At 47.8% G+C, this 288,358-nt stretch overlaps 1 protein-coding gene and 1 long non-coding RNA gene across 13 annotated transcripts; one reads left to right on the top strand and one right to left on the bottom strand.

The window, feature by feature from the left end:
* Positions 1 to 127,757: 127,757 nt before the first annotated feature.
* LOC140895144 (uncharacterized) lies at positions 127,758 to 215,166 on the bottom strand. Its single transcript, XR_012154119.1, has 4 exons — positions 214,997 to 215,166; positions 154,645 to 154,683; positions 149,935 to 150,026; positions 127,758 to 128,091 (listed from the first exon to the last, which is right to left on the bottom strand). It is a non-coding gene; the product is annotated as an uncharacterized LOC140895144 (long non-coding RNA).
* Positions 215,167 to 217,174: 2,008 nt separating this feature from the next.
* On the top strand, positions 217,175 to 264,346 carry TLE3 (TLE family member 3, transcriptional corepressor). 12 transcript variants are annotated; one of them, XM_073304512.2, is made up of 20 exons: positions 217,175 to 218,008; positions 218,425 to 218,525; positions 219,165 to 219,228; positions 220,389 to 220,433; positions 235,210 to 235,272; positions 235,836 to 235,910; positions 245,182 to 245,383; positions 248,358 to 248,374; positions 251,295 to 251,414; positions 251,717 to 251,767; positions 252,474 to 252,626; positions 253,077 to 253,209; positions 253,932 to 254,101; positions 255,088 to 255,164; positions 255,697 to 255,946; positions 256,169 to 256,416; positions 257,131 to 257,278; positions 260,154 to 260,304; positions 261,199 to 261,275; positions 261,752 to 264,346. In XM_073304512.2, exons 1-20 carry the CDS (start codon positions 217,985 to 217,987, stop codon positions 261,857 to 261,859), a joined length of 2,277 nt encoding a protein of 758 aa, XP_073160613.1. In that variant the 5' UTR covers positions 217,175 to 217,984; the 3' UTR covers positions 261,860 to 264,346. The 12 variants fall into 12 exon arrangements, with proteins under 12 accessions (XP_073160613.1, XP_073160606.1, XP_073160608.1 ...); XM_073304505.2 differs by having other exon boundaries at positions 253,932 to 254,116; XM_073304507.2 differs by having other exon boundaries at positions 245,179 to 245,383.
* The last annotated feature ends 24,012 nt before the right edge of the window (positions 264,347 to 288,358 follow it).

The raw sequence follows: 288,358 nt of genomic DNA, 5'->3' as shown, positions 1-288,358 counted from the left end.
ATTGCACGCGGTGCCACAGAAGCATGGGATAAGAGACAGCCCCTGCCCCAATCATCTTGCAGCCTAGACAAAGGGGTGGGGGAGAATGGAAGTACTCCTGGATTCCAGGCCAGAAAGGCCCACTGTGGCCCTCTGGTCTGCCCTCCTGTGTAACACAGGCCGGAGAACACCCCTAAAGTCATTCCTTTGGAACTGGAGCAGATCTTTAGAAAAAAGGAAACCCAATCTTGATTGAAAAGTGGTCAGCGATTGCGAATCCACCACAGCTCTTGGTAAATTGTTCCATTGCTTAATTAACCTCACTGTTAAAAGATGCACCTTGTTTCCAGTCTGAATTTGTCCAGCTTCAGCTTCCAGCCATTGGATCTTGTGTTGTTATCCCCAGAGAGCTGAAGCAGATTGTGTACAGTGTGATGGAGGGAATCCCTGGCAGAGCCAGGACTTGACCCTACATATTCTGAGACCCAATCTGGGGCCTTAGCCACATAGCCAGCCTTCCTGCCCAGTTGTGGTGTGTAGGCTGCTGGCTGGCCCTCTGCAGAGCCGTATATTTCACCTGAGTACAGCTGTTCCTCCCCATAGCCAGTACATACCCATGGAACTCCCATTGGTTCCTTATTCCCAGATCTGTGTTTGTGACCCCAGTTCCCTCCTGCAGGCTGAAGCAGGGCTTGGATTCCCATCTCTGGGTGCCAGTTTGGGGTCTCCTGTTGGAGCCCTCCTCCTCCTCTCCAACCCTTTATTATTATTTTTAACTCTACAAGGCTGAAGTGGCTGTTCAACTTGCTGATGCGCAGCTCACCAGTCGTCAGCTCTAAGTGCAGCTGGCTGTGCTGAAGGCTCTTACAGCCGGGCCCTAAGAGGTATTTTTATTTTATGTGTAGATTTTCAGCTTACAGACAACGATTGGCTTTTGGTTTGTCTGTGGAAGCTGAACTTCACTAGCCATCTTCGCTGGCGTGTTATTGCTAGTCCACTGTTCACGCTGTGTGATTTGCCAACATTTCCATTACAAACTCCCTGGGTGAGGGGCTCTGAAACTCAACTGCAGAAAACTTCAAGAGCAAGAGCTTTCTGTTTAATTTGGATCCTTTTGACTTTATTTTCAGTAGGAGGCAAAAGAAAAGAGAGACAGGTGTGTTTCAGGCAGGCTGGGATGGCTGCTTCGCTTCTGCTCTTCATTTAAAAAACTGGAACGAACAAAATAGCTTGTTGTTAAATGTGGCCATTTCGAGGCCATTGTCTGCGAAGTACGTGGTCGGTTTGGTGGTTGTGTTTTTGAAAGGAAATTGGCGTCTAACGATGTTAGGAAAGCAGCAGATGCGTAGGGGATGGCACTCCATTTTCACAAAGATTTTTTCTTTCTTTTTTTCTTTTCTAGCCTGGCTTTGTAACACTGAATTGTTCCAGTGAAAATATCCATTGATTTTCACAGGTCTCTTGATAACCTCCTGAGCTTGAAGAGTTTGGGGCATTTCCCTGCCTGTCTCTTTGTTTTAAAAAATGGAATGGAAACCACTCTGGGCAAAAACGGTGTGGGGAGAGATGAGGCTGTGACAGAAACTGGTGAAAGCAGAAAAGAAGATAACTAAGCCAATTCATCTCCAACTTAGTCTGTTGTGTCTATGTGATGCACCCATACTGTATGGGAAAGTAGCCAGGTCACTGCAATGTCCAACACAGGGTATATGTCAGAAATTTCCATCCCCTGAGAAATTTCAATGTTTTGCCATTTGTTTTTGTCCTGAGTAGGGACAAAAAGTCAAAATATGGAAATTTGTCAATGAATGGAAAGTTCCAGAAAACGTCAATTTGGAAATGGCGATACGCTTCCCTTTGGTTTGTGGAAGCAAATAAAAATGTTTTGTCTCCTCTCGCTTCAGCATGGAGCTGGGTCTGCCTGCATTGCTTCAGTTGCCAGAGGGGAGCTATAATTCAGATCCCTGGACTGCCCTCTCTGGGACTCTGTGAAATCCAGGAAGGGTGGGCGGAGCCTACCAAACAGGGGAGGAGCCACACAGCCAGGAATCAACTAAATGTTGAGGACAAGATGGAGTGGAGGGAACAAATCATTAAATAATTTTTTTTTTAAAGGAACAGGCATGCAGGCCATAGGTTGAAAACAAGGGAACCCCAGCTGGGATCACAGAGCTGAGGACCTCTAGATAGCACTTGCTGCTCTGTGGAGGAGTCCAAGCAGCCAGAGGACACTGTCCAGAGGAACTCAGCCTGGAGTTGTGAGATAAGTAAGGCCAGAAAGTAGGTTCCACCGTTGCAGAGAACCCTCTGCTGAGCTTGTTCCTCCTGGATTGATGGATGGCTATCTTGACCAGCACCAGGAGGAGGTCTATGGAGAGGCCCTTAGACTCTGATGGGCCATGGGCAGGGAATGGGTAATGGAAAGGATGAGGGGGTAAGTGCAGCTGGAACCTCCTCAGGAGGTTCTGGAAATCTGGAAAGGGGGCTGCAACTCGGTGCACTGGCAGTTCGCCTACACCAAGGTCTCCCTCTTGCTGCAGAAGGGACAGGTGTTGGGGGGAATCTGTGGTAGAAGAAAGGCTGGCCCACCCGGGTTCCTCACTTTGGCAAGGTGGTAGGACGTCCTCCACTTGGTGTCAGGACGGGACCCCAAGGCAAGGAAATGCATGGTGTGACGCACGGGCAAGTAGAGATGGTCTCTAGGTGCAGTTCAGAGATGGTCTGGAAGGATATTGCCCAAGTGGTGCACGGGGGGTGGCCAGGCAGGGACCTCAGGGGGCAGGCACCTGATGTCAAACTCCAGAAGGCCAGCAGATAGGAATGGGGAGAACCCTCTTGCAGGTATGTCTGCACTGCAGAGTTAACTCAGGCTTTCTTTGGCGTTGCCCCTATCACACACGTGCAGCATCAGTGAGGACACAGTAACTGCAGTAGAGTTTACCAGTGTGGCTCCTCACACCCAGGCTGGCTCATCCAGGTACTGAGCCCCGGGTGAGAACATACCCTATGAGAGGGGATTCTGGGCTAGACTACATCTCCCATAATGCATCGAGATCCTGGGACTCCTGTGTTCCACTGTGCCGCTTCATGGGAGATCTAGTCCCACAGAGGAAGACGGGGTGATGAGCCACTTTAACAACGATCGAACTTCTGTTCCCATAAGGCTCCGCAGCCACTCAAGTGTGTGCTGATGAGTGTTGACCTGGTCTCAAATGAAAATATAGTCCAGGGAAAAAATCGATTGAGCAGAAACTGCATTTTCTGTCAAAAAAATTAAATTAAATAAAATAAATACAAATAAAACCAAACCAACAACAACAAAATCCCAAACAGCCCCCTTCAGCAAAACATACCTGTCCAGCTCTAGGGTGTAGTGTGGGTACACCACACACACGCCCCTACCTTATTCGTAACATATATTTGTGGGCCTGTATATAATCAGGCCCAAGGTTGGGAGGTAGTGAGAATAAACTTATCTCGTCTGGAAACAATGTGGGAAATTAAATCTCATTACCCTTCAAATCTCTTGGACTCCCTTGCTTCTTCTACCTGTGTGTAGGGAGAGATTGGTTTGACCGTTACCCTTACATTTTCAGCGTTTCACAGGGACACCTGAGTTTGGGACATGGCCTGTTCCCTTCTCCCCAGGCCGTCAGGCAAAGGCAGCACCTTCCACCCCCCTTCAGTGACACTCCCCGCCCCCGTTGGTGCATGGAGTGGTGAGGGCAGGCCCCAGTGGGTGAGATGTCCATCCTCAGCAACTGGAGGATGGGTTCACCGCACAGCAGAGTCTTGCAGCATTGGGGTTGGAGCAGATGATAAAAGGCCCTCTGGCCATTGGCCATGCTGAGCGTTAAATTTGGATGGGGGTGAGGTCATCAGCGAAAGAACCCAATTAGTCTTAGGTGGACACAGGGGATGGAAGAATTTTGGGGAAAACGGTTACTGCAGCTTTTGGGGGGAGATAAGCACAGGGTAGGTGTCTGTGTACCAAAGAGCTGCACTGGCATGCTCAGGCATCAGCCTGTTCCATGGGATGGGTTCTGTTGTTTTTAATTTCCTTCTCTGCTCACTTTATGGGAAGGTCTAGGTAGGCAGCAGACTTACTCTGGGAAACGATAGCCCCTATTGAGCACTGTGCAGCCTTTAATGGGTTTATCTTCACATCATCCCTGTGAGGCAAGGCAGTGGTGTCATTCCCCTTGTGCCGAGGGGGAACTGAAGCAGAGAGGCTAAGTGACTTGCCCAAGGTCACAAAGGAAGTCTGTGGCAGAGGTAGGCATTGAACATGGGTCTCTGGATCCCCTGGTGTGAGTGGGTCACCTCGCTCTCTAAGCCCTCAGTAACAAAGCAGGTTGAAAATTCCTCTTCTCCCTTCCCCCCCCGCCCCCAAAATCAAATTTTCAATTTTCCATCCAAAACCCATTTTGATGGAAACTATTTGACCAGCCCCACTCGGCAATCCAGGACAAACCAGGCAATCTCCTCCAGGCACTAATACAGGCGATAACACACCCTGAGATGCCGTAACAAAAAAAACCAAACTACTGCCTGGCTGGATCCCTGCCTGCAAGAACTTAGCCCGTTGTCATTTTCCTAACAATGGCTAATTACCCTCTGATGTGTGATAAGATCCTTGCATGCATTTCCAAGGACCAAATTTGGCCTTGGTCTTTCTTTGGCTAGCTTGCTTTGACCCTTTTCTGAATTCATCCAGGCTGTCAGCCACGTCATATCCACTTCAATCCCAGATGAAAGGAGCTGGATTGCACCCAAGTGGCTTTACCGTTCCTGCAGATAGGGAGCTGAAATCTGAAAGGCCCAGGACATACATCACTTCATGCTATCATCCAATGCATACAAGGAGGGGCTGGGTTTAGTGCTGGTGGTTTGAAAGGTCCCAGCCTTGACTGGGACTCACTCATGCTCTAGTGATGACCAAAATGGGGAAGCCTTTGCATTGACTTCAGTAGGGTTTGGAACACACCCTACTTGTGCAACTTGGATCCCAAAGTTTGTTTGGATTCTGAACCTCCAAAGCCTGTGAGTGTTGGGCTCAGGTCTTTGTCTCTAACTCTGTGATTGATGGGTTCTTCACTTGCATAACCAGGAGCTGTTTTTCTCATCTGGTCTCAGGCCTTTCTGGCTACTTAGCTATGCTGAATGTTAAAGAGACAGGGAAAGCAGCTGCTTTAAATAATTCCCCTCCCCTGTCAACCTCATTGGGAGAAATCGCCTATGTAGAATTAGCATGGGGGAAAGGAGAGGCTTTCTTGGGCGGCAGATTAACTCAGAACATCTACCGATCCGATATTCTACCAACAGGAATGGGCTCCCTTAAAGGTGAAGGGATCTGAGGGCACTCCACTGTACGTACTGCTCTGCTTCAATATGCAAGCTGTATTTTAAAACTCCGGATAATGGAACAGGGAATGTGACATCCGATGCGCCAGTTCTGTGACAAGGGTGACTGGGTATCAGTTCCTAAAGAAACCACATCTTTGAAGTCTAAGCATCTCAGATTAAGTTAAAGGTGAGGCCACAAAAGAAGGTATCAACATCACAAGGAATGCTGAGGAAGGAATTTATTTTTGACTGAAATACTTGTTTAAAGCAAAAACACCAGAAACATGCAAGTGGAAACTGAGAGAGGGAAAAATCCAGCTCAGGGAGGAGTCAAAGAAGAAAAATGTTCAAAGTTTGTAGGCAAATCAGTGACATCTTGTGGAACGCCTTAGGGATATATGCCTGGTGTAGGCAGGGGTGCTGTCCAGTTGTCTGCTATAGACCCCAAGGATAAATTTTACTACTTGTATTACTTTTTGAGAACATATGAGCCAGTGATGGGCGGACCACAAGGGCTTTGGAATTGAGGTTAGGTTTAGATAAGCATCCATGTGTCATATGCCTCCAAAGCTCATCTGAACTATTTAGTGTTAGCTGCATAACTAGCAGTTAGTAAGAAGCTCAGTCTGCAAAAGCAGGCTGGGATCTGTGATAGTTTTTGAGGCTGCCAGGATTATGAGTCACCTCGTTACCCCCTGTCTCCAGCCTGAGGGAGTTTGTCTTGTGGTATTTGGGCGTTGGCTTCCTAACACCACCAGCCCTTCAGCCACTCAAGCACCCTCCTCTGGGCTAGGCCAACCCTAACTTTGCCATGCAGGTTAACGATGTGTTGTCCCCCCCAGTCTCTGATCCCTTTGAATCACACTCCTGTGATAGCCTACGCTTGACACTGGCCATGCACAGAAATCCCAGATCCTCTGCACCCATTTACCAGCTTTACCTTAAACCCCCACTCTTGTAAACCACACAGCACTTGGGAGCACTAGCATTAAAACAAAATTTGGTTGATTTAAGAGAGAGTAAAGATTTAATTAGAAATGAGACTCTAGTGGAAACAACTGGTTACAACACAAAACCAAATAATAAAACACAACCCTGGGACTACACTTATCAATAGTTCCAGTTCCTACCTAGTTAAGTAGATTTCCCCCTTAAGTCTGTTGCAGAGCTGGCTGGGTTCTCAAGAACCAGGATCCAAACACAATGAAAGGTCCTTTTCTCCTTCTCTCAATGACTGGATACAGAGTGCTTCTCCCTCTGCTGTGTTATACTGAAAATAGCCTTTTGTTGCCATTCACAGACAGGGTCAACTCCTCTTTTGTTGTAAAGTTTCTTTTCTACTTTGAAGTTGTTTTGATGGTTTGTTGTTGCCTCTGACGGTTTCCCTTTCAAAGTCTTCATATTGTGCAAGGCTAAACAACTGAGCCTTGCATTGCATCACAACCAAACAAGGAGAGGTGACAATTCTCCCTTGCCCAGATGGGCCATTACCAATGCACATTATCTTCTGTTGACTGATGTCTACTTCAAGAACATAAAGCATACTTTCAGTATAAATAAATTGTTCCTTAAATATTTCCATACATACATCTTGCAGTGATGATGAATCCTGACAGTTTATGAGCTTTCTGTAGATACCTCCCATGTTGTTCTTTTATAGATGAATATCCTGTAAGACGTGTCTGTTGTAGTGACTTTGTCAGGTCTGAGGTGAGAGATATTTGCAAAGAACAGGGGACCCTTTGTTAAGGGGTCTCTGTGTCACAGGATCAGATGAGAAGTGACTTTGTCATGAGATTTCTGACACTTCATGGTACAGGAACCCAGAATGAAAACAGTTCCAAACATTCAGAACCTTTAGAGACGTGGCTTGATTTTGTGTCTAGATTTAGTCAAAGGTCTGGCCTGGAAGGAAGGGCTTGTCTTTTTTATGGTTAGGTTTGGTTTTGGAGCCAGTTCCCTTGTCCTTTTAGCTATGATGATGATTGCAGTATAAAACCTTAGATAATAAAGCTGTGCCATTCACTCCGTATTCAAGGTTGCAACTGGTTTCAGAGTAACAGTCGTGTTAGTCTGTATTCGCAAAAAGAAAAGGAGTACTTGTGGCACCTTAGAGACTAACCAATTTATTTGAGCATGAGCTTTCGTGAGCTACAGCTCACTTCATCGGATGCATACCGTGAAAACTGCAGCAGACATTATATACACACAGAGATCATGAAACAATACCTCCTCCCACCCCACTGTCCTGCTGTCCTGCAACTGTTACCCAGGCTTTCTGAGTGTTTGCAAAGCCCCTTGAGAGCTCTGATGGATAGTTCTATAGAGTGCATCTGTGGGACCTGTATTTCACCCCCAGTGCAGGCTCCACTGGGGTGGCAACAGCAGAAGCTCTAGTGTAGACAGAGTTGAGGAGCTGTTACTGCTGGGTCACTGAACCTTGCTCTGAGCTGGGTTAGAAGACAAGGTAGCAAATCCACCCATGTCTGTCAGGCTACAGTTTCCACTGTTCCATCGAATGGTGGAGTTGCATGGGAGGTGAATTACTCGTCCCATTTCTTCCAGGGTAGATGAGGCCTAGAAGAGTGAATTAACCACCCCGACGTATTCTTCAGACTTGACTCAAATCTAATTGGGCCTTTTTTGTGTGTTGGTTTGTTTATAAATTTAATTGGGGCTAAAAAAGAAAATCTGGGCAAATGCTAAATTCCCTAAAAGGAACCTGAGATGCTCCACGAATATATTGCTGTCTCCTCGCAAAACGTTCCCGGCAGTTACATCTTTTGATGAATATGCATTAGGATGCCACAGTCTGCCTCTCGTGTACTCTGGAGTTGCTGCCTTAGAAACGTGTGTAATTATCTGTGTGTTGGGTGCCTTGTCTCTTTCTCCTCTTAATTAAGTAACTGCTCTGATGGAAGAGCTTTGTTTGTGTTTATTTGGCAGTTGCAGGCCTGTGACAGTTTGTGTGGAGAAAGTTTTTCTTTTCTTTTCTTTTTTTATCTCAAAAAATTTGGGAGACTTAAAAAACAAAAGTATTTAGAGCAAACATGATCTTCCTGTATGCAAAATTGATGAAAGAAAAAGACTTACAGAGATAAAATTCACAGTGGTTGTTTTTATATAAAAACTAAACATTGGATGCCCAAAACACTAATGTTACTTAAAATATTATGGCCAGATAGTATGTTTGAAACAGCTATTGGATTCACTCCAATCAGCAGACTTTTGCCACAGTAGTGGGAGCATCCCAATTTGCTATGCTGTTCCCAAATTCCAACCCACTTGCATGTGGTGTGATGAACCCCACTAGACCCTACCCTCTTGGTTCCCTTCTGTGACATTTGGGGAGGCAGGAATTAACCTAAAAATAAGTGCCATGTTCAGGTCTAATCTGGGCAGGGACAAAACCACAGTTTGTAAACAGAGCCCCCTTCGGGGAGTTGCACATATCAGCCCAGTAAATAGCAAAATGCCCTGAGCCCCCTGTGCTTAAATAACAGAGTATGATTCTTGCTTAACCGACCAATAGTCCAAGGAGCCCTCCGGCTTTTAGTCCCGTGTCAGGCACCTCTTGCCTTTATGGTGATCTCTGATGCCTGGGGACAGTGCAAGCTCACCGTGGCGAGGCCTGCTTTCAGCTGCTTTGCCGGGTCTGGGCCCTCCCAGCCTAGCTGAGGCTGTGCCCCCAGCCTGCTCTGTGGGCCCGATCCCTGAGTTCAGGCTACGTTTAGGCCTGCTTCCTCCAGCAGCAGCCACATGCACTCCCTGCCCAAGCAACGTGGTCTTCTCCCAGCACAGCTTCTCCCAGAGGTGGCAGTGGCCTGGGTGGGGATAACCAAACACATTTGGCCACCGTACAGCTCTTGGTTAGCAAAGATTTTCAGTTGCTACCAACCCAGGCTAGATTTGAACAGGGACCTAGAGGGGAAGGTTTTCTCCTGTGATGGTCTCCTTGCAGTTCTCCATGTCTGAATGAGTGTCCCAAGCTTACACTGTGACATTCCCCCGGGATAACCAGGGCTGTTAGGCACCTCGCTACCACTTGCCCTTAGCGTGAAGAAGTCTTGTCTGTGCCTGCTGCAGGTCAGCTTCCTGACTCCACCAGCCTCTGGCAACAGAAGCCTGGTGTCCCAGGCCTCCGCAGGCCTCGCTCTGTCTGTGCAGGTTAGCGATAGGCCCACCCCAACCCCCGAGTCCTTGGGGTTCCCTCCAGCATCCTGCCCTGATCCGCTGAACAGTCACAGAACTGTCAAAGGAACGGCACACACCAGCTTACAAGATTCAACTCAGGATCTCCTCTCTGCTTAATCCACCGCACGGCACTAGGGTTACAGTGACAACAGGAATACATGTATCACCAAAGAACAAGAGCCAAGTGATAGTAAATAAGAATATTGGAAACGAATAGTTACATATAAAACAACATCATAACATGCTTTCTAGAGCCTACACTTCACTCCTAAGGCATTGCCCTGTCTTCTGCAGGATAGCTCGCCCCAAGTGCTTTTCCCCAGCATTTTTAATTGTAACCCCTTTAGACAAGGCGCTCTTGAAGTGCCACACTGAGCCTCTAGCCCCGGGATTGCAGCAGCAACAGCTACAGAGGCTCAGGGCTCCATTTCCCAGGCTGCCCAGGATCCTGGGCAGAGAGAGAACAGGCTACCACCGCCACCAGAACCGGCCCTGAGCCAGAACTCTGCAACAAAGGTTTGGGTTTACTCTCGGTTTTGGCTGTGTTTGGAGGAGTGGAGCAGAGAGAGAGGTGTTACAGCTAGGGAGGACTCAAAGGAAGACTGAATCTTTTGGGGATTTCTGGGACATTGGACAGTGTCACTCAGCACAGACCAGAAACCCAGGTGGCTGAGGAGAGCTGCGGTCTGGCTACCAGGAGCCAGCCTAACTGTACATTGGAATCCAGGCCAGAGAGCCACAAGGATGATCTGACATCCCTGTTCGTTTGTTTTGATATTGTGTTCTGAGATGACTACCGACTTCAGCGCTGGATCACTCATGAAAGATCGAGCCTAAACTCAATATTTTCCCAGGCAGGTGCCCAGGATGGTGGGTATGGGCTGAATGTTTGAGAGGGGCAGAGTTTATGTATTGTGTTTTATTTTCCTGATGCTGTTTTCCATTGTCCCCTATCCTGAGTACCCCAGACCTAATAACGCCCCGGTTACTGTTTTATTACTCTGGGAATTAGGATCGCTATTTTATTTTATTGTGCCCTGATGGACACTGCTGTATGAGATTGGGTGTGGAATATTTTCCCAAGGGACAGGCCTCTGTGTTCTCTGCACTAGGAGGGGTTTCTTTGGGTGGAGGCACCAGGCAACCTTATAGATGAACCCAGGACCCGTAGCCCTGAGAATAAAAGGGAGAAGGCTGCAGCCAGGCTTTAGGGCTGGGTTACATACCAAAATGGCTGAGATACCCCTTTCATAAGACCAAGGCCTCTGGTAACTTACCTTCGCAGATTGAAGGATGCCAGGATGTCTCTCTGCACCTTCAGATGTACCATACCAGACCTTTGATATTCACCTGAAAATAGCGTCCCCCTTGCCCTGCTGTTTACCTCTTGCTGTTAATTTCCTTCTGAAGTCTCTGCAAGCTCTTCATTAGCATTTGACTCAACAATAATAGACTTCTGTTGTCAGACACACAACACACAATGGTCCATTAGGGAGAGAAGTGTCTGTCTCCCACCTTCTGTCTGGAGAAGTTGGTCTCAAGGCATGCTGCTTTTGAGTGACCTGCCTTTAATTACAAGGCCAAGAGAACATAACTTCTCACATATTTTCCATATATATATCCCACAATAAGAAAAGGAGTACTTGTGGCACCTTAGAGACTAACCAATTTATTTGAGCATGAGCTTTCGTGAGCTACAACTCTCTTCATCGGATGCATACCGTGGAAACTGCAGCAGACTTTATATACACACAGATAATATGAAACAATACCTCCTCCCACCCCGCTGTCCTGCTGGTAATAGCTTATCTAAAGTGATCATCAAGTTGGGCCATTTCCAGCACAAATCCAGGTTTTCTCACCCTCCACCTCCCCACACAAATTCACTCTCCTGCTGGTGATAGCCCATCCAAAGTGACAACTCTCTACACAATGTGCATGATAATCAAGTTGGGCCATTTCCTGCACAAATCCAGGTTCTCTCACCCCCCTCCCAAAAACCACACTTTGTTGTCACTTTGGATGGGCTATCACCAGCAGGAGAGTGAATTTGTGTGGAGGGTGAGAAAACCTGGATTTGTGCTGGAAATGGCCCAACTTGATGATCACTTTAGATAAGCTATTACCAGCAGGACAGTGGGGTGGGAGGAGGTATTGTTTCATATTCTCTGTGTGTATATAAAGTCTGCTGCAGTTTCCACGGTATGCATCCGATGAAGTGAGCTGTAGCTCACGAAAGCTCATGCTCAAATAAATTGGTTAGTCTCTAAGGTGCCACAAGTACTCCTTTTCTTTTTGCGAATACAGACTAACACGGCTGTTACTCTGAAACATATCCCACAATAATTCTGATGACCGGTGTGACACAGACTTTTATTGGAGACCTTACATAACATTGTTTTGGGGTACCCCTATGTTTCCCTCTGCCAGTTGGCATCAAGAGATCCTTGGGTCATATACATACTGTGACCTTCCACAATGTCTAGTGAGGCAAAATTGTTCCTGGCATGGCATGAAACCATTCCGAGATTCCAGCCCCCTCAGAGCTATGCTTCCCTGTCTCTGTCAATTTTTGAGATACTAACAAGGCTCCTAGACATATTCATTTGACCTGGCTTATAAATATTTGAGTTGCAAGTGTAACCTTTTAGTAATGTGCCTTCAGGTGCATTACATCAAAGACCCTACTGAAGTCTGGGCTTGAGTTTTGGCTGGTTTGTGTCCTGAGTTATAACAGTATCTAGACATATTATCTTTCCAGTGGATAGAAAACTCAGATATCTTTTTATTCCCTCCTTTGCTACAGATCAACTAGTATTCACACCCCAGCGCTTTCTTTTAACATAAATGTGCCTTAATATTGGGCGTGGCATTTGACTGTAGATGCACGCTGGGTATTAATGCAGGAACTATTGTACCAAGGCAACAAACAAACAGGGAATGAAGCAGTTTTGGGGACCGTAAAGTAACGACTGCAGCGTAGCCCAACTAGAAGTACAGTGTTTTGTTACAGACACAGTGGAAAAGAGAGATTCAGTATGATGCGGTGTAGGCTGCACCTCTCAGGACCTGATCTTCCAGTTACTCCAGTGGGCTAGGGATTAATTTTGGGCCCAATTCTGCAAATGCCTGCCTGCCTGGGTAATCCGGCGGGACTGCTCATGAGTAGGGATGGAGATGCAGTACAGTTCCAGAGCGGTTCACAGGTATGTGGCTGCAATATGCATAGAAGGGTATAGCCTACCTTTATGCCTGTGTGTACATAATGCCTATTCATGCAAAACCTCAAGGATTTATGCTGGAAGATTTTCCTTTTTAAAAATAAAATGCAAGCAAGCTTAAACTCTCCTCTTCATGGTCTTCACACCACATGGCTCTTTCTTCTGCCCATCCATCCAAAACATTTCAATAATGAAGCAAAGCCAGGCCAAATTCTGCTTGTCTTGCTCTGGATCCTGCAAACATTACATGGATAAGTAATCTTACTGAACAAGTCAATAGCACTTCTCAGATGCTTAAAATTGCATGTTATGTAAATGTTTTGAAGATCAAGGCCTTAGCCCGAAAGAGTATGGCAAGCAAGATTTGACTAATAGGGATGGACGATTCCTGGAAAAATACGTATTTTGTTGTTGTTGAGAGAATGGTTTAGATGTTCAGAATCATCTTAGTTTAAGCAAATATTTTGATTACAACTGAGTGAGAACATCATAAATGCCGTTTAGACAAAGGCAACACATTCTCTATTAGTTTTAGACAATTTGTTCTAATATCGTCTTGAATCATCCATTCATTCCCCCATAAAGATTTGATTGCTTTACTTGTTTCATTAGTCTTTATTTGTTTAATCATCTGTTTAATCACTGGTTTAAGTGGAAAGATTACATGAAGATATTTAATGTTTAATGGTACTTTCATTCTGACATCTAATCCGGTGTTGTGTTTTATTGCTGTTGATTATCTGATTTCACTGATGTTTGTGAGCCAGTCCTGGAGCAGACGGACTTTTCCTGGGGAATCAGTAATTTTCTAGTTTTCCACTAGGGGCATGTGATCTTCCCGGGGGAAAAATTGCATTATAATAATAACGGGAAGCATCGTGACCCCAACCAAATCTGAGCAAATATAGGATGAGTTGATCTCAGTCACCACCAGCATTTAGACATGATTGGGTGGAGTGGGGAGGAGGAGTGGAATATCTAGCTTTATGCAATGTGAGGGCCATTGAATGTGTATCTTTTGTTTCCGGATGCAACCTTGTCACTGAATTTTCTGATCTGAAGTTAATTTTCTTTATGGACATATATGTATATGGAGGTATATGTGTAACATGGCTAGACAGTGTTTTACAGCAATTTCTACAGTACTTATATTTGGTGGCAAAGATGAGAAGAGTTATGAGGGCCCAGAAAAAAATTGTTAATTTTGAGAATAAAACCAGCTATTTTGGAATAACCATATCTAGCTAGCTAGCCATCACCTCAGGTCTGAGTGCTTTTCAGCCCTCTTATCCTTTTAAACAAAAGGCTCGTAACAAGCCAGTTAATGTCCCTCAACTTGTGGGGGCTGCTGCATGTGACCTGGGAGTCCTTGAAACAATGGGCGCCATTCATCAGCGTGAATAAAATGTTGAGTGCACGCCCACCTACAATGCCTTTGCAGACATTGTCTAATTATTCAGGTTGTATTTAACCACAAAAGGTTATTAAATACCACAACCCAAACGTCCTGAACTCCTGCCGAAGGCATTAAAGGGAACTCTGAAGGACTCATTCATGCTGAGAAAAGCGAGTACTCTGGGGTTCAGAAACGAAATAGCATCTATAAAAAGTGGGGAGGGGAGGGATGGAGACCAGTCAGGATTCTAAAATTAATCACAGCGGGAAGCAGAATCCTGCCTGGATTTCAAGGCCTTGAGAATCCAGGCTTCTTGGAACATGTTTTTTTTAAGTCCCTATCTCTGCTCGAGAACTAAAAGTGAAGAGTATGGTTTCATATTAGCTTGTTTGCTGTAGGGGACTCTCATCTGCTCACCGGTCCCAGTAGAGGACAGTAGTTAACATACACAAAAGGGATAGGAGCAGGTTGCTAAAGGAAATCCCATTCTTCCCACAGAGCAGCACCTTTATACACAGAGCTTCAGTACGACCCAGTGCATGGCTGGGCAGAGTGATTCTGGGACACATACAGCCTCTGGCCTGGAAAAATAGCTGGGGTGAGACACGCATTCGCTCCCTGCCAAGAGTGAGTCGGGGCGCACAAAGTGTTTTATATCCTCAGGGCAAGGATACATCCTGAACGTCTTCTAGTTACTGTCACTCCAGGGCTGTGATTGAGGGAGTGACAAGCGGAGAGGTTTCGGGTGTGCTCAAGACATCAAACCTGGGCTGTGTGATTTCTTTTCCCATTGGCAGATGGGAGCACAAGCAATGAAGAAGAGCCATAAAGGCCCAGAGGGTCGTTCCCTGTTATGTGGCAAGATGGGCAAAGCTGCAAAGTCTGACTGGTTGTGAACTTCTCCAGGGCGGTGTTGGATTGTGGCGTTGGGCCTATCCAGCAATTCAATCAGACTGAAAGAGGAGGGGGAGCTTTCACTGCACAAGCCCAGGAGGAGAGGAAGCTGCTTGCTCAAGCCAGGGAGAGGAGGGGGAGATTCACCTGCCACGCTCCTTTTCTATCCCCTGGTCCCATTTCCACTTCTATGGTTTGCTTTTTTGCTTAGCAACAGTGGTTTTTTGCCTTTGCCCATCAGGCTAAGTTCAAAGATCAGACAGGGTTTGACATTCAGACCCAGAGCCCTGAGTCTGTTCATCCCACCTGAATCAGTTTGGCAGAAAATACCAGCACAGAGGGCAGCAAGCCTGTATATTCTTCCAGGCGCATGAGCTTTCCCAGCTACCATGCTGCAACTTTTTCTCCCCCAGCATCTTGTAAAGCTTTCTTGTGCCGTGTGCATGTCGCCAGATGCTTTACAGATAATCTCCTGTAGGGAGAGGATTCCAGTCTTTTGAAGTTCTCCCACAAGTTAATAGGTTCAGGAATAAAGAGGATGCTCTCTTAATCCCTGGGCATTGTCTCTTTAAAAGACACAGCAAAACAAACCTGCACCTTATGACTAATAAAACAAGAGGGAGCTAGATGACTTTGAAATTGCTTCACCTGGCTGAAGGAAGACAGGCTACAAGATTCATTTGCCTCAGCTGTCTTTGGTTTCAGGCATGGTTGGGCTTCAGCATCAAACGAAGAGCCGCATATGCAGAAGTGAGAAGATAATTTCATCCTTCTTTGTGCTGCTTTGACAAAACTTCCGGAGTTGTCAGGAGTTTTCTTTAAGCCTGGGAGCAGAGGGGAAATCTGTCTTCAGGAGATTTAATAAGGACAGTGTGTCCGGTAGTTTAATAATGATGTTTTAAAGGGTGCCTCTCCCGATTATCAGATGACTTTTACTACACAGCTCTGCTGATGATCACTGCCCCGCCTCCCTTCTCTGCCCAAGGCCAATAGAAGGGATTAATATTTCATGCAACGTCTGTGTTTTAACTCCGAAAGGCTTGATATGAGACATGCAATATTTCACCAGCTCCTGTGTTTGTCTGCTCCTGTAATCATCTGCCTCAATCACTGGTGCAATATTTTATGAATTAATAAAAATCATCATGGACAGTCCAGTGGGATGCTGGGAAAAATGTGCTCAGTAGAATTTTAATGAGCACTGTGGGGAATTTCAACCTCAGCTTGCTTTTTTTTTTTTAAACTGCTTTCCTTTTTCCCCCCTCAGCACTCCCCTTGTGGTGAGCTGCTCTAAATCACTGTCACGCAAATTAGGTATTTCCCATCAGTCCGTTGTTTGGCCCATAGCAGTGCCAACGTGTGCCACAAATGCAGCACCGCACACCTGCTCTCCTGTCTTAATTGAACAGATGATCTGCCAATTGGTCATGTTTATCTTTAGCCTCTTTCTAGCATCCAAATGGAGAGTGCGGGGCAGAAACCCGGAACATTGTGCAGATGTAAGCAGTGTTTTTATGACAGATCTTGTACTCATTATTGAATAATTCATTGTTGCATTAATGTCTTCAGATACCGTCTCTCTCTCTCTCATTCTTCCCACTTGGGAAAACTTTATTATGCCTTGCTCTGAGGACAGAGTATACAGATAAAAGATAATTGCTTGGCTTGACTTCTCCATTGATATGAAAATAAGATCTAAATTATTCACTTCAGTTTAAAGGTTAGTTGAAGGTTATTATAAGGGATAAAAAAATCACTCTTCATAACATTTCTGGTTGAGATGAGAGGGGTTGAAAGGCCTAATTTGCACGGCAGGCGGAAGCAGCTTGTTGTGAATAAACTGAGAGACCCTCAAGAGATTTTAATCTAGGAGAAGTCAATTATTTATAAGCAAATTATAGCTGGCTTTTTATATGTATAAAACACAGTTAGTCATAAATAAGAACAAGATGGTGCCTATATAACTCAATATGCCTCCTGCTTTTACCATGGTGAAATCTTTACACAACATTTTCCTTGCCATAGTCCTGATTGGAATTTAATGAGCACGCCAATTTCAGATAAGGGGCCTGATTCTGACCCCCTTGAAGTCCTGTTTATTTTGTTCTTTCCATCTCTGCACTTTTAGTCTCCATCTCCAGCTACCCTTTGTGTTGTAAATGGAATTAAAAGATTGTAAATTTTCCTACTGAATGATACCTCTTGAAAGCAGGACATTTCTTTGCAGAGCGATCAGCTTTACTCTAGCTTTTGCATAATACATTTTTACATATGAAAATATTTTAGTGCCTGGTGCAGTGAGAGTGGCAAATCTCCTGTACAGGATTAATAATTAATGCCATGCCTGCTTCTGGAAATCAGGCTGTATTTCAGTAAGTATCTAGTGGCCTCAACCTAACCACAGCCTTATGCATTAATCATCTACAGCCAATGTTATCCAAATAAATAGCTGGGGAAAATGAGATCACTTACCCATTGTGGAACTGGAACCCAAACTCCTTGCATGTACAGTATGTCTTTGCATAAATTACTATGTGTTTGTATGTGTAAAGTCAGCCTTCAAAGGGACATCTAAATCTTCCAACTGGATGCTTGCATTGATCCACAGACATGTAAATGCTCGTTCTCTGGGCATGCATGTTGATCTTGGGCATCATTCTGTTAAGGAACCCAGGTTTGAAAGTGATACATTATAATATAATTTGCTTGAACCATGTTAATATCATAATGCACACACTTAGTGCTGCTACTCAGATGTTCTTCATCAGCTTTCCAGGAGTCCCACCCTGAGGTCCTCCCTCCGTAACTACTCAGACAAAACACCAATGGATTCCCATTGCTTGAATAATGATATTGGGCTTTGGTCCAAAAAATTTTTATGATAGCACTAATTGTCATGCCTATAGTTAAGGCTGCCTGATCTTTTCCATTATAAGACCCTGCTTTCAGTTTCTTATAACTTTGTCAACTTCAGCTGCTCAGACTGAAATTTTCCATGCCTCAGGCTCAATTTTTAATTTTTATCTATTTATTTTTTTAAAGCTTCAGCTAAAAGAGTATAGTCACTTCTGAGAACGAGGTGAGGGACAAATACACTGTTTGGCCAGGTTGAAAAAGTTCTTACAACTGTTTCCTTGAACAGCTGTAACACCTTCATGCTTTGGTACAATTTTTGGTACTTTTCTGGAAAGTTGGTAGGGGCATGTTGCTCCTGGTAGGGGCATGTTGCTCTCAGTGATGTCTCTTTTGTTATTTCTGTGGAAAAAATGCTCCATTTGGCCAAGTTATGAGCATTTGACAAATCTGAGTTTGCACATGCTCAGTAGAGACTCGCTAAAGTTTGCAGCCAAGCTCTCTGAAGATTCCAGCTGTACTGGTTACACTCCGTCTCCTCACAGCTCCTATGTACATCATCTCCACAGAGCAACTGAGCATGCTCCATTCCATGGCTGCTGAGGCAGATCAGGTCTTTCCCTGTGAGTGCGCCTCCCATCTGCCAGGGATGTCTTTTAGTACCAGGTGCTGTAACCGAGAGGAGGAGATAAGACTTTTTTATCCTGTGTTCTCAAAGCATCCTTGTTGGTGCACAGACCGCGTAGAGAAAGCGCTCAGTATTAAAGGACTGTTCTGTGGATCTGAAGATTTTAGCTGGTTGGAAGAACTTCAGTAGCACCATATTCCATCCGAATCTAAATGTTTTGTGAAATTGGATCGATTTTGCTGGAACATCCTGTTTCAACGTTTGGGATTAAGTGTTTTGATTTTTCATTTTGAGATGACTTTTTGTTTCAGTTTTTTAGTGCTGGCTAAAAACAATTAGTTGAAATAGTTTTCCATTGGAAAATGCTATTTTGGTAAAACAGATTTCTTTTTGGTGTGAAATTGTATAGATTTTGATAACATTTTGTTTTTTAAAAAAATGGAAAAAACATTTTAAAAAATGTCAGTGTCTCTCTCCATAATTTTGGAATGAAAGCTTTGATATTTTTGGTTTTAATCAACTTTAAAAATATATTATTTTATATTTTAAAAATTAAAAATAGATGACATCTATACAAAAAGTTTAGAATTGATCAAAACGCGTCATTCTGATTGATCTGAATTAATTTATTTTTAATTTTTTAACATTTTGGCTCTTTGGGACAATTTTTTTTCAAAATCTTAATTTTTCCTAGGATGGAAAGTCCATTTTCCAATGAGTTCTAATTATGATATAATATAAAATAAGAAAGTCAAAATCAAAAACAATGTTTGTTTTGTCTAAGCAAAATGTTTCAATCAACCCAAAATGAATTTTTTCCCCCAGAACTTTCCTTCAGGGAGAATTTTGAAATTGTTGGTTTTGCTTTGATTTAGAATGAAGCCAAATTTCAAAATCTTGAAATCCTTTGCAAAACAGAGCATCCACTCTCAACCCAAGTCTAGCGATCCCATCTTTGATGACAAACCATGTGGAAATCAATATGGTTCCATGTGGTGGAAATTTTGCTTTTTTCTTTTTTTTTATTAAAAATGTAGCGTATTACATACAATCTCCCCACCATCACCACATAGTTCAAAAATTGCAAATTTAAACACTCAAAAGTCAGGAAATGTCAATATCTGAGTGGTCATGCAACCTTAATTTGTTCCCCTTGTGCATGTGCATTAGGAGGTGAATTAATCACTTGACTTAAATATTCTTTAACTATAGGATTTTAAATTTAGAAGTAAAATGAATGCTAACCAGCATTTCAGCTGGGCTATGGTTTGTGTAGGTGCTCACACATATTCAGTCTGATTTCTCTGAAAGGATCAATGGTTTGTAGTCAGTAATCTGGGAATTTAAAAGGGACTGGATGAACATCATAGATAATATAACTTGGCAGTTCTCACAGCACTTTAAATATTTGAGATGTTTTTAATTGCACTACGCTCTATCTTTCTGGTACCTTTTTAATCTAGCTTTCTGTAGAAATCTGAAATACACATCCAGGCATCTTCAGTGAGCATTGAGTGAAAAGATAGTGGGCTAGATGGATGGTTTCTTACTCAGACACATTTCTGATTCCCTTACCAGAAGTGGGAGTTCAAGGATCCCTGTGCTTTGCAGACCCGAATGATGTCTCACACCCCTTGGATAATTAAATATTACTATCCCCCTTCACAAGGGAATGAACTGAGCTGAGGCGCAGACTTGCCCAGGTTTCACACAGTGGTTCATGACAGCCGGGAATGGAATGCTGGAGTCTCCCAGGGTCTATCTCCACAGCAATTAAAAACCCACGGCTGGCCCAGGCCAGCTGGATCAGGCTGAGGGGCTGTTTAATTGCATTGTAGATGTTCAGGTTTCAGAGTAGCAGCCCTGTTAGTCTGTATCCGCAAAAAGAACAGGAGGACTTGTGGCACCTTAGAGACTAACCAATTTGTTTGAGCATAAGATTTCGTGAGCTACAGCTCACTTCAGCATCCGATGAAGTGAGCTGTAGCTCACGAAAGCTTATGCTCAAATAAATTGGTTAGTCTCTAAGGTGCCACAAGTCCTCCTTTTCTTTTTGTAGATGTTCAGACTCAGGCTGGAGCCCAGGCTCTAGGACCCTGCGAAGTTTCTCTGAAATGTGGGACTGATGGATTCTGAAGGGAGGTTCATCTACTCCTCTGAGGCTGATGGCCCCCCTGTCTGAATCCACAAGAGATGAGCTGAAACATCAACACAGCCTTAGGGCTCCATGAGAGAGACAGAGGAACATCATTTTCCCATCCCAGGGGCACATACATGTTAGATGTAGATTAACCTTTGATATAGTCTTATCCTAACAAGTGTCCAGTCAATTACAAAGCGGTGCAGTATTTGGATACGGGGGACGTTACTCTTTGTTCAGCAGCCAGCGATGCTGTCACTGTGGAAGTGCTGCTAATCAGTCGTGTACCTCTCCACCCTGATCAGAAAGCCTTCAAGCTGTCAGCTGATGTTATTTATGCTTGTATATTTTGTTTGAAATGAGATGTAAGCAAAGCCCATGTGTGCCTCCAATCTGCTTTGTAGCAGAAGAAAGGAAAGAGCGAAGAATATGTTTGCAGTCATGTCTGGCCCTTGATTTGCAGCTTTGCACGGTGTTGATTTGGGGTCTGGAGTGCACTTTCCTCTGTAGTAAAGCAGAAGCTGAGCTGTTTCTGTATGCACAGAGATGTCATGTTAGAGTTAAACCCTTTTACCTTTTATTTAACATTCATGGAGGCTTGACAGGTAATCTCAGGAGTTAGATCATTATGGCAGCTAGTGCTAACCTGTAGCAAATGATGCTTTGTAAATCCCCTGGCAAAAGTAATAGGCTTTTTTCTGCCTCTCTTTTCTTTTTGCAATTAGTGCTACAGACCCATGGGTGGTAACCTTTGAATCTCGCCTCCCTCAGCCTGCAGCTGCATTGAGATTTGGTTTCCATGACCCGCGGTAGAAGGAATACTGAGATTTACACAAACAATTAGAGACTGCTAGTGTCTTTGACAGGGAGTGAGAGCAGAGAGCTGCTGCTCATGGTGTCTCCTGATTTTAAAGACCAATGATGAAGCCGTAGCACCATCCTTGCCACTAGAGCGATTAGGGATTGAAGCCCAATGCATGACCTATCTCAAAGCGGTACACTATAGTATGGAATATCCTCTAGATTCTTTGCTCCATCCAGTGATTTAGAAGAGAGACTGTTCTCTATATAGGAGCAAAACAAACCCAAAACATTAGCCTCTTTTGCAGTCCATGCAGAGAAATTTTCTTGGTTTCATCCTTGTTTATTCAATAGCATCGCCAGTGTCAAAGCTGTCAAGAAAGACTGTTTAAGGGGCAGACCCTTTTCCCAGAGCTGGAATGACACTGATGAAAATTCTGTGCAATGCTCATTGAGGCTCAATGGTTTTGCTTCACAGGGGTTCAAGCAAATGTTTTCCTTTGTTTTAATCTCTGTGAGGTTAGTATTGAGTTTGGGGTTTGAAATCCAAATTTTGCATTGAATCCGTGCAGAATTGTGAACATGGCTTTGTCGTGAAACCAAAAACTAACCCTTTGCTCTTCTGTAGCATTCTCCCTCTTACTCGTCTACAAGTATTAATTGGGCTGTGTGCTTATCTATGCTGGGAAATGACAGAGGTATAATGCATGCTAACACGTCCCCATTTCAAAGATGGGGAAACTGAGGCACAGCAGGGTTAGCTGGCTTGCCCAACGCCCCACAGAAAGTCAGTGATGCCTTGGGAAGAGAATCCAGGCTGACACCAAGGCTCATGTTCTAACTGCTAGACCATGCTTCCCTTCAAAACAGATTGCAGGTTTGCTCTTAACTGGGCCCAGGTTGACTTGCAAAGTCTGCAAATTTTAACAAAGTTTCTGAGGAAATTGAGGGAAAGTGTTGAATTACTAACTAAATCCCACACAGAGCGGTTCTACCTGACATTGTGTCCCATTGTGACTAAGAGTTTTTCAGAGATGCTGACAAATAAGGAGGTAAACCCAAAAAGTTCCAGTGAGGTTAACATCTCATTTCAGCCATTTTAACCACTGTTTACTGATGGCGCTGAGGGTTTTACATAAACCCCTGCTGTGATGGAGACATAGATCACAAATATCTTCAATGGGGTGGTAAGTAAATAAACGGAAGTCCTTGACCATTGCCTTTTTTTTTTTTCTGTTTGGGATTCGGATCCATACCCGCTATTTTAGAAGTTGCCACATGATTCTGCCAGTTGACCTTCAATCGGAGAGAAAAGCAAGAGCTAAATTCTCATAGGCTTGTGAATTTCATTTGTTTTTCCGAAGTCCGATTTGAGTTTGTTCTGCTGGATCAGAAGGAGAGAAAGATGCAGAAAACATTTAGCGTGGCCAAAGTCTCTCATCAACTCGGAGTCCTGTTGACCTCTGTGGCAGTTTGGCCTATATAAGGCCTTCAGAATTTGATCTAATTTAGCTAATAGCCAGTTATTGGAATGGTGGGAGCATTTTCCGGTCTGTATTTCTTGCTCAGCCGTTGCTGGGTGTGTGGATGTGTGGTGGGGAGGGGTTAGATAACTAATTGAGTGGAATCGATGGAGCTGGAATAATTATCAGTGGAGTTGCTCTGATGACTGCATTTCTAAATATTGCTCAGGGCGCCTACAGCTGTAGAGAGGAGCTCTTTGATCTTGTATAAACTGAACAAAATAAACATGTTACCTTCTCCTCCTGTCCTCATCCCAGATTCCTTGGGATTCTGTTTGAAATTACCCAGGTACTTGACTCTGTGCATCTCGAAAGGTGTAGGAGATTGATGACCTAGTAAGGCTGTTGAGTTAATGGCCTGTTTCTCCAGCCACGCAGCAGCCGTCTCGCTCTGCTCCCACAGCGTAATCTGACCTCAAAGCCATTTTAACCAGCCCAGGGAGGATTAGCAAGTGCAAGAGCGAACCTCAGCCAGTGCAGAGCTGATCTAGGAGCACTGATGCTAATCCCCTCCTTGCTGCAGAGAACGAGGGGAAGGGGACATGGGCATGGCTGGGGTACCCCGGAGCTGTGCTGATCATCAGTTACCCTTTTCCCCTGTGGCAGCCTGACACGAGTTACAACCGCCCTTTGGCTGTTCTAACTTGACCCGGGGGGGATCTGCCAGCACACAGCCGTGCTAGGTTCAGAGCACGCAAAGGGGAGATTTAAGAAGTCATTGCACATGTACACCCTGACTTCTAGTCTGTGCCCTATACGATTGGTCCCAAAGGGTGCTGATTAAAATCTGTAGATAAAAGTGTTCCTACTCGTTCCTGCTGGATGAGTGTAGCTCATGTTCTACAGAGATCTGCTAAAACTGAAATTCCTGTCACCCGTTTCTATGCAGCAGTAACAGGGTGCCCCACTAACCACAGGTAACTGGTTTGCCTAGTACCTGTAAAAATGTTGTTAGTAACCTAACCCGTCTTTATAGGGAGTGACCTAACCTTCTGCATTAGGTATCCACTTTCCTGCTGCTGTGCCCATGAAATGAATTAATCATCAGGGGAAAAATTGCCTAGTTGAGTTAAGTTCTAGTACCACCCACTGTCAGAGGGGTGATCTTCCCTGGGGTCCGCTTTTGTGACTCCCACTCGGGTTCTGCAGATGGAGGTTTCATGTCAGGGACTGAGCCATCAGTCTTGGAAATGTCAAAAGAGGCTGCCTTCAGACATTTTGTTTTTCCCTTAATGAAACCCTACTGGCCTCAGAAAAATGTGGGTAGCTGAGAGGCTAGGTATTAAACCGTCCTATCTACTGGCACGTTAGCCATGCCCCTGTGTTCAGAGGTATCAGAATTTCTCTTAAATCATTCAGTGGTTCTCTAATGTATTCACAATGTGGACTACAGAACAAGATCTGAAACACTCTTTTTCCGGTAAGACTATTAACTGGTGACACTTTGACATCAGCAAGAAGTATACGAGATTAAAAAGTAAGAACTGTATAGAAATCTAAGTGCCTTCACGTACTGTTAGAATAAAAATTGCTGTTAGAAGCATTAAAATAGCATACCTGTCAGGAGCGACAAATTCAGGAGCCATTCCTGCTGATTTCTATGGCATCCATTCATGCGATTTCCCTGTTAGATAAATTAAGGAACATTTTAGAGGATGTACAGGATGAAATCTGAGCCCAAGAGAATTAATCTTTAAGCTAAGGGGTGGCTGTATAGAACTGAGGAGGCTGTGATGGTGACTGTATCTGTGCATAACAAAGCATCTGGTATGAAAAAGGAGAAGAGAACATCCCTTACAATAATGGGGCGCGGTGCCTTTCTGAAGGTGAGCTCTGTACAGACACTGAATTGACAGCCCACTGGACACCACTGCGTCTGGCTCACCTGACAGGCATAGAAGAGGTTTTCCCAAGGCAGATTCCTTATTCACACCTACTCCTCCAGAGGATGTCTTTTTTCCTAGGACTGCAACTAGGTGCACCCATATTGGGCTCACAGAGTCTTTGAGGCGAATAATTTTCATGCCCTGGTTAGAATGGCACCGTTCTGACTTCAGGCAGCCCCTGCCCCAGGGTTTCGGTGGCAAGTTGGGAGAACATGAACAGCAGCTGCTGCTGCGTCGTTCGGTGAGGGAGAAATAGGCACTTTGCTCCAATTACCTCGCCCTGGGGCGAATAGGGCAAAGTTCACCCACAAGGCCAGTGCACCTCGAAGTCTAGGCTTGGATTTCATAGGATCACTTCCTGAATAGCACAACTGTATGAGAGCGAGCGTCCGTGTTGGGTGCCTGCATGTACAGGCCATGACACAAGCACAAGGCTCTCTCACCCTGTCTCTTACAGCTCTTTAGAGAGTGCCCGTCCCTCACTAGAAGCTCAAAGTGCTCATGGCTGATTCTTCAGATACCCAATATTTTGGCTTTGCTTTTCCCTCTGCTCCTCCCTGATTGATACCCCTCCAGAGGTTGGCAAATGTTACTGCAGGGAAAGGGATGGAGACCTGCGGCTATGCAGAAGAGTTGGGGACCAGGGAGCTGAGTTCTGTTCCTGGCTCTGTGACCTTGGGCAAGCCACTAGTTAGAGGATTCTTGGGATCCTACGGAGGCTGTTTCATCTGTGTGTGACATTTGAAATCCCTTGCAGGCAGCTGGTGGATGAAAGCAGGAGACGAAGGAGCTGGCTTTCCTTGGCATGTTTAATCATTTATTAGCTAATCATGAGCGCTGTGGGGAGATGAGCAGTGCAAAGCCCATTTCTAATGGGAACAAGGGAGCGGATGTGCGTTTCATTTCATGTGCTGTTTTAGTTATTAAAACTAGTGTGGTTGTGGCTTGGAAAGGTCTCACAGGCCCTCATGGTGAGGGTACATATACCACTGGCTACATGAAGGACATACGGAAAGCCAGCTTTTTTTCACAATTCTCCAAACAACCCCCGTTCTATTCAAGGGATCCTGATTTGCCAGCTAATTCAAAAGGGCGCTGTTTAAATGACCAACACATTGGCATCACTGCTGGCAGTCAGGTATGTGCCAGCCTGGGTCGGCCCTGGCTTCACTATGGTACCATTTTGCCCACCAGGATTGGAGCTGGCAGTGTAGGAGTTTGCAGGGGGAGAAAGGTCTCTCTGTAAATCCTGCCGAAGAAAAGATATGGCACAAGCCAAGGCAGATCTGCAGCTGGTGATGCCATTGAGCTCTGCCCAAGGTGACGTTGCTGTTCGTAGGCTGGCAGGCCTGTGGAGGTAAATGAAAATGTGCTCTGGAGCGTGACGGGCAACAGGAAAGGTGTGCACAGAGTATATCCTAGTGTGTGTAAGAGAGGTTAATGCAAAGCATGCGCACGCGCTCCGACATTCCTGCCAGGAGGGGATCTTGCCTTCTGGTCTCTGACCTGCATGACAATGAAAGGCCAAGCGATAGAGGTGTGCGGATAATTACCCATTTGCAACAATCTCCAGGAAAACTGGGTCTCTGGTTGATACTGACACGGGAAATGAAGGGACTGGGAAGATCATGTTCTTCACTAATTCTGAAGGCCAAGCCTTGGGGTCGGGAAATGGGGACTTCAGGGTGGGGTTCAGAGTTTTGTTTTGCAATTATTTGCTACTGTGTCAGCATCCTCTTGGGCCCTCTGAAGAAAAGCTGCCCTGGCATAAATGGAAGAGATGAAACAAAGGCGCCATCATCGTTGTTAGGGGACGCTCGCTGCCCCCTGAGATCATCTCATCAAAGGAGACCCAGCCAGTCAGAGACAGAGAAGCAGAAACAAAGAGCTAAAGGATGAAGACCGATCCAATCGGGGAAATGATCAGCTACAGTTGGGCATTACATTGAGCCTTGTGTGCAGGCAGCCAGTCAGATAATCGCCTCCCTCTGGGAGCCTCTCCTATTTCTCTGAACTCACCCCTTTCAGCCAGAAGGGGAAGAAATAACAGAGGTTACCCGAGACTAGGACAAACAATGGGAACAGGCTCCCTTTGGCTCCCTAGACACTGCCGGTGGGCTTTAGATACACAGCAATAATAACAACATCAGTACCTATTGCTTTATATAGTCCTTGTCACCAGTAGATCTCAAAGAGCTTTACAAAGGAAGTCATTTGATAAATGGGTAAACTGAAGCACAGAAAGGTGATGTGCCCAAGGTCACACAGCAAGCCAATGGCTGAGGTGGGAACAGAACCCAGATCTCTTGAGCCCTAGTTCAGGGCCCTATCCACTAGACCCCACTGCTTTGCATAGAAACTTACCAGGTTCACCTCTTGCTAAACGCAAGCTGCGGTCATTGTCACGGCACCTCTTGGCTCCAGTTTGTTTGCGATGTGGGCGGAAGGAAGGGGCACAACGAATCAAGGGCCTAGGATTTGGCCTTGTGGCTTAGGCCTTTTGGCTAAAGGCTAGGGGTCCAACCCGACAAACTTGGCTGCACTTGATTCTTGGGGCCCTTGTGCCAAGTTAGCCACAAAATTATACCCTGCTCACCCGGCCGAGCTGGACAACCATGGCTGCAGGGAGTGGAGATGCCACCTGAGAAGAAGAATGTTGCCTGGCTCCCTAAGAGGACAGTGCAGGTCAACATGCCCTTGCCCAGGCAGGAGTTTAGGTCAGAGGCTGCTGTGACCTGGCTAGGGCAGGTACCAGCCATGCTGCTCACCTCCTCCAAAGGAGGGCTGCTTTAAACGCCACCTGGGGCTCTGTGAACCGTGCCATTGCCCGGGGGCCCAGACTGCTCGCTCTCCTGCGTAGCTCCCAGTTAGAGGGGTTGCGCCCCCCTCCCCCCCGCAGCCAGGTAGACATTGTGTAGCTTGGGGCTGCACGCTGAGCTCCTGTGGCTTCCCCCAGCAGAGCCCACACAGGGAGCCGAGCCCTTCGCACATCCTTCAGACCGGGCAGGTTTAAGACTGAAACAATCTCTGCGCTGTTAAAGCCACACTTCTCTGTGCTGGAGAAACTTCTTGTCATTCTCAGTCCGGCCGCTGCCCTGGCTTATCACTTGGGCGAGTGGAGCAGCCATCGAACCAAAGAACGAGCCTGGATTAAACACAAGTTAGTGGCTTTACAAAGCGTCAAAGTATCCTTATGGGGATACAATTTGGAAACCAGCCTCTATTAGGGCCACCGCTCTGTTGCCAGCTCTCACTGGGAGTCTCATAATATTTAATGCCCCTAGCTCCTGGAGTCCTGTTGTTATGTGAGAATATCCACTTTCATTAAAATACACTGACTTTTGTGGCTGTGGAGAAAAGCTTGGGAAAAGCAGAGTTCCCCAAAGCTGCAGGCACATGCAAAAGAATCCAAATTACATTTGAAAATCTCAGGATCTTTTGGGGCCTCACCATGGGCACAACCAGAATTTTCCTGGGGGAGGGGGCAGAGCTCTCTGTACCCCTGCTGCCTTGGCACCCATACCCTCACTCTTCCCTCCACATTGGGCTGCACCAAGACCTGTGGTCTCCCTGCTCCATACCCAGCACCACCCACACCCCACCGCTTGCTCTTCCATCCCCTGCCCACCTCATTGTCCCATGGTCTCCCTAGCCCCCCCCCTGCCCCGCCAGCCCCAAGCTCTTGTCTAGAGAAGCAGTCATACTGAAGAACTCCATCCCCACCAGGAGTCCAGCAGTTCTTGGAGCCCCAGACCCCATCCTCCTCCTTGGTCTCCACTTTCCCAGGAAGCACCAAAACTCTAGATCCACCCCTCCTGAGCACTGGGGGTTCCTGATGCCTCCTGCTCCACTTCTCCCTCGGGGTTGTGGGTGCCCTTGGGTGCTGGAAGGACTGCACAGGTGGGGGGCCAAACAGGTGCACAGGGTTGTAATGCCACTCAAATTTGACCTGGCTGCCCCCTGTCATGGCAGAGAATCATCCAGGCCAAATTTCAAACTCCGGTCAGGGTCTGAGTTGGGGGCAGGGCTGTTGTGCTCCTGGGCCTGACTGGTGATTTTTGAATGCTTGGAGTCAGGAGCAGTGCAATCAGTTTTGCTGCTCCTTTGGCTGATTGCTTTGAGAGAGGTTTTAATTCTACTATAAATACTTCATGATCTCTGTGTGTATATAAAGTCTGCTGCAGTTTCCACGGTATGCATCCGATGAAGTGAGCTGTAGCTCACGAAAGCTCATGCTCAAATAAATTGGTTAGTCTCTAAGGTGCCACAAGTCCTCCTTTTCTTTTTGCGAATACAGACTAACACAGCTGTTACTCTGAAACCTATAAATACTTCAGTTCCGCAACGGCAATCGCAGTAAACTCTGCAATAATACCAAGGTCTGCATTTCAGGAGAGGCGTCAAAAGTACATCAAATCTCCTCAGTGTAGCTAATCAGAGATCAACTCTGATCTCTGTTTCTTAGCCCAGGTCAGTCTGAGTCAAATCTTCTGGCAGACCCAACTGTTAGCAGTGCTTTGTCCTGCACCCCTGAACCAGACTGCCTTCCCCGGGACAAAGGCCAAGGTGGGGTATATTAGTGGCACTCCTTTTCAGTGACATTTGTCTACAGCTCACTGCAGTGTAGATGCTCGGGCTTGGGCTATGGCCTCCCACATTGCAGGGTCCTAGAGCCCAGGCTCCAGCCTGAGCCTGGACATCTACACTGCAATTAACCAGCTGCTTAGCCCAAGCCTCGCAAGCCCAAGTCAGCCAGCAGGGGCCAGCTGTGGGCATCTGTCTGCAGTGTTTGACAGTTCCTGAGAGACATTGTAGTTGAGGCTTTCTGTTCAGGTACAGTCTGACTGTAAGGGGGCCGCAGTGACTTTGTGCAGAGATTCCTGAACAAAGTGGTGGATTTCCGTTTAGTATAATTGCATTGGGGCAACATCTGTGCTGTTTTTTTAACAATAAATATATTTCAAAGCAGATAGAAACTGGGCATTTCTCTTCCAACCAAATTGTTGCCATAGTAGAATGAAATGAAGTGACATCAAACATCTCCATGCAATAAAGGTTATGATGTTCCAAAAGCAGTCTGGCCCCATGGGAAGAAGGTCAGAGTACAGTTAGGTTGCTGTCTCCTGGCCCATCAGCCCTGAAGCCCAAACAAAAGTGAAATCCGTTCTCCTTACTCTATGCGAGCCATGTGCGTGCATCCACCCAGCCTACCCGTTAAGCTTTACAGTCCCTGATCTTGTACCAATTCAGTCAGTGAGAATTTTGCCATTGACTTAAGCAGGAACAAAAGCTGGGCCACATAGAGCATCAGGTTTAAGGAAATTAGGTGGGACTGTCACTGTCCTTTTTGGGGAGAAACCCAGAGGACAGGGAAGAACCAAGGAAAATCGGCATTGAATTCTTTCCTCTCCATGCTCAGGGCATGGTAATTTTTCATCACCAGATGATTCTTTAAATTGGGCCTTTTTCCTAGTTTGAAACGTTTTCTGTTGCTGCTGTTTCCCTATATTATTTATAGCCGAATAAGCATCAGAGACTCACAGGCATTGAGATCAAGCATACTTATCTACCCAGCAGTATTCTTGTCTGAAACAATATAGTTTCACTGTTGCTATCGATTTCAGAAGATTGTGCTCTGGTATGAATTCCTCTGAGCCAACGGGTATATTAAGCAATCATTTCTATAGCAGATGACATAACTCCCCCGGCATCAGTGTGTCCTAATGGGTCTGGTATTACTCATGTGCTAATTGATTGGGAATGGAGAGGAGAAAAGCTACATTCGTTTGCGAGGTGATTTTTATGGCCAGGCTCCTAACGGAGGTAATTTGCTGAGAATGTTCAGGCCCTCTCCAGTTCTGGAATATAATCTGCGTTCTTGTGCGTTCTCGCTACGCTGCGTTTCCATCAGCAACCCTTGCTCTGTTTGTGGAGTTCAAGGTAAAAATCCCCAAGGAATTGTCATTACAGAATCTTTCTTTCTTCTCTGGGTTGTGCCAAAGAATACATGAACATGGAGCTGTGCGCAGAGGTCTATTGCTCTGTCTCCTTTGGGAGCCTTGACGATTAGGGGCTGTGTGCTCAAATTTCTAGCCTCCGGGTAGCTTTCGGAATATCTCTGGTTCGCCTGTTAAAACACTCTGTGTCTAGGGGCAAAATGTTTATTTCTGTATCAGTCCATCTAATGCCACAGAGCTTTTCGTTTTTTAGTATTCAAAAGGAGCAGTCTCCCAGCAGAAGCAGGACCTTCACTTGCATCTGTGCTGACAGGCAGGCGGGACTTTAAAAGAAAAGAGCCTCACCGTAAAACCAGTCATAAAATCATATTAATATGCACGTGAGATGAGCTGTGCACTTCCCGGCTCAGTGTATAACGTTTTCATTTTATTCCTGTTTGTCTGAGCACTGGGCAGGTTTGACTGTGCTCCATTAGAACATGCTTAAGGATAATGGATTTGATGCAGTGCTAATGACATCTGGGTTTTCCGGTATCTGGTGCTCAGCATACAGAGCCTCACTCTCTTACATCATCAGCCTGATGCGTAGTCCTGGTCCCATACACCAGCTGTCAGCCAAGACGTGTACACAGTTTTCATTGCTCATGAAAAGTGTTGGATTGGATGCTCCGGAGACCGAAGTTTAATTAGTGCTTTTTGTGATGGTCGTTTGCTGGGTCGAGTTTTATTTAAGACCATGTCTAGGGGACTGAGACCCGCAGTTCATTGCATGAAGGCCACCAAGCAATCATCCGTGAGTAACAATTGACAGTCAGTATTAATCTATGAAGTTACCATCAGCTGACATATTCTAATGGATAAGTGTGAATCGCTTGGTCTGTCTAGCAAGATCTTTGAGATGGGGGCCCTATCTTCATTGTGCCTTGCCACTTGCTGTAAATAGCCAGCAAAGCCAGCAGCCTGGAGGTGAAACGCGCTCTCTCTGATGATTATTATTACTACTGAGCCATGCAGTCCCGGCCATGTGGATTTGCTTTACCAAACGTTGCCTAAAATAACATGGTGATCATTTTGAAGAGTTGTAGAACAGCAAAAAGCAAACCAGACTATGGTGGTAAGGATTATATACATATAGCCTGCCTGCTGGCCTCGCTGATAATTCCAATTCCAGTAATGAATACCCAACTGGGAGAAGAGAGATAACAACACTTATTGTATCTATCATGCCTTCATCCTAAGAGACACACGTGTGCACGCTATGTGTAAAGACAATACTTATTTACCAGTACTATGTATCTTAAAATGCTTATCCAGGCATGCAGACTAAACCATCTCGAAGCACTCAGAGGAATATTGACTGACAAACAGGCTACACACAGGGGTTATTTTGGCCAGCACTTAAATTCAGTGTTTTAGGGCGAAACATGTCAACTGTTTGACAGCACACAGCAGTTTGTCACAGCCCTTTAACACCGGGAATGACCCATACCACAGCCAGTTGAAAATAGAGGGGGAATTTTAGGTGGGAAGAAGGTGGCAACCCAAGTTGGAATAAGTCTGGGAAATCAGGACTAACGCTCCTAATCGTCCAGAAAGAGCCCTGGGAATTTTAACCACTACAAGTGTCAAAACCTTGATTTTACATCTCATCTCAAAGACAGCATCTTGAACGCCACAGCTCCCTCCTGGTGCTCCTGACGCACTGGTACAGTACTGACTCAGGACAACAGGTGCTGGAGCACAAAGGGGTTTCTTTGGAAGCTTTTTGTCCACTCACTTGGCCCATCCAGGCCTCATTAAGCTTGTGAGGTCCAGCAGGCCCCCAGGACAGGGTCAAATGCCTTCAGGCTTTTCAAGTAATATCCTAAATGATGAGCACCTGTGCCTTTCAGACATTCAACCTACCTGACGGAGCACAATTAGAAGTGACAGTGGCTCCAGATCTTAGGAAGAAATGATGCCACAGGATGCACCTCACCAGCTCGCCAAAGCTGACAAGAAGAGCCTCCCAAATGAGTTTCCAGTCTGTGTATCAGGACAAAGACTACCATGTCTGGCCTGAGTGCTGGAGAGTTGTCTGGGCTGGGAGAAAGTCAGTCAGTGTTTTACTTGCAAACATTTCAGGCAAAAGAACCTCAAACGCTGATATTTTGGAGGCTGTCAAACCATACCATTGAACCAGCAGTGCAAAATTATGGTCACAGCGCTGATTGTGGCTAGGATTGTTCCTGACACTGTGAGGAGAACACTGTACGGTAGTCATCAATAATGTCATCTGGGCAGTGGTTGGCTAAATGGAAACACCCTTCACTGAGTAATTTGTATGCAGTTACTGTGCAAGATCTTCCATAGACTTCTGGGGCTGGCCCTTGTCCTATTTCAGCACCAGACAGGAAAAGGTTGGCTCTATGGCATGTCGAGAGAGTTGCCTCTGTGCAGCCAGCTTATTTCACTGATCCTAACACTCTGTCCGTGCTGGCCTCCTATTCCCTACTGCTACTGGGCATTCTCCAGTGAAGGGATGAAAATGCATCTGTCATCACATGCCTGGCTGAGGAAAGCCAACCTCAGCTGACACAAACACAGAGTGATTGACGCAGGGGCCACTAAGTACACCTGGTTTATCTTTTGGATGGGAAGTCTGGAGAGGACACTTGACAAAATGCCATGAGCAGAAATGAGAGCTGGGATATTCCAGCAGCAGCCAGAGAGTGCATCGAAAGGAGATGAGACCAGCAGAGGAAAACAGAGTGAGATTTCCTTGCTGTTGGTAGCAACCAGCTGGTGTGTTTTGTAAAACAAGGAAAGGAACCAGAACAAAAAGACAGAGATGACACAAGAACCTGACAGACTGTGGGTCACTGATGATCTCGGTCAGCCATGGGTTTGCCACAAGGATCTTCCAAGGGCAAGTACTGACAAATGTGAACTAAAAGTCCTTTTAGACAGGACTTCTATAACTTCAAAAACTTGACAATTCAGAAAAGATTTGGTAACACGAGCTTGTGTTTGAATCATAGAATATCAGGGTTGGAAGGGACCTCAAGAGGTCATCTAGTCCAACCCCCTGCTCAAAGCAGGACCAGTCTCCAACTAAATCATCCCAGCCAGGGCTTTGTCAAGCCTGGCCTTAAAAACCTCTAAGGAAGGAGATTCCACCACCTCCCTAGGGAACCCACTGAATTGCAATAGGGATCCTAATTTTGTCCTCAGTAGAGGAAAAATCAGTCAAATTTCACACGAACGTGTGCGCGCCTTTCAGTCTCTGTCATTCTTTTGCATATCTACTGCAGAGATGGGTCTGGGGATTTCCCAGTACGACAGTCATGGGGATTTCCTTGTGAAATGGGCATATTTTTGTCCTCGCCAAGTGTCCTTGGAGCCCTTCTGGGGGAGCAGGTGACTTATTTTTTTACTCCCACTGTAGAAATTCGCATCACACTGATCCGCATGGGACTGAGTCAGGCTGGATGCAGCTTCCATTCTAGCCCATCCCCGGTGTTCTCCAGTGAGGAGGAGGCCAGCGCTAGGCAGCCATGAAGACAGCTTGCACAGCAGGGTTGCTGCTCGTTTGCATAAAATGACAGATTGACACGTCAGACCGGCTCGGGCAGCTGATTTTCCTGAGTTAAGCATCCCATCCTGCCATCTCCTGATCTGCTAATAATGGTGATCATCATTTACACTGTGCAAGGTTTTACATGCACAATGCCCCCGATAAGCAGTAACTAATTAAACTAAATGAGCTGAGGTGAAGTGACTTGCCCAAAGTCCATCAGCAAATCAGTGGCAAAGCTTGGACTAGAAATCAGGAGTTTCTGGACTCTGGTCCTGAGCATAGTCTACTAAATCATGGTTCTCTTCTAAGATCTACTGTAGTTTGTTCTCCAGTCCTTGTTAGAAATGTAGCCTCCAGACGAGTAGGTCGGTAGCTTACATGGTACATTTCTAGAGAATGAGCCAAAACACACTATGCTTGTGCCTCAATATTTTTCCATGTTTCATTGGTGCTTGAAAAGGTCAAAGGAGTCCCCTATTCAAGCCCTGTACTAACACAGTGTATTTCAGTGCCGGATGCAGCATCAGAGCATAGCCACATGGTGGTAGAAGATTCCCTTTCCATGTGCTATAATCAGAACAATTGCATGATAATCCTATCTAACCAAAATATTTTGCTGACTGTACAAGTCATGTCTTGACTACCAACCCTTTCCGATAGGATCGGAGGTAAGTAATAAGAATACCAACACGAATGAAGATTTTTGCCATCTACTTAATTACTCTGTAATTCTTCAACAGATTTGTGCTTAATTAGCTTGGAATTAAGAATTCCAGTACAAGCCATACCTCATGAAAGAGCAGTGGTGCATTCTGTGTTTCCTGCTTGTATGTAGAGATAGGGTGCATGTGATCCTGAAATACGTTCTGTGTTTAATTCTTTATATTTGATTGTCAGGATTCTGATTGGCCAGGGTGATGTCCAGCCACCATACGTTTCCCTGTAGCTCATCTTTCTGCCTTGCACAGAGTAAATATGCAAATCAAGATAATGGTTCTAGGAATCCTTCCTCCTCTCTTCCCCCTTCAGCCTCACCACTGACTTGAACTAGGACAGCTGCAGTTGGAGGATCAAAGTTGTTGCAGATTGCATTTCTGATCCCTTGGTTTGGCTGCCTTTTATTGCCGGAGACGGCGGAGAGGGTCTCTCTCAACACAGCAGCCTCTGTATAAATAGGCATTTGTTCAATTGATATATTTACATCCTGTTCTGGCTGCACTATAAGGATCTCTAGTCATTAGGGAACTGTTTGCTTTGGTATGACCTTTAGATCTGTAGAAGAGTCTATGGACAAGGTCAGCTTTAATAATAACACAGTCTTCCTGTGATCAATATAAGTTCTTTTCACAGCAGGATTCCCTTTTGCACTGTCTATATTTTCTGGTCATTTCACAAGACAACTTCATTTGAAAAAAACAATGTTTGAGACATACTATGCCTGAGACCCCAGTGCTACAGATGGACGGGAGGTTTTATAGCTTACAAATTAAGCGATTGGGCTTACTTGTCAATAGGTTCACAACATATCTGTTTTTAAAACTGGCCATGCCGTTCTGCTTGTGACTCATTAATGAAGTATTTAATGGATCAATGCCGCAATGGCCAAGCCCTTCACAGAACCATGAATGAGAATGAACCAATAGTTGTGGTTAACCCAGCTACAATTATGTGGTTGTGATGTTCTCAGGCATTGATTACTAGAGGTTGTTTGGAGCCTTCAGTGATTATACGGCTGACTCTTATTAATGCATCCAAAATATTTTAGAGAAAGCCACCAGAAAGAAAGGAAAAGGGATGTGCTATTGTGTTTTTAGCCAGAATAGTGTAGATACAGTGGTTGGCATTAAAAGACAACATTTATCAATAGTTATCATTAGAGCTACCTGCAGGATGGAAGCTCGATTTCATGAGGCATTTTCAGAGTTTGAAATTTGGCCTTGTTTGGAATCAGAATGAAAACAGAAAATTTCAAAATTCTCTGTGAGGGAAAATTCTGAAAAAAATATGTTTTGGGTCAATCGAAATGGTTTGTTTCGATAAAATCATTACTTTTTTATTTTATTTTTTTAAATGTTGTATTATAATAATAAAAAATAAAAAATTGAAACAAAAACTAATTTCACAATGAAAAATAGGAACCTTTGTTTTGAAAATGTCAAAACGGGATGTTTCAACATTGTCCGTAATTGTTTATTTCCAAAACAAAATTCTGTCAAAATTGACCTGATTTTCTGAAGCATTTTGATTTTGATGGACCCTGCATATTCCAACAGGATATGGTTCCATCAAAATGACCCTGATTAACTCATGTTATTGTAATATTGCAGTTATTTCCTGTTCTTAGTGCAAAGAAACAATGCAGCCTCTGATGTCATGGCAGTCTCATTGGGAAATGATCGTCAATGTTGGTAAATGCCGACTTTAGGATGCTAACCCTTTTACTGGATTTACCGTGAAAGTTATGTTTGCTAAGCTTTGTTTCCATTAAGCCTGTATGAATATGTTTGTAGAGAGAAAAAGGAGTTATATAATTCTAACTCTTTCAGGCCTCACTGCGCATTCATTGACCACCCAAATCTCCAAAAACCACGGAAGTTTAACAAATCAGCAAACTTTGTGACTGTTCTTGTGAACACTCCCATTTGGAATCTTTCTTTGTGCCAGTGATACATAGTATGGCAATTGTAGGGTGAGTCACTCTGAGAAGGAGGGATCATTTTTCATGTAAAACACAAAGCAAAAGAGCAACGTTTTGATTTGTTTGCACGGAAAGTCACCATGTACAAGGTACATCAAAGTGATCCGAGTCTGACTTCAAATGTAAAATTAATGCCCATCTGTTCAAAGTGTGAATGCAGATACCCGGTTCAACTTGCTCTCATTAATGTTTCTCAAATACTGCAGTGTTCCGGGCCACATAAGCGCTTCGACGTTCAGTTGAACTTTTGCTATTGACTTCATTTGGAACATGATCAAGGCTGCCCTATTAAATCAGGATCCACCTTCTGTTACACCATCTTCCTAAACTACTGTATTTCTTAATCTGATAAAAATACTCCTATATCTAAAAAGCACATTTCCAACCCCAAAAGATGACCGGAAACTCAGTTCACTGGCTATGGCATGTCAGTCTATTTTCTGTAAAGTTTTTGTTCCCTATTTGCAGAGTGCTCGTAAAAAAAATATATATAGCATTTACGCCTTGGGTTGTGTTCAGTTTGAACAAAGGCAAAACCTCCAGCGGTGATAAGCAAAGCTCATCAGCATGCAATGATTAACACTTTCATGATATTTCTGGTGCTGAATAGTAATTTTATCATGCTTATAAATGATCTGGTATTTCTGGGAGTGCTGGCAAGTCCATCTGTTAAATTGCTTTCTTCTGCAGTTACTGGTCCCATACTTTCCTGCCTCTTAGACGGATTTTCTTCATTCATATTACATTTCTGCGTGGCATTCCTCTGACACCAGTTACAAAGCAGATCCATAAGGAGACAAGGAACTTGTTGTTTGGTCTTGTAAAGCAGAGTGATATTTTGACAAAGCTCATTTGTGGCAAATGAGGAAAGAAGATGAGGACCCCTTGCACTTCTGGCTCTCAGCCACTGATAGTTGAAATTAGATGGCACCATTTCCCACCTACATGTGAATGTATTTGTGAGAGGAATGGATATGTTTCCACATGAGTATAAAAACGTGGGGGCAGGCATGGTGTCTGTTGTTATGGTTGTGACTTTAAACGGCTGGAGCCCATAAATAATTATTTTATTCAATTACTGCCTAAAAATGATGCACTGTGAAAGGAACCTCTCCAACAAGGTCTGACAAATGCATCGTCAAATTGATTCCTTCCAGGTCTTCTCCCCGCCATCCCACACCTCCTTTGTCACATTTGCAGCCAGAGACGTTTTTGGAAGTGTTTAAGCAGCTGTTTAGCCACTTTTCTTTCCCAAAGTTCAGCTAGGAAGATCTGTCTGCAATGTCCTGCCCAGAACTATTACAAACATGTTAATTTCATCAACGACAGACACAAAAGAGCAGCCAACAGGCAGTGCTTACACAGAAAGTGGAGCTGAGCAAGCAAAGACCCTAGCACTTCCCGGTTCGTACTCTTGTGATAGTTGGGCCGACAGATTCAGCCTAATTGTGAGCTTAGCAGCTGTGTAAAGTGAATGAAAGTTTATAAAGTGGCTCAATAACCTATAACAACACATGGTGATGGGAAAAATGCAACAGGGAGACAGACTGAATTAATAAAAACAAAAAGCCCCCTGACCAGTAAATTTAAAAAAAGGGGGGGGGGGGGACTGGAAAGCAGGGAACTAGAATTGGTGTGTTGGAAAATAAGCCTAATTAGTGAATAAAATAATGAAGGGAAGGGCTATTCCACACATCACTCTCTTTTGGGGTCCTAAGGGAAGACTTGGGGGTGGGGGTCAAGAAGAAGAAGTGAATACAGCTGCTGACTGAAAGATGGGAGAACAGGAAGGACCAAGCCTCACACTCATGGCTGCCACTCCTGGGACCCTGGGATCCACTGAAACACCATTGGGCTTTCATTGTCCTAATCCCTAGACATGTCCTGATCAGACTAGGCCAAAGAGAGGAACCTAGATGACATCACCGGCTCCAGCTAAATCCAGAACACTATTGGGAATGTGAGACTTTTTAGTGTCCTTTTCCTTCCCCACCACTGCTTCTTTTTTGTATCCCTCTCCTTTTGCCTTCTGTCTAATAACAGTCTGCCCAAGGCTGTATGTTTTGCAACGCTGCTGTAAGCTTGTGGTCAAAGAGGCAACTAAAAGCAATGCCCTAAACAGCCTGACACTGGTACAAGTTTGTCAGGTTTCGGCCTGGTGGAGAGGGTTATGTGGTTTGCCTGTCTTTCTCCAGCACTGAGGCTGCAAGTGAGAGTCAGCACCAAAGACAGATGCTGCATTTTCTGCCTTTGCTGTTCTTTTCTCTCCCCTCTTGTGTGTGTTTCTCTTGTTTTAGCAGGATTGGACTTTAACAACACAGTGATCACGGCCTCTCCAGTTACTCTCAATTAACCTTTTCTCTTTCCCCCGCAAAAAAGTCGTTTGGAGGGTAATAACTGTCCTGACAAACAAAGTTTTTTTTCCCCATTTAACGCTCTCCACCACTAAGGGGAAAGGGAACAAGGAATGTTGTGACAATGAAAGCCTTAACACTTTACATTTTAAATGCTTTAACTGTTTCCTTCTTTTCTGTATCTTTAATAAAGGGCTTAAAAGGTTTTTAACGGTGTGTTTCCTGTGGTACTAAGCAGACTGAGATTTCCGTACACCAAACCCTGAACGTTGTTTAATGCTGTTTAATGTTGGACAGTAACAGGGGCATGTTAACGTCTTTGGCTTTTGGGGCCAATGGATTCCATCTAAAAGAATACAGCACTAGCCCCTAACTTTTATGTTCTGATCTGTCACTCAGTAACACATGTTTCAGTCCCAGCAAATAGGCATTCCTAACAGGGAAGCTGCTGTTCCAGAGGTGTAGGGATGAAAGTTGCTTTCAGGACTGGGTGCTTTGAAAAAATAGCCAGCTCTGGAGTGATGAAAGAAGCTAACACCGAAACCTCAAATCAGATCCCTGACAATTTGGGGCTGGGTTCAGATTTGGATGCCTGGATCCAAATTTGCTCCTATAATTTTGGATAAGGCTCAGTTCCAAAGCAAGCTTTTTCTTTTTCTTTTTTTCCATTTTGGATTCATCCTGAGACATCAGAAATCCCATACAGTCATCTGACCTGCTAGTGGCTGAAACCTAATGAGATTGGTTTAAACGGTTTCATTGCTATGTACTCCAAACTTGACCCTGGTTCACTCTTGAACTTGAACCTAGGTTGAGCCTAATCTAGATGTGGGTCAGAACACTCCATTCTTGCTCCATCTATAACTGCCACCGTGAGCAAGAATCTTGTGAGTTATTTGAAAATGTAGTGTATGCTGCGGAATGATTCTTTCCAACTATTTTCAGTTAGAAAGTGTTTTCCCTCCCCTTTAGCACCAGCTGGGCAGTTGGCTTGTTTGTTTGTCCAGAAATGTTTCCCAGAGTATTTGGTGTTCTTAATTACTTTCTGGGGGTTAGTAATAAATTTGCCATCCCTCTGCAGAAAACGTCTTGCTTTAGTTAGGAGCTCCCTGGATCAATGTCCTAGCTGAGATCAGCTTGTTTTTGTGCACATGATGTTCCACAAACACATTCTAGGAGGGCTTACCACGGCCAGGTTGTTGCTTAGCTGCAAAATTCAACAGGAAACACAGAATTTGGACAACTACTAATACAAGAAAAACCTGCAGTAAGAGTCTTCTCTGCTTCTTGGCACCATCGTTATGATGTGTGATCTCTGACTCAAGAGGCCTCTGCAAAATGCCATTTGTGACAATAGCCAAGAATGTTTGTCTCTCCATGTCAAACACTGATCAACTGCTGTTCCTTTTGCAGCGGGGGAGGAGAGGGGGAGGTATCCAGTGTAGAGCCAGATAAGACCTCTCTGTTATCCCCTGTCGACATATATTGCCCAGACATTCTAGAAGTGTGTCCATACTGACCAAAGATAGCATCTACAGAATGCCTCAGTGTTCTTTGATTTGCAAGCTCCAGCATATCTGTGTGGAATCTGACCAAAGCAATACTGTCGAAAGCATTTCCATTTCTTTTCTGACTTGCAGCCCTGAAGATGCTGTAATGATGTGACCAGCCTGCCCTGGTACTTTAGCCTGAACCTAGTGAAGTGGCCTTGCCTTTGCATTGGCTTCGCCTTAGAGCACAGCATGCATAGAGAGCTCTGAGCGAAGTAATGTGGAGACTGGCTAGTTCGGGGAATGGATCATGGGATTTTGGGCTTTCACCTCTAGGCCGCTGGTTCAAATCCAGCCTATGTATACTATGGAGTCATTCAGAGTCACTATCAACTGGTGCTTTTTGGGGTATCTCCGTGAAACGCATTGTTGATCTTATCTGTCCCCATCACTAAAGCCCCTGCCACTCTCTGGTGCCTTCGGGACAGCCTAAGCGGAGAGGGCAGACGTTGGCTGAGTTCGGAATTTCCTTCTCCTCCCTGAAGGATGGCCTCTGGAGGCAGCGCTGAAGTAGCAATGGATGCTGAGGGCCCAAGCTTAGCTTTCACAGAGGGGCCATTGCAGCAGCAGGGAATGTGCCGAGTGCAGCAGAGGACACTGACTCCGGGAAGAGCATGCAGCAGAGTACAGATGCCTGTGGCAGGGCAGGGGGCTTCTGCTCCCTTCCAACTGCTCCTCCCCCACCCCCACCCTGCAGGCTGCCCCAGGAACAGGAAGAGGGGGCTGGCACAGGAGTGGCTCTGTGGAGTCCCCATGCCTCCAGAATGGGGCTGCAGCACTTGAGTGGGAGAGCGGCTGGGAGGGTGCCCGGGCCGCACCTGCCCTGGAACGAAGCAGGAATTTGGTCTCTGGGGTTGTCATCGTTAATCTGTTTCCTTTCACTGACACCAGAATTCCAGGGATGATCTCATTCCCCCACTGAAGTCAACGGGAGCTTTGCCATTGACATCCCGGCGGCCAGGATTTCACCCTGATCTTCCTTCCCCAGCACCACCATGCTGGCAAGGATAGGACTCCTCCCCCTGGCTTCACACATGCAGATTCTAGACCGGGACAGGCGGACGTGGCTAGTAACAGTGAAACAGCTGTCAAGGCAGGTGCTGGGAGCTGCCTGCAGAACAGAGATGCTCGCTCAGAGCTCCCAGAGTCAGAGAGTTTAAGGCCTGAAGGGACCACCAAGATCATCTGGTCTGACTTCCTGTTTTTCATGGGCCACCAGCTCCCGCAGCACCCGCACGCTGAACCCAACAACTGAGATGAGACCAAAGTAAATGAGACCCACAGGAGAATAGACTGTGATATGTCACAGGCAGAGAACAGGAGGGACCAATGTGCATCAGTGTCCGAGGCCCTTGCAGTGTCAGGGAAATTATTCAGATAATCCTGGCAAGTGACCCACATGCTACAGAGGAGGATGAAAATCCCCCAGGATCATTGCTAGTCTGATCCGGGGGGAAATCCCTTCCCAACCCCACATGTGGCAATCAGTAGACCCTGAGCTTGTGAGCAAGAACTGGCCAGCCAAACTCCTGAAAAGAGAATGCTTGCTGCCACCTCAAAGCCCTGGCCCTCTCCACCCCTATCCAACGTCCCATTTCCAGCTGTGGCCATCCCAGATGTCCAGAGGGAGGAGATTAAAAAAACAAAACAAAAAACCCTCCCAAGAGAATCCCTACCTGACCGCTCTTGGTGTCTAGCGGAAACCCTGAAGCATGAGCTTTGAGAACATAAGACATAAACCATAAGTGAGCCCCAGGGCTGTTGAGCCCTGCCCCCACCATCACAAGCAGCCTCATCACAGAATCACTCTCATAAATTTGTCCAGCTCGCTCTTAAAACCAATTAAATGGTTTGCCCTACACAACTCCTTTTGGGAGGCTGTTCCAGCGTCTCGCCAGTCTTTGGGTTAGAAAACTTCTACTATCGAGCCTGAATTGGTTTGTGGCCAGTTTATATCCATTGGCTCTTGTGCTAACATTGTCCTTTAGCTTCTATAGCTCTTCGCCCGCCCTGGTATGTCCCTCGCTAATGTATTTATAGAGATCAATCATCCTCGCTCTGCCTTCTTTTTGTGAACTTAACAAGCCACACTCTCCCAGTCTCTGCTCATAAGACATTTCCCTGATCATCCTGGTAGCTCTTCTCTGCACCTGCTCCAGTTTGAATTCATCTCTCTTGAACATGGTTGACCAGATTTGTACACAGTATTGCAAATGCAGTCTGACCAGTGCCTTCCACAATGGCATTAATACAGCTCTGTCTCTACTGGTAGTGCCTTGCCTAATATACCCTAATCTCACATTTGCCCTTTATTTTACAGCCATCTCACAGTGGTGGTTCACAGCCATCTTATGATCGACCCACATACCCGGCTCTTTCTCCTCCTCTGTCGCTTCAAGCTGATGAGCCCGCAGCTTGTAGGAGAAATTCTTATTAGACCCTAAGTGCAGGATCAGGCGAGATTTTAGCTATTCCCATAATACAGACTACACTGGAAATGTGGATCAGTGCTGGCCTTGACTGAAAGAAGTTGTGGCACTGGAATAATAAATCAGTAATAAAAATAACCTGGGAGATCAATTGAACATGGACCGGAGCTGACAGCATTCTGGGTCCTCCAGCCACCTCTGATGCCAACTCACTACCTCTTGGACTGCGTTCCCTGCACTAATGACTAAGGACCCGTAAGCTGATTTACTGGTCCCATGATACTAGAAGATGGACAAGACTCAGACCTTTAACAAGTAACCCCAGACTGTTTGTTGCAGTTATCTGCATGTGCCAACCAGTGATTTTCCCATCTTTGCTTAGTGCCAGAGCCTCCCTGTTTGTGTATTAAGTTTTCTCCTTTCTTGGGCAATGTCTTTCACTGTGGGCAAGCTGGTGAAAGTATTGGAGTCTGTACTCCACCTCTGAGCAGCAGGCACTTAAGTCAAATCCAGAGGAAACAATTACTGCCAGACGCTGTGTCTCTTTAATTCAGAAATAAAGTTAAGTCTAAACATTTTGTGGGGCTTTTGCTAGCCCCTTATACAGAGCATACAGTGCTCGTTATCTGTGTTTGAACAGAGGGGTGCTAACAAATGGTAGGAGTGGAGCGATGTTAGATTTAATCCAAACAGGGCACTGCATGCGTAATTAAACATGTCACAGGAAAGCTAGAGGTAACTTTTTTTCCCTTCCAGTCCAAGAGTTGAAGACACATTTGTCATTGGGTCTTTTCATAAGCATCTGGTATGTGATGCAAACTTAGTATCCAGCTAGTTAAATTGCTGGTGGGACACCAAGACCTTTATGAAAAAAGAAAAGGAGTACTTGTGGCACCTTAGAGACTAACCAATTTATTTGAGCATAAGCTTTCGTGAGCTACAGCTTTATGTGATTCAGGCTGAATAACCACAAATGGTTTGCACTTGTGACTGGCTCTGATCTCTAGCCAAGCAGGCTTCCAGCAGGCTATATTCACAGCAAAGGTGTTAAGTGCCTCTGGAGGTTATCATTGGGTAGAGTTTTATGTTTAGAAATGCTTCCCAATTCTTCTTAGGAAAGCCCTGCCTGGATCCAGGGAAGACTGGTAAAGGTAGAAGAAGGTAGCTGGATCCAGTCAAAACAGCCAGATAAGCCATCGTTAGAGAAACATTGCAAGTGCTCTTTACTCCAGCATGGCTTTCCTGACCTAGATTTCTTTCACAAATGAGCACTCCCTGTTCAAGAGATTTTCTTGACATGAAAAATTTACTTTTTAATGGCCCCAAATGCTACATTCTCTAAGCTAGGTCCAAAATAGTCTCTTAGTACATCACACTAAAGGGATCTCCAGCTGTTGTCAGGAAAACTGAAACACAGATTGAACAAAAATTCCAGTTAAAAGCCATTCGCTCCTGTCTGCTTGGGTTTGTACAGTTGTTCTGAAGCTCTGTTGCATGCTCCTGAAAATGGAAAATATAATGTTATAACCAAATCTGTTTAAGCCTTTGCTTCATGTTAGATCAGGTTAAAAAAGCAACAATCTATTTAAAGGTCCGTGTCCTCCCCCCCATCCCCGCCAAGATGCAACTGAAAAAGAAATGTCAACAGCCCTGGGGGGGGGGGGGGAACTGGCTGATGTAACAGGATTTTCAAAACTGAGCTGGGCCATGTGCAGAACTAAACAGGACAACAAAAAAGGAAGAGTTCACGCAGGGGATGATGGAAAGCCTCGATGGTGAGCAGAAGGATTTATGCCTCTGGAGAAGTCATAGATGAAGTCCAGAGGATTACCAGGTTTCTACTTTTGCCAGCATGCCCCAAACAGATTTGTGCCCATCTGAGATACAAGACTTCTCTTGTCTTTCCCTGACAGATTTTCAGCTGGTGCAGTTCCTTTTACTTCAATGGAGCTGTGCCAACTTACACCAACTGAGAATGTGGCTTAGACATCTGTGCAGAAGGTCGTGACCGGCTGACAGGAGCAAGAAGGATGCTGGTGGCATCTGATATAACAATCAGGCTTTGCTGTTTTAAAATTATTTGAAGAGATTTACATAGAGATGTGTGCCTCATTTCCTGAGCGGACTGCTTAAATTCAACCCAGTGAAATTAATGGACATGGAAGATCCCGCTTTAAATGGAGCAGATCCTGTGCTATTTTCTGGAACTGAGAATGACAAGGAACCTCTTAAGATTTAGAGTTTGAGCCTTTTTGTTTGTTTGTTTGTTTGTTTGTTTGTTTAATCACAGTCTTTAGGAAAAGCTTGAAATACAGTGCCTGTCCTGACTTCAACTCCAACGTATCTGGGCCTCTAAACAACTCTGTGTCATGCCTTCTCTCCAGCGAGGAGAGACAGGCAGGAGGCTGGAGATGGCTTTCCTAGCTACAAGCTATAGGAATACAATTTGCAGCAAAGTTAGAACAACCAGGACATGGGTAGCGGGTATAATAGGCCAGGGAAGGCAGAGCTGCCGCGGGACACTGGGCTGGGCCTGCTCCAGCCCCGGGCCCGCCGGTGCAGCTGAGGCTGCTGGGGCCAGCCTGGGGCTTCTCTGGCCATGGGGGATGGGAGAGCTCAGGGCTCTGGCCATGGGGGGCAGGACCGCAGGGCTAGCGTCCCTGAAGGGGGGAGGTCCACCTCTTGCCCATGCATCAGGACCTGTCTGGCAATGGGAAAGGAGCAGGTAAGAAAAGGCTAAAGGCCCTGATTCACAAAAATCCTTAAGCAGGTGCCTAACTTTAAGCTTTGGGACTTACCCTAACCAGGTCTCCAGCTGGGCCTGTGACCAGGCCAGCTGCCTCCTGTATGCCCCCTCGCGGCCTAGGGTCACACTACAAGCAGCTTTTCTCAGTTTCCCCTCTTGGGCTCTTCAAATAAAATATCACACAGGCTTTATGTGGTCAGAAATACCCCTCCCTGGGGACTGGGTGTATCCATATAAAATAAACGCCAAATAAAACTCACAGTCCCAACACAAGGTCCGTCCATTGGCAAGTCTACACAAAACAGAGGTTTTCTTTCTCTTCCTCCTCCCAGTCCTTTGTGCCTAGGGCCTGTCCTGCTTTGGCTGGCATCTCACTCCTAACTCTCTGCTGGACCCTGCCCGCTCTAGCGACTCTGATCCCTGAGCACCGGAACCCCCCCGCTGCTCCTTGTAGGGCTATCACCTGCTCTCTCCCAGGTGTGGCTGCTGGGTACTCGGTTGGCTGGCCCCAGGCTAGCCACCCTGATGCAGGGCCTCGCAGCTTTACGTTAGGCTCATGCTTGGCTGTTGTGCTGCATGGGGGCCAGAATGACAGGTGCATTTGCTCAGCATGTGAACGTGAGCCATAAGGTTCAGTCCTGAGAGATACTGCTCATGCCTTGGGGGGCTGAGTACCCCTGGGTCCTGCTGAAGTCCGCAGGAGCTGAGGGCACTGAGCACCTAGCACTATCAAGCATTGCTGGGCTGCCACTAAGAACGTACAGGCGGCAAGCCAGCTTCGGCTGAACAGATTGTTTTCAATCCCCCATGTGGTGCATTACAAACCTTTCTCTAAGCAGTTTATAGCCACCGCGTTGTCTGGCCCGTACAGTAGCTACAGAGCCGTTCCCCATATATAAAATATAGTCAGGAGTGGAAAAACATCACTAACAGAACCGTGCATAAATATGAGCACACATCATCACTTGCTTCCATGTGGCTCTTTTTCTCTTGCCAGCACGTACAGTGACCTCAGGCTAATATCCTAGAGCCTGCTGAGAGAAACCAGTGAGAACACATTAACTCCCCCTCTGGAATTGAAGCGGGCAGTGGAAGAATCCATAAATACAGGGTCCTTTAAACCTAAAAAGCAGATCAAATATGAAGTAGTTCAGAAGGAGATGGCTCAAGGTGAGGACCTGGCACCACTGGATAGGAAACATGGTACAGACGGCGAAGATGCCCTCAACAATACGGAAGTTACTTGGGGCCAAACTGTATTCTGAGTCATACCAGTGTAAACCCTGAGTAACTCCACCAACTCCAGTTGGCCTCATGGGACCTATAGTGAGGTTACAAAGAGCAGCCTTTGGGCAAGTGTCCACAGACTGTATCCATAAAGAGAGGAAACGGCTTTAGGGTTCTGTCAGGAGAGAGCTGGAGTTTTCTGACCTGCTGCCAATCAACTAAGCCAAATCTGGAGGTTGCAGTTGATCTGAAGGGGAGTTTTGTCTGAGTATGCCTGGGGGATTCGACCCTTTATTAGGTTATTCTGTTAACTGTACAAGTCTCATACTTCTTTACTTACTATGTGCAATCCATTGCCCTAAGACACTGTGGGATGCATTTTAAGGTGGCGGCCATGTCTGTAGAGTGTTCTCTGCTGTCTGGGAGAGGCAATGTGATGACTCTTCCAGGCGGTCACTCCTGGAATGAGGAAAAACACAAGCTAGAGGAGTCTGCCAAAAGCTGCTTGCGTTCCCAAATACCTGCCCGAGCTACTGCCCGGCCGCTGAGCACTCCTAGTTTCAGAGCTGCTGGCATTTTATTAAAGTGCCTCAGCTCATCCTTAATCTCCATCTTTTGTTTCATGCTTTTAATTGTGAAATATTCAATGTGCTTTTTGTACTCATCGTTATGGGGCAAAAATATGGTGATAAAATAGTTTAAATTAATAAGATTATTAAGTAACCTCTGCTGCTGGTTATTCACTATAACAGGCGTACAGTTCACTGTAATTAGTTTTCTGCTTCACTGGAGCACACTTAAAGGAGCTGGGTGTTTTCAGGAAAAAAATAAACTGTCGTGCCCAACTCGTTACAATGTATTTTTGATATACGTAAGAAGACTTTCAAACTATTTTATCATTTTTTTTGCCCCGTATTCATGATAAGTCCCAAGGGCAGGACATAGTTTAGCTCAGGGGTCCTCAAACGTTTTTTGCTTTTAAAATATTTCAGGCAGTGACACCCTCCCACTCTTGGTACCGGATATTGCTTTTGCGGCACCAGTGCAGATCCCTACAGCTAAGTAACCACACCAGGCCACCCTCCCTTCTGCGCAGCTGCTGCTGGCGGTGGCTCTGCCTTCAGAGCTGGGCGCCTGGCCAGCAGCTGCTGCTCTCTGGCTGCCCAGCTCTGAAGGCAAGGAAAAATCACGGACATTTATTTGTATTTCAAAAATCTGCCCGGACGGAGATGGGAGGACAAAAACGAGGTCATGTCCGGGAAAACCTGGACATATGGTAACCCTATTTTTTGTGATCTCATGACCCCCCCCCCCCCACTATAGACTTGTGATCCCCTGTTGGGTTAGGACCTCCCAGTTTGGGAAACAGACTAGCTCATAAATCCACTGGATGGGGGAGGAGGGGGCTGGCACATGGGAAACAGAACAAAACATTGATATACAAATTATACAGCAGAGCTACCCGAACACTATATTCTCTTTAACAACCGGACAGTGTACAGGAACTGATATGTACCACAGGCAAGTTGCCTCAACTTTGTGCTAAGTGTCCAGACCTATTTTTTTGAGCCTCCCTTCCAAAGCTTTGGACGAGCATTCACATCTGGGGTTTTGGTTTGTGCTGGCAACTGAGAACTGCTGGTGCTGGTGGATGGCAGCCTCTCTGCCTTGTACTGTCATCTTGCCAGAGCTCATCGGTGAAGTAAAATATTGTGTGTGCAGCAGATTGTGCCTGCAAAAATTGGTAGGCCCCCATTTTGCACAGGCAAACAGCTATATGCATACCTAAACCACGGAGCTGAGTACCCATCTCCCAACCTATGTGTAAATGTGAGGTCAGCGTGTGCAGAAGCAAGGTGTGCCCACTTCTGGGGGCCAATCAGTTGTGTGTACAACAGTAGCCTCATCTATCCACAGGTAGCTGCAAATTGCACCATAGTTTATGGGCCTTATACCAGAAGGTGACTCCTGAAAGGTGCTCTGGGCCCTCAGCTCCCACAGGAGTCAGCAGGGTTGCACCCTTCAGGCTTGGACTAGGTGGTACATGCAACTGTTCCCAGGCAAAGTAGGCAGGAGCCTTCTGTCTATTTTTTCGGACACTCATTCTGCATTTTGAAGGGGGGCGGCTCATGCCCTTCCTGACATTGTAGCAAATCTCCATCCAAGGCTCAGTGCAGTGCCACACGCAGCTCGGCAATGGCTGGAAATAAAACGAGCTGCTAATTTTGCAGTGTCAGTCGTTCAGCAGTTGGTTTTGGTTAGCTGAAGGCAAACATCTGTGACTCTAATGCAGAAAGCCTTCTTATTACCTGTGTCAACAATTTTATTTTTAAAACAGTGCACTGAGCGAGAGGTACCTCCCTTATCTGGCGCGCGGCCGCCGCACATGTAGCACCATCATATAATTAACAGTCAAGATCATTTACATTGTCGCTTAGCTAATTTTCATAATGTTTTCTTTATTATCAGAGGAAGAAATTAACCCAAGAATTTATTTACATACTAGTCTCAAACAGTAACAGCTTGCTAATTGCCTGTTAGGTGATTAATAAGCTTACAGCAGATGCTAATGAATCGAGGGCTCACTGTTTCAAAGGTGCTCTTGCAGCATGCTTGTGTTTTGGCAGCTTAATTAGTGCAATAATTATGTACTTGTTGCTCCTTCTTTCAAGCAAATACTGTCAAATGCTTAAAAGATTAAAGTGAATTATATCGCTAAGAACTAGCTGTGCTTAAGTAGTCTGCTTTTGCTAACTTCCCCGGGATTCCAAATGTAGAATGGGATAAATGCAAATGTGGTTAGCTGCACTTTTTTATTGTGGGGGAATGGAGTGACGTGAGCCTTTCCCTGCTGTTCAGGCAAAACTCGTACCAGCCCTGGTGGGGGCAGTTTCCAAACAATTTTGAGAATTCACAGAAGATACAGGTTAGCATCTAAGCCGGGGTCGGCAGCCTTTCAGAAGTGGTGTGCCGAGTCTTCATTTAGTCACTCTAATTTAAGGTTTCGCCAGTCATACATTCTAACGTTTTTAGAAGGTCTCTTTCTATAAGTCTATAACATATAACTAAAGAATTGTTGTATGTAAAGTAAATAAGGGTTTTAAAATGTTTAAGAAGCTTCATTTAAAATGAAATTAATATGCAGAGCCCCCCGGACCGGTGGCCAGGACCTGGGCAGTGTGAGTGCCACTGGAAATCAGCTCGCGTGCCGCCATTGGTATGCATGCCAGAGGCTGCCTACCCCGATCTAAGCCTTTGGAAAAATCCTTTGAGCCAAACTTCTGAATCTGTTGAGGTGGCTTCTTATAATTGATTATCACCCTCATGTTGCAACAGGGGCATGGAAGTGTTTCCCCCTCACAAGTAATTGGGTTGAATAAGGGTGAAATTTTCTGGCCTGCGTTATACTGCTCAGATGAGATGATCACAATGACTCCTTGTGGCCTTAAACTCTACATGAAACGTGTCCAGTTGCAATAATACAAGAAGAGAAAGATAGTGGGATTTCTACATGTGCATCTTCTCTGTGTGAATGATGTTCACTAAGCCAAATAACGAATGCCACTTGGCTCTACTATCCGGCTGGTCACAAGCCTTTCGTAAAAGGTCTGGACTACTGGCTGATATTTGGGTAGAATAGTTATTTTGCTTTACCTTAGAAATATGTGGGTCATTTATGACTGTGTAATGGGAGGAGGGTCTTTGGTGGCCAGTGGGGAAATGAAATAGTGTGTGGAATTGCCAACCCCACATATTCACAAATAATGAGTCAGGAACTGAGAAACTAAGAGATACTGAAGAAAAAAAATGGTTTTGGATTCTTTTTGTTTGCTTTCTGGCATGTGACTCTGGGAGTTGATGCTTTAAGAAAGGCACCAAATATTGCAAGGCTTGCCATGAAGTCATAAGAGTTGGCAACATTCAGGGTGGTCTGAGGGGCCTCTGATGAAGGGTGAGAAGAGCATAGCTTGGTCATGGGCAACCAGTCTGAAGTTCAGGGAAGGAGCCAAGGAGACTGAATGGTTTTGCTGGGTGACATTTTCACGGGTGAAGAGTTGGAGAGAAACAGGTGCTAGATGAGATCTGTAAACACAATGTTGATTGTTCTAGCTAGTGACACTAACCTTGGTTTGGTATTTGAGATTTCCTCTGTGACACAGAGACCCCTTGGCAAAGGGTCCCCTCTTTGGAAACAGTTCTCCCCTTAGACCTGACAAACTCACTACACCAAGCATGTTTTGTAGGCCGGGTATTGAGCCAGAAGGGATATCATGTGAGGTATCTACAGAAAGCTTGTAACTCGTCAAGGTTCATAAGCATTGTGAGAGATAGGTAAGTGTAATGTTTAAGAAATAATGTATTTATATTGAAAGTGTGCTTTATGGATGTGGAGTAGAAATTAGTCACTGGGGTAATGTGTCTTGGTGCTGACTCATTCAAACAAGAGGGAGTCATCACCCCTCCCTAGTCAGCCAGCAGGTAATGCTAGGTTCTATGGTCTACCCTTGCCAAACCCAGAACAGTCAATGGAAAACCATCACAGACAATGGCAAACGATTGAAACATGTGAAAAGGACCTTTCTAGCAGGCAGGAGATTGCCCTGGTGGTGAATAAAGACCAAAGCCTGTTTCAGTGTAACAGAGTGCAGGGAAAGGCCCTCTGGATCCAGTCACTGAGGAAACCCCTTGCGCAGAAGGGTGCTTTCATGGACATTTGTCTCCTGCTTCTTGGGAAACCAGACAGCTTTACAACAGGCTGAGCTTTGGGGGAACCTACTTTATTAGATAGGAAAGGCACTTATTAATAAGTGTGGACCCAGATTTACGTTTTATTATTTGGTTTTGTGTTGTGACCAGTGATTTCCATCACTTTTTCTCATTTCTAGTTACATATTTATTCTCACCTAAATAAACCTAATTCTGTTTTATTGCTAGTGCTCCCAAGTGCTGTGTGGTTTACAGGAGTGGGGGTTTATGTAGAACTGGTAAGCTGGACTACCCTGCACCTCTGGTTTGCCTGGTGCACATGCCCAAGGGTGTGTTGCCCAAGGTACGTTGGGAGGGAAAGGGGCCATCTGCTAAAAGGCCTCTTTTAAAAGCAAGGGATCTGCGACTTCTCTCCCCAAATCATGCTGCAGAAAAGCTGGCTTCAAGTCACTGTGGGCTCAGGGAGAGATGCTAGGGTTGGTTACACATGGTGATCCAGATGCAAGGATTTAACTTTAAATTTAGTGACCTCCCCCGACAATCATATGTGTGTAAATGTATCGGCGGCAAGTGGGGCTGTTGGTTGTGACTCTGAAGTCTCTTCAGTGAAGGCGGCTTTGGCACTTTGTTACCACCCCCATTAACAAGGGCACAGTATCTGGCTCTCAAAGGCCATGTATCGGAGAGATGTGAAGTGTCACTAGCATGTCCAAGCACGTTCCCAAAAAGGAAAAGCAGGGAGGCTTGTTTGGGGAAGCTCTAGCAATGACTTGGTCCATTGCTAATCCTCAGGAAGTCTCTCTACTCCATGAGAGCTTGGGATTAGCTAATGAAGAATTGGCCCAACGCTTTTGGCAGAGCAGACCATTGGGAAGATCAGCCTCTCTGGAAACACTCAGAATGTTTCCATTTCATATGTTGTTTAAAACTCCCTGGTTATTCTGAACCTGAGAGAGTTCACAATGCCAGCAACCTCTGGTGCTTCTTGGCTTTGTAAATCCAGACTTCCGGCCTAGACAATGCAGCTGGGATGAAGTCACAGCTACGGACAGGATTCTTCTACTTGCTAAATTTCCTCTTTCAGTAGCTGTTGCCGCCTTGCTTAATCCCTGTATTATCTGATTGTCACAGTACATTTTTCCACGTTCGGCAGTAAGCCAAGAAGTTACTTAACCTATAATTGCACTTTAATATAACCTATTTTAAAAACTATATTTTCAGAGTGAATCTTATAAATACACAATAGGATCCAATCGCAAAATATCCCATTCTTTGTTACCATGTTCTTACTACTATTTGGCATCCGTTGAGTTCGTTTTAGTTACTATCGCTTTGTCGTGGGCTGACATGCTGCACACAGTTAAAGGCCATGGCCGTTCGGAGTTTGTAATATTTTAAAAATGGCTCCTTCCCGGGGATGAGGATTTATTATGACTGTGGAAGTTGCTGCTGATTTGTTGACTTGAACTTTTGGAAACCTAAGAAACTTCTAGCTTCAGATAAAATAATGTTATCGTGGGAAATGTGGCGCTTGTTGGTCTATGCAATGAACACAGGAAGTCCTCATCTTGACCAATAGTAATAATAATGTTCACCAGCATTAATCTCTCTGCCAACAACTGCTGGTTCATATACTTTTTAATAACTCCACAAACGTTCTGCTGATCATATGTTTTCATTTTCCTCGCAGTGTCAGGGATTGTGGGTGGGGAGGCATTCGGTCTCCATCTCCACTCATTCGTTTGAAAACGTTGGCCACTCTTTGCAAAGTGTTCAGCATACAAATATTAATGTTGACAAATCTTTGAGGAATAGAATGAAACAAAAGAAATCAATTATGGAAACAGTCTGCAGTTATATTTCATCACCTAAATTGTACTCAGTCTCGCTGTCATAGTTACCAGCAAAATCTAGTGCCAAATAGACATCTCTGGAGAAGAAGCTGAAGGGTTCATAAAAGAATTCCACGTTTATTTTAAATTACATAAAACTGTGACAACCATCAATCTCCTGTCTGTCTCTCTTTTGACAGGCTGATGGACAGTGTGTTGAGCATGATTCACAGCCCACTGAAGTTAATAGGAAGGCTCCCATTAATGTCAATGGGTTTTGCATCAGGTGCTTTCAGGAGCTCTCTTGATATAAACCAGGCTGCTCTGTCACGTGCGAATAGGCTTCAGGATGTCTCTGCAGAGCAGGGGTGCAGCACTGTCTGAGGGAGCGTGAGATTCCCCACATTACACCACCCATGTGATCCTCACGCCTCAGTGTGGCCCTCCTCAAAGGACCAGAGCAGAGGAAATCCAGCACCAGGCTTGAAGGAAGCAGCATGCAATGATACCTGGGGCAGGTCCCCTCTGAGGCCTTGCCCACACCTATCAAGGAGCCTACTAAGGTCCACATCATTGGATTTTTAGTTTTGTTTCAGGTCCACTTGTAGATGAAATAAGAAATTGCCCCCTTCTCCTGCTGTAAATCCCAATTCTAACCATACATCTCTAAGGTGCAAAAACTTTCAACTAACTTTTTCCTCATTATTATTCCAGTGTCATGCATGTCCTCATTCCTGAGTTCTGGCCCAGAACAAACACCGGAGTGCCAAAATTTTCCAAGACAGCTTTGTTTAATAGATGCAAGAGGCTTGGATAATACACATAATCCCCCCCTTGTGACAGAATGCACCTCTGTATTCACGCCCTACACACTAGTGTAATAATCTTTGTGCAAAGGTATGCCTTGTAAAGTATCATTGGAAAACTCATAATTTGCTGGTCATTATTGTCCTGATAAAATGTGTGTGGCAACACTGTATGTGAGGTTAGAAGATTTCTCTCTATGATGTTATCAATGCATGTTCTAAACCACACAGCCCTGCCCAAACTGCAGTTGGCAAACAGGTGTGTCTCAAACAAAGGAGTGTGTGCTCTGCTTCATTTGCATTTAAGCAGTAAACAGAGTCATCAAGCAGGAAGGGAAGAAAAGGAAACGCCAAGAGGTGAGGAAAAAGCAGCAGGGAACATCCTTCCACATAGACTTTTTTGTGTCCTGGTACCCAACTGGAAATGTTTTTTTCAAGGCGGGGACTGGAACTATAAAAAGGATGGACAAACACCCCAACGGGCCCCACTTTTTCTCCCTGCCTGTTGATTCACTGAACTTGAAGGGACAAAGGAAGCAACTGTTGTACTGGGGGAGGGCTTCTGACCTAAGAAGCTTGGTCAGTAAGACTGCTGAAAGCATGTACTAAGAAAACTTCTCTTTGAATTTAACATTGTTTAAGTTAGGTACCGGTAGTGTTTTACTTTTATTTTTCTTGTAACCATTTCTGGTTTTTCTGCCTTATTATTTGTACTCCCTTAAAATCTAGTTCTTTGGAGTTAACAAACTAGTTTTATTGTTTTAGCTAATCCAGTGTGTTTAAACTGAAAAGTCCGAATAACTATTTGAATAATAAGTTGGCATATTATTCCTTTTAAAGAAATAATGGATCTAATATAGCTTGTATTGTCCAGGAGAGGGCTGGGCAGGAAAGGACATAAATTTCTGGGAGGAAATCCAGGACTGGGGGTGTGTTGGGTTCACCCTGCCAAGGCTGAGGAGAGCCTGAATGTAACCCAGGTATGGCTGGCATCCTGCAGTTACGTACAGGCACTCAGGGTGTGGCTTGCATGCTAGAAGGCTGTGTGCGAGCAGCCCGGGTGGGAGCTACTTCAGGAAGTCATGGTAAGGCACCCCAGGTTGCAGGCAGGGGTGACACAGCTGCTCATTAGTCTGGATTGTACCCTGGTACGTCACATGCACATTTTCATGGGCTTTTCTCTGTTGAACTTGACTATTTTGAGACTCATCCTTCACTAGTTTTGACCGTAACACAGCAGTGAAAAAGGGAATTATTGAACAAAACCTCCAGTATGGGCAGGAGTTACCATTCTGAGCCCCATTCAAGTCATGGGGCTTAAAATGCAGAGGCCTGGCTTTGCACCTGGCTGTCACTGACTTGCTCTGTGACTTTGGGCAAGTCGCTGCGGGTATGTCTCTACACTACAATGTAAGCCATGCTTGAGCCCGGGCTCAAGCCTAATCCAACTTGTGTCTATACTGCAATTGTACTAACCCGAGGCTCAGACCCAGGGCTGGAGGGTCCGATCTCGAGTTAAGCCAGGATCCAGAGTCCGAACCCTTTTGCTTTGCAGTGTAGTCGCAGCCCTGCTTGACTCTGGTCCTGGGAGTCAGCTGAAAGTATCCCACAATTCCATGGGACAGCTTCCTTAGCTCTCTCTGTCCCAACAATCTGCAATCCACTCTATTGAATAAATGGAAGCCAGCCCGACCCCCTGGCAAATGGCAGTAGCTCAGGTCAGCGGTAACCCACTCTCTTCTGATCACTGATCTGCAAGCACAATATGAGAGAAGCCTCCTGGGGTTGCAGTGAAGAGCGAATCCATCAAGCCTTTTGCAAAGTGAGCTGCTTCCTGCTAACGTGCAGGGCAGGCAGTAAAGTTTTCCTATAGTGCACCGCGGTCTTAGGGCTAGAGCAGCCACCTTTGGGGCTGTGTGGGGTGGGGGGTGCTAGGGACACTAAGATATGGTTACTTTGACTCAGCTCTGTACACTGCAGTGGGGACACCAGAGCCCGAGGTTTGAATACGGGTTAAAATACAATGTAGACGCTCAACCCCTGGGTTCCCTAACACAAGGCAGCTGATCAGAGCCCCACTAACCCTGGGCTTACATTGCAGTGTAGACAAACCCTTACAGCAAAGTTTCCAAACGTGGGTGCCTAAAATTAGGTACCTAAATCCATCCTTAGTCAGTGTCATAGGCCTGGTCAAGCTCCCCCGGCTGGACACTCACCAGGCAGTTGGGTTTGGACCCACACGCTGGACCCGTGTGCTGTAAGCTGCCCTTGGTTGCTGGCTAGGCTCCTACCACTGTGTTTCTTGGCCTCTGTGGCATGGTTCTTGGGTGCACGCTTTCTGTCTGGTACTCCTGGAAGCGGAACCCAGCTGGCCTAGGTCCCCAGGACCATTGCTGACCCCCATGGCACCCGAGTACTTTCAGCACACCCTTTCCCACAGCTCCACCCTGGTGGGCACTCTTGTTTATAGTTAACCCCTTCAGGGATCCGTGATAGTTGAAGCCTATGGACACAGGCTTTGCAGGATTTCTAAAACACCGTGGAGAGAGGTAAATAGCACGTTTTCCCAAGGATTTGTACTGAGACCTGTACTGTTCCGCATATCCTAATGATCTGGAGAAAGGGGTAAACAGTGAGGTGGCAAAATTTGCAGATGTTACACAATTACTCAGGATAGTTAAGTCCAAAGCAGACTGTGAAGAGTTACAAAGGGATCTCACAAAACGGGGTGATTGGGCAACAAAATGGTAGATGAAATTCAGTGTGGTTAAATGCAAAGTAATGCACATTGGAAAACATCATCCCAATGATACATATGAAATGATGGGGTCTAAATTAGCTGTTACCACTCAAGAAAGAGATCTTGGAGTTCTTGTGGATAGTTCTCTGAAAACATCCACTCAATGTGCCGCGGCAGGCAAAAAAGGGAACAGAATGTGGGGAATCATTAGGAAAGGGACAGATAATAAAACAGAAAATATCATATTGCCTCTCGATAAATCCTCTCACCTTGAATACTGTGTGCAGTTCTGGTCGCCCCATCTCAAAAAAGATATATTGGAATTGGAAAAGGTACAGGGAAGGGCAACAAAAATGATTAAAGGTATGGAACAGCTTCCATATGAGGAGAGATTTAAAAGACTGGGTCTGTTCAGTTTAGAAAAGAGAGTACTGAGTGGAATGTGACAGAGGTCTATAAAATCATGACTGGTGTGGAGAAAGTGAATAAGGAAGTGTTATCTGCCCCTTCACAAAACACCCAATGAAATTAATTGATGGCAGGTTTAAAAGCAACATAAGGAAGTACTTCTTCACACAACACACAGTCAACCTGTGGAACTCATTGCCAGGGGATGTTGTGAAGGCCAAAACTATAACAGCATTCAAAAAAGAATTAGATAAGTTCCTGGAGGACAGGTCCATCAATAGCTATTAGCCAAGATTGTCAGGGATGTAACCCCATGCTTCGGGTGTCCCTAAACCTCTGACTGCTAGAAGCTGGGACTGGTCAACAGGGGATGGATCACTTGAAATAGCCCTGGTCTGTTCTCGCCCTCTGAAGCATCTGACAGCAGCCACTGTCGGAAGACAGGATACTGGATTAAATGGACCATTGGCCTGACCCAGTATGGCCGTTCTTATGAGTAGGTATGTGAATTCTGAGTCAGCCATTTGGTAGGCTGCTGCTGGAGAAGGGGCTACGTTGGATAAATAGCAGGTGCACAGGGAAAGTATTCCCATTGATTTACTAATAGCAAACAGTGCAATAGCTGCAGCCTCTGCAGTACAAAACTATGCCACTCAACACATTTGTTTTCCTTTGTAATTACTGTATTTGGGAAGCAATCACATGAATATTCATGTAGCCAGTGTGTGGCGTGGGAGAGTGCTAATGAAGAGCAGTTAATTTTGATTGGAATAAGAGGTCAGGCTCTCCCTTCACTATGACCCATTGTCACGGCACCTCTGACTAAGTCCTTGTTTAGCTGAGGGATAATATTCCTCTGCTACCAGTGAGTCACTTCTGATTAGGCTTGGAGCATAAATTAATTCAGAAATCTGTGTGATCATATCAGTGTTATCTTAGGCCTTTTAGTTTAAGGCTTCCGTGGCCTTCAGAATAAATAACTGTTTTCTTAGGATGACACATGACCCCAGAAGAGAAGGGTAAGTTGTCTCAGCCATTTCTGGCCTAACAGCTGAACGGGTTTCCCTTTTGGCTTTTTACCACCAGTTGATCTAAAAGGGCTAATACTGTACTACATGCAGTAATGCCGGGAAGGAGAGGTTTAAAACCCATCCCCAAATGAGTGTTTGGCTACAAATAGAATCTGACCTTTCCCAGAAGTGTGATTGTCCAAAGCAGCATTCCTGGAGAGAGACGCTAAGGGAAACGCTTTTGGAGCTTTCTGGGGCACATTTCTGTGTGTCTGTGCAAACACGCAGCATGCAGGAAGGGTAACATATTACCTAACGGTGGCCCCATGTCCCATCTTCCCTCCTCCCCAATGAGAACTGAACGTGTGACACGGACATACGCTGTCCAACCTCCAGTTCAACAACATTTTTTGTGTTGGAATCATGATAGGAAGTGTAACTAGGGAAGGAAGATACTGTGTGTACGTATTTATTTATTTATCTGGGACACATGAAGAAAGAACCACCAAAGAATCTCTCCTGGCATTTATTTGACTATATTATTATTTTGTAGTAATGTATTATTATTTTAATTATCATATTTATTTTGCTTCCTGTTGCATCCTGTCACTTATCTGAGAAACTCCACTCTGGTTTTGAGTAGCTGTTTAGTTTTCATGGTGATGCTAAACTTAATCAGGTGCTCAGATCAGCTTGAAATTCATCATATTGACAGCAGTGACTTGGGTCCAGAGCACGGATCCCCTTCAGGACTGTGTTTAATTTTAGTTGATGTAAAAATTAGTCTGAGTCTGGTGCCCAGCTCGCAGGTACCATGGTGCTAACTGGGCTCCTCGATGGTAGTGATAACAGAAAGGCCAAGGATTAAATGCAGCTAATAAGGGGCAGATCAAAAATTCTCAATATTCACATGTTCCGTTAACTTTGCCATTGAAATTTCCACCCAAAAAAATCTCAATTTTTCCCTAAAATGTCTTCCCATTTTTGGAACAGCTGGAGAGCTGGGAAAGAGAATGTCAACCTTTCCATTACATTTTTCATCTGAATTGGATGAAAGGGCCCTGGTTTCTGTTCTGCCACAGGACTGACCCCCAAGGGCAGGCCCTTTCCAATGGAAGGATGGGATGGGAGAACTTGCATACTGCCAATGCTTGTTCTGTGGCCAGCGGCGTTTGGCCAGACGGGCACTTTCCACCAGCACCAAATGTAGACCAGAGAGGGACCTCGCTTTGCGTTGCAATCGGCATTTTTCCAGTAGGGATGGATGCGCTGTGGCAGCTCATGGCTGATCAGAAGGGTGCAAAGCAAAGCCAAATCCTGGCCTCTGCAAGGCCGGCAGAAGCCATTCCTTCCATCCGCCTGGGAATGATTTCACTGAATTGGAGACATTTGTTGGTCTTTAATAGAAAACTTCAAAACCCTCTGAGAAGGCGTCTCCTGCTCGGCTGCTTGGCCTTGCTCTTCCAGTGACTTCCAGTGAGTTAAATAACGATTTGTAAAAGCAGCTGTATAAAGAGGGTGACCTGGCAGCTTTTTTTATTGCCTTAGCTCATGGGGTCTGAATCTCTGGCCCTCCACTTGGTAGAAATTTGGATGAGGGGGTTGAATGGTAACTTTGAGTTTGCATTTGCTCAGACCCTGGGAGTGCTGGGCACGAGGAAGAACAACCTGGTGGCTTCTCTATCTTTGGCCCATTACTGCTGCTGGGAACCGTGCACTAACCCCCCACCCCCAGCCTTTCCCTGGCCACGCCCCATGAGGATTCCCACAGGCAGATGGAATTCCCGAGGGACCATGTCCTCCAGCTTTAGGTCCGCTTTGTGCTACCACGTGGCAGGGACGATTCAGGGCCACGTGTTTGAACGTGGATTGGGCTTGTGTGTAAAATGCAAAACGTGTTAGCCATTTGCAAAGCCCTGGGCTGGAGCTTGCAACACTTGCTAGCAGGTGTGACGCTTGCTCTTGGGAGGAATCTCACTAATGCACTGGGTAAAAGGCACCACCCCTGCTTAGAGGTGTTTGCAAACCAGGCCTCAGTTGTTGTTTTCCTCTTTTGGCTTGAGTTGCCAGTAAATATAATGTTGAGGTCTCATTTTGGCCTGGCAACATGGCCAGATCCTGACCCCTGCTGGTTACAGTCCATTGCTATTTGCTGGATGTCGGGGGGAGGGGTGTCACTTCATATAGTTATAAGATGAGCTACTAGGATTTTCTATGCCAGTTTCTCTCCCTTATTTGCTTATTGGGCCTTGCTCATCCTGAGAACATTTCCGTCCTTTAACCCATTGTGTACCGTGTCCTTGGCACGCACAGGGCTGCACCCACGAAGGGCTTCCCCATTTTTCCTTCCATGCATCACCTGTACCTAGCGCCATACCTGTGACCTTCAGCTAAGTGTCCCTGCATGTCTGGGAACACACAAGATGTCACACTGCATTAATGAGACTGATGTGATAAAAGCTGCCAGTGGCGCGTGAGCCTATTTGACTTCTCCGGCATGCCCTGAAGTCTGATGTGAGGTTGCATGTAAGTAGCCAGAAGAGTTTGTAACATGAATGCGTTGTTCATGGGCAGGGGAATTCAACCTAGGTATATGCTTAACTAAAGAGTGAAGACTCACAGATTCACAGAGGAGTCCTGCTAAATCTGCCATAGGGTCCCAGAGACCTTGAAGATGCATTATGGTAAAAATCAACATGACCTTCTGACAGAACTACATGGAGTGTATATCTGTATTACTAACCGTGGAGAAATGCTTGGCTTTCCCATTGTTTGCATTCTGGCTCCATGATAGAAAGGGAAGAGGAGTAATCAAATTAGAATTGAAAAACCACGAGACAAGCAATCTCCTTAGACTCTGGTTTACTAATATGATACATACTATCATGCACATGCACTCCCATACCATTGTCATGGTTAAACTTTTTTTTGCTTTTGATTGGCTTTGAGACAGACGAATGTGGGGGCTCTGCTGCAAGCTGTGTCTTCTTTTGGAATGAATAACTCTTGTGGTAAGCTGATGTGAAGCAGAAATTTGTTAACTTACATAAACATTATTGCGACCCATAAAATTCAATGAATCGTCATCGCCTGTTTACTCATGGCTGGCTTTGCTGTTTGCACAGTGTAATTGAACGTGTCAATTTGCTCTCAAATAAAAAACATCTGGCCTTTTGACATGCCAAAAAAACTGAAGAGATGATCTGAAAAAAGAAGTTGAAGGGCTCAGTCTTTACATAGCATTTAGCAAAAAGTGCAACGCGCTCTTAAAGGGAAGCCAATATCATTCAGCTCAATTGCTGGCCTCTTGGCAAACCTCCATTTGTAAGCCAGTAAGATTAGTAAATTTTATCCTAATTAAAATTAAGAAAGCCAAGGAAGATGCACAGTCTATTTAACTGGCATACATAGAAATTAAAATTCCTGCCAATATTGACATCCATTCTATTGGATTGTTTAACAATCTTATTCTTTTGCAATCATGAATAACCAGAAGAAAATTATATTTTTATAGAGGATTTTCTTTTGGGATGAAGTACACAGGGCCAGTAAATTAATTCACTTCCCTAAGCCCCTCAATTCTAGATTCTTCCTGAAAAAATCATAGACTTGTGTATTTGGAAAAACACACATGCACAAAGTAAATCTCGGTCGAATCCCTAATAAACAATCGTACCTATTGCTCCTCCAGACAGAGGCAATAGTTTGGCAGACTGTTTACATGCAGAAGATGCTGACCTAAATAAAATTTAGTAGCCATGTTTAGCTTAAAGCCGGGTTGCCCCATGTGAGGGTGTTCTATGTACGCAGCCTTAATATTTGAGGAGCTGTTACCACTGTTTGATTGAGACCTTTATGATTTGCATAGGAGACAGTTCATGTAATTACAGATTAGTGAAAAAAGCCAATTGGTTGCAAAGATTCAGGAGGTCATCTCCCATGAGATCTGGAAGAGAACCATGCATATTTCTTCCTTGTTTTCATCTTTACAGTCAAAAGACAAATGGTGGTCAGTCAGAATCCTAGAATTCTAATCTCACAAGAGGAAACTCTGCCTCAGGAAGTGGGAAATACAGTAAAAGGACCAGCCCTGCACCAGGCCAGACATCAGCTTGTGGGGTAATTATGAGCCCTCTGGAAAAATCAGAGCAGATTCTCACTATAAAATCAAGAGGTTAAAGCAAGTTCAGGCCTTGTTTTAATTAAGGGAGAGACATATTTTCCTTAAGGGAACATGGCAATCACGTTACAGCTGATCAGAGAGATTTCCCATAGTGTCAGCTATGATTAGCCACATTTGTGTGTAAATAAATGGTGATTTCTTTTCACCCTCTAGGATAACACATACTGTTCTCTTCTGAAGTGTATGGGGCTGGCAGTGATTTTACTCTAATCAAGTTCTTGGCATTGCATAGGGGCTTATAATGGGACTCAAGCAATTGCACATTTTTCTCAATGATGAATGACCTGAATGTAGAAGTTTGAAGAAAGTTGCCTGCCACCCTGCAGAAAACGGAATGTCACTGCGGTTTCGTGGGGTTTGAAGCTGTGACACAAATATTTATGAACTGGTGGTTAAAGGGCTAGATGCTGGTGGAGCAATACTATACTGTATATACCTCAAGTGGGAGTGAAACAGACTTCTAATGGAAAGAATTACTGCAGTCCAGGAATCCCAGCCGTGTGTAATACGCAAAGCTGCTGCAAGGATGATCCGATAGAGATAGTACAGTGATAACACATGGCAAAGGGGACTTCTGCTAAATTACATTTTATGTTTTTGGACGGTAGATTAAAAAAAAAAAGCCAGAGTGTGTTTTCTACAGAGTAGCTATTGTAAGAGGATTTTTCCTCTCTCCCTTTATCCTGTAAGCTCTCTGATGATTCTGTATCTTGCTGCCATCTATGCGTTTTTTAATTAAAGAAGAGTATTCGCTGTGAATGCTTGAAACATATGGTACAAAGCACTTGCTTTGGAAGCTGTTTAAACAAAGGCACCGCGATCGGTTTGTAAAATTCGCCTGCTGACAGGAGGCTGGTAAAACTGACACTGCATGCTCTGACTTAGGATCTAGAGATGTTTTCAGCTTGCATGGCCTTTGCGGCACTTTGTGGAAAGATCGGCCAGGTCTCCGCATACACACGGTCTACAGCCATGCCGGGGTGCTCCTCTGTGGGTGGGACAGCTCACATGGAGCAAGAGGCTCCAAAAGACTCAGGCAAGGGTTTAAATTAATGATTGGGGGAGTGAGGAGTCAGTCCGCTCCTGTCTCCTTCTGGCTGGCCAATAGGAAGCAGAGAGTTTACAGGGCAGGAGGGGCCACCTTCGCATACCTCTGGCATGCACTCCCTCCTCCCTCTTTTTCCTTCTGTGGCAGCCCACTCCGCAGTGGTCCAGTCAGGTTTTCCACCCGTTGAACCAGGTGGGTGGCTTTGATGGGCGAGAAGTGTTCCTCTCACCTTCCGACATGTCCTCAGTATTTAGCCAAGTTCCTTGGTTTGGCAACCGGATAGAGGGCCTGTGCCTAAGGAGATATGGCAAGCTTGCAGTTAGCACAGTTAACCATGTGTCTGTGTATGTGAAACTTCACCCTAAGAGCTGAGAGGTTGGTAGGAGTGAAGTAAGGATTCTGTAAATGAAGGATTCTGGAAGGGTGCTAATACAGGCTGAGCAACGAGTGCATTGCACAGTTCGGCCGGTTGCCTCGTTGGTAATGTCAGCACCTTCTGGGGCAATGCAGTGGTGGAGTGGAAATCCCAGTAGACTCACTAAGAATCCTTCAACTGGTCCCTACTGGTTTCTCTTGCTTTGTCCTGGAGGACCAATAACCCCAGGGGCCATTAGACTAGTAGTCCCACAGCCCTGTTCCAAAATCTGCTTCCCAGCTGGAGCCTGTAGGAAGCAGTTGTGTGTTTTCAGTGAGGTCTGATGCAGGAGCGACTCTCAGGCTGTTGCTGTTACTAAGTGTTTGGTGCTGGCAGCGTGGTTGGAAGATATGGGGTCTGCACTGGGGGGCTTTCCATGTAGATAACTGAAGGGGACTGGACATGCAATGTGCTTGGGAGACCCTGGTGATGGTGCTTTCAGCACCATTCAGTGATAACGGGAGTGGCCTCATTTCACAGACATGGGTTCATGTTTATGGGCCTCGCTGTGGGGGCAGATGGGTACAGGAGAGGCAGGCTGAAGTGAGGCAGGATTCATTGGAGGGGGAAGGGACGGTCAGATGTTAAAAGGGTTGTGGGTCAGGTTGGTTGTATATTGTTAGTGGGCATTTTATTATCAGTACCAACAAAGTGCTGCACAGATCTCCTTCCTCGCAGCCGCCCTGTGGGGCAGGTCAGTATCCTCCTCATTCCCATTCCATATATGGGGAAACTGAGGCAGAGAGGAGATGGGATTTACCCAGACCGCCTAGCGGGTCACTCTCAACAGAGCTGTGATTAGCACGCAGCAGCTGCTGGCTCCCAGTCCTGTGCTCGTTCCAGTAGCCCCCAGAGCACCTTCAGTGTGCAGAATTTGGAGACCTGCTCCTGATAGCATCACTTGTCAGAGCAAAAGCAAGAGCCTCCTCAGAAAGACCAGGAACTCAGGAGCTAGCTCTCACTGGGAGTTACCCAGCGCCCCCCACGCATGGGAGAATAGGCTCTACATTCAAATCCTGTTCCCCAGCTTGAACTCCCTCGTGTGCAGAGCGTGGTGCTTTCCTGTAGTCTGTCGCAACACGGGAGATTGCGGCATTACTGTGCAGCGTGTACGCTGTGGGTGGAGATGAGCCTGCAGTGCAGCAGACTCTGAAGTGGGAGGGTCTCGGCCTCTGCTGGCCCTAGGACATTTGGGGCAGGCAGGCCAGACAACAAGAAAGCGAATTGACAGGGGGATCAAGGGTTTTTTTTTACCATTTCAATCATGCTTCTTAAAAGGGAGGCTTCAGCTGAACTCCTAAATTGACTAGTATCCATGAAGTGTGACTTCCAGACTACTGGATCCTCAAAAGAGCCAAGGAGGTCTCCAGGGAAAGCCCTGCCCTTTAAAGAGAAAGCAGAGAAGAAAGACCAAGCACAGTATGAATGGGGGGAACCAGGCAGGGAGACAGTCTCTTCCCCTCAGAAAGAGCCCGGCAGGTATATTTGGAACTGCTAATTGCACAGGTCTGGTGGCAGGAGAGGACGGAAGCTCACTGGTAAAATTGGCAGAAGCTGGGAACCCACGGTACAGGCCTGGGGATGAGGAGGGAAGCTGGAACACAGCGACAGAGAGCTCAAGAAGGCACTTGGGTCATTGGGAGCTGTTGCCAGAACTACTCAGAAATGACATGGTCCGTTTTGCCTGGCAGTATGTCTCTCCATAGCTGCCACTTCCTGGGCTTGCTGAGGTCAGTGCATGTGGCAAGTAGAAAGGCGTTACGGTGGCTCAAGTGACGTGAACGAGGCTGTCCGCCAGTGGCCAGGAAAGACCAGCATGGGGCTGTGGGCCAGTATCCCATGGCTGAGCCCAGATATCTCATGCTCTTAGAATGTATTGTCCAGCGTTCAATGCAACAAGTCTAGCATCAGCCCTGCAGTGGTCAGCCTCTGAAGTCAAGTAGAAGAAAGTGGCTTTTTGATGCTTTCTGGGGGAGCTAAGTGAGAGTGAGTGCTAGAGAGAGAAAGGGGGCCCTGTTCCCTTTGGAAAGGGAGGAGATGGAGGCAGCCGTTGTGGGGCGCGAGGAGAGGGATGTAAGGTACGAAGGATGACGATTCCTCGCCACTGCATGAGGGGGGCAGAGTCTGGAGAATGAACGAACCAAAGCAGTCGCAGGTCCTTGTTGCTTTTCATGGGGTCGTGGAAGCTGGGGTCTGCTGGGCCTTCGGTACAAAGACATTCTTTATGAAGATGTGAGTAGCTTGGCTGCCTGGGGGTCCCAGTCCTGTCCCCGTTGCAGTCGATGACAAAGCTCTCATTGACTCCTGTGGCAACAGGCTCAAGCCAGAGGCAAGGCCGTGACTATATCCAGGCTGCTTCGGTATCTGCTGAACACACTGGCTGGAATTTTCACAACGTCTCCACACCTGCAGTCAAGCAGAAGTGCTAGGCTGGCTGCAGGAGACCCTAGGGAGGGTCTCTGGCCTGCGCCATGCTGGAGGTCAGATTAGATCAACTCAGCAGTCCCTCGTGGCTTGCAAATCTAGGAACTCGGGCTACATTTGCCAAAGAGCTCAGCCCCCACATATGCCCCAAAGGAAGCGGCCAGATTTTCAGAAGGCACGTGGGGTGCCTGTTGGATGCTGAGCGCTTTGGATAGTCTGGTCTTTGCTTCCCAATAGCCACTGATCTCTCTCAAACATCTGCTGCCACTTGCGGGTGCTGAGCCCTGGGAAATCTGGCCCTGAGCTCTTTAGAAACCCGCTGGCGTCTTGTGCCAACAAAGGTTTTGGGTGCTCTGCTGCAGGAGGAACATGAGTGGGAACCGGAGGAGAGGGCGGGTGTATTTGGGAGCACACCTGGCATCTCCTTGACGAGGTGCTAGGATGGCATGGAGTGCTACTCTTCACCACAACTAACCTTCTGCCCCAACTCTCTCTGCAAACATTCAGGAGGAAGATAATTCCTGGGGTTTCCAAGCTCAGCACAGAGGCTGCCATTTCCCCTCCTTTATAGAGGTTTCATGAAATTAAGGGGTTTTCCCATTAATACAATTACGTAATTTAGATCACTAAAATTCTAGGAAGCTCTTATATTTTAACTGAGAACTTGGGATGTTATTTCTCCCCTTCCCGGTCTATGTGATGTTCAGATAAGATGCTGGGGATTTATGAGGAATGCTGTGAGCCATTGACTCTACTGTGTTCTACAATCTGGAGAAGAGCACGTGGGTGCTGGCCCGAGGGAAGCAGAAGAGACAGGGCCCCAGTCTCCTCCTACTGAAATCATACACGTTTCCATACACCATACAGTGCAGGAACACTGTAACGGGCAGCTATCAAGGGGCGGAGACTGCTGTAATAGGATGTGAAGCTCTGAGACCCTGCACAGGGAAGCAGCGCCGTTCTGCTGACTCATCCCAGTGCCACATTCTGGAACTCTGCATGGAGAGGCAGAGCTGTCCTGCTGACTCTTGTTGGCAGCCAGACCAAGTGGATCCCATTAACTACAACCCTGCGTACAAAAGAGTGTGCTAATGTCTGTCTGAGGCAAACAGGAACTAGGTACAGAGCGATTCTGCAGGGCGTAACCGTAGCAGCAATCAAACTCAGGAACATGTTTTGGAGGGAAGTTTATGTTTGTTGCCTCGTATTTAGGTTAACAGTAAAGATAAACCCCCAGAGGGGGTAGGGAGGAGGGAATTTGGACCCTCTGCTGCATACTTGCTTGCACTGTTACAGGAACAGAGTCAAAACACCACCCAAACTAATGTGACTGACCGATCCACCTCTTCTTCTACCTCTGTTGGGGGGTTTGTACAGTCTTCTTCTACCTCTGTTGGGGGGTTTGTACAGTCTCAAACTCTGCAAGGTTTGCCCTGCCCTAGGATTGTCGTTGCTCTTTGGTCTCCTGGAGCCTTAACGGAGCAAGGTTCGCCTGATTGCCTCTAGTGCGGAAGGACCGACGTTTGGCTGGAGTTGCTAGACGCCACTGTACAAGGAGTTCAGTGTTTCAGTTTTAGTTTGATTTGTTTGACTGAGCTACAGGCTCAGGGAGTAAACAGCAGTTTGCCACCAGCCTGCCACTGCTGCTGCTAGAATTGCCCTTCCCTCCTCCGCAATGCTCAGCCTGTCACTGCCTCGTCACTGTCCTGTCACACCACAGCCACGGGCAGCCTCCTCGCAGCCCAGCAAGCAGCTCGGCCAGGAAAAGATTCAAAAACACTCATCCTAATTTTAACCTGTTTACAGTTCGATCCGTATTAATATTGATGCCACTCTCAAAAAGGGTGTTTCACCCCACCCACCCCCCGTCTGATGGCTTATTTAAAGCCATTTAAAGTACAGCTACTGAAAGTGGCCTGGGATGGATGGGGGTGGGAATTGGAAGAATGTGAATCCCTGAAGGAAAAATATATGGGCCACCTAATCCTATGGCACTAGCCCAATGTGCTGCTATAAGAATCCTGGAGGGCTTCGATGTGATCTCGGAGTCAACTTACACCACACTTGGTGCAGAGAGCTCAGCGGGGGTGGAAGTGCAAACCACGACACTTGGTAATGCAGGCCTCGGAGAGGAACAGACTGTGCTCTTTACAGAAAGCACCCTTTCCCTGAAAGACAAGAGCAGGCCCAGTTACTACACTTGGTTCCATACACAGCGCTGTCGGCTCAACAGGGACTCCTCTTGGGGTTTTCATGGTGTCAGCATAGTGGTTTGAATGGGGAAGCCCGTGGGTTCTGTTCCTGGCTCACTATTTGACCTTGGCCAAGACAACACCCCCTCTGTGCTCCAGTTCAAAATGGGGCTAACTATCTGTAGAAGAACCATCCTGCTTGCGTATACAGTTCTCTGGGAACACACAGCTGGTGATGGCATCCCCAGTACAAAATGCCATAGTGTGTTTCAATTCACCTTGGCTCTTTTTAGCTGCCCGCACTATGGAATTTATAGATTCCAAGGCCAGAAGGTACCATTGTGAACATCTAGTCTGACCTCCTGTATAGCACAGGCCAGAGACCTGCCCCACACTAATTCCTAGAGCAGAGCGTTTAGAAAAGCATTTTGATTTTAACATTGTCAGTGATGGAAAATCTACCGTGGCCCTTGGTAACTTGTTCCAATGGTTAATTACTCTCACTGCTAAAAATTTATGCCTTATTTCCAGTCTGAATTTGTCTAGCTTCAACTTCCAATCATTGGATCTTGTTAGATCTTCTGCTAGGATTGAAGAGCACATTACTAAATATTCGTTCCCCATGTAGATACTTATAGACTGAAATCAAATCACCCCTTAACCTTCTTTTTGTTAAGCTAACTAGATTGAGTTCTTTGAGTCTATCACTATAAGGCAGGTTTTCTAATCCTTTAATCATTCTCGTGGCTCTTCTCTGAACCCTCTCCAATTTATCAACATCCTTCTTGAACTGTGGGCACTAGAAATGCACGCTGTATTCCAGCAGCGGTCATGCCAAAAACCGAGGTAAAATCACCTCTCGGCTCCTACTTGAGATTCCCCTGTTTGTGTATCCCAGGATTGCAGTTGCTCTTTTGGCCACAGCATCACTCTGGGAGCTGACATTTAGCTGATTATCCACCAAGACCCCCAAATGATTTTCAAAAAAAGAAAAGGAGTACTTGTGGCACCTTAGAGACTAACAAATTTATTTGATCATAAGCTTTCGTGAGCTACAGCATGAAGTGAGCTGTAGCTCACAAAAGCTTATGCTCAAATAAATTTGTTTGTCTCTAAGGTGCAACAAGTACTCCTTTTTCTTTTGCGACTACAGACTAACACGACTGCTACTCTGAAACAAATGATTTTCAGAGTCTCTGCTTCTCAGCTAGAGTCCCCATCCTGTAAGTATGGCCAACAGTCTTTGTTCCTAGATATACATGGTTACATTTAGCCATATTAAAATGCATATCGTTTGACTCCGCCAGCATACCAAGTGGTCCAGATTGCTCTATATCAATGACCTGTCCTCTTCGTTATTTATCACGCTCTCTATTTTTGTGTCATCTGCAAAAGTGTTAAATAGCGTAGGGCCAAGAACTGATCCCTGCCACCCGTCACTGCTCTATCTATCACACACTCCATTACAATAACATTGAGCCTGGCTTAAACCCACAAGCACCAGTAAAGAAGTCTTCAAGGCTGACACTCTGTTCCTAACCCAGCCAGTCCTATGTAGCTCAAAGGTATGTGAGATAACCCACCTCTCAGAGGCCTCCTTAAAGAGAATATCATCAGTGGGAGCACGTTGGCTGGGAGGGAGGCAGGGAGAAATCCTGGCTGCTGTAGGTTTAAATGGGATCCAGTGTTGTTTTAATGTGGGTTTGGGTAATTCCTTTAAAACAAATCATTTGATGAAAACGAGAGCACAGGGAACATTTAAAATACATCTACCAGGTCAAACATGTTCCATAAAAACTTTTGTTGATGGAAAATTGGGTTTCTGACAAAATTAACGTGGCTGCTTTCCTCATTTTTAAAATATTTGTTCATACCGTCCCTCCCCCGAACTCCAGCTTTTTTCAGCCAAAAATAAAATGTGGGGGCTTTCCCGTTTTTTGACAAAGTCCAAATTTTCCATTGAAATTTTTGATGAAAACTTAAATTTGTTCTCATCAAAAATGTTCCGGGGTGGGGGTGGAAATCTCCCAGCTTCCAACTGACTGTGATACCACCCCAATCAATTGTGACACTTCTTCCGCTGTTACAGTCCACCACGGAACGACGTACTTGGGGCTTTCTATACCGTTCATCTTCTAACTCCACAGAAGGGGGCAGGGCGAGGAAGGCTGGTCTGGTGGTTTAAAACACTGGGCTGGGACTTAGGGAACTGGGTTTCTCTGTTCTGCTGCAGGCTTCCTGCGTTACCTTGACCAAGTCACTTCAGTTCCTGCTCTGTAACACGGCGATAATAATAATTCTTTCCTCCCACCCTTTGTGTTGTTTATGTTGCCTGTAAACTCTGAGGCAGAACTGGCTCTTGCTATGAATACGTCCAGCGCCTAGTCTCCACTGGGACCTTGACGTGCTGGTGTACTACAGACAATACATTGGATTACACACACACAAAGTCCACGTGCTAAAATCGCTTTCAGCCATGCTTTTCACAAGTGGCCAGTGATTTGGGGACCTCAACGCAAGGTGCTAGTTAGTGGCCGCTCTTGAAAATCTGGGCCTGAGCACAATGTGATGGGAAAGCTTCAGTGGCTAGCTGTAGTAAAGCCTGTGTTTGTTTCTCTTTTCCAAACCACCCTGATTCCATCAAATCTACCTCGGTGTTAGTTCCTCTGGAAGGTGATTCACCTCATCGGCCTCCCATACCCTGGTCCCACTAACAACTTAAAAATGGCCAACCAGTTTTCTTCTTCTTTCTGATGTCTTTGAGGCAAAGCAACATGCCCTTTCACTGAGGCTTTCCATGTCCAATTTTATCCCACACCAAACTTCGGCAACTCTGAAAGTAGAGGCATCACGGAGATGTGCTTGGCAGGTGCTTAACATTAAAGGCACAAACGGTGCTGATATACTGCACATGATGAGCTGGGGGGATTCAAAAAAATCCCAGGCCTCCTGCTTTCCATTCCTCTGATAATCATCCATCTTGTGACTTGTCATACTTTGCATTCCGCATCTTGCGGGCATGTGTGGGGTGATGTAATTAACTGGAACAGGCTGGGTTTGGACCACCCAGACTGGCACCAAGAGGACAAAGAGAGCTGGTTCCAGGGGACAGCAAAACTGGATTAGAACGTTGGAGAAGGGTGGATAGGATACCTTTGCTGACAGGGAAGCCTGAAACAGAACCTCTGTAGATTTTTTTTTTCCTAATCACACCCTGTCCAGATGTACCAGAAAACCTTTACAGCCTGAGCAGAGCTTTGTGGGCAGCCCAGAGGTTGCTCAAGATTACACAGCCCTGCCCATATCATTTTCCCTTTCCAGGAAAAAACCCCAGTTGGCTCACAGGGGAGAGTGAAAGAGTTTAGCAGCATCTCCAACTTGCAGGTCAGGTCGTCTGCTTCTTACACCAGGAGTTGTTTCAGGGCTGACGACGTGACCAGGCCCGTGCTGGAGCAGGGAGAGAGCCGGACAGGAGTGGACAGGAACAGCCGCTGGTATGCCACAGCGTGCTGCATGCAGCCATTTCCTTCCTGAGAGATGGACCTGCTCAGCGCTTGCTCTACGCCACAGTGGCAGACTCCGGCCGTGGGGTCCTCACTGTTCAAAGGGAAGCAGCGGGTCTCTGCACGATGAAGTTTGGGGGTTTTTAACTGTGAACACTGAGTATTATTTCTGCTGCCTTTAGAAACAGAGGGCCTGAGCCCGAAGCCCATTGGTGTCCAGCGGAGTCTTTCCACTGACTTCAGTAGACTTTGGATGAGGCCCATTGTGCCCACACCATCTTATGGCATAAGGCCACACCCTTAACCAAGCACCCAGGCCAAGCAGTGGACAGATGCCTGTGGAACGGGGGCCCAGCTGTCCGACTTCTCCCTGTACTCCAGGCTGTGCAGCAAAGCTCTGAAGGATCTACTCAAGCCACAATGGGGGAAGCAGTCTCCATTCCCCTCCCAGCACGCTTCCCTCCTGCTTTCGGGAGATTTGAGAGTCACCCCAGTGATGCTGGGTGATATTATTGCCACTGGTTTCTTAGCGAAGCTCCAACTCCCTGCGCAGCGGGGAAGGGCTAGATCAGAGGAGGGAAATTACATGTAAGTCCTGCTACATCAGGGTTGGCAAAACCAAATATCTGAAGAACTGGGATTATAATCAGCTCAGCCTTGGTCTCGAATCAGGACTTCGAAGATGAATTCCTTACTCTATTATTATTAATTTATTCATACATTCCCTTCCCTGTTTCCTGAATAACGCCCCTCATACCCAGAAAAAACCCACACATTTCTAATTCCAAAAATCCTATAGCTTTTTTCTGTTCAGTACAAGCTTTACAAAAATGGCTCTAAATTCCTATTAATGGCCCAGATCCTTCAAAGACTTAATCACGTGTGTAATTTTATGCAATGTGTGTAAATATTGACATCAATGGGGTTACTCATGTGCACAAAATTATGCGCATGCTGAAGTCTTAGCAAGATAGGGCCTAAAAGAGGGGTTTCACTTATTTCAATTGCTTTCATCATGCCTACCCTCCCCCACAACCCAGCTCAGGTGTTAACAATTCCACATTAGAAGCTGCTGCATTCTCTGGAGAAACAGATCTGTGAACGAGGCGTTGTAAGGGGAGGTTATCTTAAGTCAGGAGAAGATAAATGTGTGGGGTATTGTGTTGCAAAAGAAACAAAGAATGTAAATGATCAGGAGAGGCTGTTCATTATTAAAGGAAAGATTGATAGTTCAGCTATTCAGTGTGGGAAAAATGAGTCCCTATTAAATGTAATTATCTGCAGTTCAAATAGAAGCCAGCAGACCTCTGAAGTTTTGAGGGTCAAGCTTCCCGCTGCTTTATTTTGGCTTGTGACCATTAATAAGCTGCGATTGGAAGAACTGGCGGATGAGTTCAGTGGGTGCCTATCATAGCCAGCACTCACTAACTGCTGGTCCGGGACAAAGATGGAGTCCGCCATTGTTGTTATTAAACTAAACGTTCAGGGCAGGCTGCTCCACTGCAGTCTCTGCTTCAGAGAAGAATGTTGAAATGCTCTTTGTGTGCACAGATGCAGGAATGTTTTGATGGGGGTCAGTGGAGGGGTCAGGCAGAAGGCCTCCAAATCGGAGCTTGGACTCTGGCTTCACTGATGCTTGATAGGCCCAAAGCACTGAGAGGGGACATAAGCCAACACGCCAACCTAGGAGAAGGAGAAAGCTTCACCCTCCCGCCAGAACTGGCTCTTCACATTTTTCTCTCCGTGGCAAGGAACAGCTGGAGGAACCGGGAAGGTGACCTGCCAAGGAAACAACAATTGTCCCCTTTTATTTTGCCTCTTTGTGCTGAAGAAAGAGGGCCAGAAAGTTTAAAAAATGACCTGGTTGGTTTTTGTCTCAGGTCCTGTCTGCCCTAGGCAACTCTATGATGACTGGAGATCTGATGGAATAATGATCTCATGGAGTCAAGAGGGAACGCTGAGCAGCAGAGACGGGAAGGAATTTTTTTTTTTTCCTCAAATCAAACTCAGTGATTTTTGTTAACACCTGATCTCCTTCAATAACTAGTTAATGTTCTGGATAAAGGATATCTTTGTGAACCATTCAACTCCCCTCCTCTTCAGAGGAGATCTGAGAGGTGTGCTTGTCTATGTGTGTAGCAAAACAAGCAGAAATAAAGACTTTTTGAGGAAAACAACCCATAAACCTTTCCATGCCCTTCAAAAGGAAGCAAAGGAGGTTAAGATCTCCATGTTTAAGAAAATCCTTTGCAGGCCCCTTGTAAGTGATGCTCTCAGACTGCTCTTTCAAGGCTTCTCCACACAGACGAAGGGTATCATCTCCATGGCAGCTGAAACACCCCATTCAGGGAGCAGAAATCTCAAGTCACCCAGTGCAGCTTAAACCAGTGCATTTCAAGTGCAGAGGCACTTGAATCGGGAACAAACCTCACTTTCCTGCTGAATTCTTCTCATTTGGAAGCTGTGGGTAAAATTTTAAAAGCAGGGGACCAAGTTAGGCACTGAACTCCATATTTATGTACCAAAACAAGTGATTCTCAAAGGCATGGGGCATCTGCCATTGCTATTGACTTCACTGTGAGTTGTCATTGCCCAGTAGGCTGCCTTCTGTCTGGTTACAGATGCTCTGATAAAGCTTAGGTGGCTGTATCATGGCCGCTAACCAATGATCCAAGCAGTGATGGGCATGAAATCCTTTGAAGCCAAACTACGAACTCTCAAGCAGCTCTGCTCCTTGAACCTTAGATTCCCTCTGCTGAAATGGCAAGGCTGAATCTGCTGGGAGAACGAATAATTCCGTCTTGGGTCACCTTGTCCAACAGGTCGTCTCCCATATGTTCCAGGCTGTGAAAAATTAAGCCCTGGGCATTTTTGAGACAGTCAGAAAGAGAAAAGATTAATTTCATTGCTGACATGGACTCCGATTCAGACTTTCACAGCAGACCAAACTTGCCCAAGAATGGGTCCACTGGGTCATCATCAGCTCGACTTTGCCATCCCCTGGCAGCATGAGTGGAATGCGGATTCCTTGTGCTTTCAAGATCAAGGTCAAACATTGCCTTATGCAAGATGCTGCAACCAAACAGAGCATCCCATTCTATGTTGGACGTGCTGTTGGTAAGGAACTCTGTGTGCCGTGCCACGACACTGGACAGCTAGAAGATCAGCTTCTTTGGCTCCTGGGCACAATGGAAAATGCAATTCTGGCTGGTGGTGTGAAAGGTGAACCCCTTTGCCATCTCATCATGTGAGTATGCAGAGGAGAATCGGAGGCAAAGCCTCCTCTCAGGCTTCTGGTGTTGGAAATATTGCAAGCAGCATCTGTGTTGTGCAGCCGCGGCAACACTGCAAACTCACACAAATAAACAGCTTGTTTGCTTTCAACTCGAGCCTCATTTTGCCCTGGCCACACTGCTTCACCCGTCAGACTAACTGGCAGCCTGGCGGACGCTAAGCAGCAGCTACCGTCCAGAGTTCAGGAAATGGGGCAGCAACATAATGGAAGGAGAACAGCCAGCACCACTTCTCAGTCACCATGGCAAGACTCAGCATCTGGCAAGCAGGTGGGAGCGGGAAGAGAGCTCAGCCATTCTTGTGAACAGGGTAGAGCTGGCCTGACTGGCCCAGAGCGCCTCAGTTCCGACACCTGGGATGACTGGGAGTTTGCCATCCTATTGCTGTTTGTTTAGCTCAGTATTATGATAAACCAGCTAATGCTGGTAACTTATCTTGCAGAGCCAAAGCGGAGGCAATCGAATGATCCAGTCATCTTTTGGCTAAGCAGAGAGGTCTGCTCTGGCTAAGGTACCCTCTGGATTCCCTTCCACTTCAGTTTAGTCAGCACATTCTCAGCTGGTGCCACTCACTCCCAAGCAGAGACGAGCCAGAGGCACAAAGTTCAGATCTGGATCCAAACGTCATCGACAGTCTGGGTCCGTCTCTGCTAATGAGATTGAACCTGCCACAGGCTGGCCTCGCCTTGACTTTGATCCCAGCGCTAGCAGCCACTCGCTAGAACCAGCCTCTCTGGGAAGCTGGTGAAGCTTACACATCCCCTCGGTCTTTGGAGTGGTGGCGGTAGCCAGCATCCCAAAAAGAGGTCCTCCTTGTGGAGGTCACGGTGCAATGACAACCCCCAGACTTATTTTTGGCCTGATCTGTCTCCCCGTAAAGTCAACAGAAAGGTGTCATTTGACTTCTGTGGACCTGGAATTGGGCTCCTCCTTCCTAAGAGCCCCAGCTGGCATCTGTAGCCACACATGTGCCAGAATCCCCCTGTCTTTCTAAGCATGAATCTTTCTCTGGTGGTGCTGTCATGATGAACACTCTGGTTCTGGGTAGCATGGTGAGCCACCCAGTATATTGCTTGCATTCCTGTTAATGGAGGCAGTGATGATGGTTAGTGATGGCACAAGGAGCAGGGGGTTGTGAATGAGGGCTCCTTGGTTCTATTCCCTGGCCTGCTACTGGCTCGCTGTATGATCTTGGGCAAGATATATAAATTATTTGTTTCAGAGTAACAGCCGTGTTAGTCTGTATTCTCAAAAAGAAAAGGAGTACTTGTGGCACCTTAGAGACTAACCAATTTATTTGAGCATGAGCTTTCGTGAGCTACAGCTCACTTCATCGGATGCATACTGTGGAAACTGCAGAAGACATTATATATACACAGAGACCATGAAACAATACCTCCTCCCACCCCACTCTCCTGCCTGTAATAGCTTATCTAAAGTGATCATCAAGTTGGGCCATTTCCAGCACAAATCCAGATTTTCTCACCCTCCGTCCCCCCCCGCCCCCCAACTCACTCTCCTGCTGGTAATAGCCCATCCAAAGCGACCACTCTCTTTAAAATGTGCATGATAATCAAGGTGGGCCATTTCCAGCACAAATCCAGATTTTCCCACCCTCCGCCCCCCCCCCCCCAACTCACTCTCCTGCTGGTAATAGCTCATCCAAACCGACCACTCTCCCTACAATGTGCATGATAATCAAGGTGGGCCATTTCCAGCCATCATGTGCCAGCAATGCCCCTCTGCCATGTACATTGGTCAAACTGGAAATCTCTACGTAAAAGAATAAATGGACACAAATCAGATGTCAAGAATTATAACATTCATAAACCAGTCGGAGAACACTTCAATCTCTCTGGTCACGCAATCACAGACATGAAGGTCGCTATCTTACAACAAAAAAACTTCAAACCCAGACTCCAGCGAGAAACTGCTGAATTGGAATTCATTTGCAAATTGGATACTATTAATTTAGGCTTAAATAGAGACTGGGAGTGGCTAAGTCATTATGCAAAGTAGCCTATCTCCCCTTGTTTTTTTCTACTCACTCCCCCCCCCTCCCCCCGACGTTCTGGTTAAACTTGGATTTATGCTGGAAATGGCCCACCTTGATTATCATGCCAAGCTCTGCGATACAACCGCATTTGCTCCAACCCCTCAGACAGAGACAAACACCTACAAGATCTCTGTCAAGCTTTCTTACAACTACAATACCCACCTGCAGAAGTAAAGAAACAGATTGATAGAACCAGAAGAGTTCCCAGAAGTTACCTACTACAGGACAGGCCTAACAAAGAAAATAACAGAACGCCACTAGCCGTCACCTTCAGCCCCCAACTAAAACCCCTCCAACGCATTATTAAGGATCTACAACCTATCCTAAAGGATGACCCAACACTCTCACAAATCTTGGGAGACAGGCCAGTCCTTGCCTACAGACAGCCCCGCAACCTGAAGCAAATACTCACCAACAACCACATACCACACAACAGAACCACTAACCCAGGAACTTATCCTTGCAATAAAGCCTGTTGCCAATTGTGCCCACATATCTATTCAGGGGACACCATCACAGGGCCTAATAACATCAGCCACACTATCAGAGGCTCGTTCACCTGCACATCCACCAATGTGATATATGCCATCATGTGCCAGCAATGCCCCTCTGCCATGTACATTGGTCAAACTGGACAGTCTCTACGTAAAAGAATAAATGGACACAAATCAGATGTCAAGAATTATAACATTCATAAACCAGTCGGAGAACACTTCAGTCTCTCTGGTCACGCAATCACAGACATGAAGGTCGCTATCTTAAAACAAAAAAACTTCAAATCCAGACTCCAGCGAGAAACTGCTGAATTGGAATTCATTTGCAAATTGGATACTATTAATTTAGGCTTAAATAGAGACTGGGAGTGGCTAAGTCATTATGCAAGGTAGCCTGTTTCCTCTTGTTTTTTCCTACCCCCCCCCCCAGATGTTCTGGTTTAACTTGGATTTAAACTTGAAGAGTGGTCAGTTTGGATGAGCTATTACCAGCAGGAGAGTGAGTTTGTGTGTGTATGGGGGTGGGGGGGATGTGAGAAAACCTGAATTTGTGCAGGAAATAGCCCAACTTGATTGTCATGCACATTGTGTAAAGAGTTGTCACTTTGGATGGGCTATCACCAGCAGGAGAGTGAATTTGTGTGCGGGGGTGGAGGGTGAGAAAACCTGGATTTGTGCTGGAAATGGCCCACCTGATGATCACTTTAGATAAGCTATTACCAACAGGACAGTGGGGTGGGAGGAAGTATTGTTTCATATTCTCTGTGTATATATAAAGTCTGCTGCAGTTTCCACGATATGCATCTGATGAAGTGAGCTGTAGCTCACGAAAGCTTATGCTCTAATAAATTGGTTAGTCTCTAAGGTGCCACAAGTACTCCTTTTCTTATTGTAAGGAGAGTGGTCAGTTTGGATGAGCTATTGCCAGCAGGAGAGTGAGTTTGTGTGTGTGGTTTTTGGAGGGGGGTGGGGGGGGTGAGAAAACCTGGATTTGTGCTGGAAATGGCCCACCTTGATTATCATACACATTTTAAAGAGAGTGGTCACTTTGGATGGGCTATTACCAGCAGGAGAGTGAGTTTGTGTGGGGGGGGCGGGCAGAGGGTGAGAAAACCTGGATTTGTGCTGGAAATGGCCCACCTTGATTATCATACACATTTTAAAGGGAGTGGTCACTTTGGATGGGCTATTACCAGCAGGAGAGTGAGTTTGTGTGTGTGTGTGGGGGGGCGGAGGGTGAGAAAACCTGGATTTGTGCTGGAAATGGCCCAACTTGATGATCACTTTAGATAAGCTATTACCAGCAGGAGAGTGGGGTGGGAGGAGGTATTGTTTCATGGTCTCTGTGTATATATAATGTCTTCTGCAGTTTCCACAGTATGCATCCGATGAAGTGAGCTGTAGCTCACGAAAGCTCATGCTCAAATAAATTGGTTAGTCTCTAAGGTGCCACAAGAACTCCTTTTCTTTTTATAAATTATTTGCACCCTCTCACCCACTGGCAAAATAACAGGTGTTATAATAACATTTACCTGCCTTGTAGGGATTTGTAAACTGTCGTGGGGCCATTGGAGAAAGGTGTTGTATACAGCTCAGTAAGAGCAGGGTTTGCCATAATTAATCACTGTGTGACTGGCCAGGTTGTGGGTTCTGCAGATTATTCACCTGAGACGTTCAGGTCTGTTGGTGTCATGGGGGAATAGATCACCGGAGTAGGATGCCATTGGCAACCTGCACATGTTTCTGAGGTTGCTTTTATCTGCTGGAATGAAGTTCGCTAAAATGGTCCCGATTTCAACTCTGTTGCAGTTACGAACTGAGCTGAAGCCAAACTCCCTCAGCTGAACTCCAGCGTGGGCCAGCTTGCTCCTGCCCAGGACAGAGTCTTACTTTCCGTACAATCCTTGTCCAGCATGTGCGCTTGTAAGGTGCTCTCCAAACCGAGACGCCTGTGACACGTGCCCAGGTATTGCATGTGGTCAGCTCTGTGATGGCAGGGAGTGGCACACACACCTATGTGCAGAACTGAGGGCCAAATCAGGCTTGTTTATTCATATTGCACAGCTGCAGTTGTAATTGCACGTAGCAATTTCTGGGCATTAATTGAGGAGACTTTTCGCACATTGTTCCTTGCTCATGACAACTTATTTCCCCAAATTGTTGCCCTCCCTCACCAACTGGAGACCATCACTTCTGCCCTTCCTCTCCTGAGTGGAGGAGGATCTAAATGTAATATCCACCTTTTTGTGAGACCTTTTCCCCACGAACAGTGACCACACACCATCAAACAATACAGACATCAATCAATTCACACACCCTGCAAACGGTGGAACAGAGAGAGAGAAACCATCATTATTTTGTCCACCGTGTCATCATTTTATTTGGTGCTTAGATACTAAGGGTATAAAGGCCTTGGATTTGCTATAGATGGAGGAAGAGGAAACTGTTGTTGAGATACTGCTCCCCCATGTTGCAAACTTCCAGCCCAATTTCATAAGCCTTGGCTTGTACAGCTGGCAGGGAGCATATAGATCTGATTAACCAGGCCTTATAATGCTTCTAAAAACTGGTCCTTTTGGCATTTTCACCCCTTGCTGATCAGGACGGCAAGCGGATTTTCTGAGCTTTAATTTACTACAAACTGCTAGACAGATTCCTGCACAGGACCAGTTCCTCTGTCCCCCAGCTAGTGAGAGCACCATGCTGCTCATATTGCCTTTCTGATCACTGTTCTTGCTGCAAGTACTGAGGTTTCTGTGGGGGAATTCACACAGCGAAGCCTTCAACCTCTCTGCTCCTTCATATTGCAAGATTACTCTTTCCCTTATAGAAGATACTCATCAGCTCCACAAAAAGCAATAAAGCCTTTCAACATTGTTGGCTTTGACATTTAAGACATGAACTGACCATGAGTTCAGGGAGACGAATGCACAGACTCAACCTACACCTCCTCAATGTAGGTCAAAAGAAAAGTAGATCTGGCTCTTCCTTGGATTTCAGACTCTCATCATGTTCCTAGTGCAGTGTGCTTGTGAGAAGTGTGCAATGCTGTCCCCTAGGGGCTGGCCCACAGAAATGATCGAGAACCTACTGCTACTACTTTTGTCTATAGGGAATGTCTCCTTTACCTCAAGTGGTAGAGGCCTGTGGTTTTGAAGCTGAAAGTCCAGGATTCTTGTCCCTTCGCCCAGTTGTGAGTGATTTTTTTTTTTACTGGGCCTGTTTTCAGCAGCTCAAGGATTCATTAAATGAAGTCCTCAGTGTCCTGAAACAACTGTGCCCCCAATGGCCGGGGGATGAGACTGTCTACCCCATGTCCTGCCCCTTCTCTGACGCTGCCATCCATCCTGGCTGTTAACATCAGCCAGTCTCTGGCGGCCGTTGTCCAAGTCTGAACGTTCTGGGGTGGAGAACAGGTCTTTGTCACTGAGTGGGCCCCATCTTTGGGCTTCTCTCTTGTTCATATGCTAGTCAGAGCCTGAAACTGGTGACTCACAAGGTGGGAGGTGAGCATTACTAGCATTTAATATAAAGAAAAGGAGGACTTGTGGCACCTTAGAAACTAACCAATTTATTTGAGCATGAGCTTTCGTGAGCTACAGCTCACTTCATCGGATGCATACTGTGGAAACGCATCCGATAAAGTGAACTGTAGCTCACGAAAGCTCATGCTCAAATAAATTGGTTAGTTTCTAAGGTGCCACAAGGCCTCCTTTTCTTTTTGTGAATACAGACTAACACGGCTGTTACTCTGAAACCAGCATTTAATATGACATTGTATTTTACTCCATGTCCATTGCAACAGCAGTCAGAGCCCTTGGTTAGCCTGGGCTCCACCGGCTGCCAAGAGCGGTGCAGAGACAGGAGAAGATTTGGCTCCTGCCCCAAAGAGCTTGCTCTTAGTCTTTGTTTTAGCAACATAGCTCTCACTAAGGCCCATGTTCTGCATGACTCATGCTGAGCAGTGCCTGGTCTCTACAGTTTGTCCCATTGACTCCTCCAGCCTGATGCACTGCAAAGGGACTGCTCAGTATGAGTCAGCGTGGCAGAATCAGGCCCTTAATTAATACATCTGATTTGTGGCGGCATGATTTAAAATCCGACACAGCGGAGTGCGATAGAGACGATACGTGCCAGTACCTGAGAGCATGCTGCTCAGACAGGATGCCCCCCCCAGGTACATGCAGATGCCTCGGAGAGATCAGATTGCTGTCCCCGCACGCAGTACACTCACATTAATTACTTCATGATGCAGACTCCTTTCAGAGGAGCTGGACTTTCCTTTGCACAAATCACCTGCCAGGCTCTTTGCAGGGATTACGGCGGAAAGGTATTAGCTTACTGTATGTCTTACTGAACTCTGCCTAGCCAGCTGGGCAGGGTGGGGAAGTCATTTGTTTCCCAGGTGGCTGCCATGAACTTCAGCTTGTTTTGAGTTTTCCTTCCTCATGCATCTGATGAAGTGAGCTGTAGCTCACGAAAGCTTATGCTCAAATAAATTGGTTAGTCTCTAAAGTGCCACAAGTCCTCCTTTTCTTTTTGCCTTCCTCAATCCATAACTGGGAATGGCTTTTTCACACCTAGGCAAAGTGTTTAACCTATGCAGACTGCAGCTCTCCTGCATCATCTGTAATGGGTTAGTTTTATTAGCCCGTGATTGGAAATGCTAAATGTTGTCTACAAGCCCCCAGAGGATTTCAGCTCAAGTAGGAACAGCGTACCGAGCATCCTGGCTGATGCTTTCCTGGCTATAAAGCGTTATGTTTCTGAATGGGTAATTACTGCATTGAGATTTATGCAGTGCTGCCTTTCTGTGGTTGTGTGGGCCACAATTCCTCGACGAATTTAAAAAAAACCTCCCAAAAGGAGCCGAATCCCATTTTGTTATTGAGGCAGGGCAGAAATGAGATGGGCTCGCTCTGCCCTTACCTGACAATAATGGGAAACTGCTCTGCAATTGAGCTGTTTCATTCTTTTGCCCTGAGCTATGAGAAGTAGATTGGATGAAAATTATCAAGCTCCCTGTCTAGAATAAACATGCTCGAAATGGAGCAAGTCATAAACAAGCAAGCAGCAATATTGTGGGTTATGAAGATATAATTTCTGTCTTTAATAGCTGAGGAGGCCCCAGGGATCGTCTGGAAATGGCCCATCTGGCTCTGATACTGATGTAAAAACAAACATCAAACAAACAATCTTTTTCCTTCTTTAACCCTAGATTTATCAATTCTTCGGGGAAATAATGAGCAGTTGGAGCTGAAAGATGAAGTCACCCTTCCTCCAGAACGCAGATAGAAACAGGGTTCGGAGCACGCTTATTTCACTCACGCAGCATTGGATTTCCGCTGGCGCACCAAGAAGGATCTCACCTTTCCCAATGGATGTGATCAGCTGACTATCTGAGGAGATGACAGCACATTCCAGGCTAGGAGTTCTTTTGCCTGTTTACACTACAGCCTGATCCAATGGAAGGACTCTTTTAGTGGTCTTTGGATCAGGCCCAGTTTACAAGAACATCACCTGTCTGGATGCCTCACACACTGCATGGAAGCATGGGCGCCAGGTTTGTATAATTTCGTTGGTGCCCAGAACGGGTCCAAGCAGAGCTGTCCCATCCATAGGATGGATCGGGGCAACCACCCCGGGCCCCGTACTTTGGGGGGCCCGCACTTGAGGGGGACGCAGGGTCCAGGGCGGTGTAGGGGCTTAGTGGGGGGCCTGGCGCCAGCAGCAGCGAGCGACCTGGCTCCAGCCCGCCCCTGCTCTGGGCAGAGCCTTCTGCTGGCATAAAACCCCAGTGGCAATGGCTTGCAGGATCCGGGCCTGGGATATTAGCATCTGCATAGAAGTGCTGGGAGGTATTCAGTCTGAACTGCCCAAAATAAACAGCAGAGACTCTATGCCAGAAGCAAAGTGACTCCTTTAACAAAATGGGTTTTGAAATGCAAACAGCCCACTGCTTGTAAATCACCCAGGATGCTAATAATTAATAAGAGTCGCCTGGACGGAGCTCCAATTTTGATGGGATTAGTCTTAGTGGTTTTATTTTTAAAAGCCGTTTAATTACTAATCAGCTCTTCCTCGCATGCTACTGTGTGATAGCTCCCTTTAAAGCTGGCTGCTCGGGGGCTGTATTGGCGGGCAGCTAGGACGGGTCTGTCGTGCTTGGGAAAACGCCCACTCTTTCCATGTGACTTGTGTGGTGCTGTCTGTGAGCACGGGGGTGTTTGTGTATGGGGAGTCTGCTTACAGCTACCCACGACGGTCTCAGGTTGCATCGCTATGCGGTGGCAGGGTGGAATTTTGCAAGTGGGGCACTTACCAAAGCAATGTGACACTGTGTAACGAGGTTTTGACAAGCATCGTTCTTTTCCTCTTGCCACCTACTGGTGTATACTAAACGTTTGGAAATGTAGTGAAAACCAAAGGTGTTTGGGGAGGGGAGAGGACAAGGGGCAGAGTTAGGGTGGATCTGGGTCTTTTCTCTGTACTCCAGAGCTGGATTCTTTGTTCCAAGGCAGTTTGTGTATTTGAAATCTGGTGCTACTGGCACTAAACCATCCCCTTAGCCTGCAATGAGTCCATTAATTTAGAACAGAACAGAACAGAACACATTCCGTAATCTTTTAATGATATATAGCAGCCTGGGTGAAATAACTCCATTCATTTCTGGCTCGCAGCTGTGATGAGAACTAAGGGCTACTGCTTTTTGTGCTGTGCATTTCTAGTAATTCCAGGGTTATATCATGTTTGACTGAAAAACCCACATGATAGAATGCCGCGAGTTTATCAGATAGATCCCAGTGAGGGGACACTGTGCCATTTATTAAATTATATGTTTTTTTTTAAATGACATGCTGATCTGTCTCATACCAGCAAATATGTGATTTACATTTAATTCTGAGTAACCTTTCCATGATCACTGAGGTGTGAAGGAATTTAATGACACAAAACTACATTTATGAAGAGACCATTCATATTCATTAGGCTCACCCATTAGCAATCCTGCAAGTGACATCTCTCTAACACATGCTTTAGGACTGCTGTTTATGGCAGGCTAACGTACAGCTAGCTGCAACATACATAACGCTATGGGAAATATTGTTAAGAAAAACGAAAGTCGGGTTTGGCCTGGGAATGTTAATGATGGGGATTGGGGGCTCATGCTGTTGATCTAGGGATATTTTAGATGGCAAAGGGCTGTGTTGATCTAGTTTTTACATCTGTCCTAACAGGGAATATTTTCATTATCTTTGTACTATTCAGCCGCAAATAAATTTAGAGGGAGCAAAAATCATGCAATGGGTCCTCTTTAAAATGAGAAAGATACAGCTCTCCGGCATAAGGGTCATTTGCTTAAGGATCACAACTCTGCCATTATGCAAGATAATCATGTGGCCTGGCAAGAGGAACTTTAAAGATTTAAACCTGGAATCTTGGAATAACTAGTAGTTAGAGCAGAAAACGGAGAATCGAGACTCAGAGAGTGAAATCCTATCCCTGGCTTTGGTCAAGCCGCTTAACTTATCTGTACCTCAATCTACCTTTCTGTACTATTACAATACTTACCCCCTTCTCAGTGATCCTCTGATTAAATGAGCCACGTTACCTGGTATCGTTGTTGTTTTGTGGATCACTGGCACACATACTTCAGCAGGTTGAGTTAAGGATGGAAATTTCATATAGTCCCTGAGTCTCCTGGCTTTTGAGGTTTCAAGGGAGACTTCTGCCATCATTTTTGCCCAGCTTTTCTCTTTCTCAGGCATGATGCTTTTGGACATTTATTTTCTCTCAAACACAATTTTGCACTTGAACTAGCTCCCTCCTGTTTAGAACCAATTGGCTGCAAAGACCTGACCCTGGAGGCTTGCTAAGGGCCCCCTGCTGCCGCTCTGGGGTTTTGTGAAAGGGGGTTTCGCACACAGAGATACTATAGAGTAGCGCCCTAGTGAGCAGATCATCACATAGTAGCTACCTCTTGGGAGACAGATTACGGTGCAGCCTGTGGGGTCCCAACTGGGGAGCTTTAATACACAAGTCATTGGCCTGGAAGAGTGTAATAGACAATCATGTCACAATCTGCATTGGGACACCTTCAGTTATGGGTCATTAATATAATACAGAGCAGGAGATGGGAAGGCTCATTTTGTCAGTACTGCCCACCTGCATGTCCTCAGTCAAAGCCCTCAGGGTAGGTGAGATGAAAAGCAAACAGCCAAAGCAAGTAAGTGCCGATCCTACCCCATTGTAATTAATGGGAGTTTTGCCATAGGACCTGTTGTCTAGCGGTTACATCATTGCAGCTGGGTTCTATTCCCAGATCCCCCAGGGAATTCCTGCAAAGTCACTTACTCTACCTACTCCCTTCCCCACCTGTGACAGGAGGATAACACCGAGCAACTGGAGAGCAGGGTTGTGAGGATAAGATCAATGTTTGCGGGGTGCTCAGAGAGCCATCTATGTCCCTAGAGAGAGAGTGGGAGTAACTGAACTTGAGCAGGCCAGCCAAGAGGAAGTGCTTTGCCATTTCATTCGAAGAACATGAAGCTGTTTAAAGCTACCAGGCCAGCAAGTTCTGCTTTGTTTAGCCATCCGGTTGGCTAAAGATGACAACTGTGAAGTTACAAAATCAAATCAAATCATCATCCTGGAACAAGTTTCAGCTGGAGCAGATTCCTACCAATTATAATAATCGACTGACACTGGGGTTTATCATGGAAACATTGATTTCCTTTCACTTTAGTGGTATGAGTAGGCATTAATGTGAGATTTCAATTTTGCCTGGAGCTCCTATTCCCCATGAAGAGAGAGAGAAATCCTGGCTTTGATGAAGAAACAGAGAAAGCCCCAAGTGAAACTAAAGCTTGAAGGACTTTAAAGAGTCAAACCTGGAGTCTTGGACTAACTGAGTACACAACTGTATGTTTCAGAAACTTTCCATGGCTATAGCACTGAGTGTGTGTGTGTAAAGTTCATCACCTGTATTAGCTCTGCATCACCACAGAAGCTTTAATGTGCCACAACGGTACATTAAAAGCACCATTTTCACTACAGTGTAATAGAGCTCTCAAGAAAACTGAAATAAACCATTTTTCCTTTTGCATACATTGCGAAAGTGAAAAATCCTGGACTAAATGAGACCAGCTGTGCCATTTTACTATATTATTTAGCTCTGCTGGAAATGAAAGATGAAGGTGATAATGGGTTTATTTTAGCAGGCAGGAACTATTAACTGCACTGTGATACACTAAGGAAAGATCTCAGCACCAGATTCCAATTTTCCATTCCAGCCACGTGCTCCAAAAATTGCAAATGGAGATTTGTTACATTTCATTTGCTCCCATCCCTGGGAAGCCATTTGTGATGAGTTCATGTCTCCCAGGAGGCTGTATTCCAATCAAAGTGAAAAGAGAAGGGGGTGGGGGGAGGAAAGTCACGCTACGACGAATGACAATGATATCTTAGTGCTGATCGCAGAGTACTGATTGACACTACACGTTTTAATAACAGCCAGCCCTTGTGCAGCCCCAACGCAAAGACATAACTTCCATTATGCTGTCTATGATGACATTTTGCATGACAGATGTTGATAGACCTGGTTTTAATCTATGCTTATCTTACCATATTAGCTTTAACTATGCAAAGGTTATTAGAGGACTGAGATCAGAGTATCAATTGATTAGGGATCTAAGGACTGCTTTGTCTCTTCCTTCTCTATCAGTAATACCCTTGAGTTAGATGCAAATAAAATGAGATCGTTAGTAACCTCTAGGATGACAGATTGCACATCTGGTTCAAGTTAGGCAATTTTACTTTTATATTGGCCTGTGCTTTACAAACCATTAACCAAGTGCGATCAGTTAAAGAAACTGAAAGCACACATCTCTGGGTTTTTCAAAATTATTATTATTGTTTTCACTTTACAGCAGTTTTGTGGGCTGTGGTCTACTGTTATTGATTAGTGCATGTTATTCACAAGCAGGAAGCTGTCTGACATGCTGCTAAATTGAAATCCCCTAATCTTTTCAATCCTTTTAAGCACTGGCAAATGAAAAAACAGCAGCACATTGCAGACAATCTCTGCTCAAGGGGAAACCAGGGAAGGACTACCAGAGTGAGAGCAGGTCAAAGGGGAGCCCGCTGCTTCCTCAAAGAAACTTGTTCCTGCTACTTCATTGGTAAACCAGTGAGTGGGATGCACGCTTATTGCAATTCACACACTTCAAACAATATAGGCGAATGCTTTCTTGTGTAGTAGCTGGAGGTGTAAAATCAGGAGTATCCAGCAGCCATTTCTGCAGTGTGTTAACGCTCCATTATTCATTAGAGCACTACTGAAAAGACGCTGTCTGGACCAACAGTGGCTGGCTGAGGAGGGCAAGTGGCAAGGAGCTATGTTGCTGCGCCTCTGGCTGGGCTGCTGTTTGACTTCCTAAGCTAGGTAGCATTGGAGTTGCTCAGTACCTGGAAGGGAGAACTTGGGGGGAACTAGGGTGACCAAAGAGCAACTGTCGAAAATCGGGACAGGGGCTGGGGGTGGCAATAGACACCTATATAAGACAAAGCCCCAAATATCGGGACTGTCCCTATAAAATCGGGACATCTGGTCCCGCTGCAGCAGGCTTTGGTGGTGGTGGTGCAGTAGGATCGGAAAACTGACCTCTGATGAGATGTACAATGTAATCCCTGACTCACTCTGCTCTCTAGAGCTCCCAGGATGATTTCTGTGTGAGACGCTGAGTTAACTCTGGATTTGTGGCCATCTGCAAAGTTGGGTAATTAATAATCATGTTCTGCCTACCACACCAACAAACAAATACCAAGCTCTTCTTCGGTTCCCCTCCTAACAACGTGCTTGTGACACTGTTGGTATCAAACTGGCTCCTGTCTTCTGCCCTATGGGGCGTAAGGCCTTTGTGGCCAATCTGTTAAAGGCTTTGGGATCCTTCTCAGTCCACTTTATTTTAACAACGTTTTTGGTTAGGAATGGCCTTATTTTATATTAAACCTAAACAGAATTATGTCACTGTAATTCAAAGGTTTCAGAGTAACAGCCGTGTTAGTCTGTATTCACAAAAAGAAAAGGAGTACTTGTGGCACCTTAGAGACTAACCAATTTATTTGAGCATGAGCTTTCATGAGCTACAGCTCACTTCATCGGATGCATACTGTGTAGAAAGTGTAGAAGATCTTTTTATACACACAAAGCACTAGAAGATCTTTTTATACACGGGGTGGGGGCAGGAGAAAACCTGGATTTTTGCTGGAAATGGCCCACCTTGATTACCGTACACATTGTAAGGAGAGTGATCACTTTAGATAAGCTATTACCAGCAGGAGAGTGGGGTGGGGGGAGGTATTTTTTCATGCTTTGTGTGTATAAAAAGATCTTCTACACTTTCCACAGTATGCATCCGATGAAGTGAGCTGTAGCTCACGAAAGCTCATGCTCAAATAAATTGGTTAGTCTCTAAGGTGCCACAAGTCCTCCTTATAATTCAAAGATGGCTGGCCAAATGTTCTTTGTTGAAGCCTTTACAACTTCTCATCACTTTGGTGCTGGTGTGTTTTGTCTCATTTTAAATGTCAGCGACCTTTCTCCACCTGTGAAACTTTTTAAATTAATTTTCAACACTTCTCTGAATCAAAAATAACTCCCCATCCCCACCTAGAAAAGTATTGTTTAAGCAAAAGCATTTCACTTACACAAAAATGCCTACTTTAAGGAAGAACCTTTTAGTCACCGATATGATGCCTTAGAAAAGGACTAAACAGTCCAATGCTAAATTTAAAAAAGCGGTAAAGGATTAATGAGGCTCTCCTTCAATTCCAGACACCCACTGTGTGGCTTTATGAGGCCAGGACCAGGGCTGCAATAGCCCTAAACCATGTTTTGTGTAATTAGATCCTCTAAACAGCTCCCCCTTCTCTATCACGGCTGTCTTTCTCCATTCACTATCATTGTGTGGCTGGAACATGCTCTTTTTTTAATATGACTTTTTTTTTTGGTCCTAGTAAAATGTTTTTGATCAGGTAAATCAGTGCCCTAAGGTATATAGGAGCACTGTACCTTCCTGATGAATACAAGACACTAGCATAGGCGGCGAGTTATATGGGTCCACGGTGCCCATGCTCCACCAATATTTAGGAAAGTGGCCTGGCTCCACCAATGTTTGGGCTTACCGTGCTTTGGGGGGCCCCATGCTTCAGGGCGATGCGGGGTCCAGAGCGTCCTGGGGAGGTAGTGGGGGGCCTGACACTGGCAGCAATGAGCAACCTGGCCACAGCCCGCCCCTGCTCCCCCCCCCAATCCCATCCCTTCCCCGAAGGCTCCGCCCCCGCCTTTTTCCGGCTTCCGCCCCCTCCCCCTAGTGACACCGGGAGCCTGCAGAGTGGGGTGGGCTGGGGCCAGGTCACTTGTTGCTGCTGGCACCAGGCCCCCCCACTATCCCCCAGGCCGCCCTGAACCCTGCATTCCCCTGAATTGTGGGGGCCCCCAAAGCGTGGGGCCGGGGTGGTTGCCCCAGTCCATCTTCTGGACGGGTCGGCTCTACTTGGACCCCACATCCCCCTGAAGCGCGGGGCCCCCCAAAGCACTGTCCCGGGGTGGTTGCCCCGGTCTGTACTATGGACGGGACGGCTCTGCTTGGACCCATTTTGGGCACCACCAAAAATTATACAAACCTGGTGCCCCTGGACTCTGGGGGGGTGGGGGAGTCGTAGCCAGTGATGTTGACACCACAGCTGTGCAGAATGGTTTGGGTCACAAAGAGCAGACGTGACATGCAAGTTAAGGAAGTATGGGCTGGATGAATGCACTATAAGGTGGGTAGAAAGCTGGCTAGATTGTCGGGCTCAACGGGTAGTGATCAATGGCTCCATGTCTAGTTGGCAGCCGGTATCAAGTGGAGTGCCCCAAGGGTCGGTCCTGGGGCCGGTTTTGTTCAATATCTTCATAAATGATCTGGAGGATGGTGTGGATTGCACTCTCAGCAAATTTGTGGATGATACTAAACTGGGAGGAGTGGTAGATACGCTGGAGGGGAGGGATAGGATACAGAAGGACCTAGACAAATTGGAGGATTGGGCCAAAAGAAATCTGATGAGGTTCAATAAGGATAAGTGCAGGGTCCTGCACTTAGGATGGAAGAACCCAATGCACCGCTACAGACTAGGGACCGAATGGCTAGGCAGCAGTTCTGCGGAAAAGGACCTAGGGGTGACAGTGGACGAGAAGCTGGATATGAGTCAGCAGTGTGCCCTTGTTGCCAAGAAGGCCAATGGCATTTTGGGATGTATAAGTAGGGGCATAGCGAGCAGATCGAGGGACGTAATCGTTCCCCTCTATTCGACATTGGTGAGGCCTCATCTGGAGTACTGTGTCCAGTTTTGGGCCCCACACTACAAGAAGGATGTGGATAAATTGGAGAGAGTCCAGCGAAGGGCAACAAAAATGATTAGGGGTCTGGAACACATGACTTATGAGGAGAGGCTGAGGGAGCTGGGATTGTTTAGCCTGCGGAAGAGAAGAATGAGGGGGGATTTGATAGCTGCTTTCAACTACCTGAAAGGGGGTTCCAAAGAGGATGGCTCTAGACTGTTCTCAATGGTAGCAGATGACAGAACGAGGAGTAATGGTCTCAAGTTGCAGTGGGGGAGGTTTAGATTGGATATTAGGAAAAACTTTTTCACTAAGAGGGTGGTGAAACACTGGAATGCGTTACCTAGGGAGGTGGTAGAATCTCCTTCCTTAGAGGTTTTTAAGGTCAGGCTTGACAAAGCCCTGGCTGGGATGATTTAACTGGGAATTGGTCCTGCTTCAAGCAGGGGGTTGGACTAGATGACCTTCTGGGGTCCCTTCCAACCCTGATATTCTATGATTCTATGACATATCCCGCTGCCTTTTCCTGCTTCTTCTCTACTTCTACATCTGAAGCATCAGAGGTTTTCCCTGCCGATACCAGACCTCGGGAGATCCGCTCTCACTGCACTTTCGTTAAAGCTGTTGGGTGATTTCCTAAGTAATAACACCCGATGTTGCTTAATTACCAGACACATTGTCTTGCAGACGAATGACAGTAAAGTTGGGGAAAATCTCCAGTTCATCACCTTAGAGCTGACCTACTTTCTGCCATGAGTCCTAAATCAAATGTCATCTCGGAGGAGAGACCGTGAGCTTGACAGATGTCCCTCGCTCTCTTCACCCTCCTTGAGACAGTGGTGGTTGTCCACTAAGCCCTGGTCTACACTAGGAGTTGAGGTCGAATTTAGCAGTGTTAAATCGATTTAACCCTGCACCCGTCCACACGACAAAGCCCTTTTTTTCGACTTAACGGGCTCTTAAAATCGATTTCCTTACTGCACCCCGACAAGGGGATTAGCACTGAAATCGGCCTTGCTGGGTCGAATTTGGGGTACTGTGGACACAATTAGACGGTATTGGCCTCCGGGAGCTATCCCAGAGTGCTCCATTGTGACCGCTGTGGACAGCACTCTCAACTCAGATGCACTGGCCAGGTAGACAGGGAAAGAACCGCGAACTTTTTAATCTCATTTCCTGTTTGGCCAGCGTGGCAAGCTGCAGGTGACCATGCAGAGCTCATCAGCAGAGGTGACCATGATGGAGTCCCAGAGTCGCAAAAGAGCTCCAGCATGGACCGAATGGGAGGTACGGGATCTGATCGCTGTATGGGAAGAAGAATCCGTGCTATCAGAACTACGTTCCAGTTTTCGAAATGCCAAAACATTTGTCAAAATCTCCCAGGACATGAAGGACAGAGGCCATAACAGGGACCTGAAGCAGTGCTGTGTGAAACTTAAGTCGCTGAGGCAAGCCTACCAGAAAACCAGAGAGGCAAACAGCCGCTCCGGGTCACAGCCCAAAACATGCCGCTTCTATGGTGAGCTGCATGCATTTTAGGGGGTTCAGCCACCACTACCCGAGCTATATTGTTTGACTCCTTCAATGGAGATGGAGGCAATACAGAAGCAGGTTTTGGGGACGAGGAAGATGATGATGATGAGGTTGTGGATAGCTCACAGCAAGCAAGCGGAGAAACTGGTTTTCCCAACAGCCAGGAACTGTTTCTCACCCTGGACCTGGAGCCAGTACCCCCCGAACCCACCCAAGGCTGCCTCCCGGACCCGCCAGGCGGAGAAGGGACCTCTGATGAGTGTACCTTTTAAAATACTATACATGGTTTAAAAGCAAGCATGTTTAATGATTAATTTGCCCTGGCATTTGTGGCTCTCCTGGATGTACTCCCAAAGCCTTTGCAAAAGGTTTCTGGGGAGGGCAGCCTTATTCTGTCCACCATGGTAGGATACTTTACCACTCCAGGCCAGTAGCTCGTACTCGGAAATCACTGTAGAACAAAGCATTGCAGTGTATATTTGCTGGCATTCAAACAACATCCGTTCTTTATCTCTCTGTGTTATCCTCAGGAGAGTGAGATATAATTCATGGTCACCTGGTTGAAATAGAGTGCTTTTCTTAAGGGGACATTCAGAGGTGTCCGTTCCTGCTGGGCTGTTTGCCTGTGGCTAAACAGAAATGTTCCCGCTGTTAGCCACAGGGAGGGGGGAGGGTGAGGGGCTAGCCACGTAGTGGGGGGAGGCAAAATGTGACCTTGGAACGAAAGCACATGTGCTATGTATGTAATGTTAACAGCAAGGTTTACCGTGAAAGAGTGTACCCATTGTTCTATAAAATGTGTCTTTTTAAATACCACTGTCCCTTTTTTTTCTCCACCAGCTGCATGTGTTTCAAGGATCACAGAATCTTCTCCTTCCCAGAGGCTAGTGAAGATTAGAAGGCGAAAAAAATGCACTCGTGATGAAATGTTCTCTGAGCTCATGCTGTCCTCCCACACTGACAGAGCACAGACGAATGCGTGGAGGCAGACAATGTCAGAGGGCAGAAAAGTACAAAATGACCGGGAGGAGAGGTGGCGGGCTGAAGAGAGTAAGTGGCAAAGAGAGGGCTGAAGCTGAAAGGTGGCGGCAGCGTGATGAGAGGAGGCAGGATTCAATGCTGAGGCTGCTATAGGATCAAACTAATATGCTCCAGCATATGGTTGAGCTGCAGGAAAGGCAGCCGGAGCACAGACTGCCGCTACAGCCCCTGTGTAACCAACCGCCCTCCTCCCCAAGTTCCATAGTCTCCTCACCCAGACGCCCAAGAACGCGGTGGGGGCCTCCGGCCACCCAGCCTCTCCACCCCAGAGGATTGCCCAAGCAACAGAAGGCTGGCATTCAATAAGTTTTAAAGTTTTAAACTTTTAAAGTGCTGTGTGGCCTTGTTCTTCCCTCCTCCACCACCCCTCCTGGGCTACCTTGGTAGTTATCCCCCTATTTGTGTGATGAATTAATAAAGAATGCATGAATATGAAGCAACAATGACTTTACTGACTTTATTTATCCAACCCCTCAGACAGAGACAAACACCTACAAGATCTCTATCAAGCATTCTTACAACTCAATACCCACCTGCGGAAGTGAAGAAACAGATTGATAGAGCCAGAAGAGTTCCCAGAAGTCACCTACTACAGGACAGGCCTAACAAAGAAAATAACAGAACGCCACTAGCCATCACCTTCAGCCCCCAACTAAAACCCCTCCAACGCATTATTAAGGATCTACAACCTATCCTGAAGGATGACCCAACACTCTCACAAATCTTGGGAGACAGGCCAGTCCTTGCCTACAGACAGCCCCCCAACCTGAAGCAAATACTGACCAACAACCACATACCACACAACAGAACCACTAACCCAGGAACCTATCCTTGCAACAAAGCCCGTTGCCAACTGTGCCCACATATCTATTCAGGGGACACCATCACAGGGCCTAATAACATCAGCCACACTATCAGAGGCTCGTTCACCTGCACATCCACCAATGTGATATATGCCATCATGTGCCAGCAATGCCCCTCTGCCATGTACATTGGTCAAACTGGACAGTCTCTACGTAAAAGAATAAATGGACACAAATCAGATGTCAAGAATTATAACATTCATAAACCAGTCGGAGAACACTTCAATCTCTCTGGTCACGCAATTACAGACATGAAGGTCTCTATCTTACAACAAAAAAACTTCAAATCCAGACTCCAGCGAGAAACTGCTGAATTGGAATTCATTTGCAAATTGGATACTATTAATTTAGGCTTGAATAGAGACTGGGAGTGGCTAAGTCATTATGCAAGGTAGCCTATTTCCCCTTGTTTTTTCCTACCCCACCCCCCAGACGTTCTGGTTAAACTTGGATTTATGCTGGAAATGGCCCACCTTGATTATCATACACATTGTAAGGAGAGTGGTCAGTTTGAATGAGCTATTACCAGCAGGAGAGTGAGTTTGTGTGTGTGTGTGGGGGGCGGGGGGTGAGAAGACCTGGATTTGTGCTGGAAATGGCCCACCTTGATTATCATGCACATTGTGGGGAGAGTGGTCGCTTTGGATGGGCTGTTACCAGCAGGAGAGTGAGTTTGTGTGTGTATGGGGGTGGGGGGGTGAGAAAACCTGGATTTGTGCTGGAAATGGCCCACCTTGATTATCATGCACATTGTAGGGAGAGTGGTCACTTTGGATAAGCTATTACCAGCAGGAGAGTGAGTTTGTGTGTGTGTGTTTTTGTGGGGTGGGGGGTGAGAAAACCTGGATTTGTGCTGGAAATGGCCCACCTTGATTTTCATACACATTGTAAGGAGAGTGGTCACTTTGGATAAGCTATTACCAGCAGGAGAGTGAGTTTGTGTGTGTGGTTTTTCGAAAGGGGTGTGTGTGAGAAAACCTGGATTTGCGCTGGAAATCGCCCACCTTGATTATCATACACATTGTAAAGAGAGTGGTCACTTTGGATGGGCTATTACCAGCAGGAGTGTGAGTTTTGTGGGGGGAGGGCGGAGGGTGAGAAAACCTGGATTTGTGCTGGAAATGGCCCATCTTGATTATCATACACATTGTAAGGAGAGTGATCACTTTAGATAAGCTATTACTAGCAGGAGAGTGGGGTGGGAGGAGGTATTGTTTCATGGTCTCTGTGTATATAATGTCTGCTGCAGTATGCATCTGATGAAGTGAACTGTAGCTCACGAAAGCTTATGCTCAAATAAATTGGTTAGTCTCTAAGGTGCCACAAGTACTCCTTTTCTTTTTATTGCCTCTGCAAGCAGTGATCAAAGGGAGGAGGGGAGGTGGTTAGCTTACGGGGAAGTAGAGTGAACCAAGGCGCGGGGGGTTTCATCAAGGAGAAACAAACAGAACTTTCACACCGTAGCCTGGCCAGTCATGAAACTGGTTTTCAAAGCTTCTCTGATGCGTACCGCGCCCTCCTGTGCTCTTCTAACCGCCCTGGTGTCTGGCTGTGCATAACCAGCAGCCAGGCGATTTGCCTCAACTTCCCACCCCGCCATAAACGTCTCCCCCTTACCCTCACAGATATTGTGGAGAGCACAGCAAGCAGTAATAACAGTGGGAATATTGGTTTCGCTGAGGTCTAAGCGAGTCAGTAAACTGCGCCAGTGCACTTTTAAACGTCCAAATGCACATTCTACCACCATTCTGCACTTGCTCAGCCTGTAGTTGAACAGCTCCTGACTACTGTCCAGGCTGCCTATGTACGGCTTCATAAGCCATGGCATTAAGGGGGTCTCCAAGGATAACTATAGGCATTTCAACATCCGCAACGGTTATTTTCTGGTCTGGGAATAAAGTCCCTTCCTGCAGCTTTTGAAACAGACCAGAGTTCCTGAATATGCGACCGTCCCACGTTGATGTTGATGAAATGTCCCTTGTAATCCACCAGTGCTTGCAGCCATATTGAAAAGTACCCCTTGCGGTTTATGTACTCGGCGGCTTGGTGCTCCGGTGCCAAGATAGGGATATGGGTTCCGTCTATGGCCCCACCACAGTTAGGGAATCCCATTGCAGCAAAGCCATCCACTGTGACCTGCACATTTCCCAGGGTCACTACCCTTGATAGCAGCAGATCTTTGATTGCGTTGGCTACTTGCATCACAGCAGCCCCCACAGTAGATTTGCCCACTCCAAATTGATTCCTGACTGACCAGTAGCTGTCTGGCATTGCGAGCTTCCACAGGGCTACTGCCACTCACTTCTCAATTGTGAGGGCTGCTCTCATCTTGGTATTCTTGCGCCTCAGGGCAGGGGAAAGCCAGTCACAAAGTTCCATGAAAGTGCCCTTACGCATGCAAAATTTTCACAGCCACTGGGAATCATCCCAGATCTGCAACACTATGCGGTCCCACCAGTCTATGCTTGTTTTCCGAGCCCAGAATCGGCGTTCCACTGCATGAACCTGGCTCATTAGCACCATGATGCCCGCATTGCCAGGGCCCGTGCTTTGAGAGAAGTCTGTGTCCATGTCCTCATCACTCACGTTACCGCGCTGACGTCGCCTACTCGCCCGGTATCGCTTTGCCAGGTTCCGGTGCTGCATATACTGCTGGATAATGCGCGTGGTGTTTAATGTGCTCCTAATTGCCAAAGTGATCTGAGCAGGCTCCATGCTTGCCGTGGTATGGCGCCTGCACAGAAAAAAGGTGCAGAACAATTGTCTGCCGTTGCCCTGACGGAGGGAGGGGCGACTGACGACATGGCTTACAGGGTTGGCTTACAGGGAATTAAAATCAACAAAGAGGGTGGTTTTGCGAGAAACTGAATAACCTCCTCAAGGATAGAACTCAAAACTGGGTTTAGAAGGCTGTTGATTTCACGGAGGGAGGGAGGAAAAAATGAATACAAAACAAATCTGGTCTATTTCTTGTTTTGATCCACTTCATCTATCTTTATACATCTTGTTGGCAGCAGACTGTGGAGTACGACCGCTAGCCATCGTCATCTCCTGGGTGCTCAGCAGCAGACTGTGGAGTACGACCGCTAGCCATCGTCCTCTCCTGGGTGCTCAGCAGAAGACGGTGCAGTATGACTGCTGGCCATCGTCTTCTGCTGGCTGCAGATTAAAAGACAGCGCACTGCCAGTAGGACTGAATTGCCATGAGACGAAACTTAAAAGGGAAATGACCTGGGTGAGTCACTCCCATGTTTGCCCAGGCGCCCCGACCTCATCGAGGTCGGTTAAAAGAGCACCCTGGACTACGTCGACGATGGCCACCAGTCATACTGCACTGTCTGCTGCCAAAAGGCGATAAACTGCTGCTGTGTAGCAATGCAGTACCGTGTCTGCCAGCACCCAGGAGACATACGGTGACGGTGAGCTGAGCGGGCTCCATGCTTGCCGTGGTATGGAGTCTGCACAGGTAACTCAAGAAAAAAGGTGCAAAACGATTGTCTGCCTTTGCTTTCATGGAGGGGAGGAGGGAGGGAAGGGGGGCCTGATTAAATGTACCCAGAACCACCCGCGACAATGTTTTAGCTCCATCAGGCATTGGGATTTCTACCCAGAATTCAAATGGGCGGCAGAGACTGCGGGAACTGTGGGATAGCTACCCACAGTGCAATGCTCCGGAAGTCGACGGTTGCCTCGGTCCTGTGGACACACTCCGCCGACTACATGCACTTAGAGCATTTGTGTGGGGATACACACAGTCAACTGTATAAAAACACTTTCTACAAAACCGACTTCTATAAATTCGACCTAATTTTGTAGTGTAGACACACCCTAAGTCTGATGTTGGGGAAGGCTCTGATTCATCCCGAACTGGAGGGAGGGGGAGTTACAGAACCAGAATGGAAATGCCAATGCAATAGTTAGGGACTATTTAGAAAAGCTGGACGTGCACAAGTCCATGGGGCCGGACGAGTTGCATCCGAGAGTGCTGAAGGAATTGGCGGCTGTGATTGCAGAGCCACTGGCCATTATCTTTGAAAACTCGTGGCGAACCGGGGAAGTCCCGGATGACTGGAAAAAGGCTAATGTAGTGCCAATCTTTAAAAAAGGGAAGAAGGAAGATCCTGGGAACTACAGGCCAGTCAGCCTCACCTCAGTCCCTGGAAAAATCATGGAGCAGGTCCTCAAAGAATCAATCCTGAAGCACTTGCATGAGAGGAAAGTGATCAGGAACAGCCAGCATGGATTCACCAAGGGAAGGTCATGCCTGACTAATCTAATCGCCTTTTATGATGAGATTACTGGTTCTGTGGATGAAGGGAAAGCAGTGGATGTATTGTTTCTTGACTTTAGCAAAGCTTTTGACACGGTCTCCCATAGTATTCTTGTCAGCAAGTTAAGGAAGTATGGGCTGGATGAATGCACTATAAGGTGGGTAGAAAGCTGGCTAAATTGTCGGGCTCAACGGGTAGTGATCAATGGCTCCATGTCTAGTTGGCAGCCGGTATCAAGTGGAGTGCCCCAAGGGTCGGTCCTGGGGCCGGTTTTATTCAATATCTTCATAAATGATCTGGAGGATGGTGTGGATTGCACTCTCAGCAAATTTGCGGATGATACTAAACTGGGAGGAGTGGTAGATACGCTGGAGGGGAGGGATAGGATACAGAAGGACCTAGACCAATTGGAAGATTGGGCCAAAAGGAATCTGATGAGGTTCAATAAGGATAAGTGCAGGGTCCTGCACTTAGGACGGAAGAACCCAATGCACAGCTACAGACTAGGGACCGAATGGCTAGGCAGCAGTTCTGCAGAAAAGGACCTAGGGGTGACAGTGGACGAGAAGCTGGATATGAGTCAGCAGTGTGCCCTTGTTGCCAAGAAGGCCAATGGCATTTTGGGATGTATAAGTAGGGGCATAGCGAGCAGATCGAGGGACGTGATCGTTCCCCTCTATTCGACATTGGTGAGGCCTCATCTGGAGTACTGTGTCCAGTTTTGGGCCCCACACTTCAAGAAGGATGTGGATAAATTGGAGAGAGTCCAGCGAAGGGCAACAAAAATGATTAGGGGACTGGAACACATGAGTTATGAGGAGAGGCTGAGGGAGCTGGGATTGTTTAGCCTGCAGAAGAGAAGAATGAGGGGGGATTTGATAGCTGCTTTCAACTACCTGAAAGGGGGTTCCAAAGAGGATGGCTCTAGACTGTTCTCAATGGTAGCAGATGACAGAACGAGGAGTAATGGTCTCAAGTTGCAGTGGGGGAGGTTTAGATTGGATATTAGGAAAAACTTTTTCACTAAGAGGGTGGTGAAACACTGGAATGCGTTACCTAGGGAGGTGGTAGAATCTCCTTCCTTAGAGGTTTTTAAGGTCAGGCTTGACAAAGCCCTGGCTGGGATGATTTAACTGGGAATTGGTCCTGCTTTGAGCAGGGGGTTGGACTAGATGACCTTCTGGGGTCCCTTCCAACCCTGATATTCTATGATTCTATGATTCTATGATTCTATGCCTGGGCCTGATTCACAAGGGAGTGTGACTCGTCCGCCTCTTATTTTTAGAGCTATTGTGTTAGAAAAGGGAGCCAGTGCTCATTAACCTGCAGTGCCAGGAATAAGAACTGCCTTCAGGTTGGGCCTCATGAATAAGTCACACTGTCTGATTTAGTTATTTATATCCTCCCTGCTGGTAAATTAATTATGTTTTATTTGCAGCACAGCTAAACCACAGGCGTGCTTTTCAGCGCTCCACACAAAAGTGGAAACATCACCAATGGTGTCATCCTCTTAAGAGATTTGATTAATACCGATAAAGCAGGGCCAGCATATGTACACAAAGGCCATGTACCCATGGGTTACTCAAGGCCAGATTCTGTAACGTGCCTTCGCCTAACCTAGATCTGTAAGCTCTGTGGGGCAGGGACTGGGGGTTTTATATAGTACATAGTGCAGTCCTGCTTTAATGCGGCTATTAAATAATAAAGAGCTAGCTAATGAAGTGCACCTTTGAAATGGCTGGGGGATGGTCTCCAAAGAGTTGTCCCCTAGTGGACTGTTCACCGTAGAGATGGCGGGGTTTGCATTCGCCTTCTGGGAGATGAAAATGCTCCACTGCATGAAGCTAGTGGAAGGTAAATATTTTCATTTTGCCATGTGTCCCAAACGTGGAACTACCAGTGCCCAAGGGCACTCTTGCCACTACACTCTGTCACCATTCCAGGACAGTACTTCACCTGGGACAGAGACACTGGCTGCAGGGACTCTGTATTGTAAGGAGAGAGAGCACAGTAAGGGGCCATGAACATGCCGCATGGCCTGACATCTGTGGAGAGAGTGACAGAGTGGATTGTGGTGGCAAAGTTGACTTCTTAGGTAAGAGGGACAGAAGTCTATAAATGGCTTAAAGGAAATGATATAAATTAAAGGAAACACTTATCTTGCCACAGGATAGCAGCTCAGACTGAACACTGGGGGAGGAAAAGAGTGGGCTGGACAACAGGAAAGATCGTTTTAATAGTTAGAGTGATTGGGCATTGGAAGGCTTTCTGTTGACTTCAGTAGGCTTTGGATCAGAGACTTAAAGGAATTAGATAAACTTTTACTAATGGGAAGAATTTAGGACTAAGTCCTGTGACATTCAGGGCCTATGCAATCTGATACAAATGGCGCTGTGGGCTGGTCTACACGACTGCTTACGTCAATGTAACTTACGTTGCTCAAGGTTTTGAAAAAGAGCCCCCCGAGTGACGTGATTTACAGTGAGCTAAGCGCTGCCCACACCAGTGGGAAACGCTCTCCTGCTGACAGAACTTCCGCCTCTCGCAGAGATGGAGTAATTATGGCGACTGACGAGTGTGCTCCTGTCGGCATAGGGCATGTTCACCAGACACCGCCCAAAGCCCAGGAAGGTTCCCAGGACATCCTGCTTTACAGGAACTAGAACAGGAGAAAGTAGACCTTGGAAATCCCTGTTGATGGTAGGCTGAGAAGCACTGGAATGAAATACCTGGGTGCCTATACCCTGAGGTACGCTCCGCTCCCGAAACCAGGCAATAGTTTGATGTCTTCCTGTATTAGTCATGGTGCTGTTTGGTTGTGATGAATGTGTGTGCTCATTAGTAGTGTCTTTGCCCCCCTTTCAGTGTTACGCCGCTGATACAATTGAATCCCTCTGTTGGCAGTAGGGGAATGGTGTGTGTATGTGCCCCGTAGGGCAGCACTCTGTATTACAAGGAAATATAAATTAACACACCTGACACTGATGTCGCAGGGATCCTGGGAAAGCTGGATATGAAACTGGAGCAGTGATCTCGGATTAGGGTGACCAGGCGTCCTACTTTGCCTGGGACAGGGCCTTTTTTTAAGCCCTGTCCCGGCCGTCCTGACCTTTTTGGCAAAAGTGGGCATTTGTCCCGGTTGCTCTTGCTGATTTGATCAGGTGGCCAGAGCAAACAGGACAGATGCCCACTTTTGACAAAAATGTGGGGTGCAGTGCACTCAGAGGAATGGGGGGGCCAAGCGGAGATGCCAGCCCCACGCAGGGGGAGAGGCAGGTCTGGGGTGGGGCAGGCAGGATTTGAGCAACCAGTGACAGCCTGGCGTGGGGGGCCGGCAGGGTTTGGGCGAGCAGCTGGGGCCAGCTTTATGTGGGGGAGGTTGTGGGCAGTGGGGCCAGCCCCATGGAGGGAGAAGGCTCCGGGCAAGTGGCTGGTGGGGCAGGGGAGCGCTCCTCGGGCCAGCCCTGCATGGTGTCCCATTTTCCCTCTGGGAAATATGGTTACCCTATCTCTGATCCCAAGGTCTCTCTTTGGTAAACAGCTGATGTGCTTTCTGCACCCAAGGCAGTATGAACAAACTGCTGATTTGGATCCAAACGCTATTTGCATTTCAAAGAGGTGGCGGACATGTGGCAGTGCATTGTGGGCAGCCAGGGTAGGGAGCGATGAGTAATTGTGGCTGGTTTGGTATTTTCATTCGCACTAATGAGGATTAAAGGAGTCACAGCAGCCTGCTTCTCTCCGCTGACTTACTGCTTGTTCTTGAAAGGCATTATTTACGTGCCACGCAAGGTACTGGGGGACCAAGCCACCCTATGGGCCCAGCCTCTGCTGACATGGGTTAGAAACAGCTTGGCACCCAGCGACGCCCAGGGAGCTCACTGGGTAGGAGGGGGATTCACCATTGCTCTCAATGCTGAGCACTCTTGCCACTTAGGTAGCTCCCTTAATGGGTGCTGAGTTCTGCCGGAAAATCTGGGCCCAGCTGTGGCTTCAGAGCCCTTCTGAAAGCCCTGCTCTTCATGCTTCACGCTGGTCAGTAGCCTCTGTGAAGTGAACTGGCCCCACTCCCATTCTTCCAAGGCTGGGGTCCACATCACAAAAGCCCCCGTCTTGTGCCCTGGCCGGTGGGAGAGGCCTGGCTGGGCCAGGAGGAGAAGTGGACAGGCCAAGAGTGGGGCATCACACTGCTTCCAGCCCCATGCTGGGGCTGTATTTTTAACACAAAGTTGGTTCTGCTGCTGCTCAATGGTATCTGATCATCACAATCCTCTCTCCAACGATTGTCCCAGCTTTGGCTGGCAAGAGACCACTTGTAGGGCTGGGTGGATAGCTCCTTCTCCAGGTCCAATCTAACCAGTGAACAGAGCTGGGGGAACTCTTTCCCCTGTGTTTGGGTGCTTTGTTTATGACATTCTGATATGCCCAATTATTTTGTAATGCAGACAGCTGTGGTTCATTTGCTTTGCCATCAAGCGATGGGTTGGAAATGACATTCTAAGGCTGTACAAATTGCAGTGAGAATCGTGCATCTTACGTCTGACTAAGAAGAGATGAGCTGGAATTGAAATTCCTGATCCCGTTGGACCATCAGCCCACCTAAAGAGGAAAGAGGGGTCTGGAACTTGGGGAATCTGTGTTCTCTTCTCCAATGTGCTTTTGGATTTCCAGTGTGACCTTGGGTAGGGTACTGGGGGCCAGACATGTCCTGCATTGTGTTTTGCATTAATGACATCCATGCCGACTTCAGTTCCCCTGCAGTCAAAGCACTGAGTGAAGTCTGCAAGACTCGGCCCCATGCTTACTTGTTCAAGCTTCACACTGTTTTACAACCAGTCCACCCATGGGTGGGATGGAACCGTTCCTGGGTGGTATCTGAACCCAGCGTCACCCTAGCCCCCATGGCAGTTCTTGCAGAATGACCTTTTATTTTAATTCTACCCCTTTTTGTGGCTGCCAGGAAAACCTTCTGAATGTGACCTGATGGACTGTGGTAGAAAGGCAGACGCAAACTACAGCTCCATCCAGCTCAGCCTGGTTAACTCTGAAATCTAATGGTGGTTGTTTCTCAAAGGGTCTCAGCTTGGCCTCCTTTAGCTTCAGTAAGCGATGAGGGTGCTTAGAAGCTTGCAGGATCAGTCCCAAAGGGAGACGTGCATGCTCAGCACCTCTCAGGCTTTGGCCTATTGACTCCAGTAAGAGGTTTGCCTTGTTAAGGACTTTAAAACTTGGCCCTTCGTGATTGAATTCTTCAGCACAGGCCTCCCGGCCTGTCGTGTGACTCAGGTGTTAATGGCCTGCAGGGAATTCTGAGTACAGTTCCCCTTGCTAAAAAAAATATACCTCCCCTGTTCTTTAAAACTCAGGGGATTGCCAAAGGCCCACAAATGTTTTCCTTTCCTGTGAACTAAGACACCTTCTGAAATGTATCATTGTCTCTCTGCTCCTGCCTTCAGTTTCCTCCTGGTCTCTCTGCCAGCGGGTACTTTTCTGTCATCGCTATCTATCAATGCCACCATCCTGGCATCGCTCCCCTTTGCCGTCTATTGAAACTGAGATCTGGTTAACCGTCTTTGCCTGTGCCTTCTTGGGGAAGAGTTGCAGGGAGAAGGCAGGGCAAGAGACTGTGTAAAGATGTCTGTGTTCCTCAAGAGGCACAAACTACAGTATGTAACTATTATCTCAAGCTGACAGTTGTGGGCTAAACGGAAAGAATACAGACGCTGCCAGAGCAGCAGAGAGAGATCAGCTGGAAGCCACAAAACCAAAACCACACGGTATTTCTGCATTAACTGAGCCTCTGCTCAGATCTTTCTGAACTCTGACAGTTCATTAGAAGTGATGCTGTAATACTTTACCAGCTCCACTCTCATGAATTTGCTCATTATTCTTGTTTAAATGCATGTGGCAATCAAAACATTTGGCCATCTGGCTAAGAGGGCTCCGCCAAATCTGTGGGTTTTGAGAGTGCTGTTCTAGCTTTTCCTTCCTTTCCTCTTCAAAGCCGACAGGGGATAAAAATACGCCGGCTGCTTTGGAAGTGCAGTGCGTTAAAGGCATGCTTCCCTTGCTCTTTCCAGATGACTGTGCACCCCAGATTAAATCAACCCAGGAAAGCCTAGAGCTGCGAAGTAACCCTGCCCGGCATAAACAAGGAGGAGTCCTTGTGGCACCTGAGAGACGAATACATTGATTTGGGCAGAAGCTTTCGTGGGCTAGACCCACTTCATGGGATGTGTGTGCCGCTTTTAGCGGGACACCAGAACTCTGCTGTGGCTGCTCTAAAAGGGCTCCCTGTAACCCGCCTGGGTTGGAAATATCACAGGGAGGCGTTCAGTACTTCCTGGTGCCCCCCAGGCTGGGAGCAGCCTGCGAACTGAGCAGCCCTTCTGGGGAGCTCTTGTTGCCTTCTCTTCTGGGCCCCGCTGAAACCAGAACGAAAGGCCAGCAAGCAGGTGCAAAGCAGCCTTTCAGATCTCACAACAGCTTCCTTTTAAGCTGGGCGGGGGCAGATTTGGGTCACGTTCCTTTTTTCCACGCACAGAGCTTTGTGCGCCCGGAGTCCTGGCAGCTTCCGCGCACTGACTGTGGAATGAGGGTGCAGTCTGAAGGGACTAGCTGCCCACTGGGGGTCCGTCCAACGCAGATAGTTACAGGGGAATCCTCTCTTTCTCTCCCTCTTCTGTTCCCGTAGAGGTGGCCTGCTGAGGGTTTGTTATTAAAGTCTTATTGTAGGAGGTAGGGGGCCTCAGTCCTGGATCGGGCCCCCGTGTGTTAGGTGCTGTTCAAACACATGACTATGGGATAGATAGATCATATTTTGCTTCTGTATATTGTGGAAAACTGAAAGGCTTTTTAAATGATTATTTATTCTAGAAATATCCAGACTGCTGTGCCTGGCCTTTGTACTGGAAGAACAACGGGGCTGTCTGGGAGTGAGTTTACTGTCTCCTCTTACCCCTGAATTGAAAGGATGAGTGTGCCGATGGCCTTTCGAGCCAAAATGTTAGCTCGCCCTTGATATTATAGGGATGTAAACAAAATTCAGAGTTTAAAAGAGTCTGATAAAAACCTCTTCCCCCTCTCCGCTGCTCAGCTTCCACCCTGCTGGCTTTTTTGTGAACTTGTCACGTCAATAATTCTCCAGCCACCATAGTGTCTTCCACAGAGGAGTAAACTAGCAGGGGGCAGAGGAAGGGGAAAATCCTTTTAAAAAACCAAGGGCCCCGAAGTCTTTCATGTCTTGTCTTCATCATAAGAAGTAAAAAAGGGCACAATTCCAGCTTGTTTGTTTCTCCTTTGTGGGGCACCTTGTTTTTAAGCTAAAAAGCCATCTGTCCTGACAGCATTGTTTCTTCTCTGTGAATAAACACGATCCAAGGGACAAACCAGTTACGGTTATTGATTCCCACGACCGTGTCTGGTGCTGTGCAAGACCCTGGATGCTGAGCTGCACTGAGCCCTCAGCCACTTCCCCATGGGCATCCACGGGGGTGGCAGGCACCGCCTCCGTGCACTAAAGCCTGCACAGGGGCCATAAAGGAACCACCATGGATGATTTCCTGGAAGCAGAAGCACCATAGGACTGAGATAAGCAGCCCTGTGCGGCCCCCAGCCCCTGGCAGGTCCCAGCAGAGGGACATGCTGTAGATAGGAGAGGGTGTGCCTAGAACTCTCAGCAGGGATCCTGGTTGCATGCAGCCCCAGACAGCCTAGGAAAGGCTGCTCGAAATTAGAGGGGACACCCCAGAGCTGCTCCAGTTTATGCTGGGGACTGTTTTGGTCTGAATCTGGGTAGCTCAAAAGTGGCATAAGGTCACCTTTTTCCCCCTTGAGTCCAATTCTGTGCTGCAGCTCCTCCCTCCAGCTGGAGCTCTCCAAGAGGTCGAATCTGCCTCTGAAATAGCGCCCACAAGCATGGCATGTGCAAAGAGCCATGTCAATTGGGAAGACCTTGAACTACTGCATCTGTGCATGCATCCGCAAAGTGCATGCCAACGAAGGCGCAGCCTGTGGGAATGTGCTTGTACACAACCAGGGAGGTGCAAACGTAGAGGGTTGTGTTGTGTTATTTTGTGAGGTTGGCTTAAAATTTGTCTCTATTAGCAAAGCAAAAACAAAAAAAAAACCCATACACTGTGGCTGTAAACATTGTTTTTGCTGCTTAGGATTCACCCTGTATAACTCAAGTTGGTATCTGAAGAAGCTGAGCCACTGAAAATGGTCTCTGTTGCAGAAGGTGTTAAGCCAACTCCCAACCAGGGCCACTGCTCTCTCATGTTGGGCCTGAATGATGTGGCTCAGGACCATCGCTAGTCCCTGTACAGTATGGAGCAAGGGGAGTTTTGAACCCAAGGATGGGACAGAAGGCTATTGTTTCATTCAGGCAGGCTAACATAATCCCTCTGATACTTGCCAGGCAAAATCATGTCAGCCTGTCAAAATGCTGAAGGTAGGACCTCTGACTGTCTCGTTGCTGAAACACGATTCTGAAGAGCGCAGAGTAAATTGTCCACCAGCAGGTGCTGGGAACAACATTTTCGGTAATTGTGTGGAAAAGCTGCTTGCACGTTGTCACAAAGAGAGACAGTCTATGGGAGTTAGCAGGTTTCTAATTTAGGGTGACCAGATGTCTTGATATTATCGGGACTGTTGCAATATTAGGGACTTTGTCTTAGAAATGCAACTATCCCTCCCTCCCCCCCAAAAAATACAAAACCCAAAGTGTCCTGATTTTTCACACTTGCTCTCTGGTCAGCCTATTCTAACCAGAAATGAGTGACCAGTGAAGTTTGCAAGATGGTGCTAAATATTGCAGTGATTAGACTTTATTGTGGAACATCTGAGTCTTGAGCACCTTCCTGGCTGGAAAAGTATGTCCTTTCCTTTTCAACTCTATGGTTATGCGAGATTGGTTGCCGTCACATCCTGGGGCATATTTTATTTCCTATTGATGAATTAAGGTTGATGTATGGCAATGGGGGCGGGGGAGGGTGCTATGGAGGTTTGGAAGAATTCACCACCAGAGGTAATGCAAGAGAACAGGAAAGGGAGATTATTAGCTATTCTAAGCAACATTTTCTTAAGCAAAGTAGATTCAGAAACTGATATCATGTCAGAAAGTTTCTGATTTACTGAGAACAGGGGAAAAACACCAAAGTGTACCTGAAAGATGCAATTGTCTGAGGAAGTAATTTGGAACAATTGAGCACATCTTTTCCTTGTACCACACTGTAGTTTTCAAGTAAGGGAGATGGCATGTCTTGCATTCAGCATCTTTTTCTTTTTCTTTTTTTTAAGTGGAAATATGAGTGCTGCTTTTCCAGCACTGATGGTGTGAGATAAATAAGAGTTGATAAAAGCATGAGCTGGAAAGAGAACAGAAATTGAGATATGGTTGTTTAAGGGCCTGGCCTTCTGTGGGTTGTGGGTTAAAAAAAAATAATTTCATTTTTTCCCCCTGCCCGCCAGAGAAACGTTGTTTAAGTTGCAGTAAACAGGGTTTTTTGTTTGTTTTTGGTTTTTTTTTTTTTGTCTTAGGTCCAATTTTCAGCCCTCAGACCCTTCCTACATCCACCTCCTGCGTGAAACAGGTCATCTGTATTTTTTGTGTGAAAATTAGGTGGCTGGCTGATGGACAACTAGATTTGGACAAACAGTCAGGCCAAATAGGTGTGTCCTTGCTGTGTCTGGTCACACCAGTAAAAGTGGGAGTGCTAAAGTTGAGGCTGTCTGAAAATGTAGCGACCTGGCTCTGCAGTGTGCTACGGTCCCCACAGTCCTTCCTGGGAGTGGACGGTGCTCTACACACAACAGGATCTGGGCATTAGCCCCTGGAGCAAAGTTTTCCATGATGAGAGAGAATTTTAGCTAAGCAACCGATGAATGAAGCTTCTGATAATTAGACACAGATGAATCTCCGCTGGTTCAGATGGTGTTAAGGGAGCTGTTTTTCCAGCACTAATAATCCAGCCTACCACAATGGCTGAGGCTGATATTGTTTGTTGTTGCTGATGACATCTTTATCTGGAGCACTTTCGAGGATGCTGTTAGTTGCTAGCACTGTGTAAATGCATATTATATACATGGGGGGTGTCGCAACTGATCTGCTCCTTCTTGGGTAGGGTATGTGCAACTGTAATTACCGATTACTTTCCTTGCCACCCCATTCGGGGCATTGGTTTTGTGGTAGTCTTGATGGCTGGAAGTGTCACTCGTGCAGCAGCGGGAAGAAATACTTTTTCAGGCCAATGAGTCACCTTGTAGCATTGTTGTCCGTTTGCATCACAGCTTTATAACAAGGTCGGTGTGATGCAGACAGCGCTGGGGGCCAGCCTGTTGGCTTTGCCCTCGTCACCAGTCGGAGTGGCATCTCTGTCATTTCCTGCCTCCTTGTTCTGTTTGCAGCAGCAGGAAAAATGGGGAAATGCTCCAGGAGCAGAAGCAGGCTTTTGAAGGGTGCCTCTTGTCGCTGCATGCAGCAAAGAGGAGCAGACCCACAAGTATGAGGACAGCACCAGATGTGGCAGCAGCTAAAATTAGATGCAGAATAGGTGCTATGCCTGGCTTTATCTTTGTCCTTCCCAACCAACCAACTCTTCTGCCCCGCTGCCCTAGATGCACCTCGCTTTCCAGTCTCTGAAGGTGTCCTTGTCATTTGGATGAGCTTTGCATAAAACTCTGCTTAACCTTCTGAATATCTGCCACTAGTCAGGCCGGGGCTGGAATATTCAGGCAAGGGTCATGAGAAGAACATGAGCAAAATGGAACTGGCTTTTGAATCTGAATGAATGTTCAAGGGCAATTGTCCCTGTTCCCAGTCGCCACTGTAGCTTGGCCGTTCACCAGCATTATCATAGGAGGGTGTACAACAGGAGATGTCAAGAGTAACAAGAAGGGTTTCTTCAGGTATGTTGGCAACAAGAAGAAAGCCAAGGAAAGTGTGGGCCCCTTACTGAATGAAGGAGGCAACCTAGTGACAGAGGATGTGGAAAAAGCTAATGTACTCAATGCTTTTTTTGCCTCTGTTTTCACTAACAAGGTCAGCTCCCAGACTGCTGCGCTGGGCATCACAAAATGGGGAAGAGATGGCCAGCCCTCTGTGGAGATAGAGGTGGTTAGGGACTATTTAGAAAAGCTGGACGTGCACAAGTCCATGGGGCCGGACGAGTTGCATCCGAGAGTGCTGAAGGAATTGGCGGCTGTGATTGCAGAGCCATTGGCCATTATCTTTGAAAACTCGTGGCGAACCGGGGAAGTCCCGAATGACTGGAAAAAGGCTAATGTAGTGCCAATCTTTAAAAAAGGGAAGAAGGAGGATCCTGGGAACTACAGGCCAGTCAGCCTCACCTCAGTCCCTGGAAAAATCATGGAGCAGGTCCTCAAAGAATCAATCCTGATGCACTTGCATGAGAAGAAAGTGATCAGGAACAGCCAGCATGGATTCACCAAGGGAAGGTCATGCCAGACTAATCTAATTGCCTTTTATGATGAGATTACTGGTTCTGTGGATGAAGGGAAAGCAGTGGATGTATTGTTTCTTGACTTTAGCAAAGCTTTTGACACGGTCTCCCACAGTATTCTTGTCAGCAAGTTAAGGAAGTATGGGCTGGATGAATGCACTATAAGGTGGGTAGAAAGCTGGCTAGATTGTCGGGCTCAACGGGTAGTGATCAATGGCTCCATGTCTAGTTGGCAGCCGGTATCAAGTGGAGTGCCCCAAGGGTCGGTCCTGGGGCCGGTTTTGTTCAATATCTTCATAAATGATCTGGAGGATGGTGTGGATTGCACTCTCAGCAAATTTGTGGATGATACTAAACTGGGAGGAGTGGTAGATACGCTGGAGGGGAGGGATAGGATACAGAAGGACCTAGACCAATTGGAGGATTGGGCCAAAAGAAATCTGATGAGGTTCAATAAGGATAAGTGCAGGGTCCTGCACTTAGGATGGAAGAACCCAATGCACCGCTACAGACTAGGGACCGAATGGCTAGGCAGCAGTTCTGCGGAAAAGGACCTAGGGGTGACAGTGGACGAGAAGCTGGATAGGAGTCAGCAGTGTGCCCTTGTTGCCAAGAAGGCCAATGGCATTTTGGGATGTATAAGTAGGGGCATAGCGAGCAGATCGAGGGACGTGATCGTTCCCCTCTATTCGACATTGGTGAGGCCTCATCTGGAGTACTGTGTCCAGTTTTGGGCCCCACACTACAAGAAGGATGTGGATAAATTGGAGAGAGTCCAGCGAAGGGCAACAAAAATGATTAGGGGTCTGGAACACATGACTTATGAGGAGAGGCTGAGGGAGCTGGGATTGTTTAGCCTGCAGAAGAGAAGAATGAGGGGGGATTTGATAGCTGCTTTCAACTACCTGAAAGGGGGTTCCAAAGAGGATGGCTCTAGACTGTTCTCAATGGTAGCAGATGACAGAACGAGGAGTAATGGTCTCAAGTTGCAGTGGGGGAGGTTTAGATTGGATATTAGGAAAAACTTTTTCACTAAGAGGGTGGTGAAACACTGGAATGCGTTACCTAGGGAGGTGGTAGAATCTCCTTCCTTAGAGGTTTTTAAGGTCAGGCTTGACAAAGCCCTGGCTGGGATGATTTAACTGGGAATTGGTCCTGCTTCAAGCAGGGGGTTGGACTAGATGACCTTCTGGGGTCCCTTCCAACCCTGATATTCTATGATTCTATGAAATGCAGCTTCCCTGCGCTGCAGGGCTGACATCCTAAGGACACACGGCGATCAAGGACAAACCATCCCACGGAAATGGAGTAGGTGCAGAGCCATTGTCATTGGTTCCTCTGGCCCTGGGTGAAACCCTGAGAAGCAGTTAGGCCATAGCCTTCCGGTTGCTTTCCTATGCTGTGCTTGGCTTGGCATTACCCTTTGACAAGGACGCATCTGAATTCTGGCCTTTAAAAATGCTTCATATTAAGTTTCTTAAAAACCACCAGGCTCCTTGCATTGGATAAGCAAAAGTTATCCCAACCCTCTTTCATCTCGCCTTTACGGAGGTCAGGCACCGTGTGTGCGGTGCGTGGAGCCTAACCCGGCGGGGCCCAATCCCTGCAGTGAGGGGCTACCATAGTACAAATAATAAATCATGATTTTGCTTTTACTCTTGCCTTGGGCCCTGTTTCTTCAGTCAAATCCATTCTGGTGCGGGTGGGGCCAGCTGCAGAACTGGGTCCTTAACCATGTAAAAGTTGCATGATGCTCCTATCACTTTATTCCCTGTCTGTAGATTTGCTGCAGTGAGTTTGGCTTTTCTGTGCCTGTATCTCAAAGAGCTGGCGGAGAAGCTCTCCAGTCTGCTGATGTTCATTTTCAATAAATCTTGGCATGCTGGGGAAATTCCAGGTGCCTGGAACAGTGCTAATGTTGGCCCAATATTCAAACAGGGCAAGTGGGCTGACCTGGGTAACTATAGGCCGGTTAGCCTGACACCAATCCTGGGCAACATAACGGAGAAGCTGATATGGGATTCACTTAATAAAGAATGTAAAGGAGAGAAATATAATTAATGCCAGTCAGCTCAGTTGTATGGCAAATAGCCTTTGAGGAGATTACAAGCTTGGTTGGTAAAGGAAACTGCGTAGATGTAATAGACTTTTGTAAGGTGTTTGACTTAGTACCGCATGGCTTTCTGATTTAAAAGCACTATACAATACTGACAAAGCACGTGTTAAATGGATTAAGAACTGACTAACAGACAGATCTCAAAAATAGTCAATGGGAAATCACCATCACATATGGGTGTTTCTGGGGTGGGGTGGGGGGTTGCTGCAGGGATCAGTACTAGGTCTGATGCTATTCAACCTTTTTCTCAATGATCTGGAAGTAAATATAAAATCACTGCTGGTCAAATTTACAGATGAGACAAAGATTGGTGGGATGGTAACAAATGATGAGGACAGGGCAATCGTACCGAATAATCTGGATGGCTTGGTAAACTGGGCCCATTCAAACAAAATGTGTCATCTTGCATTTGGCTGTATTAAAACGCATCTAGGAACAAGGAATGAAGGTGATGGGGGATTGTATCCTGGCAAGCAATGGTTTTGGAAAGGATTTAGGGGTCATAGTGGACAAGCAATTCAACATGAGCTCCCAGAGTGACACAAAGAGCTAATGTGATCCTTGGATGTATAAACAGGGGCAGAGGAGTTGGGACGTGACTTGTAACTCTGTATATGGCTATGCTGAGACTGGAACAGGGCATTCAGTTCTGGTGTCCACGTTTTTTAAAAGATGTTGAAAAATTGGAAAGGGAGCAGAAAAGAGCCACAAAAATGATCAGAGGGATTGAAAAAATGCCTGACCGTGAGAGACTTAAAAAGCTCAGTCTCTTAAGCTTACAGAAAAGAAGACTGAGTGGGCACTTGATTAGTGTAAAAAGACCTTCCCGGGGAGAAAATACCAGATATTGAAGGGTCCTTTCATCTAGTGGAGGCAGGCAGAACAAGAAACAATGGCTGACGTTAAAGCCAGACCAATTCAAACAGGAAATAAGGCACAAGTCTGAACAGTGCAGGTGATTTCACCCTTGGAACAAACTCCCAAGGGAAGTGACAGATTCTTTAGCTCTTGGTGTCTTCAGATGAACCCTGGAGGCCTTTCTGGAAGATGCTTTAGGCAAACACAAATTATTGGGCTCACTGACTGGGTGGGTGGTGGCTGAAAGGTCTGTGATATACAGGGCAGGGGGTCAGACATGACGCTTGCTCCCTCCCCTAGAGTTCAAAATGAGACTAACTTTCAGGCTGCTGTCCTTAAGGGACACTGACAGTTCTCTTTCCACAGCCGCATGAAAATTACAGGCCTCTTTTTAATGGAAAAATATCCCTCTTAAGCAGGCAAGTTCAATTTAGAAGCCATATTTTAGAAGGCTCTATACCGTAGTGTGTAATTTATACCAGAAACCAGACACCACCAAAAACCCAGAACGCAAAACCTGAAGACTTTCAAGCCTAAAATAAAGTGGCTAGTTTATAAGTAGGCTTGCACCTTTCTTTGGACAGGGCCCTCCCTGGCATAATTATAAAATCGCCTGCTACATTTTCTGGGTGTGTGAGTGCATTGCTGGTGTTGCATGTTCCCTGAGGAATTCAAACGTACAAAAACCCTCTCTGGTTTGAAAGGTCTGTTGGTGACGTGTCAAGTTGCACATGTGCCTGAGTGCTTAAAAAAACAAAAGAAAATAAAAAACCAACAACCCACAAACAAAACAAGACCTACCACCTGATGTGCATTCAAATGACTGTCTGTCTGATCATTAGCAGTATGGAAAGAGGGCTGCCTTTATTTTTAGCAACTGGCCATTTCAAAGGAGGAGCAAAGTGGCCCCGTTAGCTTAACCCCCTGTCCTGCCTTTCAACACCGTTCTATTGAACTGAGTAGGTTCTGTGTTAGCTAGTTCCTTTTTATCACAATAACTGCACTGACATTCAGGCTAAGGTGCAAGGGAGCTTTTCAAAGTCCTGTTTGAGTTGGTCAGATGCTGCTAACCACACACAGGTCATGTGACCACATAATCTGAGACAACTCAATGGAACTAGGACTTCCTGCTTTCCGGGCCAGGGCCCCATCCTCCACGACCACAGTGGTGCACCTCTGGTAGATGGAGAAAACCACATGCAGCCTTGGTTTTGGTTCACACGCGACTGTGAAGCAGAAGCTGCGCGGAGGGAAAGACGGCTTGGGCTAGGCTGCGAGAAAACATAACAGCTATGCAAATGCAATGGAAAAAATGACTCTGTGCCGGAAGGCCAGTTCAGTTCAGCCATGTTGCAGCAGGCCAGCTTCTAACACGACTCTTTGCAAAGGCTTTGAGTCTGCCATCAATGCCATTTTGTGAGATCTCTGCAGAGCAAAATTTCTTGAACTGGAGGTCGCTCAGTGGCAGTGAAGTGTTGAGAAACATGCCTGTAATTCTGAGGGGTGTTTTTGTTTTGTGTTTTTAGTAAATGACAGGCCAGGTGACTTTTCTCCAACCCTTTTGGGTCCCTATAATTCCAAATGCAACACTGCTTTCTCAAGAGCTTTAACAAGCAAGCAGTTGTAGGGTTATGTGAGAGCTTCAAACAAAATGCTGAAGTAAAAACCAACTTTTTAATACCAAAGGAAAGAAACCATGTTACTCTGAAACTGGCATTCTTGTCTTTGATTACATGCTGGAGTAAGACACTCCTTGCCACTACCCCTACTGATTTCAAAGATGTGATCCATGTGTCTGCTCTCAGACACAATAATGCCCATTTAGAATTTCCTTTCGAATGTTCTCCAAAACAGGAGAACAAAGCTAGGAAAGGTAAAGGTCTATTTGTTTTCATGCCCAGGAAGCAATTTTTAGAGGGGCAGGGGAAGGTGCACAGGCTTTTGGTACCTAGCACTGGAGTGGATATTGAATCGTGGGATTGAAAGGGACCTGGAGAGGTCTTCTAGCCCAGTCCCCTGCACTCATGGCAGGCATCAGGCACCTCATGCTATTCTGGATTCCTATAAACAATTGTTAAGGAGCTGAATAGAGTGGAGTAGATATTTGATATCTCCAGGAATCACATAAACCATGACTCAGGAAAGCAGTTAAACATGGGATTAAATCCATCCCTGTGCAGGAAAGAAAAGTATGTAATTAACATGAAGTATGTGCTTAAGTGCTCTCTGGAGTAGGGGCTCTTTGCAGAATGGGCCATAATTCTTGAGACACTGCCATATTTACTTCCTTAAGTCCTCAGAGGAGTCACTTTCTTATTTGGAGCATTGTGGTCTCAGTCTTGGATGCACTGTGCCACCGTCGGAAGGTGGTGCAACCCAGACTGAGAGCCCCACAAAGCCGGTGTCCTGAGATATTCAGCTCTCCGTGTATCTTGTCTGAAAGCCGCCAGGCTTTCCCACAGATCAGCAGCCGGTAGCACTGAAGTGCCAGCTTCCTCCAGCAAAACTTTCAGGGACTCCAGCAACTGAGGATTGTCTGTAAAACTCTAGGAAGCCAGGGGCCTCTCTGGGATCCAAAGATCCTGAATCCTCTCTCTCAAAACTGTAAACAATAATGAAACCTTTGTGTAAGGTTGGGGTTGGGCCGGTGGCGGGTAAGTGACTGCATTAGGCCCCAGTGGTTTGCCGCCTGCCCCTTCCCAGCAACACCCTGGTCCTGTCCCCTCTGATTTTCAGCCCACTGTGATCCTCTGATGCGTGCAAGATTAATTCAGGGCCCCAGTCCTCCCGTCCCCGCAGGAGGCAGTGCCGTGACCCAGCTGCTCCCTGCCCTCTCAGTGACAAGCTCCCTGCCAGCCGCTGACACCGTCCTTGCCTCCCCTTGAGTGACAACCACTCTGACCACACCCACCTCAGCTACTAAATAGCAAATGCCCCCAGCCCAACCAGCTGCTAAATCAGTGCTACAGAGGAGCTGGAACTGCTCGTGTGATGGTTTGGAAAGGCTCACAAGGCCCAAGAGTTGGTGCTTTCCAGACTCCTAGCCCAGCCCACCTATTTGCTCCGACTCCTGCAGAATCTGTTTCCTGGACAGTGGTGACAAGCCACCTCTCAACGCTGCTGCTGCCTGGCAGCTGTGGGCATCGGTGCATGAACTTTCCCAGGAGAACTCTGCAGAGAAACTCGCACTGCAGCAGAGGGCGGGCAGGAAACACAGTACAAGGCATGGGGCAATGTATTTATAGCAGGGACTCTGGTGTCACAGAACGCAGGAGGGCGAACGAAAGCCAGCAAGGCTGCAAGACAGCAGGAAATGAAACTGAAGAGAAGCTCACAAAAGCAGAATAGGCAGCTGTGAGCATGGCAGCCTTTGCCTTCAGATTGCAGCAGCAGTGTCCGACGGGGGTCAGAACACTCCAGCTCCCGGTCCGGCAGCGCCCGGGGGTTACTCAACTAAGATTTTCCCTCCTCACTTGTCGCTGTCACATGCTGATGGGAGGGGAGGTTTGAGGTTTTGAAAAAACAAATATAGCCTTCGTTTGCAAACCACATTGGCTTCGAGGAGCAATGCGCCCAGCGCAGTGGGGTGACAGGCACAGCTCTCTCTTGCCAGCTGCCTCTATGGTGTGCCTCTGCCATGCCTCATTTCCCTTTTGAAGCACCTCCTCTCTCGTAGAAGATCTGTCTCTTTATTTTCAGGCCTTTTTCTAGTCCTCCACTTCCTCTCCAAACCTAGGCACCCCGTCAAGGGAACACAATATGCTGAGCAGAATGGATGGATGCTTCCCCTGTAACTTGACTATCTCCCTACAAGCATCACCATTGCTTCTCAGACTCTTCTCCATTTGCCAGCCACTGCTCTGCCCCTCAGTGATGGAGAAAGCGGCATGAACTATATATCAGGAATAACTTATGAGGCTAACTTGGCCCTTTTTTTCTGCTTGAGAATTACTGATTTTAATTTTGTTTGTTTTGAAATTGTCTAGACAGTTTACAAAACCCTATTTCAGCTTCTGGGGCGAACTGGTCCCACTGCCACTAATTAATGCACAATATTCTTGATGTGCAATTTGTCACCCAGGTCATATGGTATTGCTTCTGCTCCTTGATTGGATGGCTGAAATGTTTATAAGTAGGAGGAGGGAAATCCGAGTCCCAGGCATTGCCTCATGGATGCTTCCAGGGAAACCTGTATGGACCATGTGCTCCGGAATATTCACATGAGTGTTTGCTGGTAAGAATCTTTATCTGCAAACACACGCACGGGTATGACTGTTCCCAGACAATGAAAGACCAAGAATGCCATCTAAGCGAATTCATGGCTTTTATCTGAACAAATATGGTTAGTACTTTATTGTCCGCTTCCAGGAATGCCCCTCAAGCATCCCTGCACAATCTTGTAAAGGCACAGAATTCCCAACAGCACCTGCCCCTCAAAGCAATAATCCATGGCTGCTTCCACAGCTTGGAAATCCTCTGACATGTTACTCCAGCACCCTTAGTCCTCATGAAACTGGAATTGTGTAGTGCACTCATCTGTCTCCAACCAAAGGTACTAGAATTCTAAGGCAACGTAGTCCACACCTGATAATACAATGTCTTAGACCTGTGTTACGACCTAACTCTGTAAGCGTCTACACTTAAATGTAGCTCCCACGATATAACTCACCCACTGCACTGACTTAATAACTCCACCTCCATGAGAGACGTAGCACTTAAGTCAACGTAGTGTCAGTATAAGCAACACCATGTCTACATGGCCCATTGCTGCCTTTCAGAAAGCGTCCCACAATGCCCCACACTGATAGGTAAAGCGGTGGAAGCTGTGCTGGTGAGGACACACACCACTGACACAAGGAGAGTCGTGTGGATGTGTAAAGCTGATTCAATTGCTGTGGTGTCTGTATGTTGATGTAACTTAGGTTGACTTAAGTTTGTAGTGTAGACTTGCCTTTGTTGTGATATTTTCTTTTTTCTTTTTTAACTGAGGGACCTTTTCATTTCCCCACTATTGTTAGCTTCCTCCCCTGTAGGGCAAGGGATAGAAAAGCTGAGCCTGTCCAAGGGCAGGCCATTGGGAAGGTCAGTGAAGTACCCTGCAGGTAGGAACTGTGGCACTTCAGAGTACAGTGCAAACCTTACAATCCTGACACTTCAGCCTGCATGTAAAGATGGTAAAATGAACACGCTGCAAATCTGTTTTAATTGAAGGGGAAATGAGCCATTGAACTTCACCCAGATTGCCATCCAGACAAAGAAACCAATCTTGAAATTACCATTGGACCACTAAACTAGCAGCCGGAGGGCTGGTGATCCTGGAGGTAAGTTATAGATTGGCTTCTCCGTAATCTTCTCAAGCAGATGAACAGACACCATCCTGCCACTGATTTCCTTTATTACTGGCAAGCATATTACATGTGAAGCATCCCTACTTTAACCAGATGATATCCTGGTTACCCTACAGCTAGCCCAGGACAGGTTCAATGTGGGTCCTCTAACGCTTGTGTTCTGAGGGGGACTCTTCTGGAGCTTATTAACTGGTCTCCTGTCTTACTGAACTGTGCCTAGAGGAGTCCAGAACTCTGCTAACTGAAGATGGAAATGCTACAGAGGCCCAGCTGACTCCTTTACCCTTTGAAGTTAATTTGAGTGTTGGTGGAAGCTGTCAGTTGACATTGCCGGAGTTTGCCAGGCAGCGTAGGCACTGGAAATTGGAACTTCCCCCATGGGGCTCTGCAGCCGAAGATGCAGTTTTGATGATTAATTCCTCAGTGAACTTTAACCATAATAGCACATGAATAACCAGGGCCTGGGGCATAACAAGGGCTTGTTCCTACAAAGTGCCAGGCACTCTGCTCCAATCCGTCTAAACCCACCATTTTGAACGTATGTGTAATTTTAAGCCTGTGTTCATTCCTGCTCACTCAGCATCTTGCTTGTTTGAGCCTCCTGTGTCTAGAAATCTTACGTCAGTTTTAAAATGCCATTGGAGAGAAATTCCATACGTTTCTCTTTTTTTTTTAATGTTCCGCCATTTCATCATTTCTGGTATTTTTCTGATGTAATCTAACACTAAGTTAATGCAGCTTAGTGTTAGAATAAAACAGGAGGAGAATGCAGGAATGCTGTAAAGAGTGATTCTGCTCTATTTTGGAATGGCCAATGGAAATATTGAAAGTTTCCGTAATTAACGAAGGTCTCTGTTTAGCAAAGGCCTGAAGCACGTGCTGAAGCCCCATTGACTTCAGGATCAGTACTCTGCTGAATCAAGAAATTCATGCACCACAGGGCTACAGCTCTATGCCACCAAGGGATGCTGCTGGTAGAAACTCAAGCTGACGCCTTCCTTAGACTGGAGGAGCATTTTGCTTTGACTTTTTGTTTCATCTGCCTACCATCCAACAACATGAACAGCGCCCTCAGCAGAGGAGCCCACTGACCTGGGCAGGAAGACCTGCATGATGCCTAGCTTTGAAAAGTTTGAGAAGAAGGTTTAAAAATTATTCCAAATAGAAAATGCCCCAGCTTCTCTGAGAATCTCTCAAGGATGTACACCTATGGAGGTAGCATACCTCGTGTCTGGTGTGTGGCCTGCAGACAGTCTGGAAAGAAGGCATGAAATCCCCCAAAAATCTCAAGGATGTAGCATGCTAGCCATGCTCAGCTCTGTTTCTCATTGGACCTGGGCTGTGGGGTTTTCCTGCTCTGCCAGCGTTTAACTAATAGAGAGGCTGGAATGAGAGCCAGTTATGTGATGGTTGCTGCACAGACCCTCCAGAGGAGATAGCTGAGGTGACATCTGCTTCCTTGACTGAGCTGTGTCTGATAGGAAAAATTGAATGTATACTAGAAAAACTACCTGATGGTGACAATGGGTGGCAACAACATGTTCCACACTCATTCAGATACTCATGGTTTAGAGGCAGGTGATGCTGTGTTCAGCATAATTTCAGAAAAACATAGTTAAGACTCCAAGCAAGTGCCCCTCCTGGGGCAGTAGAGATCTGTCCCAGACATGATTCTGGGATGTGGATGTAAATGGGACACTCTAGACCAAAGTGTGCATGTACAGACAATAGCACATGGTGTTTGTGGTCCTGTTAAAGGCCCTTGGATGGTACCACCATACAAAGAATTCATACTATAGGCTTAAAACGAGCCTGTCGACCTCCCAGCAAGCAGCACTTGGCAAAGCCTGACTAACACCTGGCTGGCATCAGCAGTGTCTAAGTGAATATGGTTCCAGATGTGTCTGCTCTTGAAGTTTTGTTAAGCAGAGCTCTCTCCAACCAAGAAATTTGCTCACTGTATTCAAAGGCATGTTCTGCATACCGCCAATTGCAACTCTAAGCCTGGAACCAGCACCCCGCCAACAGAGGCCAAAGCCCACGTCTGACATAGGGTAATGATTTCCACCTACCTTTATGGTTGTGAAACAGAAACAAGTTATTGCTAGCACATCAAAGTGCTGGAAAAATGTAGTCAACGGCACCTTTGAGCCATTAAGCATATCAAGTGGCAAGATAAAATCGTGAATAATGAGGTTCTGCAAAGTGGTTGCATAAACAACTCTGGAGCAATGCCTACAAAATCTCAGCTTCACTGGACCCGGCATGGCCTCTGCCTGCCACACACCGTGGGCCCAAAGAGAGTGAGAACTAGGTAACTGCCAGCGAGAAGCAGCCAGGGGAAGAGCTGCGGCAAGGACATCCCCCACTGAGTGTCCCAGCAGCGCACTAAGTTAGCTTGGCAGGTCAACCGGCACAGCCGGGGAAGAACAGACTGAGGCTGGAAGAGTTGGTCACCTAGCTGAACTCAAGCCAAAGCTGATTTCTGGATGCCTTGGAGGCTGGATGCAGAATTTTTGCACACCTCCTAATAACCACTAAGGCCCAGACCCTCTAAAGGAATTCAGGCATCTAACGCCTGTTAAAGTAAGTGGGAGCTAGCCACCTTTTGAGGATGTCAGTCCAGATCTCTTATAAACAGACTAATAAAGATCTGTGACCTTGAGTGAGTATTGACTGCAAACCAGCTTTTTCATGCATCTGATTGGCTTCCTTCACATTTAAGGGGGTTTCCCTTATTGTTGGCATGGGAAAGGTCAAGTAGGCCCTCCTCTCTACGTTTTCTGTGCCATTCATTATTTTATAGACCCATCACTTCCCCTGCTGTCCATCTCCCTTTGAAATTCTCCAAATAGATTTGAAATGTTGGTCTTTCTACGCCTTTTATTGTCCTTCTATTTCTGCTATTTCCTTCCGAAAGTGGGGAAGAGAATTAAACCCTGTGTTTAAGGCAGGGATGTAGCATGCGTTGATGTAATACTATAGTTTCAGTATTCGTTCGCTAGCTGAACCCCGGGCTGGTTTTAAAATCACTGTACTCTACAGAGAAGAGCGAGCCAACGTTCCCCTTTTATAGCGCTCCAGGCTCGGGCGGGCTATGACATCCGTCTGCTAGCTGGAGAAATATAGCTATAAGAATCTCCCATGCTGGGCCTCTGAGTATGTCAGTCTGCAGCAGCGAGCCTCGGAGTCTGGGTCTACAGCCACGGATGTGCACCACAGCTCTACAAATAGCCGTGGGGGCATCCGGGCTCGGGCTGGAGCTCAGGCTCTGAAGCCTCAGGCTGGGCATGGGATTCACAGCCTGAGGCGCAACTCCAAAGCACCATCTGGGCAGCTATTTTTAGCGCCAGCGCGTGAGCCTGCGGGTGCCAACCTGGGCTCGGCGGTTCGCTGCCTCTGGCCGTGTCGCCAGGCACTTGCTCTCGTGTGGTTCTCCAGAAGACTTTTCAAACCGTTGCGGCCCTCAGGGCCTATGCTAGCGATTGGGAGGGCGGGGAGGGACTGAGTCACAGAGAAATGGTGGCATGCCCAAGACCACGCAGCAAGTCAGTAGCAGAAGTGGAAGGAGACCCTAGGAGTCCTGACTCCGAGCCCTCTTCCTGTAAGCATTACACGGCCTGTCATGACCCATGTTCCCCTTTTACTGCATGCACACACTGAAACCCAGGGCCTTGGTTTTGGGGAGTATTTTTGGTGCGTCTCAACACTCCTCATGATGAGCAGCTCAGACATTAGATGCAGACTGTGATATCTTTGGTTTATCAGCCCGGGTGACTGTACATTGTACCCTGGGTGTACAATTTCGCGTGCTCTTTTATCTGCTTACTAAGGCATTTCCAAGAGTCTTGGTAATTACGACATTAAGAAAGAAATAAACTTGACTGGCAAATAGTGTTTGGGCAATGGGCGGGTCCCATCCTAGCCACGCACCAGCTTGCCACGCCAGGTTGGCCTGACCCATTCGCGGCTGTACATTGAGTGCTAATGCCAGAGGGCTACCAGGAACAGGCCAATGCTAAACAAATGGTTTCACTTTAAAACTTATAGCCCAATCATTACTGATTCCTTTTGTATTTCTGGCACTACACTAGTCATGTACACTCCTTTCAAATCACTGTGGCATACTCCAATAGGATTATCACAGAGCTCACCTCGAATGGGCTGGGCCATTATTTTAGGGTTATAAAAATACACTCAAAGCAAATAAAGTTGCTAAAGTTTCTGGAGAGCCCCTTAACTAAAAGTGTTTGAGGAGGGAGGACCTGTGGGGAGTGAGAGAGAAATCCTTCAGGACAGACCTTGAGAACACATCATTTAACTCCAGTACTGCCAAAGAACTGCCTGGAATGTGAGCAGTCAGGGGAATCTCCGATCTCTGCTCGGGAGGGGCAGCGTACTGAGGTGGCCAATGCAGCCTTTGTCCCTTGCAGATGGCTGTCATGGACATTTTTCTCTGGTGCCATCTGGTGTGTCCCTGAGCTTCACTCTGAGTTTTGGAGCGAGAGGGTATTGGGCAGGAGAATGGGATTTGGTAAATGGACTGTTATCCTAGCGTTCAGGGGTGTCTGGAGCTAGGCTTTGGTCTGGTGCTTGATAAAGAGAGGGGACATAGCAAATGCTGATTCCAGGCCACATTCTGATTTCAAACCCACCAGTGTCCCAGAAGCTTTTTGGAGCTGTGCTATTGGGTTACACCAATCTCTAATTAAAGGTTAGAATGGACTCTAAATCCTCAAAGCAAAGCTCAAATAACACTGCTGAATTTCTCCTGAAAAACCCGGAAAATGTTGTTTTATTTAATGGACAAAACTTGGCTCAGGTTTGTTCTGGAAGCTTTGAGCGTCAATTAATTAAACTTCCGTAGAGCATGATCAGACTGAGTCAGCAATAAAACCTCCAGGAGTTTCACGTGGGGGGGGTTTAATGTAATTATTGTAAAAACTTTGGCGGTAGGTGCAGAGGAGGCAATGTGGCCTAAGGAAGAGAGCAGTGGTCTGCAACTCAGGAGCCCTCTGTTCTCTTCCTAGCATTGCTTTTATCATGCCCGGTGATCTTAGGCAACCAACTGCCCCTCCCTGTGCCTCAGTTTCCCCATCCACAAAGCCAGTAAGAATCCGTGTCCCCATTGTGCAAAGAGCTTTGAGATCAAAGATGAAAAGTGCTATATAAGAACGAGGTATTACTGTTATCGATGGGCCCCTTAGCACAGCACTTATCGCTGCTTATTTTCCTGTCCAATGAAGAATAACCTCCCTGTTTTCTTCCTGAGCTTCCACAGTGACAGACGAGGGCTGCTTGGAATTTCATCCCTCTCTTGAGGTTCTCCCTAATTGCTGGCCTGTTTATTCCTCCCTCCGGTCTGGCTAGCCACTCGAGTTTGGTCTGGTGTCTCTGAGTTTGGGTGGAGAGCAGCTCCAGCTTGTGGCCACTGGCACCCCTCCAGCCATTTACCACCTTTCTCTCTTTGGCCCGCCTGAACGCGTCCATTTCTCCCAGAGGGTGGCCAGGGCTGTTCTCGCCAAGAGCAGAAGGCTCAGTGACCCTCACAGCTGGATAGCGTGCGACGCGCTCGCTAATCGCAGGTGACAGGAACCACGAGAGGCGAGAGCACTCCAGGCTATCTGATAGAACCAGTCTCTCCAGCCTGGCCGCTGAGGCTGGGGAAGGCAGAGGCCTGTCGCAGCTTTCGGAGTCAATCCCTGTGTGCTGCCTCTGGGCGAGGCTCTGAGATTTTCTGCTTTGCTCTGTGCCAGCTGGGAGAGCACTCAAAGTTATTTCAAAGGGCCCAGAGACAGACAGTGTGGGCTAGTGCAGGGGTCCTCAACCTTTTTATTTCTGACCCCCCCAAGGCCCCCCGGGCCACAGTAGCTGGTTCTCTGCGTATAGAAGCCAGGGCCGGCGTTCGGGGGTAGCGAGCCGGGCAATGGCCTGGGGCCCCGCGCCACAGGGGCCTCATGAAATTAAGCTGCTCAGGCTCCAGCTTCAGCTCCGGGTGGTGGGTCTCAGGCCCTGGGCTTCAGCCCCATGCAGCGGGGCTTCGCCTTTCTGCCCTGGGCTGCAGCAAGTCTAACCCTGGCCCTGCTTGGAGGACCCCCTGAAACCTGCTCGCAGCCCCCCCAGGGGGCCACAGATCCCTGGTTGAGAACCACTTGTTTAGCGGGTAGGGCACTGTATGAGGCATTGGAAAACCTGGATTCTGTTTCCAGATCTCCTGTTGATTTCCCTTATATGCCTCAGTTTCCCCACCCACCCTCTGTCTGTTTAGGGTATAAGCTCTTTGGGGCAGGGACTCTCTTACTGTGTGTTTGTATAGCAGCTAGCACAATGAGGCCATGATCTTATTTGGGGCCTCTATATATGACAGTCTTGTAGTACAGAGAAATCTCTGCTATAAGGATTCCAACCTCACTAAGTCGCCCTGTATAATTAGAAACAGTAAAAACTCTGGGCAGGGAGTGTCCTTTTGTTATGTGTGCGTACAGCAGCTACCCCGGTGGGATCCAGTCCCTGATTAAGGTCTCTGGATGCTACCAGAATACAAGTGGTAACAAGCCCTAAAAAGACACTTTAAAAAGGGCAGGGCTGGGAGAACTGGGAGAAGTTGCTGTTCAGAAAATGGCCACATGAGTTGGTCTGGCCACGATCTTCATGCCCTGTGTGGCTGCTGTGGAATTGGAAGGTCTAAGGTATGGTTAGAATGCGCCCCTCATTCTATGTCTCCCTCTCCCCCCAAATTGCAGCATTTAAGATCAACTGGAGACTCTTCCCTGGGGGGCCCCGGCCTTTGGAAATGGCTCCCTGACTCTCATGCGCTGCTGGGTGTGAATTGGATGCTTCTCTTACCTGTATTCGGGTTGGTCTTTTCCCTTTTCTTGACAGCCTGGCAGCTCTGGTAGTGATAATTACTGCTGGCCACTGAGCAGAGATGTGCGTGATTGACTCTGCTTGTTGGCTGTCCTGGCCCTAGGCGGCTGCTAGTCACTATATAAATAATCGGAGTCAGAACACCCCGGTCTGTTAACCTTTTCTTTTTTTCTAATTAGGAAGAGAGTGGGGGCCATAGGGCAAGCTGCCTGTGATTAGCGGTTTAATTTGCTGTAGGATATACAATAACTTAGAAAGAAACCCACCCCACACTGCCCTCTGTAATCAGTTCCTGCCACATTTTATGGCAATTGCACTGGGCTGCACCTACAAGGCAACGTTAAGGGGTTAGAAAGACTGAGCAGACCACCCAGCAAGCCTGGCCTTACACCCCCCTCTCCCCCCACAGCCTTAAGTGCTCTACACATAATCACATTTGGTACCATTTTTATCTACACTTCCCAATAACCACATAAGAGGCTGGTTTACGTCTGTGAGACATGCAATCTTTGTCTTGAGCTCAGGAGTTTACTTAACTGGAGCATCTGCTTTGACGTTGTCTGTTACTGTACAGTCGTAAAAGTATGTTATTCTCCTTGGTGGTGTGAGGGGAGGGCTGGCGGTTGCATCTGCTTAGTTTCACCTTCCCATCTCTTTACTGGGTCACACTTTCAACATGAAGAGCAAGCAAGGGGAGGCAGGAGGCGTGTACCTGAAATAAATCAGCGAACGGTAAAAAGCATGCTGGCTGATAGGACTTCCGGGGGCTCTTTGTCTCTGTGGTTGGGGTAGCTGTTGTGAAGAATGCAAAGTCAAGTCACAGGACACAATCAGAGGGAGACAGCTAGGTGAGAAGCTTATTGTTGTGGTAAGGTGTCTTGGATTGCAAAGTGTCCCCCAGTCATGGTGTCTTTCCTGCTGGATCCACTGGAATTCCATTGCTGAGAAAGGTCAGGTAGCAGATGTCTGTATTTGTCTAGAATTTCTACCAAATTATGGTTGGAAAAATAAACAGGATTCAAATCAAACAGTCCTTTAAAGTTTTCTTTAGAGGTGGAGACCTTTCCACCAAAATGAGTGTGTTTAATGATTTGTTGTCTTTTCTTTCATTTCTCAATGTTATGATAAGTGAATCTGCAATTATTTCCACTTGGAACTACCTCCTGAACCCAGTCAGAGTTTGGTGTCTCAACATCCGGTGGGCATGCAGAAGGTTTAATCCTCCCTCTCTCACCCATCCATTTATTTTCATTGCCTAATGTATTTGTTGTGCCTTCTGTCTCCCTCCTCACCCACCCATGCACACCTAGCAAACAAAAACTCTTCCTACTCATTGCTCTCTGCAGTCAAGGCACTAAGCAGAATATGGGTCTGAATTGCTAACCAGGCCAACAGCGGAGGACTTTTTGCAGGTAACATCCTTATTTATTTAATTATAGAGCAGCCTTCATGGCACAGCAACAAAATAAATATAAGACATAAAAATGCAGATTAAACAATACATTAAAAGTAAATTAAATCAAGATTAAAATGCAATTAAAAGCAATCAGTACAATTAAGTCTTACTTTTTTTTTTTACTGTGAACCTATGAGCAGAAAGCCAGATTGTTCTCTTAATTAAAGCAGGATAAATGCAGAGTAACTTAGTTGGAAGTCTGTGGAGTTATTCCAGATTTACAACGGTCATTGAGAGCCCAGTCTGAATCAATTGCTCCTCCTGGGTTCGGCCTGGAAGAAGGGTCTCGGTGGGTCTCAGCTCACAAATGGCAAAGGTGAAAGGATTCAGTCGGTCATGAATGGAGTGGAGAGTGCTCACCATGGGGTGCTCGTCTGGATGAGCTACCTGCACATACAGGGAACTGGAACAATTTAGGGGAAAGTCAAAGCCCCCAATCCTGAACCAGCCGCCTTTTTCCTAACCCCGCCCCCCCATACCCCTCTGGCCCTGCCCTATCTCACAAGCCAGTGAGAGACTGCTCTCTAGTTGGAATGTCTTTCCCACAAGTGAGAAAGCAGCAGGATGATGGGGACTACACATAATGAGAACAAAACATTCAATGGCCCCATAACTGTGCGTCCATTCAGAAGGACATTATGCAGCACACTTACCAAGCCGCTACAGTAAGTTAACACACTGATGGGAAGAATCTATGTATCCTTTGAAACCTTGTATCTAGGCAGCCTTGGAACACAAATACACAAATGTGGGACATCTCTTAGGCAATACCAATAACTTGGGGCTGTTTACATGTATCCAGGCCACTTCGGAATAAACCACCTCATAGGAGCGCCGGCACCATTGGTTCACTGTCAGTTTAAATGCCTCCGTGTTTGCCATATACACCACCGAGAGCGCCATTTTAATGGGATGGAGTCGTTTCTTTTGGCAAATTGCTGCCATCTCACATCACAACCCATGGTAGTGTATCGAGTGCCAGTGTGTTAGGCCTCCAGGTCTCAGGTTCTGTGACTTTGGTTATACCGTGGGGGTTTGGTAGAAGGTAGTGGGGACCCTGAGGCGTGCAGACCAGAAAGTCAACTCTTCCATGTGCGTTCTGGGATCTCTCTTTGAATGAAAGAATCATCATTGTTGTCGTCATCCTCAGGTAGAAAACTTTGGAAGCTGTTCTGTTGCGAGTGAATACTGCTGGTGGTATATATTTCTTTGCTTTTCTTATTTTTAGGGACCTTTGCATGGTAACAATTTCTGTGTTCTTTAGAAGGTTGTCTGTTCCTCCCACTTATTTCCTATCTGAGCTCCTAATTTAGAAACAACCCGAAACCAGAACTCTGATTCAGAATTCCTTCTAATCCCACGTGGGTGAAAGGGGCTGGACTCGAATCCACTGATCCAAGCCAGCTTGTACATCTTCAGTTCTGCCTTGGATACGCAGTCCCCAGGGGCCTATTTTCTAGTTGTGTTCTGGACACAGCCAAAGCTCTAGATCCTCAGCTGTGACGAAGAAGGAGGTGTAAAGGGGCTGGCTGCACTGCCATTAAACTTGTACTGGCCTGAAGGTTGCACTAACTTATGGCAGCTGCCAGCAGCCAGAGGGGCCAACAGAGCAGCAGGAGGTCAGCTAGGTATAAACGGACCCTGGCCATGTACACAACTAAGGAGGTGGCACCGGATCTGTTACACTGCCTTTACATCCACAGAGGATCCCCCTATCTGGGGGGAATTTTACCAGGGCTGTAAGGCCATGCTGGGGGTCAGTGCAAAGTGGGCGCTCAGCAGTGCAAAACTGAGGCCCGAATCTCAGGAAGGGATTCAGTATCATGGTAGCCATGGTTTGGCTTTGCTCCCCAATCACGGTGGCCTAGATTTATTCTGGCTCTAAATGCCGATTTCCATTGTTACCACTGTATTTGATGTCACGGTTGTCCCTTGTGACATCCCAGCTGGCAGTTGTGATGTCATATATGGGAGGGATTGTAACTGGAATGACTAAGCAGCAGACTAAGGAGCAGACGAATTTGTCAGGGTATGAGTCCAGTGTTACCATGCGGCCTGTTTGGAGCACAGAGCTTGTCCTTCTGCAAACATTACAAAGTGCCTCCTCCACTGTATGGTGCTATGTGTAAGTGGGGGAATAATCCCGCTCTTGTGGGGAACTTTCCTGGCTTCTGCATGTCCCCGGTGAAGTGGGCTAGCGAAAGGATCTGAGTCCTCGCTCCCACTTCCTTTAGCCTATGGCCTCCCTGCCCTTGAGGACTCCCCTTCTACTCTCCTGTCTGGCAGAGTCCTCGTAACCCCAACAAGGCTGGCCCAGGACTCCTGGGGGGCTCGACCCCGAACCCTGCTGTGGTCACCTAGGACAGGGGCTAGGGTGTCCCCACTCCGGGGTACTCTCTCTGCCCTGGGCACTTCTCTGACCCACTGACCATTACATACAAGTTAAAGCAAATGCAAGTTATTTAATCAACAATTAATTTTAAATAGGATAAGGAAAAATGGGAAAGGTTAAAGGAAACACATCACCCCGCTCTGTGGCAGGGAACATCACAAACAGTCTCTCTGGAACATCAGGGCGGTTCACAGTCTGTTCCTTGTAAGTCCCAGGCCTTCTTCTCAGGGCCCGGCTGTGCTGCGGGGATGCTGTGGGTTGAACACTCGCTCTGGTGGTGGCCACACGCTCTCAGGCTCTAGGTGTTAGGACCCTTCTTTCCAGTGTCGCCCCCGCCCTGTCAGGGTTACGATCCAAGCCTGGCCTGCAGAGCCTCTTGGCGGAGACGTCTCCCTGTGCTGGGCCCACTGCCCAGGGTCCCCCTCGCTCTCCCCAGCTGCTCTCCAGCCCCAGCTGCACCACTCTTCTCAGCACGGCTGCTGCTGCTGCTCTGCCTCCAGTTCCCAGGGCTGCTTCTCTGGCCCCTCTGGCTCTGGTTGCTGCAGCTCTGCTCCCAGGACAGGTCTGCTCTGCCGGCTGCTTCTGTGACTCGGCTCCCAGCACTGACCTGCTCCCTGGGCTGCTTCTTTGGCCCCTCTGGCTCTGGTTGCTGCAGCTCCGCTCCCAGGGCAAGTCTGCTCTCTCTGGCCTGTGCCTCTGGCTCTGGGGCTGCAGCTCTGCTCCCAGGACAGGGTCTGCTCTCTCTGGGCTGCTTTTCCGGTCCCTCTGGATCTGGCCCAGCTCTGCTCCCCAGCTCAGCTCGGGCCCCTGCTTTCTCCTTAGCTCAGCCCCACTCTGTCTGCCCCAGGCAATTCCAGCTCACACGGAGGACAGGACCTCCCTGGCCTCCTGACTCCCTGGTTAGCCTGCCTGCCCTGTCATTCAGGCTGACCTGGAGCATTGGCCTCTCCCCATTGTTCCTGGGGACTGTCCATCTCAGGGTCCTGATTCCCCATCGACCCTTCCCCCTTTTTAGTACTGGGAGCTAGCAACTAAACCTCCCCCCCCCCCGAATGTTAGTAAGGGGGCAACAGTCCCCTTACACAAGGAACACAGCTCCCGTCATATAAAAGAGGGAGAAGAATAAAGACGCTGACAGCTAGAGTTCAGTGAGTTGCGCCCACTCACACCTGGGCTGAATTTAACTCCATCTTTAAGTTTGCCAGGAAGCAGTAGCAGCAGGTCTGTGTGATGGTTATTCAGTTCCGTCAGCTGGCCCGAGCATCGCTCTTTTTCTCCTTCTGCAGCGACCTGCTATGGTGATTATCTTGTCTCGTGACGCCCACGTGCTCAGCAGCAACTGCATGCCAGCTCCACTGGAAATGTGGGTCACACACCTGCCACTACAGGGTGTCACCACGATGCATTTCCTCACCCTGTTCGCTCTGGCTACCAGTGCCACCAAGTGTCTGGCCAGGATCTCTTCCGCCAGCCTGTGGATAGCGGCTGCTTGTCTTCTGCCCAGTGGCATGTCCAGGTGATTCAAACACACAACGCTTCACTCGCTCCTTGCATCTGTAAGGAAACCCTGGGTAATTCTATCTACAACGAGAACCTGCTCACTCACTGCTTCAGGGAGCATGGAACTAGGCCTCAGGTGTTCTTTAGAGACGAGGAGTTAACGTTCCTTTTAATGGTGTCCCTTTCTTTCTCTTAACAGGAGAAAAAGATAAATACGCTCGCAGCTGAGGCTGCATTCGGCCTTTCTCTCTCCCCTGGACTCAGTCGGATTACACGCCACCTGATGGGTGGGAGTAAATAAAATGGATTAGAAGGGAAATGAACTCTTAATAGAGATCTTGTGTTCTGCAGCATTTTGGAGGGATTGCGCTGTGAATGCAGCCTGTCCAGACAGTGATTTGCGGTGCCTTCTGATATTTCTCTGCTCTCCTTGCTGCAGCGAGGGTAGTGCTTGGACGGAAGAGCCCGGCTTTCCGTTAATTTAGAGGTGCCAGTGACTAACGGCTCTGATCTCAAAGGGCCTACAAAGAAGCATTTGGTTTCAGAGACAAAGTGCCATGTTTAAAGTTTGGAGTCTGATTCTAATCTCATGTATGCCAGCGTAGCTCTGTTGATTTCACGGGCGTCACTCCTGATTTACACTGATGGACACTGGTGCTGGAAGTAGGGGTGCCGCACGCCCTGGCTTGAAGTAGTTTCCATCGTATACAGAGTTTACAGTTTGGTTCAATGGCTCTCAGCACCCTCACTATACAAATGGCTCCAGCCCCCCTGCTGATGGAGATCAGAATCGGCCCAAGGTAGATGAAGAAAGAGAGAGAAAGGTTAGCTGCAGCCCCCTACGAAACGGAGGAGAAAATAAGACACTATGCTCCTCTAGTGTCCTCCCACATAGAAAGGGGCTGGCAAGGTGTAGCTAGCAGTGTTCTCGCTTCCCCTGCTCAGAGCCTGGAAAGCAGAGTCACCCAAAGAGGAGGGGTGGTGTGTGAATGCACCTCCCGCCCTGTGGAGGAGTGAGCCGTACTGAGCGTGGTTGCCGACAGAAAGAGGTACAAGAGAAGCGTGAAGAGAACAAAAGCACATCTTTCCAAACCCCTCATGACTTGCCATTACTTGTGCGGGAAAACGAAAGAACACACCGCCAGCAAAGTCGGGTCATAGGAACAGTCAGAGTGGGTCAGACCCAGGGACCTCTCTAGCACAGCCAGACCTTGTCTCTCTCAGTGGCCAGAGGAAACAAAACAAAAAACCATCAACCCAGAATGGACAGTTTTGGAATAAGCTGCTTGTAGATGAAGTTTCTGCCTAACCCCAGACAGCCAGAGGTTGGCTTATACCCTGACACATGAGAGTTTATAGATCTTCTTGAGGCTATGTGGGTGTTGTGGTTCAAAAAAACCAGGGCACTTTCTTTCTCAGTTTTAACTGCAGAGTTTTGTGTTGCATTTCCCCTTGCTCTTGTAATGAGAGTGAAAGGGTGAGTAAACATGCCCTGTTGACCTTGTCTGTACCATCCATTATTTCCTATACCTCTTCCTTGTCCCAACTTATTGCCCGCTGTCTAAAACAGTCCCAGCTTTAGCAGACCTGTCTCCAAGTGATAATTTTTCTATTCATCTGATCGCTTTCATCTCCTGTCTCCTGGTTCTGTTCTATACAGGGCCCTACCAAATTCACGGCCATGAAGAATGTGTCACGGACCATGAAATCTGGTCTTCTCTGTGCTTTTACCCTACACCGGGGTGGCCAAACTGTGGCTCGTGAGACATGTGTGGCTCTTTTACAGTTAAAGTGCTGCTCATGGAACGCCTTCCCCCCGCATTCTCCATCTACCAGACTGGGCCGGGGGGAGCTCAGGACCTCTGCCTTGCAGCGGGGTGGTGGGGTAGGGGCTTCTGCCCAGTGAGGGGCGGGTCTCGGGGGCTTCAGCAGGAGTGGAGCCGAAGCCATGAGCCCCGGCAGGCACGCGCAGGCTCTCGGACTTCTGAAGCTTGTCGTATGCGGCTCGGAGGGTCAGTATAGTAACTTCTTCACCCAGCCCGCTGCCGAGGCACCCTCATGCCTTCTCTGCGTTCTGACTGCGGCGGCGGTCCCACTGCAATGCCTTCCTCGCAGTGCCTGAGAGACTCCCTGTTGGATCGAGCTTACAATGTACCTTTCAGTCCGCAACCCTGCCTGGAGCAGGAAACTAGAACAAGCCTTTGAGCTTTCCCGGCAGTGTGTATTTTGATTTTCACTCTCTGATAAAGGTGTCTGGCTGCCTGGGTTTCTGCCCCAAGGACTTTATCAAGGTGAACAAACCAAATAAAGGGAGGGGTGGGAAGTGGAGGGGCAGGGAGGATCCCATCCATTACTAATCGTCTCTCAGTGGAAATGAGCAGAGTAGTGATGAGTGCAGGGCAGGAGGGAGGGAGACCAGAGAGATTAACGCAGGCAAACCAGCCTCGGTTGGCGGGGATGGCCAGGCCTAGCCTTCCTGAGTTGTGCTGCAACCTGTCGCTTGGCCCCCCCGCTACACACACACTTCTACCACCGTCCACCCCAAAGCTGGCCTGGCCCCTCAAAGCTCGTGACGTGGGGGCCCAGAAGCATTTGTCTGCCTGGGGCCCAGCAAAGGAGGCTTGCTAACAAAGGATTCAGGCCTTGAGCAGCTGGGTAGCACTGGACACCCCACCCACCAAAATGAAGTGAAAAGCCCTGCAGCTCCCACCTCCAGCTCTAGGGGAAATCAATGAGCTGATACAACTAGGAGAGAAAAGCCCCCAAGCTGCTTTGGGGCAGTCCTTTCTGTTTGTACAGCGCCTAGCGCTGGGAGGTCCTAGTGCATGACTAGGGCTCCTGTAATGGTACTGCTGTTAATAACAGTCCTGGTCTCAGCTCTGTGAGCGTCGCGAGGCTCAGCGGTACCTAGCATCTACCTACTCTGTCTGGTCCATCTCTATTGCAAAATGGCTGCACCCTGGGATGCCACCACTCACCAGCCAGCCCACCAGCCTGATCCAACAGTCAGCGGAAAGACTGCAAATGGCTCCACTGCGGTTTGGCTCAGGCACCTTCCGCCAGTTTCATGCCACAGCGAAGTTATGCCCAGGCTGAGCAAGAGCAAGGTCCGCACCTGGTAGATGCCTCCATGTCCCAGGAACAGAGCGGCCAGGGAGGCCAAAATAATTTGTCAGCGCTAGAGGCTGTGCTGGAAACACTTCGAGATAAGGAGCAGATATAAAAATAAACCTGATCTTGGGAAGTTTAATGAAGCATAATCTGAACGGACTCATTTGTTTACACACTATTCCGTCCCTTCGCTGCCTGCACGGTACAGCCCCCTGGGATCTGTAGTTTGTGTTGATCAGACGCCAGAGCAGAGTGAGACAGGTCATCTCTGTGTGTCTATATTTCAGGCAGCACTGCACATGCTCTGTTAATAACTGCCCACAAACAATATTCTGGAAGAAAGGCAAGTTTTAAAAAAAAAAATTGGGGCAAGGAGGAACATTTCATTTGAAGAATTGTCGATCAGTTGCCCAGGTCCCCTTCCTGGTGGAACAGCCACTCATTTGGGGAAAGGAAGGTCTTGCCAAATCCAGCCACTAAACTTGTGATTCCCCTCGGCGGAGGATGTTGGACGGGGCAGAGGGGTATGTCTTGAAGGCCCTTAGAGTGGGGGAATCAGGAGAGTGAGAGGATTGTAAAAATGAACATGCGCTTTGGGGCTAATTGGAGAGCTGTGGGGAGTGAGGTAGCCAGGGGGCTATTGGTGGATTGAAGGATTGGGGATAGATTAATACCCTAGAGAAAAGGTTTAGGAGAGGGGGAAGCAATGGAAACCGGTGGGAGAGTTGTGGGGTGGGAGGGAGCCAGTATTAGCCATAATTCATGATGGGGGGGCCTCCGGGGATGAGGGCGAGAAAAGAGGCATGTGGGTGGGGGGCTGTTTCTGGGAGCTGTGTGAAAGGTCAGGCTGGCGGTGGTTTTCTCTCCGTCAGGTTGTCTGTCCTTAGTCCCTAACTGTCTATGTGGAAGCAGGTGTGGCTCCCAGCCAAACTATATAAATTAAGCCCCGATTAGAACTTGTGTGTGTCTTAAACAACATGGAAAGGAGGGGAGATCCCAGTCATTAACAGAATGAGTCTTACTGGGTAACGTGGCCTTGGGAACAAGTGGTAACTTAACAACATGGGCGACACGCACTGGCAAAGCATGCAGGAGGAATGGCATGCAATATTTGATTGCATGCTCTAGGCATGTTGGCTCTGCATGTGTAAAAACAATAATTAAATGTACTATGTGGGCGGATTATTAAAGGTTTGATGGCAAATGATCCTCTTCAAAACCTTTCTGTAGGCTGAAATCTAGGTGTAGACCAATAAAAATGCAAACTGCGCCCAGACAAATGCAGTGTGCCATATTTTCCCTACCCTGTGTAGCACAGGAGGTGGTTGTGTTTCAGCAACCTCCAAGTCGCTAGCCAGCTAGATGTCGGTGTTACGCAGGCTCAAAATGGGCTCAAGCTGTGGACTGGTGTCTGGTGTCTGGCTGAGGATGTATCTTCCAGAGATTAGCCATTAGCAGTTGGATCCTGACCGCTCAAACCAATGAGAGATGCAACCACTGATGTCAATGGGAGCAGGATAAAGCCCAAAGTGTACAGCTGGGTCCCAAAATGTTGAGGGGGTTCAAAGCTGTCACAGTTCCGGTCCCTTTTTAGCATATTCACTACGGCCCAGTTTCCGCTCGCAGCCCCACCAGTGAACATCCAAGCTGAGTGCAGTGGAATTAGGCCAGAGTTGCATGGATGTAAATGAGAGCGTGGCCCTGCATGTCTTTACACCAGAGGTGTTAATTTCCTTTTCCATTTCATTTTAAAGATCTGCATTTGCAATACGGCAGTGCTCTGCCTGGAGTGGGACTGAGTCATAACCAGGGTGCTCCCTGCTCCTGGTAATGGGAGTTTGTCGAGAGACAGAACAGCTTCGAAGCAACGAGACTTTTCAAAATGGCTTATCTCCATTAAATTAGTCACTGGTGTTTCTCTCCGAAGCCTGGTAAGCGCCGGCAGTTGGTCACACCCACGTGATTCTCTCTTCTCTCTGAGAGGCCCCACAGTCAAAGCAGCCAGGCTAGTAAAAATGCTGAAATCAGACTTTCCTTTCTCTTTGCTTCCTGTTTTGTTTTTCAGTCACATAACACAGGGCCAGCATGGGCAGGGAAAGGCAGAACAAGCCCTTAGCCCAGAGTGCGTTTCTGACATTCTTCTGTGCGCATCATGGTCCTAATCTCAGCTGCAATCGTAAATGTGGTGAGTCGGTAAGGCAGGTTTGTTTAACAAGGAACTTGCAGAGAGATTAAAAGAGAGGCGGCTTTACAGTGTGATGAAGTGGATGATCCAAGAGGGCTGGGAAGTTTGTCCCAAAGTAGGGAGAGCACCACAAGCCTGGGAAAAGCATTTAATATTTATGAAGCACTTTCCCATCTTCAAAGCCCAATCCAAACATTAAAGGCCTTCCCCGAACACCCGAGGCATCAGTGGTGTTGTCCCCATGGGAGAGACTGAGCCAGAGAAGGTAGAGGTATAAATTTTCAAAGAGACCTATTAAGTTTGGGTGGCTCTGTTTTCCAGGGGCACAACTTCAGAGGCCTCTGCCTGGCTTCTGAGAGGGGCAGAGCACCCGCAGCTCCAGCTGAAGCCGGTGGGGGCCAAGCACATTTGAAAATCAAGCTGGGCACCCAATCTGAGTGGGCTCTTTGACATACAGAGGTCAAAATGAAATGCCCGAGGCCCAGAGCAAGTCGGGGGTAGGGCCAGAAATGAAGCCCCAGAGAGCCTGTCTAGGTCCCTCTGTGCCCTGGGACGGTGGCCTAGCGTTCTTCTCCAAGTACACACCCAGGTCCCTCTCAGAAGTGGGTCCCAACAACAGGTTTGTGTCCCGGTCGTGCTGTGTAAGACACCAGCCTTCCTCACCTGGACGCCCAGTTGGCCTGCTGCCCCTCCTCGCAGCCCCCCGTGGAGCGCTGCCCGGTCAGAGCCGTCCTGCTGTTTGGGAGATTGGCCTTTGCCGTGAGCCCGGCAGCCTGCTGGCATAGCGTGCTCTCCAGTGAATAGGAGCATGGTGGGCACCAGCAGCTCTGGGGTATGTCCAGCAAACCTGCTCCAGCTCCCGCCAATCAACCCCTAATTAGTCAGAGATCAGCAGAAGAGGCAACAAAATTCAGGGGAGAGAGAGACGCCCTAACTTCCCAAAGGTCTCTCACCCCCCATGTGTACATGTTGGGGGGCTTCCCACTTCCACACCAACCCCAAACTGTAGCACTAGAATCATAGAATCATAGAATATCAGGGTTGGAAGGGACCCCAGAAGGTCATCTAGTCCAACCACCTGCTCGAAGCAGGACCAATTCCCAGTTAAATCATCCCAGCCAGGGCTTTGTCAAGCCTGACCTTAAAAACCTCTAAGGAAGGAGATTCTACCACCTCCCTAGGTAACGCATTCCAGTGTTTCACCACCCTCTTAGTGAAAAAGTTTTTCCTAATATCCAATCTAAACCTCCCCCACTGCAACTTGAGACCATTACTCCTCGTTCTGTCATCTGCTACCATTGAGAACAGTCTAGAGCCATCCTCTTTGGAACCCCCTTTCAGGTAGTTGAAAGCAGCTATCAAATCCCCCCTCATTCTTCTCTTCTGCAGGCTAAACAATCCCAGCTCCCTCAGCCTCTCCTCATAACTCATGTGTTCCAGTCCCCTAATCATTTTTGTTGCCCTTCGCTGGACTCTCTCCAATTTATCCACATCCTTCTTGTAGTGTGGGGCCCAAAACTGGACACAGTACTCCAGATGAGGCCTCACCAATGTCGAATAGAGGGGAACGATCACGTCCCTCGATCTGCTCGCTATGCCCCTACTTATACATCCCAAAATGCCATTGGCCTTCTTGGCAACAAGGGTACACTGCTGACTCATATCCAGCTTCTCGTCCACTGTCACCCCTAGGTCCTTTTCCGCAGAACTGCTGCCTAGCCATTTGGTCCCTAGTCTGTAGCTGTGCATTGGGTTCTTCCATCCTAAGTGCAGGACCCTGCACTTATCCTTATTGAACCTCATCAGATTTCTTTTGGCCCAATCCTCCAATTTGTCTAGGTCCTTCTGTATCCTATCCCTCCCCTCCAGCGTTGGCATGGCCCCGCTTGGGCACCATTATGGCACCTTACGTGGTGCAGAAAGCGCCCCTGAAAAACACCTGCACTGCGAGGGATCTCTCCTCTGTCCAGCTTTCCCTAGCAGCCTCTGAACTGCTCTAACTCCCACTGTGGGGATGGGCAGCCTCGGAATATCAGTTGGCATAATGGAACTGAGACTTAAGGCTGCTTTGTCCCCCCGGGTGGGCGTGCATGGTGCTTTGCTAGAGGCCGTTTCAGGCGTTCATCCTCACCTGCACAGAACATCACTGCCGGTGGGGATGAGCACTACACACAGATGCCTACATGCACTGGGAACCAGGACCGCGCACCTCTGAATCGCCTTGGAGGTTTTGTAGCTGCCGCTGTCATCCACGCCCATGGTGATCGGATTATTATCAGCATGGGAGATCCTCTGGACAGCGAGATGCATCAGTGATTCCTGGGCTTCAACGCTTGCTTTGCATCTCCATTCTTCCTGGCCATCTTTGCTGCGGTCTTCAGAATTAGAGGTGGCAAAATTTAAAATCCGCTGTTGCTTCCTTTTTAAACGCCCTAATACATGCACTGGGGAGAGAGAAGCAGAACAACAAAGGAAGGTGGCCAGGTAAAAGCAGCAGCGCCGAGAATAAACCTGCTCCCCTGCCCAGAACCCACCGTTTTGCCTGTTACAATCAGATTACAGGCCGGCGTGGCTTTGCTGGAGCATCTCGCTGCACGGGTGGAAGTGTGAGCCTGAGGGTCATTGAGCAGTGCGAATGTTCCCAATGTATCACCATTGTAGCAACACCTGTGCTAAATAAACTTGTGCTGAGCCACGGGAAAAACGTGCCGTGTTCAATAGCCCTCGACGTTTCTCATTTCTCATCTGCTGTGCGATGGTCCAGTAGCTGAACCCTGAGCTGCAGGAGCCATCAGCGAAGGAGCAGGGACACTGGTTCCAAAACCTCGTTCAGGGCATAGTTTTGGACACTGCCTGCAGGCCGGAGGTTCAGCTCCTCCATCCCTCCCCGAGCCGGGGTCCTTGCACTGTGCAGCGTTGCTGACTGAACCATGTGGTCTCCGGGAAGCGAGGTCATAGAGAAGCTGTGTTTATGGTAACAACATGAGTCCCTTCCCATGCTGCTGTTGGCTGATGGTTCCCATGTGTTGGGGGAGAATTGTTCTGTGCTCTGGTGGTGTCTGGGTGGGGTTTGCAATGAGTGCGGTGTGGCTTTAGCATGTAACGCGGTACAGCTCTTCGTATGTATATGCGAGGCAGAGGGACGTGACTACCTAGCACTCCCTCAGCTCCTTCTGGCCAAGGGTCACACCGAGGCTTTGCAGCAGCCCTTTACAAACATTAACACAGGCTATGCTGCACCCCGCTCAGGATTTTGATCCCTGTTTTATACATGGGGATACGGACGGTGCAGTGGGTAGGGTGCCTGCCGCGGATGCAGGAGATCCAGGGTAAACTCCCTGCTCTGCCATTGACTTCCTGTGTGATCTGGAGCACGTCACTTGGTCTCTCTCTGCCCTGGTTCCCCCTCTGTTTAATGGAGCTAATGGCACTGCCCTGCTCTGGGGCGGGTGTGAGGATATAAACACAGCAGAGGCGGTGCGGGTCCCAGAGGCTGTGGTGACAGGGCCTATAAATGCCTAAGACAGACAAGTGAATAGTACCACGGCTGGTAGCAACCCAGCTCTCCTCACCCCCCGTCCGGCACTTTAACCACATGCTTCCTCCCTTGCTGGCCTTCATAATGAGGCCATCTAGGTATTAAAGGAAAATGCTGCCGTTGTATCTTGCTGCAGGAAGAATGGGAGGAAAAAGTCCCCCGGGGAGCAAAGATAATGGCCCATGCTGGGAAGTTCCTAATAACCTACCCACTATGAGCTATGAGATCAGGGATACATGTCCCACCCACAAGAGAAGCTGACCGTAGGTGTGGAAAGTCTGGGGTGGCCTCTCCGGCCATAACTCATTCCTTCCCAGATGTGCCCAGCTGCTCAGCAGAGGGGTGCTGGTGCTGTTCTTTTTGAGGTTACCTGACTGGGTGAGCCCCTGCACCTGGAAAGGCCCACATGCTAAATTCACCCCTGGTACAATAAGACAGACTCAACGGGGGTGACCCCACACCAAGGGGAGCTACAGCATGATGCAATCTAACACAGCTGGGAGCTGATTGCTGCTCTTCCGTGGCGGGGGATGGAAGAAGGTGAGCACGTACGTGTGCCCTGAACATACGGCAGGAAATGCATCCTAGGACTATTTGTTCTAATTTGAAAGCAAATTTGTATTGACTCCCCTGTCCGAGTTGCCAGGGAGCGTCCTCAAACTCGAGCCCTGTTAGCGAGAATACTCAAGAAAACAGAGTCCTGCGTTCAGATGCTCGCATCACGCACCTTTTGAGATTGTATACGCAGTTTGAACGGCATGGCACCAGATCCCACACTCAGCTCACCTGGGTTAGTTCCGTATGGCATGTGTCTGGTTTCTGTTCCCTGATTGGATGATTCATATCACTAAGCAATTCAGGATGAAGTGCATGTGACTGGAGAGTTGGACACTTGTGCTACCCTGTGATGGTAGATTAAGTTAATACATTTAAACTACAAAAGCTAGTTACATAGATTATGGTATATTGTGAATTGCATAGTGTATTTTAATCCTAGTCCAAACTATCTGTAGATCAAGAATTATCGACTGCAGAAACTGACAGATAATTCAGAATAAATTTGAGATGTTCACAATCAGGTTGCGGGCAATTTCTGAATAAGAGGAGGAAAAGGAGAAAATCCTCACAAACAATTAGTTGCAAGTATTCACTTCAATTAGCTGAATTATTCACTCAGCTTCTTTATACAGTGTCTGTGTGGGTCTCTTCTCTCTGGCCCTTCTCATCTGAGAGGAAGGTTTGGTGAAAGACACAAAATGGCAAACTCCCACCATGAAACACTGAGATTAATTAGTGATGATGGAGCAATGATTCATCACTGGGATGAGCCCTGAAAAGTGCGTGCGCTTCTCCGAATCACTGGCTGGCCAGCCTGGTTTGGATAAAGTAAGACCCGAACTAGAGTCATCCACCCCTTAGATCTGAAACGCTATTGAAGGTCTGCAAAAGCCCAGGACTCCTCCAAACAGGATTGTTAGTCTCCAGTAGTGGGTCCCTTCTGCAGGCGGTAGCAGGCGTTGTCCTCCCGTCTGTTTGTTTGTAATGCTCATAAGGAGGCTCCTAACCCAGAGGGAGCTGGCATGTCACTCAGCTGCTCCCTGCAGAGTCGATCCACCATTTGGGGTAGTGGGGGAGGCAAGTACCAAACCCACTCAAGATGAGATCCACCAGATGAAGCCCCACAGAAGGGTGTGGCTTAATGGCAGGGACTGGATGGCAGGAAGATTGTGGTGTGGGATCTGGGGCTAGGCGGGGATGCTTTAGCATGCACACGCTTCACATGAGCCAGCCTCAGAGAATGCAGAATGGTCGTAGTGGGTGAGACCATCTAGCCCAGTATCCTGTCTTCCGACAGGGGCCACTACTCCATTTAGTGCGGCATGCACACTGATTACTCAAATATCCAGATCTCTTCTCTGTTTTCTCTCCGCTGTCTAGCGGGGTCAGGTGCAATATGGCAGAGAGTATTTACTGACAGACACTGAGGTCTGACTTTTGATCATTTTTTTTCCTCCCAGGCAAAGCAAACGCACAAAAATTGCTATGGATTGATTCTGGACATCAAGCTTAGCTAGGTCGTATTTGCCGAGTTTTTAATGCCTGGCGTCTATAGCTTGCACTTCCATCATTCCATTATATGGATGACAGGCAGGCCAGCACCACAGCAAAGGAACAAATTACCTAATAAATCAAGCACCTAGGATATAAAGTGAACAGTGGTATTAGGCTGCTACAGAGAACTGATAGTAACAGATAAGTATAGATCCATGCTAAAATGGGGAGGAGATGGAATCATTAGTTCATTTCTTTATAAACAATTACAGAAAACTGATACACATCTGAAATGGAACGTGCTATGTTATTAACTAAACTGTGTGTTTGTGCGGGGGCACATGGACATGCATCATTTAGATAACATTTGTTTCATAAAAAGTACAGTCTGAAGTGAATTCCTCTAGCGCAGATATTTGGAGGGAGTTAACAGAGCTGAGATATTTTTATTGGGCTCTTTAAATCCTTGGTTCAGGTTCTCATTACTTTAACAGGAAATTCTATGGCGTTAGGAATAAGCCAGCTACAAACCATCCGGACTTTGTGGCCTTCATTGCAAAGCATTGATTTCATTGTGGGATTATAATTATCAGCTACAATCCCATAATTACGCACCACTTAACTTCTTGGCTTTAATATCCGTGCAAGCCAACATTAAAACAAGAGAGCAGGATTTCAGTTCATGACTACAAGGGAAATATACTAGAAAAAGCCATTTTGAAAAGGGGGTGGTTATTTCTGCAGTGTTAAGCCTTCCATCCTCCAAACAAATTGCTATTGTTTTCCATGAGAACCAAACAGCAGTGCCCTTAGCCTTTGGTACAGTCAGAGCAATAAAGACAGAAGAACAAAAGAAGGGAATCGGAAGGAAGTGCTTCATAACCTTCTAAAGAATCAGTCTCAGAATAAGAGCTTCTGATTTTATCACTTTTGTTCTTTCAAGTAACCTACCCTTAACCTTTGTGTTTCCTTTTCTGGGACAGCAAGATAGCACTGTTAGTGCTTATAATTCTTGACTCCATGGGTCTCCTTCAGTGAGTTAATGGGGAAGCATTGGATTTCATTTTCTGAGTTATTTGCTTTGCATATCAACTGATAGTTCACCCATAACAGAATTGCTTTCATCTAGGCTTTAGCAGCTCCAGAGGCCTTGCTCAGCTATGGATTCTTGCCCTGCTTTCCGCTGTCCCACTCCAAGGGACGTTGTTACGTACTAGGCCTGACAGATTGCTACTCTGCGCCGGGCCTCTTGGAGATGCGGTCCGAGGAGAGTGCGTGCCGGGGGGCAGGGTGGGTATACCATCTCTGCCTCTCTGGGCTGCTTCTGGAGCAGCACAGCCCCTGGCAAAAGTAAGAACAGCCGCAGGGGTTGCTCTGATGTCCACCGTGGTGTGTGCCCCCAGCAGGGATAGAGATAAATGAGGTCACAATGCAGCCCGCAAGGCAGTAGCCGCGGAGACCAGGCTGCCATGTGGCTCATGCAGTGTGCTGGTCTCATTTACCTCTGTCCTTGCTGTGCCAGAGCTCCCAGCTTTTCAGGCTGAAATAGGCTCTGAGCTTGCCCGGAATTTCAAATGTCCCGTCTCACCTTTGTGCCACTTAACTAGTCGCAAACTGCCCTACCGTTCGTTATTCCTGCTGAACTGACTGGCTTGTAATTGATAAATGATGCAAAAGTGTCTGCCAATTCTGAAATGTTGCGCTGATATCAGCCCACGTAGGGGGGCCTCGGTCTCGTTTTATCTGCCCCTCGCATTGTGCCTGGTCTCCTTTCTGGAAGTTGTATTGATTTAACCAGGCTCCTGGGAATTGGTTGATTTTTCTAATTTTATCCTCCAGATGACAGGAATCTGATAGTCGTCTAATGACTCTATCGTCTGCCCCTGCTAGCATTGCAAGGGGGAAAGACGGGTCCTTTGTTTTTTCTGATGTCAATCTAAAGCATTTTGAGGGCAAACCCAGCCCTCCTTGTGCGTGTCGGGCTCCTCTCACAGGGCTGGGGAGTCTGATTCAGACTAGCTGAGGGGCTGGCCCACCTTGCGGTTCTGCTGCGTGGATTGTGATGAAAGGGTGGGGTTCGGGAGGGCCGTCGCCTTGCGAAGGGGCAGCCGATTGCCTGGTTGGCGCTCAGCCCTGTGTGCAGCTCACTGTTTCCTCTCCTGCAGAGGGTTTGGTGGAGCAGCAGTGGCCACGCGCTGGGGCGGGCAGAGGGTCAGTCACTACGTGGATGTCACGGAGCCTGTTCCCGTGGAAGTTCCTGGGGCTCTGCTGAGCCCCTTGGGATGGGTGCAGCTGGGCGGAGGGTTTGGCGCCGGAAGCCTGGATCTGCACTATCGTGGAACCACGTAGTCAACTGGGCAAAGCAGGAGGGCAGCTCTGCTAGTCCCCATGGGCTCAGTGGGACAACGTGTGGAGTAAGGTAACTACTTCATGGGAGTAAAGGGGGCAGAATTGGGCCCTGGGCATTTATTTGCCCAAAGGGTTCCTATTGCTGGACTAAAGGCTGCCCCAGTGATCCTTGCCCTTTTACCAGTCTAACAGCAGAGATGATAGGTGACATCACGGTCAGTGATCATTTGCTGGGGCTACCGACTGAAGACGTGTTGCTGGTTTGGGGTCTGTTTTCTGGACACTGCGCACAAGGCTGCTGAGCGCACGACCCGCTCAACCCACATGTGAATGCTGCTAATAAGCTTTGCTTGTCTTTTCTGGACTCCGTATCATGGCCCATTCCATAATTATGCTGTGTTGTGCTGGCCCATCACACTGGGTTAGTAAAACCTCCCAGCAAGGCACTTATCCTGCACTCTTCACGTGGGTAAAACTCTCTTTGACTTGAATGGAAGCTTTTGCCAGAATACAGAATGCAAGATTGGGCCTCCAAATAGTTATTTCTCATCTACTAGAGAGAGAGAGAGAGAGAGAGAGAGAAAGATGCTTAAGTTGATCTGATGAGCCAAAGATGAAATTGGCATTAACATAAATGTTAGCACAAAAAAAGAAGCTTATAAAAAGATTACGGCTGTACTTTTTTTTACGCTTGTTCAGTTCTGCATGAGGATATTCTATCGACAGTATAATGGAAGAACTTGATTTGTGCAGCAGGTAGATTTTAATAATCTTAGAACTAGACATCTTTCATTGCAGCAAATCAAACGGTGTTACTCCCCCTCCCACCAACGCACACCTCAGGCCTTCAAATACATGAATTGTGGGAGAATTTGAAAGGTTATTACATTCGAGTAGAAGGGGAATCTGAAAAGCGACACACTAATGCTCACCAATTAACGTCTGTGGTCCCACCTAACTGATCGTAGGGGAGGGGTGTGTCTACATTGTCAAAAAATAGTCACTGGATCACCGCTTGCCTGGGAGAGAATAACTGTGTTTAGCCCTGTGGCTTCTGATGTGTGGAATTCTAAGGGCTGGGTTGAGCCCACCTTGACTGGCATACAAATGGAGCGGTTAGAGAGGAAGGCTACCCCCATTGGCACTAGTCTAGGGCTGGGTTCCATTCCCTGCTCTGCCACATACTTCCTCTGTGGCCATGGGCAAGTCACTTAGGCACAAATTTTTAAAGGCATTTAGGCACCTAGTGGGATTTTCAAAGCACCTGAGCATTGGAATCAGTAGGAGTTAAGTGCCTAGGTGCCATACGAGTACCTACAATAGAGCTGCATAGATGCCTTGCTCCTAGAGCAGCCTTTGTTTGCCAGAGAGGATGTGACTAGCTGACTGGCCCATTTTGATGCCGGGGCATGGTAAATCCATAGTGGGAATCCTTACCCACTCCCTGCCCTTCTGCAGCCCCCTGGAGCCTGTCACCTTCCCGTGCATCCAGGGTTTGTCTCCTGACCAAGCCTGCATGCATCCCCAACACCAATGGACGACCTTGCCCCGGGGGAATACCGCAGCTTACTCCCAAAGGTTTGTCTGCCTCTGAAAACCGAACTGAGAGGTAAGGATAGTAATAGAGGGTGTTTCTAATTTAGCACTGATACCTGCTAATTCCTTTCGGAGCCCAGCCAGATCCCATGTTTCAACAAAACAATGAAAGCTAGTTTCAGCTAAGGCCGAACCCAGTGGCTGGCGATGGGACACAGCATCTCTCCGCTGCAGGGTCAGATATTACTCACCCGCCTGACAAAAGCTCAGTGCCCATAACCAGTTCCTGAGTGCCCGTATTGAACAAAAGCACCATTCCCATTGGCACTAATGGGTGCCTGCTTGCTAGCCCTTTTAGCAGCAAGGCCATGGACTGAAGAAGATGGGCACGGTGCTATGGCACCATCTTGACCTCCGTATGGAAGTCAATGGGAGTATTTCCACTGATCTCAGAGAGACCTGGGTCAGGCATGGAATCGCCAGCAGAGAAGATTGGTGCCCAATGGGGACCGTGTAATGCCACCATTTTCTGTTCATTGTATCATAGGGGTCGCTCCCTGAGGGGTGCTGGGAGGCTGCAGTATTCTCTGGAAGGTTCTCGGCGATTGTTAGATGAACGCCTTCTGTTCCCGTGCAAACGTTGTTCATTATTAACTCCAGCAGCGCCATGGTGCAATGCTTTGCCTTTTTCATTTCATGGGCCTTGCGTGTTGCAGCAGAGGTAGAGTTGCAGAAGACATTGTCCGTGAGCCCTGGGTCAAGAATTAGGCACAAAGAAGGTAGAGAAGGATCCTTTATTTCATCTCCGCATTTCACTGTTTCTGGGCCCGAGGTTTTAAGCTTAGACCAGCCAGCAGGACAGATGGGCTATGGCAGGTGTCCCTCAGAACACTGTCTGGATGGTGCTCCCAGAAGAGGAAACACTTTATCAGCCATGAGACAGGACTCTCAGCCTCCAGCCAGGCTTTGGACCCATCCTGGGAGGGAAACGTAGCAGCAAGCAATGTCCTCTTCCTGTGATTTCCTCATCAAATGGATTGGGCTGAGCTAATGCATGAGGCCAGCCTAGGACAGCCATGCTGGCAGGAGGGAAGGGGCCAGTCTAACAGAACTCTCGGTGCTATGAGAAACCCGGATGAACCGGCAAGCACATTTTCATGTGAGAATTCTGCATAACTTGTCAGCGCATTAGGTAGAGCTACCCTGAGGCTAGCTCAGCTATTGTTTTTTCTCCTGTTTTAAATGAATGTGCATATTTTACTACTTAGAACTGGAATCCCCAGAACCCTGAGGGGTTGTAACTCGACAGGTGTCCATGTGTTAGTCCTGTTACATTGAAATATGCTAACTTTAACCATGCAGGTTTCTGGAGCGTGGGGCAGTGGTACTCCAGACGGATGGAGTGAATTGGGAGTTTTCCTGCTTGGGCATCGAAATCCAGCAAAGGGCTCTTTATGGAGGGCTGAGTCAGGAATGGGGAAAGGCCTCATTCTCCTTTTCCCTGGAGGTGTAGCCAGTCTGACTTTCTGCAGGGTGAAGCTGACTCCTGAGCAGAGGGCCAGCAATGGGCGCATGCCCCACGGTAAGTCTCACATACGCCCTGTTTTGAATTGCAATCCATGTATGCTGCACACAGGGCGGATCAGTTTTCTGAACTGGATGGTCTCTCTGGCAGGGGCTGTGTCCGATACAAGTCTCTTTCCTTTTGGTCAGGACTCCACTAAAGAGCACATTGATCATTCCTTCCCACTCAGATCCTGTTATGATCTGAAAATTGCTACACTCCCAAGAGCAGGCTGAGAATGAGAATTTGTGGGGTTCAATAAATATGTTTAGAAAACCGAGTGCTAATTATTGTCTGCATTCCAGGGCCTGCAATTTGGGCCTGGCGATGAAAGTTCTCGTGTTGCTAATTGTCAGGGCGATGTTATTATGAGCACAGGGTTCCCTATCCAAAGTAAAAGACCAGGTGTCTATTTAAGAAAGCACCTGTTTTTTTGATGACATATTAGGACCGTTTGTCTGGTGTGCTCGGCTGGGCTGGCTTGCAAGGGAAGATGTAAAAGGGCATAAATAAATAAAATAAAACCAACACCTTCTGTGGCAATTCACCCCCGCCCCCTCCACAAGACCCTTTCTCTTCCAGACAGATCACAGAGACCAATGTCATGCTCGGTGGTGCCTCAAAGGCAGGTCCTGCGCTGGAGGAGGTTTGGAGGCAGGTGGTCTCAGCAGCGGAGCTGGGAGTCATTAGCGGGCTTGTGTCTAGAGGTTCCCAGCTGAACCGATGGCCCTGGGGCCTAGACCCTGTCCCCACACACACCATGGTAAGAGCAAAGCTCTGCTCCAATGAGCTTGTGAACTAAATGGACAAAGGAGGGGAAGAGAAATCGAGGTGTACAGTGACTCGCCCAGGTCAACAGTCGTGCCAGGAATAGACCCTCCATCTACCAGTACATCGCACTGCCTCTCCGAGCACCTCTTCCTGCTCCCACTGACTTAATTGCCTCCCTGAGTTTCCAGGGGACCAGTTGTTGCCTCATCTTTGAAGAGGGCACAGGATGCGTTCATCTCTGATGTCCGCTGCAGAGGAGTGGCCCTGTTTCTACCCAGCCACCCTCAGTGTGGCTAATGCCATGGGAGCCAGAGCTAGCCACAGTCCTTATTCTCAAGAGACCACAATGACATGGCTTGTGGCTGAGCCCTGCACAGGGATGCAAGGAGTGGGAGAAGCTTCCCATATGCTCCCCTTTCCTTGCACAGCTGCAAGAAGCTGAACACGGTCTGTCAATCAAGGGCACCAAAAACTCTCTTGTTTTTCTTGGTAAATAACTTCCTTGTGACTCCAGCTTGGAATGTGTCTGGGAGAAACTGCAGGGCTATATAGGGGAAAAACCAATCCATGATTTATTTCCTGCTCGGTATAAAAGATACTGCGCTGGGTCTACTGAGCTTTTGAGTGTTTGTGTAAATCTGTCTCCTCAAACCATCTCAAAGAATTGACTGATGGCCCATACAATTTAGAAGAAGGCTAAAAATTTGAATCTTACAACCTCCTGAGAGAGAGAAAATGCAATACCATTTGTGCCGTGATCAGCACTACCCTGCAGGAAGCAGATGTCAGAACTATACTTTGGAAGGTGAACAAAATACAGTAGATTTTTGCTCATTCTTTCATAATTCTGCAAATTAAGTGACCCTCACCCTAATACTAACGTTCAGGTTTTTCCACAGGACTCCTGCCTCACTCAGTGCATAGGATGGACGGTGCTCAGTTAATGAGCAGCTTTTCAATATTTTTTTCCTCCTCATTATTCAATGTGTGGCCCCAGGCCTTAATTACTGCATGCTATTCAAACCTTGCTCTGAAGGCAAAATTGTAAATTTCCTCCTGGGCTTTTCAGTGGCACTCATCAGTAGAGCAGCTGAGTGCTTCACAACCATTAATAAATGTGAGATATATTATTAACACCCCTGTTTTACAGCTGGGGAACTGGGGCACAGAGAGATTAAGGTCAAGTGTCCACTAATTTGGGGTGCCCAATTTGAGACACCTAGGACAAGAGGTTTTCAGAGTACTTACAATTATACAGCACTCAACTGCCATTGACTTCATTTGCCGCTGTCAGTTCTCGGCACTTATGTAGATCAGACCCAGGGTCTGAGGTTGGGTACCTGGAAAATGAGGAATGCACAGTTAGTGACCGCCTGTGAAAAGTCTGGTTTAAGTGGCTTTCCCAGCATCAGACAAGGCCTCTGTGGCATAGGCAGAGATAGAAACAAGTTCCTTGACAGCAGTCAACTGTCTTAACCAGGAACCCATCCTTTCTCTTCCTGCAATCCCCTGTCTCATTCACTATGAATCTTCCAACTTCTGTCTGTAGGAACCCTACCTCTTTTGTTACAAACTGTCTCCTTCACTACACAGCTCCGAGTCATCCCTGGGGCAGGGTGCTGACTGAGGCAGAGGTCCTGAGAAAAAGCACTGTGTGATCATGCAATCAAAGAGTGTATCACAATGCATACACACAAGGGGGCCGAATTAAGGTTTTGTGAGTAACTTAAATTCTGGCATCGCCTAACTTTGAAGTGCTTGACTGTGCAATCTTAATAATGTCCTTTTAATGTAGCTTTTTGTGTGTCATTTCCTAGGTTTTTTTATAGTGCAAATAGAAAAATAAATTCCATTTTGTGGCCTCATATAGGCACTTACAAGAGTCACCAGCAGGGTTGGAACCTTTAGATCCACCATACAGACTTCTGCCACTTCAGCTAAGGGGGTAATTGGTAGCAGTAGTAGGTTATCATCCTCTATGTTGTCTAGCACTAGAGGGGGCTGGGACTATTTTTTTTGTCCAGTGGGTTTCATAGATATTTGCTGGCAGCAAAGGAATGGTGAGACTCGGGAATCTTGGGTTCTGTTGCAGGGTTTGGCAGGGAATGTACTCTAGCGGGTATCAACTCTTCCGCTCATCTCCTCCCAAGCCTGACCCTGCTGCCCCATCTCTTCGAACATGTCTCTTCCTCACCCCGGCTCCTCATCCTAGTCCCATTCTCCTCACCTAGCCAGTCCCCACTCCTCCAGCTTCTCATCCCCATCTCCATCCCAGTCTCCTTGCCCAGCTTCCAGTTCCACACACTCTCCCCCTTTCCAAAGCCCCTGTCTCAATCTATTCCTCCTGTCCCCCCGCACATCTATCTCTTGTTTCAAGTGCCCGAGTCTGGACACTGTATGGCTCACAGGCAGCTATGGGCTGGAGCATGCTCAGTACAGAAGAATCTTCAGAGTTTTTTGTTGCAACACTGTAGAAAGTCTCTACTGAGCATGTGCAAACTGCTTTTTTCAGAGGCTCATACCTTTGCCATGCCTGAGTGGATTTTCATGGGGATAGCAAAAGGCACATCCCAGCCTCGTAGGCCATCCCCCTGCCAAATTGCAAGTCCCTGCTTCAAAGCACGGAGAATGGTAGAGCTTTCCAAAGAAAAAAATACCAGAATTTTTAACATAGGCAACATAATGCACTTTCCCTGGCCTTATTACTGGAAATGGCTGAATACTTTTGTGTTCAAATTTTCCAAAAACAGTTCAGCCTGAGGCAGACGCATGGCATGGAAAATTTCAGCCCAAATAGTTAAAATTTAGCAAAGTTATAAGTAACTGAAAATGGGGTCTTATAATGGGAAGTGTCGGGTGACCTAAATTCCTACGGGCATGTAGGAATGTTATCAGGAGGGCCAAATCGCACCTGGAGCTGCAGCTAGCCAGAGATGTCAAGAGTAACAAGAAGGGTTTCTTCAGGTATGTTGGCAACAAGAAGAAAGCCAAGGAATGTGTGGGCCCCTTACTGAATGAGGGAGGCAACCTAGTGACAGAGGATGTGGAAAAAGCTAATGTACTCAATGCTTTTTTTGCCTCTGTTTTCACGAACAAGGTCAGCTCCCAGACTGCTGCGCTGGGCATCACAAAATGCGGAAGAGATGGCCAGCCCTCTGTGGAGATAGAGGCGGTTAGGGACTATTTAGAAAAGCTGGACGTGCACAAGTCCATGGGGCCGGACGAGTTGCATCCGAGAGTGCTGAAGGAATTGGCGGCTGTGATTGCAGAGCCACTGGCCGTTATCTTTGAAAACTCGTGGCGAACCGGGGAAGTCCCGGATGACTGGAAAAAGGCTAATGTAGTGCCAATCTTTAAAAAAGGGAAGAAGGAAGATCCTGGGAACTACAGGCCAGTCAGCCTCACCTCAGTCCCTGGAAAAATCATGGAGCAGGTCCTCAAAGAATCAATCCTGAAGCACTTGCATGAGAGGAAAGTGATCAGGAACAGCCAGCATGGATTCACCAAAAGAAGGTCATGCCTGACTAATCTAATCGCCTTTTATGATGAGATTACTGGTTCTGTGGATGAAGGGAAAGCAGTGGATGTATTGTTTCTTGACTTTAGCAAAGCTTTTGACACGGTCTCCCATAGTATTCTTGTCAGCAAGTTAAGGAAGTATGGGCTGGATGAATGCACTATAAGGTGGGTAGAAAGCTGGCTAAATTGTCGGGCTCAACGGGTAGTGATCAATGGCTCCATGTCTAGTTGGCAGCCGGTATCAAGTGGAGTGCCCCAAGGGTCGGTCCTGGGGCCGGTTTTATTCAATATCTTCATAAATGATCTGGAGGATGGTGTGGATTGCACTCTCAGCAAATTTGCGGATGATACTAAACTGGGAGGAGTGGTAGATACGCTGGAGGGGAGGGATAGGATACAGAAGGACCTAGACCAATTGGAAGATTGGGCCAAAAGGAATCTGATGAGGTTCAATAAGGATAAGTGCAGGGTCCTGCACTTAGGACGGAAGAACCCAATGCACAGCTACAGACTAGGGACCGAATGGCTAGGCAGCAGTTCTGCAGAAAAGGACCTAGGGGTGACAGTGGACGAGAAGCTGGATATGAGTCAGCAGTGTGCCCTTGTTGCCAAGAAGGCCAATGGCATTTTGGGATGTATAAGTAGGGGCATAGCGAGCAGATCGAGGGACGTGATCGTTCCCCTCTATTCGACATTGGTGAGGCCTCATCTGGAGTACTGTGTCCAGTTTTGGGCCCCACACTACAAGAAGGATGTGGATAAATTGGAGAGAGTCCAGCGAAGGGCAACAAAAATGATTAGGGGACTGGAACACATGAGTTATGAGGAGAGGCTGAGGGAGCTGGGATTGTTTAGCCTGCAGAAGAGAAGAATGAGGGGGGATTTGATAGCTGCTTTCAACTACCTGAAAGGGGGTTCCAAAGAGGATGGCTCTAGACTGTTCTCAATGGTAGCAGATGACAGAACGAGGAGTAATGGTCTCAAGTTGCAGTGGGGGAGGTTTAGATTGGATATTAGGAAAAACTTTTTCACTAAGAGGGTGGTGAAACACTGGAATGCGTTACCTAGGGAGGTGGTAGAATCTCCTTCCTTAAAGGTTTTTAAGGTCAGGCTTGACAAAGCCCTGGCTGGGATGATTTAACTGGGAATTGGTCCTGCTTTGAGCAGGGGGTTGGACTAGATGACCTTCTGGGGTCCCTTCCAACCCTGATATTCTATGATTCTATGATTCTATGGGTGACCTTAATAACAGTTAATAATAATAATAAACGACCTGTTACGCTATAAGCTTGCACAGACCTGAATTGCTTTTAAAAAAACTTTCATTTTAATTTGTCTGCTTTTGCTAGCCCATATGTTTGCCTTGAGATGGCAAGATTCCCCCCCCTATAAATAGACATTTCAGAACAACTTTTTGCTGCCAGTTATCCATCCACACAACATTAGCATAATTATCACTGTGAATCTCTAATCTCTGCCATAACATATTCAGGTTTAAAATGTGGATTGGGTTTCATAAATTGTATAATTTGGATCTGTCCTGAACTAACAAATCTACAGGCAAATCACACTGGAAAGTTATGAACTTTATATAGTTTTAAGCTATAATTGCTTGAGATTTGTATAATGACAAGTGAGAAGGGAACTATGAATAATGTCTGCCACATATCCCGGAGGCAGAAACATATCACAGCCTAACTGATGGCTGTCAGGATAACTGTGCATTAATCTTTCATCTTCCTTATTTTGTTTGCAAATGTCTCTGAAGGACTGTGCTGTAATTGAGCTGGTGACAGTGGCAGAATTGTCAGAGGAATTTCTCTGACAACTTCTCTGAGTTGTTCCTCTGACAACTTTCTCTGAGACTTCGGCCCTCCTGTTTCGAGCCCAGCACAAATTGTTTCTGATGTTCTCCAGGGACCCATCTAAGGTAGGGGCCTATTGTTTTGCATTTATAGGCTGCTTCTGCACGTTGTTATCCGTGTTCATGGTCTCTGCTGCCACTGATAGCACCAGGAGATGTCTCTTGGCCCTTCAAGAGCCAGTGATGGTCTTTGCTGTGGGGTATAATTGTCTTTCCACAGCAAGGCTTGGCTATCTAGCCACTTCCTTGCATTAAAATTCCACTAAGAGATTGCTGATTTGAGCCCCCTTCACGCCCCGTCTCTCCACCCTTGGTCATCCCCTGTCAGGGAGCTCAGTCTTCCTGTGTTCAAGCTCATTATCTTGGAACTTTAGAGGCTTCCTTCAGGGCCTCATAAAGACAGTGACACTGCCCGTGCTTATCTGAGGGTTGTGTCCCAGCTGAACCTCCTGCTCTCTTAACAGGATAGAGTCTTTCTTTCCCAGGTTTCGCTGTGGGTTTACACCGAACGCTGTATGTTTTACTCCAGAGGCAATGAGGGTTATTTATCTCACAGTGCAGGTGAATGGGCTCACCTGGATTCCATGTGGACTGCTGCTGGTGGCGAGAAGTTTCTGGGAACAGATAAAGAGAATAACGAATGTTAAAGCTTTCCAAAGCTCTGTTATCTACCTACCTGGGGGAAAGGCCTACGTAAACTAAGCCTCCTGAGTTAATTTTCTCCATGTGAAAACAACCCAGCTGTTATCCAGAATTGGGTTTTGAGCCATCATGTTTGAGAGTGAGAGGAATTGCCTGTCAGAGCGGTCGGTTTCTGGCAGACACAGTTTTGCTGAAGGATTGAAAGGCTGCACGTGTGCAGGCTTTAAATGGGCAGTGAAGAAAAATACATGAAGCCATAAATGCATGTGTGTTCCCTGCCCAGCCTCTGAGTGATACAGGGCTTGGAACGATGGTTTTGGTGGTTAGGTGACTCACAACCTCCTCATCTTGTGGCAACATTTCTGTAGCACTCAGACTACAAATGAAGGGCTGGATCCTGCAGTCACTGCTCTGGCAAAGCTCCCATTAACTTCAGATAGAGCAGCCAGTTTGTTTTTTCTGAAGATTTTGACTTCAGTGGGAGTTTTGTCTGAGTAAGGACTACACAGGAATGGGCCGAAGAGATGAAATCATGTTCCTTTCCCGGCCAAAGGTCTGGAAATGCACGGGTGTAAAGCAGGAGTACTTCAGTTGAATTCAGTGGCCTTATGCTGATCTAAAACTGTGATATGGCAGAATCAGGCTCCCTTGAGAGCACTGGAATGAGAGGGAGGTCTCTTTAGCTCTTTCTATTTAATTAGGGGGTTATTCTGTCCCCGCTGTGCATTTGCACAGCTCTCGTTAGCATTAATGGGACTGGGGGGGTGTGCGTGCACATGCAATGGGAGAAGAATGCATATTCCTACCTGGAGATCCCCCCAGCTCTGCTGCCCCAAATCACGGTTCTTGTAACTTGAACAGTGTTTGCGGCGCATTGCCCAGGACTGAAGTGTATTGGCGGAAAGAAACCTTCTCATATCATCAGTATTTTAACCCCCATCGAAAGATAAGGACCAACTGGGCTAAATGCTTCTCTTCTGATCTTCCCCTCCCACAAGAAAAATCAGTACCCATCTGCATTTTTGCAGCGTTGATGCAGTGAAAATATGGAAGTGGGAGGGCCAGGTACAAAACCCCTCCACATCCCAAACTCTCGGTGTGCGTTGGAATGTTTTCTGCCGTGCGAGGAGGGAAGAACGTAATAAATTGGTTCTAGCAATGTTCATGTTCAGCTGGAACATGAGCAAATGTTTATATTCAGGGTTCCAAGAGCCCGAGACTAGCCGGGTAGTACACAGCAGAAGATATGACTGTTCTCTGGAGCACAGATAAGAGACCAGGGGCTTTCCTGTATTCCAGGCCTTGTCTGATTGTGTGAGCTGAAGGAAGCGCTGACATGGCCAGCCAAACCCGTGGGATAGCCCAGAATGCGTAACTTGATTGCAATGTACCGGCACAGCGCCCCCAGTGTTATGTCTGCCCTTCAAGGGCTTTGATCAGGAAACCTCCGGCTAATTTTAGAAAGGCTGCAAATAACCCTAGAGAGGAGCCAGCTGCAGCTTGCACAGACGTGATGGCGTGAGAATGTGGCACCCCATGGTGTGCCGTCCGATGGGGGATCGCTGGGCCGTCGGTATAGGCTGACATTGGTGCAAGCAGGAGTTTATCCCCTCCCCCTCTAGGATTCATCTCCCCCCCGACCTTTCTTCATCTCCAACCCTTCCACCTGACCTGCTGACCGCATGCCCTCGTGGTGGCTGGATACCCTTCCCAGACTCTCCCATTCTTCTCCCTCTCCTTCCCCTCACAATACAAGCATGGTCTAGCCTCTCTCTGCCCTGGGAGTATGGCTACAATGCATGGCCCTGGCCAGCTGACATGGGCGCTCGGGCTGTGGGGCTAAAAACAGCAGTGAAGCCTGGCTCTGAGATCCCACAAGGGAGGAGTGGGTCTCGGAGCTGGCTCTAGCCTGAGCCCAAATGTCTACACTGCTGCTCTTAACCCCGCAAGCCCGAGTCAGCTGATCCGGGCTCTGAGACTTGGTGCCACGGGATTTTTTATCACAGTGTAGACAGAAAGCCAGTCCTTGACCCCATCTCCCTCTCCAGTTTCCTTCCCACCTCTGCTCTTCCTCCGAGCTCATCCAGCAAGCTCTGGTCTTGCATTTCTCTCCTGCAGTGCCATCCTGGAGCCCCTCTGATCCAGCTTCTGGCCTCCCCACACCAACGGAGCTCCTCTGGCCACGGGCGTGACCGCTTGCTGGCCACATCTCCGGGCTTATGGTCCATACTCAATCCCCCTTAAACCCCAAGTTGTTTCTGCTGGGGTGATTTGTTCGCCCCTCTCTTGGCTTTGTCCTCTTCTGCTTCCACCCTTCTGGCTGCTCCTTCCAAATCTACCTTGGTGGGTCCTTGTCCTCTGCTCCCTTTAGGCCCTTTCCCTGGGTGATCTCCTTTTCGCAGGAAGTTTCAGCTGCCATTTCCTCACTGGTGACCCCCAGACCTAGCTCTCCACACCTCAGCCTGCATCTCTGATGCCTCCTCCATAACTGAAATTCTGGCATTTCCTCCGCCCCCAAGCCCATAGCATGACGGTCGTCTTTGACTCCCTCTCTCCTTTGCACCCCACGGTCAGGCTCAGTCTGAATCCTACCCAGCGTTTCTAAGATCTGACCATTTACTTCTATCCTCGCATCTTAAGCTCTTGTCCAGGCCCTCGTCACCTCTGGTTGTTGCTACTGCGACCTCCACCGACCCCAGCCATTCTGTGGCCAGAACCCACAGTCAGGGCTGGTATGCGTGAGAAGGGAGTTTTGGAAGCTGCTGCTACAGAAGTGATCTTTAAGTGGCCAAGGGAGATCCCGAGCAGAATCAGCAGGACAGCAATGTGCTGTTCGATCATGTCTTTCCAGTCATCCTGCTTCTTAATGATTACATCCACAATGCAATAATTAGTGAGACAAACATTTTTCCAAGTGGCTGGTTAAACACAGGGTGTGTGAGGATGATGACTAAGGACATTAAAGAAATAAAGATCCTGGAACTTGAATTGGGAAACTCTAAGTTGGTGGGTGAAATGGAAGCCAGCCTTAGCATTAGCTGATTTTCTTTCTGCCTGCCTGCCTGCCTGTAAATGACAATGACCCCCGACTCCCCAACCACCCCCTCTCCCCTTGCAGAAGATGTCTTCCATTTTGGAGTACCTGGGCTCTGCACCAAGCAAACTCGTTCTCACTTGATTAGGAAACGTGACATACCCTACTGCAGCCAGTTCCATTCTGCGAGTCTTACAAACTGAACTGGAAGTAAAAGGAAAACGAACAACTTCATTCAAATCTCCCTGTGTATCCCAAAAGAGCATCTCCATAGATTAAAAAACCATTTGAAAGGTGTGTCTCCACCTCCCTGCTGCCAAGATACTGTGTTGAATCATGACAAATTAGTCCTGTAAATCCCAAGGGAATTGATACCTTGCAATCCACTGAGACTCAAGCAGGTATGGCGCAAGAGAACCCAGGTCTTTCACAGGCATTACCTGCCTTTCCTAAACATGACGCTTACACCGCTTTGCTGATCTTAAATTTCCCCGGAGACTGCCCCAACCTCACGGAAGCAGTTAATTACGAAGTGGCTCACACGAACAGGCAGGGCAGCGATGCCAGGAGCTGGCGTGGCGTTCCTGACAGCTGTCAATATCTAGCAATGACGACAATGTGGCAAAAAGGGGTGTGATGGGTTTTTATTTTTCTCCTTAGGGCTTGTGTGGCCTCTCTGGCACCTCTGACAACACCCTCTTCTGTCTGGTGCTATCATTCTCGCGGTAAGCGGTAAATCTTCCCTTGATGTTATGTAGCTCCCAAATCTCTCGCCTCACCGGAGCAGCCAGCGTTAAGAAATGGAGGGCTGAACATATTGTGAGCACTAATTTTGGGAAGCTACTGTCTTAGCTAGGGAAGTCACAGTCCGTAATTCTGTTGGTGGAGCCCCTAAAGCCCGTGCAATGTCTTCTTTTCCCTTCAAACCCGGCTCAAGTAGCTTGATGTGCTTGTGATACTGGCGTCGTCTTTCTTTCTTTCTTTCTTTCTCCTCTGGCGAAGTCATCCAGCGGGAGCGGGAGAGAACACCGCAAACGAAGGAACGCTGCAAAACATTTGAAAAGTTGCTGGTTTGATATTTTTGTTGTAATTTTGCTGACCCATATCCACCCTTGTTCACGGGGGCTCCCAGTCCGGTCACTTTCACACCTGCTGCCATTTAATTCTCTACATCCCAACTGGCTCTGCCGGTTTCGGTTTGTCAGTTTCATCTGCTCTGAATGTTCCACTCACCCCACCCCGGCTCTGTAAGGCCTTTAATCTTTGGGAATTTTTTCCCCCCTGACATCTCTGAGTCTCTTGTGAAATGCAAATTAATTAGATTCTAATTACTCGCTGTGTGCTGTTTCTGTTTCACTCTCTTGTTAGGTTAGTCTAACATCTTTGTTGTCAGCTGTATGTTGTATGTATTCAGTCCGTTAAAAGTGAGCCTCGTTCAGCGGGAGACAGGCAGAGCAAAGAGACAGTTTCTTCCCCTCCTGCTGGGATTTTGTCAGGAGCAGCTTTGTCAGCAGTTCCACGCAGCAGCTTAAAGGCAAACCTGGGCTCTTTTTTTTTATTGTTCATTTTTCTCCCCATTTTTTTATAACCTTGTGAGTTAAACAGTTTCCACATAACGTTTAGTGAGCATCAGTTGACACTACAAAGTCACCAGGCACAATTCAACGCAGTATTTTTCCCAAGCTGGCCTTTGTTTATTTATGCAGAGGGGACTTTTTTTCCTTCAGCTGGAAACCATGATACTTCTGTGCTGGGAGCCCTGCTAGGGCAGCCTGGTGGAGAGCCTTCAGCTTTAAGCATCCCAAAGCACTTTTAATTCTGTGTGTGTGCACGGCCGCTGGAGTGCAGCCACACTCGCAGTTGGGGAAGGCAGCCGACGGGTACCCAGCCTGCAAGCAGCTGTGGCATCACCCGCTCTCGCTGCAGAACGGTCATTGGATCCTGAATGCTCATGCAGACGTTGGTTCAGAAGGTTCCAGCCAGAAGAGCCTGACCTAGTAGTAAACTAGACGCTCCTTGGTTTCTCTAGTGTTGCCAAGTCTGTATTGCAGTTACTCAGCCTGGTCCGTCTACCTAGCCCGGTACAGCCGTTGTTCTGTATATTTGTCATTTGTGGTAGTCTCTGACACCCGGGCATGGACCAGGACCCCGCTGTGCTAGGCGTTGTACAGACAAAAGAACAAAAAGCTTGTCCCTGCCCCAAAGAACAGTTGATGCTCTCATAAGATGCAGGCGAGGTTCTAGGTAGTCTAGTTACTACTCACCAGGGACCAGACTCGGACCCTGCTGAGCTGCGAGGTCAGAGCCAGGCCCCAGCCCAGGGGGGCTCCATGCTGGTGAGAGATCTCTGGCTGAAGCTGATCTATATCCAGCTGGGCCCAGGTCCTCCAAGGTATTTAGGTGCCCAGTTTCCACTGAATTCCATGAAAGTGAGGTGCCTAAAGCACTTCTGAGAATCTGGGCCCTAGCTCTATCCCACCCACAGTGACAAACACAACCAAAGGACTGGAAGCCCGTTAGCGGAAGTCCCTTCCCCTCACCATGGCTCCGTGCCCATTCTCTGGACTCTTGGGATGTCAGTGTTGCACTCATCCTCCTGTCCTCAGTCTGCCAGCTGAGAGGGACCTGAATTTCTAGAGCATAAAAGTCCAACAATCCCTCTCCCCTAGGCTCCCACGCCCACACCCTCTTTATACATTCAAGAGTGCGAGGTGCTTTGATACTAGGCGATGGGCACCAGAGATGTCCCAGAGATGGCCAGATCAATACGTCATAAAGAAACAATGAAGGGCACAAGCCCAATTTATTTTCCTTTGCAAGTGGCCCTCAGTCCCCCACTTCAAGCCCAACTATCAGGCTCTCTTACTAAGCTAACTGGACTCTTGGCAGGTGGGGGCCTGTGGGATTTTCAGCGCACGGCCTGCTACATCGTTCTCATGATGCCATGTGTCCAGTCATGGTCCTCCCAGCCATCAGTACAAACCGAACAAGAAATCACAGAGACCCAGAGTCTGGAATTAAAGCAGAAAATGATCAGAACTAATCCAGACTGCTCTATATATGCTAGGCAGAGAAGCAGGAGAATGCAAGACCTTGTTAAGGCTGGCTAAGATACATAACGATGGAGACTGCCAGTTGGTCTTTATCCAGAGCTCAGGAAATTGGGGCAGAGGAATATTTAAGAAATGTGCTAGGAATGGAGGATAGTCAAACGGATTTGTTACATCCAGACATAGCAGGTACATCTAGTTGCACTGAACAAGTGGAGAGAGTACAGCCATCAGCTGTGAAGTGAATAGCAAAGCTGGCATGTCCGTGATCATAATTCGCCTGGAACATTCACACCCGCTTCAGATCAATGGGTGTGAACGTTCGCACCTCTTGAAGAGCTTATTATTTCAATCTGCCTGGCTGCAAATGATTGGTTTAAAAATTGTGGGCTGAATACCTGCTACCTGACTATTTAGTCTCATTATGTCCTTTAGCTTTGGCATGTTTCTCATTATGACACTTAAAGTTACTAAACGGGAAGGACTAGCCTAAATTGTAGTTTGGTTCCCTACATTTTTGACCCTCATAAAAGATGTGGACAATTAAATGAGTGTTTATCTCTGATAGCGTTTTCTTTTTAAAATGGAGTACTGAGACATTTCTGTTTCTCTGTATTTATAAATTGTACATGTTTCCTACAGGCAAAACTGTTGACACCAGATTAAACGAAAACCCAGGAATACTAATAAATGGCTTTCCTAGTTGCATCTGTGATCTGTATGGCCCACGGTTATGGGGAGATATTTGCCATCATTTGTATCATGGTAGAGCTGAGATCAGAGCCTCACTGAGCTAGACACTGTGTAAACTCCTAGTAAGAGACAGCCCATGCACTGACGATACATAGATTATAAAACCAGAACAGATCACTGTGATTATCTAGTCTACCTGTTGTATAACACTGGCCATAGGACTTCCCTGAATGAATTCCTGTTTGAACTAGAGCCGATCTCTTAGAAATACACGTTTAATCAACTTTAAATGTTGATTTAAAAAATTGCTGGTGATGGAGAATCCACCACGACCCTTGGTAAGTTGTTCCAAGAGCAGACAGACCCAGGCTGGGAGAAAAGGCATGCTAATATGCCCATTTTACAGATGAGAAATAGAGGCACAGAGAAAATCAAGGGTGAAATCCTGGCCCCAGTGAAGTCAATAGAAGTTTTGCCCTTGACTTCAGTGGGGCCAGGATTTCACGCTAAGCAACTAACCCACTGTCAAAGAGGCAGCCCTAGGAGGTGACCCCAGATCGGTCTAGTGCAGTGGTTCTCAGCCTGCAGCCAATCAGCACACAGCTGCAGCCCGCGTGACATCCTCCTTATGGGTAGTGTATGTATTGTGTGGATGCAGTCCGCACAGAACAAGACTGGCAATGTTTAGTCAACTGGAATATTGGTACAACAGCCTGTCCTATTGTCCCATTGTTCCCCTGTGCTCTCTGTCTGCAGCCACCTGTTTTGTCTTGTCTTTTAAGTTTGACTGTACGCTTTTTGGGGGGAGGGACCGTCTTTTGGTGCAGTGTCTGTGCACTGGGGCCCTGTCTGTGGGTGGGGCCCCCGGTGCTACAGTAACCCCAATAAATAATAGCAATCCCGACAGAGCAATGGCTTGAACACGCCCTGTTAGTGATGTGAGGTTTCCGGCAGGGCAAGAGGGAGAGAGGCTGGGGCATTGGTATTTTTAACTTTGGGGGGGGGGGGGGTTAGGGTAGGAAGGGATTAGCTAAGTGGAAAGACTGGCCAGGAGAGAGAGCACTAATGGGACACGGATGGGGGGGGAAGGAGGGGTGCGTGGAGCGCACGTGGACTGAGGCTAGGGGAAGGGAGGGAGAGGAGGGGAATGCAGCACATTTAAAAAACCAGAAGGATGGTTCTTCGGTTCAACGTGTGATGTTTGTTTGGTTCTGAGAAGCATTCCAAGCCCGCTGGCAGTGAGTAACAGGCAACAGCTGCCGGCCTGGGGACGCACAATCCCTTCCTTGTTGTGGCATCAACGGAAAAGCAGATAGTGCAGTTCTGTCCACGCGACCACATGTGCAAACTGCCCCTTGGCAGACACCTGCACTGCAGACACAACCAGCCAGCTCACGTCGAAGTCAAAAGGCCACAAAAATGAGAGCAGATTGTTCTGGGAACTGGAGCTGGCATGTTTCTCACCACCGCAAGGTAAAGTGTTTGCTCAGGTCGGAGCCGCTGTATCGAGCTGTGCTGCCCGGTGATCTCCCAGACGCATCCTACTGTGGAGTCCCTGGCGCAGCTTGGTCCAGCTGGTTTCAATGGGGGATCCTGATTCACCACCAGCTAAGAACGGTGGGGCAGGGACTGTCTGTCTCCTGTGTTTGTGCTTAGCACAGTGGGGCCCTGGTGCAGGGGTGGGGTTTCTATGTTCTACCGCAATACAGATAATAAAGAGCAACAACTACTTACACTGCACTTGGACAGATTTTGTCCAAACACTAATTTGGGAGAAGTGGCTTGCAGAAAATAAGCACTCTGGTCCACTAATTACAGGCCAGTGGTTGAGTCAAATTCTCCTCTCTGATCTCTTATCCACTCTGTGGATTTCTGTCGCATACTGTGTGCCTCAGACTTCCCACTGGCACAAAGTGTAGGCTTTTCAGCATGTACGCTCGGGAGTTGGTGGAGGAGAGATTAGTGAGGCAAGACGGGCTGACTGTGAGCTAAATGGTGGTGGTTAGTTAGTAAATAAAATGAAAAGTGAATGGGAGGTATTTTTTCCCCAAGGCCTGAAGGCAAGGTCTCCCATCTCCAGCAGTGATGCGGTGGGGCAGACCGGAAGTCGTTTGATATCGGTATCTGATGGAACTGATCTGATATTGACCTCTCACGGGGCAGCCAACGTCTAGGATCCAACGCACTTGCAGTGATGTGTACTGGGAGCTGAAACCAGCCAACCCTGAGGTGGTACGTCCTTTATTCTAACTATTTATTAGAATAGCTGGGCTTCGATTGCAGAGCACAAGAAGAAGTGCAGTGAGAAAGATACCCTGAGTCAAAACTTAGGCTTTAGTTTTGCTACTAGGCAAGAGCAACTTGGACCCAGATCCTCAAAGAGCTTCAATGGGAGTTAGGTGCTGAAATATCTTTGCAGATCTGGGCCTTGATGCCTGTCCCGGAGAGCCCTAAGTACCGCAATATAGGCTCTTCTCTGCTCCCTGCCCAGCCACGTTCACCTTTTGCTTAGGCATACGACACTGCACACCTGTGCAGAAACCTCCAGTCCCTGGTTTTCAGGAAGGTGCAATGTCTGTGATCTCGATTCCTGACCGGCCTGCTGAGTGGGTACCGGCAGTGGAGCACGCCCAAGGAGCTTACACTTCCTTCCGAGCCCAAAGCGACGGCATGCCGACAAGACGTTGGATGCTGGCGTGGGGCTGTGTTCTGCCGGGATTGCGGGGGGGGTGGGGGTGGGGGTGGGGGTGGGGGTGGTTGCGATTATTCATGTGCTCAGAAAAAGGAGACTAAATCATTATTCAGGCTTGTTGTTTGTCCTGCACTGAAGGACATCCATTGCCAAAGTCTCTCCCCCAGTTTCTGCTGAGGTTTCCCTCCCCCCATCCCCAGGGAGGGCTCTTGTTATGATCACTCCTGCCAGCAACTCCAGCGTGGGGTCAGATGATCAGAAGGAGACAGCAGCTCAAGCCAGTGGATGCTGTTCCGTTACCATCCCAGAGAGAGAGGTGTGGGCTGGGGATCTGAACCCAGGCCCAGGTACCAGCGACTCCTGAGCTCTAGTCCTGCCCCGGCAGCAACCCCTCGTTGGCCTCCAGCCTCCCCGTCTCAGCGCCTGGTCCGCAGTGATCGCACAGGGGGCTGTAAGGAGTTTGGAAGATGAAAAAGTCCTGACAAGTCCTGCCCGTTGCGCTGCCAACTTGCAGGATAACTGACGGGTTTTCTTGTGAAAGCCGAACAACGCGGTGACAGAGACATCTCTGATGTTGCTAGCGCTGCCAGGATGGCCAGCCGGTGCCACTCAGGCCGACACAGCCACAAGGTACTCCTGGGCCAGAAAGACTACAAGGGAAATGATGCTTAGTCCCTGGGCGTGAACTACAATGTCTGTGCAGCAAAACAGATCAAAGTTTTGCAAAGGTTTTTCCTCTGAATATTTTACAGCCCGTAAATAATGTTAAAACCCAACCTGCATCTTCTCTCGCCCTGATATTTTTCTCCTGGAGAAAGCATGGATACATCCTTCTATCCTGAGTTTGTTGCCCTAGGAGACACACTGACAAGCATCACAAGCTTTGAAAGTCAATTGCTCGCTGGAGTTGAAAATGTGTTTTCAGGTATCTGGCTGATAGATCCTCCATGAGGAGTATGTGGCTTGAATGTTAAGTGAAGTAACGTTGAGGGCAGCCCCTGGGGCGGCGAGAAGGGGAGATTGCTGGGCTGTGATTTTCAGTGATAAAATACTCCCGTTCCAAATGACCATAATCTCTGAATTTGAAGTCCTTGCTCAGTCACTTGATAAAGAAGGCACAATTTATATTTAAAAGCACTATAAACTTTCTGCCATTGCAGAAATTATTTCAACTGAAAATGAATGAAGATTAAAAGTTTCCATCCCCCCAGGGAAATGGTTGTGACTTTGGGTTTTACATTTACTGCTGCACACAGGTTGCAAAGCTTCCCAACGTCCGCTCCATAAACTGCAAAATTGCCAGCTAATGATCCAGGGGTTAATTCACCAAGAATTTCACTTTCGGGCCCTGTGGCTTCTGTAAGGTGCCAGGCTGAGAGCTCTGATGTCCTCTAGCCAGTGGTGAGCTGGAGCCGGTTCGCTAGAACCGGCTGTTAAATTTAGAAGCCCTTTTAGAACCGGTTGTCCCGCGAGGGACAACCGGTTCTAAAAGGGCTTCTAAATTTAACCGGCCAAAAGTGGCGCCTTAGGGGCCGACCCCATGGGTGCTCCAGCCCTGGAGCATCCCAAGGAGTCGGCGCCTAAGGCGCCACTTTTGATGTGATCAGTGCGGGGAGCAGCCACTCCCCCTGTTCCCCCCCAGCTACGCTCCCCTGCCCCTAGGAGCCAGAGGGACTTGCCGGATGCTTCCTGGGAGCTGCCCCAGGTAAGCACCTCCGGGACTCCCCACCTCGCCCCCCGGCAGGTGCCTCTGGCTCTTAGGGGTGGGGTGGGCACCCACTACGGTGGCCCACGAGATCCTCCTGCCAGGTTCTGGGGGCAGTCAGAGGACAGGGAAGGGGGGTGGATGGGGCTAGGGGGAGGCGTCAAGGAATGCGGGGGGGTTGGATGGGGCAGGAGTCCCGGGGGGTGGGGGTGGGCAATGACCCCCTCGTGGGGTGAGGAGGGAACCCGTTGTTAAGATTTTGGCAGCTCATCACTGCCTCTAGCTACCAGACAGGTGCTGCATATCCACCCCCGAGAATGGAGGTTTCCCCAGTAATGTGACTCAAGCCTTTTTGGCAGGATTAAGGAGATAATGTCTCCAGGGCCATCACTCCTTGGTGCCTCTGCTGAGGCTGCCAGTTTGGTTGAGAGTGTTGTGATTTCAGGCACCTGTCCACTAAAACCTGAACTGTAATTATCAAACTTATTTCACATGAGTCATGAAACACCTGTCAGACCCAAACAACTTAGGAGGGCTTCTGACCTGAGCTGGATTTGAACTGGTGGTCACCAAGGCTATGTCTACACTGCACGCCCCCCACTCCCAGCCACACATATAAATAGCAGTGTAGACAGTGACGCACTGCTTAGGTGAGCAGGACACAGACCCAGCAGAGCCTTCGGGTATGTACCCACATGGGCTTTCTACACACCCACGCTGTGCCTAGTGGAACAGTCCACTCTTCACTGCAGCATATAGCTACAGGTACCCTGCACGCCAGTGTAGACAAGGTGCAAGAAGCGATGGTCGCTGCCTTGCCTCAACTCCCATCTCTTTCCCATTTCAGCCATCTTGGTAGTTGAGGATTTGCTGTAGAGCCCCTGGTTAGAGTATTTGAACACGGAGGGAGAGATTTTCAAGTGCTTAAAGATGAAGATAGGTTCCTGCTGGAGTTTACAGAAGTGGCTGTCCCTGGGTGTTGGGCAGCTCATCTTCTTGGGTTTTTTTGCCAGTCCCACTAGCTGCCCATCTGCATTTGTAGGCCCTGGGATCCGCAATTCCTCCAGTCCTTCCATATTTCTGTACAGTCACGGAATGTACCCCAAGACCTCCGCTTACCATTATTCCCAACAGTATTTTAGTTTGTGGGGAGAATAGAATAAAGGCTGGATTTATTCACATGCAGGGATGCACCATTTAATTAGGTCTATGGCTAATGCATCAAATCTAAAGCTGTGTACCAGAGTACTCGTGTCGGTGGGAATGAAAATGCAAACAAACCAGCAATGCATGTTTGATGTGGTTTAAATTAATCTCGATTGCTGTCTAATATTTTAAAAAGACACTTTTTATAACATGCAAGAATAATGTAGGAGAACTAATGTTCCCGTGTGAAACACCTTTCAGAATAATGATAAAGGTGCTCTTTAATCTACTGTGAGAAGTCTTTGTTATGAGAGCCTGTCACAGGAACAGGTGGCATCATGGAATAAATACAACAATTAATGAGGGGTAAATTTGCATCTCCTGACTTTTGCACGCCTGTTCTTAGTACAAACGGTTTGGTTTGGTTTTCTGAGTGAGTCAAGAGAATTACAGGGGACTCGGGCTTTGTCCGTTGTTTATTTATACTTCCAAAGACGATGAAGTGTCAGAGACGTGCTGCACGTGAACGAAATGCTCCATTAAATTTTCCCTCTGAAATTAACCATGTTCGTCTAAAATAAGAGCTACAGCCTAATGATGGACTGATGCAAATTTCAATTTGCATAAATGAGCTAAAGCACTCATTCTTACTGCGCACTACAGGCCCAACGGGCAGGGAAATATTAACAGGGAATGCCTGGACTTTCATTAACGTACGCATCAGAGAGGGGAGACTGGAGGGAGTCGACTGAATTCTTAATTGTTCCTTGAACAAATATGGGCTCCGAACATGACAGAGAGAGAAAGCGTTCCTTTCGGAGCCAGGGAGAACATTTACAATGATGTTCTGATACCGTGGAGGAGGCCTGTATTCCGAAAACGTGCTGCATTTCAGATGAAGGTCTCCAGGGCCTGGCATGCTGATTCAAACGGCATGATGGCTAGTAGATGTGACAATGAGACCTTAGGCTCTGCTTGCACTTTCCTTCAGTTCCCCCCCTCCCCCAACCAAGAAATTCATGGGGCGGTGAGAGACACCTGAGTTTCTTGAGTTTCTTTAAAGGCATGCCAGGAGTGAGCACCCTTTCTGGAGCTGGCATAATTAATCAAGGGCCCAATCATGGCCCAACCCCTCCGTGCAAAGCCCCAGGAACTTTGATGGTATTAGAAGGATTGAAATGGACCCCTGAGACTATTTTCGCTGGCTGATGAGGAGCTGGCATAAGGGTTCTATACCAGCCCTTCTCCCATCGCCTGATGTATGGGGCAGGCCAGGAGTGGGAACAGTGGAGCAAGTTGTGGCTGAAGCACAGTGGGGTCTAGCCACTCCCTGCTTCCTAGGGCCCATGCAGAGCCAGGGGAAGCAAAATGTTAGAGCAGCTCTGAACACTGGGAGGGCAATGGTGGCTGAAAGCCACTTCTGCCTTCCACCTTTTGAGCACAGTAATGGCATAACACACGAAAATCTGTGTGCTGGGAATACTGCAGCAATAACAACAATACCTAGCTCTTGTATGGTGCTTTTGAATGGCAGAGGAGGTCAGTATGATTATCTCCATTTTATATATGGAGAAACTGAGGCACAGAGCAGAGACTTGACTTGCCCAAAGCTGTCCAACAAGTCAGGGGCAAAGCCAGATCTCCTGAGTCCCAGTCAAGTGCTTGTCCAGTTGGCAACACTGTTTCTGCAGTTAATAGGTGGGAATCCATGCACTGGGTAAATATCTTGGCTTTTTTCTTTTAGGATTGTGACAAGGTCGGGCCAGATGGCTACAGGAGAGTAATAGAAGGCAGCTATATTAGCCCCAGGTTAAGTAGGTCCCTTTTCCCCGGGTAAGGTAACAGGGAAGGTTCCAGAACAATCAGGAACCTTCTGGGAGACAATTAAGACAGACAGGCTGATTCGAACACCTGCAGCCAATCAAGAAGCTGTTAGAATCAATTAAGGAAGGCTAATCAGGGCACCTGGGTTTTAAAAAAGAGCTCATTTCCGTTTGTGGTGTGCGTATGAGGAGCTGGGAGCAAGAGGCATTAGGAGCTGAGAGTGAGAAGGTGGACTGCTGGAGAACTGAGGAGTACAAGGATTATCAGACACCAGGAGGAAGGTCCTATGGTGAGGATAAAGAAGGTGTTGGGAGGAGGCCATGGGGAAGTAGCCCAGGGATTGTAGCTGTCACACAGCTGTTCCAGGAGGCAGTCTAGACAGCTGCATTCCACAGGGCCCTGGGCTGGAACCCGGAGCAGAGGGCGGGCCTGGGTTCCCCCCAACCTCCCAACTCCTGGTCAGACACAGGAGGAGTCGACCTGGACTGTGGGTTCAGAAAAACGGCCAAACTGAGGGCTGCTATGAAGCTCCAAGGCGAGCAAATCTGCCAATAAGTGCAAGATCCACCAAGGTAGAGGAGGAACTTTGTCACAGGATGTATAGCACTTTTGTGTTTGTGATGTGGGTTGGCACCCAGAATTTGCTTGGTTTATGATAAGAAAAAAGATTGAAAATTTGTAATTAGTGAATTTCAGCAGTGGGCTCAGACAGCTCCACTTGGCCACTAAGAACACTATTGCTTGGCTCAGCAAATATGCAAACGCTAAATAAATGACTAATAATAATATGAAAGTAATGGCATAACAGAGAATCAGAGATGTATGGCAAGATAGGCTGCTACTGAAAGACAAAGGCTGGATCTAGCCTTCAATAGGAAAGGGAGCAGTGCTCAAGTGTGCATTTTCTCTCCCTCTCTGGAAACAGCCACTGGTGTAAAGAATCTGCCTCACGCCCTGGGTGCTGTCAGGACTAAAGGAGGCACTGACTTGCTGGTGGTCCGATGCTACAGCTCCCTCGAAAGAGCCGGGGAGTTCTGTGTCTCTGCGTGCATGAGCTGTAGGCTGGTGTACAGATAGGGGCGTTGTGATTACCGCTGTGTGTGCTTTTCTCCACCATTTTTGCCTACACAAACGCAGCTGCTGGCGGCTGTTGGGAACTCCAAGCAGGGGATTAAGCAGAAAGTGCAGGCGGCATGTTATCTTGGTACCTGCCATGTCTCTCTTATACTTTCATCACCCTCACCACAAAGTCTAAACCCTCCCAACTAGCACATAAACCTAAGGCAACACAGCAAGGGCTGTGGTTTTGGGTTGGGACTCTCAGAGCTGCTCCCTGGGCCTCGATATTATTGCTACAACTGGACAGCAAATTTTCAGTGAAATATATTTTTATCGGAAAATGCCAGCTCATCCAAGCCAAAACCTGTTGTTGAAAAAGGTCTGTTTCAACTGGAAAGAACAGTCAGATCGTCCGAATGTTTCCTTTCAACCCTTTGGAAATGGAAAGTTCTGGCTGGCCAAGACTTTTTGTTTAGAGATGTGAGCTCACGGTCACACAAAATGACCAAAATTGAAACCTTTCAAAATGATCAAAATTAAGCATTTTGAATAACACAAACTGATTTTTTTCCCCCCCAGATTTTCAGTCGGTGAAAATTTTGGGGATTTTGACTTTTTGTCCCAATTTGGAACAGGAAAAATGTTCAAATTCTCCAAAATTTCCACAGGACAGAAAAACAGTTTCCCAGCCAGCTCTGATTATTTCCTGATTTGAAGGGTACCTTTGCAAAGTACATGGGACCTAGGAGTTGGCAAACTGGCTGAGCCCCATCGCCCATCCAGCCCTGTCTCCTGCAATAGCCAGCAGCAGATGCTTCTGAGGAATATAATGACATATCCACACTACCTCCTGACTTGGAACTGTGGGAGCCTAAATGTTTGGGAAAGCTCTTCCCCTCCCTTCAACGCCAGAAGTGTGTGTTTTGGAAACTGCTCTGCCAGGCTGTGGAACTCCTTGTTTTCTCTCTTGTGTTTTGCTAACACCAGCATTAACTTGGTGCAAAGAACCATGTCGTGCATTAGCACAGAAATGCTTCTTTCACCATTATAATGCATCCGATGAAGTGAGCTGTAGCTCACGAAAGCTTCTGCTCAAATAAATGCGTTAGTCTCTAAGGTGCCACAAGTCCTCCTTTTCTTTTTGTGAATACAGACTAACACGGCTGCTACTCTGAAACTCATCATAAGCTTGCAACATATAAGTTAGCAAAGCACAAAAGGCTACCAGTGGTTCTTGCTAGCTGATATTTGACCAGCATATGGGGGCAGAACTAGGCAGTGGACTATTCTAGTAATTGATCGGTCCTATGGGTTGTTCTGTACCTCTCAGCAACATCCAGTACGTCCAACATTGTCACAAGTGACCAGTGACTTTGGGTGCCTTCAATTTTCAGTGCCCAGGTTGAGACACATGAAAAGGGATCTAGATTTCACAGGGTATTGAATACCCTACCTCTGAAAATCCAGGGCACTGGCTTTGGTGAGACCAGAACTGCCATTAGTGTGCTCTCAGAGTGAGAGTCATCCCTGTTCAGTGGGAAGAGAGACTTGGAAAGCAATGTGGTCTAGTGGGTGCAGCACTGGACTGGGAATCAGGACAGTGCGGTTCTTTTCCTGGCTTGACCACTGGGTGACCTTGCACAAGTCACGTACCCCCTCTGTGCCTCAGTTTCCCCATCTGTGAAATGGGGATAAGGATACTGACCTCCTTTGTTAAGCGCTTTTGAGATGTACTCATGAGAAGAGTTAGCTAAGGGGCAGCGATTAGTGTTAAATGGAGAATAGGCCCTCGTGCAAGCTGTCTGCTCAGGGGTGAATCGCACCTGCAATCAGCGAGAGCTAACTTTCTTGGTTTTACAGAACTGTTCTGCTCTGGACAATACTCCCAGAGGAGAGGGTGTACCTCTCCTCTCCGAGCAACACTCCACCGTACAGAAGCCACAAAGCTATCTTCATCCTGTTCTGACAGGAGATTCCACAGTTCTTAATTATCTCATTAGCTTTCAGTGAGCAGGGGGAGGATTTGTGTTAGGAATGCACTTTATTCATCATTATTAATGCTGACAATCGTGACACGCTTTTCATTGCCTTGATAACACCTTCAAGAGTAAATATAAATGCTCATCTATTATTTAAAAAAAAAAAAAAGCAAAAGGTGGCTCTAGAACAAAAGGTGGCTCTGCAAACTGTCACCTAAATATGAGCGATGAATCCAACGGTGATGCACAGGCAGGAGAACACGGTTACACTCGAAGGCCTGAGATAGCTGCCACACCACCTGAGTCAGCGCTTGCTCACAGCAGACCTGGGCTGCTGGGCTCTGGCCCGGCCTGCCTGAGTGCAGTGTTTGCCACCCCGCTTGTTTACACACCTACATAAATGTGTAAACCCGGGAGGGGGAGGGGGGGGCTGAGAATTTGGAAGGGAGCTTTGCAAAATCTCTTAGGAGACTTATGTTCTGGCGTGTGCAGCTACCACGAAGTGCAAGTGGAAGGCGGCTAAGATGAGGAGGCCAATACACTGAAACCAAACTAAAGCACCTCGTGGACCTCTTGATTCCAGATTCCTGTGCCTGTAAGTGCCACCCATCCCAACTTGGGCAGAACAGCCCTGAAATGAACATTTCCAGTCCCATTCCCGGGCTGAATGACTCCGGGGCAGCATTCACCCAGGATGCCCTGCAACGCCGCTCTGAGCCTGCCCGAGGCTCAGGGTGGGTGTGGGGGTCTGAGGTGGACCTTAGCCCCTGCTCTTCCCCAAGGCCCCACTCCTGACCAGGCCAGAAGCCAGAGCAGGGCAGTAGTAAGGACCAGAAGACAGGGCCACTGTGGGGAGTCCCAGACCCTCCACCTGCCCTGGGCGGCGCATCCCAGGGACCCTCGCCCTCCACCTGCCCTGGGCTGCAGGGCTCCCCACAGCGGCCCGGGCTCCCTGAACAGCTCGTACCACTGCCCAGCTCCCGCTTCCGGCCCGGCGGGGCAGGGCCCCAGGAGGAGAGGAGGAGCAGGGGGTGGGGCCATGTGTCCCATTTTTGCCTTTTGAAAAAGGTGGTCACCCTCAGCATTCATGTATGTAAACGTAGGGCCTCATGCCCTCCGGGGCTGAGCATCCGTACCCCCCATTCTCACTGATTAGACTTGAGACCTGAGGGGACTCATCACTTCCAAGGACTGCTCTTGCTGGCTCAGGCATCAGGTAACCAGCTGAATGTCAACCCTAGGTGAGCTGTGACCCAAAGTCACCATTACCATCTGAAGGTCGTTCACTGGCCTGTATGACATGCGGCGCTCTCAACCCAATCCCTGAAAGCGCCTGCCTCACTAAAAGCCTGGATGGGCACAGAGGTTAGACTACCCTCTGGCCCCTAGCGGCTGTCCCTCGTGTTCAAGGCTCAGAAATAAGGGCCAAAGGAAAACAGAAGGCCTGGGGAGATTGCATTCTGGCAGCCTGTGTTGTTCCCATTGCTACAAGCTTCATGTCTCCAGCAGGGAAGGATTAGCTTCATGCAGGGCGAGGCTTTTCTTTTCTTCAGATCCGGAAGGCTTGCATGTATAGGGTGAGTTTGCAAAGGTCATCAGCTTTAGACACTCTTTAAAATAAATGTGTTTTGGTGTTTTTAGCTAGAAGGAAGCTGTGCTCTCTATAAGGAGCAGAAATATCCCCAACGGGGAGGCTGGCACAGCTGGCTGGGCAGCATGAATTTGATCTGCTCTTTGCATTTTTCCAATTGGAATTTTTTTTTTTTTTTTTGCAGTCTCTCCATACCTGGTCCCCAGTCCACCTGTTCTCTTTGCCATTTCTGACCTTGTTTTTATTGGCTGTTTTCCTCTGCATCCCTTCCTCGTGCTCCCCTTCGTGTCCGAGTTCTAATCCAACCGTCAAACTCATCATGTCTGAGCAATTTAAGCATTTTTTTTTAAAGGCGTCCATGGGCAGACCCAGAATTAGTGCTGGGCACAGATGTTACCAAGAAGAGATCTAAGACCCTGATTTGCAGGCACAGGCTCCAACTCCCGCTGAAGTCAGTAGGAAAACTCCCATCGACTACAAGGGGAGCTGGAGCAGACCCAGATGTCTAAACTGTAGCTTTGGCCGCCACTAAAATGGAAACTACTTATCAAAATCAGGCCCGGTGCATTTTCTCAGCTCTAGTCTCCAGGGCTACCAGCTGCTTCAGGAGCACTTAGAAGGCACATTTTCAGCTAGCTTGCTGAACAGCCTCCCTGACTGTGGGTGTAATTTTCTCCTGCAAAAAAAAAAAAAAAAGGCCTTCATTTATTTTTATCTTAAAATGAATTGCAAGTGCAAATCTTAGTAGTTACCCATCTAACTACCTGACTAAGGGTGGAAATTAAATGTTAGATATTTAAGATCAGTGACTGCAGTTCAATTGTATGTAGGGTGACCAGACAGCAAATGTGAAAAATCGGGACGGGGGTGGGAGGTAATAGGAGCCTAAATAAGAAAAAGACCCAAAAATCGGGACTGTCTCTATAAAATCGGGACATCTCATCACCCCGATTGTATGTCCAATAATGCAGGTGCATTTTTCCCCCACGGCATTGATAAAGGGGAAGCCAGGTGACTAAAAATGTATCCAAAAAGATGGAGGGGGAAAAATGGTTCTTCTGGAATGTCTTAGCGAGAAATGTTGGGGTCTTTGTAGATGTCACGTATTAGTCTCGGTGTTCTGATTTCTTGGTTCTGTTTCAACACCCTGCTTTGCCTTCTAGCTTGCAATTCTAAAGAGCAAATGTATAATTATGGAAATTCTCCGTGTTCATAGTACGTATTTTGCAAATAGAAAAGTGTAGCACTGTTCATTTCTCGTGCTGACTCAGACCTGCTTGTCCGAGACAATGCCAATGGCCACATTAAAGATGCCCCCTGAGAAGACAGTGCATGACAAAGAACTCAGGGGAAGAACGGCCATTCCATCCCACCACCACTGGCCCCAGCTGGCTTCACAGATCCCTTTGCATCAAAAATCCATCTCTTAGACCTTACAGGGCTGGCACTGAGTTAGCATGTGCTGCTGTTTGAGGCTGTATATGTATCTTTTGTTAACCCTGGTTCAGCTCTACTGTTGATTGCAGCAGAAGTAGCTCTAGTGTAGACAAAGCTCCTGCAGACAGTGGTGTTTACACCTTCTCTGAGCAGGTCTTCTTAACATCGTGTAAATGCCAGTGGCCTCTGACACCTTCACTACTGCTCCTGCCTCTGCCATTGGAGCAGCACTGGGGTTAGCAATAGCGGGGCAAAGTTCAGAAGGCGGCAAGGCCTGCGGTGCTGCCCGATCCGTCGTGAAAGGGACGCCCCACTGGGTGCCAAGTTGCAAAGACCACATGTTCTCCACATGCATGAGTGTTCGGAGCAGACAGGTCAGAGTGGTGCTTTGGCTCAGAGCTGGCCGTGATTGCCTCCCAGCTGGTTTTCTAGGTGAGATGCTTTTACCCAGAAACGTGAGCAGACTGAATCCAAAGTTTCCTTTGGCAGGAAAAAGGTCTCCCTTTCCCGCTCTGTATGGCCCACATCCTGTCTTAAGTTGGCCCCGACACTTTCTTCCTTTGGTCAGTGAATGGTTGATGTGCCACTGCATTGACATTCCATATTCACACCCACCTACAAACAGTCCTGGGGAGAAGGCTGAGGTGGTAGGGTGGAGCTCCACTCCAGGCACTAACCATTCTTTATTAGTTGGACTGTGTTGTGGTGGTGGTGGCCTGCGATGCGAAGAGGTCAGAGTAGGTAGACGGGTGGTTCCTTCTGGCCTTAAACTCTCTGGTTGGATGATTCTGGAATTATCGCCAATGAAGTACTGTCCGGGCTAGGAAACTTATGCATAAGGCACTTCTTAAAGGAGGAATTGCAGACTCTGTTTAACGTTGGCCTTCATAGCACTCATAATAGTGCCTTACACTCCCATCGCACTCTGCAAACATTAATTCTCACAACACCCCTAGGAGGTGGGGGCATAACTGTTAGTCTGGGTGTATAGACAGGGAAACTGAAACCAAGAAGTTGCCCATGGCCGGAGTGAGTCATTGGAGGAGTCCCGGTTAGAACTCTGATTGACCCGTCGCTGTTCTCAGGCAAGCAGGCTGTGCTCCCCGGCTCTGATGAGCTCTGCAGTCAGATATCTTAGGCAAGAATCCTGTTCAGTGCGTTAAGGCAGAGATGCAATTGACCTTGAGACTGCTGATCCATGATGATGCTTTCTGAGTCTTTCAAGGCTGTTAGCCCTTGTATACAGACTGACTCATACACACAGAGGATAAGGAGAACCTAAGGCTCCAGTCAACTCCTGTCATGAACTAAATGAGGAATTTTTCAGGGACCATAAGCCATTTGAGTCCACAGATGACCTCAACTATTTTCATTGCAAATCAGCAGTTCTACGTAGTTCAGTCTAGGCTGTATTTGGTTTTCAAGGCTATGATGTCAGAGGGTATCAGCTGTCTGCTTGCCTTCTGTTGGGATCTGAGGTTACACTCTGAAAATGGATCAGAATTCTCATTTATGGAATGTTATGTGAGAACCTTCATCATTTTGTGTCCCCCTCTCCTCCCCATCCCCCGTCTCCACTCCAAATTTTGCTTTAGGCAAATAGCTATTTTCACATCGAAACCATGAACTTGAGTTCCAAAATGGGTCCTTCTCAGTCAGATGGGTCTGTTTTCCCACCAATAAATGGCAAGCCTTAAAATAAATAGCAAACAAACAGCAGAAATCAGAAAGCTTATTTTTATTACAGGTGTAAAGAAATTCATGGCAGGTAAAGAAAATAAATACAGCTAAGGAATTGAATTGATAGCCCTCCTCCTGCTCCCTGGGAGCCACTCAGATGGGGTCTCCTGTCCTCCCATCACTGCTTAACAATACAGGAGGTATTCGAGCAGCTCTGGTGATTAGTAACAAATAAGCTCTTGTTGCAGCACCTTTCGTCTGAAGAGTGCAAAGTGCTTTAAAAACAGTTTGGGCCGCATTCTGCTCCATTCAAGTCAATGAGACTTTGACTTCAGGGGGATCAGGATGAGACCTTTATTTTTCACAATATCCCTCTGAGGCCCAGAACACCTCACTTTGCTGATGGGTAAACCGAGTCACGGGACAGGTGACAGACTGGTTCCAGGTTACACTGAGTATGTCTATACTGCATTGTAAATGTAGGGCTGTGGGATCTGATCCTGTGGGCGAGCTGTTTCCAAGCCCATGCTTGAGTGACCACACTGCATTGCTGGACCCGGGTCTCGCAGCCCCTTACTGCACAGCGCAGACCTTCTGACTCAGGTCTGAGGCTTGAGCTGCATCCATACAGCCAATGATAGGGCTTGGATCTGAGTCATTGTGGGACTCTGGCTTGTGGGTCCAAGTCTTGGGTCCGAGCACTTGCCAGAGTCAAACAGATTTGTGTGTGGATGGTAGGGGGGTTGGGGCTCAAACCTGAGTTTACAGTGGGCTGACAATGCAGTGTAGACACACCCACTGAGTCAGTGACTAGGCTGGGAATAGAGCCCTGGAGACATGAATCCCTACCTACCTGCCTGTGTACCTCAAGCATTTGGTAGCACTCATCTCCACAGTACCTAAACGCCAGATTTTCAAACGTATTTAGACCCATTATGCAGAAAGGCACCAAGGGGGATTTCAAAAGCACCGGGTACCCAACACCCATTGATTTAAATGTATTTAGGCTCCTAATGTCCTGTGAAATCAGCATTCCTGGGCCTAGGTGCTTACCCACATCTTTAGACTCTTAAATACCTTTGAAAATCCAGCCCTAAGTCGTTTTCAGTTAAATGAGATCCACAGAGTCGACTTCATGGAGTCGTCTGTTCTTCCCTGGTTATACGAGGGTTTGCCTCTGGGAATGTTTAATAACTGATACCCACAGCCCCAGTTCAGTTTCAGTAGTCAGTCAGTAACAGCAATTGTCCCCCTTAGTTTGCTCTTTACATTTGCAATGCCCTGGACAAACCAGAATTAAACGATCAATTAACCAATTTATCCATTAATCGCGATCGGCATTTGAAGAACTGGAGACTGTCGCCATGTAACAAGAATACCGTCCCCACATTTTGTGACAAATGCTTTCATCTAGTAAATTACCAGTTATAATTTGCATGAGGGCTAAAATGCTATTTTCGGCATACATGTGTTTCCAAGTGATTATAAAAAGCAGACATTAATGTGTTCCACTTAGACATTCTGTGACTGGTTCTTAAAAAACCTTTCTTATTTTTGTAAATGGCATTAGTATCTTCATTAGGTATTTAAAGCTTTTTAAAAAGTAACTGATTTCCTTGAAGTCATTAAAGTCTAACCTTTAAACTCCAGGAGTCTAATGGTTCAAGCCAAGCATAATGTTGAGGCACATCTGTGATAAATCTGCTTTTAATCTCCACAAAGTGCTTTTCATAGATTCCAACTTTAACGTATTAGGTGTTGGATGAACACACTGAGTGCTAGTAAAATACACTCGATTGTAATCTATTGCCTTTTACACAAAGCGGCATTTGGTTTTATTAACTACTGAAATATACTGAAAACTGTTTAAAAAGCACCATGTAAATCTTTAAGATTCATGCTGGTTAATTTTATAGAAGTGTAATTCCTTGCAAAAGTAACAGGCGAGTAGTTCTGATGGTGATTTAATACATTGTACTCGATTAACCAAAATCTTGTGTCTAATTTCAGGGAAGCTTTGATTAATACAACTTCTTTCCTCCTCGAAGGAAGGCCCCAGATGCCTAATGCAGGAAAGGAAAATTCCTTTCGGTGTTTAGTAAAGAGCCTCAAGCTGACAGAAAGAGGTGCCGCAGCCGGCGTGAACAGCACTGGCTGCCTGCTTCGTATGGCTTGCGCCATCGCAGGGGAAGGATGCTCTGCTCGGGATCCCTTAGGCTCCAGTTCAGCAAAGCTCTTAAGCAGGTGAGTGACTTTAGGCACACACGTAAATCTCATTGAGTTCAAAGGGATGCTGATGACTCTGCTGAGCTGAGGGCCTAAATGGGCACCTCCTGAAACTCCAGTCTTCCCAGAAAGGAAGGAGGCACTGGGACAGCTCTGGTCTCCGTAAGCGCATGGGAAAGCCAGTCGGCTAGACGCAGAGCCGGAGTCGCTCTTGAATTTGTCCTCTTACTGACAGCAGGATCCGCCCTTCTAGGTGCATATCTTATAATGAATGCCTGAGACTCAATCCCACCCCACCTGCTAGGCGTCACTCAGGGGACACATCAGAAGTGCATCCAGCACCAGCACCATCCTGCTGGTGCATGGTAGGGTGACTCAGGGCAGGTGGCGGTGACCCTAGGATGAGCAGTGAGGGTCCCAGCCACACTATGGCACGGGCGCTGGGATCCCAGGGGCCTGGCCGTGCCCCAGGAAAGCAGAGAGCGCCCCCATGGGGCCAGTCTTCCAACCTGGTGAGTGCTAGGTTGCCCTCTGGGTCTGCAGCACGGCCCCTGCTTCTGCACTCTCACAGCTCAGGGTTAGGGCTAGGGCTAACAGCCTGCACATGGGGGGAGGTCTTTGGGGGCCCTTCCAATACAGAAGAGGCCAGGGTGTTATTGAAGGGAAGACCTGCACCGTGAAGGGGAAAGCCTGCCTAAGTCCCTTGGGCCTTAGGCTGTCGTAGGGGGAGCCCTGAAAGGGCCCAGCTGTCTCCCAGCCCCATCCACTCCTGCAGAGTTGGCAGCCCACAGAGCCCAGTGTGATGTGGGACAGGGGCTCTGTGGGGTGAAGGGACGTAGAGCTTGTCAAAAAATGCCCATTTTTTTCCTCACAGAAAAAATTGTTTGTAATTCTTCCCCCCTCCCAAAACCTCCTGTGGACATTTGGGGGTGGGGGGGAGGTTGTTTAAAACAAGAATGAAAACACTCCAAAATTTTAATTTTTTCATCAGAAAGTTCAAAGGAAATCAACATTTTCCTTGAAAAACCGTTGTTTCCTTCAAAAAGCCGTTGTTCATCCAAAAAACAAACAAACAAAAAAAACCCCACCAGCAAACAAGCCGTTATTTCCCCAGCCTGTTCTAAACTCACAGAGCTTGTGACTCCCTCTGCCCGTGGGGAGATTCAGGCTCCAGATGAGAACAGGTCTTGCAGGAGATGAGAAAATGTCTCTGCTTCCCAGCACTCCTTGTTTATTTTCAGCTCTAAAATAATGGGCTCACCTGAAGCGAATATTTCCCGTGGCGATGTCGCCCAGAAGCCCCCGTGACAAACTGCAGGACCCTCGTGCTGTTATTTCCCTGGCTGTGCTGGGATCCGATAAGCGTCAGAGGAAGGTTCAGGTGGGGGAGCAGGGTCGGCTGTCAAAGCCTCAGAAGCCCCAACGCTCGCCTTTCATCAAGGAGACTAAACGAAAAATGGTCTCGAGCTGAGCGTTAAAGGGCTTTTTCTCAACCTGGCTAGTCTGTGACAAAGACACCTTGTGGCTGTAAAATCCACTGAGATCTCGGCTCGCCTTTCAAGAAACCGACGTGGTCAATTCGGAGCCTGCGGCGTTTCTTGTTCCCGCAGAAATGGGGCGGGGGAAAGAGAGCTCTGTGCAATACCTGTGACCCTTCTCCACTGCGCGCTGTGCCGGGAATACCGTCCGGTTCCTGTCACGGACAGCACGGGGCGTTCTTCTGACGCTAGGACATGGGTGATGCCGTAGTGGACACGTGCTGCACCAGTTTGCGCTAAAAGCACTCAAAGGGGCTGATGCCCAGCGTTGTCACCTCTCGCCTAGCCTGTCACTCTTCTGCGGGTCTCTCAGCCCTGACACATCTTTCAGTTGCTTGCAGCTTGTATGGGCAGCACTTGGCTGCCTGATTTCTCATCCAGGCTAGAAATTCCAGTCGCTATCTCGGCTCACGTTCAGCTGTGGCCCGGGACCTGCCGTCCTCTAGCTTCCACAACACACTGGGCTAGATCCACTTCCAAAGGGCCAGTTTTAGTCAGCGCCTCAGCGCCTGTCTGGGAGAAGGACATTGTTCTGTGTGCACTGTGTGGGCAGAATGGTCGTCCTTCTTGGGTTGGGTCCCTTCAGTCTTTGGTTTAATGTAAAGGGCCTGATTTTTAGCCTGGCCTCTAAAGTTGTACCTCCCGTGGAGATTTCACAAGGGTCTGCAGCCATGTGCCTATGGAGCTTCTGAACCTGAGAGTGGCCAGATTTATGGGGGCAAACACAGGTCTTAGCTTGGGTGCAAAATTACTGGTGCAACTCTAAAAGAGGCCACAAAGTTGGAAAATTTGGTCCTAGGTGTATTTGGATCAGTATCAGGCCTCCAGCAAAAATCAGTTTGCTCCCACAGGTGAGGTAACCCCTGAACTGTGTAGGGCTGAGTTACTGAAAGGCTAGAAACGCGATCCATTTGGGTTAAATTTAGGACTGCTGAAAAGCCAAAGAATGTGGCCAAAAATCCATGTCTGAGTTCCCTTCTTAGTCAGTGTCCAAGTGATGCCAGTCCAGAAGGGCTTGTGTAGTGGGGGAGCTTTAAAATAGATCAGACGAGAGCAGTGAAAACCAGCGCAGGAATGGTAATTGGATTGAGGCTAATTGCCCAAATTGCCCAAATGCTTTGTGCTTAAGCCAGGGCTTCTGCACAGCCCATCATCTTTCCTGGCAGTGTGTCAATTGACTGTACAGCCACGTTCCTGATCACTGGTGAACACAGCGAGTGCCAAAACTCCCCGTGACGTCGATATGATACAGGGCTGTGTATGAACTTCAGGACGAACCCTCTGGGAGGAAAAGCAGAAGAGGAGCTGGGAGCTAAGGCGCTCGCATCCAGGCACAGATACCTTTGGGAATAGCGAAGGGAACACAGGCAAAGGAGTCTGCGAGGGGCTGGATTAGACTCCCTGTGGGAGAGTTCAGTTATTGCTATTTCAGTGCCAGCAGGTGTCCCTGCTAAGTGACTTCACATGCCAGTCCCTGCTGAGTGACTCAGGGCACAAATGCCTCTGTCTGGACTCCGCGAGCACGGCCCCTGCGTCACACGTCAGCGCGGCGTGCCCAACGCCAGCCGCAGGGTGAGTGTCCATGCCCGCGCGGCAGCCTGCCCTCTCCGGAGAACCAGCCAAGGGTGACATAGTACTTGCAACGTAACAAGATGATTTGTGGGGAAGGAGCCCCAGGTGAACCCGTCTGGGCCGGTGTCTCCTCAGCAGCCATTCCTGCTTTCTCTGCAGCTGAGCAGCACTCTCTTGGTACAGCAGTTGTGTTTTGAGTAACACTGAGCAAGAGACAAGTGTTAAATTAGAAGACAACAGTGTGGGAGACCACGCCACTGGGCTCATCTGCTGATTGCTCTGACATGAATCCAAGTCCCTAAAGCAGGACAGATGGCCTGGGGATCGAATCGCAGCCCTGGGAGCCAGCAGAAAGGGATCTGTTCCTGACCATGGGCAATCATTTAAGCCACACTTTTCAAAATTGGGGGCCAAAAGTTAGGCCCTTGGTCCATCGTGAGGCACTGAGATGAGGGGCCTGATTTATTTCCGAGCTGTGGAGCTCCGTGTTTGAGTTCAGGGGGCGCTCCACAGCTCTGCCAAATCAGGCCACTCTTCGCAGGGTGCCTAAATGAGGATTCTAACTCTAGATGCCCGGCTGGAAAATGTTGGCTTGAGCCTTTCTGTGCCTTGGTTTTCTCTTTGGTGGCAGGGGGACAATATTTTCCTAGCCCCCAGGACTGTTGTAAGGAGTTAATGAAACAAAGTTTGCAAGATGCTTTGAGTGGACGGAGCGATGGAGGTGAATGGTTTGCTGCAGAACATCAGAATAGAAAATAACCCCCTTACACGCCATTTGCCAAAGACAAAGTAACCCTGCGGCTAAGCTTTTATCTAAAGTGGTTTCTCAGCTTCATTTGAACCAAGCTATATATCTACCAGCGTTCTCCCCTGAGCAGCAGCCAAGCCCAGATGTGCGGTGCCTTCACATGCTGGATGTCAGGCCACCTGTGGCTGTTTGCCTGGGTAGGACTAACCCTTTCCACTCTTCATCTCATCTGCATGTTTCGGATGTGGACAGAACGAAGGGGCGAGTGGCCTCTTCACAGACGATCTCCAGGTGGGTAACTTCCCGCGTCGTGACGGCGTACGAGGTAGCTCAGACTGCGCCTCTTCAAAGGGCGCCAACTCATTCCCCGAGGGCTCTGACAACGCCGAGGTCGGTGCTAAGTGACGGGCCTACACTGGACATTTGCGGTCCTGCCTCTTGGTCCTCTGGACGGACGTTCACAACCCACTGTGCCATTGCGACTGCATCCAGCTCAGAGGAGAACTTTGGGATGGCAAGCCCGCCGTCCCCGTTTTCACAGCCGCTGAGCCCCACTCCTGCTCCTGCTGCTTGGGAGGCACCCACGCGGCGGCAGCCACTCGACGAAGGAAAAACGGTTCCTTCTCCATGCTGTAGCTGTTCTTTGAGCTGTGATGCAGAGGTGTATTCCACAGCCCACCCTCCATCCCCTCTCCAGCGGAGGCTGTACTCCTGCGTTCGGGGTGACGGGAACGGAGGGGGCCGGGGCAGCATCACCCTTATATAGCCAGGGGAAGGCGTAGGGCCACAGGGTGCAAGTGCCGCCCCCTACAGGCACTGCTAGGCTTAAGTTCTCCAGGTACACCCCCCCCTATGTGGAATACACCTCAAAGAACAACAGTTACTGGACAGAGAAGTCACCGTTTCTTCTTACTGCACCTCCTGGCACCAGGCGAGCCCTTTGAAAAATCTGCAGGTCCCTGAAGCATCACAGCTCAAACATTCGCCCCCTACCCCAAAACCAACCAGACAACACACGTCCAAACACTTGTCTCTGCAGATATGGGAGGGGACTCGCCCAACGTAGAGGTGACTGTTCTAAGGCAGAAGGGGCCACTGTGATCATCTGATCTGAACTCCTGTATGGCCCGGACTCAAGGATTTCACCCAGTGATTCCCGCATCAAGCCCAATCAGGGTCATGGGTGAACTTAACGGTTTTCCAGACTGTGCTTGTAGCATGTGTTAATCAAAAGCAGACACCCCCAGAATACCTGAAATAGGTGGAACAACCCAAAAAGGAAAATAAGGGTTGAAAAGCTGACCCAAGACTCTTGGCTGTAAGTGGAATTCTGCGCTCTTATTAAAAGCCTTGGAGATGATGCAAGCACACGATGCAGGGACATGCAGCCATGTGGTGTTCTGGACATGACACGGGCGTTAGGGCATTGTTTACTGCTGCTCTGCGAATGGCAATTTATATCTGCCTTTCAGCAAAAGGGTCTTCTAAGGTCAGGATAACCAAAATACCCAGCTATGTTTACTATTGATGAAACGGCTTTTGTGCTACTTTGTGAAAGCTGCAAGTTCAGTCCCTTCCAATCAAGGTAGAATCTGAGCCGTCAACCTAGAAGTAAAAGACCTTTTACAGATAGAATCATTAGTCCCCGAGCCATCAGCTCTGCTTTCTGACTTTCTAAGCCATGTATTTAGGGACTTTCCAGCCTGTGAAATGTGGTGTCATCCTGGGCATTATACAGGATGTATAATGAGTCAATAAGAAAAACTGAATGATTGTGCTAACAATAAACTGCTTGGGGACAGAACTTGAGCCAATTTAAGACAAGACTAGGGATGCCCCTTTTTTCTTTTTAACCAGATAAAATGGGCCTTGCATGGTTGAAATGGAAGAAAATACAAGAGAATTACAAGAGTGTCGACCAAGAGCATCCAAAATGACTAGCTGATATTAGGAATCAAATATGATTTTATCAAGGAGCTGGCAGCACAATGAGTTTTGGAGAAAGATCGGCATGACAGGTGAGCACCCGTGTTTACACGACGGTCACTCTCGGCCATTTGAAACAACCATTGTTCCAGAGCAGGCCAACCCAGACTGACATCCAAATGCACAAAGCCTGTGGAGTTGCTGGCCGTACAGTGAGATGTGCACAGTGATAGGGATAGTAATGCCTAGCTCTTAGCTCTTTTCATCAGTGTATCTTAAAGCACGACCAAGGCTGAAACAGAACAAACTGAACATGCATCACATGGGAAAGCTAATGGCAGGGGACAGTTATCACCAAGAGGCAATCTGCAGCAGCCCACCTGGTTTGATAGCTCTGCGGCATAATACACACATGATGCCGACACCAGCAGACCCCCTTTCTCAGTGTGACCAACTCTCACGCTTTGATCATGCTATTTGGATGATTTTCTGCTCGCCTCTACTCCAGGAGTCATGTGAATAAACGAGACTCTCAACATTCATTTTAAAAACCCCAGTAAGTTTCTAGCCTTCATAATTACGGAGAGAAGCTTGAAAACCCAACCCATGTGTGTCCCAGAGGCTCAGGAACCAAAAGACAAATGAACCCAACATTAACTATTGTTAAAACTCATGATTTGAAGCCCCTTCATGGTTCTTTGAGGCCTGTCGCATGATCTTTGAATGCTTGGGGTTAGCAGTGCTTTATCCCACCGACTTGGGCCTTTCCAGAGGAAGGGTATGAGACAGTTGTTCCCACCCCAGTTTGACCATATATAACCCTTTTTTCTAAGGCCTCTGCTCAGGCAGCAAGTCAGGGCACTGGGAGACGCAGGAGATGCCGATATAGCCCACATCCTTGGCCTGCAGCATCGGCATAGTCTAGGTGTTTGACACTACTTAAATGATTTCCATTGTGGGCAAGCAGCCTGCAGGACACACCTAGTCACTCTGGGACCTGAAAGGGAGGAAGAGGAGTTTATAAACAGAAGGAGTAGGTGCCAGACTGAAGAACTCCATGGTGGAGCAGCAACGGGCTCAGAAAAGTCTGCTTAAGGGTTGTGTTCCAGGGACTTTGCCTGTTCTGTTGGATCTAGACTGCAGGCTCCTTCACCTCACTGGAGAAGAAGACTACACTTTCTGCAAGCTGAGCAAATTGCAGATTGTTGTTGCAAAGACTTAAGGGGAGTTTGAAGGAGACAGTGGCATTATCCCTTGTTTTTCACCTTTAAGCTCTAGGGGATTGTACATATGTGTGCACGCATAATTATATCTTGCACTGAACTTGTGACAGTAAGAAGTACTAATGCTTGGGGAGAGCACCCGGAAAGTGCGATCTTCGGAGAGTTACATTGACAATACTTGCAATTGTTTTGTGGGTTTTAAGTACACTGTCATGTATTTATATACATATCGCTACACAGAGAGCGAGTTAGTAGATATTTTTCCTTTAGCGACTTTGTGTCACTGGGTCTCTCAGACTGCACTCTGTATAAGAGAGAGCTAGATCAAAGCCCTGAAAAGATTAAACTCTGTTCTGTACCCCAGCAGAGAGGAAAGCTGAGGGACAGGAAAGAAGAAACTGATATTGGCCTACTGTATTTCCCAAGCCCGTAACACAGTCATGTCGCTCTTGTTCATAAGCTTAATTACAATCTTGCCAAGTTTTTTTTCATGGATCCTACTTCAGTGCATGAAAAGGGCAGCATGATGGGGTTCGGAAACTGGGCGCCCAGCAACTGGGTGTGGGCTAAACCTGAGTCTAGTCAGAAGGCCTTATTTTATACACACACACCCCATATTCCCTCCCCTTCTCACTGTGTACAGATCCCTTCGCACCCCACTCCGGACACCAGGGTTGTCTTTCTGCTCCCTTCAGAGCTCCATTAACAAGGCTCTTACTCAAACACGCAGCATCCCTGTTGTTGCCAAGGGACTCGCAACTTGCTGGCTCTTCCCTTGTCTCCACGGCACTTCCTGCCACTGATGGCCAAGGCAAGGCTTGAAGCCGGGTCTCCTGTTTGGTAGCACCAACATGGTAACAGCGCTGACCAAGGCCATTTCAACAGCAGTCCCAGCACCGAGGGGTGACTGTCTTCTAGAGACCACTGAGCCCTGAGGGAAGGTGTTCCCAATTACGTGTCATTGACAGACAGCACTGAATGAGTTACCAAGCACTGGCTTTCTGCTTTCCCTAGTCAGCGTTTTACAGAGGAGTCTGCCTCTGGCAAGTGTGTGAATCTGGAGAAGGAGGAACGTCTCTGCTCATAATGGTGTCCATCTCCACGGTAGTGGTGTCCATGGGGACTGGCCTCAGGACCTCTGATCAGAAAGCACAGGCTTCTGCCGAATGAGCTGAAGGACCAGGTCCTTGAGTGTGGTGGCAGTTAGCAGCCTTGAGATGTAGTCTCACCGTTAGAGAGGGACAGAGAGACTGACTGTGGTTGTGTGGGTTATGCTTTTATATGCAGCAATGGCTGACAGAAAGACAACCTGCCCGCCCTCCCCTCCCCCCCCCCCCACAATCTGCCCGTCCCAACTCCACGCTGAGATGGGTAAAATGAAGGGGAACACTCCCAGCTCCACCAGGAAGAATGACCAAAGCGGTGCTGGAGCCCAGTGGGCCTTCGCCATGAGGCTGTGTCCGGAGCCAAATCGGGGCAGGCGGAGAGAGGCGGCGTGTTTCCAACAGGCGCCCGAGCGAAGGAGCGTCAGGGGAGGCGGGAGTCCCTAAACGGGCGCAGGGCGGGGCTGGGCGTGCCCCAGACCTTGGCAGAAGGGAGCATGTGGAGAAATACTCTGAATGTAGTGGGGTGGGGGCGCGCGTGTGTGAAGTGCTGGATTGGGCACTGAAGGACTCGTATCTCCCCGCTGGACAGGCCCAGCGTGGCCGTGACAACGCGAGCCTCTGTCCCCTTGCCTGCGCGAGAGGGTAGCTAATTCCCCATGGCCCATTCAAACCTCAGTGCCATAAAAGGTGCCAGTCTGAGGCCCCCAAATTCATTAGGCCCCCTCCTGCTCTTATTTATGCTTCTGTAAATCAAGGTAATGCCACTGACTTTATCTGAGTTCTTCCGGGCTTACACTGAGCTAACGGAGAGCAAAGTCTTGCCCATTGCATGTCTCTTCATGAAGGGTCTACTCATGTGATCAACGCTGGGTGCATGCTGTGCTGGACGGGGGCCTTGGCTCTCTCTATCTAAGAGGAGCTCAAGTGCCAGAGTTCAAGTCTGGACATGGACTTGGGTCAGAACTTCCCCTGGGTTCTGGGATAAGGGAGTGCGGGGAGGGGGACATTTGGCTATTGGGTTTTGGTTTGGGCTCCAGCTATCAGACTGCAGCTCTACAACCAATAGGGAAACACATATTTAAGAAGAAGGCCTCCGAAATCTGGAAGAAAGTGTTTTTGTTGCCGGGAATGTAAGCACGAACTCGAAAAGCTTGGTACATTCTCCCAGGCCCACAATGTTCCATGAGAGTTGGGGAACCTCCAAATTCACATGCTGGAGCTGTGTATGGTTTTCCTGGGACAGAATTATATTTCCTGAAAATTAAAATGGAAAGCCATTGTTCAAAAGACTGTTCTAGGGGGGAATAACCTCATTTCAGAGTTTATGAAGCCGTGCTGGCTTTGCAAGGACTGACAATATTCCTTTTTCGCTCCTTCTTCCTTGTGTGATTATTCATTTCACCACCAGAGCTGGGCCCAAACCAAAACCCCAGAGCCAAAAACCTTCAAATGTTAAGAAAATCCACATTTTCTTGTGGATCCTGATCTGGATCTCGATCTACATTTTGCAAGTCTGTGTCACAGCATAACACGAGGGCAGAGCACACTCTGCTCCTCCATGCTCCAGTAACAATTAGCCAAGAACACTCTCCTCCTCATGAGAATGCCATTAATCAAGGAACCAACCAGCATGTGGCCAAGCCAACAGCATCGGCCCTTGCACCAGCAGAAACAGATGGCTCAGCACTTGACAAACTGGCCAAGAAGGACATGTTGTTTTTCAGCTCCTGCAAGGGGGTCTGAAGCAATGGAGGTGAACAGAAGGAGCAGGGGAGCCAGTGCCCTTTCCCTCTAATCCGTTGTTTCACGCTTCCATCGCCTCCTTTCTTTCCCCGTGCCCCACTTCTCAGCCAAATACTTTTCATCTGACAGAGACTGTAAACAAGACCCATCCCTCTCTTTCTGGAGTCTGACCGGAGAGAACTTTTAGCCTCTCAGCTGAGCAGTACAAGGTGTTCCAGTGATTATTACCTTTAAATAATGTGGCTTAACAATTAACAGCTTGTTTGAAGAACATTTGCATTTTCCCTGCTGCTAAACAAGAGAGACTTTAATCTCCACACAGCAGCTCTTGTTGAAACCAGCTACCGAAACCCTGGGCCGCACAGGTGAATGCAGTATGGTTTGCATACCTCATTGATCTTGCTTTGTAGGTTTAATCATCAGTGAGCATGGCATCACCAAGAACTACTTTAATGCGCTCCGGGTACATCTGTATTTACATATTCCCCTTCAGAAAAGCGAAAGTCTTCTTTGTAAAAGAGAAGAGCCAAGCTCCCTCCAGGCCTGCAGGACCCGTACCCATGCAATCCGCTCTTGGCACAGATGGGAATGGTGGGACAGTGCTGTTCAGTTTCTGCGCTCATTGATTGCTTGGCCTCCTTTGAACACACACACACACACACACACACAAAGAGTCAATTATCTTTAATGACATGGGGTATCTTATGAGCCAGAATACTTTGAACCTAAAAGAGAGTTGGTGCCATTTCAAGGTGAGTAGCAGTGAGCCAACTAAAGCCCATTAAAAGTTTATACACCTCGACCCCAATATAACGTGGTCCTCGGGAGCCAAAAAATCTTAACGTGGTATAGATGAAACCGTGTTATATCGAACTTGCTTTGATCCACTGGAGCACGCAGACCCGCCCCCCCCGGAGCGCTGCTTTACCGCGTTATATCCGAATTCGTGTTATATCGGGTCATGTTATATCGGGGTCGAGGTGTATTCTGAAACTATTAAAGAAATGCCTTTTAACAGTTTAATAAAATAGTCAGTGCAGAAATGAGTTCTCTCAGATGTCAAAAATCCAATCCAATCCATTATTGGTCTGACAACCAATTTCCGCAGATGTGTCATCAGAGAATGATTTTCTGAGACGTGAAGAATAATGGAGCCAAAAGAGACCTCACTGTGGGTCATTATTGCTTTTACCTGTGGCAAGGAAGGAACTGAGCCGCGCTCTGTGCTGTCTGAGGCCTGGGATATAGCTAAGGCAGCATTTTGATCTCCTGCTTTCTCCTATTTAGTAATTCTGTTTGATGGGGCCTTGTAACTTTCCTGCTTTCAGCACCTTTCTCTCTAGTCTTGAAGAGACATGGGAACTGGTGTTTCAGCAGACGCTGGAGGCTGCAGCATATTTAGAGGCATAATGCTAGGGTAATCGTCCTATTTATTTCAAGGACACTCATGACCTTTTACAGATAACGTAGATAAATGCTAGACCCAAGCTGCAGCATCCTCGCTTAAACCAAGAAATAGAAGCATTCATCATCTGACCAGTCATTTATCATGGTTTGGGAGCATTAATTTGATGGTATGTCATTTTCCATTTGGTTTGTGTGTTGTGGAGGTTGCATTCCAAGCACTGTCAATTAAACGTAACTAATGATTCGGAGCTATTTTTAGGAATGATGAGCCCTTTAAAAAAAAAAAAAGAAGACACTAACATACATAAAAGGTTACAGTAATTGACGTGATTGTTAAAATACTCCCCTCTGCCACCTATTTAAACTAGACTCCACTAGGAGAGAGGGCTGGCAAGATATCTGCTGTGACGTAGCCAGCCTGAATGCCCAGGCACTGTTGCTTGGGTTAAAAAGACATTTTTAAGGCCTGCACAAGTGATCTGCTGTTTCCAAAAATGGATTGTGGGAAAACTCATTCCAGGCTCTCAGTAAGTCAAGGATTTCCTGGGGGAGAGGATGGCAGAAGGTCCCGGCCAAGATCCAAAAAGTAAATAAATCTCCCAAGGCCCAGGAACCGTTTAAGAGGTTCAGCCCTATGAACTGAAGTGGGACTTAAGTGGTTCCTGGCCCTTGTACCAGACCAGCTGTGTGAGGGTGAATTTCTGCCCAATGACATACAGGGAACAGCAAGAAAGTCTGGTCTAGCCAGTCTATATGTGGGAGTTTAGGTACAGAACAGAAAATTAATGGGCCACTTTACCTTGAATGGTCCCTTAGATAAAATATGGGTTAACTACTTAGGCTAAACTGTCTCTTCCCCCTTGTATTTATCTGTGATGCTCTGAGTACCTTTCCCAGACCTGCACAAGAGCCTCCGTGTAGCTCGAAAGCTTGTCTCTCTCCCCAACAAAAGTTAGCCCAATAACAGATATTAGCTCGCCCACCTTGTCTCTCCAGAGCAGACAGTTGGCATTCAGACCAAAAATCTTCCGCACTCCTAACCACCGGTTTTGAGGCTCATTGAGGTGCAAACACAGCTATTGCTTTTTGAGGCATAGGCTGTCCCGGCTTACCTGGTGCAGAGAGGGTAGAAGCATGGGTCAAAGTTGGGGGCCAAAGCACCTGAAGAGAAGAGCAATGGCCTTCTCCCCAAATGCTGCCCCACAGGGGTGGGGCTCCGTAGTCAAGGAGACGGTGATGGGGTGGATAAGAAAGGGAGACGAGGTGCACCTGCTCTCTGCAGCTGGAGGCTCGGCAGGTCTCTCGGTTGCTTAGTTCTTGCACCAATACTGGAACATATTAGGTTCCACGGGTTATTTGAAGAAGACCAGTCCAGTGGTTAGAGTTCCACTTGGGAGACCCCGGTTCTATTCCCTGCTACACCACAGACTCTTTGCAAGTCACTTAGTGTCTCTGTGCCTCTGTTTCCTCCTCTGGGGATGATAAACACTGCCCTAACTCACAGGGGTGTTGTGAGGCTAAATGCATTAAAGACTGTGAGGTGCCCAGTGTGATGCTCTGTACCTCGTGGGAACACCCTACACCCCCAAATTCATCTTTATAAAATGGTTGTGTGGTATCCAATGCAAAGTTTGTCATGTTGGGTGTCTTCGGAAGGCTCAGAATGCACTGAACATGGTTGTTATAGTGATGTTAATATAATTATTACAGTAATGTTATATCTCAGAGTAGCAGCCGTGTTAGTCTGTATTCGCAGAAAGAAAAGGAGGACTTGTGGCACCTTAGAGACTAACCAATTTATTTGAGCATAAGCTTTCGTGAGCTACAGCTCACTTTATCAGATGCATTCAGTTGAAGTGAGCTGTAGCTCACGAAAGCTTATGCTCAAATAAATTGGTTAGTCTCTAAGGTGCCACTAGTACTCCTTTTCTTTTTAGTAATGTTATAGTGAGGTTATAGGTTGTAATTTCATGTATATAGTTATGAGGCTGAAAATGTGTCCTCATGGCTTAAAGCAAGCCCATGCAAAAACTCTCCAAGAACAGAGAGGCAGTTCACACCTCGTCAGGGCATGGATGGGACAAACCCAGCCCAACCTCACAGGAACAATGGACACTGGCTCAGGCAGCAACAAAAGAATCTGTTAGACCCTGGAGGGAGTCACCCCCTTCCTTTGGGCAGTCTGGGACTGCGATGAGGTAATGCTCACCTGACTCTGAAGTGGGGGGAGTGGTGCAAAGCCAAGAGGAAAGAAAGGACATGATAAAAGGGAGAGACATTTTGCCATGCGCTCTCTCTTCCACCTACATTTACAGACACCACCAAGTGACTGAAACGCTGATCAAAGGGGAGAGCCTGGCTGAAAAATAACCAGCCACCCTGCGGTGAGAAGCATCTAAGTTTATAAGGACATTGAAAGTATTAAGATCAGCTTAAAATGCGTTTTGCTTTTATTTCATTTGACCAAATCTGACTTGTCATGCTTTGACTTATAATCACTTAAAATCTATCATTATAGTTAATAAATCTGTTTGTTTATTCTATCTGAAGCAGTGCGTTTGGTTTGAAGTGTGTCAGAGACTCCCTTTGGGATAACAAGCCTGGTACGTATCAATTTCTTTGTTAAACTGACGAACTTATATAAGCTTGGAGCGTCCAGCGGGCGTAACTGGACACTGCAAGACGGAAGTTCCTAGGGTTGTGTCTGGGACCAGAGATATTGCCTAGTGTCATTCGCTTGCAGGGAGCTAGAAGCAGCTTACATGCCAGAGGCTGTGCGTGACCAGCCCAGGAGTGGGGGTTCTCACAGCAGAGCAGGGTCAGGCTCGCTCCCAGGGTGGAGGATTGGAGAGGCCTAGCAGACCACCGGTCCAGATAACACCAGAGGGGAACGTCACACCCAGATACTGTGGTGATGTGGCCACGTGCCTGAGGCTGGGTCCACACTACAGACCGCACAGCTGTACCGCTATCGCTGTGCGCTGTCAGGTCACCTGCGCAGCTGCTCTTTGCTGGCGGCAGAGCCTCTCCTGCCAACATAGCTCTGTCCACACCAGCACTTTTGTTGGTGAAACTGACGTTGGTCTGGGAGGGGTGTTTTTTTTCACACCCCTGACCATCAAAAGTTTTACCGACAAAAGTGCTGGTGTAGATATAGCCTTAGGCAGAGGAATCCCAGATTGACTCTTCTTTTTCAAACATGTCAGTGTACACACAGCTGCACCTCATGGGCTAGTGATTAGGATGGAAATGGAGGTTCTGCACCTTGCCCAATTGACTTGCCAAGCTCTGTCAAGAGCTCTTACGTTGCTGAATAAAAACGCACTCCAAGGACTAGCTCTTATTAATGACTGCTGGGGAGCAATAGCACCATCAGGCAGACTGGAGAGCAACACCTTGACATTGCATGTCACAGACAGCCTGCAACAGCCTTATCTTCCCCAGCCTGGGACTGCTGCTGAGTAGAGACGGCCCACTGGGTCCCACTACACAGTGATGCAGGCAAGCATTCGTTAGGCAACTGGGTGGAGATGACCAAACCCGTAGTCAGTGGTGACCTGGACCACAGCAAAGCTAAGGCTGGATATCAACTTGAACTATCAGCATCAATGGGAATAGCCTCCCTGCTGTGGGCTTAAGTCAAAGGTTTGCCATCATCTGAGCAGGGAAAAGGGAGCGCCCTCCTGTGGAAGTGGAGGTAAGTTACATTCATGTCTCCTTGCTGTGCTCTGAAACATCCAGAGTGCTCACTGGAGAGGCCTGTTGGAACTGGTCCAAGCTAGTGACAGGAGATGCAACCACAGGCATTTCAGAGCGGGAGATGATTTCATGAGGATTCAGATAGTGCTGTGTTAGTGATTTGGTCAGGGCCATCTCACAGGCTCCTTGCCAGGCTCTTCATTTCTTGTTGGCCCCAAACTCCGTGGGGGCCCTAAGCACTAAGACGTTCAGGTTGGCCTCTACTTGTCTGTGGCCTAAGTGAAATTTTTAACCAACATTTTCTGGTTTTAAACCCTTTCCTAGAGACGACAAAAGGGAAGTATGCTCTGGGGACCTGGCTAATCATTAGGTGCTGACCCCAAAGCACTGGCTAATGTACAGGATTTGGGAGTGGGAGGAGGCTGCTGGAAAGAGGACAAGTGGGTGCTACTGGTTGGACTGAGTTCTACGTTGCCTTGCCCCTGCTCAGAACCACCCTCCTGCCCTGGCTGTCTCACGGATTAAATCTACCTGCTGCCAGCTCCTCCTGAGGGCTCCCTTAGGCTGGCGTGAAGGGAGAAAGAGGCAGGTTGCATCAGGACAGATCCAGTGAAGTGGAAAGAAACCCACGTTGAGCCCCGAGTTGCTCGTGTAGGGGTGTAGGAATGGTGGCTGAGATGAGTGGGCAAGGGAAGCAACCTGCTGGCCTGCTTTGGCAGTCTGCAGAGGGGGAGGAGATGGAGGTCATGGACCCCTCAGGCAAGCGAGGAGGAGTGAGCATTAGTGAAAGTCATTAGACTCATCCAGCCTGTTCTAAGGGCTTGTCTATGTGGGATAACTGGCCGGAATAGCTATTGAGAAATAAGCTATTCCACAATAGCTATTCCGGTTCATTTCCCTGTGTAGATGAGCCCACAGCCTTAATTCACATTGTGGGCTGATGTGGTGGTAGTGGTGTTTGTTTGTTTTTTAAACAAAGCAACTTTGGATTAAACGAACAGCACACACTCACACGTCTCGCACACCCGCTTCTGGCTTGTGCTCAGTAAACGTGGGTGACTTGATTTAACTAGACGGAAAGAGAGAAACTCACTCTTCTGTTGGGACATTGTATGCCACGTCTGGCCCACTGCAGTTGTGTGTGACTGACCCAAAATTCCCTGTGAACTGGGACTTGTCATGGGAACCCTGAACGGGAGCCACCCTACGTTAATGCTGGTTTATCTTCAAAAGTAGGTGAAGAGTGTGGGCCAAGCCTCTGAATTTGTTCAGAGAAGGAAGAAATGGTTGTTTCCTGACTGCAAGAACCAGTCGTCATAGGGCTATACACCTGTTCAAAGACATCCTTCAGTCTCTGCAGTGGGCAGTGTCTTACACTGGTAGAGGTTAGGTGTCCGTTTGCATGCTGAGCTTTACATGGCATTTCCTGCAGGTGCCAGAATTAGCAGCAGGATGTTGACAAGCTAGCTCAGATGCATCTGCGACTGGATGTGTCAGAATGCGTCAGGACTCAACTCGGAACGAGGCCTCAGTTCTCCTCATTAGCCTGCGTTTCTGCTTGTGGGCTTTCTTCATTTTAATCATGTTCACGTAGCTCCAGCGTCTTCATTCAGAAACTTGTGTGGCGCCATGAAACCCTCCTTCCAGAGGGATTTGTGACAGGTGGTTGAGAGCGGCCCTTTAAGACACTTGCACCAAATGCTGATGATTTTCTTAGGCTCCTGGCAAAGGAAACACCAGCCAGACTGGATCACGGGATGATTCCCTGCTCTGTTCATTCCCTCTGCGGCACCTGGGATTGGCCACTGTCGGAAGACAGGACACTGGGCTAGAGGGACCTTTGGTCTGACCCAGTCTGGCCGCTCGTATGTTCAGACCTAAACCTGCCCATCTCTGATGGTCACTAGTTTGCTTGGGCACAGGTTGATCAGGTACGTTCCGCAGCACTGACTGTTCAAATCCCATGTTCGGGCGCCTTCCTGGTCGTGTATTGTAAAGACTTCAGCTGGTTCAAAATTCCACAATAACGCTGCTGCTGTTCACAAAACCACAATGTCATATCTCACCCCTGCTCCGGGCAATGGATTGGCTCCCTATAAAGGGTTAAATTGATTTTAAAACTTCCCGGTGAACATATAAAGCCATTCATGATCCAGTGACCCCAAGTATTTGCTTGATCTTTTGTTGCCACACATTCTTCCGAGCACAAACACCTAAACACACATGCATCATTCTTCTCAGGAAAGCTTGCTTGTTGTCTTCAGTTATAAACTAAAGTTGACAAGTGTCAGACCTCTTGCCAAATTTACAGGGAGACTGTGGCATTCTCTCACGAGTGGTGGTCAAACAGTCAAGTCTATTCATTTTTTTAAAAGCAAACTGACAACATTCTCCTTGTCTCAGGCTTAAATTAAGTCCCTGCATGCTTGATATGAAAGCATTTCATAGAGTTTGCTGGGCTGTAGAGCATCAACCGGTTCTTTATTTGGAACCCTTTACATCAGCGAGTCCATTGAAGTCTGGGCAGGGTATTAAATGCAAAAGGCGAAAGGACAATGGGTTCCCTCTGGTTAAAAATGTTCACAGATCCAAGTTGATTAATGTTGGCAAAGTCCTTTGAGATTCTTATTTGAATTGCTCATGAATTAGGCCCCTGTGAAGCAGATGAATGTGATGATCATAAGACTGGCCAGTGGACCCTCTAGCCCAGTATCCTGTCTTTGACAGTGACCAGTACCAGAGCTTCCAAGGGAGGGTACGGAACAGGGATATTTTGGAGAGATCCATCCCGTCTTCCCCTCCTGGCGTCTGGCAGTCAGAGGATTAGGGTCACCCCAAGCGTGAGGTTACATCCCTGACCACCCTGGCTAATAGCTATTGAGGGACCTATCGTCCAGGAAGGTATCTAATTCTTTTTCCAATCCAGTTTTACTTTGGGCCATCACAACATCCCTTGGCAATGAGTTCCATATGTTAATTGTGTGTTGTGTGAATAAGCATTTCCTCTTGTTTGTATTCAAGCTGCTGCTCATTAATTTTGTGGGGTGACCCTCCTGGGTTTTTGTATTGTGGGAAGAGGTAAATAACCTTTCCCTAGTCACTTTCCCCACACCAGTCATGATTTTATAGCCCTCTATCATATCCCCCCTTAATCGTCTCTTTTTTAAACTGACCAGCTCTAATCTTTTTAGTCTCTCCTGGTACGGAAGTTGTTCCAGTCCCTTGAGCATCTTTGTTGCCCTTCTCTGAACCTCTTCCAGTTCCACTATATCCTTTTTGAGATGGGGCGACCCGAACTGCCAGCAGTACACAAGCTGTGGGCGCACCCTGGATGCATATAGTGGAATTATGAAATTTTCTGTCTTATTTTCTCTCTCTTTCCTAAGAGCGCCTAACATTCCATCTTGAACCAACACAGAAACGGAGGCAGGGATGACTAGGTAACATTCTCACGGTCACATAGGTTCAGCCTAGAACTCAGTTCTTGGACCATAACTGCTAGGCATGTATCCTCTCCTTCACCCTAAGGAAGGAATTGAACCTTCCAACTGACAAGTTCTCACTAAACAGACACTAGACTCCTCACACCGACACATTGATGCTTCTCCTTTCATTTAGCAAATGAAGCCAGGCAGGTGCTTTGATCTCTCCGACCACAGACATTTTAGGGAGGGTTGCGGCTCCATCTGTTTATTGTCACAAATTATGTATGGTTTGCTTGAATCTTCATAAATGGCTTTGCTGACAGCAGACAACAGGAATCGATACTTCCTGCTGGAGATTGATGTGTTGCGCGCCCTTTACATTTGATTCAAGGCTTTTGAAGAGTGAACTGCTTCGACTTCAAAACCAGCAACAGACTGAGCAACAGAAGCCCGCAAACATCTTTTGTACTGTGTATCCTTCCTGAGGTTTTAAGATGTGCCAGGAAGAGGGCACAAGTCGATGGAAAGTTCTCTTTTCACCTGGCAGCTTTAGCGAGCAGCTTGAGTTTAGCTTTCAGCTGAGATAAATTACGACTCTGGAGGCCAGACTGCCAGTCCCGCGGCTCTTGGAGCACTAGAGGTTGGGTTTGCTTTCTTTCCTCGGAGGTTGAATAGTAACTGTGGTAGGTGCAGGAAGACCCCATCAGCTTACCTGGCAAGCGGGAGATCTTCCTAAAGTGGCTATTGGGAGCACAGGTGCCAGAAGTGAAGTGGCTTGCTGCCCTGTCACTTGAGGAACCCACTAAATAAGAGCTAACACAGGCAGCTTGGCCCCTGGCCCTGTGTACCTGGAAAGGAGAACAAGGAATTGATACCTAGAAACCCCGGGGGTAGGGGGTCACTGGCCCAGGAATAACTGAATTCCATCAGCAGACCCCAGCAAAGGGCAGCACCCCTGGGAGCCCTCGGGGTATTTCTGAGTGCCAATGGATACAGCAGAGGTGTTTCAGAAGCAGGGGTTCTCTGCGGGAACATTTTGACTTTTCATTTAAAAAAACCCAAACCCTGAACATTTTCCTCCGCCAGCTCTTCTCTGATGAAATGTCTCAGTTTTTCACTGAAAGCAGTCTCTGGTCATGAAACACGTCATTTTGTTGAGAACCCAGTTTTCTGAGGAAAAACATTCCCCAGGAATGGCTCTCGTATAAGGTTTGCTCGATGTAGCAAAGTGGGAACACTGCTCTCAGGCCTGGGCCTGGCTTGGGTTCTGTCTTGCCCCTCACCTGGGACAATGGGGCTGTATCTCTCCAGAGGGACATTCTCCCACCATGAGGGGATCACTGGGTGTCAGGCAGCTGCTGAAACTGTCTCCAACCATCCCCTTCTCAAATCCTCGGACCAGGGGGTGCTCCTGGGTGACAGATGGCATGACCAGAGCACTGCTGGTCCACCACTGGCCAGAGGGTCCCAGGACTGGAGAGCGGCACATGGCTTCTTTGTAGGTTACACTCTGTTGTACCTGGCAGATGCTGGGCACATCTGAAAAGTGAGCCCAGTATCTCTTATTTCAGCCAGTTGGCCCTTCAGCTCTTCAGAGAGCTTTCTGGTAAATGTTAATGACCCCTCCAGTTCCCCTGTGTGGGAAGGTAGGTACTAGCCCCAAAACAAAGGCAGAGTATTGAAGTCAGTTGACCAGTGTCCCAGAGACGATGGACCTCAGGAGCTCCCTGCCCCGTTCTGTACTCAGCTCATGCCTCTCTTCCTCCTCCCTGTAAGAAGCCCCAGGGTTTGCTGTGGCAAGTGCAGTGAGAGGGGGAAAACTATCAGAAAATTAACATTTTTTTAAATTAGTTTTTTTTTTAAATAAGTTTGACTGTGTCCCTTCCACCTGTGCCCAAGCAATCCCTGCTTAATGCTGGAGGTGGGAAGAGAATGTATGTTAATGGTTTGTTTGCACATTGAATTCGTTAGTCCCCAAACTTTAGACTGGGCAAGGCAATTACAAATCCCCAACTAAACCCCTCTGTATAAATGTCAGCTGTCTGGTGGATGTCTGGCCTGACTAATTGGAGATCCTTTGCAGACATTGCTCAGGGTTGCTTTAGCATGGAGGAGAGAGAGAGTGGATCTCTTTGGCAAGTGAGGTTAGAGCCATTGGAAGAAGGTACAGCTGATCTGTAAACACAGATTGAGGCCCCATGCAGGTGGATCTCTGCCCTTAGGAATAGCTACGCTGATTTCAGTTCCACCATATGACCAGTTACAGGATTGAAGCCTTTAAATGTTTTTTCCTGCATAAGGAGGGAAGGATGAGAAACTAACCAGCAACTGACTGTTAGTTCATACTACCTCCTCTACCCTAAGGCCTTGTCTCTACTCTACGGTTTTGCCATCCAGACTTCTCGGAGAATTCCACTCCTTTGTTTAACCTTTCTGAGCAGAGTTTCCAATAATGCTAGCTGCCTGAGAGGGGCTTTCCTAATCCTTCGAGCCAACTTGGTGCCAGCTCATTCCGGGTGCAGAATCTTCAGAGGTTTACTTTTAAAGTCACTGATTCGTGGCACAGTAAAAAATAACGCTTGAATTATTGGAGCAGTCTGTGATTCCCCCCCAAACATTTAGCAATGCCCTCTAGTGTTCAGCATCAGCAGAGAGAGAATCCACGGTTGTCTGAGAAGAGAGAGAAGCCTTGGCTGTGGAAAAGCAACGACCTCGCTGCCAGAGATTTGAATAGTCATTGTTCCTATCAAAGGAGACTGCAAAATAGTTGTTACTGGACAAATACTTGTGGAGCTGCTCCCAATACCAAAATTACTGACACCAGTTCTGCAGTCATAAACCCAGACGACTGTGTGCTGCTCGCCTGTGTCAGTGGTAACTGTCTTCCTGTTTCAAAGCTCTCCAAATCACAGAGGTAAGGTGGTTTTGACATTTGATTAGCCACAGAGAACAACTTGTGCGTGCTTGACTAAGGGAGTGGGCAAGCTCAGAAGCAATCGTGGTGCTGAATACTTGAGCCTGTTGGAGATAGGGCCCTATCAGGGGAGAGTCGTGGTGGGCATGGCTCCAAAGGGACGATAAGTGGGCTGCTGGGAGAGATGAATATGAGGAAAGGAAGTGGTGAGTGAAGTCAACTGAAAACAGTTTCTTATGCTCTCCATGACTCATACATTTCATTAACACATGGGCTTGCAAATACTGTCTGGGGGCCGGAGGTGGGGAAACAATCCAGTATTCTTTAGCCTGAGCACCAACCTTCACAACAGCAGAGCACTGCCCCACGCAGCCTGAGCCACTCCGTTGTTACTCCCATGGATTCCCAATGCAGTGCTGGCGGGGGGCCATCACACTATGCCAGATGCCAGCGGGCGATATTCTGTGAAGTGGACGCATTAACCCAGACGGTGCAGCTGCTTTGCACTGAACCATCAGCACAGTCTGGGCTTAGTGCCAGCAACAGCCAGCTTCAGGGGAGTCTTTGGTGTAAGGCAATGTCAGGGCTCTCACGTAACTCCCCCTTGTGAGGCTGACACAGCGGGGAAAGACACATGGCCTGGATGCCCCTGCATGACGGTGAGGTCTGGCTGCAATATGGGTCCCTGGGGGCTGTTTGCAGCCGCCACACGTTAGAGCAGCCCTGCAGCTGCTCTAAGTTGGTTTAGTGGAACCAGCCCTGCACACAGCTATAGCTGAACTAGAGGAGTGTAAAGACAAGCTTTTGTATGCACTCTCCCCCACCCCCGCGAAACAATGCACCCTGTGTGATTTGACTGTAGCCAAGGCCCTGTCCCATCGTCTCCCAAGTCACAGAAATCCTTTCATCTTGGCCCGAAGGCCTGTGGGCAGAGAAGGGGAGCTCAATTCTCTCTCTGTGGGATACTTGCGTGTGAGATGTTACTGCTCCGGAATCCCAGATAACCATGGCTGAGCCTCCGCCCGCTTTCCAACAGAGCCAACCCCAAAGACAGGGACCAAGGGAAGAATCAGATCATCGGTGTTTCTTTGTGCTTCCCGCTCTAAAACCCCATTTGGCTGCTGGCTTTGCTACTCTGACGTAACTCCACCAGCATAAAACCTGCTGCACTACTGGTAGTGCTGTTGTTTCGAGTGCCACCTACCCCGTGAGCCACAAAGGTTTTCAGCAACCTGGGATCCCAGTTTCAAAACTTCTGTGTTCCTGTGCAACTAATGCAGATGCCACCTGACTTTAAAACCTGCCCGGGCGGGGAATCTCGCTCGTGTGCATGGGAGTGGTGGGGCGTCAGTGCTGGCCAGGGCCAGGAAGGCTTTGCTGGGGTGGGAGGTAGCGTTGCCAGGTTGCTAACTTAGGACCTGGCGGCCCAGGGCCTCTCCTGAACAGCCAGAGCATTTGGCCACATGACAGGCCTTTCACGGGCAAGATTGAGGCCTCCACACCCTTTCCCTCTCTGCCTCGAGCCAGTCACTCGAACCTGGGTCCCATGAAGAGAAAAGCTAGTGCGGTCCCCACCCGCACTCTGCAGTCTCAACCCCCATGCTGTCAAGGGTGGATCTGAAACGGATCTGAAAGCATCTCTGAATTCAGGCAGCAAATCAGCCACCCCAGTTCATCTTTACAGAGAGCGAGAGACTGATACGGAAAGTCCCTGGTGCAACATAACCAAACACCAGCCCAGACAGTCATGAACTCTGGCTCCCCCCCACCCAACCTGAAGCCTGCTGTGTCAGGCTGGTCAGGATACTGGAGGGTTGTTTTCTTTTCTCTTGCTATCGCTGCTATCAAGTAGGAGTGAACAGCTCTTGTTTATACAATGACTATCTGGCCAAAGGCTGATTTAATACCTCCCACTTCTTTTAAGTGCAAACAGACTCTAATGTGTGTATTAGGCTACTTGAATGGCTGTTCTGGTGAAATAGTAGGTTTCCAAATAATTTACTCCCAGTTAATACTTGGGCTGGGGAATCTATATAATGTACCTAAACAGCTCTACAAATCCACAGTCTGTGCACCCTGAAGAGGAGGGACCAGCATGCTAACAGATTGTTTATTATCTTTTATCAGAATGATAAACTCACCAAGTCAGCAGTACACCATGATCCCTCCCATTAGACATGCCTCAGGCTAATGCACTGGTTTCTCTATACACCCCACTCATTATTACTTCTATTCCACAATGCCCAACCAAGAACCTGGTCCCATTACACTGGGTCACAGACAGACCTATAGTTATAATATCTAGCTCCTGTATTGTGCTTTTCATCAATACCACCTCACAAAATCCCCATTTCACAGATGGGGAAACTGAGGCACAGGCCTTGTCTACACTGCCACTTACAGCACTGAAACTTTCTTTGCTCGGCTGGTTGCTATTCCGCTCGCAGAGGTGGCTTTCTTACAGTGCTGGGAGAGCTCTCTCCCAGTGCTGGAGCCGCGACTACCCAGCTACATTAAAGCGCTGCTGCGTAGACATACCCACAGAAGGGGAAGTGACTTGCCCAAGGTCACCCAGCAGAACAGGGACAGAACCAAGAATAGAACCAGGTCTCCTAAGTCCCAGTCTAGTTTTCTATCCACTGGGCCACGCTCTCTGTTTCCTAGTAGACAAGCCTTACCCTAAAGAGCTTAAAATGGAGACAGCCAACTGGTAGAGGAAAAGGATTGTAATATAAAAGCACGGTGAATAGCGTATGACCCGAGGTTGCAATATACCTATATAATAGATATATAGCTTATGTGATGCAAATAAAATATTTTGGACATTGACGCATAAGACCAAGGAAGGTCAGCAGAAGAGCACGATCCACTAAAGTCTTCCTCTGGTGTCCCACGTGACGTACATTATTACGCACAGCTGAACAACCCTGCAATAATGCCCTGGCACGGGTAAAAACGGTGCCGGGGTGGAGAGATGCAGGTCCATCGTGTATTCGCTGCTGCCTGGTGGTGTGATTCAGTCAAAGCGTATCTTTGCGTTAAGCTTCTAAAGCCTTTTTTATTTAAAGCAGAGATTGAGGTCAATGCAGAAAAATGTTCCTGCATTAAATTGCAGAACCTTACAGGGTTCCTAGTCCCCTCGGTAAGCTTTTTCTCATGTAGGGCATGATCTGGCCCTAAATAAAGTATCTCTAATTGCCAATAAAATGCAGGCAGAAGTGACAGATTTTCACTTAACACATGTTTTAAGAGGTATAATTTCTTTGCAAGGTACTTAGTTGAATTTTATATGTAAGAATTTTTCTTTCTGTTCAATCTAAAAAGACAAAACTGGGGGGGGCAGGGGAATCCTTAGTAGAAGAGTGTAAACTCTCCTATCACTAACTTGTATGCAATTTGATGGACGATTATGGCTTCTTCAAGGTCACTTTGACCTATTATATGACTAGGAGGCTAGCATTAAAAAAAAGCAAAATCTGCTCTATGATTCATATATGATAAAGCTGGTGCCCAGTAAATATGTGTATTGAAAAGCCTGGTAATACAGGTATTATGTGTGTGCTGAACACACCTCTTAATCCTTCCATGCCTCAATCATTGTATTTAAGACATCCTATGCGTATGAAACAGCCTCCCAAACTGGAGTGTCAGAGGAAGTGGCTATGGCGTGGTTAATCAGCCCTGAGCTATTCTCAGAGTTGAAGAGGAATTTGCCATGCAATGTTTGTGGCTGGCATCGCCACAGAAGGCCCCAGTAACCCAGTCCTTTCACAAGCAAACTCCCACTGACTTCACCTTGTCTGATGTGCTGGCGTAAAGACTGCCAGGGCCCAGCCCAATGTGTCTCTCTATCAGCAAGATCCCAGCCACAACTGACTGACCTTCATGAGTGGATGTGCAACAAACCCTGCCTGAAGGGACCACTCGAGGGACCGAGGAAATAGTGGGTGCTTAGTAAAGGTGGAACAGAAGGCCCCTTTCTTTGGCAGCATCAAATGGTCATAAAACAGGTATGAATGTGATTTATTCCAGCTTTCAGGCCCCCTGGTGGTGCCGCAGTGATGTAAAGGGGCCTTAGTATAAATAAGAATCAGACCCTAGAACTTACATTCCCTCTGCGCCTGCCCTTCCCCCTCTGGTACTTCCCTAGGGGGTGAATTTTTTTTTAAAGGCAAGGAAACCGACTGTCCCCTGAAATACTAGGAGAGGGGTGATTTCGCCTCTCTTTTTAAGAGAACTTGCTCATTCCATGGTCTCCATTTTGCATGCGTGTCCATGCTAATCCCTCATCCTCTCTCTGGGTGCAGCTCTGAGTTCCACTAGGATTTTGGAAAGGAGCCAGCTCTCCTGGCTCACACGAGATTGGTTATTTGTTGCAGTGCATCCCTTTAGAGCTCTGAACCTACTGGAAGCAGCAGCTCGAGCAAGGAAAACACTGTGTTGCAGCCTGGTCACCTTTTAAATGGGAGCTTTACACTCCTCTTTAGCGAAAGCCATTGCAGGGAGGGGAGGATTCTGCTGCCCTTGCTCAGGTGGCAATCAAGAGGACAACAGCCAGAAGCACGTACTACCCAATGGGAATGAAGGTGGTGGAACCTGAGGGTCAGAATGTGAACCCTTGACTCCCATGGGTGAGCAGTTATCACATGATTAGCCCCAATGGCTTCAGCGGGAGTACTCTTATGAGCAACATTAGGATCTGGGGTGGATGCTCGCTCTGCTGATGTCAACAGGAGCTTTGCCTTTGACTTCAAGCCCAGGATTTACCCCTTGTCAAAAAGTTCACGAGGAATGTGTCTCCTCTTGCAACCAACTCTGATGACTACTGGGGGGAGCAGAGGGGTGTTTTGATTTGTTATAACACAATAGGGACAGCATCTCACTTTCTTCCTGAATGCAGTTTCTTGCTGTGTACAGTCTAATGCCATTTCCTTAAGTGTGTGGGAATTAATTCAATTTCTGCCAGAAACAAAGGAAATCTAGCTCTGTGGGCCATCAAAATTGGGAGCACCAGGGTGTTTGTAGCGCCGGCTCCTGCCAGTTTTCTTTTCTTCTTTTCTCTCCCGTTGTTTGAGGAGGTTGCAGAAGGTTCTCTCAGTTTAAGGAGTTTAGTTTTTCAGCTCAAGGGAAGTCCAGCATCTTGAAGCATAAACATGGTTGGGCTCAGGATGGCTTTAAGCCTAGCTCCTCAGAGCCCTTTGTACCCACTGCTCTTTTGAAAGCCCACCGTAGTAGCTTATTTTGCTTGAATTTAAGTCCACCAAGATACTCCTCCCTGATAAAGTCTGGACCTTACCCACCAAAGCGTCCAATCTGCCAGGGAGCATGCATGCTCCTGGGTGGAGAACGGCGTCCTTTTTTACCCTGGTGCTGCAGCCAAACTGAAAACGACGGAGCACATGACTCCAGGCTCAGAGAGGCGGGTAAAGCCAACAGGTGTGTGCACAACATTGCTAACTGACTGAAAAAATAAAGCTTGGGATCCGTGCCCTGAGAGTGGTGGAAAGGCCTGGGAATAGCAAGCACAGTGACACTGCAGAGGGCCCTCTCTGTCTCCATGGATCTTAACCTTGTTGCTGAGCCTCCACACACAGGTTCCTCACAAGGACAGCAGCTTACCTCATGTCCTGTGTACACATCGTGGGCCTTCCAGTGGATACTTCTCCCATTAAAGCCTTGCTCTTGCCAGACAACCCTGTAGGCTTACATTGGCTTGCCATGCAATGCCCCCCGAGAAGATTCAAACCCTCCACACGTCCCCACTCAATTCAGACCTTCCCTAGCCGGCTGCAGGAGAGAGGTTTGCTCTTACAAAAGTTCTCAAGGGGCTGAATTGAGTCATGTACTGACAAGATATCTCCAGACCCTGTTTAAAAACAAAACGTTAGTTTCATGCACTGTAGGAGGTGAGGGCTGGATTGTTTTTAATCAATTGCATCAAAACTATTTGTACATTTGAGAATTCTACATTGTTTTTTTAAAACAACCACCACAACAAAAACCCAGCACGTGCAAGGCCTGGGCATAGCGACCAGTTTCAAATGTGTGTATGCAGCAGCCCCTCCCCATCCACCGAACCATTGTAAATACTCCAGTTTTTCACCTGGAATGGTGCCGCCCATCTGCAGATGCCGAGGCACTGTACAACACTAACAAAGCAAGCTTCCCAGCACCGGGGGAGGCTGGGGGATTTTGTTACCCCCCCTGGAGAGAATGGGCAGGTGAGACTTCTTCTGTTGGGTGTCTCAAGCTGGGCCCTAAAGAGAAGGGGCTGCTCTTGAAAAAGTTGGGCTAAGTGACTTGTCCAAGTCTCAGGCAGAACCAGGAGTGGAATCTAGATCTCTTGACTCACCTGCTTGTGCGCTCAGCATTCGATCCCGTGCCCCTTTCTTATGCTACCCATGACATTAAACAGTGGGCCTTCCGCCGAGCGTGACAGTGCACACCGGGCACCTTCAGATCGAGAGATCTAGGCACGGTTCAAAGACACAGTGAAGGACAAATGGAATTGTGCTGAGGACGTTCAAATGGAACCTCTCGGCACTGGCAGCCGCAGTGAGAGTAGAAAACTGGGTGCCAGGATTCCTGGAGTGTGTCCCCAGCAGCTGCCACTGACTCACATGGGGATTCTGAACAAGTTATTTAACCCCTACCTCATTTTACGCATCTATGAAATGCCAGGTGTAATAATACATCCCCTCCCTCACAGCCGCCTTGTGAGGCTGAATTGTTTGGTAAGTACTTGGAAAGCCTCAGCTGAGAGGCATTACAGTACACATGTGAGTTCAAATATCATTACTACACCTCAAGTCCAAAGAGCAACGCTTCCTGGACAAAGCGTTCTCACAAATGTGTTTTGTCGTCATTGCTGCAGCTCTTGGAGTGCTGAGAAAGAGGAAAGTCTTGCTAGACTCCAAGAGGAGATCAGGTTCATTGGTGCTCATATCCTGCAAGGCTGCATCTGGAATTTGGATGCCCTAGATTTATTTTTCAGTCCCAATCAGAGCCTTCAGCATTCCCTAAAAGTAAAGAGGGAAGTTGACTGGTAAATCTCAGTGGTGTGGTACGCTGTGACTCGGATGCTGTCTGAAATTGATTTACTTCTGCTGGACTCTCAGTTGGGTCGGCTCTATATGGGACACGTGCGTTGGAGCATCGTTGTCTTGTTTTCAAACTGTTGACTGTGAAGTGTTAGATTTCGTTCACCCTTCTGGATCTCATTTATAGCTGCTGTGAACCTTCGGCCAAATGTTTGTGTGTGGTTCTGGAGTAACAATTGTTTGAGCTACATTCCATTAGCTCCTGCACAGCATGTAAACACGGCCAGACATTCAACCTGAGCGCTTCTCTAGGGACATGACTGGCTGCTCTTCGGAGGGCCAGCGATCACCTGCGGTTTGTTTCAGAGTGAATAGCTCAGCTCAGTCTTTGCTGTATGTTGTCTAATTATAGACATTATGTTGCAAATGGCTTTTGAAGCTGTTAATGGTATTACTGGTGTTATTCTTCTAGCTGTTAATTATAACAGATTTGTTTGGGATGCTTTCCCGGTTTTCAGCTGTAATTGCTCTCCTTGTTCCCTGATGTCTTGCAGTTCAGGGTAAGCCCTATAGTTTTCGTAGAGGATGTTCACCTCCCCTGCTGAAAATTATTGTATAGTGTTACTTGTGAAGAATGGCTGCCATGTTCCACCCCAGAGTTGGCTGCATTTCCATATTGGGCAAGTGCTGCAGCTCTAGAAATGGATTCAGCAAGATCCTTATGCATGGGGCTAACATTACCCAGGTAAGTCCCACTACATTTTAAGTGAGGCACATGCCTAAGTTCCTTGCTGAATCAGAGCTGTGGCCCATAAAGCAGTGTAGGATTCTTCCTGCTAAGTCAGCAATCTAAGGTATTATTACTAAAGTGCTACATAAGAGTGGGGCATTATTATTAGGTAGGAAAATGGGAAAATATGAGGTGGATTGCTTCTCTTTTATTGTCATTAAACTCTAAAGGGGTCTATTCACTCTGCACAGAAAACCCCAGATTTATACAGCAAGCTGGAGTGCTTTGGTTTTGTTTTCTTTTGTTTTGTTTCAGGCTTGTTCTTAAATTTTCAAAATACCAATAAAGCAAACACGGAAGAAAAGGCTTTTGGAAATTCTGGGCCCAGTCCTGCATGCAGAGCTTCTGCTGAGCTCTCACTGGGATTTTAGTGCAGGAAGAACTTACAGGATTGTACTTTCTCTGCTGTAAGAGGCTGTAAAGCTTTACTACCAAGAGCTGATAAAATTCAACTTCAAAACAAAGCAAAATAAACTTGCCTTGATTGATAGCTTTCTTAGCTCTCCTCCATTGTCGGTCATTAGTATGCTTTCCCCTGCCTTTCCAGCTCTGAAGTCCTTGTTTAGATAAACTTGAAAGCTAAAGGAAATTTGGCAGGCTGGGTCTTGCCCTATGGGAAGGGCAGATAGTGTCACCTTTAATGTAAATAGGTCCTATTGACTGGGGCTGGGAATTACTTGTCAACAATAAAGCTACCTTATGTGGTGGCTGTGTACACACAGTTGCATACAATGAACACGGCTTTTATGTTTGGTGAGCTAACCTATTAAAGCTGGTCAGGAAATGAGATGGGGAACAGAACTGACTCAGTAACTTGACTCAGATTAGTGTATGTGCACGCCCCCGTGCATGTGAGTGCGTTGTTTGCGGTGTTGTAGCAGTGTTTGTCCCAGGACAGTGGAGAGACAAGGTGGGTGAGGTAATATTTTTATTGGACCAACTTCTGTTGGTAAAAGAGACAAGCTCTTGAGCTCCGCAGAGAAGATATTACCTCACCCACCTTGTCTGTGTGTGTGTATAATAGATATTTGTGTATTGGGACTTCTATAGGGCTTTTAACAATGAGCGTAATTAACGATTGGAACAACTTACCAAGGGCCGTGGTGGATTCTCCATCACTGACCATTTTTAAATTAAGATGGGATGTTTCTCTAAAAGCTCTGCTCTAGGAATTAGTGTGGGGCACGTTACGTAGGAGGTCAGACTAGATGCTCACAATGGTCCCTTCTGGCCTTGGCATCTATGGATCTATTACACTGTTTCCCAGCCTCTCTTGGCTGCATCCTAACAAGCAAATCAACTTGATCTGATGGAGCTGTGGTTTGACTCTTACCTGGCTTATTTAGGGATGATGAGAAGAAACACGAATCTGAAGGCTAGTACAACTCGTGCAAAATAACAAAACTGTCAACACTATGCTTGAGTAAACCAGGAACTGGGCAATACAGCCAATGGAGTATCAGGTTTACACCAGAAGTACAGCGTCTGGGCCAGCCCCTCAGCTGGTGTAATTCAGCATGGCTCCAGCAGGGTCTGCATGGAGCTACGTTGCTATGTACGAGCTGAGGATCTGGCCTTACACTTTTGGTTCTCCATTCTTTGGTTGGAGGGCTTTCCAAACTCTCCCGCAGAAGCCTGGACCAGGGCCTTCGCTCCACACCAGGGGTGAATTTGAAATGTCCTGTTGCCATGACTCCGCCGCCTGAGGGAACGATTTCAGCAGGCCTTTGTGAAGGATCCTGAGTTGAGTAGGTGTCTTACCTACGAGGTGGTGGCTGGTGTCCCGTTTGTTAAAAGCACCTGCCTGTGCCGGAGCGGCTATTGCACTCCTGTTGCTGCAAATGTTTTCACGATGCAAAGGCCGCTTGCCAATGGGAAAAAATGCTCACGCTCTCTGTCTCAAAGGGTTATTTTGTCATGAGAACAGTGCACTGAGTGTTGCCTCGGCCCTTATTCAGTCTGCCCAGCGGCCCCTGCAAAAATCCCAAATACAAGGCTGCACATTGCTGCTCCAGAGAACAGAAGTAATAGGAGAGGATGGGGGTGCGCAGCAGCTGTGGATGGCTCTGGGTGTCAGCCCACTTGTTTGAGAGTAATCAAAGGCTTGGTCTACACTACGGACATGTGTGGGTGTATAACTATACCGCAGCTATACCGACCAAACTCCTGGTGTAGACAGTGCAGTATCAATGGGAGGGCTTCTCCCATCCACACAGCTACCGCCTCTCGGGGAGTTGGAGTTCCTACACTGATGGGAGAAGCTCTCCTGTTGGATGGAGTAGGTAGCATCTTCACTAAGTGCCGCAGTGGCGCTGTATGTGTAGACAAGACTGGTGCGGGCGCAAAGAACCCCTGGAGAGCATGATGTGTGAACTCTGCCCCCTTTGCCAGTATAGGGGCATAAATAAAAGCTCTTACCCATTGTCTGCTCCCGGCTCCTTTTCCCACGTGCCTGGAGGGGTCAGGCAGAACAGAGCTTGCTTTTCTGGGTTTAACATTAGGCCGTTGTACGACTGGAACATGCTGGCTTTTCCTTGATTGAAGTGACTCACTCCTGAAGGCTGCATGAGCGCAGGCAATTGGTTAGGTGCTTTTCTTCTGCAGTTATGCCTCTGATCCTGGCCCTCACGTTCGAACCACCATTTTTTCTGTCTTTGTTCCTCCCTGAGCTCTGTAAAGCTCTCTCTGGTGCACTGGTTGTAAGTCCAGGCTAGATGGGAGCTGAGCAAACACCCCCCCACAGCTCTCACAATGTGCTTCAATCCAAACTCGGAACACGGCTGAGCGTCAAGCACCAGACCAGCAATTATGCAAAATCACAGGCAGACTGTCACACGCCCTCTCCAGGTATGGACACAGCTCTCCAGAGACTAAAAGACACTGAGTGACCCCCCGTATCTCCATCTTCCGACACTGACATCTGCGGTGCGTGTAGGTTGTAACTGTTATGCCATTATTTTCCAAGTGCTGTGCCTTTACATTTCTACAGCATCTTTCTGGTTGCCATTTGGTGGCCGCCGTCCCATGTCGACTTCATGTTTGCTCTTCATTGTGCATTTGCAGTTTATTTAATCCAAAATAAGCCATTTGGGCTGGTTCTTCTCTGTCTGTGGAAAAGCGTAACAACCATCCCCTTGACCAGGTGGGAGTCAAACTCTGAGTCTTGGCATGCCATGGCCTTCAGCTACTTAAAGGCTGAATTTTTATCTCAGACATCTAGCCCCTGTGCCACATCCTGCCTGTTCACTCTCTCTACTGAGATCAATATCCAGCTGGAAGAGAATCGTCACCTACTTGTGCGCCCGGCAAGTCTTGCTCTTTCGTAAGCATTCTCCTTGGATACCCCTTCAACCTCCCTTTGCACTCTGCCTTGGCCTTCAGATGCCATTCTTACCTCTGTCAGTTCCCTGAGTATCTTCAGAACCTCATCCTGGCCAACATCCACTACCTCTTGCTTGACTCAACCAAAGAAAAACCTTTCCGAACCCTCCAGTAACAGTGAACTCTGCAGAGAGGTAGTTGGGGTTGTTTTATTTCTGGTTTTGTTTCTTCCTTCAGTGTCAGGAGTGCTTATACACTGTCGCAAAAGAAGGGGAACCTTTCGGATGCCTTACTCTTTTCCGGGTTCAGCCCTGTTTGTGTAGACTTAAGAACCGAAGATGCGACTTCCCATGCTCCAGTCACACTTGTGGGATAATCATGTCTGTTTCATATTGCAACCCTCAGAGCTTGACTTTGCAATAACCCAGGAGCTTTCAGGTTTAAGGGAAACAGTATGTTACTACTAAATCTGAAATGGAAGGAGTCTCATAGCCGAGAAGAAACTAGAAACAAGTTGACAGTACAATTCACATTGTCATCCTCTTATTTCCTGGGTGTAGGATTCCCTCCCAGAATCCATGTCACTTTGTTTGGCACAGGAGAGAAGGCTGGGGTGCCTTTAGGCAGAAAAAGTGAAAGTTAAAACTGTTATTTTTATTGTTATTGTTTTGAAAGCTGCCATCTGACGCACACAACACATTCAGTTAAAAATGTGAGATTTTCTTTTCATGCTAACTTTCTGTCTGGTCACATGAAAACACTACACAGAAAAAGAAAAATAATGTACAGGGAAAATGGTAGGGGGAAAGCCTGATTTCTAATGAGGATATGAAAGCACCCATTTAAATAGACTTTTAAATCCATGTGAATCAGAACACTTCCTTCCCTCTCCAATGGCTTTTTTTGAACCAGGTAAATTTTAATAACCTACAATCAAAAATCTGCTATTTCAGTATGGCCCTGGTGTGCTAAGTATCAATTAGCAACAGACATTCTTGGTCACTTTACCGCATCTCAACAGGACTGGAGCTAAGATGAAATGAGAAAGTGATGAAAATAATAATAATTTTCGGGAAATCATTAAATAGAAACCAGAATTGCTATGTAAATACCATGGAGCGGTTTGTGTAATGTGTTAAGCCAGTGATAACTAACTTTCAATGCAAAAACATCTTGTTTCCCACCCCTTCCCCCCACTTTTCCTAAAGAGACTAGCTCTTCAATCAGTGATGCTTCCCGATATCCCTAGGAGCTAGGGAAATAACATCCTTGTTTTACAGATTGGGTATTGAAGCACAGAGAGATTAAGGCCAAAACTTTCAATCCTGAGTTCCTAAAATCATCTGTCTAAATCCACATTTAGGACCCAATCCCACAAGCGGACCTTACAGCTACACTGAACCCCACTAAAGTCAACGGGTCCACTTTGCAAGATCAGGGCCTTACGCACCCATATGAAAGTGACCTGATGTCCAAGTACTATATATGATCTCCTGATGCTAGGACAGGGACACAGGGAAAGCTACTTAGCGTGTAACCTCTTTGGGGGCAGGGCCTGTCTTTTTGTTCTGTGTTTGTAGAGCACCCAGCACAATGGCGTCCTGGTCCAGGAGACAGTAATACAAATAATATTTATTATTATTGCATGTTAGGCCCTGATCCTGCAAGCACCTATCTGCTCACAGGGTTATACTGCTATATGCATAACTGTTTGTGGGATCCAGGCCTTCGTTTAGTAAGCTAGCTCTTCCTACTTCTAATACCCTTAGATTCTAGATGTTTGATTCGCAGCAAAGAGCCTGATCCTACTCCCACCAGTGTCAATAGCAAAAATCAAACTGTCTTCAGTCGAAGCAGAACCAGGCTCTGTGAAAGCACGATCACTTTACTCTATTTCACCTGTTTTCAGCAAGGTGCAGGATGCTCCCAACTCCCGTCAAAGTCAGTGGGAAGCGAGGCTGTTCAGCAAGCTCTCACTGACTCTGCTGGACCAAGCCCAAAGGGCTGAAACACGCTCAGTCCCACTGAGTTCAGCAAAACAAAGGGACCCTTCCGGAGGAGCTGCAGATACCATAAGCCTGCCTGCTGTAAGATCAATTAACCTTTCCTATTAGTGAAAAATTAACAAACATGTGCAAGCCCAAAGCAAGCACTGAGGACAAAGTGCAATTATTTGGGGATTTATCATAAATCATTACTTCCTTTGCTAGGCAGCAGGGAAGCTTCTCCAGCTTTGTGAAGCAAGCTGTTCTTGGTCAGTATCTTTTGCAGAAGTCTGGGGAATACTGAATGTGGCTAAGGGTAGTTTTTCCTCTGGGCTGATCTGAACACTTCAGGATAGCCCTCAGTACTCCTGCATTACCAATGACAAAATATGTCATTGCTGGGGGGGTGGGTTTCAACTCTTGTCATCTTTGCTTGGTAATATTCCCACCTAGCATTGATCAGACACTATTTCAAACCTAAAGGCACCTCGGTAAAAGGAGAGCGCGCTGATTTTCAGAGTTCCTGTGCAACACCGGCAAGGCAAAGTATCTTCCATGCTTCCCTCTGCTGCTTCCTCCCCTCCAGGGTAACACCCTACTACTGCTACCAGCCAGTGAAGTGGCTCCTTTTAGCTCAAGCCAGCAGGTGCTTGTGATGCTGAGGCCAGTCCCCAATACAAATCTTGCCCAGCCAAAGCCACCCAGGATGCCAGGGCAGCCAGAGCTCCTGGCTCCCCTGGGCCGGGCTTGGCGGCAGCTCCTCAGCTTGCGAGAGGCTGGAGGGACCACTGGGAGAGGAGGCGGCGGCAGGGAGACAAGCCGCAGGCAGCAGGTGGCGGCCTTGCAAGGGCTGCTGCCGCTCCGGCTCCCGGGCTCGGGGAGTCCAGCCCGGACTTTCCTTCCCGCTTTGGGGACCGGGTGGAGGGGTGGGGTGGGTTTTTGTTTTTTCTTTCCTTCTTCTGTTTGTTTGTTTAGCGTGGTGCCAGGAACTCGGCTCCCACGTGGGGCGGACTCCCAGGTGCTCCGCGGAGCGGCCAATGACAAGGCAGCGCTCCCGTAGCGACGGGCCCTGACACTTCTCGTAACATAGACAGGGGCGAGGCAGCCAATGGGAAGTGGAGGCCGAGGCGTCGGGACCTCACTGGGTTCAGGCCCCCCCCCCCGCCGCCGATGCATTCCCCCCCCACCCCCACCCCCACCCGTGTCCGGGGCCCGCGGTGTCTCTGCAATTCGGGGGCTGCTGCGAGGCGAGGGTCTGGGGGGGGGGGGGGCCGTGCTGAGCCCCAGGCGACGGGGCGGGGAGGAAGGGGGCTCGCCCGGTCCCCTGGGATTCCCTGCTCCCCGGCAGGCTGGAAGGGACGAGCCGGCTTTCCCCGGGGCAACCGGGCGCTGGGAGGCCCAAATTGACACCTGCACGCGGGGGTGCGGGGGGGGGATCTTCTACCCCCCCCCTTTCTGGGGCTGGGAAGTAGCAACCGGACCCTGTAACCGCCACAGGCCAACGGCCTCCCGCAGCGTCGGGGTCTCGCCCCCCCCCCATTTCAACCCCATCCCCCCAACCCCAGCTTTTGCAAGGGGAGACATCTGCCTGGTGGGCGTGCGGGTGCGCGCGCGACTTTCCCTTTCGTGCGTTCCCCTTTTACTATTTAAATTGATACGTTTCATTACTAGGGAGAAAAATAAAATATTCCTTTGATACACAAAATCAAATTGATATTTAGCCTCTGCTTACTTTTTTATGCATGGCTCCTTTTCCCCGCACGGTAGTGACAGATTGTTTGAGCTGGAAGGAAAAGCCATTCCAAGCTAATTAAGCAGCCATTCCAAGCACTATTTGCAAGCGGGACGCTGAGAAGCGGCGGCGTTTGTCAGCGCTCGGCCCCCGCGTGGCTTTGACTGACAAGCCCGTCGCTGGAGTGGCAGCCCGGGCGGCCTCCGCCAATGGACAGAAGGCAGCCGGCGCTGCCCCTTGCCGATTGGTCGGATGGATCTGTTTGATGGACGGCTGCTTTTTTTTTTTTTTAAAGCGCGGGGGGCGGGGGCGCGCTGCGGTCCCCACGTGGGGGGAAGGCAGGGCGGGTTGGGTCTGTGACGTGGGGCGCGAGGAGCCATTTTGTGCTAATAGCGGCTGCCCGGGCGCGGAGCCGGGGGTGTCTCTGCGGAGCCCCGAGCCCGGTGCCGGGGCGGGCCGAGCGGCGCGGGCGAGCCCTGCCAGCGGGGGCTGCTGTGAGCCCTGCCCGGCTTGCACGCCTCCCTCCCACCCCCGTCCAGGGCAGGTGCAAGACCCCCCCACGCGCGCGCTCACTCTCGCGTGGGCGGAACCTCGCCCCGCGTGTGTCTCCCTGCGGGGCCTCAGCCGAAGCCCCCTGTTCCGCGCGTGGAAAGGGCCGGGCCGGGGTGCTGCGGGCGGAGCTCCCCCGGGGGGATGCCCCGCAATAGCCGCGGGGGCTGGGCCCGCAGCCTGCCCCACGGGCGAGGATTGTCCCGCGGGGGAGCCCGGGCCCCAGCAGGCCCGTGGGCCGGGCGTTTCCGAGGAGGGGCTGGGCAGCTGACCCGAGGCCGGAGCGCCTTGTTGCGGGCTTCGCACCCGCAGGCCGGGCCTCCCGACGGCCGGCCGGGCCCACGCGTGCCGGCTCCTCGTGTGTTTCCCCTGACTCAGGAGCGTTCCCATCTGCCGAGCGGACGGCATTGACCGTGTCCCTGCGGGACCTCGGAACCATCTTCCGGGAGGGGAAAACAAGGGTGGGCCCCAATCCCCGCTTCGGGCCGCCTGAGGCGCTTTCCTGCCTGCCTTTCTGGGTGTTGCACTTACTCGGCCTAGGCTCGAAAGCAGAAGTTTGCAAACACGGGGCGCGTAAAGGCGGCTGCAGATCAGCCCTCTGCCGGGGGGACCCTCTGCGGCTGGGCTCTTGTTTGATGTAAAGGCTCAACCCCTTCTCCCCCCCCCCCATTGGCCCCGCAGCAGTTACAATACACACCGCTTTGGAGGGCGTGTAAACCCCGGGATATTCCAGTCCGGTCGGGTGCGTGGGTAACTTGAACGACGTGACCCCAGTTCTTCACCACAGCGGCTCCGACTCGAGGCGCCCAGGGGAGGAAGAGGGGAAACGGGTCGTGACGGCAGAAAGGGCCGATCCCCTTTGGTAGGAGCAGCGGGCAGAAAGCATCCCAGGGGATGCGGGCCTGGCTGGTCGTTTCGGGGGGGGGGGGAAGGAAAGCCATTCTGTGAGCCCCCCGCAGGCTTTCTCGGTGGGGAAGGCTATTCCCCCCCCTCTCTCCCTCCCTCCCCTTGTTGTTCTTGCCCCATTTTATCGCTGCTAAGTCTTAAGAAGGGAAAACAGGCAAGCGGCGGGGCGCTCCTGGGCGCTTTCTAGTAGCTAATGGGCCTGCTAAGCTGCTGCCGGAGGAGGCGGGGGGACGGTGCTCGTCCGCGGGGAAGGTGCTCGTCCCCCCCCATTCCCCGCCCGGAGGGACATTCCGAATTCGAGCCGTGCACACGGGGCGGCTTTGCAGCGGCCGAGCCGCTTTCCAAGGCCAAGCCGGCCCGGCGCCGTTTCCCCGCCTCCCCACTCGTGTCCGAGGGCTCCCGCGGCAGCCGAGCGGGGCGGGGCGCTCCCCGGCCGGCCGCAGCCCCCCCCAGCGGCGGGGCAGGGCCGGGCCGGGGGCGCCTTCCCCGACACAAGATGGCATTGTGACGTTCCCGCTGCCGGCGCCCATTCGCCGGCCGAGCCGCCCCGCCCCGCCCCACGTGGGCTCCCCGCGCTGCCATTGGCCCGGCCCGGGGACGCTGGGGCGGCTTTTTGTTACACTTCACTCCCTCTCCGGAGCGCTCTCGCGCGGCGGCTCGGCCCCTCGTGCGCTGCCTCCTGCCTGCGGAGTCTGTGGGTGGCACCGCCGGGGTCCCGGGGCGCGCGGCGAGAGGGGCAGGGCAGGGCAGGGGGGATTCCAGCCGCCGCTCCCCGGGAGCATGCGTTCTCCGCCGGGCTCCGGCCCCCGGCGGCCGGGGGTCCCCGCGGCTTGACCCCGCCGGCGAGGAGCCCTCTTCGGAAGCGGACCCCGCCGCCGCCGCCGCCGGGCTGTGGAGCGATGCGGCCGGCGAGGAGCTGAACGGGCGCCCGGGAAGCGGGAGTTCGCAGCCGAGCCCGAGCGGCTGGCGGAGCCCGAGCGGCTGGCGGAGCCCGGCTCGCCCTTTGCCCGCACGCGTCGCCCGGGAAGTGGCCTGGCTTCGGCGCCCCCCCCCCCGCACCCCACCCCGACCCTTGTCTTCGGGCGGCGGCAGGATTTGGGGGTTTTCTCGGCGCCGAGCAGCGGGCGGCTGGATCGTGGAGAGCGGCGGGCGGCAGCCCCGCGGGCTGAGGAGCGGCGCAGCCTGGGTTGACTCTCCGCCTTCGGGGGCCGGAGCCCGCAGCGCCCCCGGGGGAAGGAAGGAGGGAGGGAGCGGGCAGCAGGATGCCGAGGAGCGGGCGCTGCCCCGCGCCCCCCGCCGTGTGCGCCTTTCGCCCGAGGGGAGCCCGGCTCCTGCGCCCGGGGCTGGCGAGCCTGCCCGCCTGCTAGGCGCCCCGAGCTCGCACCGCCCGGGACTCCGCTTCTTCCTTTGTTCCAGTTTTGGCCCCTCCGGGGCAGCTTCGTGGCCGAGCCGCGGCCCGGCCCGGGCTCGCCTGAGAGCAGCAGGCGCTTGGGGCCGGTGGGGGAGTGACTTGGGGGCCGGTGAACTCCTGCGATGTACCCCCAAGGCAGGCACCCGGTAAGTCCTCGCTGCCCCCGGGCGTTTCCCTTGCAACCTATTTCCCTCCCCCACCCTTGATCTTTGGGGCGGAGGGGGGGGGGCAGAGGCGATGGGTGTGTCAATCTGTCCGTGCATCGCGGTGATGCTTGTGCACCCTTGAGACCGGAGTGTGCCCCCGGGCTCCGCGTCTCCAAACAAACAAGCCGGGGAGCCTCGCGGGGAAGCAGGGGCTCTCCCGGTGCCAGGAAGCGCCCCGACGCCCCTGCCACCCAGCCTGGGAAACTTCAGGGGTAGCGAGGGGATCTCGGACCCCTGTTGGAGCCTGTTTATTTGGGGGAGGGCTGGCTCCTGGGGAAGGGACTGGAGGGCCAGGCATCTCTCCCTGGTCTGTAAACGGCTTGTTTTCTTCCTTGTCTGCCTGTGTGTACCCCTAGGCTCCCCACCAGCCTGGGCAGCCGGGCTTCAAATTCACAGTGGCTGAGTCCTGCGATAGGATTAAGGATGAATTCCAGTTTTTGCAAGCCCAATATCACAGGTAACTCTCTCTGTCTGCCTGTCTCCCTCCCTGCTTAGCAAAGGTTAAATGTTTAATGACAGATTTTAAGTGCACACTAGAGCATGTATTAAAATGTCTTTAGAAGAGCAATTTATGGCTCTGTGTTGACTAGCATCAATCGCCAGCCAAGGCTCCTTTTGTTCCTCCCTGTTTGTCATTTCGGAACTGCCCCAGTTTTTAACCCTCTGCCTCCTGGGCTTATCGGAAAAGCTCTAGTAACCCCTCCAAATCCCTGCTGGATGGAACCTTTGTTTGTCACTAGGGTCCCCTCCCCCCTTTGATCCATTCTAAGAAACACCCCCCACCCCCAGCAAGGTTCCTGTTTTGCCACGAGGAATCCCCCAGAAAAAAAAAATTACCCTCTTGTTCTGCTGAAATTTCCCATCTTTCTAGCTTGCAAGACGTCTGCTAACCTGCCATTGAGCAGAAACCTGGCAGTACTAAGGGGCTATTACAAAAACAAACAAACAAAAATCTACTGATCTGGGGTGATGTGCTTCTAAGAAGTGTTACTCAAGATGGTGTCTCTTTTTCCCCGCCCCCCCCCGCCCCCACTTGACTTGTCACTTCATCACTGCGGGTTCTTAAACATATATTTATTCTGTTTTATCCTCTTAGTCTTAAAGTGGAATATGATAAGCTTGCTAACGAAAAGACAGAAATGCAGCGCCATTATGTTATGGTAAGAGACTTTAATCAGATTTTGTATCCGACTGCACATGGCATTCGCTGATGATGGAGCAGTGAAATGGGCCAGGGGATGGTGGTGATGCGGGACCCTTAAAATGAGTATTGCCCATTCAGAACAAGTTGTCTTTATTCTGTGCCTTGCTTGGGGCCGGATGGTTCCTATCTCTAAACATTACAGCTGTCCCTTCAGTGTTATCTGCCTGGCGGGTTGTGAACCATCCTCTAAGGAGAAAAACAATACTTTTGGTGATCAGTGTTCCTGCCCTGTTTTGACAGGCATTGATCCTCTTGTGTCCTCCCTTTATATTTACCAAATATCTGACTTGTGCCTGAGGACAGCAGACTTAAAAAGATTGGAAACCTAATACAAGTCTCCTGTTAACCCTCTTCCCCTGACACTCCCAAAGAGGATTTTGAAGCATTTAGAGGCAGGAGTTCTGCTGACTCTGTATCACAAGAATCCATGTTTGTATCGTTGCCTAGTTAAAACTTCAGCCCCCTGTAAGCACGCATTTTGCAACTTGCTGACCCTGGAGTGTTTGGACTAACTTCTGATGTTAGGAGACAGGGGTCAGACTGCTCCTTGTTTTGCCTGAGGCCAGAGAAGGCCTGTTACGACATCATCTCTCCCAGTTGCTTTGAGGAAAGTGGATTCTTTTGTTGCTACAGAAATCTTTTCACTCTAGTTGCATTACAGGGGCAGTAGGTGAGGTGATTCTTTTGATTTGTATTTCTAATCAATTTAGTGTGACCAGCGTTCATTTTCGAAGTACAGGCCCATTCCCTGACTGCAAAAGAAGACATGTAGGACACAGGGCAGAAATAACTTTTAAAGGAAAAATTACAAGATGTTTGCCAAATTGCAGTATATTAACTTTTCTATTCGAACTTATACATACTGGTCGCACACAGCTCTGGGGGAAGGGTAAGCTGCTGTCTTGTTTCTTCTAACTAACTTATAGGGAATAGATGAACGAGAAAAGTAGTATCCCCTTGTTACGTGTGTGTCTCTTAAACCCTACATGCATGTGGCTATTATGATTTAAAATTTCCTTGTTTAATATGCTTTGAGCACAGTTCTGTCCAGGAGGCTTTTCTGATAATGGTCTTATGCAAAATCAATGAAAAAATACTTTTTTTTTTCCCCCCCAGTACTACGAAATGTCATATGGTTTGAATATTGAAATGCACAAACAGGTGAGTGATTCTCTTCCATATCCTGTCTCCTTTCCCTGAACCATGAAAATGAAGTCCTGGTTTTGATAAATAAAAGCTAACTGGTCAAATGGTTGGGGTTACACCTGTGTGGAGCTGTTGACCATGAGTAAATATGAAACTGAGTTGATGGAAGTCCAACACTTTTGCATATGTTAGGGAAGATTTCAGATTTTTTTAAATTGTTTACAAGGAGAGATGAAAGTAATGCTGTGAACTTTTCATACCGAGATGTGTACCCGGATTAGCACATCTTGTGTATATGATTAAACATGAAAAACACAGCTAATTAATACAGATTTGATTGTTGGTGCAACTCAGCATTCTTTAAGGTCATTCTTCTAATTAATACAGCACTGGAATGTATGACTTCAGAACAAATTGTCTTGTAGGATTTTAGCAGCCACTGCAGTGTGGCTCAATGCCATGTTTTACATCCTACATCTGGAAGGTGAAGAAATGTTTGCAACTTTTGTCTGCTCTAATGTATAATTTGCCTAAAGGGAAAACATGAAGGACTGTTGCAGAATGTGATGTGCTACCTTGATAAGATTAAAGCTAAAGAGCCTAAAGGCTGGGCACATGATGGTAAAACTTAAAGGAATGAAGTTATTATTGAGATTAGACCTGATTATTTGCGGTGCTGCTGCTTATTGGTTTTAAAAGTAGTTCTAAGAACTTCAGATAGATATAAGGTGACATCATCTTTGCAATTCATGAATCAAACCAGTTTGACTCAGTGTTTTTGTTAATAGCAATGTAAATCGTATTGACAGTCTCCTGAATAACAAGGTACTATAAGGTAACTAGGTAGTGGACTAGATTCAATACATGTTATTTAAATACACAGTGGTGCGGGCTTTATTTATCTTTTCTCCCCTTCAGTTCATACAGACTTGCTAGGTATATAGAATTATTTAAACAGTGACAAAAATAATTTACATTGGGTTTAGTCTTGCAAAATTTCTTCTGCCCATGCTGACTAGCCATACTTTTTTTTTTTGCTGCTTCCCTTCTGACAGGATCATTGCCTGGCAAAGATGCACTGTGATTTACAGACTTATTTTGATAGTTTTATATGCATTCATATAAAGAGGGAGCAGTAGATTAGCTAATATAGCTAAGTGTCCTCGTGTTTGGATAGTGACCTGTGTAGGGGGAAATGCAAAGACCTGTTCAGATGGACTTTGTGGTGCAGTGCTTTGGGGAGCCTGTAGCATTTTCTGGTTTTATGAAGCCGAAGAGACCTGTAAGGATAGAATTTCTACGTAGATCTCTTTGGGTGATGCGACCTTTTGATGCAGTTATATCCCATTGCTAATGGGAGTCTTATGTCTCTGTCAAGAGGACAACAGACCCTGAATGTTTTTATGAGAGTACATTTTGGGTCGTAGAACAAAACAAAACGTGCTGTTTTTATTACAGGATACGTTTTACCTCCACAACGTGTGCTGGAATTCTTTTCCTCTTTTTGGAAATCTGTGACGTATGCAGGGACATAAAATGAAATGTACCTTCTTTCGCAGCATTTAGTCTGGCAAACTGAATGAGGTGTTCATCCTGGCTAGTCTCTTTAAAATGCCTAGTGGCAGAGCTGTAGGGTAGAGTTAGGGTATGTTGCTAGATTGCCATTTTCTATAACATTGCGAGCTGTGTTACAGTTTGTGTTTTTGTGAGAGAGTGAAAGGCCTTCTTCCCTTTGGTGGAATTTTGCATACTGATGTTATTACAGTGCAACAATGTTAGTTATGTACAAGTGTTTACATCTTGGGGCACTGTTCAAAAACAGCGAACCCTAACAGGGAAGCCTGGGTGGATCTGGTGTTCCCTGTCTTGTGTTCCTCCATTTTAAAGGTCTAAATAAGGATATTCGTCAAATGGTTCCTGAGTGGAACCTTTCTTGGCTGCTTTCATCATCGCGGGTGGCTGTATGTCCAGTACCTTATATTAGAATTGGACAGGGTCTCTGAGGAGAAGCTGTTTTTGTTGTTTGATCACCAATGGTGTGCTTGATGCTTCAGAAAAACAGAGCCACCATCCTTGCCTTAGCAGCTGAAATGACCGTATAGTCTGTTTCCTGAATCTCAGAATTGGGTGAAATGAGCAAAGAGGACAAGGGGGAGGGAGGGAGGGCGTGAGAACTCAGGAGAGAAGAGCAAGTATAATCTAAAAGGGTTTGTCACTCTTCCTGACTGCAAGGGCTTTACAAAATAAATCCTACCACTAATTGCAGTGTGGGTCCTGGGTGCATCTGGCTGAGGGTGGCTAGTCCTGAACAAACAAGTTTATCAGCTGACCTGTTTAGCGGTTGACTTGTGTTTATCTGCACACAATCAAGTAGACTGGAGTGCTTGAATTATTCATGCAGTGTCCTGCCCTCCAGACTTGACTGCTTGTGATTACATCTGCCTGAGACAAACACTGATGGATACTTCATCTTTAAGCAAAAGGGGATTGCCTGTCTGTAGGCTTATATAACAGATTATCTCTTCTACATTGAATATTAAAAGTGTGTGTGTTTTTTCTCTTTACCAAATCACAAAGAGAAATAAGAATAAAGGTGATTTCATGAATGACTCCATAGGCTACATGCAAGGAATTATGTATGAAGTGACAACTCACTCTATTGCATATGATTCAGGGAATTACTCCTAGTGTCTGCCACAGTCTCTTGTGGTAAGTGCTATGTTACCCAAATTCAATCTCCTTAAATACAAGTTTTACCTGCGTAGGATTTAAATATATAGTTGCTGCCCGGTAAGTTTTACTGAGGGTTTTTTTCTTTCCAATGTCAATTTTGCATTGCATCCACTTTATTGGTCCAATCTTGCTTTTTATCATCTAGAAAGATTTGGATGAAATAATCTAATTGAATAATCCAGAAAAGCAACTAATCATGTGTTGGGAGACAGAACGCCTGGTGGTAAATACCACTAGTTTCTAGTCTTGATGGCTAAGAGCTCAGCACATAAACATTTCTTGTTTTTAGAGTTAAACTAAGACTTTGGCCTTGGAACACATTTAAACCATATTGACACTTTCATGAGCGAATCCTGCTTCTTCTGGAATATTCCAAGAACACGATATACTTTATCATTCTTGTTAGCAAGGCGTGCCAGATAATAACTCGCTAAACACTTAAGAAGCCAAATAACTGCTTACTCTGAAACCTGCTTATTATGATACTTTCTGACATCTTAAGGTAGAAACAAATAGTTTCCAGCTATTTTAACCCTTAGTGACAGCTGGCTCATTAATTCCCACCTTTAACTCCTGTTGTTTTCGGTATTAGTGTCAGGAATCCTGGCAGCAGATCTAAAGATACCTGTTCTGAACTTTATTCCCTAAGGTAGCCTTGTTTGCCTTCTGCTGTTGTGGATTGTAGCTTGCCCCTCCACACCCCCTCCCTGAATTTAATTCTCATCAGTGAAGCTCTCCACTTTGCTAATAATGATAGCAGCCGCAAATAGCTTTCAACATGCCATTGACAGCCTGTTTGGAGAGAGCACTTGAAATAGTGCTAGACAGCTGAAAGTACCCATAATTGTGTACCAGAGTGAGAACCACACTGCTTAAGGACCTTATTTTCATGTGCTTAAAGAGACAATATCCTGGTTTCAACAAATGCTTCTAGTGCTTCACTGGCATTATTTATTCACCCCTCCCTTTTTGATTAAGGTTTCATGGGGTGGGAGGGCACAGATAGTAACAAAAACCCCTGATTACTGACTAGCAAATGATATAAAATCAGACCAATCTGAATTGTCTGCTATGGGTAGTTGAGAATGTTTCTTAACCTAGACCTTTCCTTTCAACAAAGGTGAAAACGTGGCTTCACTTAAACCGGAGAACTTCCAAGTTTAGACGGGAGTTTGAAAGATCATTTAGGAAGACTTTTTTTCCTGTGGACATCTTTTTGTCTCCGTTTTTTCTTAGTCACTGAATAGCGTTGGTTCCACGTTACAGTGTGGCCAGCAGAGCATATCGCAAGAGACTACCCTAGTAATCCGTGGAGTTTACAGGGTTTAAACACCAGGCTGAAATCTGCTATGGAAAAAGCCAGTATTTTGGCAAAGCCTTCTTTAAATTGTGACTGGTGAAATAAAGTGGACTGAATTCTGCCCTCAGTTGTACATATGATGACGTCGCGCCCCCCCAGCCCCATTGAATTCAGTTAGGGACCTGATCCATGTGGGGATCAAAATTCTACGTGGCGTGCTCCTCCCCAGGGCAACTCCCCTGACATCAGCAGACATACTCACCCCAAGGATGAATTTGATCCAGTATTTATAGTATCCTAAATCCTATTCCTTTCCAGTCAGTTTTTGCTGTAAGATGCAAAGTGATGTCGTGTCTGTTCTGGAGGGGAGTCCGCTGTGATGTTGGAACAGTCTGGCTTGGGTGCCTTCACTGGCTGCGTGTTGCTAACCTGCTATATTCTTACAGAATATTCTGAGGCTAATTGACTTGGTGCTGTGACTGTTTCTATGCCAGGGGTACTAATTGCACTGGAATTGCTTGGGTTGTAGCCGTAGCTGGCTTTGAAGGTGTATCGGGGGGGGGGGTGCTCCGACGTTCTCTGTACTGACGCAGGCTGTGCTCCAAGATTTCAAGTGGGTATCTGTGGGTGGTCAAGCCAGTGCAAGGTTAGACCATTAGAAATGGAGCTTCACCTGCACTAAAGTGAAGACAAGGTTTGGGGAAAGGAACTGGCTGCGGACAAATGATGTCCTGGGCTGTGGAGTATTGCAATGTCTGTGCCGGCATCAATACAGTCTAAAAGGTTACCCTGTTTGTTTAATCCTCTCATTGCACTGGGTGCAGAACAATGACACTGACACAAGCAATGAGATTCCAGGTTGAGACGGTTGCTCTGCCTTGAACTTGCTGTGTAATGCAGAGTGGATCAGTGAGTACAGGACTTCGGCAGAACTGGCCGAGTTAGAAACCAAATGGCTTTTGAGTTTTTTTAGTTTGGGTGTTAAGTCGGTTTATGGGAGACCTTCAGTGTTTCAAATCCAATTCCACGTGTTTCGTATGATAAAAGGTGATTTGTGTATTTTAAACTTCACTCTGCCATGTCCATTTCTGAAGATGGAGCAATAGACGGGTGTGTCTGAAACCAAGAGAAATCACTACGGTGCAGGGTTAGTCCCTTAATGCAGTAACAGCCGATCCTGCTCTCTCCATATTGTTTGCATGAGAGCCCTCCGACTTCATTGTCTGTGCTCCAGTTGTGGCCTCTCTGTGTCCTAGAGTGTTGTGGGTTCTGGTAGCCCAGCTGGAACAGCTGTTTAGCCCATTTTCAGAGCGGGTGACTGTAACCGCCCCTGAGGCTAAAGCATACCGATCACGCGGCCAGCTGTGTGTTCTTGATGGGACAGGATTTATAACTTGTGCAAATGTTCTCTCTCCTTTCTTCGTGGCTCCAGCAACCTCCGCCCTGACTAGAACCTCAAGCCAGAGACGGGACTTGTGTAGCTGGTCACGTTCCTGGAAGGGCTGGGGAGAATTCATTGAGATTCAAGACTTGCCTGTCTCCTTGCCTTTTTTTAACAAGCTGTTTGGATTTGTCTCTGGCATTCTACAGTACAGCCCCATGTGAACATCCATATACACGTTTCCCCCTTCCTCTCCCACCCACGCTCCCAGCCCTTCCATTCTGCGGCATCTCCCTCAAGTCAGATGGGACGCTGCTGCTGGAGAGGAAGGAGCCCAGCCTCGGTGCTGTGAAGGACGGTGCTGTGAAGGACGTAGTGGCTCAGGGCCTGCTCTCCTCCTCTCTTGGGAACAGTGTATCTGCTTCAGCTTTTCCTTCCCTCTTCAGAAGCAACAGGTCGCTTCTGGGCAGCGTGGTGCCCCCTCCCTCGAGCTTCTGGCCCTGGAAGGGGACAGAGTAGATCCTGGGCCCCAGCCTTTCTGTGCAAGGGCAGCAATGATTTGCGGTGAACCTGGAGTCTGGATTGCACACTGAAAAACTCATCTCCGAGGTAGCCGTGCCGGTGGCCTACCTCCCCCTGCTGCGGGCTCGTGGAGGATGCAATTCATGGTCAGCTGGATGGAGTTCCGTGTGGTTGCCGTGAATCTGTGTGCCAGTTCCCGGGGTGAGGCTTAAACTCACCTTTGCATTGCCCTGGTCCTTTTTGTAACTGGGCACCGTGTAAAAGCAGCCAATTACTTGCTTCACCGTAGCCCTGGCTGCAGGGTTGCAGAAGATGGCTGTAGCACAAGCATCTGACCGTGCCTCCCCCTCTCCGCCCCCCCCTCCAGTCGTCTGTCTCTCCTACACTGGCAAAGCAAAGTGCTTTGGAGCGTGGCTCAGACTTGCCACTGGCCAAAGCCGCAGTGGGGCTGTGCTTGTTTACCCCAGCAGCGACTTTGGCCCTGCACACGTAGTGATCGCTCATCTGTGGCTGAAACGCAGCTGTTGCTCCGCAGTGCTGAGCTGGTGTTCTCAGAAAAGAAGAATAACCGCGCCAGTCAAGACTGCAGAGGAAGGTGGCTTTTTATTTTTTTTTTTTATTTATTTTTTTTGGACAGAGTTTAACTACCCAAACTAGGATCTGGTCTGAATGGAAAATGCAGTGGGCTTTGGAACAACCACATGTGGTCAGGTCCTTGACTGATACCTCTCCTGGAAACTGCACAACCCACGCCACTTCGGCTGCACTGTCTGAGGTCTCCCAACCAAGATCAGATCAGACCCTCCAGAGCCTGTCTTCGCTAGTGAGACCACAGTCCAAGCTCATGTGGCTCCAGGCAAGTACTACTGTGGGTTGAAAATCAAGACCCTCTCTTTCTCTGTGAGTCCTGCTAACTTTGGTGGCACACTAGTTACCCACCCCCAACCATTTCTAACAAAAGGGCTGTATGGAAGGCCATGAAGCTGCAGTCAGGCGTGGAAGCCGGGGAGAGCTGCCCTGACAAAGTGTCTTAGACTTGCTGTGACTCAAGACTCTTTAGCAGCTGACATGTCTGTCTCTCTTTCCTCCCACACTGTCCTCCAACCACACCCACCTGCTCTGCAAAAATCCAGGTCCCTTTTTATCCAGTGTTAATTTGTGGAGCTGATCAGATTGGCAGCCCGAAAACTCAGCATAATGACTTGCCTTGGCATGGGTAATATGGTTTTACAGCCTGTTGCGGTCAAGCAAAGGCACAATTTGCATAATGTTCTGCGGGGATTAGGTTGTTGAGGTTGCCATGGCAATCTAACGGAGATGAATTGAGATTTTTCTTGGCAGGAATTGCCCGGTGGCACTCGGGGGAGGGCTCCGTTGCTTTGGAGGGGCGTTGATGAATGGGTAGTGATACTGGGAAGGTGTAATGCATGAAACCTTCCCCTGTTCTAGGCCAGCCAGTGATCCCCTTTAGAGCCCGATTCAACCTTAACGGGGACAAACAGCTTTTAATGTGCTTGGGAACTGCAAAATTAAAGTGAACAAATATTTAAAGATTATGGAATCTTATGTTAACAGGAAACCTAGCAGTCGTAAACATAACGTTTCTACAGATACTGGTTTTCTTTGTTTTCCTTTCTAAATTCCACAAGGAAAGTGTCCTTTTTTAAAAAACAGAACCTAAGTTTGGTTCCCAAATCCTTGCTGGAAGTTTAAGCAAAACTTGATTTTTAAAGTACTGGTAAAAGCAAAAACAAAACAAAGCCAAGTTCTGAAGTAGCTCTGAGTAAAAGCAAGTGTCCCCTTCTTTTTTCCTTATACAATGCCCTCTTTGAGAATTGAGTGAAACTGTGAAGGGTTCTTTATTTTGCACAGAGATGACCTTGCAGTAACAGTACAAGCTTATGACCAGAGGGGTGTCTCTTCCTGGCTGCAGTGAACAATTGGGTCCATGTCAAATGAGGACCCTGTGCTTATAGGATTTGTTAGAGCCAGGAAAAACAAAACTGAACCTGCCCCCGAGAAGTAATCACACCGAAAAGAGCAATACATTTAGTGCTCATTGCAGGAAGAGTTCAATAGGTTTCATTCGAAGGCGTAAATATTTAATGGAATTGTAGTTTATGTATAATTTGATCAATAAGCCAATGCAAAAAGGGTCTTTAAAGAGGCTTACCTATCACACAGCAATTTGTGATCTAAGCGGAAACCTTGCTGCAAGGCCCCACAGTTGTTATCCGCAGCACGACCGACGCAAAGTAAAACATTCGCTCCCTTTCTGATTGAACTCCGCGGAGTGCAAAGCAGGGCAATGGAGAGGCTGCCCAGAAGAACGTAAAATGTCAGTTGTTGATTTCACTCTTCCCCCTCCTGCGCTATACACCGCATACAGTAGCCCCTCAGCCTTACGAACACCAGAGTTACAAACTGACCACTCAACCACACACCTCCTTTGGAACCGGGAGTATGCAATCAGGCAGTAGTGGAGACCAAAAAAAAAAAAAAAATGTAAATATAGTACAGTGGTGGGTTAAACATAAACTAATAATAAAAGGGGAAAGCAGCATTTTTCTTCTGCATAGTAAAGTTTCGAAGCTGCATTAAGTCAATGTTCAGTTGTAAACTTTTGAAAGAACTTTTTGTTCAGAATTCCGAACATTTTACAGTTATGAGCAACCTCTATTCCCGAGGTCGTCATAACTCTGAGGTTGTACCGTATGTACCGTGTCGTGGCATCGCTTTTGTAACAAGAACAAAGATAACCCACAGCTAGGGAAGATGGGGCAGTTTAGTTATCTGTTGATTAGAGGAGAGTGGATGGAGACCCAAGACTTCTGAGTTCTAGTTTTAGCTCTGCCTTTGGATAAATTTGTTGCTTTGGGCTAATTGCTGACACTTCTGAGACTTCCTTTACCTTCTGTAAACTGGCCATAATCATCCCATTCCTACCCCCACCCCATTGCAGGGGTGTTGTGAGGCTTAATGTTTGCAGAGTGCTGTGGAATCTTTGGGTGAAAGGTGCAAAGTGATTTCAGATTAGTCAACTGAAATCACCGGTGCTTACAGAACCTCTTTGAGGTATGACAATGTTGGAAAATTCAGTGGGCTGACTGCTAGACAATGTGTTGTCAAGCCATTGGTAATGTACTTGTATGTACAGGTTTCAGAATGTATTCACTTCAAGAGGTTTCTGATTCAAAACAAAGAGCCAAGGAGCAGTGAAGACCTCTGAAAGAGCTAGTAAAAGCATATGGTGCAATCTGATCAGTGAGGCTTTTCAGAAATAAGAAAAGGAGTACTTGTGGCACCATAGAGACTAATAAATTTATTTGTTAGTCCCTAAGGTGCCAGAAGTACTCCTTTTCTTTTTGTGGATACAGACTAACACGGCTGCTACTCTGAAGCTTTTCAGAAATGTCACTGTGGCTTTGGAAGTATACAATGGTGATGCCAAACAAAGGTTGGCTTTTTTGAATGTGGGGGGGGGAGGAGAACAGGGTTAGTAAAATTATTTGCAGTGCTACTGTCACTGGGCGGGGGGAGGACAATGGTTCGTAAGAACTTTTCCTTGAGACAATCTCACCAGCTGTCATGGGGCATATAGTTACTTCCTGGCTCTTTGGAAAGGAAAGAGGGACCTGTGTTAAAATGATACGAATCTCTCTAAACATCTGCCTGCTGTAATAATCTTCACTGATTTTGCTCACTCTGGGTGCAGCAACATAACTAACAATAGCCTGTCCCAATGACTCCTGCAAACCATCACCTTCATCTGTAAAATTGTTGCCCAACTACTTTGTGCGTGTGGGTTGTTGTTTTTTTCCTAAGTAAATATTTTGGAAGTTGTTAAACTGAAATATCTGTGTGCAAAGTACATAAAAAATGAGGGAGCCCAGAATTCAAATATATGCCCCTTTAATGTTGTTGCGAAGCTATAAACTCTAATCACCAATCTATTAGAAGTCTTTGAGGATGCCAACAAGCATGTGGACAAGGGTGATCCAGGGGATCTAGTGTACTTAGATTTTCAGAAAGCCTTTGACAAGGTCCCTCACAAAAGGCTCTTAAGCAAAATAAGCAGTCATGGGATAAGAGGGAAGGTCCTGTCATGGACTGGGTAAAGGATAGGAAACAAAGGGTGAGAATAAATGGTCAGTTTTCACAATGGAAAGAAGTAAAGACTACTGGGACACGTGCTGTTCAACATATTCCTTAATGATCTGGAAAAGGGAATGAACAGTGAAATGGCGAAGTTTGCAGATGATACAAAATTACTCAAGATAGTTAAGTCCAAAGCTGATTGCGAAGACTTACAAAGGGATCTCACAAAACTGGGTGTCTGGGCAAGAATATGGCAGATGAAATTCAGCGTTAAGTGCAAAGTAATGCACGTTGGAAAACATCATCCCAACTATACATATATAATGATGGGGGTCTAAAGTAGCTGTTACCACTCAAGACAAAACTCTTGGTTTCATCCTGGGTAGTTCTCTGAAAACTTCAGCCCAGTGCACAGCAGCGATCAAAAAGGCTAATAAAGTGTTAGGAACTATTAGGAAAGGGGTAGAAAATAAGACAGAAAATATCATAATGTCTCTAAATAAATCTAGAGTGCACCCACACCTTGAATACTGTGTCCATTTCTGCTTGCCCAATCATAAAAAGGATATAGTGAAATTGGAAAAGGTTCAGAGAAGGGCAACAAATGAGCAAGGGTGTGGGACAGCTTCCACAGGAGGAGAGACTAAAAAGACACGGGCTGGTCAGTTTAGAAAAGAGACGATTAAGGGGCGATATGATAGAGGGCTATAAAATCATAAATGGTGTGGAGAAAGTGAAGAGAGAAGTTATTTACCCTTTCCCACAATACAAGAACCAGGGGTCACCCGATGCAATTAATAGGCAGCAAGTTTAATACAAACAAAAGGAAGTACGTACGCACACAGTGCACAACTAACCTGTGGAACTCATTGCCTTGGGATGTTATGATGGCACAAAGTATAACTGGGTTAAAAAGAGCTAGATAAGTTCCTGGAGGCTAGGTCCATCAATGGCTGTTAGCCAAGATGGTCAGGGATGTAACCCCATGCTTGGGATGACTGTCAGGAGCCGGAAGGGGAAAACTGGTGCTTCTCTCCAAAATTGCCCTGTTCCATGTACTCCTCCAGAAGCTCTGGTACTGGGCACTGTTGGAGACCAGATGCTGGGGCTAGATGGACTATTGGCCTGATCCACTCTCAACAGTTTTTATCTTCTTAAACTGCTATTTTAAGTGCTTAGATACCAGGTGGCTGAGTGCTCTAGAAAAGCCTTCGCTAGATGGAAGGTACATGAGCTGAGTCTGTGCAGTTTCAGGGGAGATGGTGAGTTTTCTGGAAAACCTGGGGGAAAGGTCCAGCGAGTCTAGAACATGCCTGTTTGCCTTCATATTGCTGTCTAACAGTGGAGGTATTTTCTGGCCATCTTGTTGCTAACGGAGCAGCTTCCTGAGGAGAGGGTGGTGGGGAGGGGGAGATGCAAGTTGACCTAATTAATCATTTCTGTTTTATTGATAACAAGCGGCTCTGAATTATCAAAAGGAATTTTTAAATGTTTGATCGTGTTCCAGTGTGTACTTTCGACCTGCAGTATTGTTGAAGCAGTATTTCTTGAATTCTTCCTGATGGTCAGGCTGTGTTTAAGTTGGATCAAAAGCTGTTTTAACAGCTGTCTTAATGGGCAAGGCTGCTGATATTAACCCTTGGAACACAGGGCTTGCCCCCCCCCCTCTGGGGGGGGGATGTGAGAACCTGGATTTGTGCTGGAAATGGCCCACCTTGATTATCATGCACATTGTAGGGAGAGTGATCACTTTGGATGAGCTATTACCAGCAGGATAGTGAGTCTGTGTGTGTGGTTTTTGGGAGGGGGGTGAGAGAACCTGGATTTGTGCAGGAAATGGCCCAACTTGATTATCATGCACATTGTGTAAAGAGTTGTCACTTTGGATGGGCTATCACCAGCAGGAGAGTGAATTTGTGGGGGGGGGGGGGGGGGGGAGGAGGGTGAGAGAACCTGGATTTGTGCTGGAAATGGCCCACCTGATGATCACTTTAGATAAGCTATTACCAGCAGGACAGTGGGGTGGGAGGAGGTATTTTTTCATATTCTCTGTGTATAAATAAAGTCTGCTGCAGTTTCCACGGCATGCATCTGATGAAGTGAGCTGTAGCTCATGAAAGCTTCTGCTCAAATAAATTGGTTAGTCTCTAAGGTGCCACAAGTCCTCCTTTTCTTTTTGCGAATACAGACTAACACGGCTGTTACTCTGAAACCAATCTTAAAAAGAGCAGTTGTTTGGAGACCTCTCATGCCCCCTTTAGATTTGAATGCTAATGTGTTTTGGCATAGTGATGCAATCGTATAATAGGTGACTGACTGACAGCCATTTGCATTACTGTAAGCTTTCTTGGTCAGCAGGAGCTGGGCTTGCTGCAGGGGTAGGCAGCCGGAGCAGGGAAAGCTGTCTCATGTCCATGCCCCTCCTGTGAATGGAATCCCATCCAGTCAACAGAAAGGATGGTGCCTTCAAGTGGAGGCCTTCAGCGGTGGGTGGACCAGGGAAAGGAGACCATGACGCTTCCTCAGGGCTTCGCTGTGGCTGGGGCAGAGCACTGGCTCTTCCCCGCTGTTTCAGAACAGGCCACGTGCCTGATGGGCGGGTCTGATGCCGATGTGTTTTCAGTGCCTAAATACTTGGGGGATCCTCTGTCTTGGCATTTATACTGTTCTCCTTCTCTTAGCATGTGAGCGCTTGACTGGCACTTCACAAATCCCTATGACTGGAAAGTTGCTCCTGAGTACAGTTTTCAAAAAGGACCAAGTCCCATTGGTTTTTCACTAAGAGCGAGGATCCCAAGGGTCTGAGTCGCTGTTGAAAATGGAAGTTAGACCTTTTTGAAAATTTTACCTGTAGCTTTTTCCCCTGGATTGGAGGTGTTGTGGCAAAACCCACTTTCTTGAAACATCTTCAATGTGACGCTGCAACTATTTCGATATAGGGGTTTGGCATCTCTTCCGTGCCGCCTTATGATCACACAAGGTCTGGTGGTAGTTAAATAGTCTATCGTTTCCCCCACACACCAGGGCCCTAAGCGTAGCTTTGCTTGGAATAGGCACATAACTGCAGAAAGCTAATGCAACATTTGGTTTACTTTCTTTTCCAGAACTCCTTTGCTTGGTGTTGAACTGCCCTATAGCTAGGATTTCTCCTTTCTGGAGAGCTAAAAGTCTGTTATCTGTGTCTTAAACTGAGTCTATGGCCTACTTTTCAGCTGTTCTAAGACCCAGTGCTTAAGGCCCCTTACACTGCCACATATGGATGTGTTACATTAACTCTCCCTTTAAGTTCTTCTTTCAATGGCAGAGTGGTGTATAGGGATCTCAGTGAAGAGTCAGTTCTATAATATTTAAGTTTAAAATATGAACTGCTGACTCATATGAAATCTAGGTTTTCACTTATCCTAAAACATTTTACTCAACAGAGATGTTGCAAAAACCACAATTTGACAGTGGAGAACATTTATTAAACTTCTGAGTTATGTGGTCAGCTGACGGGTGCAAATGGGTTTGGGTTAAAGTTCTTGAATGTAATGTAAGTGCTGCAGAATTAACTAGAATGACTTAAAAAAAAATTGCAGAGGAAAGTCGAGATCAGAGTAAGATGTTGGTTGTTCACAGCACTGCCTAAGATTCGCCAGGGACTAACCACCTGCACAGGGCTTGTATGTGAAGCTTTTCTTTCTGAAAGAAAGCCCTTAACTCTTGGAAATAAGTAGCGTGAATGCAGTATGATCTCAACAAGCTGTCACACGGAGATCTGAGCTGAGACTGCAGAATTCATTTTACATTTGAAAGAAATGAACTGTCGTAAGCAAATTTCTTCAAAAACAGCAGAAATGTTTAGATAAAGCTTCAGAATTATGTTAATCAGCATAGCTCAAAGCCACCTCCACTTTGGAATTGTATATAAGCTATCTGAACGCCACGGTGATCTTTTAAAGTTCCCTTTCAAATAAAGTAATAACCTAAAGTGAACTGATGAGTGGAGAACGTCGATTTATGAGTTGAGAAATGCTATGGTGATTAGATGTTCTGTTAGATGCCTAGAAAAATGGACAAGGATCACAACTCCATGCTGGGATGAGGATTAATTGCTAAAGTGTGAATAAAACCAAGCTGGTCTTTGTGCTGCTTTACAGTCTAGCTTATTTAAGTGTCTGTGTGACTGGGTTCCATAAACCTGTGGATGTTGCTTTGGCTTAAGTGATCTGCTAGAGTAACCACAGTGTCCTTGCAACAGCTGCAGGGAGATTGATATGAAACTGACACATTAGGCTAATACATTTTTTCACATGCTCCCTTGCTGATTTGGATAACATCAATATTTTAACCATTTAGATTATTTTTTTCTTGAGACCATCATGGTAAAAAATACAGACAGACGTGAAACTGGTTCAGTTTATCCCAATCTTGTTTTGCATCATTTAGCTTTTGTCAGGAAAAGGAATTCAAAATTTGCCAGATCAATAAAACAGTTATTTCCTCCATGAACCTGGCATGAAGGATTTAGAGAAGGTATATTTGTGTGCTCTTGATGCCTCTTTAAAATTAGCTCCTTATTATGTGACATGATCAATGGAAGGAAGGGGGAAGGGGGGGGGATGGTTGGTTTGGGGGTTTTTGTTTGTTTTTTATCTTTATTCCAAGAAAAGTCTGTCTGTCTTTCTTAATGCATTAATATTTCTGACATGTCCACCACAAGGTGATTTTAGACTAAACTAAATGCGGTCTTTTCTTTTTCTTTTCTTTTGTTTTAGACCGAGATTGCTAAAAGATTGAACACAATTCTAGCTCAAATCATGCCTTTTCTGTCACAAGAGGTAAGGGAATGGATGTGAATTGTTACCGTATGACCGTCTTCCATTCACATAGTGCTGATAGTGATGAGAACAATTTGGAAAGTCATGTTGGGCCAAGGGGAGGTTGTGCTAGACGCATCCTGCTCGTGCTACAAGTCTTTAGACTCAGGTTCAAATTCGGACTCGTGGCACAATGAAAAAGGTTTCGGACTGGCTTAACAGTCAGTTTTGCAATATGCACAATCACAATGTGGGAAGACTGTCCGCCTCTGTTTAACAGAGGCCATGGGTGCAGGCACGACAGACAATGCATGTGAGTTATCAGAGTGGTAAAAGGAAACTTGCATAGTGCCCAGCTCTGTTGCGTGCTGCTCAAAGCTTTCTGGGCCAGTGCAACTCCCAGTAGAGGAGGGAGCTGAAGCTAATCCCTAGCTCCTCATTTTCATGAGCAAACTCCCCAAGCAAAGTGATGGTAGGTTGCTGAGGCCTTTGCCCCTTGACTTGGGTATCCAGGCTTTCTTTGATCTTTCTTTACTTGGAAACATTCCTTATTCTAATGTGCCTTTGAAATTTTGTTCTCTTAGCACCAACAGCAGGTTGCCCAGGCTGTTGACCGTGCCAAGCAAGTGACAATGACAGAGCTGAATGCTATCATCGGGGTACGTGGACTTCCAAATCTGCCTCTCACCGTGTGTATACCCCTTTTATTCCTATCATTTACCATGACCAGAGACAATCCTGCACTTAGTTGGCTTTGAAGAATGGCAGCTTGCAAAGATACTGACAATCAGGAACGTTTCTCTGAACCTTAGTCGCTTCCAGAGGGCTGCACTTTACTAATTGAAATTCCCAGTTTGATCGAGTAGTCTTGGAATCAGAAAACTGATTCAGGGCTGGGACCAGGTCCCTGTAGCCCAGCGCGCAGTGAGGCCCTGATCCTGAATGAGGTCTTTGAGCATTCCTGCAGTGCAAATATGAGTGTCCTCATTAGCCTCTAAGTGCTCTAACTGATTTTAGAGGTGGGTTTAAACAGCATGAGGTGCTGCCAGTGTGATGAAAACACCTTTTCTTAGCGCTTTACTTTTTACTCTTCTTTTAAAGCCTCATCAGCCATGGGGAAAGGGACTGATTTCTCCTTTTAGCAGCTGGTGATGATGATGCTGCTACAGATCAAATCACTGAGATCAATCAAAATGCAAAATTTTTGTAAAAAAAATCTGTATTTAAGCCCAATATGGGAAACTAGCTAAACCTTTCTGAGATTTGGGGCTGTTCTTGATTGGTTGTTATTCTTTTAATTGGTCTGGATGTGTTAGCCCTTCTTCTGGCCACCTGAGATCAGATGTCTCTGTTGTATTGTTTTTGTGAAATGTGCCATAAATACGATTGACTTGGTGTTCCACGCATTAAGTTACTCATGTAAATGTTCCGGGTGTTTATCACTAAGATCCCAAAAGTTGAACACTGCAATGGTTTTAATTGTTTCTAGCAGTGATAGAATTACCTTTGCCAATTGTTCTGCTTGATCGGTCCTCAAAATAGGTCTTACATTTGATGTACTACAGGTATTTACTCAAAATCCCAACAGAATGTGCAGTAATTGAGTACTACTATTCCGCTCCCATCTGCAGACCAAGCCCTTTTGTCTGTCGGAGCTAGAACCATGGGGTCAGTTAGAAGTCTGATTTTCAAAGAATAAACTCTAATGCGTTAAAGTAATTTTTCATTTAGCTCTTAAGCTAAAAGAAACTTCCCCCGAACTACTTTGTCATGTCCATTGTGCCAGCACTTGGTTCTTTCCATTGTTCTTATCGGAGCAGAGGCAAACGTGGCTCCTCTTCCCTGGTAATAGCCTCATCATTGTCATCTTATGAACTGTTGTCAACGTGGGACTCTCAATAATTGTTGTGCCCCATGAAAACGGTGGCTCTCAAAACCGAGTCTGGATTGATGGTTTGAACTGGGTATTTGGCCCCAATAACCTCTAAGGTAGATCAAAGCTTTGGCTCGGACTCCTTGACGTTGCCTTTTAACACGTTCTTGTGGAAGCCAAGTTTGAATTACATGTGCAGGGACACATGGAAACGCTTTGATAGACTCAAGAATGTGTCTTGTTTGTTTGGCATGGGTGTCTAGTTCTCAAGTGTGTTTAATGATTTGCAGTGGGTGTTTGTGCTTTGGCCTCCGATGGCACAGAGCAATGCAGGCAATTTGCCACATCGTTTGCAAACTTTCCTCATGACAGCCCCTCTTAAACTAGGGTTTTAAGATGACTTTTAAAGAGATGATCCTGCTGTGTCGTCAGCCTTGCTGCTGATTTCCCGTTCTTGGCATTTCTGGTGCCACCACGCTGGAGTTGTGCGCTCTTGCTCCTCTCTTTGGCTGGGGAGCAGGGTGATCCCGGGGCTCAATAGTGTAAGTGTGAAAATGGAGACGTTTCTTTGATTAGCTTCTTTTAAGTAGTATTTAGGAGGCTACACAGCAGGTCAAGACAGCTTGAGGCAGATATTGGAATTCAATTAAGGTAAATGAGTGGAGCCTGTGACCCCCATTTCCAAGGTAATTGCTTCCTCAGATCAGAGTGAATGCAACTGTCGTCCCATCGTTAAGCAGGCAGCCATTTAATCGTTTTGCCTGACACATTTTCACAAGGCAGGAATTATGGGCAGGCGCTCAGTGCGTTCGCTCGGGGGGCCATGCTTGACTGCACACTTGCAAAGGATAAAAGCTAATCCAGTCAAGCGTTTTTATCTTGTCAAGGAAGGAACCCAAAAGTGGCTGCTGTCAGAAAGACAGCAAGAGATCACCATGAGCTTTGATCGTGCGAGAGGAGAGAGGGTTCGGCATTAATGCAGTGCGTGGCCCACCCCCGATGGCTTAGCGGATATGCGCTGCAATGTGGCAGATCTGCTTGGTGTTGACCTCTGGTTCACTAGGCATTGCAGAGGGGGGAGGGGATCACCCCAACCTCTGAGGGGCAGACTGGTTGTGTAATTCCCGCTGCTTTTTCATGCCCATAAACAGCGAGCCACAGAGCAATACTGCTTCTTTGGAAGGAACAAGAGCATGCCTCTCTGGGGGCGCTGACCATGACACTTGGAGGACTTGGGTGGTTCTGTAGGGCAATCGGCAGTCCGAGCGTGAAAGGCTGTCTGAACAGAGCACCCTGGCCTTTGTAACATGGGGCACTGCCCAGTGCGGCAGAGCCAGCCCTTCCCTGGAGAAGTCCCTGCTCTTGATTCCCTGGGACAAGGTTCTTGAACTGCTCAGCCGTTGAAAGGAGCCAGCTAGTGTCATTTGCAGCCTCAGAGTTCCTTCAGACACATGAAGCTGAGAGATGGGATCTTCGGCGAACTTCCTGTCTCTCCATTGTGTGCACACCCCCTGCTTATTGCTGTTGGGTTGTTTGTGTGGGGCATGGTTGCTTGTGCTGACTTTTGGGGGAAAGGATGTGTGCATGTACATAAAACCCCATACCTAGACAGTGACATGGGCTGTGTCAACAGAAGCGGGAAAGGTGGAGGAGATCTCGAATTTGATGCCTGCTAAACTTGACAATGACACTTTAAGGAAATTTTTTATGGGGAAACAGGTTTGTTATAGTATGCAAGTAGGACTTTCTTTATAAACACCAGGAACGTATCTTTATAAGCTAGTGAAGGAATCCGCCTTTTAGTTCAGATGCTGCAGACAAAATTGACAAGTATGAAAATGCAGCAGATCATTAAAACCTCTTCTTCCCTCCCCGCCCCCCTTTGAGGTCAAGAACTGTTAATTTTATGCGTCTAGGCCATTGTCTTACAGTTCTCCTGCTCCAGGCTTCTGTGAAATTGAGCCCTCGATTTGGTTCTAGCTCTGGAAATGATTAGACTACTTCACTAAATGTAACGCAAGTGGTGAACTCAAGTGGTGAACCATTAAATCGGTTAACAAAGGCATGAAGTATGATGTACATAATCCAATTAAAAACAGCTACATACAAGATACTCCTTGCCAGCCTCCCTTGTAAATTGTCACCTCCTCATATCTTAACCATATTTGTTAAGACCCCGGAAGGAAAACATCTTTGTGTCTGTGCATCTCCAGCAATTCCTTTTTGTGGGGGGTTAGGATGTAAGGGAGAGAAGTAGGAGCTCCAACAGCCATGCTAAATTCCAAACTTCTGCTTTTGGAAGTTTTCAGCCTAGGTGTTAATAGTCACCAGGGATAAAATCAGTAGCTTTTCCCGAAGGCGTCTCTTCGCCCTCTCCAAAGGCCCAGTATGCAAGAGAGGCCTCTGGCTTTACCTTCCTCATTACTCTCTGCTGTCTTTACCACTGGGTTTGGAAGACCTATCTCTCGATCACACTTTCCATCAGAGATTTAATTCTGAAGGGCTTCTTTCCAATGCCCACCTCACTGCAGTGACAGTCATTCCAGCCATTCTTTTTTAACCTCCCTGGCTGGGGTACCAAGCTGCACCGGTGCAGACTTCACGGTGTAGCGAAAGCCACGGTCCCACTAGTGGGGTGTCACCATCTCAACCGCAGCCCTGCTAATGCACACCAGCGGGGCTGTGCTGTCGCTGAAGGCGAAGGTGTGATCTCTCCTGCCCAGCACTCTCCACTCGCACCTAAGGTACTAATTTCAAAGCTTGGGTAGGGCCACGGAATGGCTAACCTCAGCGTGCACACTCGGATACTCCTTGCTGCTGTGCTAGGAGGTAGACTTTAACATGGCCTCTCTCTCCAGGCTCACGCCAGCCATGTGGGCAGGGACTTAACTCTCTTCAAACTTACTTTCAAGAGCATTTTTTAAAAAGTCATTTTTTTTTCCCCAAAGCAGAAAAGCTTTGGGGACAATTTCAAATAAAACAGGAGGAAAACCCCCACATTTTATTCTCTTGTATACTACGTTTATCAGCAAGTCTTTAAAAAAAGAAAAGAGAAGAAAACCCCTTGCTAGTATAACAGAGAAACAAAACACGGTCAGATGGAGAGCTCATTAGAAATGTTTTCCCCTCTTTTGTCAGTAGTGGGCTGTGTTGGGCTTAATCTCTCTCTCTCTGAAAGGAAGTTGAGTCTTATAAATAATACAAGAAAATTTCATCTCACGAAGTGCCTAGATACTACAGAGATGGATGCTATCCAAAACCTCCAAGGCTCCAGCTTTGGAGCACCTACGGAAAACAAATTAGTACGTGCTTAGCACCCACCAGCCGCCAAGCTCCTCCTCTCCCCAGTACCTCCCCCTCCCCACCACACTGGCAGCCCCACTGATCAACTTCTCCCCACCCCGCCCAGCGCCTCCCACCCACTGCAGATAAGCTGTTCCCTGGCATGCAGGAGGCAGAGCAGGGATGGGCATGCTCCGGGGAGGGGGTGGGTAGAGGCAGGGCTGGGGTGCGGCCTTGGGAGAAGGGGTAGACTGGGAGTGGGGTCTGGGGTGGGGAGTCGAGCATCTTCCCCTCCCTCCCCCCCCCCGGCTAGAGAGGAAGTTGGTGCCTACGGATTCACTTACCTCATTCTTTAGAGGTGAGTGCTTAAAGATAACCCCCTAACCCCCAATACTCGCCACAAACAGGCCATGTTGGCCTGGCTCAAGAGGAGATGGGTTTGTGGGGAATGGAGGGCAAATGAAGGTTTGGGTTTAGAGAGCTTCATTGATTTCGGTAGCCAATTATGGTTCATCTTTGTCTGTCAGTCCCTCGTAAATCAAAACAAGGAAGTTAAATATACCCAGTGTGGCTGCGAGGGGGCCGGCCTGACGGCCTGCAGGAATCAAAGGGAGTGGATTTCTGCAAGCAGAGGAATGATTCAAGAGGGTGTAGCTAAGGATAATAGGATGATGCTAAGAACTGCTAGTTAGTGGGATAATCTGCCGAAGGAAGTGGTGGGGGTGCCATCGCTCAGCACATCTCCGACTCAATGGGACCAAACCCTGGGGAATGCCCAGCCGGGAGCCATGCTGCAGAGGCAGGAAGCTGTGCTCGGTGACGGACCACATCCCTCCTGTTTCCACAGGTGGTGATTCCGAAGGTGGCTGGTCTTTGGGTCACATTGCGATGAGTGAGTTTTGGCTAACGTCATGGGCAGCGTGAATGGTTGCAGCCACCTCATAAACTGCTGCTTGCTTTTCTCTCCTGAGAGGCAGAGTGGGAAGTTTCTTTCCTGTTTGCACAGCATGGTCCTCGTGCGTTATGCACAGACCACGGAGTCCTCTTGTCGACAATTCTGTGGTGCCAGCAACAGACGGGGCCATGGGCTATAAAATGCAGGTGTGTAGCTTCGTGGCTCTTGCAGCATAGGTTCAGGCCTGTCCCCTTTAAGACTGATGCCACTGAAGTCAGTGGAGAGTATTTCCATTGGCTTCAGTGGATGTAGGATCAAGCCACCTGAAATCCCCACACCCTTTCGCCTCCCCTCCCCACTACCAAAGCGCGGAGGGAGGCGCGAGCTTTGGGAGTGAAACTGCTTTTGAAGGAATAGGTTGGCCTCTTGCATGGCTGAGAAGTGACGTTTCTGGAATAGGCCATGCTTCAAATGTGCAGTTCACTCTGAAGCAATAAATAGTGCCAGCTTTCAAATCGCAGCCCCGTGTGGGGATTTCCCCCTTTGTGAAATGTGCCCTGCTGAGAGTGCTAGAAACCGAAAGCTTTCTGTGGAGAACCCCATCAGGCACACTGGCACAGTCATGCTTCCCCTGGCCCGCACCCTGCCCCTTCACTCTGCATCACCTCTGGGCTTCACCATTTCCACTGAGCTCTGGGCCTCTTGCAGCTGTTGAAGGACATGTCTGTCCATCAGTCCTAGCCTCCACTCCATGCTAATGCCACGCAGTGGCCTAGGCGAGCTAAGCTGCACACATTGGCAGGTCACTAGTTTTGGATATGCCTTAAAACAGATCTTCTTTATGGGAAATGACCAAGGGGACAGGGGCAGGAAGGGCACTTCCTCAGACAGGTGGGGCGAGGGGGAGAAGGTTAGTCAGTGTGGGGCTTTCCGAAGGGGTTTCCCTTGCCTCCTGCTAGCCTCAACGCCTGGTGGGATCAGGGCCTAACAATTCAACTCTCTGGGTTTCGGGGGAGTGGGGGTAGCGCAGATGCAAGCAAGACGGGGTTCGAGGAGCTTTCCCGCAGTCCCGCCCCAAGTATCTTTGTGCCCTTGTGCCCCGGCTCAGCAGAACCTCTGTCCTAGTGCTTCAGAAAGAGCAGGGGACTCTAGCCCAGATGGCAGGGTGAGGTCGTGCCTCTCAGAGCTGGGGACAGGATGGGGTGCACGTTGCACCCTGTAGAAGGCTGTAACAGGTATCTACAGCTCTGTGTGTTCCCTGAAGCCCCAAATGCAGGCAGCGTCTGGGGACAGGCTAACCCAGCATGTAACTCTGCCTTCAGTGAATTCTGGAGCCTCGAAGGAGAATACTTGCAACAGCTCAGATCCTTAGGGCTGCAAAGGGCCCTGACTCCCTTCCCTTTCAGCAGCCACTATCCCTCCACATACTTTCACTGTTGACACAACAGGCTCTAATGGCTCCTTTCAAGGAGTTACTGCCTTTGAGTAAATAACTTACTGCTTAAAATGACCCAAACAAATACGGGAGAGGGAAGCAGGCAATTCAGACTGCAGCCAAACCCCTGTAATTTCCCCTCTGTGAATGGACAATGTGGTGCAAGGATAAAACAACCCCATTGTTCCCAGGCCCCCAGCAGAGCTGAGCTCAGAACTGCACAACTAGGAGTCCCCCAGCTGTTGTTGGCCGAAACCAAATTCCTCTTGTTTTCTCATGTTCTGTAGTCCATGGTCCAGTGTAAACTCAAAGCAAGCCACTGCCTTCAGAGGAGTTTTTCCAGTTCTTTGCCTAGCCGCAGGGAGCAGAAATTGGCCCTGCAACTTCATCATTTCCAGCACTGGCCTATGGGTCCCTGGCCATGCAGCGGCCCCACAGCCATCCTCCGGAGGAAACGGTGTGTTAGGTTTTCATTCAACCGTACCTGGGATCTGTTTCTGAGAGAGGCCCAAGTCTGTGGCTGTTCTCCATACTGAAACTGGGACCTCCTGCAAGGGTAGGAGGTGGACACCCTCTCTCTGCCCCCTGTTTTCAGGTATACCTGAATATTCAGGTCCTTCTTTCATTGGGTACCTTGTGTCCAGATCCATCAGGCCTGACTGTCTCTGCTGCACTGAAATCCTTGTGTGCTCTGAGCCATTCTGGGAAGCCTTGGCTGGAACAGGCCCCAGCAGAAAGCCTGATCGATTAGACCTTGCAGTGGGTTCTGCCTCAGTTGGGTGCAGGATGTCGCAGCAGGGAATTGTGGCTTTTCTGATGTAGCAAAGGGAGGGTCAAAGGGAGGTACTTGGCTGAGGAAGTGGTAGCTTCAAAGGGATTCGGATAAACATCAAAAGCCTTGAATGCTTCTTCACAATCACCCCACCCTGTCACCAGTGCTAGTATTCACCCGCCCCTCAGGGCTTTTAACTTGGGTCGCAGGGCAAGTTTATAGGCACAGCATGGTGCTGATGCAAGGCAGCACTCTCCACAGACCCAGCAGCAGGTTCATGCTGAGGGTCCAAGCTCAGGCAGCTCGTGTCCTTGTGACAGGCACTGGCAAAAGTCTGCTTGGTGTGCTTTAAAATAAAACACCACCCACCTGGCTGGCTTTTCCTTTCTCTTCTGTACTCCTCTTATCGGGCGGGAACTGATACCTTGTCAGCAGAGCTGCTTAACAAGCTGCAGAGGTACAGCCTGCCGGGCGTTATTCCCGGGGGTGCGACGCTTCCAGTGAGAAGTAACGTGTTCTCCTTTCTATTGCTAAACAGAGTTAGAAAAAACCAGATCCGTAACCCGCCCCCAAGCCGGCTTCCCTGTGTGCTGCCACGGTGGAGGCAGCATTAGCCAGGGCGGAATTGGCCTCTTTGTTTTAGGGAATGGGTAGAGTTGCAATGAATCTGGACACTAGAAATGTTGCTGTTTTGTGGGGGCCTGGGGCGTTTAGGGGAACGGTGGCTCTTCCTTGCTAGATGCAAAGCTCGTAACAATGGTCCTGTTCCATTTGGAAGTCTGGGCGCTTGGTTAATAGGCTAGCTCAGAGATACTCAGACCTCAGGGTTTCAGGAGCCAAATTAGTAATCAGCATTACCCAAAAGAGCAGCAGATGTGGGAATTCGTTTCATTTACTATAGAACTATCTAGTCCTATTTAAACAGTATGACATGTATATAAATAAATAAAACACAGGCACCCTGATCGGTTAATATTTAAATCACGCAGTGTTTTGCAGCAGATGATACTAAAGAGCTGCAGGAGACAACATTAAAGAGCCACTTGTGGCTCGCGCCCCTCAGTCTGAGTATCACTGCGCTGGCTAGAATACTCTAGTAGAAGTGCAAATAGACTTAACCACCTGTTTTTCTTTTTACTGCCAAATACCTTAAAATTACTCCCCAGCAAACAAGCAGGAACTGCCTTCTGAGGCAGCATAAAAGGATAGCTGGACCCTTTTCCTTTCTTCCCAGATCATATCAGTTTTAACATCTGGCAAAAACAAGCCTCAGAGTTGTTGTGCTGGGTGTATTTCCCCCCCTTGTTCTGCTTACATCTCAGAAATGCCAGATTCTCTCGGTAATGTGGATTGCCGGGAATGAAATGGAACCCCCCAAGTGATGTCTTTCAAACACCTATGCTATTTATCCCTGGCTCAGAGGGCTGCAGTTATAAGCTCTGCCCTGTGTCTGTGCCTCCCTCCCTTCAGTCTGACTCTTCCTAGCATGGATTCTCCTTGCAGACAGAAGAATATGGAGTTTTAATCCAGTTTAATATTCCCCCATAATGTTCTGAGTGCGTGAAGCAGGCTCTGCCCCTTCCAGAGACTCCTCCCAATGTCACATGACCATTTAATATCTGCATAACATGCCGTTTCCCATCAATTGCTTACCGCTGATTTTATTGCAGCAGCAGCAGCTCCAGGCCCAACACCTCTCCCATGCTGCTCACGGCCCCCCGGTACAGCTGCCTCCTCACCCTTCAGGCCTTCAGCCGCCAGGAATCCCTCCCGTCACGGGGAGTAGCTCAGGACTGCTGGCTCTTGGGGCCCTTGGGAGCCAAGCCCACTTGACCGTTAAAGATGAGAAAAACCATCATGACCTGGATCACCGAGGTGAGAACAAAAGGCCTTACAGATACATATTCTTGTCTCCCTCTCTCTTCGTCTCTGCGCCTCGGGGCTCTTCAGAAACGCTCCTAAGCCTCTGACGGGCAATGCTACAGCAAAAGCATTGGTGAGCTTCTGTGACTCCTCTAACAACCAGGGACCGAACCCTGGGGCACCCTCTGCTCCTGCAGGAGGCGCCAGACCCTCCTAGCACAGAGACCGCTCATCTCACGGCACCCTCTAGAGATCTCCACAGCTTCCCACCCTAGGGGACTTGCTTGGCTTCTGCAGTGCAGCCGGTTGGTCTTTGCACTGATGGGATCCCGCTGCATAGGGGAAGCCGTGGACCGTCTCTTCTGTTCCATCTGTGCCTTGTAGTGGCGGCTCTGGCCTGGCTATCTAGGTGGTAGGGGCTGAGGGTTTGTTCATTAACCCTCTGATGTGCTTGTATGGAGCAAAGCTCCTTCCAGGTGGTCCCTGGTCCTTTCCCCCCAGGGGTTGGCCCAGCTGACTATAATGGATCTGGGCAGAAAAAATAGAACCGAGCAAGGCAGCGCTTAAAAAATGTGTTGGAGGAGAACATGCACTGGGATGCACTAATTCCTTTTCCCGACCATTGAACATTTCTGATGCAGAACTGGATCGGCAGCGTGTGCAGACTAAGGGTGAATTGCAGAGAGCGTGTCCGCTCCCCAGAGTTCAGCGGCAGGCGCTAGGCTCTCCCGGTGAGTGGGTTGGGTGGAGACGTTTAACGCCAATTAAAAATAGACTGGCATCCACAATGGGTCGTGCTGCAGATGTCAGAGCAACCACTTGCCACATAGGGAGTTTGCTACATCCCGTATGTGTATTTTAAACAAAAAACAAAACAAAAAAATCACTGCAAAGGTGTTTTATTTTTGTCTCCCTAAGGATAATGGGAAAAGAAACTACAGCACTGCAGTTATATTAAACAGGTACTTACCTGGCGAACTCAGAGTTGGCTCTAGTATAGCTTCACGGTAGCTCTGGCATCATGTACCCCGAAGTTTCGTAGCGGAGTAACAGGTTGGAAAAGTCAGTCTTTTATTTTTATTCTGACTGTATGCCTTACGCTGGAAAATAAAAGTGAGGGTAAGTTTTATATGGTGACTAATACCCCTTGGGGATAAGCCAACCCAGCCCCTGAAATTTTTGGCTGGGCCATCAGGGCTACCCCATTTGTTACACAAAGGGCCATGGGCTTGGTCCTCTGCCCTGAGCAGGAGACTCTGTTCCTGAGGTCTTGTCCCAAAGGCGCTAAGCCAGGGGGCAATAATTATGTTTTGTCAAGGTCCAGACTCCAGAGAACATTCAGAAAACAACAAAACAATAATAAGTAAATAAAAAGATTTTGGGGTCTGTTCCAAAGCATCTGGCGATCCAGATTTGGCCCATGGGCCACCTATTGACTACCCCTGCACTAAGCCAATGTCAAGTTGACTCTGTGGGGACTAGTGTTTTCAGGGAGTCTGGGTATTTCCAGTGTGAGCCCCCAAGTCAGCCTGGCTGGCTGGTGTAGAACATTCTCTGCAATTCACCTGTTGTCAATGACAATGACAGCATATTTCAGAGACCTCGATTGCTCGAAGGTGCCTTTCTCCTCTTACTAGCCAAATCCTGAGTTCATGTTTGGAGCAACTTATTTCCAATGGGGAAAAAAAAAGTTTAATTTTCTTGGGCCCTGAGGTGTTTTCTTTGCCCGTGTGTAATAGTGAGCATGGTTTGGTGACACACTTTTGTAGCAATTTGACCTTATGCTGCCTGATTTTCCCCTGCTAATAGTCTGATTTGTGTCCATAAGTTTATATGCAGGCCTATTCTTGGAGGCTTAGTTGATGCCTTTCCTAAAATCAGGGCCTCTCGCTCCATTTGTGGGACCTAGTCCTAATTGTGTAATCTATTTGAGGATCCAAAATAGCTATACTGTACACACTCAGATGCTTTGCAAGTGTCGTCCTTACGAGCTCCTTACAGGTGGCAGTGAGAACACTCCAACCAGCTTTATATCTAGATATGGACACAGCAAGAGTTATTGCTTAAAAATGGCTGCCAGGGCTTAATGAATCATATGAAACTGCACAGTCTCTCTCTAATTGCAAGAAATCTGCTTGGAAACTTGCACTCGTCTGGAAATAAACAATGCTCCCTGCCAAAGTCATTTTTTTTAATCACTAGAGATAATAAGAGAATCTTTGTAGAACAAAAAATGGTGGCATCAAGTCAATTACAAACCAGTACAGTGCTGGAGGAGTTCCACACTTCTCTGCTCTCTATTAATATATCAAGATCTCACGTCTCTTCCCCCTAGACATATCAACTTTTAGAGTAGTTATCTTGTGCTTCTACTAACCTAGGAGGTTCTATTGTCGTGGGTATTTTTTCCCTGTGAAAGCTTCAGGAAAAAATTATTGGAAGTTGTTATCAAATTACATTCATTTTTTTTCTACATGAGTTTAAATTGTCAGGCAAACTAGTGGGAGAATGGGTCTATTTATGTATAAATTAATGACTAAACCTCTGACCACATCCCGTTAAAGTGGCAACACTTATCTTTGTAATTCTACAAAGAGGATGAGTCTGGATGTTCAGTATCTTCGCCTCCTGGATTTATGACTTAACATGTGTAAATAGTTTAGTTCCTGCCATTTCTCTTTGTATTTCAATGCATTTCCCCTTAGACACTGTTTATTTTGCCATATAATTCACTTAGACAAAAAAAAAACAAACAAAAATAAACGGGGGGGTGGGGGAATATTGGGGGTGTGTGATTGAGCAAGGGAAGCTAATTTAAAATGAAAAGAGCCAGAAACGCTTTGATTGAATTAAGCCAGAAGTCGCATGTGATGAGGAACTGCAGGGTTTATTTTCTGTTAAGACTTATTTGAACTTGTTTTATTTTTCTGTCTTCTCTTTATCTTGGCTGGGACCTTACCTCTGACACGGGCCTCATTCCTAACAGAGCGAGACTCAAATGCAGTAAGTTCTGTTATGTTCTTTTTCTTTTTTCTTTTTTATCTTGGTTTCTGATCACTGTGCTCTTTTAATTTATCTATTGTTTTTAAAAGCAGACTTCCGGGGTTAGACTCTCTAGTGATCTCTGTTGGACCCAAAAAAAAAAAAAATCCTACGGGTGGAGCTAACTAAAATAGTTTTTTTTTTTTTTGACTTTGACTATGTTCCGCTTCGGTTCTGCTGAAGTAAACATTAAGCAAATGCACATTGTCTTGCCGGTACACTCCTGTATGCCAGTTATGAGATTTGGTTTAAATCTTTTTGATTGCTGCACAGCTTTAAGATTCTGTTTCAATTGAATAAGCTTTGTGAATGAGTGCAGTCAAGTCTGTAGGGATAAAACTCCTTCAGCGATTAGGAAAGCTATTTTATTCCTGATCACTGTTCTATTATCTTGGGTCATCTAATCTGTTGGGATGGCTTTGGCTATTACATTGTGTTAAGTAGGACTTGGAAGGTCAAGCAGTTAACTAACCATCTAAATAGCAATGGTTGTGGGCAATTGTTGCCTCGAGCAGCTTTTTGTTAATTCTTGTTTTGACTTGGTTGCATCTTAGAAGACAGTCTTGGTGTTTGGCAAGAAAAGGGGAGGATGATTCCAGAGAGACATTTTTGCATGGGCAGAAACTAACACAAACCTGCTGCCGCACTTAGTTATTTTTTTCTTTAATATTTTTTTTGTTAAAGAACAGTCCACCCTCCTCCTCAGCCCTCTTTAATTCTATCCCCTTCCTCACCCCCCTCCAGCCCTTGCTTTGGGCCTTATCCCAAGGTACACAATGCTTTCTGTTTAAAAGAAAAGCTGGCAGGACAAAAAACAGTTGAGTCTTCACTTTGCACTGATTTCCTGTCATCCGTGCATAGCCGACTTTCACAGTGCAGAGACCACAAATGGGCCTTTTGAGAGTCAAATGCAGATGGAAATAAAAGTGCCATTTAAGGGGGGGCTGACGGGAGGGATTGGCCATCATTAAGTTGCTTGTTAAGGTTGTAGGGAACGGTGAGGGCGGGTTTTGTACGAAATATACAAATGTTTGGGCTCCTTTTTCTTTGGAGTTGGGAAAATGTTCCCGTTGGGGGTTTAATGTGAACTATAAGCAAAACTAGATTCATTCATATTTCCTAGCCTGAGCAATAAAAAATATTTAGTTTCTTGGCTGTGCGCCAAGAAACAGCTGAATGGATCAATGCCTCTAAATGCTTGACATGATTCTCTGGTAGCTGCGAGCTTTTTCAGCATGACTGCCTGAGAAGAAAGGCCCTGGTGTTATCCAAAGCTGCTTATTGGGTACTGAGGAGAAACATGAACTGCTTTAGTTCTCCTTTTCAGACACCAAAGAAAAGGAAGCAGAGGAGCTTAAAAACATTTCTATGTAGCATGGGGTGGCAGGCACTCCTATAAGAAATGAAATGATGGTAATTTCTGCTGCAGCTTGTAGAAACTAATTGAATTGCGTCTGTCTGAGAACATCCCCAGTTTGCACTGCTGTAGTTAAAGGCCAAGTAACTGGTTTTTTTTCCATGCTAAATTCCGTTCTCAGAAGGCGGCTTCGCTCTGCCATTTTTGCTCTTAGCTAACGCTTGGCATGCAAGAGGCCTTGTTGGAGGAGCAAACGTATCGAATGATGTTTTCTGAGATCGGATGCTGTTGCTTAGAGGAAAAACAAAACAAAGCCCACCAACCTGACTACGTGACCATACTGACATCATGTCAATGTTTATTTTTAAAATCTTTTCTGCATGTCTTGTGGCTTGGCAGAGATCGGTTCCCAACGTGGTCCAGTTGCAATTGATGTAAAACAGTTCCAGTGTAGCATGTTGAGTCTTTTGCAGTTTGCCTTCTAATAAACCCAGCAGATGAAATCCTGGCTCCATTGAAGTCTATGAGAATTCTGCCACTGACTTAATGGGAACCAGAGTTTCATCCAGAATGCATAACTTCATCAGTATGACACTGCGGACCCTTTAGCAAGTCAGTAACCTTACTTGTGCACATAATTAAGGACTTCAGTGAGGCTCCTGGCCAGAGGAAAGTTATTCAGGTACTTGTGTGGTAGAGGAAATGAGTTCCCAAGAACTGGCTAGTTTTGGTGAGCTTTTTTTCAATGCACTCGAAACTCAGCAAGTTGTGCCACAAAGCTGTGGGCTGCTCTGCACCGACAGACCCCCGTGCCCCTCACAAAGCCCTGCTCATGTCCGATGGGCTCCATGCAGGCTCAGGGTCTGCCCACGTGGTGCTGTTTGCAGGATCAGGGCCCTGGTCATTGGAAGCTGAAGACAACTGTCCACAGTCCTACCCTACAGCATGTCAGGGCGCAGCTTCAGGTGTCCTTGTCTTTGTCTCTGTGTAGAGCTCAGTAGTGCAGGGTTGTCGGGGCTAGCCGGGCTGCTCACCTGCCAAAGTCTGTGTCGTGTCAGAGCCAGAGTGGGCTCCCAAGTGGAGAAAGCTGTCTTCTGACCTGGGGAGAGGAGGAGGCCAGGAGCAAGCCCCTCTGTTGGTGCCACATGGCCTGAAGAGAGGGGCACTCAAACAGGCAGGTCCCTGGCCCTGGAGGGCATGACCCCTTTAATTAGGCATTCGACATCCTTCTGTGTGATTGTAAAGAAAGCCATTGGATGGTGCCCTGAGCTCTCTTCTGGCTCCCATCATAGTTCAGCTGCTTGCATTTTGCAGGGCTATAAGAATTACATAAAAATAGCGTGTGTGTGTGTGTGTGCGTTCGTTCGTTTTGAGAGGGTCAGGGGTCTGCGTGTAAGAATCAGCCCTGTTCAGAGACCGTTTTAGCTGCTTTAAAAGCTGCCACTTCTGAAATCACTTGAAACTGCGATAACCCACTTAATGGGGAGCTGAACACCTTCTTGGATTTTTTTTCTGTGATTCCAGAATAATTCTGTCTCACCATCAGACAGCCTGAGAGCTAGTGAGAAACACAGGAGTTCTACAGACTACAGCATCGACGCCAAAAAGCGGAAAGCAGAGGAGAAGGACAGCATGAGCCGCTATGTAAGTCACAAGAGCTTTCTTGATGTTCCCTTAGCTCTTGCGCGTGTCTGAAAACTAGGTGTTCCAGCCAGATGGTGTAACATGGGGGAACGATCTCGTAGTGCAGGATAAGAGAGCTCCTTCTGTGATGGGTTTCTTTATAGTCATCTTGGCTACAGTTTTCAAAAGCACTGAAGTCCAGTTGCCTTTGAATGAGCTCTAGGCTCCAGAATCCCATGGGTGCTTTTGAAAATGCTACCCCTGACTGCTGGATTGGCGGAGTCGGCTCTTCTCGCAGTAGGGTGACTTTCTGTTTGTTTCAGGACAGCGATGGTGACAAGAGCGATGACCTGGTGGTTGACGTCTCCAATGAGGTGAGCATGGGTGTCGTTTTTCAAGGCTGCTGCTTTCGCTCTGGTTTAATGCTGACTTGCGGGGGGAACTGAGGCACCAGACCTGGTGTGCAGGCCTTAAATCTCCATCACAAAGCACGGTCTAGTGCTAGGAGGCCTTGCCTTGCCTTTCTCCGCTTCCTTGTTCTTTCTAAGAGCGGCCATATTGAGACCCATGTACTGTGTCCCCACAGGAAAGGGATCGCTCAGGCAGTGGCAGGCCCAGTCCTGAGCTGGAGAAGGCTGTCCTGTTCCCAGGCCTGTCCTTCCCTTGGCCTCTCCTGGCTTAGCCCCGACAAGGCGTTGATCAGTGAGACTTGTCCATGCTTCTGTGGTGCGGACACAGAGTTGCTACGCGTTGTATTGAGGCCTGTCCTGCTGTAGCTCTCTTCACACAGGCCACTGCTTTGATACCGGCTTTGAACTGAAGCCCAGAAGTGAAAGGAGCTGTGTCCCCTCCCACAGCCAGTCCCTTTCCCCCCTTAGTTTAAACGTTCTCTCTTTGGGCTACCTTAAACTCAGGCCCTTCCCGCTGTATCTGAATGTGAGGACAGCATGTGAAACAAAGAATTGCGTGGTCAGCATGGCCATGACCCTCCTGCGCTTTAAAAACCCTGACAAGTGGGCACTTGAAAGCTTTCCCCCACCTCTGCCACTGGCCGGGTGCTAAATGGCGTCCTGTCTTTAGGATCCAGCTACACCCCGCGTCAGCCCAGCCCACTCGCCGCCTGAGAACGGGATAGACAAAACCCGAGGGCTGAAGAAGGATGCTCCGAACAGCCCTGCTTCGGTCGCCTCGTCCAGCAGTACGCCTTCCTCGAAGACTAAAGACCTGGGCCATGTAGGTGGATTGGCGCCAAGTACACGGCAGCCAGGCGCTGGGGGGAGGGCTGGGGCTGTCCCGACCTCTGGAAGGAGGCTGGTTCATGTGGTGTGCAGAGTTGGTGTTTAAACCTCTCAGCCACGTCTTCCCAAGGGAAAGGTGCGTTCTTAGCTCAAGCTTGCTGGCTTGAGGCGATACCCCAGTGAGGACAAGGCAGCATGTTGTCGTCCCGAGAGACCGGCTTTTAATGTGACCCTGTGAACTCAGTGACAATGACACACTGCCTTGTCCTCACGGGGATTTCACCTCCAGTCCGTGAGCTCGAGCCAGGCATGCACCTTTCCTTGAGTTGCTCCTCAGCGCTGCCGGGGCCTGAGGCAGGGCAGCAAGGCGCAGTGAAAGGAGAGGGGTCTCTTCGTGCTGATCACTAAGCCACATCTCTTCTTGGGTTTTCTTCTTTCTGGCCAGAACGACAAATCGTCAACGCCTGGGCTCAAGTCAAACACTCCTACGCCAAGGAACGAAGCCCCAACTCCCGGGACGAGTACCACTCCAGGCCTTCGGCCTATGCCGGGCAAACCAGCGGGCATGGACCCACTGGGTATGTGCTTTTGGGGGAGAGGCCTAGATTTGCTATGTGATAGCGAGCACAGTGCGGCCCTGATTCTGACCGGGGCCTCCTACGCTCTAAATGCCAGAGGGTTTGATGGTTTATGGCATTGGCCGCTGCAGAGCTGTATAACCACCTTTGTGGTGCTGGGCGCAGAGCTCTGGAGGAGTTTGCAGACCTAACGTGGCAAATTGGCCAGGGCCGCCCCAATTTCCAGCGAGCCAAAGGGAAGGACACAGCATGTGCACGCTCCTTCCTGCTGCCGCGGGGAGGAGGAGAGCTTGGACCAAATTCAGAGCTGCTACAGCTCCCCCTGAAACCAGCGACATCCGCACCCGCGTACGCCGGGGCTGAACGCCGAGAGCCGCACTGCAGTCTCCGTTGCCGTGGTGTCAGAATGGCGGCAGTGTGCTGCCATGTCACCGAAACGTGCCGGGGAGGTTGGAGGCCAGCGTGTCAGGGCCCGTCCCGGGCTTTGCTCCTCCGGCATGTGGAGCTCCCCAGCTCTTCACCCACCACACGCTGCTAGTTTGTGCCTTAACGGTCATCCCGTTAGAGCCGCCCCGTCCCTGCCCATTTCCAGGGAGACAGGAGCATGGGGCGGGGGTGGGATGCCCCAAGGAGTCAGGTATTGTGGATTTAGTTTAGCAGGCTAGAACTTTCCCAGGTTTCTGGTAAGTGAATCTAGTGGTGACCAATTTCCTCCTCTCCAGCGTCTGCCCTGAGGAACCCCCTATCCATCGCTGGCTCCTATGCGGCTCCCTTCGCCATGATGGGACACCATGAAATGAACGGCTCTCTGACGAGCCCGGGGGCCTACGCGGGGCTCCACAACATCCCGCCCCAGATGAGTGCCGCGGCCGCTTATGGCCGATCGCCAATGGTGAGCTTCGGAGCTGTACGTAGACCTTTTAGCTCCTTCTCTGGTCACGCCGGGGCCGGGCGCGTCGCGGCGGGGTGGGGGACTTCCCAGCCCAGGCAGTCTAGAGTGCAGCTGCCAGCGTGCTGAACTCTGGGCTCTCCCCCGTGGGGAGCGAACAGCCAGCTCTGGGCTCTCACCCAGTCGGCGTCTTACAAGCGGGGAGGGCGGTGGAGTGAGTCACTGCTATAAAGCCAGGTGCTTGCAGACAGCTGCTTTTGGTTCTGCTCCTCTGATGGGCTTTCGGAGAACAGCCTGGCTTCAGTGCCAACTCCTGCAGTGTAAACCCAGCAAACCTCAACGCGGGGACTGCGGGAGCCGGGAGAGCCGCCTCTGTCTGAACCGAGAGCTGCTGAGCACTGGCCTGGAGTTAGCGGAAGCTGCCATGGCACCGCGCCGCTGGGGACCAGCCCCGGCACCTGTTTGCAGGGGCGTGTAAATCCGAGCACAGGCCTTGATCTCAGCTGTTTTCGTGGGGCCATATTCTGGGGTCCCTGCCCGTTATAACCAGTCCAGACCCAGGCTCTCCTGTAGGTTTGTCGAGAGCTTGCCTGAGTATGGGCTGATTAGCACATGGAGAAAGGACCTTGGCATTGGCCATAGGGTTCCTTGCCCATCTGGAAGCAGCGGGACATTGGGGAACACCTGTTTCCACTGGATTTCCACTCCAGTCCTGCAGATCCCCAGACCCTGGGTAATCCTGGCAGTAGCTTCCCATTTCTGGGGAGATGAACAATAATAATTGCACACTGATTTGTCATCAGCTGTCCTAGGGGCATGAGGAGTGATGTGAAATGCAAAAAGCCAGGGAAAGCCCGTACTCATCTGTTCCCCCCTGCACACTCCGATGCCATGTGGGAGTTGGCTCAGTCTCGCTGCTGGTGTGTGTCAGAAGCGGGGACTTTTCATTCAGCAGCCAGCATCTGAGGCTGTTTCTGTCTGTCTTACAGGTCGGCTTTGACCCCCATCCACCCATGAGGGGCCCCGGTCTCCCCACAAGTCTTGCGTCCATACCCGGCGGGAAGCCGTAAGCCACCCTTTCTGTTCCTGTGCTGTTATGGTTAGGTGACATGGGGCGTTTGCTTCCTCCTCCTGCCACCACTTCCATGCTGCTTTACTCCTCTACGTGCCCCTTGCCCCGTTCCCGCACCCCACCTCCCAGCCCCAGCCAGAAACAGCGCAGGCAAGTGGGTGCTGCCCAGCCTTAGTGCGAAAGATACGTGGCTTCTTCCAGAATGCTCGATGCCTTGTCCCCGGGTTTGCAGACAGTCCCGCCCCTGGGAGCACAGAGTGCACAGCTGAACATTTTCAGAGCTGCAGGGACCATCAGAGATTCCCAGGCCAGAAGGGACCATTGTGATTGTCTAGTCTGGCCTCCTTAGCGTCCTCAACATCCCCATGGAAGTCAGTGACTGGCAGATGTGCTCCCTGTGAAAGGGAGCACACAGCCCAGACATCAGAGCAGTCAAGCAACTACATGATGACTGCAGGTTCTGTGCCATGTGTGTAAACCTCTCTCCTGGCCTAATTCCCCCCCTGCCTTCGTCCTCCTCCTACAGAGCCTACTCATTTCACGTAAGCGCTGATGGGCAGATGCAGCCGGTCCCGTTCCCCCACGATGCCCTTGCTGGCCCTGGCATCCCAAGGCACGCTCGGCAGATCAATACGCTGAGTCACGGGGAGGTGGTATGTGCTGTGACTATTAGCAACCCAACCAGACACGTGTACACCGGAGGAAAGGGATGTGTGAAGATCTGGGATATCAGCCAGCCGGGCAGTAAGAGTCCCATTTCACAGCTGGATTGCTTGGTAAGTTGCAGGCGGAATATGCATATGGGTGCGAGTGTCTACCGATGCTTTGCTGTGTGTGTTCTTGCTAACCTGATCCGTTCTGACTAGTTTCAGAACCATAGTGAGCTTGCTCATGCTGACCATGCAGAAAGAATGTCACTTACTTTCCCCTGTGCCTGTTACAAGACGAGTTGGACAAGAACCTCCCGGTAACTCTAGCACTGTTGCTTATTCCTGCAGAACAGAGACAACTACATCCGTTCCTGCAAACTCCTCCCTGACGGCCGCACGCTTATTGTGGGAGGGGAAGCGAGTACGCTTACAATCTGGGACCTGGCTTCCCCGACACCAAGGATCAAGGCTGAATTGACCTCCTCTGCCCCAGCATGCTATGCTCTGGCAATCAGCCCTGATGCAAAAGTCTGCTTCTCCTGTTGCAGCGACGGCAATATTGCTGTGTGGGATCTCCACAACCAGACACTGGTCAGGTGAGTCTTTAGAAATGGATGTTGCGAAGACACCAGTGTGAAGGTATGTAAGGTCGGTGTCTGGAATTGTGTGCTTTTCATACCAAAACGTTAATTTTGAACAACATTCTTGGGTTGTTCAAGACGACAAATGGCAGAAAGACTGGCAATAAGTGAAAGGAAATAGTGTTAGTTTAGGTTAGGGGTGCAATATATAAATTGTGATCAGAGCTCAAACTGGGCCAGTGTCCACTGGCATCTCTCTCAAGCTTCCTTCTTGTTCTCACGTCTCAGCTTTCATTGAGAAAGGAAAGTGAGTTTCTAGCTGCTACGAAACCTTGAAAATGGGAACTGAGTGCAAACCGGTGGAGGTGTCAGAACCTGAAATGTTAGCTCTGAGAGATGGGAGAGGTTGATTTTGTGGGAAGAGCTCAGGAAAGCACGACTACTTCTTTCCCCAGTTAAGTCCCTGCCAGTACTCGGCCTGCAGAACAGACTGGAACTGGTGCAACTTCATTTGTTGGATTGCATTGTCTCACATACAGAATTTTCTTCTATATAAACATGGCATCCAGGTTCCTTATCAGTGACTGTCTCGACCTTGGAGTGACTGTACAGATACCGATGAGCTGTTGTTGATCCCTGAATGTAACACAAATGTTGAGAGAGAGACAAATGTGTGTGTTTGAGATTTCTAAAGCCCTTCCTCTTGCGTGTTGGATTTTGGCTTCTCAGGCAATTCCAAGGCCACACAGATGGCGCAAGCTGCATAGATATCTCGCATGATGGTACAAAATTATGGACAGGTGGTCTGGACAACACAGTGCGTTCCTGGGACCTTAGGGAAGGAAGACAGCTCCAGCAACATGACTTCACTTCCCAGGTAAGCGCTGGGTTTCTCTTGCCTCTGGAGGAGGGAAGACTGCCCGATTCCGGGCTGTTGCAAATTTCATAGTCTTGTGACTTTTGACGAATGGGGTGTTTCCTTTGGCACTGAGGTGGGCTGTTCTCTCGTCAGTGGGTTTAAAGTTATCTGGTATCACCAGTAGTTGGCTGGAGTTTGTGGCTGATTCTCTTATGTGTGTTGAAATGTCATTCCAGGATCTCCATGGCAACTGGCAGGATGCGTCTTAATATTCTTAGCAATCTAAAGGGGAGAGTGCCACAACCCTGGGACTTTGGGTGTCTTACACAGGTGGGGCAGAGGGGCAGACCCGACTGCCCTGCTGGAAGGTTTGCGTCCCTAGCAGGTTATGGGTGGTAGGGGAATGATGCTTTTCCTTGTTAGTGTACGGACTTGCAATGTCTTAATTAAACACCGTGGTTGTTCCTTTGTCAAGAAGTCAGTGACATGAGCGGTGGTTGCTATTAAGAAGCCAGCATTTGTCAACAGGTGCCACACAGTTGCCATAGGTAGGAACATGAGACTGGCCACACTGGGTCAGACCAGTAGTCTATCTAGCGTGGTACCCTGTTTATGACAATGTCAGGTGCCAAATGCTTCGGGGGAATGAACAGAACCAGGCAATTTATTGAGTGATCCATTCCCTGCCATCCAGTCCCAGCTTCTGGCAGTCGGAGGTTTAGGGACACCTAGAGCATGGGGTTGTGTCCCTGACCATCTTGGCTAATAGCCGTTGATGGACCTGTCCTCCATGAACTTATCTAATTCTTTTTTGAACCCAGTTATACTTTTGGCCTTCACAACATCCCCTGGCAGTAAGTTCCACAGGTTGGCTGCGCGTTGTGTGAAGAAGCACTTCGTTTTGTTTGCCTTAAACATGCTGCCTGTTAATTTCATTGGATTACCATCTTTAGGGGTAAACTAGTATCTCAGATCTTACTGTTGGTAAATGCTGTTGTCTTAATGGTGAGCAAACCCATGCTGGATTAACCTGGTCTGCTGCTGCTGTAAGTGATACGAATTCCCAACTTCCTATGGGATTTCCAGTTTCTATTTAACTGCACACCGAGTACCCTGAGGCTTACTCCAAATACCTGAGCCTGGGCCATTGTCGCTGCGCATCCGTTTCCACAGCCCCCATATCGCTAGTTACATGTGTAAATAAGTGCCTGATAAGGGAATAGAAATGGTGCGTTTCTGACGGCTCTGCTGAACACACGGCCTGTCAGGAGTTCCCACTGTGTTGACGCTTGGCAGAGGGAATCTGGCTGGCCTGATGCCATGCAGTCAGTGCCATTGTGGCTTCCAGGCCAGGAACGGGCAGGACTTAAAGCCCAGTTAATCTTGCAGCTTTCCAGGCAGAGTTTTCCTATGCTGGGAAATGTTGGAAAGACGCATTCTGTCCATCTCTGTAAATGCTCTGGCTAGAAACTCGTCCCTGGAGGAGGCTGCATTTGAGGCTACAGTGCTGGATTCAAAAGAAGAAAATCCCTTGTATCTTGTTCATGTGGGTCCTGGTTTTGTTGGACTCAAAATGTCAGTAGTTTAGGAGATTGAAGCAGACTCCTTCCAAACTCAGCAAATCACTTTTGTTCTGAGTTGTCGATCTTGCTGTCAGTTGTGGTAGCAAGGACACCCATTTAATATCAACCCAGGGCATGTGTGCCCCCCAGGACAGGAGAGAGCAGAGGCCTTAATTTTTATTCAGTTCTACTGGAACTTGGAATAGCATAAGACTATAAATGAAGAGCAGGGAATTTTCTGCCATTCCAGGAAAACAATGCTCCTGACCCACTCCAGCTCCATCAATAGAAGGACCAGAATCTCTCTCTGAACAAATCTGTGTGTGTTTAAATAAAAAGTTCCTGTTCCATGATGTGCCTTTTGTATTGATCCTCTGCTTTCAACAGAGCTGGAGTCAGTAATGCCTGGCTGCAGAAGCCATGGAAAATGCAGCAGTGCAGAAGCTTAGTCTTGTATTTAATTGCACTGAAGCTTACATTAGGAAAAACAGGATAATCAGTGTTTAGTTCCTGGTTACTAAGATTCTGAGTGTGCATAGGAGAAAGGGCCTGCAGTTTCCGGGATAATTCTCCATTGATTTTTTTTTTTTCCCCCTTTCATTTAAGTAGATCAATTCATATGTTATGTAAACAGTTTTCTTCAGCAAGTACTGCTACTGGACTCCCTGTCACCAGGGCTTGAAGAATTTGTAGCTTTGGGTGGCGATGTAAATGTGTACTCTTCTCGGGTGGGGGAAATTCATTGTATGAAACCGGGCTTGTGTTTCGGCCAGCCCCAAAGTGTGCAGTTATTTCTGTTGCTGTTAGGTTAGGACTAGTCGTATACCGGGCAGTACTCAGTCAGGAGGAAAATACTTACACTTCAGCAACCTAGGAGAGGCATTTTTAGGGGACTGGGTAGTTCTGGCTACAGAAATCTTCGCCACTAGGTTGCTTGTTTAAATCTGGGTAAGGTCTGCAGTGACTAAAAATGGGACAGTTGATGGTGTGAGTTTGGGCCCTAGCTGATGGGTGCCCACATCACAACTGGCATCGGAGTAACTGTCTCAGCTGCTTCCTTGTTGTGGCAGTGACCCCAGCGTGGTCGCGGCCTGCTGCATGGGCAGGGTGGAGAAGCATGGCATGCACATGAGCAGACCATGGCTGCTCTCTGGGTAAAGGAGCACCCTGGTGGTCTCCAGCACAGCCTGGGGGGTCTGTTACCTTTGCTCTTTACAAAACCCAGGTCTGTAGCAAGGTGGGTTGCAGAAGGTTTGGCAAATCCAGGAAACTGATTGGCTGGCGAGGGGATGAACGACTTGAGTTTTGAGACTGTTTGAATATCCCTTTAGATCTTCTCGCTGGGTTACTGCCCCACTGGGGAGTGGCTTGCAGTGGGCATGGAGAGCAGCAACGTTGAGGTGTTGCACCACACCAAGCCGGATAAATACCAGCTTCACCTGCACGAGAGCTGCGTCCTTTCACTCAAATTTGCCTACTGTGGTAAGTTACCTCTGGGTTAGTTAAGAGCTCTGGTCCCATTGACTTTAGCAGGGCTGCTTGTGTGTTTAAAGTTGGGCATATGGGTAAGTCCGGCTGAATTGGGACCTCTCTGAACCACCATCCTGAGCGTTTCCATAAGAGATTGTATATGTTTGGTCCATGGTATATTCACATGTGTAGACGACTTCCAGTAGGATTTGTAAGGAGGATGGTTAAATTGTAGGTTCCAGTTGTAAAACAACCTCCCTGCTCAATCAAATTGAAGGTGTGAAGTGCTAAGCAATATCACTGAAAACTGTGTTAATCAAAGTCCTGCCCACACGTTAACTCGCTAACCAAAGCAGAGGGAAAATGCACTGATTGGCAGCCAAGGCTTAGGTGTGGTGAATCGTCTTACTAAAAATTTCACATTTTGAGCTACCCCAGTTTGCTGCTATCCTCAAAGCAAAGCCAGTTGCCTTCTGAAGTGACAAGGCAAGCAAATGGTGATGGTAACTTTATCAAAGCGGTTGATTAAAAGGTACTAACAATAATAAAATGGCCTTTTCTGTTCTATAATCCTACGCTGGTACATATGTAGATAGCAAATACAAGGAAACGTGGTGTCACTTGCCAGGGTTCTGCCAGACCTTTTCATTGGTAGGTATTGTTAGTATATGTGGGCTCAGCTCAGAAATGGAGAGGGGCAATGCGTGACCTTCCCTATGGTGCATGCATTGATTTCACAGTCACTAATAATCTCCTGCTTGGGAGCTGACAGAGGCTTGGCTCAGAAAAGCCCCACCGTTGGAATAATGTTCCCATTGTGAAACTAACCTACACAATAGAAGTTGCAGCTTTTGTGTCTGACCTGCCCTGGTGTGGGGGAACTGACACCGTGCTTTGTGTGTTTAGGTAAATGGTTTGTGAGCACAGGAAAGGATAATCTTCTCAATGCCTGGAGAACGCCATATGGAGCAAGCATATTCCAGGTAAGAGGCTGCTCTTGCTTGGGCCTTTCAAACATCTGTCCCTCTTGTATGCAGCAAGCAGGGTTTGAGAGTGACCTCGGGTCTCCAAGCAAGGGGCTAACACCATTGTCTGTGCAGAAACTAAAATCTGGGCTCACCTACCGCGTGAACGGGGCAGATGTAACATCCCACTCTTCTGCAGTGAGGATAGGGATGTCTGCAAGCCGTCGGGTCAGTGTCTCACAGAAAACGTGTGGAGCTGAGAGGAGAACCCACTGGCTAAAAATGACTGGTAGTAAATATAAGTGAATGTGGCTGAAAGAACTTGACAGAAAAGCGTACTTTGGTGCCTCTGAAACTTTTAATGTATCACTGTTTTTGCATGTAAATAACAGTAACTGTCTCATCACAAAGAAGCTTTTCTGCTTAGTCAAATGCAGTTGAAAGTGGAAGATCTAGAATCTGAGCTGAGTTTTTTCTTTTTTTCCCTTTTCCAGTCAAAAGAATCCTCGTCCGTCTTAAGTTGTGACATTTCAGCAGATGACAAATACATTGTAACAGGCTCTGGTGACAAGAAGGCCACAGTCTATGAGGTCATCTATTAAACAAGGATTTTAACAGGGCTGTCAACTCTGAATATTAGGCTCGAGTCTGACAAGACAATGGCAAAGTCCTTTCATTTTCCTACATCCTTCAGAAGAGCAGCCATGCATTGAGAGAGTGTTTCCTGCCAGGCTGTGTAATGTGGATCTTCATGGACTCAGAGTAATGTGCATGGACTGATGTATTTCAGCAATTTTTATTTTAAGCCGTGGCATATATGGATTTATTTGGCGGTCTGCAAATATGGCGCACAGTGAAACCCTCAACAAGTTTCATTTTGGTTTTAGGGTTTTCGTTGTTCTTTTGTCTGCGCTTTGGTGGCACTATAAAGGACTTATTTTTTATTGTGACTTTTTTTTTGCGCTCTATATAAGACTTGTGAAAAATGTAAATAACGGACTAGTAAATAGAATTGAAAGGGTGAGGTTAATCCTCCTGGTACACTAGTTGTGTATTTTTTATTTTTATTTTTTTTTTTTTTAATTTTTTTTGTCTGCTGTAATTGTATTCCACTGATGGGTTTGGTGGTGGCAATCCCTCCCCGCCCCCCCGCCCCCCCCAAAGTATCCATTTGAGATACTACTTTGACCTGCAGCTTGTAACCAGATTGAGCAGAGATGTCCACTGGTGAAAGTTGTTCCTACTGTCATACATGTGAATTGTTCAGTGTATTAGTCAAATGTTTGAACACTGTATGGACTGAAGTTCAATTGGTCAGATCTTCAGCTACTGATGTGACATCAGCAAAACAATCAAATTTTTATATGGATTTTTGTGCTCATATGTTTGAAGAAAACAGGAAGTCCATGTTCTAAGAAACTTCTGCTCAAGCCCTTCTTGATCTTCGGACATAAATGATGAGGAATAATTTCAAAGAAAGCATAGTAAAATTCAGCTCAGGGAGCCACAAAAGATAATAGCAACTTATGTGTTTTGTATTCAAATGAAAGTAAAGAATTAGAATTGATAACCTTTTAAAATACAATTCTTTTTTTAAAACAAAGTTTACTAACAAGTAGGGTTTGTGTGAGGTGGGGGCGAGGCGCTGTCTCTGGTAGGGGTCTGTGGCTTTATGGTCTTGTCACTTTTGGTATATTGGTTCCAACGGAGCAAAACCCATCCCCACACAGGCCAGTGTGTCAACATTTTGTACTAAAAGGTTAAATAAATAAATGGGAAATAAAAGTATTTGTGTAGCAGAAGTGCTCACCCTGTATTGTAGCATATGGAAGAGAATTTTTATACTACATTTTTATGGATTATTTTTTAATTTTTGATTTTAATCTGGTCAAAAGTAATTAGGGTTATGGTGAAAACTACCTGTTCGAAAGCGATAGTACAAAAGAAGAAACGGACGATGAAGTTGGAGATGTTCTTTAACATTCTGTTGGACGTACATTCAGCATCATGTCTGAATTGCAAGTCATCAGCAGTACCCTCCAGCAGTAGCTATTGGTTTGGGGTGGGGGAGAACGTAGATTTGGGGGTGAAAGTAAACTTCATAGGAATTTTTTCCCCAAAGTCTCACATTTTAAGGTTGGACTTTTTCCCCCCAGAACAAAAACAAGGGAAATTTCAAAGGCAAAAGTGTGTACCCCATGAGACTTATTAGTGGTGATGCACCTCTGATTCCAAGAAACTTGCCTGTCGTGCAAAAAGTGTGAATTTTGATTTGTTATGCACTGTCACAAAAAGCTCTTAAGTAAAAAAAAGCATCTTTTTAAAGAAAAGAGTGTTTTTGAAGTGCAGTTATGTTTAGAAAAATGACTATGTAAAGATGGCACCGTGTTCAGTGGATCTGCTTTCTATGCATAGGAGAGTCAGATCTGCTTATTTTGAATGACTGCACACTTTTACTTTTTTCTGTTCACTGTATTGTTCCTCGGTGTGATAGCAGAAGGAGATGGATTCTTTTATGGCCTGCTCATCATCCGCGGAATGATTTTAGTAAGTTCCAGTTGCAGGATCATTATTACCGGTGATAATGTGAGTGCTAATGAACCCAGCTTGTCTCTCAGACCCCCATGTGAATTAATCCATTCAGAATCAATGAACACAGAGCCAGAGAGTGCCATGTTTAGAGTCACTTTTCAGTGTACAAGCCACACTTTACAACTAACTTGGAATGAGTTGGAAAGGCTTAGAGGGTTTTGACTTTGAGTGAAAATTCCCACTTTAAACACCACAAGCTAATGTCCTAAAATGGTTATTTGCAAGTTGGTGCTTTTTAAATAATAAAAAAAAAGATAGTGGGTGTAGCTAAGTAGGCGGAGGGTTACTAAGTCATACTGTCTCTACTTTACACCAAAGGATGTAGCAGAATATGTACAGCTGTTAATAACTACAACCGGTTTTGTAAAAAAAAAAAAAGAAAGTAAAGAGAGAATAAAAACTAAATGTAATGAAGCTCAAATGAATACCAAGTGTCTATAAACCATTTGCTCTCTGAAAACCTGCACTGAGTTGTTAATAAAAACAAACAAACAAAATGGCCTTTGTTATTCTTACCGGCGGTGAGAGCCTGGCAGGTCAGCTGATGGAGGAGAAACCTAAGTTCAGGATCTCGGTTTCCTACTCACCATAGTCACGGGCTGGGCCGCTGCTGCTAAGGTCGGGCCTGATCCAGAGTCCCTTGAAGTCAATGGGAGTCTCTGCATTGATGTTGAAGAACTCTGGATCAGACCCATAGTGCTGGGGGACCCCCAGATGAATGTGCACTGTTTTTCTGTTGTGTGAAGGAGTAACTAAAACTTCCCATTTAGGTCATGAGCACAGTGGCTGGGAAGCAGGACTTGCTGGGAAAGTGAGGAAGCAGAGATCAAAGGACCAATCCCCCAGGCCAGCTCCTGCTCTTGATGCAGTATCCCTGTTGCCACCGTAGAGTAGCAGTTCAGAGCATGTGGCTCATGTTGCCTGCTCCCAAGGGGACTGGTGGGTAATGGGTGTGACTGTTCAGTATTACCAGATGTAAATGACTGCTGAAGTCAGCTGTGAAAGACAAACCAACAGCAAAATATATTAGAGCTGCTAAATGAGACTTCAAAGTACCTCTGCCAGCATTTTACTTTTTCCTTTTCCTGTGACAGATGTTTCTAAAATACATTTGGAATCAAGCACAAGTCATGAGAGCACTATAGCCAGGCCTCGAAGCTGGCTGTGTGCTCTAATCCAATAGATTTGGTGATGGGATTTCCTCCTCCACATTATTCTTTTTTTAAAAATTCAGTCTTATTTTCGAAAATATCTGTTCTGTACAGAGCTCCCACGCCCCTGGATGAAGAGACTACAGAAGTAACCTGGGAGGATGATTGCAACTGCTTCTAGTATTGGCAATACGGTGGTACCTGCTTCAAGAGACAGACGGAGAATTGGCTACCTACTAGTTTGCCTTTAATTAAAGGTTGAACAAAAATTAATACAGAAAATTTGGATACTTCAGAGTTCTTGGTGTGAGTTTCTCCTTAGAACCATCTTGCCCCAGTTCTGCACCGATCAATCCCGAGTCGATCTTGGTCTTCACAATCCTATGGATGTAGAATTAAGTTGGCAATTTAATTTTGGTTGATTGGTTCTGTGGCCTTGCACATGGGCAAACAGACACTACTCTGCCCCTTTGATACATAAATACCTGCTGCACTCCATGTGTTCTGTCCGGGTGGTGAACGAGGCGGCTGTTTCCATTGACAAATGGAGTAATGAAATGCTCAGGGCCATTTGCAGGGAGGGATCAGTCTTCGGGTTCTGTAGGCATGCAACCAAATTCTTATTTCTCAGAGGGGTGGGGATAGGTTGTTCTCCTCTGTGGAAATTATTTGATGCAAATGTCTAGTGTTCCATTGCTTTCAGAACAGGCCACCCCTGACCGAGATAAAGTACTTTTCTTGAACTAGGACATATGTAACATCCTACAGGGGTTTCCCCAGTGATGTATTGAACATGACAGAGCCTGCTGGGAGGGAGAAATAAAAAGCAGGAACAGCACTCTAACGGCTTGGGTTTCCGATAATGTACAGCAGTAAATGGTTATGAGTGCATTAAATCTGATTTTAAGCTGAATGGAATGAGGCACTTACACAGGGGGCCATTAAATGACACAAAAATCACAAGAAATTCTTTGTTGTAAACTTTGGAAGAATTTAACACACAGGCATAAAAATGTGCTTGTACTAGGCCCGCGAATGGGGTAGCTACTAAAGAACCAAGCTGCTGTTGCACTATTGATGATGTTGTATGCATATCGTGGTGTTCTCCTTTCAACAACTTCCAGCAATCTGTTGGCCTTTGTAATTAATTTAGCTTGACTGTAACCTTTCAAAAAGCACTGACTAGAGGGGATACATTTTTGAATAAGGTAATTCCGTCCTGTCTATACCAGCAAGGCCCTCTTCACAAACCGGGCTTTCTCCTGGCTTTCCAAGCTGTGTGCACACATTTATTATCTTGCATATTAATAAGGGCTTGTAAAGATGCTTTTAGTTCAGCTTTGCCCTGATGTTGCTATAAAATGCCATAGAGTAAAGGGAAGACATCACTGCTTCCCTTGGCAGCTTAGCAAGTGGTCTGACCATGTGGAAGCCCAGCATGTCCTGGACGTCAGCTACTCCAGTCTGGGCGTTGCTGGGAATACCTGAGTTTCAAAGAACAGCTTGTTTCAGGTTAGAGCCGTCCCAGGCTGCTGAATTCGACTTGCAGCACTTTTGGTCTTTGTTTTGATGAGGTGCTTCACTGGGGAGGCTTTATGCTTTGATGGCAACGGTCAGCTGTGGCACCTGCTGTTTGTTGAACACTCTCTGGTTCAAGCAGCCCCCGTGTAGGAAGCAAAGTAAATAATTGTCAGAAAAGCCTCACGTTTCCAGGGGAATGGACCTGAAAACACACGGGGGGGGGACAGCGAGGAATCTCTGTTCCTCAGGATCACTGGACTCTGCCTTTTGTTTCTATTTCAGCTCCTCTTTGCACTTTGATTTGTGCCCGAGGATTTATCAGGAGAAAGCTTGCGTCCATGGCTTCTTGACTAACGTATTAAATTGGCCTGATGGATTTAGCTGCATCCTGTTATGTTCCCTGTGTGGTGTGGTTGTGTTCCCTGGCAGGGAGGGAACTGTGCCTTCCCGCTGGAGAGATGGCATGCAGCTTGCTTTTCCACAGGTTTCCTGCACTGTTGCTTGATGAGATGCTGCAAAGTCATCTGTTCTGTCTTTCAGAAGTCCCATGCCGGCTTCTGGCTGTTAACTAAGCTAAGCAAGTGCTTGCTGGAGCAGTGGGAAAAGCCAGGCCCAATGCTACCAGGTTTAAGCACGCGCAGGCTGTGTTTGGTGAACCATAATTCTTTTCGCTATCTTCATCTGCTCTCCAGCCGTGCCATCCTCTCATGAAAGCAGCAGCAGCCGCAGCAGTGAGAGACACATGCGCAGAAGGGCTCCGCAAAGAGTAGAGAACATACGAGCGGCCAGACTGGGTCAGACCAAAGGTCCATCTAGCCCAGTGTCCTGTCTACCGACAGTGGCCAATGCCAGGTGCCCCAGAAGGAATGAACAGAACAGGGAATCATCAAGTGATCCATCCCCTGTCGCCTATTTCCCAGCTTCTGGCTAACAGAGGCTAGGGCCGCCATCCCTGCCTATCCTGGCTAATAGCCACTTATCCTCCATGAATTTATAACAGGGTTCAAAAAAGAACTAGATAGTCTTGGCCTTCCCAATATCCTCTGGCAATGAGTTCCACAGATTGATTATGCATTGTGTGAAGAAATACTTCCTTTTGTTTTAAACCTGCTGCCTGTTAATGTCATTTGGTGACCCCTAGTTCTTGTGTTATGAGACAGTCAGATGTGTGATGCTGGCAGCTTCTAGACATTAAAACTGCCATTAACCTTTTGAGCATGGTATGGATTGGCACTCGCCCATTTCCTGCAATAGCCCTGCTACAGGAAACTATTGTAGGCAGTGGGTAATGACGCATGCTGCATCAGTGAGGTTGCAGCGATTCAGAGAGCAGGTCAACGTTCATACATGGATAGGAGTAAGTGCTGTCTGCCACCCAGCCTTTGCATTCCAGCTAGCAAAGCCTGGACGTCTGTTGAAATTTGCACTCCAAATAACCAGTCATTAGCAAGCTATAGTATTTAAGTCCTGGAGCCAAGACAAAGGTCATTAGATTAGTTTAAAATAAAAACATAACCAAGGCTCAGGGTGGCTGTTTAATACTTGAGCCACGAAGATGCCCTCAAATCATTGCCCAGAAGCACAGCCTGTTTGTTTAGCGCCAGCCATTGAGGAACAAGATAGAGCCCTGGCCCTTTGGCATTTTCTGTGCAGTTTCCTGTGCCCAGTGAGGCGGGGACAGGTGGAGGAGCAGCGGCCAGGGGTCCATGGGAATTCCCAGCCCAACACTAGATTCCCTGTCTGCGGTCCAAGCTGCTTCCCCTTCCCTCCCCAAAATAGCAGCCCCTCCATGTGCTTCCACTAGGCCCTGAGTTGAGGCTCCCTTCGGTGTGGGATTGAGTGTGCGTTGGTCTGATTAACGCAGCTGATACCAGCTGCGCGTTCTAAGTGAGTTTTAGTCTGTACTGAAGGGTAGGGCATGGAGGACTGTCTTCTGGGTCTGTGTTTGTCCATGCTGGGGCTCCTAGGTGCTATGGTAATAGACTAAATAACAAAAACTTAGAACAACCGTTTCTGAGCTCCTCCCTTTCTCTTTCTGCGAACAGCTTCCAGAGGAGAACAGGCTCCTACAGCTGTTCTTGGAGACAAGATCCCACAAAAACCCGTGAAGCAAAGTTGTGTCCAAGGAGTTCCCAGCTTCAAAGCACTGGCTCACGCAACAGAGAAGAACATAACCGTGGGTTTGACTAAAATAAATCCACGTTGTATTGGTGTGCACCGGCTCAAGGAATTCAATTCCCCAGGCGCCTTGTCCCAACGTGCAGGGTGATCAGTGTAAAGTCTGAGAGAGACTTTGGGTGGCTTTGTCATAGGTAGCTCTGCCTTGTGGTCAAGACTCGGGAGGGGTTTTGCCCAGGTGGCTCCATCTCTCAAGAGCCTGGAGCCGTGAGGAAACCAGACAATAAACAGGTTCAAGTAGGTGCGGTTGAATGATTCCATCCAGCCTGCCCCTCTGCATCGTCACCGGTGGCTCTGCCAGTCTATTGCTGAGCAGGGGGGTTGATGTTACTTCAATTCTGCTTCTCCGAACTCTTTCTGTGCTCGTTCTGACACTCCTGTAGCTGCCATGGAGGCTCAGACCGGGCAGCAGGAGACCCCACTACTGTAGCTCAGCCTTGACCTCCCAGGACCTCTCGAGGCGGAAGCACCTTAGTTTCATCCTCCTGTTCACTTAGCACCAGAATCTCCTTCCTGGGGGTAGCTCATGTTGGGCAGCACCTTATCCGGCGCATTAGCACCAAGCCAGGGTGCCCCTGAATGTCAGGAATAGGGCTGGCTTCTGGGCCCAGCTGCTGAACCCGGGGTGGGCGTCTGTCTGGCAGGGATTGGATGGAGACCTTCCCCCAATTCATTTTTCATCAGCTACCCAATGGGCATCAGCCAGTGACGGCTCTGTCTGCGCTGGGCTGGATTCAAGCTGGCATCCCGCAGGAAAGTTCCCGCTCCGATTGCCCTGCCGCCCCTCTCTTCAGGCGTGGTGGCGTATTCAGCGAGCAGGATGCAACCTTTGTGGAATCCAGCAAGTCCTCGCTTAGAATGCAAGCAGCCGCGCGGGCAGAACGCCGGGCAGGCCAGGTATCGCTGCAGTCTGGTCGAATGTTTGCTTATGGTCTCCAATCCGGCTGTTGCCATGTCTCGGAAGTTATGAAAGCCCTTTTTATCCACCGTACGCTCAGTTGCTGTGGCACCTAATGCCAGTCTCTCATCCCGGGCTCTCGGAACAGATGGCATGAGGACGCGCTGGGACGCCATCAGCTGCTGTTATCGCTAGCTGATGACACGGAGCGTAAATTTTGTTGGCACTACTCCCTTCATCTGTTCTGCCGCTGCATCCCACCCGTTTTAATGACTGTAATTGAGTTATAATGAATGATCGTGCATTACCATTGTCTGGGCTGGGGCGGGGAGTAGTCTGTTCGTTAGACACTCCATTTAACAACATGCCCCTCCTCGTTGCTTTGTTTATTTGGTTGAAGGGTGTCATCACTTCAAATGGCAGAGATAAAACAGTACTCCCAGTGGCTGCAGTTCGATGTTTATCGTCTTTCTGTTCCCAAGAGCTAGTGCTTCACTGAATCCCGGTGGAAGATTGCAGTACTAGATAATTAATTTGGCTTAATCCCTCCAAAAACCTGCAGCTTGCTTTGCCTGCTGAAACCTATTAGCAGCAATTGATAAATGTAAATGTATGTGTGTTTTTATACGAGCTCACACACACACACTCTCTCTTTCTTTCTCTCTCTCTGTCTTGTTTGACTCTTCTATAGCAGGTGTGTCGCCCATCCCAAAGCAACAGAATAAACAACTGACTGCAAGTACATTTTAGCAGCATCACCCCTAAATCATCCCTGGGACAGTATTCAACTTATGCACGGCTAGGCCTGGCAGATTTTTGGCCTTTTAACAGGTGAGACTGACTAATGCACATGGATACCTCCTAAATATCAAGTAGGGGCTCATTGCAGGCCCTCTGCCCAAATGCTGCATGCTGAAGATGAATTTTTAATGGCATTTAGGGGTATTTCTGCTTTTCTCATATCACTGCAGCCCTCTGCAAGTGCTTCAGAGGGACTTTCCTCTGGGTGGAAAAAATAAAAGCTGTGGCCAGGGCTTAAATTACTGGGGGCATGGGGGGGAATTGGTGGTACTCACCCAAGTTCCAGCCCCAAGCTAAATTCCATGAATTTGCAATGCAAAAACGAGCTGCCACGCTCAGCGGATTGTGTGGCTGGGCTGGCTGTTTGGAAAACATGGAAGCCCTGAGCTCAGGAATGGCTTCCCCTCAGGGGGACATAGGAGCTCTGCTGGCATTGGCTTCCCTTTCATGGGCCTCAGCTGGTTCCCATGCTCTGTTCCTCCCATCTGGCCTTTTGGCTACATGGTTCTGATGGGAGAAGGGCCTAAAAATCATCCACCACAATGACTGCTACTCACGCTAGCTTGTGCAATCAGTGATCCTCCCTCCCCTTTCACACTGGTCAGCTATGAAATAATTTAAACTTCCACATTTTAAACCATCATCAATGGTGTCTGAGTTAAGCTTCCTGGAGACAAATGGGGCAGTTCACCTTTCCAGAGCTATCGTGTCAGGCTCTCTGCAAATGCAGGCAGGCAAGGCTGCATCAGTTTACGCTCATTTCACATTGTCAAGGTTCTCTCTGTGAACTATAAAGTACAGACTTTGCCTTGTGTTTTTAATGAAAGCTCAGATTCTGGAGACCTTCAAAACTAAGTCCCAAGTACATGTAGTTGGCCCAGTCCAAGCCCTGACCAGGGCTGAGGTTTTTCAAAAGTGATTAGTGCTTTTAGCATGCCTCAATTTTAGGTGCCAACTAGATGCATTTTAAAGGCTCTGATTCTGAGAGAGTGCTAAGCACCCACCCTCTGAAAATTGGGCCTTTAACAATGTCTCCAACTGGACACCTCAAATCACTAGTTTATTTTTGAAGCTCTTGGTATTACTAAGGTGTTCATGTCTTTTGGAAAGTAAATATTCAAATAAATTGGTTAGTCTCTAAGGTGCCACAAGTACTCCTTTTCTTTTTGCGAATACAGACTAACACGGCTGTTCCTCTGAAACCTGTCAATAAAAAGAGAGAGGACCTTCTGAGCCCACCCTTCCCATGGGACAGTATCTGATTGGCTCTCAAATATCTCTGTGTTTTGGGCAATTCTGCCACACCAGACATTCCTCATACTTAGCTTCATTGCTGCATGGCAAAATTGTGTGTGCGTGTGTGTGGATGCACTTGTTTATTTTAATCTCCTCCCATTCTTGGTTTCATTCCAACTATCCTCTCATTTGGCTTGGGTTGACACAATCGATCCAGTTTCGGGTTTTACAAACTGACATTGTTGGGCTGTGGTCTTCAGGTTATAGTATTCTTTTTTTCCAAGTTAGTTTATAATCTGTCTTGATTTCAAGTTTAATGACCATGTGTTCGTGCTGAAATCTCCTTGTTAGTGAATGCTGCATTGGCTCTAGTATTCAAGTTGCTTCTATTGGCTACACGTTTTCACTGAATTGTCTCATGGTACAAGAGAACACATTGCATCGCATCACACAGTATAACCACATGCTATAATGCCCCACATTAAAAGCGTTTCTCTTTTTCTTGGCTACATGTAGTGAGTACAGTAGCTGGCAAGGAGTCGCCTGCCAATTCTGAGCTAGAAAACTATGTTCTTTCAATTCACAAGCCGTTCAGTTCACTGATTACCCAAGCCACCTCCAGTACCTGCTGAACTGTTTATAATTCAGCCAAGAACAAATAAAGGCGATCTGCAACCTGGGAGTTATAGGTCACGGTGGTTTCCTACAAGTGCCAGCATGTACTGTACCTGCTTCTATTAAAAACACCACTGAGTATTGAAAGGATCTGTGCTTGCTCAAGCAGAACATGTGAGCTTGGTGCAGGAATCACGGGGTGAGGTTCTGTGGCCTATGTTCTGCAGCAGATCAAACTAGGTGGACATAAAATGTACGCCCTACATCTTTTGAGTTGCACGGTGCTGAGGAGGCATAAACACCTCATGGCTAGAGCGCAGCTGAGTTGGGGAAGTTTGTCTTGTCCAGCATCCGTGTGAAGGTCCAAAAAAACTCTGCTCCAGCTGTCAGAGACACCAGCTCATACCAATACAGTTCTAGCTCGGAGCTGGTCAATGGTAAGACGTTCGCCATCAGTGGTGATGGGCCTCAGCGTCAAAGCCCGTGAAAAACTCTGTGTAGAGACGTGGTTGAATTAATTATGTTGTAGCCTTAATGGCCCATGTTTCCCATTCTCTGACCCTCCTTGCAGGTGGTGAGGGAGCAATCAAAACTAACCGCATAACGTGCAGGATGGCTGCTGAACCAGCGGCCAGTCTGAGCTGCGGGATGGTGGTTCTGCGGATACGAACGCCCAGCTGAAGTCGATCACTAGCAGCCTAGGGCAGCATTCTGGAGGAAGTTTAGAAAGGAAGGTGGATGGTGAGGCAGGGTCTTCCCCTGCAGCTCTCCTGGGTGCAGTCCCCACTGACAACTCACTAAGAGTCATAGACGCCATCCGAGTGCAGGCTCAGAACGCACCACCCAAGTCCTATGAAGTGATGGCGCATTTTCTTGTTTAGGGCACTAAGCTCAGTGACTCCTAAGGGCTTATCTACACTAGGGAGATTTTTAATAATGTCTCTACTGTTGTGTCAGCATGCGCAATGCTGAATGCCCGAGCACAGGCAAGGCTCCTGCAGCTGCTTGCTCAGAGCAAGTCTAGTCACGATGATGTTAAAAATGGCTGCGGGAGCCTTGGCTACATTAGGGCTTTCCGGATGGCTACCACTGGTACCGCAGTGGGAAATCTGAGTGCCAGTGTGACTACTGATGTGGATGAGGCCTGCTAATATAAGGAAAGGGGCTTCTTCAAGTGATAGTCCCTGCTGTAGTCCACTGAGGAGTTGCACCCGCACACCATGTGGCCAGAGCTGGAGGATTTGAAAGGAGTCGTGTCTGTTGGTCTGCACACGTGCCCTCGCCTCACCTCACAGTTTTGTCCGAGGAGCTAAAGGGCAGAGAAGACGGACCGCTTCTCCAGTTCCTTCTCACCGCTGCATGGTCCGAGTCGGAGTGGCTAGTGTCCTCGTCTCTGACACACTTTTAAAAGAAAAAAGTTTTAGAAATTGTATAGAGTTTGTTTTTATTCTACTGGTTCTTATGTAGTTTCGTTTTTAGTAGGAATTTTTGTAGGATTTGGACTTTGGGGGAATCTGCCCCCTCCTCCTAACCCCACCAGCCACACACAATTTCTGGATTATGCTGAAGACACCAGGATTCTAGCTCTGTGCTGCCTGCCCACGTGACAGATAAGTAACCCCCTCTTTGCAGGGCGGGGCCCCATTTGCTGCCTTCTATTGGCTATTAGAATTTGGGGTCTACCATTAATATGCTTGCCTTGATTTCTTTGCATTTTCCCAAGATTTGCTAGTTTGCAGTTTCCTAGCTCAGGTCCTGGTTTTGCCACACATATGGATGCCTTCAGAAGGCATCCCCCCACTGAAACAGAGTTAGGGATCTGTGCCTCCTCGAAGAAGTCATAGAATCATAGAATATCAGGGTTGGAAGGGACCTCAGGAGGTCATCTAGTCCAACGCCCTGCTCACAAAGCAGGACCAATCCCCAACTAAATCATCCCAGCCAGGGCTTTGTCAAGCCTGACCGTAACAATTTCTAAGGAAGGAGATTCCACCACCTCCCTAGGTAACGCATTCCAGTGCTTCACCACCCTCCTAGTGAAAAAGTTTTTCCTAATATCCAATCTAAACCTCCCCCACTGCAACTTGAGACCATTACTCCTCGTTCTGTCATCTGCTACCACTGAGAACAGTCTAGAGCCATCCTCTTTGGAACCCCCTTTCAGGTAGTTGAAAGCAGTTATCAAATCCCCCCTCATTCTTCTCTTCCGCAGACTAAACAATCCCAGTTCCCTCAGCCTCTCCTGATAAGTCATGTGTTCCAGACCCCTAATCATTTTTGTTGCCCTCCGCTGGACTCTCTCCAATTTTTCCACATCCTTCTTGTAGTGTGGGGCCCAAAACTGGACACAGTACTCCAGATGAGGCCTTACCAATGTCAAATAGAGGGGAATGATCATGTCCCTCGATCTGCTGGCAATGCTCCTACGTATACATCCCAAAATGCCATTGGCCTTCTTGGCAACAAGGGCACACTGTTGACTCATATGCAGCTTCTCGTCCACTGTAACCCCTAGGTCCTTTTCCGCAGTCCTAAGTGATTGGCCTTCTGTCTCCTGGGAGGGTCTGTAATCTCTGTTGTTCTTCCCAGGACAAGCACTCCGAGGGCAGACAGTTTCCTTAAGAACGAGCATCAAGGACCATGCCTCACTGAGAGTGAAATCCCACCTTTTACTAATGGGCCGACAGGCAACAAGTAATGACCCTGCCAGGCTTATCTCTTCGGTATTTATTAATTTCATACCAGAGCTATTTCTGGGTGTTTTCATTTCGCTTTCCACACGAGTCCCGCCGCGAGTGATGGTTTGCGTGTTGTTGGAAAACCCATCAGAAAAGAAGAAATTTGGCAGAGCTGTTGGCGGTGGACGTAACTAGACCTCGGCACCAGATTCACAAATCGACCGGGCGTGGCAAGGGCAGAGTTAAGGACAGCAGCGGCTTCAGAGATCCTGCGTCTGCTCGCTGTCTGCAGGGGAGCCAGATGGAAGGCCAGGGCAGAGCATAGCGCGCCCATGGCGGGGGAGCTGCTGGGTGCAGCGGGGATCAGTTGCATCCTGCTGGAGCCACGTGAAGGGCTGGGAGGTCTGCAAAGTTTGCATGCTAGGCAGGGGGCCACCCAGGCTGGGCAACAGGAGGTGCGTGCTGACCCCGGCCCCTCTCTGAGTCAGGCGCCTCCTTCTGGTTGGGATTCACGGCTGAAAACCCTCTCTTGGCATTCGGCACCTAGGCTGTTTTAGATGAACTCGAGTGGGAGGGGTGGAAGGCGGTGGAGCTCCCTCCTAATTTCTAGCCCAGTGGTTTCGGGACTCCCCTGGGATGGGGAGAGCCCTGGTTCAAATCCCTCCCCCTCCGCCTGCGGAAGAGAAGGGATTGGAACGGTGCTCCAACCACTGGGCTATGGGATATTCTGCAAGGGCTGCCTCAGTCTCCCCCGTTGAAGCTGTTCCACCATGGAGCAATAAGGAGAGAGAGCGCTCACAAGCTGCAGGCTGGTCATTCGAACACTCAGCTGGGTGGGGGAGACCCAGGATACAGTCCCCCTGCTCCAATGACTTTTATTTGTTTACTATCCACAGTGGAACGGCTTCAGCTGGCAAGGCCAAGGCAGCTACTGTAGCATTTGCCACAGCCCAGCGGCTTGGGCCCTCACCTGAGGGAGGTCCCCCTTCCTTCCCGCTACCTTTTAGTGCCAGCTCCCCTGTCTGGGGCCCAAGCTGGCAGGCGAGGTCTGAGCGTGGTGACTGGTGCGGGCCCTGTAGGCGAGGTTGGCGGAGGAGCACCTATCTTCCCCTAGTTCGCGAATCGCTCCCGGCCTAGGGCGTCTGGCTGCCCGGCGCAGGGCAGCACTGCAGACGGGCACAGGAAGAAATGTACGTGCCTTGGGAACTTCACTGCAAAAACGTAGGCACTGAGAGAGTTTAGGCGCAATCAGGGTTCAGTGGCAGCTGAGCAGGACTTTTGTGAACCCCACTGGGGCCTGACTCTGGGATTCAGGCACCTGACGTGGCCATTAGCCACTGAAGTCTTGGTCTGACTCTGGGCCTTAGTACGCGGTGCGCAACCCCCTTACAAGTGCATGAACCAGAACCCCACTGGCGGATGGATGAGCTCTGAAACCAGCACTACTGGTGCTATGGGGCTCCCCCCAGCTACCCCTAACTTCCCGGCGCGTGCTGCTAATGCCCGTACCATGTGGCAGGGGGTTCTCTGGTGAAAGAGAGCCCCTCGCTGGCCAGCGAGCCTGTCAAGGTTCCTCCCCCACTCTGAACTCTAGGGTACAGATGTGGGGACCTGCATGAAAAACCTCCTAAGCTTATCTTTACCAGCTTAGGTCAAAACTTCCCCAAGGTACAAAATATTCCACCCTTTGTCCTTGGACTGGCCGCTACCACCACCAAACTAATACTGGTTACTGGGGAAGAGCTGTTTGGACGCGTCCTTCCCCCACAAAATACTTCCCAAAATCTTGCACCCCACCTTCCTGGACAAGGTTTGGTAAAAAGCCTCACCAATTTGCCTAGGTGACTACAGACCCAGACCCTTGGATCTTAAGAACAATGAACAGTCCTCCCAACACTTGTACCCGCCCTTTCCTGGGAAATGTTGGATAAAAAGCCTCACCAATGTGCATAGGTGACCACAAACCCAAACCCTTGGATCTGAGAACAATGAAAAAGCATTCAGTTTTCTTACAAGAAGACTTTTAATTAAAAATAGAAGTAAATAGAAATGAAGAAATCCCCCCTGTAAAATCAGGATGGTAGATATCTTACAGGGTAATTAGATTCAAAAACATAGAGAACCCCTCTAGGCAAAACCTTAAGTTACAAAAAAGATACACAGACAGAAATAGTTATTCTATTCAGCACAATTCTTTTCTCAGCCATTTAAAGAAATCATAATCTAACACATACCTAGCTAGATTACTTACTAAAAGTTCTAAGACTCCATTCCTGGTCTATCCCCGGTAAAGACCAGCATATAGACAGACCCACAGACCCTTTGTTTCTCTCCCTCCTCTCAGCTTTTGAAAGTATCTTGTCTCCTCATTGGTCATTTTGGTCAGGTGCCAGCGAGGTTACCTTTAGCTTCTTAACCCTTTACAGGTGAGAGGAGCTTTCCCCTGGCCAGGAGGGATTTCAAAGGGGTTTACCCTTCCCTTTATATTTATGACAGAGCCTTTCAATAATGATTTCCCTCAAAACCCAGCCATTTAGAGTCCCTGCCCTGTGCTCTCACCAGGGGCCAGGGCTGCTGTTGCTAACTATGAACGATAACTGGTGATCCACGCAGCAGCGTTTGAGAGGACACGAGATAAACGAGCACGTTCGCTACACACGCTCAGAGGGGGATTTTCATTTTTGGGGCAGAGGCTGCGATTGTATTCATTTTGGTTTTAAGCTAGATCTCTAGCCCTGTGCTCTGAAAGCATCCATCACTCTTCTGGGCTTTTAGAAGAGAATAATGTGCTTGTGTGCACCTAATATTTCTTTTAGGCTGTGGTTGGCTTAGAAAAAAAGTGTGTGAGCTTTTTTTTTTTTGATGAACGATTTGGCTCTATCTGTGCCCTGTCAGTAAATGGATGAACTAACGAGCGTGTTGTAATGAATGGTGCCATTTGGATGTTTCTCCCCTTCCCCTGCCTTTATTATTTTTTTTTAAAGGTAAATTCCAGCGGGCTCAACACGACACAGGAATTGCCCCAGAGGAAGTTGGCCGGTCACCAATTCGTCTTGTAAAAAACAGAGTCATTATTGCTCTTGAACTGAGATGAAACAACCCTTCAGAATTCAAGTGTCTAATTTTGACCAGCCAACATTCTGCTACAATGCAAGTTTTTATTGTTGCACATAAAAGTCAAAATGCAAAACCCTCCACGCCCTGGGTTCGTGATGGGCGAGCTGATAACACGACTCACTCACGCTCGCACACAACTGAAACTGAAAATGGTCGAACACTTGCCAACCTAAACACGGTTAAAAATAGCTCCTGTGAGAGAAGCGGTTTAGGAGAACACCCAGAAGCTGTTGATTGTTTCGCTGACTTAACTAATCAAAACCTAAGGATCCACTAGCACTGTGATTATATGTACAAGAAAAAGGCCATATGGAGCATCAAGCCCACAGTAAGCTCTTTATCAGTTATGTAAGGCCCAGAGGCGTGCCAAAAAGTGCAATGCGGGGGGTGTATGAGGAGGCTAGGTGCACAGCTGGCCACTTTTCACTTTCTTCTGCAGCCACAGCTCTTGGCCATGGTCTAGAGCAGAATATTGGGCTTGATGGGCTGGTCCATAGAGTGGCTGGTCTGGGCCATGGAAAATCCCAATTCTCTTTGTAAAGCCAAGGTAAGCAATGTAATGAAAAAGGCAGTGTTGTCTCAGGGATGGGGAACTGGGCGGGTGGGCAGGTGACTTGAGTTCCACACCCCAGCTGCTATGGCTGGCTACACTTGGTGCTAACATTAAATTAAGCCGCAAAACTATCCCTGTAAATAAGTCCCCTTTCCCTGTGGCTCACCTCCCCTTCCTTCCCTGCCTACAATGCTCGCCTTGTCTCCTGTCACACATGGAGAAGTTGCTCATCTGCTCTCCTGCTCTGTCCCCTCCACCTGCCTCAGTGACCCCATCCCGTTCTATCTCCTGGTCTGCCCCATGACCACTCGCATCCTTTCCCTTGCTCTTCTCCTTAACCGCTCACTCCTCTGGCTCGTCTCCCTCCCCGCACAAGGGTGCTCTAATCTCTCCCATCTTAAAAGCCCACCCCTCACCACCTTGCCTCACCAGCTACCGCCCCATCTCCCTGTCGTCTCTAAGCTCACTGAACACGCTGTCTACAATCACTGTCTGGGGTTCCTCTGCTCCCATTCCATCCTGGACCGTCTCCAATCCAGCTTCTGCCCCTCGCACACCTCTGAACCTGCTCTCCCCGAGGTCATTAATGCCCTCTTCCTAGCCAAAGCTCAGAACCAGCACTGCACCCTCAGCCACCTTGACCCCTCAGCCACTTTTGATTGACCATGCTCTTCCGGAAATCTTCTCCTCCCTGAGTGCCTGTGCCTCTCCCCTCCTGGTTTGCCCCCTACCGCTGATCATTCCTTCGGCGTGCCCGCTGGAGGCTTTTTCTCCAGACCCTGTCTGTGGAGTTCCACAGGGCTCTGCCGTTGGTACCCTTCTTTTCTTCCTCCACATCTTATCGCTGGATAAGCTTATCTGCCAACACACGTTCAGCTCCCATTGCTATGCTGCCAACTCGCAGCGCTACCTCTGCACCAGACCCGCCTCATTCTGACCAAACTAAAACCTCGGCCCGCTCAAGTTCAACATGGTTAAACTCCCCCGACCCCTGCTGATACCTCCTTTCTCAATTAACGTGGGCAACACCATCATCCTGCTTGTCCCCCCGCCACAACCTGGGCATCGTCTCGGACCGCTCTCTAGGGCCTCACCTCCATGCTATGGCTAAATCTTATAACCTCGCCATGATACGGTCTTTCCTGACCAGCCACACAACCAAAACTCATCCAAGTTTTCATCATCTTGCATCACAATTACTGCAACATCCTGTTCTCTGGCCTTGATAAATGCCATCTTGCCCCTACTCATACCCAGTCAAGCCCTTGAAATCCCAGGGCACATTGTTTATTCATTCAATGGGCTTTGTTCTCTTCCACCACTACTTGACCCCTCGCTGGTGTGCTCTGGTGAAAGGTCCCATCCTAGCTGGTCACATGCCTGAGTTTACAGGGACAAATTTCAAAAGTGCCTAAAGATGCGTCTACACAGTGCCAGCTGACTTGGGCTTGTGGCCTGGTGCTCCGGTTCCCACCTCACAGGGTCCTAGAGCCCAGGTTCCAGCCAGAGCCTGGAAGTCTACCCAGCAATGCAACAGCCCCGCAGCCCGAGTCAGCTGGCATGGGCCAGCCGCGGGTGTCTAGTTCCTGTGGTGACATACCCAAAGAGCTCATTCCCCTTGACAGTCCCATTAGGTGGGTGTGAAATCCCACTCCTCCTCAATCATGTTGGGCAGCAAAGGAGAATGGTCAAATTATCAAAATGCTGCTCACCTTCTGGAGTAAACTGGAAGCTGAAAAGCCAGAGGAGCGGAGAGCATGAATCTCATAGTTACTTCTTTCTAGCAGGAACTCAGACATTTCACCCATCACCTGACAGCAGCCCCCTCTGATGTGGAATACAACAGCTTAAATGCATCACAGGTGAATTTAATTCCCCATGTTGGAATTGGAAGACACCAAGAGTAACCCTCTTGTGATGTGTAATCTAGCATTTTTGTGCCCAAGCAGTCAGGCTCTGTGGTTTACATCTCTCCTACAAATTGCCCCTTGGCCACTCTCTGCCCAGCACAGGCCCCTCTACCATCACACTGGTTCAGTACTCACTCAGGCAACGGCTGCACTTAAAACACTACAATGGCACAACTGTGCCACGGTAGCGCTTCAGTGTAGACACTACACATGCCAAGGGGAGGGGTTCTCCCACCAGTGTAGGTCCTCCACATCCCCAAGAGACGGGAGCTAGGCTGCCAGAAGAATTCTTCTGTTGACGTAGCACTGTCTACACCAGGGGTTAGTTTGGCTTAACTATGTCTTGGGGTGGGGGGTGGGGGGAGGACTGAATTTTTCTCTGAAGCAAGCGTCTACTGGGAAGTGCTGCAGTCCTTGTTCCATGAGTAGCCATTTCACGGCTGTGTTGTTTAATCTGTTTCAGAGCATTCAGCGCAGGATTGCCCAAGTTTTCATCCTTGGTGATGCGTGGAGTGTGCTCGCTTTGTTGACTGTTAGAGCCTGTTCTGCCGGTGTTTGCTTTGACTAAGTTTGCAAGTCACAGTGTGTTTGGTTTGTGGGAACTTGGATTGTGTTTTCATGGAGCTGAAGGTGGGAGGGTGTTTGTTTGCATAGGGTTTCACTGACTGGAGTTCACCTAAGCTGGATTTAGTTTGCATTTCTTGTTGCGCAAAAGTCCATTTTTGTGTTGTTCCTATGGCTGAAGTGGTGCATAGGTGTAACTTTCCAGCCCACGTTTCTGCACATACAAAACTACACATGACATACATGCATCCAAGTTTTGCAAGTGCAAACACCTGTCCATCCCCTTGGACATTTCCATCACTTTTGCATGCACGAATGTTAGAATTTGTACCTGTAAAACCCCCGGGCAGATGTCAGAATAAAAGTTGCGTAGCATATAGACCCATTCCTGAGTGAAGGATGAGCAGAGACCCCTCCGAGAAAGTGGCCTCTAACCCATTGTGAACAATTCCTCACGTGTTTTGGGCACCAGTGAGCTGCCATCAATCTCAGGCATGTGTCCTTGTGCCATGTTGTCTTTTCTTGAACAAATTTAAGCCTAGTGGCCAATGCAGAGGAAATCCCTCTCCGCGTTTCTTTCTTACGGAGTTCCCTTTCGTAATTTTCTATTGCACTAAGGTAGAATAGTGTGGGAGTGCCTGGTCAGGGTGCTTTGATGCTGCCACCACGCTCTGAGGAACCATGGTTAGGACCATTCCACCAAGAGCAGCTGGGTTCCCAGCACAGGTCCTAGCAGGTGGCTGCACTCACCACTGCGTGATCACTCCTGGAGCTGATCAACCAATGTCCATTCTTTCTTTCAATTACAAAAAAACCCCAAGAAAAAAGTGGGGACTCTCCTCCCCCACTTTTGCCACTGGTCCCTTCCCCTGTTTCCCAACTGTCCCAGAACCATGGTAGAGACAGCAATCGGGCAAGCTGCTGCAACCAGCTAACAAAGTGTGTTAACTAAATTGTGTGGGGAAGCCTGCATTGTGTTGACACACACAAAACCTAAGTCACACACAGGGCTGGCTGGCTCTTGTTTTAAGAGGGTTCAGAATTGTACACTAAGATCGCGTGAATAAAACCCTTTTGGCCCCTCCAGTGTCACCCAGCTCTCGCCAGTGGAATCAACACAAGCCGGAGAGTGGTTTTCAGGGTTGGCTGATAGTGCTGGTTAACTTCCCAGGAACATAACACTCTCTCCATCAAAGCTGAGTGGAAGCTAGACTGTGCTGCTGTAAATGGAGTCCACACGTCTCTCTGTACCTGACTGAGTTTTGAGAATCAAGTAGTTTGGCACAGAAGGAATGCACAACACTTCCACAGTCACACACGCCTGAGTCATTCTGCACAATGGCCCCACGTTGTTTAATCCAAGATTGTTCGGCCTAGGTTGACTTGCAAAGTCTCTGGCACAAGAATGTCATGGTTCTCGCTCACGTACAACCCCTATGTCTTTTTAAATCTATTTAATTATCCAGGTAATGTATTAACTACCTGCATCTATCATGGGAAGCATGAATAGGAGACATACAACTCTAGCTCGTTAGCGTGTGTTTGTCAGGGAAATAGGTTAACTTAATTACTCTGGAGGAGAGCCCCAGCTGTCCACGGCTTCTCATGCACACCCTCTCTCCCGTGTTAAAGGTAATGCGGTCAAGAGTATTGAAAATGGAGTGGGTCTGACTGAGAGGGGTTCTGGGTACTAGAGACATCTCGGAGACCTGATGAGCCATAGTGAAGGCAGATCTGCCAGGGAAGAGATGCTGAAGGCTCTTAAGAGGTGAGAGAAAGTGTGGGGGGCTTCAGACCCCCAAGTGGTAGGGATGGTGCATAGATGTTTGAAGGAGAAGAGCAAAGATGTTAACAATCCCTGAGGATTTTCCCTATTGACTTTGGTAGGAATGTCCCGCTTCTTTGCTGCTGTACGGCTGAGACCAGCCATAACGATACTGTAAGATCCCTTTAAGAGGCTCAGTAAGGCAGCATGCTAATAAAGAGCCACCTTGGCTGATCATTGGTATTTCATGCATGTAAATTTGACAGCTTCTGCTGAGAGGTTAATTATCAGTGCATTAATCCGATGCAAGTACGTGGAAGGGCTTGTGCACCGAGGCCGGGGCTACGCAGCAAGTGGGCTCAGCCTAGCTCCATCTCTTGGGGCTGGGGAAAACGTTGTGTCCCCGAACGCCAGAGTTAAGTTGACCTGACCCAAGCCTTAGCTGCGGTGACATGGATGGCAGAACTCCTCTGGCAAGCTGGCGACTGTCTCTCAGCGAGCTGGAAACCCCCTCGGCCATGGCAGGGGCAGCGCCGAAGTGCAGCAGGCGCGCCGGCCTGGTGTAGCCAAACCCGGCACGCTCACGGGGGCAGGTGGAGTGGGTTCATTGCACGCGCGCCCCCGTGTGGGCCGGAGCCACCTGCTAGACCTGGTCCGGAACATACACGGCTTGGACCTGAGCCGAGCAATGAGCGAATCGCGTGTCTTACCGCGATGCGCTGCACCCCGAGCCGTGCCCGAAGGCTGCAATGCAGGCGAACTGGCCTGACGGCCTTTCCTCCACAGCAGACCATGAGCCACACGTGGCTTTGGTCAGATGACAGGCAGGCAGATGACAGTTCCTCTCTTTCCCTCGCTCTCGCTCGCTTTCCCCCTGGACACGGTAATTGACATCTCCCCCAGCTCACTGGGAAGCCTGGAAGGTCAATTAGCCATGGTCACACCTTTGCTTATGATGTCTGGAACCAAGCTCTGTAACATAGCGCAGACCCAATCTTGACAGCCCCCAGACAGGAGCACCGCCCAGAAATTTTCTCCATGGTACACACGGTCTAGCCCTGGGGAGCCTTCCCGTTGCAGCTGCTGGCCCCACTGGTTCAACAGGGCTCCCGTAGCCAAGCGTTTCTCTGCACCCACCCCAGCTGAAAACTGACCTTGTGTAACGAGGTGCTCCCTGGCCTGCAGGTGCTGCTGCTTTATGGCACCCCCCAAGCCACATGCTAAGAGCACGCGACACAGGGGACCCGCTGACCCCCGCCCCACACACACACGCACGCTGCTGAATAAGAGCAGTTCTTTAGCTGTGCTATGCCGTTGGGTGTGGCCCTCACCCTGTGCCCAGCCCCATGCCCTTCACACCCCATCACAGGAGCAGAACAGCTTAAAGGCCCCCTAAAAGCCCTGATCGGGGCTGGGGAGGCTCCCTCTGTCTCAGGCACCGCTGCCCTCTGAGGAGCCCCCTCAAGCTGCAGTGGATGTGTGGGGGCAGGGTTAGGGCTGCCCGGGGCGGGAGGGAAGTGTAGTGGGGCCCTGAACTCAGGACTGCCCCAAAGGCTGTTATTTCTGTGCATTTAAAGTGAACTGGGAGCAGGGGGAGGGCTCCCGCCAACATGATGGGCCGGGGCCCCAAACGTCGTTCACTGGGCCTGGGCACTCGTGCCGCATGGCTGGATGTTAGTTAGGAATGGGGCCACAGCATGCAGCACTGGCCAGCTGCTGGCGCGTAGCGGGCGGGTCCTTTCCAACCCCAGAGCAGCTGGGAGCAAAGGTGGCTTCACGCGGCCAGTGCCTGGGCTCTGGATAAATGTAGGGCTTGAGCCCCACACTGGGCTGCATTGCGCCGCGGCTACAAGGCGGGCCGGGTACGTCAGCAATGAGTTTGGACGTCTGTTTAGACCCGGCAACGCGTCGCATCTAATTTGTTAGCTGAGAAGGTCACCCTCCCAGCCCACCAGACACTGCAGTGTCTAAGCCACAGCACCCCCGCCAACGGCCCAGCGAGTTTAAGATGCTTTATGGCCGCACACAGCAGCTGTGCCGCGCTCAAGGCATATGGAAGTGGTTTAATTACAGTTTGACACTAAGAGCTGTTTTATTATCCCAATTTTTGCAGTATAAATAGAACAGGCAGTGACTTGCAGTGGTGTCATCCATTAATGCTCACTTGGACTTATGGCCTTACCCCTCACTTGTAGCTAAATATATTATTCCGCTGCATAGCCTAGCGACAAGAGCCAGCGAGCTGGCGACGTGCGGCTGGAGGTTATTTATGAACGCTCATTACCGCAAGCAAACAATGGTCAACACACTGTGCGTTTAAGTGGCTGGTACATTTAAGTGACTGTGGAACTCGGTGCATTTAAGTGGCCGAGGGCTTGTCCTAAGACGATATTGCAGAGCAAACCAGAACACATTTTCCTACGGCTGAGGGTATGTGTCAGTCCCGGCTCTTTGGCAGGGGCACCCGCAAGGTAAAGCACAACAGTAGCACAGGGGAAATCAAGGCGCAGCTGTGAGGGGTGTGTTTATTACAGGTTAGATATGTGATGAGCTGGGGAGTCGGCTTAATTCTGTATTTTGTGATCTTTGCCTCCACCTTCCTCCCCTCCCCCCACCCCCCGTGCACACATGCTGTTTGTTGTCTGTTGTGTCTTGTGTGACACCTAGCTTGTGAGCGCTCTGGGACCAAGTCCATCCTGTTGGTTATTTCTATGTGCAGCACCTGACACAACTGGGCCCTGATCGTTGCATGGGGCCATTACAACTTCTTCCAGTGCTGTTACATGCCCATATTCTGGCTTAGAAAAAAGACAGGTGGTGTACTTCCTCAGCAGGGGAGGGGGGGAGAGTGAAAATTTATAGGTTTGCTGGCACTTTAGCAGGGTTTCTGCAGCATATTTAGGCCTAAGAACGGGCCCCTCTGTTTTGCTCACTTCTGAGCACTAAGGCACTTTGAAACCAAGACGCAGAACCAAAGGTCTACAGATTTACCTGTTCCCAGGCCAGCTGCAGACTCTTGAGGGGCACCCACTGCTCACAAGCTGCATAAGAGCAGGGGCAACTGCCCCCAGAGCACCCAAGGAACATCACAGAGGGAATTAGTGCCAAGATGCCAGACCTGCAAAAGCTACCATGGGGCTCAGCCGCTCATTGCAAGCCCTGCTGTGGGGACGCCAGGGTCCTTGTGCTTGTGCCTTCAGACATGAAAGCTTGCAAGACATTGCTAAATCACTCCGATTCTCGCTAGGAACCAGAGCCGTGAGATTTCGGGCTGAACCTGCCCCACGTTTGGAGGGGTGAGGCTGGGTTTGAATCCAGGGTCTGGGGCTGAGCCCTTCTCTCCCCTCTCTGGGCCAGATGCTGATGACCCTGTTTACTTTTACTCACACCTTCCAGCCTCTGACCAAGCTCCCATTGGAGTCAGTAGCCAGAGTACAGGTAAGGAGTTAGGCCCTGACTCAGCAAGGCATGTATGCATGTGCTTAATTTTAACCGTCGTCAGGGCTTAGTCCCATCGACTTCAGTGGGAGTTAAGCAAAGCTCTCCTGAAATGGGGCTTTAGGAGGAAATACAGGTGGGTGTGGCCCTATGTACACTCAGCTTGAGTGAAGCAACGGCAGAGCCTGACGGCCTTTCCTCCACAGCAGACCATGAGCCACACGTGGGGACTGATCTTGTGTGGGTCAGGTCGGTAGCAGGTGCCCTGCAGGCCCTGGTATAATGTGCTGGGTGAGGAGCCGAGTGGGAATTCGGTTCCACTGGTAACTAAACACAACCAGTGCCGGGATGAGAGACCACGGCTCACCCCCACCAGCTTGTTAGCAGCTCCGCGGCCAGGCTCCACGGGGGCCTGGCCCAAGTGCGCGGCCTCTGGGGAGACTGCAAGGCGCTGCCCCTCTTTGCACAGCCCATGGACAGGCCAGGGAGAATTGCTGCCCCGGCCTTTGGGCAGCTGGAGCCTGCGCCAGCCTTATGCCCCTGGGGGCACCAGCGATGGGATTCACAAAGGGGTTTAGGAGCCTAACTCCCATTGAACTCTGTGAGAGTTAGGCACCTTAACAGCTTTGTGAATCCCCCGCAAAGAGATGGGAGGAGATGGGGACCCTGGCTGCCCCCGCACCCACAAGCCTGCAGCAGGGCTGACCGGGTAGGCACAGGGAAGGAAGCTGAGCCCCACGCCCGGGGGGCAGTAGTGAGTATACAGCTCCTGGAGGCCTCGCACAGAAAACCTCTCAGCAGGCCATCACCATGGGCAATGGCTACACGACACTGTCTAGCCCCGAGCCACCAATGGGCTGACTGGGACCGGCAAGAACACGGAAAACCCATCCCTGCGTTACCAAGGGGGTAGCCTGTGGCCAAGCAGCATGGTCTGTGGATAACACACGGCCGTGGGGCTTGGCAGGTCGGGGATCTCTTGCTGTCTTTGCCCCAGTGGGCAAGTCGCTGCTCCCCTATGCTGCTGTTTCTCCTCCTTCTGTTTTGTCTGCTCACCTCTTTGGGGCAAGGACTGTGTCTCACTATGAGTATGTACAGAGCCTAGCACGCTGGGGCCGTTTTCAGCTGTGGCCTGTTGGTGCTATTGTAACGCAAATAATACATTGCAACATGGAACCAAAAAGGTGTGTCTCAGCAATGCGTCTCCTCAGGCTGATTTCCCCTCAACGGACTCCATTGTCTAGCGACACTTCCCCAGCTAGCCACGATCAATCTGCTTCTCTCATCGGTTATGCGAGCGCAAGAAGAGGCATGGCTGCACAGCCCTGGCTGCACACATCTACTTGTCCGCAAATGCTATTTAAATTCATACAGCTAATAGCTCCCTGATAGTGCAGATATTAAAAATAGATGAAAAGGTATCAACGTTCAAAGGACTGGTGAGTCCAGCTTCTCTTAGGGTAGAAGGAAAGGGGGGATGGCTGTAAGTGAACATGATGGCTGTCCATCAAGCACAGTGAAAGCCAGCCGCTAAGCCTCTGTCTTCACCTTGTAAGGCCAGCCTGCCACAGCACACTTGGATTATTTATGCCCTCCTATTACCTTTGAATAAACTGTGAAGGCACTGACTGCTTTCAACTTGGGCTAAGAAATTTAAAAAGTCAATAGGTTGCTAAAAAAACACAGAGTTTCAAAGAAAGATAAAGATCAAAGCTTGAAAGGTCAAAGCATAAAATGTAATATCACAACCAAGATAAAAGCCTGAGTGGCGCAGAGCCCCTGAACTGCTCCTTCTCCTGAGATAGCTTGCAAAGGCGAAGGCTGCAGCAGTGGGCAACCTGAAGCGCTGCTGAATGCGGGGGGTTGTGGGAGCAGAACAGCGAGATCTGGGAGCAGGGGATGATCGAGGAGCCTTTAGACGTGAGAATACCGTGGTGCCGTGGGAACTGGGAATTTGCTCAGCGTACACGGAGCAGGTTTTGCAACTGCCAGGGCTGAAGGCGTCCAGCTCCCTGATCTAACATTCCGCTCAGAGCTGCTGCTTTCCATGCAATGCTCTTCATAAGAAAAACTTTTCTGAAGAC

This window comes from Lepidochelys kempii, chromosome 10 (assembly GCF_965140285.1).
Source record: "Lepidochelys kempii isolate rLepKem1 chromosome 10, rLepKem1.hap1, whole genome shotgun sequence".
Classification (NCBI taxonomy): domain Eukaryota; kingdom Metazoa; phylum Chordata; order Testudines; family Cheloniidae; genus Lepidochelys; species Lepidochelys kempii.
Note: the sequence above shows the minus strand (reverse complement) of the source record. Positions and strands in the feature narration are given on the sequence as shown.

Coding starts and splice junctions, on each gene's coding strand:
- TLE3 (XM_073304500.2), top strand. CDS start 217,985: ATGTACCCCCAAGGCAGGCACCCG. Junction 218,526..219,164: donor TTGCAAGCCCAATATCACAG/GTAACTCTCTCT, acceptor TTATCCTCTTAG/TCTTAAAGTGGAATATGATA. Junction 257,279..260,153: donor AACATGACTTCACTTCCCAG/GTAAGCGCTGGG, acceptor ATATCCCTTTAG/ATCTTCTCGCTGGGTTACTG.